General features: G+C 44.6%; 10 protein-coding genes, 2 long non-coding RNA genes and 1 other non-coding gene across 20 annotated transcripts; 4 read left to right on the top strand and 9 right to left on the bottom strand.

The window, feature by feature from the left end:
- The first annotated feature begins 382 nt into the window (after positions 1-382).
- Positions 383-71,845, top strand: LIMA1 (LIM domain and actin binding 1). 2 transcript variants are annotated; one of them, XM_010989691.3, is made up of 11 exons: positions 383-508; positions 24,853-24,994; positions 34,785-34,830; positions 39,346-39,810; positions 50,964-51,048; positions 51,751-51,899; positions 54,714-54,821; positions 59,574-59,631; positions 61,284-61,393; positions 67,916-68,049; positions 69,532-71,845. In XM_010989691.3, the coding sequence occupies exons 2-11, from the start codon at positions 24,876-24,878 to the stop codon at positions 70,535-70,537; spliced, it is 2,280 nt and encodes a 759-aa protein (XP_010987993.1). In that variant the 5' UTR covers positions 383-508; positions 24,853-24,875; the 3' UTR covers positions 70,538-71,845. The 2 variants fall into 2 exon arrangements, with proteins under 2 accessions (XP_010987993.1, XP_031318452.1); XM_031462592.2 differs by having other exon boundaries at positions 61,281-61,393.
- Positions 71,846-75,307: 3,462 nt separating this feature from the next.
- CERS5 (ceramide synthase 5) lies at positions 75,308-100,850 on the top strand. The gene is made up of 10 exons (XM_031462595.2): positions 75,308-75,599; positions 90,677-90,782; positions 91,382-91,512; positions 92,226-92,283; positions 94,000-94,050; positions 94,742-94,834; positions 96,311-96,439; positions 96,548-96,654; positions 97,423-97,579; positions 99,972-100,850. The coding sequence occupies exons 1-10, from the start codon at positions 75,403-75,405 to the stop codon at positions 100,119-100,121; spliced, it is 1,179 nt and encodes a 392-aa protein (XP_031318455.2). The 5' UTR covers positions 75,308-75,402; the 3' UTR covers positions 100,122-100,850.
- On the bottom strand, positions 78,238-78,310 carry TRNAP-AGG (transfer RNA proline (anticodon AGG)). The gene has a single exon. It is a non-coding gene; the product is annotated as a tRNA-Pro (tRNA).
- Positions 100,851-113,158: 12,308 nt separating the features above from the next.
- On the bottom strand, positions 113,159-117,608 carry LOC105097184 (cytochrome c oxidase assembly protein COX14). Of its 3 annotated transcripts, none has more exons than XM_010989694.3 (2): positions 117,459-117,608; positions 113,159-113,569 (listed from the first exon to the last, which is right to left on the bottom strand). In XM_010989694.3, the coding sequence occupies exon 2, from the start codon at positions 113,559-113,561 to the stop codon at positions 113,388-113,390; it is 174 nt and encodes a 57-aa protein (XP_010987996.1). In that variant the 5' UTR covers positions 113,562-113,569; positions 117,459-117,608; the 3' UTR covers positions 113,159-113,387. The 3 variants fall into 3 exon arrangements, with proteins under 3 accessions (XP_010987996.1, XP_010987994.1, XP_010987995.1); XM_010989692.3 differs by lacking the exon at positions 117,459-117,608 and adding an exon at positions 117,280-117,452; XM_010989693.2 differs by lacking the exon at positions 117,459-117,608 and adding an exon at positions 113,794-113,872.
- A 692-nt stretch (positions 117,609-118,300) lies between these two features.
- GPD1 (glycerol-3-phosphate dehydrogenase 1) lies at positions 118,301-125,203 on the bottom strand. 2 transcript variants are annotated; one of them, XM_010989696.3, is made up of 8 exons: positions 125,146-125,203; positions 124,453-124,630; positions 123,476-123,616; positions 122,755-122,893; positions 122,394-122,506; positions 121,480-121,713; positions 121,149-121,255; positions 118,301-120,161 (listed from the first exon to the last, which is right to left on the bottom strand). In XM_010989696.3, the coding sequence occupies exons 1-8, from the start codon at positions 125,184-125,186 to the stop codon at positions 120,065-120,067; spliced, it is 1,050 nt and encodes a 349-aa protein (XP_010987998.1). In that variant the 5' UTR covers positions 125,187-125,203; the 3' UTR covers positions 118,301-120,064. The 2 variants fall into 2 exon arrangements, with proteins under 2 accessions (XP_010987998.1, XP_010987999.1); XM_010989697.3 differs by having other exon boundaries at positions 121,480-121,605.
- On the top strand, positions 120,089-127,017 carry LOC105097185 (uncharacterized). The gene is made up of 2 exons (XR_837908.3): positions 120,089-120,198; positions 121,473-127,017. It is a non-coding gene; the product is annotated as an uncharacterized LOC105097185 (long non-coding RNA).
- A 1,048-nt stretch (positions 127,018-128,065) lies between these two features.
- SMARCD1 (SWI/SNF related, matrix associated, actin dependent regulator of chromatin, subfamily d, member 1) lies at positions 128,066-139,430 on the bottom strand. 2 transcript variants are annotated; one of them, XM_031462594.2, is made up of 13 exons: positions 139,198-139,429; positions 138,357-138,544; positions 138,033-138,075; positions 137,817-137,939; positions 137,210-137,332; positions 136,050-136,166; positions 134,670-134,771; positions 134,212-134,373; positions 134,035-134,132; positions 132,856-132,991; positions 131,126-131,248; positions 129,973-130,074; positions 128,066-129,843 (listed from the first exon to the last, which is right to left on the bottom strand). In XM_031462594.2, the coding sequence occupies exons 1-13, from the start codon at positions 139,372-139,374 to the stop codon at positions 129,790-129,792; spliced, it is 1,548 nt and encodes a 515-aa protein (XP_031318454.2). In that variant the 5' UTR covers positions 139,375-139,429; the 3' UTR covers positions 128,066-129,789. The 2 variants fall into 2 exon arrangements, with proteins under 2 accessions (XP_031318454.2, XP_064347039.1); XM_064490969.1 differs by lacking the exon at positions 137,210-137,332 and having other exon boundaries at positions 128,131-129,843; positions 139,198-139,430.
- Positions 139,431-140,331: 901 nt separating this feature from the next.
- Positions 140,332-163,526, bottom strand: ASIC1 (acid sensing ion channel subunit 1). Of its 2 annotated transcripts, XM_031462593.2 has the most exons (12): positions 163,443-163,526; positions 162,219-162,596; positions 161,459-161,654; positions 146,156-146,306; positions 145,402-145,529; positions 144,956-145,106; positions 144,521-144,577; positions 143,900-144,053; positions 143,377-143,468; positions 142,791-142,870; positions 142,593-142,697; positions 140,332-142,437 (listed from the first exon to the last, which is right to left on the bottom strand). In XM_031462593.2, exons 2-12 carry the CDS (start codon positions 162,578-162,580, stop codon positions 142,333-142,335), a joined length of 1,581 nt encoding a protein of 526 aa, XP_031318453.2. In that variant the 5' UTR covers positions 162,581-162,596; positions 163,443-163,526; the 3' UTR covers positions 140,332-142,332. The 2 variants fall into 2 exon arrangements, with proteins under 2 accessions (XP_031318453.2, XP_064347036.1); XM_064490966.1 differs by lacking the exons at positions 161,459-161,654; positions 162,219-162,596; positions 163,443-163,526 and adding an exon at positions 148,890-149,553.
- Positions 163,527-177,247: 13,721 nt separating this feature from the next.
- LOC135322479 (uncharacterized) lies at positions 177,248-182,427 on the bottom strand. The gene is made up of 4 exons (XR_010383058.1): positions 182,395-182,427; positions 181,005-181,213; positions 178,963-179,045; positions 177,248-177,399 (listed from the first exon to the last, which is right to left on the bottom strand). It is a non-coding gene; the product is annotated as an uncharacterized LOC135322479 (long non-coding RNA).
- A 1,515-nt stretch (positions 182,428-183,942) lies between these two features.
- Positions 183,943-208,287, top strand: RACGAP1 (Rac GTPase activating protein 1). Of its 2 annotated transcripts, none has more exons than XM_031462598.2 (17): positions 183,943-184,073; positions 190,184-190,268; positions 195,285-195,487; positions 196,505-196,641; positions 197,593-197,662; positions 199,344-199,397; positions 200,082-200,162; positions 200,541-200,658; positions 201,014-201,144; positions 201,916-202,080; positions 203,265-203,360; positions 203,448-203,646; positions 205,136-205,241; positions 205,418-205,550; positions 205,662-205,797; positions 206,719-206,827; positions 207,169-208,287. In XM_031462598.2, exons 2-17 carry the CDS (start codon positions 190,184-190,186, stop codon positions 207,242-207,244), a joined length of 1,899 nt encoding a protein of 632 aa, XP_031318458.1. In that variant the 5' UTR covers positions 183,943-184,073; the 3' UTR covers positions 207,245-208,287. The 2 variants fall into 2 exon arrangements, with proteins under 2 accessions (XP_031318458.1, XP_031318457.1); XM_031462597.2 differs by having other exon boundaries at positions 183,944-184,073; positions 190,180-190,268.
- An 8,389-nt stretch (positions 208,288-216,676) lies between these two features.
- AQP6 (aquaporin 6) lies at positions 216,677-220,533 on the bottom strand. Its single transcript, XM_010989702.3, has 4 exons — positions 219,939-220,533; positions 219,025-219,183; positions 218,695-218,775; positions 216,677-218,035 (listed from the first exon to the last, which is right to left on the bottom strand). Exons 1-4 carry the CDS (start codon positions 220,329-220,331, stop codon positions 217,823-217,825), a joined length of 846 nt encoding a protein of 281 aa, XP_010988004.2. The 5' UTR covers positions 220,332-220,533; the 3' UTR covers positions 216,677-217,822.
- A 6,655-nt stretch (positions 220,534-227,188) lies between these two features.
- Positions 227,189-231,390, bottom strand: LOC105097191 (aquaporin-5). Its single transcript, XM_031462601.2, has 4 exons — positions 230,384-231,390; positions 229,149-229,313; positions 228,683-228,766; positions 227,189-227,894 (listed from the first exon to the last, which is right to left on the bottom strand). Exons 1-4 carry the CDS (start codon positions 231,104-231,106, stop codon positions 227,709-227,711), a joined length of 1,158 nt encoding a protein of 385 aa, XP_031318461.1. The 5' UTR covers positions 231,107-231,390; the 3' UTR covers positions 227,189-227,708.
- Positions 231,391-235,072: 3,682 nt separating this feature from the next.
- Positions 235,073-243,147, bottom strand: LOC105097193 (aquaporin-2). The gene is made up of 4 exons (XM_010989704.3): positions 242,658-243,147; positions 239,626-239,790; positions 239,164-239,244; positions 235,073-238,564 (listed from the first exon to the last, which is right to left on the bottom strand). Exons 1-4 carry the CDS (start codon positions 243,015-243,017, stop codon positions 238,355-238,357), a joined length of 816 nt encoding a protein of 271 aa, XP_010988006.1. The 5' UTR covers positions 243,018-243,147; the 3' UTR covers positions 235,073-238,354.
- Positions 243,148-243,793: the final 646 nt, after the last annotated feature.

Here is a 243,793-nt window from a genome sequence, read left to right as displayed (position 1 = left end):
AGACCCTCCCTGCACAGAACTTACCCAGAAAGCACCAGGAACCTGGCTGGGGACAGGCCTACACTTGAACTTAGGAGAAACGTCCTAGTCTCTCCTGAGTTAGAAGGTTGAAACCAAAGTACAGGAGCACAAACTCTAGGCGGTGAAGGAGACTGGCTTCCTCAGAGAACAAAGTACAGAGTCAGACACCGCCCCTGGAAAAAGCTGCCACGCCCCTCACAACGCCAACACCGCGCGCGGCGGAGCAACGCGAGCCGCCGCGAGGGCAGGGCACGCAGCCGGCGGCGCGCACGTTCGCCCCGAGGCCGCACGGGAGGCGAGCGGGCGTGCGCGCCCCCGTGGCTGTGGGCGGGGTGCGGGGTGCGGGGCGGGGCTCTGAGCCGGACCGGGGCGGGGCCGCAAGGAGCTGTAGGTGCTGCTGGTAGGTCGCGACAGGTGCGCGAAGCAGAGCGCAAGGGACCCGTGGCAGGGCTGGTAGCAACGCAGAGAAAAGACCGCTTTTAGTCAGGTAAGGGTCTTCTTTCTCCACATCCTCCACAGCTGGAGAGTACGCAGAGACCCTCCACACCCTCTTTCTCCTGCGACTTCTGGGGTGAGGGAAACACCGGGACCGTGAACCCTTCCCCCTCCAGAAAGCGGGTGGAGGAGCTGCTGATCCTCTGCCCTTTTCTCACTTCTGGGTACTGCGCTGGGGTTGGGAGTAATTATGTAGAGCGGAGCCTTTGCTCCCTGAGGGCGGGAGCTGCTAGGACTCCGTCCTTTTCCACCAGGAGCACTCTTTTCTAACTATATACTTTTTTTGGTGTGGAGGAAGGTGGCAGTTCATGAACATTCAGAATAGTCTCTCAGGGAAATATTCTGATAATTCAACTGGTCTTTTCCATTCTTTATTTTCAGCCATTCTTTCCCTCTTTGATTTTTCTCCCCTTCCATTCTGCCAACGGAACTCTTAAAGATACACCCTTTTGAGGTATGTTGAGACTATAGCAGTCCTTGCAGCTAGATGTGTCACCCTGGAATCGCTATCGTGTATATATCGCTACCACCTGTTAGTGCGTAGGGTTATTATAAGGTAATTGTACACCCCTGGCTACACCTACTAAGCTTGAAGTTGTAGGTGCTAGGAGTGAACTATCTGGCACTGTTCCTTACGTCCTTACTGGGGCTTACAATCCTGGTGAGAGATATTTGAACTACTATTGTCTTTCACTTAATTCTAGCTTTCAGAAGTCTGCCTAATCCAGATGGTTCTAATGGCTTGATTTTTCAAGTTAGTCAGAGATACTGAGTCATCAGCTTTTAAGACAATGACCCTTTAAAAGGGTAGAGGTCTTCTTTTGCGTTAGGTATTCTTTCTTTTGCTCTTCATTTAAGTGATTAAATGGATTAATTTTCATCTGCATACTACTAATACTGTCCACAAATGGTAAATATTTTATGAACCATGTGATAACACATTCTTCTGAGGTCTGAAGTAGACACAAAAGAAGATGACCCTGAACAAGCATTTCCTAAATTCCTGTGGAGTTATATCCTGAAATGAAGGATGATTATGTTTTAGGTAGACCTTCTAAAAGGTATGTGTGCTTATTTATTTCCTTTCTTTGCATTGATAGAACAACACATACATGGTATCAGGTAATCATTTTAAGAACTCATTTCATTTTTTGGACAAAACATTTATTGAGTGCCCCTTGTATTGTCAGTCCTGTGGATTCAAAATTTTAAATGTTCTTACTCTAAAAGATGAGCTTAAAATCAAATGGGTTAGGAAGGTCAATAGATACAACTTAGAGTGTTAGTGAGGTCAGTGCTGTCTAGAGATCAGCCCAGAGTGCTGTAGGACCATAGACAATACGGCTTTGAAAAAAAAAAAAATTCCCTCTTCTACTTTTCCTTAAAAACAAAACAAAATAATAACAAAACAAAAACCTTTGAGCAATAGTGAGTGATTCTCTTTAGTCCATGTATTTGTATCACTCATATTCTTTATTTTGTGTTCTGCCAACATTATGGCTTTTAGATAATGGAATTAGGACTTGTCATTATTTCTGAGCAGGTCAGTAAATAATTGGTGGAGCTATTTTCACAGTTCTGTACTGGGCCTGGAAGTGTCGTTATTGTTAGCATGTAGTCCCTGAACTCTAGAGCCTCTGGGAAGAGAATAGTGTATTGGCAACATTAGCAAAGCAGTACCATTTTGTAAAAATTGTTCCATTGTGTAACTTTGTTTGACTTGATACATTCAAGTTTTGTTTCAAGTTCTGGTTAAAGGTGGGCCAAATTTTAACCTTCTAATAATTCAAATAACAATAAGAAGAGAAAGCTTCAAAAATGAAAACAATTCTATTAACAGCACATCTTGATGGCAAAGGACACTTTTTCTTGCTAAGGTGCCCTCGAAATGTCTTTTTCTTTCTGTCTTTCTTGAGCAGGGAATACGGTGGGTAAATGGGTAGAGGAGGAATGGGTCAGAAATGTTTGAAGATTCTTTGCAGAGTTTTAATGATCTGAAGTCTTAAGTGCTCTTCATAAAACTGCAGCTGTTTATTAACTGCCTACTGTGTGCCAGTGTTGTAATATCAGAGGATGCACATGATATAGTCCCTTCTATATGGTTATGTTTTTCATTTTTAAAATAGAGACTTTGAGTTAATAATACAGATGATGGTTGTTTCATTTGGCAGTTTGAGCCATAGTACTTGATGAACACATTTCTTGAAATTGCTTACCTCCTTTCTTTCTGTTTACACTCTAGGAAAGTGGTCCCACCAGGAGTTTTTGGAAAGGCAGTAGGTATTTGCATGTATTTTGTGTAGGTACAATAAGTTTGTTGTTTACTTATAATGTTTTCAAGTACAATTTTAATTATTGTTCCTATTAAGGTTTCAGATACCTTGCCTGGATTTCCTCTGGTATTTTTCAACAATTAATTTAGAATCTCTGTACCAGAAAGTTTCATCAAAGATATATACACAACACAGACACAAAAGAATGTTTAGAGTCTGGGAGATCTTTAAACCTCGTTGCCATAAAAGACAACCTCACTACAAATTGGGAGAATTTGTCATTATGTTGATGGCAAAACTAGTTTTCAGGCATTCTTAATTCCATACACTCAGAAATAGGTGACTTGCATTGGGATTAGAATTGTACTCTTTCTGCACTTAGGAAAATGTGTGAGTTGGTTTCTAAGTCAGGAATTTTCATAAGAAAAGACTTTAAAAAAATTTGCTATAGTCTTTCACTGTATGTTTTTTGATGGGAAGTTACAGTACTTTATTTTGGTTTGTGTACAGTAATCTCCAGGTTATGTTAAATTACTTAACACAGATTCTCAAGATTCTTTAGTAACAAATGAGTGGTTGTAAATTGAGTAGTTCTACTTAATGGTTGTGGAATTGAGATTCCATGGTAAATGGTACTCTTGGTAGGCCCATACTGATATGTTTATTCTGTGGCTGGATCCAAAGTCCTTGAGGCTCAGTCAAGCTATTGTGCTAAAGCAGACCTCTTTTCATAAAAAGGAAGAGGCTTGACCCAACAAGAAATCTCTTTTTTAACATGTCAGTGATTTCTTTATATTTGAAAATGTTTCTAGAGACTTTACATGTCTAGTTATAAGAAGTTAACATGATAACTATGAAATTTTACATTCCCTTTATTTTTTTGTAAAGAATTTCTCAGTATTACTCTGAAAGTAAGAACTTTTATTGTTAGGAAAAAATCAAGACAACTTTTTTGTACTTCTGATAACAAGCGTGGAGCTATTTTTTTCCCTTATTATGCTATATACTGTACTTTACAATCCCTCAAACATGTTTTTTCTTTCATACCAAAGTATTGCCAATTTTTGTTTCATTACCCATAGATTAGTAATCCTGATATACTTTTAGTTGATCTTAAATTTCCACAATCTTTTTTTTTCCTACAAACTGAAATTTAAGCAAATAATTTAAGCCCAGGATTTCTTTTCCTCGGGTCGATTTTTATGAACAGGTAACTTTTGCTCAGATTTGGCTTCCACCTCCAGCATGAGAGGAAACCAATCTATCCATGCATACATTGGGAAACCCAATGATTTCCCTCTAATGGCCCTGTCACTGTCCTCCTCCTCATCACTGGGCAACATTTGACCAAGGGGACAACTTTTCTGATTCTTCCCTTCATGTGGCTTTCTTCTATTGTGCCTCCATTTAGCCTTTTTTTTTTTTTTTAATGGACATACTGGGAATTGAACCCAGGACCTCATGAATGCTTATGTGACTTTCTTAATGTGACCCTACCTGGTTCTCCATCTTCTCATCTAAACACTTCCTTCCACGCTCCTTCACTAACTCATAGTCTTTTTGTCCCTTAAATGTGTGTGTTCACCATGACCGTGCCCAGCATCCTGTTCTCCTTGCACTCCTACTCTGACAACACCATCTGTCCCCTCCATGATTTCAACTAATCTCCATGTGAGTGATTTACAAATTAATCTTTTTTCATGTTGTGTATGTAATTCTTGTTTTATTTTCACATGTACAAACATAACATACCCATTTAGAAAATCAGAATTATATATACTAATTATAGAACACCTGAGGAAAAATAAATTATGAAGAAGACAAAATATTCCATAATCTGTTCCAGAGAGAAGTGCTATTTGGTGTATTTCTTTCAGTCTTTTTTTTCTCTCTTTGATACACACAAACACACTCACATAAACACACAGGTAATTGGGTTTAATTGGGTTCATATTATTATAGTAGATAGAGTTTTGAATCTGTTTTTCCACTTTACATCATGATTTTCCACAGCGTCAGAATTACTTGAAAACAATTTTAATGGATGGTTAATACCCTGGTAAAATTTTAACTGCACTTGAGTGTTTTGATTTTTACAACATTATTAATAAGTGAAAAAGAAAAAATTTATGCATAAATCCTTGTATGCATATTTGTACAAATTGCTTATTTTATCCTTAGGTTGGATTCTCAGAAGTATCATTACTGGGTCAAAGGGCATGAAAATTAAAAAATACTGCTGTCAAATTGCTTTCTTGTAAAGACTAGATTAATATTCTCATCTGCAATGATTGTGAGTGCCCATCTAGTGCATTCTTTGTAATGCTGAATCTTATTTTTTATCTTTACTAATTTGATATGCAAAAGTGATTTAATTTATATTTCTTTAATTACTAGTGAGAGTGAACATTTTTCATATCTTCATTTTCATTTCTGTGAATTTTCTTTTGGTTAATCTCTTCCTATTTTTATTTGGGTCTTAACATTTTAATTATGGGTTTTTCTTGTTTGTTTGTTTGGAGTTCTTTCATTTATTTCAGGCTTTGGGGGAAGGGGTACAGGTTTTTATTAGGCCAAACTGAATGAGTAGAGTGATAAAGTGGAAAGTGTATAAAGTTGAAATTGCGGTGTTTTAAATGTCCATTGTTTTGAGAATCCAGGGCTTGCGATGGATGGAGCAGCACTGCAAAATGAAAAGGGTGCTGGTTTGAGAGTCAGGGTTCTCAACTTGATGCTGGGAACCAAGCACTTAGGTGATCTTGGGCAAGTCACTCAACCTCTCTGAGCCTCATCTGTAAAATGAGAGGGTTCAGCTTTTGATCCCAAAGTCCATTAAACCTGTACGCTGAAAGGATGACTTATGAGCCACTGCTCACTAGACATTGTGGAATCATTTTCTATCCCATCCCTAACCCTTCACCCATTTTAGATATATGGAGTCTAAGGAAAGACTGGATGCAGTAAAGGCAGTTTCCCTGGGAGTAGCAAAGCTCAACGGAGCTTGGAGGCAATTTAATATGTTTGTGCCCTCTGGAAAATAAAAGTTGCAAAGATTGGTATTTTGAGGCACTCCTGTAGATTGACACTTGGAAACCTGGTAAAGTACTACAAAAGAGCCTCTGTGATCTATGCCGCAAAGCCCCATCGTCTCTAGTGCATGTAAAGCAAGTCTCATTTTATGACAAGACATTTTAAGCTGCCAAGCCAAGTTATTTAGTAACTTCCACTATTCCATACAGAAACTATTCTTAGTGTTTTTTTTTCTTTGTGATTTGTATAAACTCTTCATTTTAAGAATATTGATTCTTTGTTCTGTGGTCAAATGTTCGGTTATTTGCCTTTTAATTTTGAATACAGTATATTATTACTCATCTGTAGATCTTTTTCCTTGGGGTTTCGTTTGTTGCTTTTATGTTTAGAAGTCTTTTGCCATCCAGAGATGAGTTAAGTATTCACTTTGATTTCCTTCTAATTTTTATGGTTTTACTTTTTATATTCTTCAATTTGTCTTGAATCTACTTTGGAGTACCTCGCCAGTATGTTTAGTGCCTTTGCTTGTCTTCGGAGCTCCAGATCCATATTTCCAGCACCTGGTAGACCACGTGGATAGTCCCTCTGCACCAGGTACCTGCAGCCACCTAGTTTCCCTGAGGACAAAGCTTGAAAGTTGCCCTTTCTTCTCCCACACTTAATCACCAAGTTTGGTTGATTTTACCCCAACAGTGATAATGGCTCTTTTGTCAGTCTTCTAATTCAAATCCCCCTTTTTTGCTAGAGTCCTTGAGCAGTCCTTAGAGTGGACTTTTGTTTTTCCCTTTCAGTCCAGAATTGTCTTTAAAAACAAACGAAAAAAAGAACACTGATTTTCAAAGTGTGGTTTCCTGGTTATCTATTTTAGAATCACTAGGGATGTTGGTTTAAAAAGTCGATTCTTCTGTCCTACCTGGACTTACAAATCAATGTATCTGGAGAGAGAGGGCATGAGAATCTGCAGTCTTAACAAGTACCTAAAGAGATTCTTTTACACACTTAAGGGGGATCCAAAGCCCAAGTAAATTAAGTCTAAATTTCTCTGCATGCCATTCAAGACCCCAACTCCCACACCCTGACAGCCTATTTTTCCAGGCTTATCTCCCACATCAGTACCCACCCACCTGGCACTGCAGCCATACAATGATTCACGGTTTCCTGGACCCACCCTGGCCTTTCCTGCCTCTGTGCCTTTGCTCATGCAGTTCCCACAGCCTCAGATTCCTCCCCACCACTCCCCCGACTCCTGCTTAAATTCTTTTTCCGTAAGAGCTCAAATAAAGTGCTACTTAAGAAAATAATAAAACCTTTTCTAGTTTCTTCTGTTTGAATCAGTGTCTCCCTCCCCAGCCTCCGCTTAGCACTTTATTTTTACTTCATTTTTTACCTTAATGCTGTCACTATTTATGAATTATTATTTCCTTAAAAATTATAAACCTTCTAAGTGTGAGAACCTTGCTTTTCCTTTTCATTTGTAGTCATTATACATATAATAAGCAATTACATACTCATTGCAAACACTATCATATAACAGTATTTGACTTCATATCACACTTAGAATAAAATTAAAATCTTTTACCATTGCTTATAAATTCTTATTTAAACTGTCTGCCACTCATCTCTGTCATCATTTCATACTTCTCACTCCGTCTCTAGCCATATTATTTCTGCCTCAGGGTCTTTGCACTTGCTATTTCCTTTGCCTGGAAAACTCCCTGATCTCTTTCCTTCACCTGGCTGGCTGCCTTTCTTCTTCCCATCATTCAGGTTTCAGTTCAAATGTCATTCACTCAAAGAGGCCCTCCCTTACTGCTATCTAAAGTATCTGCCTCCTTTCCTGCCACCACTCCAGTTACTTTCTTTGTATTTCCTTCACTGCACTAATCACAGTGTTTAATTGTCCAACTTCCCCAGTGGAATGGAAGCTTCATGAGAGCAGAAACGTTGTCTGTCACTTTTAATGTTATATCCATAGCAAATAGAGCACTGTTTGACACATGGTAGGTGCTCAGTTAAATATTTGTTGAATGAATGAACAAGCCTTGAAGATAGACTTGTCATTTTAACAAGTCTTGTTTTGGTTTGCAATCCAAAGTTTAGGTTTTTTTGTTTGCCTGTTTGTTTAATGGATAGCAGCTGAGGTACTTCCATCAGGGTTCAAATCAGGTAGCAGTCTCTAAGGATTTCTGAAGGTAGCAGGACAAAGGTTTGGAAACTGTGATAGGCAGGATTCAGTTCCATCTGAGTGCAGGTTTTCCAAGGTGTTCCCAGGATCCAGGCCACTATTTTACTACCACTGTCAGCATCTACTTTCATGGTTATTACTCCTGGCCAATACTAGTCCATTAGTTTTCATTACATTTTTAAAAGCAAGCATAGCAAAACTAGAACCCACTGACTAGAATCCTCAAACAGTTGGAATTTTTCTTCTGCTTTCCTTCTCTAGGAGAAAAATTAGAAACCTACCTAGAATCTTCAAGGAAAGATGAAATTATTTTCATTATACTTACTGCATGCACTGAAATAGCACAGTGTATTGATTAGATTTTTAGCAACAGTGTTCAACAAGGGCTTTCTTAATATCTAGCTGAACCAGACAATGTAACTAATCAGTTCTAATTTTTTTCTATTTCTCTTCATTGAGTAGACTAATTTTTTAATTCCATTTTTTTCCTTGAAACTGGCTTGAAATTTTATTCAAAATTATAATAGTGTTTATAGCAGTTTATACTTTTCAAAGTACTTTTACTCTTATTCTCTCATTTAATTGTTATAACAATCCCTTGTGAATTATTGTTTCTTTTTGAGATGAAGTAACCAAGACCCACCCAAAGAAATCTGATTGACTTTCCCATGGCAACTAAAAGACCACTACTCAATAATAATGTTTCTCAATGGCTTTTTAAAAACAGCATGATAATTTGATGTAATTTTTAGGAGGTAAACATTAAAGTGTAATTAAATCATTAACAATAGTGTTTGTAAGCAGTCCTTAAGAAATAAGATGCATAGCACTGGCTCAGGTAAGTAGCAAAATTTTATCATTTCTGTGGCTGTGTGATTTGGTAATTGTTTGTGTGACCAGCCTTGGCTATGCTTGTCCTTGATTGAAAGCATTGTTCTGGGTTAGCTTCTCAGATTTTCACAGAAAGGAAAGATTAGAGAACTTGTCTAGAGAAGAGTCACTTTTCAGTAAACCCGTTTTAATTCTCTTGCTTGAAGGGATTGGTTAAATTGATCTGAGCTGGCTTTTCAGATTGAGCAAGTCCTGAAAAAAATACATCATCTAAAATTTCAGATAAGAAGAATGGAAGCCAGGCCCTTCCTGGAAATGGCCAGGAGTGAAACTAAGAAGCCCTGTATTTGGAGAAAACTTGATTAATTATTAAGGACAAAGACCTGGTACAAGGAGGTTATATCTTTAACAGAAGCAGCCTCCTTAAAATAAGTGTATATGTGTCTTCTGCTTTGACATTGTAAAGGAAACTCTTTAATTAGCCATTTTGTCTTAATTAAGCATGTAATTGGCAAGACCTGTGAGCATGTAGTTTCTAGGCAGATACTCAATTATGTAGGTGGTGGGCATTTGTCAAGATGTGTGGCAAGTGAGAACTAGCATAATACTGCTTTTCATTCGTATAACAGATACTCATTAAGCCCCTACACTGCACCAGGAACTTATATTTGATGTATCTGATGTTGAAGTATGGAATGATACAAAGGTTAAAGGAAAAATAGGCTGTTCAGAGTAAATGTATGCTTTGTGTCATGGCCTCAGTCAACTAAATTTCTACATTTTTTCCCCAAGTAACTATGCTTTTCTCTACTTTTCACTTTTCACATCATTATCTATGGGGGAGTTATTTTGTTGTTTTACTTACTGTTAGAGATTTTCTTTGCTATGTGTGGAAAAAATACTGGAAAAAACCTCACTGCATTGGACTGTTTGCCCTTATGATGAATTAATTATCAGCTGGGGGAAAAGGGAAGAAGAACCTAGTGAATAAATAACAAATTTGATTTGAGAGAAGAGGTAGAATTAAAGTTGGATTAGATCTGAGAGTTCCTTAATTTAAAGAAAAAAAAACAAAAAACAGAAAGAAAGAAAGAAAGATTCTTGGGTGCTTCTTCACCGCCTAAAAATTTAGACCAAAGTCAAGTTTTTGAAGACAGTAATTGGAGATTACTCTTGTACCTGTCTAAATAAGCTATGTGAAGATTACCACAATTATGTAAAAAGCTAATTTGGGTTTCAAAAGTACAAGAAGATAAGATATTCAAATGAATGAATAAAGTAATAGAAGCTGTGTAGGAAGGTGATGGTTATATCATCTTCAACTTAGAGTTTTTACAGAGGTGTTGAGAAAACTTAAAATTTGGCCCTTTCAAGGTATAATTTGAAAGAGATTTAGACTTTTTGGTGTAGAGAAATGATGTCAGGGTTTTGAGCTGCTGCAGTGTTCTCGTAGTCACTACCAGTTTCTCAGAGATGGCATTAGAGTTGCTCTTTTCTAAATTCCTGATTTAACAAAAATAAGTTGACTGTGAAGTACAGTGTGCATTAGAACTGCATTTCTGGTTTTTCCTCTGTGCTTGAGGTAATTTTGTTTCCATCCCAACCTCCCTAAAAATGAATTAGAGCTAACATTTATTTAACCAGTTTCTTTATCTGTAAAGTGGGACAGTAATGTTCTGAGTGTGTTACTATGAGAATTAATAAGTTTACATTTGCAAAACAATTAAAACAATATCTAGCACATGGTAAAGGTTCAATAAATGTTAGCTATGTTTATTACCACCACCACTATCATTTATTAAGCACTTATTTTAGCACTGAGCTAAAAGAACATTTTAGAGGTGATAAGACTAAAATTTAGAGTGATTTTCCTAATATTATTGTATAGATAAGCGGTAGATTGAAGATGTAGACCTGAGCTGAAAGGAACTGGGGTAGGGTTGGCTTAGAGGTACAACAGGCTGGGACATGTAGCCCACCCCTTACCATTTCTAGTTTTGGAACACTTAGAAGGATAAGACTGGCCCAGACCACCCCCTGATACAGGGAAGATGTGGTTTGCAGTAAGTCATTACAGCATGGACATTAAGGTCTGTCAGACTATTTCAAATCATGACTCTGCCACTTACTAGCTGTGTTACCTTGAGCAAGTTATTTAACCTTTCTGAGCCTCTTTCTTCTGCTGGAAGATGAGAATAGTGTTTGCTTCATGGTATCATAAGGATTAAGTGAATAAGATCAAATGAAATGAATCACTTTGTAAATGACCAGTGCTCAATAACCAATCCCCAGACTTATGCTAAGGTGGCCCAAACTTTTATCTAATTGTGACACAGTCCATCTGATAGTGGATGATTAGGGTCTATGTCTGCCTCCCTGCTCTGGCCTAATGACCCTGGGATCAAGCCAAAACTAAACTTACAGTGGAATCATAGGGGACCCATTTCAGAAAAATTAGATGTGTTTGGACTTCACATGAGAGATTCAGATTCCAAAGATGATCCTGATATTCAGAGCACTCTTCCCCCAGTCCTTGCCCCCTCCCCTGTCCCCTCCCCTCCACACACACAAGAAGCCTTAGACGGGCTAGTTGAGGGTAGCAGCTGAAGCACAACCCCAAACAGTGATCTTAATGCCTAGATTGTCACTTAATGTCAGTCAGACTTCTCACAGGGTTGTGCTCTGGTGGGAGTATTGTTGAGCAGTCAAGAGGTGGGTGCCCTACAAAAGAGAACTCTATGGAAACGAGCGTCTCATCTGTATAGTCAAGCAACATGTCTATTTGGTAAGAATATTAATGAGATCTGAATAGGAATCAGATACCAGGAAAGACAGCTGCTGTGAGAGGCAATTTGAATTGTGCAAGGAGTTACATATGATATTCAGAAGGTCTTTGTACAGATTTAAAAAGTAATTAAGTTGTAGAGATAATAAACAATTTATAAATGATATTTAAAAAAATACATGTATTTTCAAAAAGTAAATGCATTAAGTGGCCAATATACATTTAAAAATACGTTCAACCTCCTTATAATTAAAAGAATAAAAGTTAGAATAATAACGTACTATTTTCTACATAGCTAGCAGATTGGAAAAAATGAAAATGATTAATAATGCCCAATATTGATAAGGATATGGAGAATAGAATTTCTCATATAGCTAATAGCTCAAATATGAATTGATGCAAAAATATATAAATTGATGCAACTTTTTTGAGGAACATTTGAAAATGTCTATTAAAATTTTTAATACATAGGTCTTTTGAACTGGAAATGCTGTTTCTTAGGAGTTTATACTGTAGATGCACACCTCCAAGTAGGCAGTAGTAGAAGCATGTTCATTGTAGTCTTGTTCTTAATAATGAAGAACCTAAAACAACCTGAAAGTTCATTGATGGGGGCCTCATAAATAAGCTATAGACTATTGCAGAGTGAAATAGTGTGTGCTGCTGAAAGGCTGACGTGCATCTCTACGTCCTAATGTGGGAAGATGTCCAAGAGGAAATAAATAATTGCTGAACAGCACATTAACGTAAAAACTGTTGTAATTTTTTTAAAAAGTGTGTTCTTGTGTGGCATGTGTTAACTTCTCTGTGCCTCAGTTTTCTCATTTCTAAAATAGGCATCATCATACTATCTTCCTCATAAGTAGTTGTGAAGATAAGATGAGGTCATGTGTAGAGTGCTTAGAACAGTGACTGCAGCATAATATTGTTTGCTGTTATTATGTATAGACAACATCGGAAAGTCCTTACTCTAAACTATGACAGAGGTTACCTTTGGGAAGTAGGATCAGCTTGGGGGAAGGGGTGGACAAGAGATGGCAGAGACTTGTATTTTGTATATTGTAAATTTCCTCCTAATTGTTTATGATGAGCAGGTGCATACCTTGACCAATTTACTCTGACCAAGGAAGCTAGACAGTGAATATAATGGCAGCTTGGAGTGATGATTGAGACCACAGAGGAGAGGAAGGAGGAAGGAAGAGGGTGAAGGAAGGTGGTGGTATGGGGAGATGGGAGGGACGCTGATGGGTTCTACCTTGGCTGCAGGAGCTGCTTTTGAAAACCACTGACTAAATTAAACAAAGTTTAATTTCTCAAGGGCCTTAGGAAGGTCCAGCATTTATATATGGACTTAATCTTTTTTGTAGTTTAGTTGCATTTACATTAAAAAAGTGATTAATGTATAATTTGACTTCTGAGTAGAAATTTTAAAAAGTAATTGCTCAAAATGCCTACAACAAACATTTAAGAAAAGATGGGTAGTTTTTCTAATAATTATGAAATTCGAATTTCAATGTTTTAAAGAAACCACTCATTTCTTTTTAACTCCATTATACAACATTATAAAGAGAGTAATTTTTGCACTAAATAAAGTCAAACAACTGAAGCAAAAGTTTATTTATAAATTATTTTTTATCAGAGCCTTATGACATTGGCCTTGTGAAGACAGTATGCTATGTAAACTAAGCTAAGCCCAAATATATGTCCTGTTAACTAAACCTTTAGAATAATGGGGTTTTTTTGGAGGGCAGGGGGAGGTTTGGAATTAGAAGATTGCTTTTAATGATTTTTTTCTTTTACTGAATTAAAATCGATTTACAATGTTGCGTTAATTTCTGGTGTACAGCATGTATACATATATATACATTCCTTTTCATACTCTTTTTCATTATACACCATGTAAGGGTATTGAGTATAGTTCCCTATACTATACAGTTGGACCTTATTGTTTATCTGTTTTATGTATAGTTCATATCTGCAAATCCCCACCTCCCAGTTTATCCTTTCCCATAGAACAACGTTTATTTAATACGTCTTAGACACAGAGGCCTACAAAGACTGACAAGATCTGGCTCTGACCTCAAGCAACGTGCCGGGTACAGTATGCATTTATTATCTCCTTTTATTTTTAGAATAACCCCGTAGGGTAGGTTATCATCCTCACTTTACACAGAAGAAAAGAGTAGTACAGAGAGGTCACCTGCATCTGGTTAGAGTCAAATGTGTTTTCATGATCTGCCTTGCCTCCAAATAACCATTGTGTGAGGATGGGTGAAGTGAGCCCTGTTTTAGGGGGGCATACTGAGAATTCTCAGGGACCTCAGTGATCATCTATTGTTTAGTCTAGTGACTTTCAAACTATAATTTTTTAAATTATTTATTTATTTGGGGTTTGGGGGAGGAGGTGGTTAGGTTTACTTATTTATTTATTTTTAGAGGAGGTACTGGGGATTGAACCTAGGACCTTGTGTATGCTAAGCATGTGCTCTACCATTTGAGCTATACCCATCCCCTGACTATAATTTTTTAAGTAACAGTTTTATTGAAATATAATTCATATACCTTACAATTTACCTATTTTAACTGCAGTTCAGTGGTTTGTGGTATATTAACAGAATTGTGCAGCCATTACCACAATCAGTTTTCATTACCTCCCCAAAAAAACCCATACCCATTAGCAGCCAGTCCCTTCTCCCCCACCCTTAAGTGCTAGACAACCACTAATCTACTTTCTGTTTCTATAGGCTTGCCTATTCTAGACATCTCATGTAGTGGAATCATACAGTATATAACCTATTGTGACTACTTTCTTTCACTTAGTATAATTTTTTCAAGATTCACCCATGTTGTTGCATGTATCAGTATGTCATTCCTCTTCATAGCTGAATAATACACCTTTATAGGATAAACCACATTTTGTTTATATGTTCATCAGTTGATGAACATTTGGGATGTTTCCACTTTTGGTTACGCTGTTGTGAATAATGTACAAGATTATATGTGGACATGTGTTTTCATTTCTCTTGGAGATACATATGCATACACATGCATACCTAGGAGTAGAATTGCTGGTCATATGATAATTATGTGTTCAAAACCTTTTGAGGAACTGCCACCTCTCTTCCAAAGCAACTGCACCATTTTACATTCCCATCAACAATGTATGAGGGTTTCAGTTTCTCTACATCCTTGCCAACACTTGGCAAGCTATAATTTTTTTAACCTCATGCCACAGTAAGAAAAATTTTACATTCTTACCCAGTTTATACACACACAAACGAAAACAAAAGCTTTATAAAAGAATATTTACCTAAAAAAAAAAGAATATTTACCTACACTATATATGAAGCACTCTAACATTTTCTGTATCATTACATTTTTTCATTAACACAAACGTACTGGTTCTGATTCACTAAAATTGATTTCACAACTCACTAATTGTGACCTGCAGTTAGAAAAACTCTAGGCTATTTTGCACAAAAGGAAATTGAGGCCCCAAGAGATGACTTGTTCAGCAGATGATACTGCTAATTAGTGGAAGATTAAAGATTAAAGCCCATGCCTGTTGGCTTCCTTCTTTGACAATTCAAAAGATGCACAGTGAGAACCTGAAAGTCCTCTTTTTGACTTCAAACCTTGTACATATTTTGTTACTATCATCCTGTCTTTCATGCTGTATTATTTTATTTGATATAAGTGAAAATTCATATGCCAGCTCATCTTTGGAGAAAAATTATTTCTGGTTAAATAAATTTAATTTGAAGAGTAAAGGTGACAGGATGATACATATGACTTGGGCTGTATTATGTTGTATATCTCTGTGCCATATGAAGCTATATCTATCATGCAATGGAAATTCTAGGACTGTAATGAAGTTTAGAGTTTATGATACAGCTTTGGGAATCATTTGGTCTAAGTGACCTTTGATGACTTGAGCATAGGTGAGCTTACCCAGAGAGAGGAGAGATTCTGACCCTTGAGTAATGCCTAGGAGCCAGGGATGAGTGGAGGGAGGGAGGATTCCAGGGGAAATTTATGAATGGTTTAAAAGGTGGGAAAGGAAGCAGGAGAGTTTCATTTAAGAAAAAACAAGGGAAAATACAATTTCAAAAATGAGGGACTAAGCAACTCAAATGGCAACAGAGAATGATAAAATTGAGACATGGTCCTTGGATTTGATCGTAAGAGACCTTCAGGAGAATGATTTCAGTAGAATAGTGGGAGTGGAAGCCAGACCCAAGTGGGCTGAGAGATTTTTGGAAGATGAAGAAGTGGAAAGAAACAATGAGGACCTGGAAACTAAGGTTTGGTTGTATAGATAGGAACAAGGTAAGGTGGTGATTTGAGAGGGGAAAGGGCTTAAGAGAAAAAGGATTATTTCTTTAATCCATACATATAAACTTCAGGTGCACACACATACACCTCAAAAATGTGAGCTTGTTTTTAGGGCAAAGTGAGATATGGAGGCAAAGTTAGGTTCTGGGGAAGAAAGATCAGGAGTTCAGATGGACTATTGTGACACTTATTTTTCTTCTGACGTAGGCTAGGTAGGTGGGAAGATTGTATCTGAGGGTACTTTCTTTTCGTCTTCTTTCATCTCTGGAATGGTAAAATGTGAATTGCTAAGAGTGAATGTTTGTAAGTGCCTGGTCAGTTCTTCAGATTCTTTGGTGAGCAGTCTCCAGAAATGAAATTGCTTCTTAGTTAATATAACTTCTTTTTTTTATTACTCTTGCCCTGGATCTTAGGGTTTTAAAGAACAAAATATCCTTAAGAAGAGATTAAAAAAAAAGAAGAAGCAAAATATTATTTAAGTGACTCTGTCCTGATGCAAATATCTACATCCCTGTTGACCCCTGAGAATTCGGTCATTGTTACAATTTCCCTATTGTCTAGGTAGGATATGTGTTCAAAACCTGCAGAGACTTGGCAAAGCTCTTCCAAGAACAGTAGCAATGATGATTCTAACATGCTACAGACTTGTCTGTCATCATATTGCTGAATAATAGTGAGTCTTTTATGTATAGCACTTGAAGTTATTTAGTGGTTCTACTTTTTCATATCATGTGAGTTTATCTCAGTGATTGAAGAAGCTGAAATTACTGACTAATTCACAGTTCCGCAAAATGGTTTTTACTTTCTCAACACCTAGTCTTAGGACTACATAATAAACATTCATTTTTTGTACTGATAATGTTTTAGATAAAATTTAAACCTTCATGCAATTCTATTCAAGGCATGTTTATACAGTTTCTTCTGTTTAAAAAGCGATATACTAGATATTAGGAGGGCAAGAGGCAAAGTAAATCTGTCCTCTCATCTCAGGGATCCTTCTATCCAGTATGATTTATCAGATTATTAAAGACAGAGGAATTGACCTGTGCTGATTGGCAATAAGGCTGGGGCACTTCAGGAAAGGGCTCTTTGAGGAGGTAGTCTTTTCACTGGAGTCTTGAAAGGTGAGTAGATTGAGGAAGGGACAGCATTCCAAGTAGAATGAAAAAATATATGGTGTATCAAGGGAGTAGAAACTGGCAATGGGGTAACTTTGGAAATTCTAAATCTCTTTTCATGTCAAAATTTTGTGGAATTAGACATCTCACCATCAGAGAAAGAAGTTGCAAATTAGTAAAAGAGAATACTAGAATTAATCTTGTGATGTTAGATTGGAGGCAAAAGTATCACTATGGATTTATAGTATAAAATATGTATCTATTTAGAAATCTGTATATAAATATAAATATACACATAGGTAGATATAGAAATATATATATATATGTTAATATACATACATGTATTTCTTGGTTCTGTCCCCTAAATGAGCCTAGAAGCAGTGACATTTCAATAGCAGTGAGTATACCTAGTGCCTGGGTCTTGGTTTCTCCAATAAAAGGAACCAGGGCTCCTTGGAGAAGTGGTTGACTTCAGGGCTGGGGCAGAGCAAATACAATATGAATCTGGAATATCTCATAGAGCTAGAAAGTGAAGAAGTGCTTAAAAAAAAAAAATTGGTGGCATGTTGAAAGGACATGGGAGCCAAACTGAAAGAGCTCCAACTGGCCAAAGATAGAACAATTTCAGCAACAAAATAAAATAACCCAGGGAATAAAATAATCCAGGAATTATCATAATCCAGAGAATAAAATAAATATCTGTGAATCTATACTAATATAATCAAATGATTGAATAAGTAAATGAGGGAGAAAGAATAATTCTTCCTTATAGAAGAATAATAAATGTAGAAGGAATGAGAGCAATAGAAAATCACAATTAGAACACCACAGGAATTGCTGAAGGCAGGATCCCTCCATGAATGCTAAAATTAGTGAGTAAAAGTTTAGGGAGGAATAGGATTAAAGCATCTGCCTCCAAATATTTATGAATTATAAAGGAGAAAAAATAGTGACTAAATTCACACACTTTAAAAAATTTTGTACAAAAATACACCCTTAGAAATAAATGGAGTTTATATTCTAAAAAAATCGTGGCAACACATTTCATGTTACTTTTGTTTAAAATTTCCCTTTGCACCTTGAAGTGTTTTAGCTTAAGTTTTTTTTCCTTTCAACTAAGTCTACAATTTATTTCTAAAAGACAACATTTTCTCTTAACAAGTGAGTTTGTACTTTGTTCTTTACTTTGAGGCTTTGTTTAGGCAACTATGCCTCTTGCACAAGCAACCATCTCAGGAGCCGGAAAAAAATAAATAAATAAAAAGCAAGAACGGTATGACTGAGAGTGGATTTATAAGAGCAGGATTTTATTAGTGGCAGCGCATTTGCTTTTGTCCCAGCCTAGTTTTTGGGAGACAGTTTGCTTGGATAGGTAAGGCTGTGAATGAATTTATTAGAGTAGGTTTCCTGAGTAGCTACAGGCCTCACCCTAAGCAGTATCTTGAGGAAGTGAACACCTGGGGCCAAATTTTCCCAGTGAGTCATTGCCCAGCCCTTATACGTTCAAGGACCTTTATTCCAGAAATCTTCATATCCAGGCTTTATCTCACCCATAGGGGTTTAGCTGTTTTACCTTAGCCTACCTGGTGTGATAAAAGAACTTTGGACTGGAAATAACTCTGGCTCTCATTCTGACTAGCTGGTAAGTTTGGGAAAATTATTGGATGTTTACATGGCTTAATTCCCTTACTTTAAAAGGGGAGATTTCGTTACTTGATTTCTAAGCTTCTCTCTTGGTGTAAAACTGCCGTATGTATCTAAAACTGAAGGCATCTTTCTCTTAGCAAGTAGTTCCCCTTTCTGTGTAACCCATTGTTATTTGCTATACCACTGTCCTGTCAGTCTCTGAGGCTAAAAATCTTAGTTATTTTTGTTATATCCATTCCCTTTAACTCTTGCACAAAGCTGTCGACCAATCCAGCAATTCTTCCTTCACAATTGAAACTTGGGTTTTAGAGTCTGAACACTGGATTCAGCCTGGACCATATGTTAGCTATGTGACCTTAGGCAAATTATTCCACCTCAATAAACCACATTTTTTAAAATGGAAATATTCTATCTCCAGGGTTGTTGTAAGGATTAGAGTTAGTAAGTGCCCGATAGCTGCTATTATTTGTATATTACAAGGTAATGGATTGGATCCTTAAGTCTACCTGGCCTTTGGAAAAAATATTCAAGGATATTGTGGCCCAGACTGAATACGTCCTGGAAGGGCCTTTCTGGGTGTTGTACATGCCCTTTTCACTCTTTACAAGATTTCTAAGATTAAGAAAACTGTCTTAAAGTCTGAGAATGGGCCTCTCATTTCAGAGAGAGCAGGTAAATGGGAGAGACATCACACATTTAATGCGAGCCCCTGAAAGCTGAGATATTCACAGTGGAGAGTATTTCAAGCAGACACAAGGTAACTAAGTTTCTCTCAAAGAACTATTATCATCTCTGATGCTAACCATTCTGGGAAGATACTTGCTGCTACACTTTTATTAAAAGATAATTTGTGTAGATTTGCAGCTAGGTGGGTTCAGGGATTTTGCTGCCCAACTTTGTCTCTTGGCTAAAAGTGGTTTTAATCATTACTCATACTTGTCATGGAAAGAAAACTGACTTTGGAATCAAACATAATATGGATTTGAATCCCAACTCTGCTACTTAGCTACATGATCATTGTAAAGTTATAATATCTCTGAATCTCAGTTTCTTCATCATAACTATAAGGTAATAAAACCAATCTTTTAAAGTAGTTGTGAGGTCTGTGGAGGGCAGTATGGAGGTTCCCTAAAAAACTAAAAATAGACTTACCATATGATCTAGCAATCCCACTCCTGGGCATATATCCAGAGAAAAATATAATGTAAAAAGACACATGTACCTCAGTGTTCATGGCAGCACTACATACAATAGCCAAAACATGGAAACAACCCAAATGTCCATCAACAGATGACTGCATAAGAAGATGTGGTTTATTTATACAATGGAATACTACTCAGCCATAAAAAAGAATGAAATCATGCCATTTGCAGCAACATCGGTGGACCTAAAGATCGTTATTCTAAATGAAGTAAGCCAGAAAGAGAAAATGTCATATAATATCACTTACATATGGAATCTAAATAAAAGTACACAAATGAACTACTTATTATTTATAACTTAGATGATGATTGATTGCTTGAATATGTGTAAGCACATTTGATTGTCCTTTATGATTGGGTTACTGCAATCTGTTGATTCTTATTTTGTGGTTGACTTTGGTTTTATTCCTTTGATAACTATGTAAGTTTAAAAAGCTAAAGCTCTGAACTGTTCCTAGAAACAATGAGCAGTACATATACATAAATTTTAAAATGGTTTTATCTCTCAATGAGTTGCTCTTTCTAGAAAAACTTTGTTTACCAAAAATAAAATTAAAAAGAAATAATTGATAATCTTTTTCTAAAGTAATAATTGACTTCAGCTTCTTTTGCATCACCATATTTGCAGCTTTGTAAGTTATGCCACTTGATTTTAAAATTATTTGTAAAAAAAAAAGTGTACTTTATCTTTTGTTAATCTTGGGACTTCTCTGTTAAAAGAAATAAAATTTGTAACCAAATTTAAAAAAAAGTAGTTGTGAGGATTAAGTGAGATGTATGCTTTGCAAGAGAAGATGTTTTAAAATGTTCATTTCCTTCTAAGAGACTGATTTTTAACCTTTTGGCTTCCCATTGTGTGTCACTAGGACTTTTCATGCTGATGTGTATATCTCAACATATGTAAAGCAAAACTCATCATTTCCCCTCTTCTTCCGCTATTTACTCTCTGTTAATGTCATCAATAGCCTCCTGATCATTCAAGTTTGATGATGCCAGCTTTGATTCCTTCTCTCACCCTAAGTCCATTTTATTCTAAGAACTCTGAATTCTTTCTTCCCGCTTTTCCATTCCCACCTATTCTAATTTAAACCTTGACTACCTTTCACTTAGACAGTTTTCAAATCTTCTTGACTAGTGATTTAGACTTCAATTTTTTCCCCTCTGATCAAGTGATACACTGCTGTAGAATCAGCTTTTAAAACATGGCTCTCATTATGGTACTTGGTTTTTCAGAAACTCTCAGTGTTCCATCATTGAGAGTGAGTAATCCACCATAAAGTTCTTTTCTTACAGATGTGGATATTGAGGCTCAGGGAAATTTTTTCTTTTCTAAATTTGCCATAAGGGTCACACATGTGCTAGGAAGTGGCATGTTAAGACTACACCTCAGGAGGTAAGGGGCTATAATTCAGTGTTAGAGCACATGCTTAGCATGCACTATGTCCTGGGTTCAATCCCCAGTACCTCTGTTAATAACAGCAACAAAAAAGACTACACCGCATCTCTGCTTTCCCACAGGTGAGTTCTTTCCACTATTGGAATATGGCTCAAACTCCTTAGAATGATTTTCAGGGCTCTTCCCAATCTGGCCTCATTCTCTTTCCGTTTTATCTTCAACTTCTCTTGCAGCTAGAATCTAACTCTGTTGAAGTACCTTTTGCTGTTTCAGTTCCCTAGCAGTGAAATGCTATTCCCTCTATCTGAGATGTGCTTTCCTCCTTCTGCCCTCACTTGTGCTGGTTCTTTGAGTCCCAAGTCAATCCAGTGTCTCTTCCCTTCCCTCCCACCATGCCAGAAAATCAGATCCTGCACTCCTTGACCATGCATTGCCTTGTGCTGTAATTATTTGTGTACACTGGCAAGCCCAATAGACTATGTACACTCTTTGGGCAGGGCCTTCTCTCTACACCTTATAGGAAGTATTTACCCAGTAGTCTGGTACCAGAGTCTATCAAAAATCATGTATCAATTCTCACCTTTATCAGTTTCTTAGAGTGTTTATCATATTATTAAGAAATAACATGGTGGGGAGGGCATACCTTAGTGGTAGAGTGTGTGCCTGGCATGTATGAGGTCCTGGGTTCAATCCCCAGTACCTCCATTAAAAAAATAATAATAATACAACAAATAAATAATTACTACCCCCCCAAATAAATAATAGTATGCTTCTATAAAGATGCAGTCAGGGTGTGAGCCAATTCATTCCTTGAGTATAAAGTGTGCTTATTGTCGCCTTATACCGAGATAGATGTTCTGACTTTCTTTGGCTTTCTGGCCAAGAGTAATCAACACCATGGAATTAGACTTGGGAATTAAACTCCTTTTTTAAAAAGAAAAAATCACACTTAGTCCCTCAGATAATTAATTCTTTTCCTTCTTTAATGAACAAATATGAGAACAAGTCTTCTGGTTTTTGTTTTTTTGTTTTTTGATCTTGGAATTGATCTCTGTAGAACTGACATTTATACCTGTACTTACATTAGAAGCATAATTGTACCAAATAATGTCTTTTTAAAAAAATAAATTTGTTTTTAAATTGAAGTATAGTCAGTTTACAATGTGTCAACTTCTGGTGTATAGCATAATGTTTCAGTCATACATATACATACATATATTCACATTCTTTATAGGTTGCTATAAGATATTGAATATAGTTCTCTGTGCTGTACAGTATAAACTTGTTTATTTTATATGTAGTAGTTAATATTTGTAAATCTCAAATTCCCAATTTATCCCTTCCCACCCCTTTCCCCCCAGTAACCATAAGTTTGTTTACTATGTCTGTGAGTCTGTTTCTCTTTTGTTGATAAGTTCATTAGTGTCTTCTTTTTTATTTTTTTAGATTCCACATATGAGTGATATGATATGGTATTTTTCTTTCTCTTTCTTGCTTACTTCACTTAGAACGACAATCTCCAGGTCCATCCATGTTGCTGCAAATGGCATTATTTTATTCTTTTATGGCTGAGTAGTATTCCATTATATAAACATACCACCAGTTCTTTATCCAGTCATCTGTCAATGGACATTTAGTTTGCTTCTATGTCTTTGCTATTGTATACAGTGCTGCTGTGAACATTGGGGTGCATGTATCTTTTTGAATTGGTGTGCCCTCCAGATGTATGCCCAGGAATTGCTAGATCATACAGTAAGTCTATTTTTAGTTTTTTGAGGAATCTTCATACTGTTTTCCATAATGGCTGTACCAAACTAGTCTCACCAATGGTATAGGAGGGTTTCCTTTTCTCCACACCCTCTCCAGTGTTTATCGTTTGTGAACTTTTTAATGGTGGCCATTCTGACTGGTGTGAGGTGATACCTCATTGTAGTTTTGATTTGCATTTCTCCACCAAATAATGTCTTAAAGTGTTGGTTGGTATTTCCTAGACTTGGCTTAAGGGGTCTTTATTGTTTTTACATAATTAAGTTTAGCTGAATAAACAGCTGTATCTTTCTCTTGTTAATGAAAGGACTGACAATGTTTTTTTGGGTCTGTCAGTTACAAACTGAAAAGCAGATAGACCTTATTTATTCCTCATAAAGGTACTATGAAGTAAGTACTATTGTTATGGATGAGAAGTCTAAGTTTTAGGCAAGGACACACAGCTCTAAGTGATGGGGCCAAGACTGCCGTTTAGCTACATGTGTCTCTAACACCTTACCATAGAGGGCTCTATGTTGCCTTCCAACATAGGGATTTAAATAAACAAAAACAACAAAACTACATTGTTTTCGGACAAGGCTTTAGTGGGAAGAACAAGTACTCCAAATGGAAAAGTAATGGGATCTTTTCGGGTTGCTTATCACTTACTTTGCATCACAGGACTTTTAATGTGAAATGGCAGCCCAGGGTGGTTGGTTAAGCACACTGTGTGTTCCGCTGTTGTCAAGGCTGTTGGAGGCAGTACCTGATGAACCATACATTCTACCAGATCAGTTAGGCTCTGCGGTTGTCAAGAGAGCTGCAAGAGTAGTTTCTTCTATATCGTTCACTCTTCAAATAAGGAAACTATTGACTCATTTCTAATCTCACCTCTTTGGACAAAGGTTGGAACTCCTTTGGTAATGACTGAGGCAAAAACCAAATAATCCAGTTAATGGATAGGGTCTAAGTGATTTCAAGGGCATGGCTTTATGTATTCTTTGACTTGAAGCCAATACTAATACACTGTACTTAAAATGGTCTAAATACTACTATAATATGCCTGGTATTTTAAATATATTATCTCCTTAAACCCACATCAAAAACCCTATAAAGGTAGGTATTATCCTCATTTTTCAGTGAAGAAACTAAAACTGAAAAGATTAATTTGTTCAGGGTTACAAAATTTTGTTTCATCTGAAGTCTGTCTTTTTTTTTAGCGTCCAGGACCTCCTACATGCTAAGCATGCACTCTACGACTGAACTATACCAACTCTTAAAGTCCTCATTCTTTGTATTATACCATTCTGTGTCCTCAGCTCTCTCCCCAACACCAAGTGGGCAGTGCTACAGAGCTTGGGGAGAGAAGGCTGCCAAAAGAAACTTGGATGTAGGTAGAACCTAATTTGGACCTGACTCTACAGAGGTGCCGATTGTACTTCCCCTGGGTTGTAACTCAGAAGAGTGGAACATTTCACTCCAAATGTGACTTTGGAACAGGCTTAAGTTCAGGGAAAGGCCAGTTGATGTTTGCACAGTGGGGTCAGTCATAAAATGATGGAAACTGAAAGGGACCTTAGAGATCATCTGGTCTAACCTTCTCATTTTACAGGAAACTACAACCCAAATTCAATCATCTGACCAAGGTTACAGTTTTTGAGAGAACTGGTAGAGGAGTATGGTCTGCTGGTCCAGGGTGCTCTCTCACTTACACCACACTGCTGCCAGGCCTTGGATTCTTGAGAATCCTCTTCTGTGTCTAATATTATGACTTTCTTTATCACATAGGTATTTCAGTATCTGCAGACAAGATGGAATCAACTCCATTTAACAGACGGCAATGGACTTCACTATCATTGAGGGTTACTGCCAAAGAACTTTCTCTTGTCAACAAGAACAAGTCATCGGCTATTGTCGAAATATTCTCCAAGTAAGTGCTGATCCTGGTCCAAAAGGACCATCTGTCTTGAGCACACATTGCCACCTGTCAGGGAGATCAGTAAAGGAAGTACATGGTGCAAAATGGCTTTATTGAGCACCTTCTGGATTTTAAGCACCATGCAAGGCACTGTGGAGGATGATAATAATCAGGAGAAACATTCTCTACTTGAATTTTTGTTTAGTTGGAGAAGAAAAAGTTATAAACATAAAAGACAACTGTGAAACATATTATTAAGGAAAATGTCAGCAAGATACAGATTAAGATACTAAGAGAGTGTGACCCTCACGGGCAGAAGCTAGTCTAGAAGGATTTCTAGTTGAAATGAGTTTTAAGGCAAATTTTGATTTATTTGAAAGGAATGTTAGGTGCACCCTGTACCTGCATTGTTCAATAGGCTGCCATTATACATGTGGCTATTTAAATTTAAATTAATTAAAATTAAAAACATTTAAAATTCAGTTCGTCAGCTGCAGTAGCCACATTTCAAGTGTCTAATGGCTACATGTTTCCGGTGGCTACCATGTTGGACATCACAGAAACATTTCACCGTTGCATAAGGTTCTGTTGAACAGTACAAAGTATATAGGCAAACTACAGCCCACTGGCTGCCCATTTTAGTAAATAAAGGTTTATTGAAACACAGTCATGTCCATTTGTGCATTGTCTATGGCTGCTTTCATGCTATGGTGGCAGAGTTGCAGCAGGAACCATATGGCCCTCAAGGTCTAAAATATTTAGTATCTGGCCCTTTAAGGAAAAGTTTGCTGACTCCTGCTGTGCACCATGAGTTCTCTGCTCTGAGGACCCCTTTCCTGTTTACTTTATATCCCTAGTGTATAGCACAGTAATTGGAACATAGTAGGCACTCAACAAATATTGAAGAAATGATTTAAGTTAATAATATGCCGAGACGGTAAGCACATTAACTTAACTGAAATAGAGACGCCACAGAGCTTAGGGCAGATAGTAGGTTTACCTCACTACTACAGTTTGTTAATCAATAGGAAGCTACAATACACTTAAGAGAAGAAAGATGGTAAGGATTTGAAGAAAGTGATTCTGGGAGCTATAGCTAGAACATAGCTAAATATCAGTAGGAAGTTTCTGTAATCTACAGTGTTACCTTTTCTTCAATGACAGCTCCATTAACCACCTGCTCTGTGGAAAACACTACCCTTCCAAACTATTGACCTTGGTTATCACTGAAGGGTGAAACTTCACAGCCCTTTTACTTCCTACTTTATGCATTTTATATTGCTGTAATTTCATGTCAAATGTATTATTCTTATAAAAAAATCAATAAAGATATTTCAGAAAAAAGGGATCAAGATCTGGAAAGCTATTAAGACTTAATTCATGACCTCAAAGAATGTAACAGTATAGTTTATATTAGTAGAGGAAGTCCCCAAACTTACTTCATTTTAAGAATCACCTTAATAATTGGCTAATAATATGGTGTTCCAGTTATCTATTGCTGCATGGGGAAAAAAATCTCCAAAATTTAGTGGCTTGAAATAATGACAGCATTTATTTTGCTGTGAATCTCCAGTTTGGGCAGGGCTTGCCTCTGCTGCCCTCAGCATCCCTGGTGGCTCAGAACTGGGGGCCATAGTCATCTAAAGGCTGACTCACTCACAAGTCAGGCGGTTGATGCTGGCAGTCATCTGGGGTCTCAGCTGGGGCCATGAAGGGAACACCTACACGTGGCTTTTCCATGTGGCTGCTTGGCTTGCTGGGCTGGGTTCCAAGGACAAGCATCCATCCAGAGAAGAAGGGAAGGAGGGAACAAAGAAGGAAGGGAATCAGAGCCAGGGGTTGTGTAGCCTTTTATGACCCAGCCTCAGAAGTTACACAGTATCACTTCTGCCACATTCTCTTCATTAGAAGTGAGTCACTAAGGCTGGCTCATATTCATAGGGAGGGGAATTTGACTCTACCTTTGAGTGGGAGATATGTCAGAGTTTTGGGGGGACATGTTTTAAAACCGTCCCATATGACTTCTCAGGCTCCTCCCTTAAAGATTCTAATTTGATGTGTCTGGGATGGGACCCAGGAATTTGTTTTTAACAGGTATCCCAGTGGTTTTTACTTTCAGGGAAGTTTAGAAAGTATCGGTAGTGGAAGAGATGGACTTGTGAACGCAAAGCTGTGAACTTGAACATAAAGGAGAACAAATAAGGTTTACGATAGGAGGTTCAAGGAGAGGACTGTAAAAGCTGCACTTGAGTAAAGGGAATAGTCTGGCATGGAGAAATACAAAAGGGAGGTCATTAGGGCCAGATGATGGAAGGCCTCGAATGCCAAGTTGAGGATTTTGTTAGATAAACAACTGAAACAATTGAAGGTTTTGTGATCAGGCTTGTATGTAAAAGATGCTTATGGCAACAATGTAAAAGGTATATTGGAAAGGTGACAGGCGGATAGCATGGAGACAGATTATGAGGCTCTCTTGAGAAACCAAGTGAAAGCTATCGAGGGTGGGGGGCAGCAGAGGCGGAAAGGAAGGAAAGGATTTTGAGACAGTGTTGAGATGTGATTAATGGGACTTGGAAACTCCCTGTTCTGCAGAGAAACTTCTCCACATTCCTACCCTTTTCACCCTCCCTAGCCCCACCTCTCTTTCACTGAACTTGGCTTTACCTCGACAGGCATTCTGTGTCTGAGTAGTGCCTGCTCTTTCTGCACATGCTTCCCTGAAATATCCTGGGGTCACGAGTCAAGACTGCTACTCTCCTATATCTCCACTACAGTTTCCCATCCATTGATTTGTTTGTTTTGTTTTTGGCCTTGTTCTGAAGTTGTAAACCTGTGCTTTGAGCTCACATCTAACCATACTATATTATTCTTATCTTCCCCTTCATTACAGTGGTTTGCCAGCCTCCTTGCCTTCACTGGGGACACTAGCTTCCAACTTCATTTTATTCTCAGTGTTTCTCAGTGGGGGTGCTCTTGGCATTTTGCATTAGGCAGATCTTCCTTGTGCAGGATGTTCATCTTCTTATCTTCCTCCAAATGCTGGTAGTACCCCCATGACATTGTGACAACCAAAAAAAAAAAAAAAAAAAAAAAGGATTGGGGGAGGAACCCCAATAAGATTCCAAAGCATTTCTGAATGTTCCCTGGGGCCAGTAGTGCCCCCAGTGTAGAATCACCGGCCCACATAAATGACCTGTCTGATACTTTGGACTCATAATTTCTTGATTTTCCTTCTTCTTCAACCTGCACATCATCTCCCTTCATCTAGTCTCAACTTTATCATCACCCAGACTCCACCTCTGAAATGTGCATTTGGAAAAACCTGCTGTCTGACTGGAGCCTCCTGTCCTTCCTCCTGTTTCACTTTCTTAGTACCACTGACCTTACTCTTTGGCCAAACCAGGACACCCCAGCCGTGGATGTCAGTCCCCTTCCTGGCTTCACTTCCTTTCCTGCCAGACTCTGCCAGTCACTTCAGTGAAAGTCTCACCCCTTCCTCAGTTCCTGCCCCAGTCCTTTGTTCTGTCAATTCTAGGCAATTCTCCAGACACAGGATTTGGGTCCTGTAGCAGCACTGATGAGAGTTAGGAAGTTGGAAAAGCTGCTCATTTTAGGGGCCTTCTTCATCTTGCAGGGAGAAAGTGCAAAGGGACCTTAGGGGCCACCTTCTCCTAGCACACTAGGGTGACTGTCTTTTCTCCATAAAGGTTATAAGGGCAAATGGCAATTATGCAAAACTGTAAATTTGAACTTATTAATCAGAATCAAATTGCCAGGCACTGTGTTAGACTCCTGATGGAAATAGATAGTATTTCTAACCCTAATAAAAACTATATGAGAGAAGGACATTATCCCTGTTTTTATAGTTAAGAATGCTGTGGTGTAGAGAATAACCTGCCCAAGTTAATATTTTGAGTTGTTTCTGTCCAGCATTTTCCTTCTGATGCATAGATCCTAATATATTGAACTGGTTTTGAAGGATAAATAGAATTTTATCCTGTAGGCTGGGAGGGTGGTGGTGACATTGTAGAGGAAGGGGAGCAATAGGAGGTAAGGCACAGAAATGGGACAGGGCATAATGTGCACTTAAGACAGTGAAAACCAGAGAGTCAGCCTGGATTTCTTTTCCAGGTTTCATAGTCAGTGGAGATATATTGCTGATACTGCTAAACTTTTAGGATTCACTCACTGTAGATTCCCAAAGCAGATTACAAGACTGTTTCCCACAAAGCATTAATTAATTTCTACTTCTAACACCTTCTGACCTGATTTTCTGTCATTTTGAAACACTCTCTTTTATAGGATTTGGAATTGGTAAATCCTGTACAAGCCTAGTTAAGAGACTGTAGGAAAACTTGGGAGGTTTGTGATCAGAGACTAATATTAAAATGGTAACAAGTGGTGGAGGGTAATAGCTCAGTGGTAGATCACATGGCTAGCATGCATGAGGTCCTGGGTTCAATCCCCAGTACCTTCATTAAAATATAAACTAAAAAAAAAAAAATTAATGGTATTTGGTTTTGTAATAACTGTAAATGGAAAGTAACTTTAAAAAATTGCCTGAAAATTTTTGTAATTTTTAAAAAATGATTTTGGAGGAAGCTTCATCTGGCTGCTGTTTGTAGGATTAGCTGGGCTTTACTTTCTAATTGTTAACAATATGTTTTACATGTATATGTAAGTAAGAGTAATTTTTCTGGCATCAGAGCTTGTGTCTCATGAGTACTTTACAGCTCCAAACTTATTTCTTTTACTAAATCTCTATACTATATAAATCATTAAATTTGAGTAAGGAGGTTGCTCTTGATGGGTCAGTTTGAATGGCTGGCTTTGGTGTCACTCACCTTTGACTTTGGCATAGCATAATCCTTTGCTTGATTAAAATTTGATGCTCTTGGTAGAATTTGGTTTCTCTGCAGAAGGTTCCTCTTTGACTCATATATTTTTTGAATTGAAGGGAATCTAGCCCAGTGGTTTTCAAACTAGCTTAATTGAGTTCTTCAGAGGAACCCCAGGGACCAGTTCTGGGAAGATGGGAAAATCTAAAGGGCTGAGCCTGTGACCTTCCACCCCAGCAAACCTGCTTTGATCCCTTTCATATGTCAGCTTCTAAGTTATCATTTGAAGAGAGGATTCTCCAGCAACAAGAGTTTCAAAACCACTGATCTGGCTAACCTTTGTTCCATTTCTCTGACAAATCATGAACTTGATGACCAGCAATTCTGACTGACAGTCACACCCCCAAGATGGTGGCAGAGCTTAATCCAGCACACTTAATCCCCCACCCCAAACCTACCTTCTCTCCTGTCACAGCTCCTCCCACTCTTGTTGTAACTCTACCCATTGCATAGTCCCAAGAAGAACAGGATTTATATTTAGTTTTCTGTGACTATTCTTCCTTCATTAGGAAAAAATTGACCCTCAGGTCTCCCTGGTTAACTTCTTTGCTTCTTTGTAACATTTAGTGGTGAAATTGTTCCAGAAGAAAATACATTGCCTAAAACTTGGGAGTTTCCACTTTCCTTTCTTTGGCTCAGTGTTCCCTTTGCTGTATTTGAGGGCACACAAGCAAGAGTCATGGCTCAGGAACTCTGTTTTCTGACCTTAGAAAAGTTTGAGACACTGTTATTACTCCCCAGATAATTTTAGCATCCTCCATCAGCTGCCTGCCTCACAGCTGAGCATTAAGGAGCAGTTGCAAGATTAAATTCTGTGTGTGAAAAGGAGGAGACTGGGAGGACGAGAAAATCTGGGAAGAGAAAGTGGATGAGATTTTAATTATAGAAATCCCATGGCAAATATTTTTTTCCCTCAAATTTGGATCTTCAAAATGCCATCTCCCCCTCCCCTAGTCAATGACCTTCACATCTTTTGTCAGAATAATGCTAGTTGCTCTGAGCGTCTCTGAGGAAAGTCTAAGGCCTGGATCGTGATCTAACTGAATTCAGAAGTATTGTGCTTCAGTGTTTAGTATTCTGAGAGTCAAAATGTTAAAGTACCAAGGACCTACCTTGGAAGAAAGCAATGGTGTAGAACCTTTCTCCCTGCGTGTCTCCTATTTAGCAAGTGCTTCACTACAAATAAAGAATGGTCACAACGTTATAAATTGACTATACTTCAATTAAAACAAATTAAATTCAATTAAAAAAACAAATAAAGGGTGGTGATATTTGAGTGGGAGTTTCAGAACAATTCAAGGCAGCCATTGGTGTATACATCTGTATCTTACAGATGCCTCAGTGCTAAAAGAATAGGACTAAAGATGAAAACTATTTTGATCTTCTTTCTTTAAAACTATATTTCTGTTAAGACAGTAAAGGGAAAGGAACCTCTGAGCTTATTTACCCAACTAACCACAGTGTAAGTACCTTGCCTTGGAGAACAATTGCCTAAAAATAAACCTGCCTGCTGATTGGCCCTGACTTTCATATATTGTATTATTGATGTAATATACTGTAGATGATTACCCAAGGGGTGTGGAAACACAAGTTCGAGGCCAGTTCTAAGTTCCTTTGTAGATATAATCCACTGTGTTTCTACATTTCCATTTTTAGGGACTCTTTCAGACAGATACATTGGTGCAAGAGGGGAAAAAAATACGCCTACAAGGACACTCACCAAAGCACTATTTGTAGTGGCTGATAACTGGAAATAATCCAAATGCCCATGAAAAAGACTAGGAATTAATTAATTACATTTATAGTCGGGGAGGATTGCCGAGGTTACCAAAGTCTTCTCTGTTGCTAAATCAAGGAGATGTTTGTTAGCCTTGGTCTTAGATGACCTCTCACCACTTCTTCCTGCCCACATTTTTTCCTTCTCTTGGTTTCACTAGGGGTGTCCTGGTTTTCCTCCTACCTCTCTGTCTGTTCCTTGTCATTCTCTATTATCACCTCTTCTTTGACTTCTGACTGCTAAATGTTAGAGTCTCCAGGACTGAGTTCTGGTCCTTTTCATGCGCTACACACTCTTTGTAGATGATATCATATACTTCCACGGCTTTAGCACCATCTGTGAACAGGCAAGTCCTAAATTTATATTGTTAGCTCAGCTCTCTCTTTTCAAGCTCTAGACACATGCAGCTAATCACTGGCACCATCAAATGGATGTTTTAGCTAGCGTGGCTAACACTGCATTCTTCGTCTTCCCCATCCCCAAGTTTGCTCCTCCTTCACAATTCCACACCCCAGTGAACAGTAGTTGCATTGACTCAGCTGCTGGAAACCTGCGGATCATTCTTGACTTCTTCCTTCTGCCCTCATTACTAATCCTATTAATTCAGCTACTGAAATATATCTCAAATCTATTCATGTTATCTCCAGTGCCACCACCCTGGACCAAGCCAGCATCACGTCTCATTATTGCCACCTCCATTCTCAGCCCCTTCCAGTCCATTCTCTGCACACTTATCCAGTGCTCTTTTAAAAACATGACTTGTCATTTCATTGTACCTAGGATTAAATGCAAAATCCTTAATGTGGACTACAAAGCCCTTGCCTTCCAGCATCATCTCCTGACCTCTCCTTTTCTCTGTGCTTCAGCAACACTGGACTTCTTTGTGTATCTTATACACATGAGACTTCTTGCCTTGGGAACTTTGTGTGTGATATTTTTCTGTGCTTGAAATTCTTTTCTTGCTTTGTTTTGCCTGGCTAGCTCCTTCTGGTCAAACTTCAGATCTCAGCCTAAAGGTCATTTCCTCAGCAAGGCAAAATGCCTTCTATAGAGGTTTTATTAATTTACTCTTAGTATATTAGCTTTTTTTTTAAAAGCTTTTCCTACTTGATAGGAAAAAATATTCTTAGTGTGGTTTGAATTTTCATTTTGAATTTGAGCATCCTTATTGTTGGTTTAAGTGTCATTTGGTATTTTCTGTGAACCATGTGTTTATATTTATGCCCATTTTTCTATTAAGTTGTTTGTTGGTTTCTTACTGATTTGCAAGAGTTCTTTGGATTTTAGGGAAATTAGCCTTTTGTCTGGAATATAAGTTGAGGATATCTTTCTAGCTTGTCACTTGACTTCTAGCAGTTCTAATTCCATTTTCTTCCATAATCTTTTTATGGACAGTGAAATCCCAGAAACTTTTGGAAGTCTCTATAAGAAATCTCTACTCAGTTGCACAGTATTACCCAGCCTGTGGAATGAGACAATTACTGATGTTTGATTGTTAAAATTTGAACAGTGATAGGAATGGAAGAGATCTTAGAAATTCTCTCACATAGGGACTTAATTTCGTAGATGAGACCCAAGTATCTGAAGTGATAGGACCCAGGTTACATAGCAGGTAGGCAGTGGTGCCAGATCCAGGACTTTTCTCTGCTTTCCATTTTGATTGAGATTGTTCTGTTTAACACACACTGAGGAAGTTCTGAGCTTATTGAGGGTATTTATGAGTTGAAAGTTGGTTTTGGTAGAGGAATGGCCCCTTTCCCATACTGCTCTTTGTTTCACCTCCTTTTCTTGCCCAAATGTCTTGTGATTTTTTTTTTTTTTTTGATCAGGCACAGTGATAGTTTTATTTATTTATTTATGGAGGTACTGGGGATTGAACCCAGGACCTTGTGTATGCTAAGCACACACTCTACCACTGAGCTCTATCCTCCCTGCAACTTGTGAATTCTGAAATTCTACCTTAACATAGAGAACTCGTAGCCCTTTGAACTTGCCCTTTCCTAGGGTTGGGTTGGTGAATTCTAGGCATGCAGACCCAAAGAAGGCACATGTTGGAGATTCTCCAAGTCATATTGCAGCCTTCAGTGCTTGACTCAGAGGTCCTGAAGAAGCCAGGTTAAAGTGGTTCTGAGTGTTCCAGAGAGTTGCTGTAGCCTGGACCCCTTAAGCCTCCTTCATCTTCAAATGGAGAAAACCTGATCCCACCAAAAAGCCCTGGGACTTCAGTTGTTTCTCAGGGATCTTCTGATCCAAGTAATAAACATTATAAAATAAAATGATAAAAGTAATAATAAAATTAAAATAATAAAATTATATATGCCTATTTATTAAATCTAAGATGCCATCGACTGTAGGCTATGCCATTATTTTATGCATCACTAAGAAAAAATACTGCTAATTAAAAGGACGAAAGCTTGCTTAGTGCATAAGCTTTTCTCACATATCACTCATACATACAGAGAAAAAGTAAAATAATTTCTCTTTAAATGGCAAGTCATAGTGTAATCTCCTTAAAGACATTTTAGGTGGCATTTAAAACGTGTGTAGTATCGTCATACACACTTACTGAGCTAAAGTGGCACTACCGACAGCTTAGACTAAATTCACACATGTACAGGTGGTATGACTACCTCTCAGTCATTTGGCAGACAAGGTTTTAATGTGGGGTAAATGAGCATCCTAGGATTCATGTAATGCTATATCCTTTGATTAATTCCAAAGTATTTTTATACATGTGATCTCTTTTGATCTTCCCAGCTTTGTAGTAGATCTGTAAAGCCATTTTCTAGATAAGGAAACTGAGTCTTAAAGAGGTTAAGTTACTTGGCAGAGATCACAGTTAATAAGTGATGGAACTGGGACTTAAACCCCAGATTTTTTGCTCTAACCAGTTGTTTCCCAGCATTTGACCTCATCGACTTGGATCTTTCTCTTATATCAGGGCAGATGACTGTAACAGTGCAGGAAGCAAGAGCTGCTCTGATTCTCTGCTTCTTTTGATAGAGTTGATTAAAGACAATTGCTGGCAAAAATAGGTATGCAAGAAGTGGTTTTCTTAAAGACTGAAAGAGTAAAAATATAACTTTAATTCGAGAACCTTCTCTTTTTTCCCCCCTCTTCTCTGAAGGTACCAGAAAGCAGCTGAAGAAGCAAACATGGAAAAGAGGAGAAGTGTAAGTATTTGGAAGCCATGGGTCATGTGGAACTTCATGGGCAGAGCCCATGTGGCCCAGCCACCTGCATCCTCTGCAGGGCATGGGCTCCATGTCAGCTGAGCCGGACATTTGTGCCAGCCGATCTGATTGGTGAGCCATTTGCTTGGCAGAATTTGGCTCAGGTGAAGAGAATTGTATTTTTTCACTGAGGCTTTCCTTTGGAGCTACTTTTTCTCTCCTGAGCAAAGGACAGAAGGCCAAGTTCTTTGCCTGCGGTTATAAAATGGCTTACTCCTCCTGCTCAAACTAGGACAGGGTTTCCTAGGCTGTTTCCTTTTTTCCAAATCAAACAGCCAGAATGTCTCTCTGCATTTAAATGGTAGCAGCTGTGCAGCTGTTGTCATCTTCTGTGTTCTTTGTTTAAAGCAAACTTCTTGACCCTGTCTAGTTAGCAAGTTTCTCAGCGCCAGGGTCCATCAAAGGCAAAAACCTCAGAACCAGCTCCTGGCTTGTACCCATTTGTCCTCTTCCACTGGCTAACTTCCAGTTGGGCTGGATAGTGTATTTATTTTGAAATCTTACTTGATTTAATTTTATGAGGAAAACAAACCTCACATATTTGGGCAAGGATTCTTTAATTTGGCTAGCATTACAAAAACATCATCCTGACAGTTTTGGGTACCTAACCTATTTAAATTAGTACGTAACATGCCCCTATTAGTTTGCTTTCTCTAAGTGGGCAATGCTGACTGGGTCTTTTGGGGGCAGGGGCGGTGTGGCGAGGTAATGAGGTTTGTTTATTGGGATAGGGTGACATGATAGTTGGAATTCCCAGAAATTTACCCCTCTTTTTCTCTTCCCGTTCCACCTGCACTTAGGACACAGAGAGACAGACCATTAATACCCCCATCAGTTATATGTTTAGGTTCTTTTCAAGCATGGAATATACCACTTCTTGAAATCTGTGCTGTTTAGGCATTCATCTCCAAAATGATTGGCTACCACTTTTCTGAGAAGCTCTTATCCTAGGAATTTCTTCTCTTCCTTGAATGACTACATCTAGGTTGTCTGTGTTTCCAGTCCCACTGCTATATGCCAAACATCCCCCTGCTTTTAAGATGAAGATTCCCCTGCCAAGATTTCAACGTTATTGCTCATTTGACCCAGCCTCTTCATGTTGCGAGTGAAATAACTGAGATCCAAAGAGAGGAAGGGATTTATCCAAGGCCCCTTCCAAGTCAGATGTTCCTGCAGAGAGGACACTGTGTTGTATCTCTTGAGTGTGCCTGGTCTGGATTCAGGCAGCCAATTTGGTCCACAGGCAACATTCACAGAGATGCTCACCCTTGCTGGGTGGGATGAGTAATGTGCTGGATGTCCCTTTGAGAAAGGAGGCTCTGGTTGTCTAGCAACCAGTGAGGCCCTTGAAAACTTGCAGCCTCCTTGACTTCCCACTGCCTTATTCTGAGAAAATACTTGGGAAAAATTTAAAACATGACACAAATGATGTTGACTAAAATGTGACCTTATTTTGTAGGCCCTACCCCTACTCTGAAACAGTAGAGTGTGTAAAGAGAGTAGAAAGAACAGTAAGAGACTGTCACCCAAGTTCAGGATCTGGGAGGTGACTGGATGCTGTGATTGATCACCATTGTGAGGTGTGGCTGGAGGAGTAGGGAGGGCTGCCCATTTAATACTAATTGTCACCATTTATTGGGTGCCTATTTATGTCGAACACTGCACTCTGTGCTTTAATGTTGTCCCATCTGTTCTCCACAATAGCCCTGTGTGGTAGTTTCCAGAAGTTAAGAGACTTGCCCAGGGTCACTTGGCTGGATGGAGCTGGATTTAGATAAGAAATATGTGTTCATTGTAGGAAATACAGGTACTATACATAAAATAGATAAGCAACAAAGATTTACTGTAGAGCATAGGGAATTATATTCAATATCTTATAATAACCTATAATGGAATATAACCTGAAAAATATATATGTAACTGAATCACTTTGCTGTACACCTGAAAATAACCCAACATTGTAAATCAACTGTACTTCAATTAAAAAGAAAAAAGAAAGAAAATACAGATAAAGAAAGAGAAGAAAATATAAGAGGCCCATAACCCACTGTCCAGTGATAACCCAGCTGTCTCAGGCCAATGCTCTTTCCATTGAGCTGCCCAGTCTGCTTTCAGCTCTTGCTTTTGTCCTGTACCTTCTTGCTTCTCTTTCTTCCCCAGAAAGACCGTAGCCACTGCTTCTTCCCCATCTTTGCCTCAGGTGCTAAAGACCTGGACAACTGATTGGCCTGGGTGGTGCTGCCAGGGGTGCTGGGAGGCTCTGGGGCCATTAATGCTGTCAGAATTTACAGCCCTGCCCTTCCCCTGCTTGTCCCCACCGCAGCACTTTTGAACTTGTATCCCTAAGCGCTCCTTTTAAAGAGCACATTTCCTCCTCGGTTAAAATGCCTCCCTAAGGGATGTTCTCTGCCAGGCCTTTGTCTGGAACATTGCAGGTACTCCATCACACAAATCCCTCTCTTTTAGGTCATCACAAATGAAAGTAGAAATGACAGCTTTCAAGCTTTCAAGAAATGACAGCTTTCAAGAGTAACATCAAAATTAGTTAGTATTCAAAAAAATTTATTTGATATGCCATAGAAGTCTTTTGTGATGTGAGGATGATGCATAATTTTATTTTTGTGTTCACTTTTATTTTCCAATAAAAGCACATTAATCATGAAAAGAAAAAGAAGAAAATACAAATGTCCATAAATCCCTGATCCCCAGAGGCAACCTGTTAACTTCCGGGTGTCTTTTCTTCCAGACTACTTTTCTCTGTTTGGATTTATAAACATACATGTGTATTATAAAATGGGATCGTGCTATCTTATAACTGGCTTTGTTCACTCAAAAGTATCCTATGAGCATCTTTCTGTGTCAATAAATACACTTTGATGACATGATATATCTCTGAGAAAAGTAAGTGTCCAGTTACCAAGGCAAAATGCCACTTTGGTTCTCAGGGCTCCTGTTTGGGCAGGGCAGGGCAGGTGAGCCGGTGAAGTCAGAGACATAGATGACTCAGCCATTGTGTGGCAGGAGGTAGCACAAAGCTAAGAGTGCTGCTGGCGGTTAAGGTAGCACCAGCTTCCAGGCCTGTTTTTTAATTCTCTCTTCCAACAAGAAAACTTTCTGTGCTGCTTCTGTTTCTGAACCATACATGCTTCCCCCAATGAGTTTTCATGTCAGCTGAGATCTAAACACTAAAATCAAGCAGTTGTTCTTCTGTCATCTTTTTTTTCAAGCCTTGGTGCTACTTGATGAAGTGGCTCTCAGAGTATATTCAGAAGAGTAATAGGGTGAGAGACTTAATTCCCAATATAGCTGCTAATCCTGTTTAATTCCTCAGAGTCTTTCAGTCCTAGGTGGTTTGTCCTTTCTTTCTTAGTTGAAAGACTGGTGAGTCACAAGGCTACAGGAATGGAGAGTAAGAAGGTATTGAAGTTTGTGGTATGTTGGGAAGGTATGGCTGCTTAATTTACTTAGGAGTGCTTTCAAAGTCTGGGAGATTGAATTTTACTTCGTCAAGCATGTTTCCTCTATTATTGTGGAATAACATTGACAATTTCCAGGTTGTTTTCAGTCTGTCTTATATGTATAAATTAATTCCAGTTTGACCCAGGCGAAAGAGAACTGTCTTAGATGTGCAAACACGTGTCCTTCAATCAAGAGATGGGGTGATATTGGTGTTTCATTTGAAGCCTGGTATTTTTCCCAGAGGATCTGGAAAATAGTGAATTTGCTGATAACAGAATTTACACATAGACAAATGTAGAGAAGAACAGGGGGAAAAAAGGGGATTGAGTTTTTATGTAAAAATAAAATTTGACTGCTCATGTAAATTATGTCAGATATGATGAAAAATCACTTATGCAAATATACGTGAAAGTCTGGTGACTGCTTTAAATTTCCACAAATAGTTTCAATCACTATCCACAGTTATTGATATTGCATAGTTTAAGCTATCCTGCTTCTTTGTCTCATTTAAAAGAAGAAAAAAATAACAGCAGAATCAACTATACTTCAATTAAAACAAACAAAAAAAAACAGCATTCACTGTGTAATTTTGTGGCATATAATGATGAACCTTTATTAATGCATATTTACAGGGTTTAAAGTAACTGGTATTTTGCTTTTTCTTTCTTGCTTTCCCCATTAATCTTTGGATAAAAATCCCTTGTCTCCAACGTAACTATCATTAGATCTGGGCTTTCCTTTCTTCTCATTTTGTCCTTATAAGGCTATCCTGTTTTATCACTTCCTGCTTTAGCTCCTGACTTTTTCTCTCTTCCCCTCTCCCTCTCCCGGGGTGGATGCTTTCTCCATGTGGCAGGGCTGTAACTGTTCACAGCTGTCTGAAACGCCAGTGGACCAGGAGCAGCTTGGAGTTTTAACTTTCATTTTACAAAGAACAACATGTTTGAATGTTTCAGCAGGCAAGTTATAACTGGCATTTACTTCTTGTTCTTCTAGAACACTGAAAATCTCCCCCAGCACTTTAGAAGAGGGAACCTGACTGTGTTAAAGAAGAAGTGGGAGAACCCGGTGCTGAGAGCAGGGTCTCTCCCAGACTCAGTGCGAAACAGCAGCGCCGAGGTCAGGCACAGAGGCGACCCTCCTCCCGCTGAAGTGGCCAGCAGCTCTGCCTCTGGGGTCGAAGCTGACCAAGAGGAGCGAGTCCACCCCAGACCTAGATTCGGATCGCCTCCTGAAGCCCCTATCCAGTGCCCGTACCCTCTCATCGAGGACAGTGAGCATCTTAAAGATCACTCAACAGAAAGTAAAAAAATGGAAAATTGTCTGGGAGAATCCAGGCAAGAAGTGGGAAAACCTGAAATGAGTGAAAACACAGAAGCTGCAAACAAAATAGAGAAATACAATGTTCCTCTGAACAGGCTTAAGATGATGTTTGAGAAAGGTGAACCAGCTCAAACCAAGGTAAGGATTGGGTGGGTTTAAAACCTGAAAAAGCCAATTCAAGTAAATGAACAAAGCTGCCTTTCTAATCTAGACAGTTTGAGTAGTGGCGAGTATGTGGTCATTATGTCTTTTGATTCAAGTTAGATGAGTAGTTAATTAAAAGTCTCAAATGAATTAATTGCATTAGGTATTTCTGAGTCTCCGACCCAATTTCACATGAGATCAAGCACACATTGAGATTCAGGACAATGTATAGAAGTTAAGAGAGTTTGATGCCTATTGGATTATGTGTTTTTGTAAGCTTGCCCTTTTAACTTGTCTTCCTGTGCCTTTTGTCATTTGTAGCTTGGGGCGGGGGGTGGAATTACTGCTGAGTCGCTCTCCTGTTGGACACAGCTGCAGGCTGAGTGTTAAGGCCAGAGTTTAACATTAAGACTGAGGCTTAGTTGTCTCTGAATCCTTCTCTTCTTCTCAACTTCCTCATCTTTGCCTTGCAACAAATGTTTTCTATCAGCTAAAATCCTATCCCAGGAAAAATCAATGAAGATAGCCAGACTAGCTGTAGCCTTTAGGAGTTTTGACTTGCAAATGCACAGGGCTGCATTTTCCTACAACTGCTAATGAAATCTGATCCTTCATGTGGATTGCAGACCGGGTCCCCAGAGGGAATTACTTAACTAGAAAATGAGTTACATATGCTAGTGACTTATAACACAATCCAGGGGCCGCAGTGCTGGTAAAGTTTTCCAGTTTTCTCATACTTTCCTGCATATCTGGCTTTGTACATGGGGTTGGTTTGTTACAACAGTCATAATAATGAAATAAACAGATCTGATGGGGAGCAAAGCCATCATTTACTCTAGATTCCATCTCGATGGGAAAGCGAAAATTTTTAAGCTAAATATTTGGCCCAAATCTCTACATTTGGGAAGTAATGGTATGAAGCATTTTTTATTCTGAGATAAAAAGTAGATAATTTATAGTATAATATATAATATAGTATAATCCTCAGTTACGTTTGGTGTGATTTAGTCGTCATCTCTTGTATCTTACAGCAGCTGCCTGTTGCTTTTCTACCTAGAAAAGTCTCTAGTATTTGGGGATCATCTGTTTGAGGATGTAGAGTTTTTAAACGTTTGCAAAACTAGAACCCTTTTCTGTGCACGAGTTTTAACACTGAAACCATTTGGCAAGAGATGTAACCACAAAGCAATTTTATGACTTTTCTTAAACTCTCGTCCCTCTCAATTTTGAGTCCTCAAGGGCTACTAACTCCCTCTTTCCCCTTTATGGTCTTAATAAATTTTTTTTTTGTTTTACATTCAAATGGAAGAAGAATTTTAAATGGAAGGAAAAAAATGTCAGAAATCCTAAATAGAGAGGAAGGGGCTTTGTGGTGACTCAAAGCACCATTGTAAATCTCCTCCTCTCAGACCCTGTAAGGGGCAGGATGGCTGATGTCACGCCAGCACACACAATGCTGATTCAGTGTAAAAGGCTGGTGCCTGTCAAAACTGGCCTAAGGTAGGAAATGCCTGGGACTGCAGCAAACAGAAATGCTGATTATGTGTAAGGATCTGGTGAGAGACTTCTTTCTCGTAAATGTCTCATGCGAGATGGATTGGAACAAGCGTATCTCTTTGTGGCTGGTCGGAGTGGAGAAAAAAAAAATCCTCATATAAATAAAGATCCTACTAGATCAGGCTGGCACTGGGTAGCCTGATTGCTGACGATTTAGGAAGACAGAGGGGTTCTAAGATTGACCTGGGCTTTTGGGGGGTCTTTTTAAACTTTCTGATTAAATAGTCACTTGTCATTTAATGGACTGCTTTGGGAGTGTAAAACACAGCTGCCCTTGGTTTTATAGCTGCTTCTGAATAAGCATCATTATCCATGTTGGAAACAGTCTAGATTACTTTAAAACCGTTTGTCTAATATTTCAATAAAAGTTTTTTTTTTAAAGTTTTGTCTAGTTTAAGGAATAACTAATCAGTTTGAAACTAGGTTATGGTTATTGCTAACATAATTTCAGCATGGATAAGGCTTTAATCAGAAAGTTATATAATTGGATCTTTGGAAGGAAGCTCTGAGAAATACGTAGGGACACTAGAAATTCTTGTAGGAGCAAGAGGATACAAGTAAGAATGATTATCTCAGAGCTAACAAATGAATACTTCCGTGAGACAAATGAATATAATAGATACAAATTGTGCAAATCTTTGTTTCTGTAATTGAATTTTGGAGAACTGGACTGAATCTCTAACCAACTAGCTGGGCAGGGTCAGGGAGCACACAGATAATGGAAATGCCAAATCTAAATCTTTTTATCTCCTGAATCTTTTTATCAGAGTTATTTGCAGGAGACAAAATTAACTGGCTTCTCTTAGTCTGTCTTGCTTCCTTTTGTCTGGGATGGTTTCTCTTGTCCACTTTTCTTCCTGATCTCTTCTCTGCCTTCCTATTTTTTTTTTTTTTTTCCTCTCTCTCTCCTAGTGTAGTCTCATCTCTTTCTCGGACTCCAAGAGATGAATCCCAAAACTAGATTCTAATCTTGAATTCTTAACCCAAGCTTCGGCCCTAATTTTCTGGTTGGCTTCCAAATCATATACCTCTTTGTAAATATCCCTTAGGCACTCAAATTCAAGAAGGCTAAAAAAGAATCCATTATCTTTCCAACCAAAACCTGCTCTACCCATCCCGTCCCTTAATGTATCACCATTCACCACATCTCCTGGGCTGTGAAGTGTGGAATCCGTTATTCTTTCTGCCTGCCTCTTCCCAGTCACTTAGTAAGCCATCTAAATAAGTCTTCCCTCTATACATCTCTCAAGTGTGGGCCATTCTCTCCAAGAGGTTCCATGTCTAAGTCTGTGTTCAACCTTTTAGCGTAGAATTGCTACAACCTCCCCCATTGGCCTCTCAGTTCTTTCTTTCGTCCATCCTTCACACCTTTGCTATTTATTTTTCTAAACATAGTTGTAAATTATGTTACTCCCTTGATCAGAAACTTTCAATGCCTCAAAATCTATATTTAATATTTGGGTCTCCCAGAGTCTGAGCTCAACCTACCTTTCCAGTCTCATAGTCAGTCTTATACTGAAGCCCTAGATTACTCTTCATTTTCTAAATTATTCATGCCTTTCTCCTAATTTCTACCTTTTGAAATCTTACTCCTCAAGGTCTATCAAGATGATGAGACCTTACCTCAGTTTTTTCCCAGATGAAATTGCTTTTCACTTTCCTGACCCTCCTGTAGAATTTTCTTTTTACTTCTCTTTGGCCACTTATACATGCTTCCTTTAATAGTCATGAATGAACTTGTTCATGCCCAGTCTATAATTTCTTTTAAAGTAGTGATGCTTTTATCCCTCAGTGGTCAGCACAATGACTTGGCTCTTAGTATTTATTTAATAAAAGGAAGAAAATCTTAGAACTCAACTGTTAAATAATGAGAACTGATTAAAGACTATTCCTTACTTATCCTCTATCTTTGGTGAACAGATAGGTTACTCAGGTCAGATGGTTTAGTTGAACATGATGGTTCTAATTCCTGTAAGCAAATGAGCAGTAGATAGCTTAATGTAACCTATTGGTATGAGGACAAGAAGTCCCCCAGTGACATACACTGAATGTGGTTTAGCACCCCTGACTTCATGTATATGTTGATCTGGGTTTTAGGTAGCCAAGGTAAACTTTTCTGGGCATCCTTTTGGGAAAAAGATAGCTGATCAAGCAGTTATAACCAATATCCAGTTATCATCATGTTGGCATTTGGATCCATAATCATCAGAGGCCAGGATGCAGTTATTCAAATGACCAAACACTATGGGGAGCATGTGAAAGGCTCCTTAAATCTCAGTTCTTTCTGTTTGGCTCTTGACGTATTTGGTTCACACAAATCCTCAGATAGGAGATTAAAGACCAAATATTTGGATAGTATATTTCTACCATCATAACCTGTTTAAACTATTGTCTTTTACTTGGGTCAGGATTAAACCAATTAGTTGTAATGTGAGAAAATAAGGCTGGAATATGGATATCTCTTGATTCTTTTACACACTGACTACTGCTTCTTCCATGCAGTGTTTTCATTGTCTGAGAGAGGAGTTAGATAAAGAAAAGAAAAGAGAGAAGAGTGAATGCTTCCTCACCAAAAAATCTGTTTTCTGGAACACATAAACACACTCACACATTCACTCTTTGGGAATTAACCAAGATAGGAGGCAGTAATGAGAGAGTAATGATAAGTTTGTCCATAAGTGAATAGAATGAAAACTATTTAGAAAAAAATTTGTTTTCTTTATCCCCCCCCCCCCATTATTCATAGTTTTTGTTTGTTTGTTTATAACGGAGTTACTGAGGATGGAACCCAGGACCTCATGCACATGCTTTACCACTGAGCTATACCCTCCCCTCTCCCAGGAGGTAACTGGGTTGGTTTGTTTGCTTGCTTGCTTGCTTATTTATTCATGGTATATTTATTTTAATGCTTCCAGTTAGTTATATTTTAATTGTGTTAACTTACTTTATACTACAAAGATACAACAGCTAAAATAGAGGTATCTAAATTAAAATAGAAGTTTTCCCTGTCCCATCAACCTTTTTACTTCTTTGCTCTTTCTCTCTTCTTAGATTCCTAAGCCCTTCAATGTCCCTTATAATTTCTGTTCTTATCACCAGGATCATCCTATGTATGGTTAGCATCAAAATGCCAGCAAAAGCCACACATGTTAATATGAGAGTAAAACCATCTTTCTTCAAACGGTTCAACATTTTTGTGGTTTCTCTTCTAAGTTCCTGGAAGTGACACTTGTGTTTTATTTAGTTTTACATAATACTGGTACATAGCAGTGTATATGTGTTGATGTAGTGGAGTGAGTCCTTGAGAAAATAAGTCATTCAAGCTCAAGTCTGACCTGTATTCATCACATATTTTATCCATGGCCAACTAATCTGTAATCTACATCAGAGAAACAATTTATATTTGCCTACTCAAAGAATGGGTAGGTGTTCGTAAGGAATCTCTACAATTTAATTATCCATAATGTTTTATTTTCTCCTTTCTTGTTAATAATTACATAATGACATATGCAATTATGACTTATCTATTTAATGTTATCTTAATAAGGTTTTTCTTCTACTTTGTTAATGTCTTAAGTAAATTATTTGGAATTATATTCCCAGAAGAATGCAATTTTGAGGATGTTCATAATTGGTATTAATTGTATATTGTTAAATCATAATTTTACGATGGGCTTAAGGAAGAAAGGGATTTGAATAACTGTGAACATCACTTCGGGGTCTAATATAGTCATCCTAGTGTAGCAGAGTATATTTTTAATTTACTTATCAGTGAATCACAAATCTTACGGTGACCTAACGTTAGACCTTCAATAGATACATTCCTAGTGCTCTAAGTATGGATAACTGGTTCTGTTAAGTAAACACAAGAATTGTCTGTTTTTCTACCAATGCTGTCTTCCTCATATATCCTGTTAAAGCTAATTTTTGCTGATTTATGATATTCACCTATAGTTTATGGCTGTGTAATTTCAAAATGTGATTTTGCTCTCAGTGGCACCACCCCCACTGATTTTTTCTTTAATATAATCTTTTTTAAATTGTAGTTGGTGTACAATATTATATGTTACAGGTGTACAGTATAGTGATTTCACAATATAGGTATTATAAAATATTTGCCATATATCCTTGTAGCTTATTTTATACCTAATAATTTGTACCTCCTACTTGCCTACCTGTATATTGCCCCTCCCCGTTTTCCTCTCCTCACTGGTAACCACTAGTTTATTCTCTGTATCTGTGAGTCTGCTGCATTTTTGTTATATTTACTACTTTGTTGTATTTTTTATATTCCACATTATCAATGACATCATACAGTATTTGTTTTTCTCTGTCTGACTTATTTCACTTAGCATAATGCCCTCTAAGTCCACCCATCTTGCTGTGAATGGCAAAATTTCATTCTTTTTATGGCCAAATGGTACTCTATTGTATGTGTGTATGCACATTACATCTTCTTTATCCATTCATGTGTTGATGGACGCAGGTTTCAGTGTGATTTTGATTGACCTCTCTGTAGTGGTGCATTGTTCCTAAGGACCTCCTACTAGTATAAATTAAATTTTATTTACCCTTAATTAGCAACTCTGAATAAATCTTTTGTCTTTTGTGGTAAGATAATACTGGATCCATGTGTAAAGATGCCAGCCAGGGAATCCTGATCTGTCTGTTTGTTGCCCTAAGTGGCTGTCCGTGGTATGCCAGCTAGAGAGCAGTCATCTCTTTTCTGCTTACTTTCATGCCGATTAACTACATACTAGTAGTTTCATTAAAATAAAACACATTAAAAAATAATGTCAGGAGACTAGAACATTCTCTAAACAATGTTGGCTACAATCAAGTTTGGAAGGGCCAGAAAGACATCATTTCCCCCCCATATATCACCACTTCTGTCTTTCTACTATTCACTCACTCCTAGATTAGACAACATAGGTGTGTATCCAGAAGAATTTATTAGTCATTTCCTCTAGCCTTCTAATTCTTTGATGAGTTACAATGAGTGAGAAATCCCTATCAAGATCATTGACATAAATCCTAGGACTATAAGTGATTGTAAATGGTTATTTAATTCAGCTCACTGTTCTCAGGCAGCTAGGATGTTAAAATCTTTATTTTACAGATGGAAACAGCTGACGTCAGAGAAGTTAACTGATATGCCCACTGTCATGTGGCTAATATCAGAACAAGGACTGAAATTGTGTAGCACGCCTTTTACTATATAACACTATCTTCATGGATATTATAATGGCTATTTATTAGACAAAAACATTGGCCATGGCCTTACATATTTTTGAAATCTAAGGAAGCCATGAAAAAATTAAAACATATTAACAGCTGTATTCTCAAAGACTTTAACTTTCTATCTGCCCTCTTCCTGCATTTTATAATCTCTTAACTGAGGAAAAACATCAAGTCAGTGAAGAGAAGAAGTATATTGGAACGCAAGAGATTTGTATTAAAACTTTTGAGTTAGAAGCTTATGGGTTTGGGAGGTTTGTTTTTCTTACATAAATTAGTCATCTGAACAATCACACACACACATACACACAGAGTAAACCAGAAAAAGCCAAGTAAACGAGGAAAAAAAGTTACCGTTGTCTGTTGTGTACAATGATAACCTTACTTACATAGCTAGTTTATACATGGTTTAGGTATGGTGTGCTATTTTGTGTGCCTTATCTTTTGTTTGGTCTTTTTTATATGGACCTTCCTTTGTATCTTTATAGTTCATGTGGTTATCCTTTTATGGCAATATGGTATTTCATAATAATTTTTAATCACCCCTCAGTAATCAGATTCTCTGCCAGTCTAATAAAAAAGCATCTTGGCAGAAACATTATATTTTCAGTTATTTTTTGCGGGAGGGCGATATATCTGGATGATGCTATCATGGTCAAGAATATAATTCATTAAACATTCTTCTTACATATTTTCAGCTTATTTTCAAAGATTATACGATTTTACTGCTAGCACAATCTAAGGACAGATTTAATTCCCTAGTAGTACCTTATCAGAATTTGATTTTTATCATTTTTATCTATTTATATTAGTTTAATAAATATGAGGTATGACCTCTCCTTCCTTTTCTTCCTAATTGTAAGAGTAGCACATTATTTTTGTAGAACACTTAGAAATACAGAATATGTAGAGAAATCCCCCCACCTGGAGATAAGTGCTCCTTCTATGTATATTTTTTACTTAAATGAGCTCCATTGTTTTTTCTCCAAGGGTCCCTGAAGAAGGAAATGTTTATCTCTCAGTATTTTGAGAAATTAAGGTCAGATTTTATCTGTACCCTATAATCTCCATGCATAGTTCAACAAAGTCCCATTTTCCCCTAAAACTCATCCTTCCTCCACTCTTCACTTTGGAGGACTGAGAGGGTCTGAAGAAAGGTCAGAGTTGAAAGGCTGAAGGATGTGGCTGGCAGAAGTAAGAGGCTTTCAGTAAGTTAAAGTGTTGAGAATCAACTTTTAAAGAGAATTTTTCCTGAAAATAGGGGTACCCGGGATGGAAATCCTGCTTTTTGCTTGACATTTAGGACCTAACTTACTTTATTTCTTTAAGAAAACTTTCCAGAGAAAAGAAATTCTACAGACTACTGGCTAAAAGCCCTAAACTCATATTTTCTTACTGGTAAATGTTGATGCGTTTGATTTATGGAGTCACTGAGAACATTTAAGGGACGGTCACACTAATGAGAGTTACTATAGTCAGCTGACAGGAAGGAGAACTTGTGGGGTGGGGTGAGGCCAAGCCTTAGGAAATTCCAGAAAGTCTTGAAGTGTCTTATCTTTTCTGTCTTCTCTTAACAGATTTTGATGATTAAGGCTCCCTCAGGCATATGAGTAAAAAAGCCTGAAATGTGATAAAAATGTATTACCTAAATGGACTTCAATATCAGAATTCCTGGGGTTTTTGTTATTTTTTTCTTTCTGTGCTTCTCTACTTCCTTGAGAAACATTGGAGGAAACCCCTCCTTCTTCCTGAACCTCAGATTACCACTTGTAAAATGAGGATTATAAAATTCATAATAAATGCATTTGAGATCTTGGGGTTTTTTGTTTTTTGAAGTATAGTTGACTTACAATATTGTGTTAGTTTCAGGTATGTGGAGATCTTGTTATTCTTTATATTTGAATGGTTTGGAGGTGAAAAGGTATTGAAAGAAATGCTAATGCTTCATCTGGGATCTCATTAAAAACCATCTTACTTCAGAACCAGTGTCAGTATAACTGATTTTCGAAGACATTTCTCTATTTTTCTCTAGGACCACATGACTTTGCACATTCACTTTTTGAGTAGTTGAAAGAAAATAATTCAGAGTATTAATATCCTCATGATCCCAAAGGCTTTTTCGGACAAAAAAGGCTTTTTCTTACCTTATTTAACACAAAGATTTATATAAAAAGCTAGCAAAGATGGGGACTTTCCTGCATCTAAAAACCAAAGAAAAAGCCTCTGCCCTCGCAGAACATATATTCTGGTTCTAAATGGTCTTGCTCCCAGTACAGGCATTTCGTGTGTCACTACAAGCACAGACAGAAAACTGAACTCCTAGCAGGTTGCAGCATGTGGCACATACTCTTGGAATTGTGCTTGAACTTTACCTTTGACAGAATGTAAATATTTGAAATACTGCTCCAGTGTTGAGAATGCAAAGCCTATTCCCTTTTGGTTAAAAAAAAAAAAAAAAGTGTATTCCAGGCTTTCTCCCTTTTTGAGTTTTCATAATGATCCTTTTACAGCAGCACTTGGAATAAATTTTTGGAATTTCCTTTACTTTAATTATCTGCAAATGAGAAATGTTTTTAAAACAAAAAAATATGGATGGAGGGTATCCTGCCAAACTTATCTTTTCGCTTTGGCTGATGATCTTCATTTCCAGATGGGGGTTTGCTCCCAGAGCAAGAATTTGTTGCATCATGTAAGTCATGTGGATGTGACTGATGCTGACGCAGCTGACCTGAGTACGCTGTGGCAAGGTTAGGGCTGCTACAGCTTATTTTTGTTTTTATTAAAACTAGATTCAACCAATAATGTAAATAGCAAAGCTGACTAGAGAAAGTATGCTAAATGTATATTGAATTTGCAAGAAACTATATTCTTATTGGTATGGTACAAGCAACCAAATCCTTGGCACTTATTTCTTAAGTGGTATCTTTTCTATCTCCAAGGGTGGGGAGGACTTGAAAAAGGGATAATTCACTGTCTTAAACTTTGTTGTTAGTTTATTAGTCCATTGAACTTAAAAGTTTAATAACTATGTACTAATGTTGAATTCAGAAAGGTGCTAAGTGTTTTACTGTTGTCTCCTGGCATATTGGATTTCGGGTATCTTTCTTACTTCAGGTTATCTAGAAATAAATTGAGATTTCAGTGACAGGATCTGCTTGAAGGCTGTCATTACCAGCTGAATAAATGTGACATACTTTCTGTGTATCATGCCTGGGAACATTCTGTGACACTCGGTGGCTTTCTCTTGAGTTACTTTTCCAGTCTTAAAATTATAGTTTGAAACTTTCATTAGAGATCTACCCTAGATTTGAGAAATTTAAATGTAGTCATTTACAGGAATCACAGGAATACTTTATTCAAAAATCTGACCTTCCACTTTTCTATTTAAAAGGGGGGAAAAAAAAAGGCAGATCTCTGCCCTCAGTAAGCTTGCAGTCCAGTATAGGGATGCACAACAATTTGATAAGCATTGTAATGGAAGTGTGACCAGGTCCTTGTGAACAGAGGAAGGACTACATAGATTTGTGGAAGAGAGGTAGGGCAGATGCAAAAGGAATCTTGCTTAGCTTACACTGAGTCATGAAAGAACAGACAGTTAGACAACAGAAGGATAATCCGGGTGGAGGGAACTCATTTACAAAAACATGGATCTCTCAACAGTTTGCTTTTCCGGGAGGGTAAAGGGTGGAAAATACTCAGAGAAGGTAGGAAGGGACCAGATCTAGAACTGGTCTCCTGTGACATACTAAGCACTTTAGATTTAATTCAAGGAGTGATTAGGAATCCTTAGAGAATTTTGAACAAGAGAGTAAACACAGATTTATACTTAGGGGTAATTATTTTGTTTTTTGGGGGGATAATGGCAACATCTAGAGACTTGATTAGAAGGCAGAAGAACCAATTAGAAAGGTAATGGAGTAGTCCAGGGAAAAGATGTTGAAGACCTGAACCAAGGCAGCAACAGCAAAGATAAAATAGGACTGAGAAGGCCAACAGCAGATACTGCCATCAGGACTTGGCAGTTTGGAGAGACGTGTCATTTTCCTCTGGGATGTGAGGATTCCCCTCCAATGACTCAAATTCTGAGGCTTTCTAGTCAAGATGGTTAGGCAGTGTTGATTAGCAGAAAGCACTACCTATATAGAGTTACTTATTTTCCCCTGGACACCTGTGAATATGTAGTGTTAATATTTATAATACTAAAAACATTCTGTAGAATATAAAAACTAATATAAAATCTAATCTCCTCTGGATTTTACTTACAGAGGAGATTTGCAGGCCTCCTTTTTGAACGTTGTGTCATTTCCCATCCTTGCTACAAAGCTTATAGCTGGGTTTTGTTTTCTGAACAGATTCTTCGAGCCCAAAGCCGAAGTGCAGGTGGAAGGAAGACCTCCGAAAACAGCTATCCTCTGGATGACTTGGAAATAGGCCCAAGTAAGCAGAGTTCCATGTGTGGGCTGTTCTGTAGGAAGTATTTATTAGTAGCAACGCCTTCTGCCCTCAAAGCCAGTGCTTTTAAAGGAAGAGTGGTAAAAGGAAGGCTGTTAGAAACAAGCCATTCCCAAATCTCTCCAAATAGCTTCTCTGTATTTTTAATCCATCCTTGTCAGTGGTAACCTGTGTTAACCAAAGGGCACCGGGATTACAAGTGAATTACTGCTGTCGGCAGTTCTGGCTCCATAGTCATCCGGGGCTTGAGGGCCCCCGTGGATAGGCAGTACCCCCTGTCGAGACTGGTTATCCCGTATTACTGATGGTAACATAACGCCTGAAGATCAGAATTATTATGTTTTGAAGGGGGCATATTCAGGCACTTCACAAAAGAAAATATAAAATCAATAAATATAGAAAATTATCAGTCTCCTGGTAATCAAAGAAATGCAAATTAAAATGTTAAGTAAACCAAAATTTAAAAATATTAACACTCAGTTATGGTAAGGGTTCTCTTTTTAATGTTGGGAAAGTGAGTGAATGTTCCCTTATATATGACAGTTACAATCCTGATTTCCTTCTTTGTCCTCTTAATAGAAGAAGTTGATTATATTAAATGACAGTAGCCCCAAAATTCTAAGAATCTTGAAATCATCCAAATTGCATTTTATCTTCTAATAAAGCACATTGTTTGCATGCTTGCAGGCCAGTTGTCATCTTCGGCACTCAACTCGGAGAAAAGCGAGAGCAGGCGAAATCTGGAGTTTCCACGCCTGTCAGAAACCTCCATAAAGGATCGGATGGCCAAGTACCAGGCAGCTGTGTCCAAACAAAGCAGTTCCACCAACTATGCAGTATGTGTTCGGCATCATTCATTCATTCACTCATCCAGCAAATGGCCACTGAGCCCAGGAAATAGAAATGTCTTCCAGACCCTGACCTATCAACCCTGGCTCCTCCCTAGTCCCCACCCATGCTCTCCTCACGTAAATCCTCCCCCAGCTTCCTTCATAATCCTTACCATGTTCTAATCTGGACTTTGCTTTCCCAGGCCTCATTCCGACCCCACTCATTTTTTGTGAGCGTTGGGGTTTTTTGTGTGTGATGTTACCATCTAGTAATATCACTGAGAACTTTCCTGTCTCTTCTATTTCATCTTATTGTTGTTAAAGAAGTAGTATTTTATTAGTTTTAACATAAACACTTTATTTTTGTTTTTGAGGGAAGAAAGGGAGAGTACTGGAGAGAAATGCTGAATATACTCAACATTAATGTGACTTAAAATCACCACTTAAAAATATTAAATTCAGTGATATTTAGTATATTCACAAGGTGTGCAATCATCACCACTGTCTAATTCCAGAACTTTTCCTCACCCCCAAAAGAAACCCATACGTGTGCAGTGACTCCCAATTCCCTGTTTCCCTCATGCCCTGGCAACCCCTAATATAATTTCTGTCTTTATGGATTTTCCTGTTCTGGACATTTCATGTCAATGAAGTCATACAACATACGGTCTACTTAATCTTTACTCCTTATGATGTAATGATTTTCTAAAGCAATAGAATAGTGGCTAGGACAAGGGGGGAGAAATGACAAGACGATGGCATACTCAGTAAGCACCAAAATGTGGTATTCGAAATAGAATGGAGGGTCTTTCCCCTTTATACTTTCCTGGCCTTAACTGGCAGGATGACACTACAGAACTGATTATTTGGAGTTACCTTTTATGGTTTTTTTTTTTTTTTTTTTTTTTTTGGTTGTTGTTTTCAATGCGGGGAGGTAATTAGGTTTATTTATTTTTCCATGGAGGTACAGGGAATTGAACCCAGGACTTCGTGCATGCTAGACGTGTACTCTACCACTGAGCTATACCCTCCCCCCTTGGAATTACCTTTTAAATGCCACTTATTCATAAGTACACATGCATATATACACATGTGCACATACATACATATCTTTCAAATTATTGCTTCTAAGATTTCAAATTCCAAATCATCAGTCTCTTGATGTCCTATTTTTTAACAAAGTTGGAAGAATAGTATTGAATTTTATTTGTTCCCAGGCAGACTGAAACCAGTGCCTGTTAGAAATCACCATGGTATTCCAGGAGCTGAGCCTTTTTTCCCCAACATTGTGAAGTGTGCATTCTCCAGTAGTATTTATTGGTAGACTGAGTCTTTGGGCAACAACTATTTTCATCTTGATTTTTTCACTACAGTTTTAAGATGAAATGATGTGTGTAAATCAGTAGCAAAGTGGAACATCACAGGCTTGTTATTCACTGGGAGTGTGAAAAATGAGCAAATTTAGACTTACTTAGAAGGCAGGTCAGAAGATACAGCAAATAGATGATCTGTGGAGCTTAATTCCCTTTTGTTACAGGACTTTGCTGCTTCTCAGTGCCCTCCTGCTATAAACATTCCGACCAGGTGACTCCCTTAAGTGGAAAAACCTGTTCAGTGACTTTTTTTTTTTTAATTCCTAGTAGAGTTTCTGCATTGTGGTGCTCCTGCTCTGTAAATTTTAAGAGTTGAAAATTCTTTAGGAATTCTTGTAAAAAGCACATGTTATCTCATCCCAAAAGAATTTCTCAGGCCCCTCACAGAACATGATTGTAACAAGGCGCATACTCTCTGGCAATGATTCTGGAGGCTGGACCTTGAGATGGGGTCAGGGGCTGTTGTCCTGTTGTGTTCTGCAGGGCTGGCCCCCAGCTCCTCCTCCTAGGCGCACCTCCAGAGCTGTGTGCCTTAATCTGGAATTCCACACCTCAGTAAATCAGCTGCAATCACACTCCCGTCATTGGCCCTGTGGCCATAAACTGCTTGTTTTCTCCCCATGCCTAAAGAATCACAGAGAACAGAAAGGTGTACTAGATTACTAGCAGACTGAAGGTGGGAAATGTCCATATTCATCTACTTCTATATTGATTTTGGATCTAGTAACAAAGTGAATTTTAACATTTTGCCCCAGGTATTCTTTGCAAGAAAAACAAATATGATTATGCTTACTTCTTCTGACAGTATTAACGCCTGCTTTTTTTATGTTGAAGCTCTGTTAGAAGTAGAATAAGGTATGTCTTTAGTATAATGTATGAATTTTATATGAAAAACATGTTTTTGAAAGTTTCACACAAAAAAAGGATATTTAATGGTATCATTAAGTATAATTTCAAGTTTTATATGTATACATCATCCCTGTCTCTCTTTCCAGGCCGAGCATGTTTATATATGGTCAGTATATTTTCTTAATTATTGGCACTTGGCACCTCCTTCCCCCTGCTCCAGAATGGTCTTTTCTGATGAAACTCACCAGCTTTGCATTCCCACAAGCTCTGCTGCTAGAAGAGTGAATCACAAGATCATTGTATGCGGGGGGTGGTCTGTGTGTGTGTCTGTATTCTAATGAGCATCCAGATTTAGACTAGTTGTAGAAATATTTAACTCTGAGGTATGTGTCCACAAAGCTGCTTTTGTCATTTCACAAGTCAATGGGTTTTTGCTTGTGAGAGTTAAGGGGTTGATTTGACCCGAGGCTTCTTAAAAGAATTTTTTTTTTTAACTTTCCAAGTTTATTTAATAGATATGCTATGAAGAGAATAGTGAGGCTTTTGTTTGTTTGTTTTTTGTTGTTGTTGTTGTTCACAGACTGTTTTTATTTTGTAGAATGAGTTGAGAGCCAGTGGCAGTGAAATCAAATCTCATAAATTGGAGCAAAAGGAGAATGTGCCCCCAAGTCCTGAGGTCTGCATCTCCCATCAGGATGGAGAAAAGGTGGGTTGAAAAGCCTCATGTCCATTTGCCAGGGAAGCATGTGTTCTAAATTATATGCTTAAAATTAGAAACAACTCTTAACTCTAGGCGGTGGAGTGTCTGGGAATTCGGTAACAGCTGCCAGGACAGATTGTCTTTTTTGCAGGTCACATAATTTTGGTTGGAGAGCTCTGTAACTTATAGCTGACCAAATAATGAACCTTCGCTGGAAAATTCTTTTGCTCAGCAAATGCTCAGAGGACGTAGAACTTAAGTGATTTTTAAAATTCTGTTTTGAATAGAGATATCATCTTCAAAGTCATTTGTATATTATTAATTTAACACATTTTTATATAAGAAAATCTCATTCTTTCACTTCAAAGTATTTTGAAAGCTAGGCCCTATATTAAGCACAGGAAATGCTAAGCTTAAAAAACTAAATATGAGCAAACTATTCCATGTGGTCTTTACCAGCAGGGAAGCTAACAGAGTAGAAGGGAGATAACAGGTTTGCTGTTATAAAACCGTGTGACAGGTGCTGTCAGAGGGCTGTGCAGGGCCATGGAAGCTCAGACGAAGGACATTTAACCTGACTTCCTCAAGAAGGTGATTTCTGAGCCAAGTCTTGAAGGATGCGTGGAAATAGGCCAAGTGAAGAAGGGGAAGTTTGGGTAAAGAAAGAAGGATATTCCTGGCAGGGACAACAGAGGTTTGGAAACCAGACAGCGAAACCAAGGTGACTTGGCTGGAGCATGAAGGTCATGTAGGCAATGGTTAGAGACAGGTGGAGGAAGAGGGCCAGGGCAGGTCTTGAAAAACCCTAAAGAGTATGGCTGTAGTCCTGCAACAGAGGAAAGCCACAGGAAGGTTTTAAGCAAATCAGGTTTTATGCACTTACCCTTAAATAAATGGCTTAGTTGGAGTAAGTAACAAAATATATATGTCAGGGGAATTTATCATTTTCTCTACCAATCTTTTACACAATCTCTTTGGTCTGTCAGTCAATATGATAATCAAATGCTAAGTTAGATGAGGAGAAAGAGCTTTCAAATCTACTACAGTGATTAATCTTAGGAGTATAATCATTGTTTCTGTTACACATATTGACACCCTTGAGGCCGTTCTTCAGAAGGTGAGATTATTAAAATGGGTTAAGAGCAATAGTTCTCAAACTTACTTGACTGTAGCAACTTTAAAATAGACAATTGACAGAACACCAGCAGGAACTCACGAGATCTATTACACACTTGGACCAAAGGAGGCACACAGAAAAATGGTCTCAGATTAATGGCTACAAAATTTGAATCAAAGAATAGAATGGGGAAAAATTAGGAAAATTAAATCACTTTATTTTACATATTGCAAATATGTTTTGAAATAATAAGACAAACTACTTGGCAGTAGTGTGTTTCATAAACATAAAACCATCAAATAAATTATATATGTCCTTGTAACAGTGGGCTCAGGCATTATTTCCATGGGTCACATGTCATGTATCAAGTGAGTTCTCTCATTAGACTGCCTGGTTTTCCCATTTTTTTAAATAGTAGAGTATGTCTTAAGAATAACTGTCACCTAAACAAGCAATTCTCCAAGGAAGACATACAAATGATCAAAAGGCACATGAAAAAATGCTCAATATCACTAATTATCAGAGAAATGCAAATCAAAACTACAATGAGGTATCACTTCACACCAGTCAGAATGGCCGTCATTCAAAAATCCACAAATAACAAATGCTGGAGAGGCTGTGGAGAAAGGGGAACCCTCCTACACTGCTGGTGGGAATGCAGTTTGGTGCAGCCACTATGGAAAACAGTGTGGAGATTCCTCAAAAGACTAGAAATAGACTTACCATATGACCCAGGAATCCCACTCCTGGGCTTGTATCCAGAAGGAACCCTACTTCAGGATGACACCTGCACTCCAATGTTTATAGCAGCACTAGTTACAATAGCCAAAACATGGAAACAGCCTAAATGTCCATCAACAGGTGACTGGATAAAGAAGATGTGGTATATTTATACAATGGAATACTACTCAGCCATAAAAACCGACAACATAATGCCATTTGCAGCGGACATGGATACTCCTGGAGAATGTCATTCTAAGTGAAGTAAGCCAGAAAGAGAAAGAAAAATACCATATGAGATCGCTTATATGTGGAATCTAAAAAACAAAAACAAACAAACAAACAAACAAACAAACAAAAACAAAGCATAAATACAGGACAGAAGTAGACTCATAGACAGAGAATACAGACTTGTGGTTGCCAGGGGGGTGGAGGGTGGGAAGGGATAGACTGGGATTTCAAAATTGTAGAATAGATAAACAAGATTACACTGTATAGCACAGGGAAATATACACAAAATGTTATGATAACTCACAGAGAAAAAAATGTGACAATGAGTGTGTATATGTCCATGAATGACTGAAACATTGTGCTGAACACTGGAATTTGACACAACATTGTAAAATGATTATACATCAATAAAAAATGTTAAAAAAAAAAAGAATAACTGTCACTTATATGTGGAATCTAAAAAAGTGACACACAAAGAAATAAAAATTTAAAAATTAAAAAAAATTTAAATTTAAAAAGTGATACAAATGAACTTATTTACAAAACAGAAACAGACATAGAAAAGAAACATATGGTTACCAAGCGGGGATGGAAGGGAAGAGGGATAGATTGGGAGTTCTGGATTTGCAGATACTACCATATATTAAATAGATAAACAACAAGGTTCTACTGCATAACAGAGAGAACTATACTTAATATCTTGTAATAGCCTATAATGAAAAAGAAATATGAAAAGGAATATATATATATGTATAAATGAATCACTACATTATACACCAGAAATTAACACAATGTTGCAAACCAACTATACTTCAGTAAAAATAAATAAAAGTAGAAAATTTTTTAAATTTTAAAAAAGACTGAATAAATATATTTAGAATTTTTCTTACATACTATAAAAAAAGATGTCTAAGAGAAAACTATTTCCAGCATTGAAATCCCCGTCTATCCTAGGAGTACAATTTGAAAAATGATCATCTGGAAAATCATGCTTGGGTTGTCCCTGTATCTAATTTCATGTTTCCTTCTTGACAAAGACTTGTCCTGATTTGAAACTGGAACTCTGAGTTGAACTGAAGGATCAGAACATTTAAATTATATCACAAATTGGGGAGTGGGTGGGGAAGAAAGGAGATAAAGATAGCACATAGTCAAGCGCATACTGTAGGCTCATGAACCCTTGGCTACCTTAAAATTCGTAAAATTTTTCAGAGCCTCAGCTATCCTTTTGGCTATTTGCCTAGCTTTTGTTAACAATACTTAAGAACTATTTGAACTTCAGCTTGTTACAAAACGACATTAATGCTAGGGTAAACTTGCCTGAAACGGAATATTTTGTCAAGGTATTGTTCTTCCTTTTCTCCTCTTGTGAATGAGTTTGTACTTTTCTTTAATGAAATGTTTCAGCAAAATCTCACATGCTCTCTCCTGGGTGTTCCTGCAGTGAAGTCATATGGTTGGGCACGTGCAATGATGTCATGATTGGCATTGAGTTCACCCTGCAGGTTCAAGGTGACCAAGTTGGAGGTGAAAGAAGGACATCCTGGGATGGGTGCACCTACTAACTTATCAAGAATTGAAGCACTTTTTATGGCCATGCACAACTTTTAGAAAATTTGTTTCATAGTGAATGAAATAATGCGTGTAAGGTGATCATTCCAATTCTTGGAACATAGTAAACACTCAATAAATGTTGATTGTTATTATACTGGTTTGTTTTATACCATGTCAGAATTCCTGTAATGAAAAGAGAGTTATGGAAAAATAGGACCATGCTGAACATGCAGTCAGCCAATAACTTTTTCTCCATTGTAAATTTACTCAGTACATTAGAAATCCTGATATAAACACTCAGCATCACCCATAAAATCCCTGAGATCTGGATGAAAGAATATTCCATGAAGAGTGCACTTTGGGTCACCTCTTGACCTTTCATGATTTTGAGTGTGGAGGAAGATACCAGGAAGGCCTTGAGACTAGTAGAAAGGAGAAAGAAAGCTAGTAGAAAGAAGAGAGACAGCTAGTAGGAAGTTCTTTTGTTTACATTTGATGGCTTCTGGGGAAAATAATCACCTGTACACAAGATCTGCAATCTTGTTAAACATTGCCATTTGAGACTGGGATTAAAAAGGGAAACTAACCTTGAAAATAATATTGGAGGTGGCTTAGATAAATTTATTCTATAGCTATCTGGAAGGTCTTCTGTACAAGCAAACTTGTTTCAGCAGAATGTATTTGCTTGGGAAATAAGGAAACTGGACAATAAAAGAATAAAGATTTCTAGATGTAAAGACTATATTGCCTTGAAGTGAGTTGTGGTTGTACGAGTTGTGGTTTATAGTGAGGAGCTTTGCTTTCCATGATAGAGGGTTTTGTTTTGCCTTTTTTTTTTTTTTTTCTTTTTGAGAGTAGAAGATATGGTTTAGAAGTTGTTTTATAAAGGGAGATGATGCACACTTTTGGCAGTTGCATGCAGTCTGTTATTTGTGTTGCTCTGTAATTGAGAGGCATGTTAATAACCTCATAAAAGACATTTTGCTGCCTCTTGTTTAAATGTTCAGCTGTTCTGGGGCCCGTTATTTCCCCCAGGCAGCCAGTGACTGACTGGAGTCAGCAGGTTTTTATGGCATTAACAGCAGTTTGCTCTTTTATTTTTAATGACACCCCCTCCTCCTTTTTTCCTTTTGTAGGTTTCTGCATCTGAGAATAGCCTGGTGGCCGGTTCCACCCCTGCTGAAGATGATTCCCGTAAGCACTTGTTCTTAGGTCTGGAGGGTGAGGGTCTTGTTCTCTAGTCCCTGTTTGGTGGTGGTGGTGGTGGGGTGACCCATTGCTGTCAGTGCTGACATAACTATTAAATCCAACAACGTAGCTCATCAAGTCTTTCATTTGATTTTAAGGACTGATATTTGAATACCCTTCACACATTTCAAGGTGAAAGAAGTTGAATTCAATTAAATATGATTAACTTGTGGCAAACTGAATAGTTTTGATGCTTCTCTAATTGAACGTATCCTGTCTTTTGTACCAAACCTTTTCAGGGCTAATGCTGTAAAAACTGTAATTTTGAAGTTTTATTTTAATAGAGGTTTGGCCAAGAAGGACTTTATTCATTTATAGAGATAAAACATTGGTATTTGAGTTACCGTTAAAAAACATCTTTTTCTTATTTATCTAAATGTGTATTATAATCTGCCCTCTGGCTAGATTCTAGAGATTTTCCTTTTGGTGGATCACCTTTTCTTCCTATTTTGGAGTCATTTGGAGCCTTATGTCTCCCAAAGACAAAACACTTTTTTTTTTCTTTACTATGTCCACTTTTGATTCTGATGTCCAGGGTATTATTTTTTAAATTATGAATTTCTAGCTTGTCAGGTTAATTAGTTTACTAAACACTAAAACTTCAGCAAAAAGTAGACGTGTTAAACAGATCTCTAACAGACCCTGCCTTAAAATTTCAGAGAGAAACTCTTGCTCCTTGAATCCAGGAACATTCCTTTTGCAATCATTTTGCTTGGACTAGAAATTTTTCTGAGTTTTGACTAGGTTTGCAAAACATTTTTTTGAAAAATAAGCCTTAACCTCTCAGTACTTTGTTGACATAACTCTAGATTTTAAGGAATTCTTTTATGGTTCCTTGGTAAGTGTGTAAATGACTTCTCTGTGCTTCTTCTGAGTTTTCCACACAACAAATATATTGGCAGGAAACTAACTTATGCAGGTGACACGTCCATGATTATGAAAAAACCAGCATGGGGCCTTTTCCCACAATCTTTTTGGATTTTTTTGGGGGGGGGGTGGTAATTAGGTTTTTATTTATTTATGTACTTATTTTAATGGAAGTATTGGGGTTTGAACCCAGGACCTCACGCATGCTAAGCGCATGCTCTACCATTGAGCTATACCCTCCCCTCCCACAATCTTCATCCATGGATATCTGCTATAGGACTGGCCAAAAGGACAGTATCAAATTATACACACATATATACTTGAGCACGTGTTGTGAAATTTCTACCCACACATTGCCCCATTTTCCCAAGTTCAGTTGAAACACCCTAGGAGTTGTTGGGAGTGCTAACTACCAAAAAGTCATCAAAGTCTATAAACAGCCTTAAAATATGACAAATGCTACAGGGCAGAAAGTTCCTTGTATAGGGTAGTTTGGATTCCCACTGTGTGTGGCAAAAGGTGAGGAAACCTCTGAGTTGAGATCCTTATTTGTCAAAGAACCTAATAGCATAGCTTGTAGCATTAGAATATTCTTCAACAGAAGAACAATGTTTTTGCTGGTGTTGAAGGGACTTGTTAGTGGAGGTGCCTAAACTTTGCTTTGGGGAGGAACCTTTCCTGAGACTTCCCATGAGGTACAGTAAAATGCCTTCCTTTTGTAACTCAAGCAGGTAACTCCCAGGTTAAGAATGAGGTCCAGCAGCCTGTGCATCCCAAGCCACTAAGTCCAGATGCCAGCGCCTCCAGCCTTTCTGAAAGTTCTCCTCCCAAAGCAGTAAAGGTATGATGGCAATTTCTCTCGGAGCCTTCAGATGCTGGTTTACTAGTAGATCTCTTGCATCTTTTATCATTGTGTTCATTATAGCCTGTTTTTGTTTTCTTGGGAATGAAAATGCCAAATCAGGGCACACTTGAGTCTATCACTTTCCCTGGAAACCTTGCTGCTTCTGCTCAGGTGTTTGGCCAGGAGGGGAGGGGCCCATTAATATCGCTCAGTTTGAAATCCAGAAAGCTCATGAAAGAAAGCCCAAAGTTAAAGAAAATAACCTGACTTTTTTTTTTTTTTAAGTCCAGGTTCATAAATCTGTAAATGGGTAAAAACCTACAAAATGGGAAATATGAAAAATCTGTTAAGCTAAAATCAGCGTATTGGATGGGAATGTGTGATGTTAACTTAAAGACTTTGGCTCAGTGGTGTGAGGAACTTGACCATAACATGATTGGTGGTCAGCACATTTAAAGAAAGAATGTGTACATTCCAATGGGGATTGGCCAGCCCATTTGTTGTAAAAATGGATATTTAAGTAATACTTACACTAGGATACAATATTAGATGTTAAAGAATGTACAAAATGTTTGTACCCTAGGAAAATCTTACTAGGCTCCTCAGTCTGTGGTCATCTCCTTTTATTCACTGATTTTTAGAAATAGTCTTTTCCCTTTCTGTGAACAAATATATATTCCCATAAAAATAAACAACAGTAAAAAAACAACCCTACACCTGTTTTAGGCTGATTACTTGTTTTAATTCAATGCTCTGCTTATGCAGTGCTAATTTACCCACTTGCGTTAATAACCAAACATACCCACACTTCTTTGCTATCTTCCTCCTCTGGTGCTCTTAAGGAGCCAGGTTTTGTTTCAAAAGTTTTAACATTTGAGAGAAACTCAGTAGTTTTAAGGTGTTTTATACTGCCTCAACCTTGTGCACGTATCTGCCATGTTTCTATCTCTCAACTGTGGGCATGATTGGTCCCTTGATGAAAGTTCTAGTGCACAGAAATGATGAGCCGAGGACATAGGGGAGGGTTTGGACCAAAAGGAGGAAAAAGGAGAATCCAGGATTTAGGGGATAGATTTAAAAAGGGAGGAGGGGGTGGAGGAAGAAGGTAATGTGAGAACTTCAAAGAGAGTAGAGAAGTATGAGAGAGAATAAGGTTTAATTGAAAAGGGACAAAAGGTGAAGAAAGTAGCAAGAGAAAACAACTAAGTGAGGGAGAAAGAACCGAGCTGCAGTGATGGAATCTGCACATGTATTCAACATGACCCTCTCTTCTGGCCTTGAGGATCTGCTCATGCTGTCATCAGCCCTTTCTTTTTCCAATATCCAGAGTCCAACAAAGTAGCAAATGCCACAGGGTTAATTTCCCCTCCAGCAGCACCCCTGCCCAGATTGAGTGCTTGGGTTGTGGTTCTGGATCAAGAACAGCTAGCAAATCTGACTTGGCCATGGATTCTGTGTGACTGAGAGACTAGGTAAATTCTGTGCCTAATCTAAGAACTAGAACCTGTTCTCGAGTACATTTGAGTTCTCAACCCAGTCTTGCTTCCATCCCTCAAGTGCTAGACCAGACTGCCTGGTCCTGGGTTGAACCTTTGGGGTCCCTTCTGATTCACACTCCAGGGTCTGAGCTGATGAGCAGTGTACAAAGGAACGCAGCTCACTTTGATCTTCCTGGCACACAAGGGAGAAGAGATGGAGCTAAAGCTCCCTCTGCGCCTGCTCAAGACTCACACCTGCCTCTTTGGCTCTGGTTACTCAGCAGCAGAATGCAGACAAGCCTGCTTTCACCACACACACACCTCAGGTTTTGAACATTGGGTAAAGACTGGAGTAAACCGGCCTGGCTGCCTATGTTTTCCCATGGTCCAAAGCTCAAATGATGATGGTGTACAGAGCCCGGAGGGTACCCGGTCACATTCCACTCTTATTTAAGGGCTGTTTATCTTCTCTTCCTCCAAGTTACCCTTTATATTCTGCAGGCAAGTATATAGAGACGTCAGTGTTTATAGGAAGACCTGCTGGCGTAACTGGTCTCATAGCTATAGACGGTGCAACAGAAGTTGTTTCTCCGGTTTGGGAAATTAAATACAGCTAAGAATAAACTTATTCACTCGGAATAGATTTTTGTGTCCCACACATCCTGGAAAAACTGTTCTTTAGTGCCTGTTATTGAAAATAGGACATCTAAGGTAAAGATTCAATTCATTTCAAATTTTAGCTTAATAAAGTCAAACAAACAAACAAAAAACCCAATACTGGTCTTTAAAAGTAAAGATTTTGTGTATTTTGAACACTGGCCAGATAGTTCAGTTGATGAGACTTGGTGCTATGAAGTTAAAGTTACAGGTTCCTTCTCAAAAAAGGTGTTCTGGGTCTAGAGCTCAATGGACCCTGTGAGAAGGATCAGGACCTTTCAACTCAAGAGACCCAGAGGTCTCTTAAGCTTTTATGTCCTCCTACTGAAAGGAGTTATTCTCTAAATGTTCCCAGGGGGAGGATAGGGGAGGAGATGTGACTGGCCCTGGGAACTCCTACTTGACCCAGCTGGGCCCAGGACAGCCCAGTCCTAGGTTCCTAGGCTGGTTCTGCTGGTGGATGTGGAGAGAAAACATGGCAGCCTGCATGAGAGGGTGTGCACTGAACCACCCCTCTGTGCCCTGTTTCTTCCTCAATGGATAGGGAAAGAGGTTTTATGCTATTTTGCAAATCTATTGGAATTATGCTAGAAGGGCATCTAGAATCTTTTCTTCCTGTCTACATCATTATTGCTTTCTCAGAGCCCTAACCATTCCTCTACACACAGAGCTATCAATTCAAGGTATGAATATCCTCAAAATGCTTTCACAAAGAGTTTCCCAGAAAACTAGGGGAAGCATTAAGGCTGTACAGAGCCAGCTCAACCACTGCCTGTATGGTGAATAATTTCAGTTTAATTACCTAGATATTTTGCACAAATTGGAAGGAGGAAATGAAAGGGTTTTTGTAGTGTTCTATCTGTAGAATAGAGGCCTGACATCAACACAGAATTTTCTTCACTGTGTCTAAAGGCTAGATAGCATCACCACTTATAGCCAGCTGTTGCCCACTCTCCTCCCCACCACATAAGCACAGACATGTACCCCAACCGGAGCCTTCATTAGACTAAAAAATATACATAAGGCAAGAGAATGGCAGAATGTAGATGAAGTCATAAAAATTTATTGGAAAAAAGCTGTAAGTAGATGCTGATCAGCAGAAGGCCTGTAAGATCCCTCAGATGGGAAAGGCATGACAGTGTTTAGGAACATCAGTTATTTATACGTTACCTCATTAATCCCTGAATATCCCAAAGACACTATCTACATATTTTAATTTGAAACGAAGTGAAGGCTGTCATTTGTTCAAAGTGCTGTGGTGAACTGATTTTCATTTGGGTTAGCATCTGCTCTCTTTCCCCAAAGAATTTCCTTTAATTATGGAAATTTATTCCAGGACAATTCAGAGAATTTAGACAATAGAGAAAATATTCTATTGGCTTGTGAATCAGGAATTCTGAATTTTAATTTTAATTCTGTTAGTGACTGCAGACTTTGATAAGGCATCTGACATCTTGGTGCTTTAGTATCTACATGTGAAAAATGGTGAAGGAGGGGAGATTAAAAAAAAAACCTTACTAACTGAAAAAATACATTGTAAAGATTAAAAATGCCTAGCATTCTAATATTGGCAGTGTTTTAGCCATGAAGGCATGGGCAGGATATACGCCAGGCCTATGGTGGTAGGATTTTTGGGCGCTGACTATGCTTCCTGCTGTCTGAATAGACGTGGGGGCAATTACCGAAAAGTGGCTGAGAGCCCAGGACAGAGGAAATAAAGGGAGGCACAGCCGCAGCCACTCTGACTTGGCATATTACCATGTTGGGATCCTCTTGTCTTTATGAAACTATAAGGGCCCCTGAGCAGCTGCTGCATAAACCTTAAATAATATTGAAAAGGGCTTATGTAAAAAATGAAGAGAAGTAGTGGGATTCTGGTAGGTCTGGCTAGTTAGAAGCTTGTGGTTAGTCAGATATTTGAGCTACGAGTCTATTAATTTGACGTTAAGGAGAGGAATGACTTTTCGCTTGTGTGGATGAAGGCTCCATTCAAGAGACAGCCATTGTGGGTCAGGTGTGGGAGGTAGTAAGACACTAAAGAACTGTTAATGAGACACTCAGTGTGTGGGTGAAGGCTCATAAAAGCTTGCTATCCTGAGGTGGGACGTGTTCCAGCCTCAGGTAGATTTGAGTGAGGCTGATTTTGCCACGATTAGCAGTTACTGGAAAAAGAAAAGAACACGTGGTTTTATTCTTGGATCTGAGTCTGTAACTGAGTTTCAGCTCAGCTGCAGTAAAGCACTCCAGGGCACACCAAATGCCGTGTATTCATTGAAGGTTCCTGTTTGTCTCTTCCAGCTTCTGCTTCCTGCTCCCGGTACCTAATTTCTGCTCCTGCCTTCCACTTTCCTCCTAATGTGAGCTCAACTTTCAGCTTTCTATTCACCGGGCCGTGCCCTTCTCCTGCTGTGTGTTCTGTGTGTGTGTAAGGGAGGCATGCTCTGTCGTCCTCCATTGCCCTTTAACAGCATAGTACTCATTTCCTCCTCTACTATGTGAAATTTGTCTCCTGCTCTGTCTTTACTGACCAGAATGAACACTTATTCTCCTAAGTGTTAAAAAATATAGCATTCATCCTGCAGCTGAGAAAGATTTTCAGTCTGATAAGTTGGTACATTTGGCCTATTACATTTACACTGTGTCAATAGTGGTCTGTACAGGCGCTCTCCAATGACTTCAATTGTACTGTTATACCCAAATTTTATTCTACATTTGAATGCGTTTCCTGCTTGCTAGACAAGGACCTAGCCCTTTTAGAGAAGTCTAATTAAAGTATGCAAGATCATTTCCACTTAGGTCCTGTCTTGTTAGAAGTGCCCATATAAGAAAAAGCAATTCTGAGCTCCAAATAAGGCCCTAATATCTTCCAAGAGCCTTCAGTACAATAACATTGAATCGTATTTAAATACCTCCCTTATGCTTGGTAAACTAGGTTGTAGCTGTGGTCTTTACGTTTTCCTTTTTGACTCTAGCCCTAGGTAGGAGTGGAGGGGGTGCTGTTAACGCTCGGTCCTCCACCTTCATTCTTAAATCCTTGGGTGCTATTTGGGAATTTGCCACTTACTTTATTGAACTCCCTTTTATAGATCTTTTGCTTTACTTCCATTTTAAGCCCATTTTCTACTCTCATTTCTTGTCCAAATGCACTTGGAAAACTACTCCTAGTTTTTGCTTTGCCTCCTAGGGAATCATGTGGCAAGTGAACCAGCAGTCTGAATTTTTTATGGGTCTTTTTTCAGGTTTTTAAATCAAAATTCTATCTTGCCCATAATCTGGCTTATTTTAGGTTTACCTTAACCATTTCAGGCCCTGGGCCTTGAGACTAATGTGCATTTTTTACCACTGCAGTGGTCTTAGCAGCAAAGGGGCCACCAAGGTGGCTGAGAGAGCTTCCTGGCCACCTTAACTAAGCTGCTTCTGCATTTGCCGGTTGAGGTGTTTCTGCTGGGACAAGCTGAGGGCTACACACACCTAGGGACTCCTTCCCCTAGTAGCCATGTGATCATTTCCTATCACGTAAAAACAGTTTTGAAATTCTAGCTTTCATCAGTGTAAGAACACCAGCTATTTTATGTTGTTTAGGATTGAGTTTACTAGCAACAGCTGTGATTACCTCACCCATATTCCACACTTTACACACAGCTCGTAAATTCCCTATTATGACTTCCCACCCCCATTACACTAGTTTTATTCTCCACTGGTTTTTTTAAAAGGTTGTAGAACCTACAGCTTTATTGGGCTATGTGTTCTTCTCAAGTCCTAATAAAAGAGTGTGTCTCTTTTAAAATGTTCCATTTATGTGTCAGTTTTGATTTATTTAGAAATATTATGTCTAGTGGATTGAGCAAGTCAAGATTTTTAAATAGAGGGGACTAAGTGATGCTTTATCAAAGTGTCTTTTCCTAATTCCCAAAGCCAAATATTCTTTCTCTCCTTGAAACATATCCCCTTCAGAATCTGTTCTTATAAAAGTCTGTCCTGCTTTAACTTGGGACTTGAACTAAACAATCAAACTTCATTCTTTTGTGTGTGATGCGATGACATTTTCTCCTAATTTCCTGTCCATGGAAACATTTTGTGTGTACTTTTGTGTGTGTGTGGTGGTTTGTTGAAGCCTTTCTCTGCAGTCCGGCCCTAGCTCCACCCATCCTCAGTGGCTGCTACACTTAGGGCAGCCATACAAATCTGGGAAAGGTATTCAGGAGAGCCTCTTGGCCTTAGAGAGTCAACTGTCAGAATCATAGCAGGCTTAGTGTGCCTCTGAGAAGTGACAGACCGGGTAAGGGAGTCCTTAGACAACAAAGTAAATCCCGGGGTCCATCTCAGCAGAGTACTAACTCATCACTGCCTGTGCTAGTTAAAGTTGCCCTCTTCCTTTTCCTAGAAGTTCCAGGCGCCTGCAAGAGAGACCTGCGTGGAATGTCAGAAAACAGTCTACCCAATGGAGCGTCTCTTGGCCAACCAGCAGGTGTTTCACATCAGCTGCTTCCGTTGTTCCTATTGCAACAACAAACTTAGGTAAGTCAGAGCAAAACAAGCCATCTCTCTGTATAGTTGGACCTCCAGAGGGAGTCTTCGGCTTTTAGAGCACTGGTGCTAAAATCTGTGGTGCTAACAGTGTGCTGTTGAAGGTCCCTGAAAAAAAGTAAAAAGTACCATCTAGTAACAAGTATTTCATATCAGGTGATAGTGGTATTTGGAACTTCCTGGTACCTGATATGTTAATTTACTTGTTGGGACTGAAGCTTAAATCATGTAGGTTGCAGGTAAAACCCTATGACCTAATTTAGTACAATGTTTTCCCTTGATATCATAGAATCAAAAGGTTAAGAAATCTCAAGAAGATACTTGTCTAAGCCCTTACTTTAAAGTGTCCCTAGCACTGTATAAATGGTAGAAATAGCAATAAATAATCATAGACCATGTATTCTTCTGTCTATTGCTTCATTTTATTTCTGAGAAAATAATGATGTATTACTTCTTCCAAGTAACTCAAAGTATGGATATAAATGTGGCAAATTGGGGAAATACTCCATACTACATTTCAATCATAGTCTTAGAGAAGGAAGTAACCAGGATGTCACTTCCTCCAGCCTTCCTTCCAGAGCAAGCATCCCTTCCAGCATACTCTTGGAAGATGTCCTGGCATCTGCGTGGCACTTCTGCGGGGGTTGATACCCCACTGCAGCTGGATAGCTCTAGCTTCACAACTTTCCCTTCTGTTGAGCCAAAATGTGCCTCTGTAACTTCCACTCAATGGTTCTTTTTCTGCCCACTGTAATTTTTTCTCCAAAGCACATTTTTCTAAATTTTTGAATTTTTATGTCTTCTATAGAAATGCTGCTGTTTTTATACCGTCCTTTAAAATTTGTTACCCTGCGAGAGACACCAGATCTCCTAAAGGCCAGTCCAGCACTGATGTTAGGGTAGACCAGCTTCCTGGCTACTGCTCGCCTTTCTCCTGTTAACCAGAGCTTTCCCTTATTCAGTCTACTGAGTACCAGCCGTTTGCAGAGCACTATACCCGTTCCTGTAAAAACATGCTTTTAAATTACAATATACATAGGAAACTAGGAGGGGAAAGAGTCAACTTTTTACAAAGGAATATCATTAAAAGTAGTTATGCATTATAAATACTTAAGAAATATATGAATGATCAGAGCCTAGGTGGGATTACCTAGGGAAGACTTCCTGGAAGAAGTAATTTTTTTTCAATAGTTTTGGCAGAGGGGAGTGAAATCATTTGAAAATGGAAGCATGTACCAGATGGAAGAAGAGCTTGTGAAGGTTCAGGCCTAGACGTGAGCATGTTTTTTAATAAGGATAATAAAACAAATATACTTAAAAGGGGGTAGAGAATCCTAGGTGACTGATGTACTTTTAAAGATGTTTTTCTCACTTAGCATCTTCTGAAAATACTAGAGTTTCCAGTTTGCAGCCTGCTGGTGTAAATAAGAGTATACAGGTTAACTTTATGCTCTTTTTTTTTTTAAACAACAGTCTAGGAACATATGCCTCTTTGCATGGGAGAATCTATTGCAAGCCTCACTTCAATCAACTCTTTAAATCTAAAGGCAACTATGATGAAGGTTTTGGACACAGACCACACAAGGATCTGTGGGCAAGCAAAAATGAAAATGAAGAGACACTGGAGAGATCAGTCCAACTTCCAAATGCAGGGGAGACCCCTCAGAGCCCAGGGGTAGAAGATGCCCCCATTGCCAAGGTGGGTGTGCTGACTGCAAGTATGGAAGCCAAGGCCTCCTCCCAGCTGGAGAAAGAAGACAAGCCAGCTGAAACCAAGAAGTTGAGAATTGCCTGGCCACCCCCCACTGAACTTGGCAGTTCAGGAAGTGCCTTGGAGGAAGGGATCAAAGTATCCAAGCCTAAGTGGCCTCCTGAGGATGAAATCAGCAAGCCTGAAGCTCCAGAGGATGTAGATCTGGATCTGAAGAAGCTAAGACGATCATCTTCACTGAAGGAAAGAAGTCGCCCGTTCACCGTAGCAGCTTCATTTCGAACCTCTTCAGTCAAGAGCCCAAAAACCTCATCCCCACCTATCAAGAAAGGTTGGAGCATGCCAGAGCAGAGTGAGGAGTCTGGGGGAGGTATAGCAGCAGAAAGGAAACAAATGGAAAATGCCAATGCCTCTGAGAAAAATGGGAGTGTGGGAAAAGCAACCTGGCCAAACAAGGAATCGAAAGGAGGGGAAGCAGGGAGAAGTAAGGAAGTCCACAGTTTTGAGATAGGGAGTGAAAATCTTATTGAAAATGGTGCAAACTTAGATGAAGGTGATCAAAATCTTCTCAAACAGCAGTCTCCATTAGAACCCAAGTCTAAAAATTGGTCTAGCTTTGCAGACAACACCTCCACTAACGAATTCACTACTCAGAATCAGAAATCCCAGGATGTGGGATTCTGGGAGGGAGAAGTAGTCAAAGAGCTGTCAGTGGAGGAACAGATAAAGAGAAATCGGTACTATGATGAGGATGAAGATGAAGAATAACAAACTGCAATGATGCTGGGCCTTAAATTTGTGTTAGTGTTAGTGAGCCACTGCCCTTTATCAAAGTGATGCACGTAAACAAGCATCTTAGCATGAACTGTAATTCATGTGGAAGTAAGTTTGGAAGAGTTCTTGCTTCATAAAAATCCCCTGCTGCAGCTTAAATGAACCAATTCTAAATGCTGGAGATAACATTATCTAAATTCTCTCTTTTAGCAATGATGATAATCACAAGTACTTTAAGGTCTAATGAGGGGGAGTGAGTGAGGTATTCCAACTGATGTGGTCCAGATTCCACTGTATTCCCAAAAGACAATATGAAAATCAAGAGATGATTATTAGTACATTGCTACACGAAAAATCAAATTATGGAATTAGGAAACATGCAGAAGGGATTTAGGGGCCCAAACACTATGACTGAATGCACTTTAGTATAAAGGGCACAGTTTATATATTTTTACATGAATTCACAATTTATCGTTTAGTATTCCTCTGTTAAGAGATCAAATATTTAGTCTTTTAAAAAAAAATTTAGGTTAATTTTCTTATTCTGATATGTATGGGGAATTTATTGCTTTGTATCCTGCTCTCTAAACCACATTCTGAACTGGATTATTGAATTATAGCACAACCATCTTTTTGGAACACCTTTTGAGCACCTTTGGTGCTTGGAAAGAACTGCTGTGTCCCAAATAAGCTATGGTGTTTGCCAATGAATTTGACTACACCCCAAGCGATTGCTTCCTTCTCTGGTGGTATCTGTGCTTCTCATAATTTACTGAAAGCTGCAATATTTTTATAAAATCTTTTGTATTGCTGTTTGCCGTGTTGCATATTAGAGCAAAGTGAGGAGTTTAAAGGAGGAATAACAGGGGAAAACAAAACAAAACAAAACAAAACGCCTTAAACCACTTGAGCTCAGATCCCCAAACCCTGTACTCTACTTCTGATATCCTCTTTCTGGGACATTAGTTTTTTAATACTTACAAGCTCTGAAATGTATTGATTTTTATGGCAGACCGTTTTTCTAGGGTGCAATTAAACCAATTATAGGCCTTTTTGGAAGATGGTTTTTCTAGTATTAAGATATTGGAACATTATAAACGTGAGTGCATTTGATGTACATAATTGATACTCCAAACTGTATGTTGGGGGAGAGAGGTGTTTTAAGCTGTCGGCTTTTCTTTGTACTGCATTTTTAGAAATTTAGCTTTAATATTTTTTAGAGATGTAAAATATTCTGCTTTCTTACAGTCTTGCTTACTCTGAAACATTTTTATTCAATAAAGCTTTTAATTTACATTCAAACTGTTCAGTGTTCCTTTTCCATTTTTATCTTACATTGTTAGTGTCTCTTAGGACCTACTTTTACCTTAGCAGCTTGGGTAGAAAAGGCAAATGGGTTTCAAGTGAAGAGAAGTGCTGTGTATAAATATCACCACTAGGTGGTGGTGTCAGGCTGATCTTAGGCTTTCATCCTCCCAGAAGACAAATTTGTCTTGAAAATTGAAAGCAACCTGGCAAGAGAATTAGTGTGTACATTTGAAATGAGCCGTTTGTTTTACCAATTGAAAATACAGTGATGGTTTTTTTAATTGTTAATTGTACTCAACATTCAATAATTTACCTTACAATTGTGCCTAAATGCTAAATGGAATTTCCAAACACCTCTGCTAAAAATGGACTTGTTTTCTACTCTGGGGAGTGGCATAGTTGGTTGTTTGATTTTCTTGCCTACAGAGGCAACTGCCCCAATTATTAAGGTCCTTTTTAGTTTTTAAATGGGAGTGTAGATTTCCTTCGTGATAGGCAAGCTTTTTGGGTCATCTGTTATATTTTCCAGGGTCACTGTGTGTTTCAAGGTCTTGCCTGGTCTTCTAAGTAGATGGTCGAGTACTACTGTCTGCTCTTTGGCCCCACCACAGGCTGAAGTCATTTAGAAAGCCCTGTCCACTGAACAATGCTTGCTGACATTTGTAAAATATCCAGTCTTGACTTGCATTTAGCTACCTTTACTCTAACTCACTGCTACTCTAACCCATCCACATGGTACTCACCATATCTACTAACTTTATACAGAAAAGTCTGAGTGCCTATGGCCAGCATTTGGGGTATCAGTTGAGTATGTCACTATCAGGTACATGGGGACTGAGATTATCCTTAGAAGAACGCTCTTCTATGCCTTTCAAGGGCTAAGATAGACATCGGTACAGAGAGTAGAGACAAGAACTAGCTCCATAATCAATATAATAAAAGGATATTCTTATCAAGAAAATGACCCGATGACACTAAACATTCTTTGAAAACAAAAGAACTGACAGCCAGATAGAGTCCTTACTGTTTATTCTCTCAGCTCTTGGAATGAATGAATGAACAAATGAATGTTTGGACTTTGTCAATGTTGATAATAGGGTGATGTAAGATTTTCTGTTGATGAAGCAGGGAAAGGGGCCAGCTTGGGACTTGAGATGGTTAAGGAGACTCCTGTTCATGATTGCTACAGGGCCAATTGAGTTCTTCTACCAGCTTGCTGGCAGGAACCACTCCTGGCCAAAGTGAAACCTGTACCAAGTTTGTTTTCATTACGTATTTCATCAGCAATACGTTTGCTAATGGTCAGAAGGTTGAGAAATGGTACAAATGTGATTTTCTAGGAGTAGACCTTGAGACCAAGATCACTGTATGTCAGTTTCTATGTGCCATGTTAGTGTATTCTTTGCTCCTTGTGGCTTTGATTTGAATTCCCATGGGGTCAGATGGGGAAAGTTTACTTCTTTTAAAATGTATCTTGACTATAGCATAGTTCCCATTAAGCTGTTGCTAGGTTTGGACAAAAACAGCTGCAGGCAGTGGTTCTCAGACCAGCAGCAATGGCATCACATATGAGTTTGTTAGAAATGAGAAATGCAAATTCATGGGCCCTACTCTGAACCTCCTGAGTCAGAATCTCTTCAGATGGGGCCCAGAAAACTTTGAGCAAACTCTCCATGCAGGAGACGGGACAGCTAATGTCTGAGCTTTGGCACACTAAAGTTTGAGAAGCACTGAACCTTCTAGACTACTTCTTAGGATGGCTCATTTTTTTCTCATCTTCCTCTACCTTTGAAACTCTTTATCTTCTCCAGTAAGCGTGCCTTACTAGAGAAGATAGAGTATCTGTCCTTGGATAAGATTAGATCTTTAATCTTTTTTCAGATCATTCTAGGTAGACTGTGGTAGTTAACCTTGTAGCCAGGCTTTAATAGATAACACCCAGGGTTCAGCGTTCTCCAGCAATTGAGGGACAGTTTAGAGCTTAACATTTTGGAGGTTTCTTGTCTATGGCTCCCTTCCTTGTTTATGTAGATCCACAAAACTGTTCAAATGTGGAAATCTAAAATTAAGGAGATTTGTAGAATAAAGGCTCAGGGTTCTGGAGTCTGAAGACTTTTCTAGTTCAGCTCATCTTTACCACTTATTTATATAACTTTGGGCAAGCTGTTCCCTGGATCTCAATTTACTCATCCATAAAACAGTAAATAAAACAACAGCTACTTCATAGAATGGGGAAGTTAAATAATGTGTGTAAAATGTTCAGTACAGTACCTGGCATAGAATAAACCTCATTAAACATTGGCCATGATGGACTTCTTTTTCTCATATATTTTCTTTTGGATATCTTCCCTGTCCCCATGAGAAGAATAAAAGGATTTTTAAAACTCCATTTTAAGAGATATACAGTGAAAAAGGGTTGAGATCATGGAAGGACATGAAGGGAGAAAAAGTTTGGGAGCAAAAACAATGCTGCTAGTGCAGAAGACTAGGCGAGACCAGCTGAGATGATGATAAACCCTAGTGAGAGACATGCATATATATGCATATATTCTTTTTCATTAAAGGTTATTACAAGATATTGAATAGTGTCCTGTTCACCAGAAATTGACACATTGTAACTGACTATACTTCAATTAAAAACAAATTCTCTTGCTATAGAATTGTTGTTAAATTTAAATGATGTAACACATGAAAAAGTATTTTGTGAACTTTCCAGCACAGCAGTATCAAATACAGGCAAGGAATCTGGTGCTTAAGACCATAAAGCCTCGACACAGACTTCCTGGCTTTAAATCCTGGCTCTGCCACCAACTAGCTTTGTGATCTTTGGCAAGTTACACACCCTGTAATTCAGTTTACGTCTCTGCAAAATGTGGATTATAATTGTAGCTATCTCCCAGCGTCGTTATGAGAATTTAATGAGTTGATAAATGTATATGAGTGCCTGAGGCATAAAAAAACTGTGCAAATATTAGTTATTATTATTACTAAAATGATTATATATTGTTATTTCTATATAAATTTTATTAAAGTATTTTACCAAAACTTGAAAATAAAAAAAAAACCCTAGTGTGAGAGACAGAGGTACGGCCGTCCAGGGGGCGGGAACAGCTTTGAGCCGTCTGGACTGAGAATGAGGAAAGTCCCCATGAGGGAGCTACGCCTGAAGTAAGAGGTGTGGTTGTAGCGGGATGGGAGAGTGAGGGAGAAACTTATTCGAAACCGGAAGCAAAAAAGGGCGGGACCAGAGCTGAGGGCCTGTGGGGGTGGGTCCAAGGCTGGGTGGAGGCGGGGCGGGGGGTTGGGCGTGGCCGGGTCCCAAGGAGAGGCGGCGGAGAGGTTGCGGTGAGGAAACTGGGCGGGGAGGCGGGATGGGCGGTGAAGAGGCCCGGCCCCGCGGAGGAGGCGGGCTGAGACGTGCCGGGGACAAGAAGGGGCCGGAAGGGGGTGGCCGCCGGTCAGGCCCCGCCCCGGGGCCGCCTCTTCGCGGGTTCCGTTGGCTGTGGCGGCAGCTGAGGCTGTGGCGGCGGTGGCCGCGGGGCGGGCATAAGATGGCGACAGCGGCGGCGGGAGCCCTGGGCCTGCTGTGGGGCTGGCTGTGGAGCGAGCGCTTCTGGCTGCCCCAGAACGTGAGCTGGGCCGACCTCGAGGGGCCGGGCGACGGCTACGGCTACCCACGGGCCCGGCACATCCTCTCGGTGTTCCCGCTGGCGGCCGGCGTGTTCTCCGTGAGGCTGCTCTTCGAACGGTGAGAACCCGCGGGCGAGCGGCGCGGAGGGCCGGGGGCGCAGGCGGATGGAGCGCGCCGCGGGGAGAGGCTGAGGCCGAGGACTAGAAGCAGAACTGCAGGCAAAGCCCGGAAGCAGGGGTTGGTAAAGCCTGGGAGCCGCGCAGGATGCTCGGAGGGCGGCCGAGGTGGTCGTGTAGCCTAGGTAAAGGCAGAGTTTGGGGCGTGGACACTGAAATGGTGAGAGTCGAGAGGGACGCTGGGCCCACTCAATTTTAGAGCCCGGAGGTCGCTTGAGGTGGGGTGGGGTGGGGGGCGGGTCACATAGGCCTCTCCCCAACCTCCAAGGATTTTGCACACAGGAAACAGGTTGAATGTGAGCTGCGGCCGAGAACCCGAGAAACCAGAAAGGGCCACGAAAACTACAGCTGGTGGGGGCCGTGGAAGCTGAAGGGTCAACTCAAGAGCCAGGCATTCCAAGCCGAAGGAGCGGGTTCAAGGAAAGTTAAGATTTGTGGAGATAGTTTAGTTTCTGAGAGTTGAGGGGTCACAGGATTAGTTAGGCCCCAAGCCATGACTGGTTTGTCAGCACATGGGCGTGCGTGTGTTTCAGTAAAATTCTGCCAGAGCCGGTAAGAGAGCAGATGGGGTGTGGTGGAACGTAAGGGTTCCAAAGTATGGAAAGATGTCCGGTTAGTTGCAGAAAGGGCCTTGGAGGCCAGAAATGGGAGGAGGGGTGCGCATCTTGAAAGGATGGAGAGCCTTGGGGCTTATTAGGAGACACCTCTATTGAGCCAGCTTCTCAGCAACCGTGTGTTCTTGGCAAAAGTGATTTCACTTTTCTTTGAGTGAATGGCTTATGTCAGCTGTCTGAGATAAAGATACACACTGAGGACTTGATGTAGTGATTTTATAATGTGGACAGTAGTTGTGGGTGATTTTAACCAAGTTTACTCAGACTCCAAGAAAGGAGACTTCTTTCATCATAGGTCTCAGGTAGTGAGGGTGGCACTTTGACATCTTTTGTTCGTTCGGCCTTTATCAAGAGCAGGAATGCCCTTTTGAGGATGGGACTATATTGCAGATAGAATAATCAGTTACTATCTGAAAAATTAATAGTATCTGTTTTGGATTACTTCTTTGATTTGCCTACTATTCTGACACAAAAATCTTTTTTTAAAAATACATGTTAGATGTTGCCCACCATTCATCCATTTATTCATAGTGTTTATGCATTGTCATCAAAGTGCTCTGCCAGATGTTCAGGCGTAAAAATAAAGATGTTTTTAACTGAAGCAAATGAAACTCAGAGATCTAAATGCATTTTCTGGGTCCTCAGGAACTTAGCGTTGCAGTTTTTTAAGAATAGTCATTGTATTAAGTATTCTTGGGTTGGAGGCACAAACCACTTGTCCCTCTTAGGAGCAACGTAGGTCCAAGTACTCTCCACCTCAGCATTTGTATATGAAAGCTGAAAAAAGAGAAAGACAGTGTAATGACTGAAAATGCAAATACACAATTCAGGACAGAAAAGAAAGTTCATTGTCCTAGGATAAGATTCTCTGCTTTTCATGTAAATATATACTATATATGGAAATTTCCCCAAATTAGTGGTAAGAGGAAATAGCTTGTTGCTAGTAAACAGTCATTTAATATACGCTTGCATGTATCTTCAGATTTCCAAAGAGGTTCCCCAGGTGACTGTGAAGACTTACATAGCCCCTGGCAGAGCCATTGGAAAGGATCCTTTACCTGTGGGAATTCTATCTGAATGTTTCTATGGTGCTCCAGTGTCAGGGGAGGAGGGGTGGATGGGAATACTGTTTTGAAAGCATTCTAGTATGGTATTCCTTGGCTAGTAAGGACAGGAACCTTGTTCATCTTATGTTTTATTTTAGGAAAGTTTAACCCTAGAAGCAGTCTTGCTATTTTGTTTCTCTTTAAGACTTACAGCTTTAGTTAGCAATAGAATTGACAGCTAGATTACCAATTCCTCTCTTACTGTGCTGGTCTTCCATAAAGGTAATAGAAGCCACTCTTAAGAGTATAGGAAAAGATGTATCAGAACTATTGGTTCAGTTAGTCTCTTTACTACATTTTCTCATTTCTCAAAGCCTACCTAATTTTGAACAGTGATTCGTATAGTAATCATAGACTGTAAGAGCTAGAACTCCAGCCTCCTTTTATATAAAGAGTAAATGAAAGCTTAGAGACATTTTGCAGCTTTTCGGAGGTTACATACTTACCTGGGAGAGAGTCTGGAACTAAGATCCAGTCATTTTCCCTAGCCTTATTCTCTTTCCACCTTATGATGTGGCCATCTTTTCCTGTTCGTTAAATCCCCATTCAAGAGTTCAGATTAGATTTAACCTCCTGTTTCTAGCCTAGGATTTGGAGAACAAATCCATGGTCATCTTATTCTTGGTTATTTAATATAATGTATTTGGCTTGAACTTTGTATTTTTTTGTTTCAAATTGTTCTTCATATTTTAATGAGTATTACACTATGCTGCTTGATAAATTCTCTGTTGTTTTAAGAATCTCCCAAAGAATAAATATAGAGTTTACAATTTATTCTTACTTTCCCTTCCTTCTCATCAACCACACTGAACTTTTTTTTTTAATGGGGGGAGGTAATTTGGTTTATTTATTTATTTAATGGAGGTACTGGGGATTGAACCCAGTACTTCATGCATCCTAAGCACATACTCTACCACTGAGCTATACCCTCCCTCCCCTCAGCATTTAATTTTAAAGTTCTCACAGCTGGAGAACTGCAGCCTCATCTGATAGGGATGATTTGAAAAGCCACCTGACCATAAATAAGTTAGTATCTGGCTATTTCGCTAAAGAACTGCAGATAGGAGATTAATACCTACCCAAGAACAGAGTCTTTCCTTTGTGGGCCTCTGCTAGGTGGTTGTGTTGTGGTGACCTGCAAGGTATACATTGCAGAATACCTTAGATGTGGCTATGGTTGGTCAGTAAATACTGATTGAATATTTGAGAAGGATCCATCCTCATCTGCTAAGATGCCCAGAGAAGTGACCAGAATCTAGGTCTTTAACATGAAATAGATGTTTAGGTTGACTGAGAGAGACGAAACTATAATTTGTTTTTGATGTTAAATTTCACCATACTACATTTGCATGTTGTGCATCTTTCTGCAGTTTTTCTTTCTCCCCACCTATTCACACTACCCTGTACCCTATCAAAAAAAGAGATAACTCTTCTACCTGTTCTTTAAAACTTCCTTTAATATTATGCTGCTGATAGAAACCTGAGGGAATGAGTAGTCCAAGCTAGGTCTGCTTTGCCTTACTTAAATTGGATCTTAAAGATAAAATTGTTTGAAATTTAATATCTAGTCTTGGGATCAAGTAGGAGCTTAAGACTTAATATTGACACCATCAGAGCTACCATAGGCTCATTTATTTTGAATATGGTATTGCAATAGGAGCTTTATGTTGCCAGAATAAAACTGTTTTGTGAATTATACAAGAGATAGATTAGAGCTCTCCTTGCTGCTCATTCATTATTCCAGTCTCCTCTTCTCTCTTGTCACTTCCAAGGCAACCTCACTGGCATGTCTGAAGAGCTTTTTCAGTGCCATTCTCTGTCATGGGGGAATGAACAGACTCATTTACTGGCCTGTCTTATAACTAGAAACAAAAGTAGTGACTCATTTTTTTGTGCACATTTCTTAACCACTCATTTCATCTTCCTCTTGTAAACCTTGCCACCTCTGCTGCATACTGTCTCCCCCCTCCCTTCTTTCTCACTTCTGCTAAGTGGAGGAAGAATTTCTTTCCTCTTCCTGATAGGCCTGCTGCCCTGCTCCCATTTCTTAAAAATGAATGAAATAAGCCTGTCACTTCAAAAAGCAAACTTTGTTGCCAATGACAAAATTCAAGCTTTCGAGTGAAAATTAGAATTTTAGAGACCTTATATCTACATTTGAGCATGACAGCATCCCAATGTTTCAAGCCTTTTCTGATGAGATTGTCATGATGAGATTATATGATTTCTTAATATTGTATAATGAAATGTACTGACATTTTGGAGATCTGGATAACTTAGTGAACCAGTATTTTTCAGTCGACCAATTCATGCTATCCATTCAAAGTGTCAGACAGACTGGTGGATTTTTAACGTGAATGAAAACCTCATTTTCAGATTCTTCAGTGCAGCCAATCTTTAAGAAACTACTGCTTGTGTTTTGGTGTAGTATCAAAGATAAAATACTTCCCCCTTCCAATAATGTATCTGTGTAATGCCAGCTTTTATTTATATACTTCAACCAAAACAATGTATCACAAGAATATTGAATGCAGAAGCCAGCGAGGGTAATCCAGCTATCTTCTATTAAACAGACATTAAAGAGATTTGCAAAAATGTCACACCATTGTTACCCAGTGAAAGTAGGTCCCCCAGACCAGAGAGAGGCTTTGGGAAGAATGGACATAGCTGGTGTCTAGGCTGTAAGGGAGACTGCTCATTCCACTGCACCCCTAGAGGTATTCTGTTGGGCCTTACTGAATTGTAAATCATAGATTTAAATCAGGGTTGCAGATCCATCAGAGTGAGATTGAAAAAGATGATCACATGGCTCTGCCCTTATCTAAGAGTCTACCTCTTGATAAGCTCTGGATGATCAGAAGCCTTCTGTGTTCCTTCTCACTCTGGGAAAACCTTCCCCAGCCCTTTCTGTGGAGTGGGTGTTGATTCTCTGAAGACAACCCTGAATACTGTCATGACTGAGGTCAGGTTCCTGGCTTATCCCTGGAGACAATATATTCATCACAGAAAAGAAACATGTCAGATATTTTTGCTTTAGCCACTTCTTGATTCAGAAAACTGGAGTCTCCTAGATGGGTAAAGAAGAAATGAAGGAAGAGGATGCAGCAAGTGAAATCTGTACCTTCCTTATAGAGTAGGAAGGGGGAGATATACCTGTTTTGGCTTCCTTTCCAGAGGTAGATTTAGACAGATGAAAACTGCCTTCTAAAGAATTCTCTGAGTTTTGGGCTCTTTGTGCTTGAATCTACTCCTGCTTTATCTTTGGGGAAGTTAATTAAGGTGTTACTACAAAAGGAGCTAAACATAGTTATTTCTAACTTAAAAAAAAAAATCTGAAACCAGTTTTCCCAGATGCAAAGGTAGTTTTCCCATATATGAAGAGTTCTGTCTGACTTACTTAGTACTAAGATTTCCAGTATAGTACCCACTAGCTAGTACAGTAGCTACTAGCATTGGGGGATTTCAAATGTGTCTAGAAAGCATTGAGATGTGTTTTAAGTGTAAAATACACACTAGATTTTGAAGACTAAGTGCAGGGGGTAAAAAGAATGTAAAATATCTCAATTTTTAACTGATTACATATTGACATATTAGTGTTTTAGATACATCAGGTTAAACAAAGTATATTATCAAAATTAATTTCACTTTTTTTTAAAAAGTTTTTTAATGTGGCTGTTAGGAAATTTTAAATTAGATATGTGGATTGCATTATTTCTGTTGAGCAGTGTTGATGATAGTGATTCGAACAAATGTTGATAACCAAGGAGAGAATTTTAATGTAGATTCACATTTGATTCAGTTTTTTAGCACCAGAAGGTGATTGGTCCTAAGAATATTGGACCATGCTTTAAACAAGAGTTCTAAAAAAAGGTAGTAATAATGGGATTTTTAAAATATAAATCATTTCCTGAATGATTTAAATGACCAGTTGTAGTCTATTTTGAGTAATCTTTGACTGACAGTGTCTTCTAGCCAAGCATTGCTCTGGAGTTTTGCTTTTCTGCATATAACTCCTCAGTCAAATAGTTAATGATCTGTAAACAAACAAGTTTGTCAAGTAGTTAAGTGTACATGGGGTGATGCACAGCCCTGATAAGTCAGTGAGAATAATCACTGTTCTTCTCAAAACTATGGAGTTTCTTAAAAAGGGTATTTCTTTTTTTTAATATTATCTTGATCATTTCAATTTTCTAATCAATTAAATCTTTTTTGGCGGGGGGAGGTAATTCAGTTTATTTATTTATTTTTAGAGGACATATGGGGGATTGAACCCAGGACCTTGTGCATGCTAAGCATGTACTCTACTGCTTGAGCCATATCCTCCCCCAAAAGAGTATTTCTTACCATCTTCAGCTTTGGGGTAGTATCCCCATTTGTAAGAAGTCTCAATTATGGACACAGAGAGTTTCAAATTAAATCAGATTGTTGTGGTTGTGTTTAATTCTTCTTGGGGAAACCTCTGGTTATATACTGAAATTTAGTTAACTTGAATTTCTACTGATTATCCAGAAATCAGTGACCTCCTACACTGAGCTGGTAGGTTATCTGATGACCCAGGAAGACAGGTGGTACATTTCCTTGAAACACTTCACCTTTCAGTTGAGAATTAAATTTTTACCCATTTGTTCATCTGTTCATTCTTCAACAGTTATTTATTGAGACCTTAGTATATGTCAGATACCAAACTATATGAAGGATAAGAAAGTGACTAAGTCCTGGTGTCTACCCACCAGGAAGAGAGCAAGAAAACCAGTAGTTAAGATACAATGTAATAAATATATGCACAAGGTTATGTTACAGGAGTTTGGAAAAGGTGAATTCAGTTTCCATTTAACAGTTGTTAACTGCAATATAGGCTTAATGTCCTACTAACAAACACTTGTTTCTTGGACTATGAAGGGTGGTGGAAAAAAAAAAACTTATTGAGAAAGAGCTTTTTGTTAACCTTTTCCTCTAATCCATCTCTTATTTGTCATGCATGCATTAGTGTGTTTCTACTTTAACCAAATGCATTAAGTAGTATAATCATTCATCCATTTAAAAAAGATTAAATATGTTTAATGAAAGAAATGTATGTATATAGTTGGAAAAGGGATCAGTTCTTAAACAGTGAGTCTCAAGGACGTCCAACTGTTCTCCAGCCATACTTTGAAAATTGCTGCTCTATAGCAAATAAAATATTCATTAGCTACTGTATAATTAAGCTACAAATTAGAGTTAGTTTGTGTCTCTGAAGCATTTAAGTAATTCTTATTATCTCAAGATTTATTTCCCTTATAATAAGGTAAGGTGTACCCAAGTAGGTTTATCAGATTGCACAGGTATTAGTCATCTTAATTCTTTAAGCCCCTGTTATAGTCCTAAGTGAAGATCACTTTGATACAAGTGGGAGGAGTGAAGAACAGTTTGGTATAAATTCACAGTGTGTGTTTTGTCATGGCTTAGGATAGTATATGTCATAGAGGTTCTTTTAAGTCTGTTCCTGTTTTGTTTTAAGAGCAAATTTGCTAATTTAAAAAAATAGTCCTCAAAAAACCCTGCAAATTACTTACGCACAGACCGTGCAAGAAATGTTGGATTTGGTGGTATAGGTGTCCTTGAGAAGTGCAGTACCTTGTACACAGCAAGCACATATGTGTACAACACATTGGCTTATACATAGCAAATCCTGTCCTCTTAATAATTTACTCAGAAAAATACACTATGGATGCATGTGTATAGGGAATATACCAAAAAAATGTGAAATTTAAGAAATGTACTTATTATTTTATTAAAAATAACAATAGTAAACCTATTATTACATGTTAACATAAGTAACACATTTTTGAAAAATAATTCTCCAAACAAAAAATATTTAGTGAGAAGAGCATTGATTTTACATTTTTGAAAATCCCTGTAATGTCTGGCTTAATAGAAGATAGCTAGATTATCCTCGCTGGCTTCTGCATTCAATTTTTGTGATACATTTTTATGGTTGAAGTATATAAATAAAAGCTGGCATTACATAGGTACATTATTGGAAGGGAGCAGTATTTTATCTTTGATACTACACCAAAACACAAGTAGTAGTTTCTTAAAGATTGGCTGCATTGAAGAATCTGAAAATGAGGTTTTCATTCATGTTAAAAATCCACTGGTCTGTCTAACACTTTGAATGGATATCATGAATTGGTCGACTGAAAAATACTGGTTCACTAAGTTATCCAGCTCTTCCAAAATGTCAGTACATTTCATTATACAATATTAAGAAATCATATAGTTAATATCATCATCACAATCTCATCAGAGAAGTCTGGAAATATTGGGACATTGTCAAGCTCAAAGTTAAAGGTCTCTAAAATTCTAATTTTCACTTGAAAGCTTGAACTTTGTCATTGGCAACAAAATTTGCTTTTTGAAGTGACAGGCTTATTTCACTCATTTTAAGAAAATGTTACCTAAATACCCAGTTCCTGAATAACCTTAGTTTTCTGTTAGTCTTTCTTTCAGGTAAAAATGGTATTCTGTGAAAAAAGCGATTTAGTTCAACATACAACTCAAACAGTCAAGCAAGAGCATTTCCTTGAGACCACTGTATCTTCTGGTATGCAGTAAAAGTGCTTTTTGTTTACCTCCCATTTTATCACAGAATATTTTTAAAATGTATTCAAGGGTTGGGATTTAATAAAATCAGTCATTTGTATTGCTTCATCAAGGACATTCTTAAGTGAAATTGGCCTTTTTTTTTCCTTTTTTTTTTTTTATACTAAGAGGATATAGCAAGGTAGATTACATAACTATTGCTACAGTTTGGTGCCACTGCCTTGATTTGTCCTCAGAAACCAAAAGTTTTATCCAGCATTGCTTTGCATCATCATTGCAAATGTCAGTAACATAACAAAAAGGCAAATAATGCCTTAATATTGTTATGAAAATTGTTTTGATTTTTATGGATCCCCAGAGAGTATCTCATGGATGCTCTGGAGTCTTTGGACCATACATTGTGGCCCTCTGCTATAGCTAAATAAGATCACCCAGGGTGAGTGTGTAGAGGAAGGTTAAGAATCTGCATGGAACCCTAGGAAACACTGTTTTAGGAAAAGGCAGTGGAAAAAGAAAGCCAAAAGAAGATAAAGAGGTGTGACAGCCATACAGTACTTGATAATGTCAGTAGTTAGCATTTAATAAATACTTACTTTGTCCCAGGCATTGTTCTAAGTACTAAACATTGAATCCTCATAGTAGCTTTATGAGGTAGGTAGACACTATTGTTATCCTCATTTTACAGATGAGAAAACTGAAGCAAAAAGAGAGTTAAGTTGTCCAAGATGACTCAACTAGGAGTGCATACCAAGAAGTCTAGTTCTACTTCTGGAGAGACAGAAAGAGAAAACTAGGAAGAATTTGACAGAAAGGAAGCTAAGAGAAAAGAGCATTTTAAGAGAGCATGCTCAGTAATGTAAAATGGCACTGACTGGTCAGGTAAGATTTAGGCCTGAAAAGCATTTCATTTCAAAATAAGGAAATCATTGATGACTTTGGCAAGAGAAGCTTCAGTGGAGTATAGGGACAGAAGCCAGATGAGAGAGGGAGGAGAGTTGAGGAATGACTGGCAGTTAGAAAAGTCATGAGGAGAGAACTTTTTCAAGAGCTTTAGTTGTGAGGTAGGTGAGAGACAGAGGGTGTGAGGGACAAGGAGAGCTATTTTAAGATGGGAAGAACTTGAGTGTGTTCAAAGTCTGATGAGAAGAAACAAGTAGAGAGTAAAGCTCAAGATAATAGAAAAAAAAAGAGAAATACATAGAATGAAATTTCTGATCAGGAAGAGAATGGATCTAAACCATAGGGATATTAGTTTTAGATAAAGTGGCTCTGATGGAGGAAGTTGAAGGCATTCCCTTCTCAGCCAAGAATCTTGAGAGTCTTAGCTATTTTCACTTCTTTCTTCTCCTCATATTTTTCATCGCTGTAACTCACTACTGTCTTTTAGAGTCTCTATGGAATTTCTTTGATGAAGGTTACAACCAGTCTCCAGATTGCCAAATCCAGTGGATATTGAAATCCTTGTCGTATTTGATTTCTGCCTCATTTGATACAACTCCACCTCTGGCCTTCCTGTCCCCTAAACTCACCTTTTATGTTGGTGTTTCCCAGTATTCTGACTTTGATTTTCTTTCGGATTATGTTCATTTCTTATATAGTCACATCCACCCTCACAATTTTAGCTACCACCTGTTTTCTCATTCTTTTATTCTTTCTCTTTTTTTCCCCAGCTCTTTGTGTCTGTGTATGTGTATACATCTTACTCGAGCCCCTTTTTCAAGTTTATCTGCCTGCTAGACAGTTGCATTTCAGTGTTCCATAGGTACTTCAAATTCAGCACACACAACTCCATCTATGGCTCCTAAAAATTTGCTTTTCTTATCTTATTCTCCACTTTGTTGAAGGACCATAACCATAAATCAACTTAGTTTTCCAAGCCAGAAACATAGAAAGCACACCTGACTCTTCCTCTTCTTTTGCATCCTACATCTATCCAGTCACCAGGTTCTATCAATTTTATTTCTCAGCATCTCTTAAATCTAACATTTCCTTTCCATTTCTGTAGCCTTAGTTCAGCTCTTTTATTACTTATAGCATTTTTTTTTTTTTACAGTAGCCTAAAGCCTTACAGTAGCCCTCCACCAACTATACGATAAAGTTCAAGCTTAGCATAACATGCAAGGCACCTATGATCTGGCCCCTTTACTTGTATAGTTTTTTCTCCTGTCACGGTTGCCATCTCCACCCCCAGTTTTTACATTCACAGTTCTCTAAGCACTTTCTTATCTTTGCTTTAGTACATGTTTATCCTTCTGCCTGAATGTCCTTTTTACTTTCTCCTCTTTCAGCTCTACAGAGGCCATGCACATTTTTAATGTGATTGGTTTATTAAGAATTCAGTTGTATACTATGTACAGAATAGATAAACAAGGTCCTACTGTATAGCACAGGGAACTATATTCAACAGCTTGTAGTAACCTATAATGAAAAAGTATATACATATCTGAATCACTATGCTGTATACCAGAAACTAATACATTGTAAATTAACTATAGTTCAATTTTTTTTAACATTAAAAAAAAAAAGAATTTGATTGTAAAGGGAAAGGCCTTTCTGAATCTGTTTTCTGTGGGAATCTGCATTTGCCTCTAAACATGTCAGTTATCTTCTCTCCATGTTTATGTGTGTGTCTGGTGAAGGGGGGAAGCATTTGAGTTCAGAATATTTAGTTGCTCAATACTCTTCACCTAATGCTATTCCATCCTCATCAGTCTGTATAAAATCTTTCTCTTTTAATTGTATTTTTCCGTTCTACATCCCATTTCCCGTTTCAATTTCTTTGATGATTTTTTTTATATATCAATTTTGACACTTTATATTTTTCCAGAAATTTATCTAAGCCAGAGCTTCCCAACCCAGTCATGTTGTCTGCACACATAGAAAATGATATGTGCATTCATAGTGGGTTATGTGAGGCCAAAGGTGTATGAGACTAAGGGTTTCTGGCTTCCATCTGCCCATGGACCACCCTGAGAGTTAAAAGCAGTATCTCAGCATAAGTATAACTCATCTGTGTTACTTGCCATGATATACTAGTTGAGAAGCTTGATCTAGACATTCAAATATATTTGTGTATAGTTCATATCTGTCAGTGATGTTGCAACAGATCACAAAGATAGAATTGTTAGTATAGCTTGGTCTGAAAAAGCAAAGCAGTAAGTAATTTTGTCTTAATTAATGCAGGCTTAGGTTAGCTGCTGCCATGTATCTGGAGGGCAGGAAAGGGGCAGAATGAAATTATCTGTATAAAGCAGGGCAGATATATTACAATCAGGTTGGGTCACTAGACTCGTGTTCCTGGAGTAGCAGGTGGAAAGGAGTAGCTTACCATTACAGACCACTAAATACCTACTTATTCAGATCTGCAGGCAAAGGGTAGTCTGGTCTTACAAATTATTTTAAAACTTGGGCAACAAATTGATCCTGGAGAAGACAGAAAGCCATAAGATAAATGTGAGTTCTCAATGTTATCTGGCACACCAGTTTTCAAACTATGATGTCAGGAATCCTTTGCACTATTAAAAATTATCAAAGACCCCAGAGAGTTTTTGTTTATGTGGATTATGTCTATCCATGTGTACTGATTTAGAAATTAAAATGGAAAAAATTTAAATATATATTTATTAATTCATTTGTAAATAACAGTATATTGATAACTCACATTTTATGAAAAAACTGTTTACCAAAACAAAAAAGTGAGAAGAATAGCATTATTTTACATTTTTGCAAGTCTCATTAACATCTGGCAGCTGTATTCTCAGCTTCTGCATTGAGTCTGCTCCTATATGTCACATAAGCTGTGGACAATTCCACGGTACACTCGTGAGAGAATGAGAAAGAAAAAAATTATTATGAAACTGCAGAATTATGGGAATAGTTTTGACCTTGCAGAGCTCCTGAAAAAGATCGCTGAGATCCCTGGGAGTCTCCAGGCACACTTTGACAAGTGCTGATCTAGTAGAAAGGATGAATGCTAGGCCCTTTGGAGTTTGACCTACTTAGATACCTATTTTTTAAGTTATACTAAATGCCAGGTGGATGATATGGAATGAATACATGATTAAGTCTAAACTTTCTCCTAGTTTTGATTTGAAATTTTTTATCACAAAAAAATTCTTTTCCAATCATAAGCCCTTATTTATGGTTTTGTGCTTCATGCTGTAACACAAAATCAGTACCCAATAAATATTTGTCAAATGTATAAATTTCCTTAGGGTCTGTACAGCTGTCACTGACTTGATGCCAGTAGCTTTCTGTCTTTCATTGAACTCTGTACTAATGAGGGCAGGATGTGAGCTTTTGACAACTCTAGGATATTAAGTCTGCTCCAAAGTCCAGATAATAAAAAAATTATCTTGGCTTCACCCAAGTGAGCAGGGTATAAACCCATCCCTGTTGTATGAAAGAGGGCTTTTTTCTCTTTTTTGCCTTGCTGGAGGTACCATCAGGGAGTACCCAGACTAAACTATCTGTTTCTAGTAAAAATAATAGCTGCCTTTTAATGAATGTTTACAAAGTGTCAGGTACTGAGTTAGGCATGCATCATGTCATTTCATCTTTAAAATAACCCAGTTAAGTAAATATTATCCTCACTATGTGGGTAACTTCCATGAAGTCTCTTAGCTGTTAAAATCTGTCTAACCCCAGGGCCTTTAATCAACCTGACTGAATTGAGGAAGAGGCCTGGATCCAGGGGTAAGAGTAGGAATTGGAGAATCTGTTTTTTTTTTTTTTTTAATATGGTACATTTTTTACAATGAATGAACAATAATTGATACATTATCACTGACTAACATCCATGTTTAAGATTTTCTTTGTTTTTTTAAAATTTATTTTTGGCGGGGGGGTAGTTAGATTTATTTAATTTTTTTTTTTAAGAAGAGATACTGGAGACTGAACCTAGGACCTCCTATATGCTAAGCATGCACTCTACTGCTTGAGCTATACCCCACCCCTGGAGAAGCTGTTTTTTATTTTTGGATCTACCTCTTTATTCAGTTAATCTAGATGGGAGGAGATGGAGAAGACAGAGAGAGATGATTCAGTGCTTTTATTTCTGATATGGCACCAACTCTACAGCAAAGAATGACTGCCTTAATTACTCTTGGTTGCTAATCAATACTAGGTCTAAACTGCTCCAACAGAGCAAGGATGGAATTCACTAGACCGGTCTTATCAGTTACTGAGCACAGAACCTTAGTGAATACAAAAGCAGTATTCTCTGTGTTCACGAGGAGTTTAAACATGATGGGGGTTTAAAATATTTGTACAAAGAATTTACATACCAAGAATATCTACTAGCATTGGCATTTGAATGAAACTTTTGTACTACCTGTGTAAAGGAGAGAAGAGAATGGGTTACAGATGTGGCCTACTTTGTGCTCTGAATAAATCTTTCCCCGTGGCTCAGGGAAGGTGATAAAGGTAAAATAAATTTTCATAGGGGAAGATAATAAACAGAGTTTCTTATTCTCAGTCCCTCCCTTAGAGATAAATTCTGGATTTGAATGCAGATCAAGAAAATAGGTCAAGAGCACTCCATCTTACACCTCCCAGTTATGATTTCATCATAAGACTCCCTAAGATGCTAAGAGAGCTAAAACTGGTTTTGACTTATCCAGAAAGTGACTATATAAAGCTTTTCATGAGCAGATGCTCATGAAAATCTATGGTTGTGGAAAAGAGGGAGATCTTTCTTGAAGAACCAAGGAATAATTCCTCAATTTTCAAAGATCTAAAAGTTGGAAATTAATTATAGTCAATGATACCACCATGGATTCTCAGAAACAGAAAAAAACCTTATACTTCATCTCATATAACCCCTCTTTTAGATGATGAAGCCAAAACCCAAGAGTTAAGTGACTGGGCCAAGTTTATATGACTGATTAGTGGTAGATCTGGGACTAGAGTTGAGTACTAATAGGTAATTTCTTCTCACCACTCTTCCTAGTTTTCTGATGTCTTTCTTCAGAACTCCTGGAAGTTCAATTTCCATAATCTTTTGATTAGGTAGGAAGGTGACCATGACCCAGGATATTTGTATTAGGAAGAACTGAGGTTCTACTTTTCCCTCCAATTAAGATCTTCTTGATCTTTTGATGGAAGGGAAATTACCATTTACTAAGCACTTCCCTTGTGTCAGGGTCTTCATAATGTTGTTTCATTGAATACCTTCAAGATTCATGTAAACTAGACCTGCTTGTAACATTTTAATGAGCATAAGAATTCCCTGGGCATCTTGTTAATAATGCAACATTTTGCTGAACTGGAGTTCAAGATTCTGTGTTTCTGAAAATCAGCCTCCAGGAAAAGCTCCTAATGCTATTGATCTGTAGACCTTATGTAGCAAGGATGCTGATATTGTCTTCATTTTATGGATGAAAAACTGAGGTTTACAGAGATTAAATAAGTTGCCCAGGTTACTACAGGCAGTAAATGGTAGACTAGTGATTTAATTTAGGTCTTTCTGACTCTAAAGCTCAAGATATGGTAAGGGAAGCCAGGGGAAAAATGGAAAGAGAGCTTATGTCCCAATTATTTCCTCAACAGGTCACTTCTCAAGTGAGTCAATGGCAGAACCCAGGACTAAACCAAAAAGTCCTGACTCCCAGCCAAGTGTTTCCCCCTTTTCCTCTTATCAGTCCCCTAATTAAGATCTTTGCTTCTTGCTTCACAAACCGTATTTAGAATTGGCTTTTGGGTTTTCTCCATTACAGGTTTATTGCCAAACCCTGTGCTCTCCATGTTGGCATCCAGGACAGTGGTCCTTATCAGGCCCAACCTAATGCCATCCTTGAAAAGGTGTTCATATCTATTACCAAGGTAAGTGGGCAAAGAAACAGAGAGGAAGATTCATGTGGAGAGTTGCTCCATAGGGCAGGGGAGGATAGAGAGCAAGTATTTCCAAGGATAAGGACAGGCTGGGATGGTCTTTCACATTTAGATAGTCCGTATAGCTATTAGGAGAACTTTATCCGCTCAGGGAAATGCCTTTGGGCCAGGATTCCCTTAAAGTAGTCAAGATATATACATTTGAGTTTTAGGCCTAGCAGCCACTGTCACCCCTCCTCCCCCAGACACACATCACATTTTGATTTTGTTTTTCCCTGTTCCACCTCCTGTCATTACCTAGTTGCATAATCAAGATGGGGATGGTACTAATAGCCTTTGCAGTATGGGTTTTTAATACCATTTTTTACTCAGCTTGGGCTGAAGGGAGAAGACCAAACAAGGATGTGTATAAGTGAGTGGTAAAGGTCCTTGATGTGTGAAATAATACTTCTTACTAAAAATGACTTTGAGGATGAAACATCATTTAAGCCACTGTAGTTACCACCCCTCTGCCACTCAGCTAGTCAAAGGGAAGTTTATGAGAAGTTTGAAGAGAAAGGGATGTTCTGATCCTGGTCATACATCTACAGTATCCCGATGATAAACGGCTGGAAGGGCTGTCAAAGCAGCTGGACTGGGATATCCGAAAAATCCAATGCTGGTTTCGCCATCGGAGGAATCAGGACAAGCCCCCAACGCTCACTAAATTCTGTGAAAGCATGTAGGTGTGCAGAAGGAGGTGGGGAGTGAGGAGAAGGGTGGGGTAAGACTGGACTGAGGTTTTTTTTTGGAAATCACTTCTCTTGCTAAGATAACAGTTGATCGATGTGGAGGGCTAACTCTATTACAGCCTGGAAAGAAGAGGACTGGAAGCCTGGTCACCCTTAGTTTCTTGGACATGCTTGCCCCTAAGCTAGATGTAGTTCCATTTTGTTCCCGTTTCCCAAATAAATTAGGAGTGAATTCCTATACGTGTACTTATGTAGGTAGTTATGCACACCCTTGTACACCTTGGTAGAGATAGCACCAGCTTGCTCTAAATTGACATTTTAGTGGGAAGCATCCTTTTTCTGGACATACTATAGTTCATTTCACTGGGTTTTTACTAACTATCCTTTTGGCACAGAGCACTGTATCACTGTGATGCAAAAAAAAAAAAATTAGGCACTATCATCAGGGGGTCTGATATGGAAGGAAAGTTGATTAAACCAGTATACACTTGTGGAATCTATTTTAAACAGAGTCTGGAAAGTTTTTTTGTTTTTTTGGTTTTTTTTTGGCTTTTTAGGTAACAATATTTGTCCTTCTTATGGAAACTTACCTTGTTTCTTACCAGTAACTGTCTTATCCCCAAACTGCTATCTTGACTCCTGTAGCCTCAAAGACTTTCTTTAGAGTGAATATTTATCTAACTTCTACTCCTTGCCCATCCAGGTGGAGATTCACTTTTTATTTATGTATATTCTGCTACGGAATTAGATTTCTCTGGTCGGTGAGTCTGAACTTTCTCTGCTTCTCTGTTGGAGTCTAATCGTGCCTACATCCCTAGAGATAAGAGTTAAATACTTTTAACCCCTCCTCCCCCTTGCTCCCTTTCCCTATGCGATGCTCAGATCCTAGGTTTATAAGCTTAACAGATTATCTTCTGCCTGGGGCCTGACTTCAGTAACTTCATGACACTACTGTTTCTTAAATAATGCTAATAATAATAATATTGATTAAATCAGCATAGTATGTGATGGTTTACAAAGCACTTCACAAAAGTTCTTTTCTTCCAAGGGGGAGACAGCTACAGATATGTAATCAGTAACTCATTAAACTGGGTAAAACAGGTGTTATTCCTGCTTTTCAGTTAATTGTCAAAGTCAGAGAAGAATTTCAGGCTTTTTGATTCATGATTCCATGTTTGTTTCTTTTTTTCTTTTTTTTTTTTTTTACTGTGCCACACTATTTTCCTCTAAATGAAATAACTGAGGCTTCAAAATACATGAGCCAAAAAGAGGCAGAACTAAAGGAAGAGAATAGACAAATGTATACAATCATAATTAGAGATTTTAATACTCTTAGTAATTGACTAAACCACTAGACAAAAAAAAATCACTGAGGATGTGGAAGATTTAAGCAACATAGTCAATTTGGCCTATACCAACACCTGAAGAATATATATAATTTTCAAGTATACATGGATGGATCATCAACTAAGACCATATGCTAGGCCATAAAATGTCTTGGCAAATTTTAAAATACTGTTCTCTGATTATAATGGAATTAAAATAGAGATCAATAATAATAAGATGTATAGAAAATATTTGGAAGTTAAACAGCTCTTCTAAATAATCCAAAGAGCAAATAAGAAATCACAAGGGAAATTAGAAAATATTTTTAATTGAATGATGCTGAAAGTACAAAATACCAAAATTTGTGGGATACAGCTAAAGCATGCTTAACAGGAAACTGATAACTTTAAATGTTTATATTAGAAAAGAAAAGGGCTTTAAAATCAATGATCTAAGTTTCTACTTTAAGATCTGGAAAAAGAAGAGCAAAGTAAACCCAGAGTAAGTTAAAGGAAAGAAATAATTTAAAAACAAGCAAAAATTGATGAAATTGTTAGATAAATAAAGGAGAAAATTAATAAAGCCAAAAGTTGGTTTTTTGAAAGTTTAATTAAAATCAATAAACCCCTAGGGAAAAAAGAGAAACATGATTAATATCAGGGAGAAGCAGCAGCTATCACTATAGATCTTGTGGACACTGAAAGACAATGTTATGGACAATTTAATAGTAATAAATTCAATAGCTCAGATGAAGTGGACAAATCCCTTAAAGGACATAATTGAAACTCCATTAGAGATAATTACTTTTGAATCTTTGCCTTGGAGATCTCTCCCTTCGTTATTAACTGGAATCACTGTCTTCCTGCATCCCAATTTCCTATGTCCTGGGTGGTGATGTTCCCCAAAACTATCCTAGAGCTCTCTTTGCTCTTAGTTATTCAAAGCATGGTTTGTCTATTTGTAATAACAGTTTCTTGCTATGGAAGAAAAAGTCTAGCCATTTATTGACCTTTTGAGGATCCCTAAATTTGGTCAAGAGGGATTCCTTTCTTTTCCATCTCTCTTCTGCCCCTAACATAGAGAGAAAGGGATTATATAGATAAACCAGGGAGAATCCTGAAGGCTGACTTGGATTATCTGTTTTCTCTTAGTCACCTTGGTTGTGGGACACCCGACAGTGCTGGCACAGTTACCCTTATCAGGTAGGATCGGAGCCCTTTAAGACAGGGGCTTTATATGTGTGTGTAAGATGGGGTAGGAGAGAGTTCATTGCCAGTCCCAGGGCAGGTGGCATGTTTCCCTGGTATTCTTGAGGGATTAGGGACTGAGTCTCCTTGAGTCATATATTCAGGGTATCTATTTCTGGGGTCCCCATAGCAGTGAAATCCAGTGATCTGTTTGTTCGTTTCCTAAATTCACCCTAATTGGGCTAGAAAGAAAAGCAACTTCCTGGCACTCAATGAGGTGCTTTCTGGTTCAGGTGTCCCTTTTTAATCCCTTAAAATCATCTTGGTTTAGTCTATAGTAGAGAAATGTCAGGGGGCTGCTAACAGGGTAGAAGAAGGGAAGGCCTCTGAAATCACTGATTGTGATTCAATCCCCTGAAAATCACTAATTGCCCAGAATTCTGGACACACTGATCTGTGCTATAGTACGTATGAACCTTATCTGATCTCTGGGAGATGAGAGCTGAAGATCCGTATGTAAAGGGCAGAGGGAAGATGTTTAAGTCTCCATACCAATCCAAAGTCTGTTAGTTATTACAGATCTTGGAAGATGATGAAGAGGAAGGATGTTTAATAATTTTGGGTATGGGTCCTCTTAGAGAAATTTGCAGAGAAGGAATGAGTCTTTGACTAGCCATTGTTCTAACTACTTCTTTCTCTTTTCCAGCCTCTCACAAGTGGGCTTTATTACTATTATATCATGGAATTGGCCTTCTATTGGTCTCTTATGTTTTCTCAGTTTACAGATATTAAAAGAAAGGTAAGGACTTTGGTTCCCTCAACTCCCTGGCTTATTGCACCCTCCTTTCTAGCAGCTGTCATTATTGATTATCAGTGTGATGGATTTGCTGCCCTAATTGGACCACAAAAGAGGGAGAAACTAGGTTTGATGGGACTTTTAGCTCTTTGTAATGTTCTCAGAAATGAGACCTGACTAATGATGAAGTATATTTGAGGCATTCAAGGCATGCCAGGATGAGAACAGGTAAGCAGCATAAGAAGCATACCCTTTTCCTCATTTTTCTCCAAGGCTTACATATGTAAAGCTCAGGAAACTAGTCAGAACTTCCCTTCTTGGTGAACTTCCCTTCCCCAGTTACTTAAAGAATGTCATCTGGAACAGGTTTTAGATGATTTAGTTTGACCCTTTTCTTGCTGTTGTTTAGGAAACAAAAGATTAAGAGAAGTGAGTTGACTTGCCCACATAGTGAAAAAGTTGAAAATAACTTTTTTATAAGCTGACAGAAAGGGCAGAATCTTCACCTTTTATTGGTGTCCACCTGACATAAAGCAGTTCCAGCAGCTCTAACCCTAATCTGTCACTACCTTATGGTTGTCTTTGGTGAAGAAAATCAGGGTTAGCATTTGTGAAAATGGACTGAAACTAATCTGGGTTATTAATTGTTATGTAACCTAGAAGCTTGATACTCAATTCAGATGCCTTTCATTCTCCTATCGTCAGGAGGCATGGGTCCCCTTATCAAAATTTTATTTTAATACATGACACATATGAAAATGTTTATAATATATTTGTAATATATACTACAGTGTATACTTGTGAACTCATCTCCAACTCAAGAGCTAGAACATACCATTGTATCTGTCTTTGTGGAAAGCAGACTTTTCATCCTTATTTCTATGATGCAAATTTACCTACCTTCTCCCACCCTCTGTCACTCACTGGACTGTGAAGTATTTATTAGATACGTCTGGTAACTCAGGAATTTAGAAATTTCTCCAGGTCTAACCTTGGCATTTGAACTCAAGAAGAAATTAAGCTTTAAATCGGAAAGCAGAAAGTGCTTGCAGTAAGATGGATTGTTTAACTTTTCTCTGAAACTTTTTGGAATAGTTTAGCTTTGCTGCTCCACAAACTTCTCCTTTCTGTTAGGTCCCTTTGGTTGAAATTTTCTTCATCAAAGCAAAAGAGTCTTAGATTCTCAAGGATATCTCAGACTTGTATGCCTGGCTTCTACCTGGGAAATTGGATTTCCAAGTGTTAGCTCAGCATCCAAGCTCTACAAGTTCTGCAGCTACCAAAGAAGATTGCTTTTTCTGTGCTTTGAGCTAAATTAATGTAGATTATGGGTCAGTCACTGATGTAGAGAGTTTTGGGTCAAATACTAGGCTGCTCCTTGAAGGAGATTTCTAAGAACAATTGTTGCGGGGTATTGAATTAGCTAGCAGCTCTGTGGCCTTGCCTTTACCTGCCTCTTCTATTTCCATTCTTTCCTAGGACTTCCTGATCATGTTTGTGCATCACTTGGCCACCATTGGGCTCATCACCTTCTCCTACATCAACAACATGGTTCGGGTGGGGACTCTGATCATGTGTCTACATGATGCCTCAGACTTCTTGCTGGAAGTAAGGCCACAACCCCTCTTTCCTCTTCCTTTTTCTCTCCTTTTCTTCCTATCTGAGAACTGGCTCAATTCTTATCCCCAACTCAATTCTTAACCCTCTTTTGTTCAGGCAGCCAAGCTGGCCAATTATGCCAAGTATCAGCGTCTCTGTGACACCCTTTTTGTGATCTTCAGTGCTGTTTTTGTGGTCACTCGTCTAGGAATCTATCCATTCTGGTAAGTGCTAGGGCTGTGGAGCTTTGGTGGGTATGTGGCCAGTGATACCTTTTGCCAGTTCTAGGACCACCAAGAACTCTAACCTGGGCCTTTACAATTCTCAAAGGACCTTGTTTCCCTTGCACAATATTTTTAGTGAGGTGTGATCCAGATGAGAGCATCCAACTCATTTAGCTGTGGCTCTCCTGACTCATCTCTGAGGGACAGTCCTCATTTTATGCCTAATTCCTTTGCCTCCTTTTGCACTAATTACAACATTCTCAGGCTCTTCTTGTTTTCCTGCTCTGTACTCTCTCTCCCATCCTGAGCAGTGTGTGAGCGCACGCACACACGCACACACGCACACCATTCTCACTTCTACACTCATTACTTTATAGTACAAAGTCAGTGACTCTGGGTTGGAGATTTTGCTTAGTCTGAGGGAATTAGCTACCTAAGGTCTCTTATGTGCCTAAGGATCTGAGTGATTCCTAGGTTATGATTAAAATTAGTGTCCCAGTTTTGTGAAATGCTGCATATTTGAAGTGATTAATAATATGACTTAATCCACCAGTTCCTAAGATTTCTGTATCTTTTCCTGTCCCTAAAGATAGAAAACTCCACAGGCCCCTTTTATTCTTCTTCACTGTGGATGAGTATCTCTGGAACTTCAACTGATAGACGGTATGGAGAGAAAACACACAGGGTTCTGCTTCCAAGGAAATTCAGCTTCATCCCTGTCTGCCTGGCTTTGACTCTAGAATCTGACCACTGGCTTCCCTCTTATAGGATTCTGAACACGACCCTCTTTGAGAGCTGGGAGATGATCGGGCCCTATCCTTCCTGGTGGTTCTTCAATGGCCTTCTCCTGATCCTACAGGTTCTCCATGTCATCTGGTCCTACCTAATTGTACGAATTGCTTTCAAAGCTTTGATCCGAGGAAAGGTGAGGATGGAAGACGGCTTCTTTCTTTGGGGCTGGGTGAGAAGATAGGTATTATGCAATAGACCTTCTCTTTCTATCTAGCCTGGTGAGTCCCATCTACATAAGTAGACCCAGCAAAAAGCCTAGGGCTCCAGAGTTCTCACCTTTTCTTTAAGTATGAGTGTTTCACCTTCTAAGATGTGACTTAGATGTAAGAGGAAGGATCTGTCTTCTTCCTGTCCCTTAGGAATGGCTGTTAAATAATGAATAGGATTAGGTTTTGGAGATGTCCTGAGCCATTTCCTGTCCTTTACCTATCTAGTTCAGTGAATTTCATATTTTCGTTTTTAGCATGGGAGCCTTTTTTCAAAGGAAATCACATGCAGAGCTCCAAGACAGAAACTATAAAAGCAGAGATGCTGTATTGCCTAGGAGTGTTCTTTTAATTCACAAGCCACCCCAAGATGACCACACTGTGATGTTCAAGATATGGTTTATGTAAGGGACTAAGTACCAGCCTCCCCTTACTGTTGTATGAGGCATGGGTCCTAAGTGAGGTAGGTCTTTAGGGTTTCAAATACCCATCTTATGCCAAGAGCCGAAAATCACAAAGAAATGCGTCATTTAACGGTAAACTCATAACTGAATTTTGCAAATTCTGAGGCAGTCAAGCTGTGATTAGTCTGAGGGTTGGAGATTCAGCCTTAAGTAATACAGAATCCCAAGGAGAAGGGCTCTGGTAGAGGACACACTGACTAGGACAAAAGGATGGGATGTTACCCAGGTATATATGATCTCTTGTGTCACTGTACCTTATGGCTGCAGTTGGTTTCAGAACTTGCTTATTGTGCCTGTGCATCTTGCTGTAGCTACTGGACATCTCTCTTCTCCCCTGCTTTTCTTTCCTGACCAGGTGACCTATCCAGGAAGGATTAGACCCAGACTCTGTACTCTCCACTCTTTTCTCACCTCCTTCCTTTTTTCTGTGCCTGGTGGGAGCTGGACAGTTTCATCTCTTGCATGTAAGTGTATCTGTGCTTCTAGTGTTCAGTGAAGCATGTCTGTCTGAAGTGTTTCTCTTCCTTCCTGCTTTCCTTTCTGTTTCCTTGTGTTGTCTCAGAGCATGCCCTCTCCTGACCTGGCCAGGCCATTGTTGACTGGAGCTCAAATTACCAGATTTTTTTCCCTAAACTGAGGCAAGAGTAGAGTCTCCCCCCCGCCCCCCCTTTTTTTTTTCTGTTTTTCCTTTCTCATCCCCTCCACCGCCCTTTTTTGATCCTCCCTTTACCTCACATCTAGACACATTGCCCTCTGGTGGAAGTTTCATAAAGATCAGGTAATCAGTTATCTGGGCTCAGAGGTCAGTAGCTATAATAAACCATAGAATCTGAGAGCTAACCTAAGCCAAGTACCCCCACCCTTGGCAACAGCAATTGCAGTTTTGTTTCCTTCTCACCCCCTTCTCTTACTTAAAAACACACACACACACACACACACATTTATTATCATTCAGTTCTAGAGGGCAGAAGTCTGACATAGGTCTCACTGGGTTTCTCTCCTTTACTTTTAAGGTCCACGGTAGAGAATTTGAGTACTTTGCTTGGTATATAGGATAGTTTAGATTGGAAAACACAACTCTAATCTAAACATATAAACCCTTCATTTGAAAATACAAAACAAAAAAGCTAAGGTTAAGTGGTAAAGATTCATAGAGAGTAGCATGATTGGGACTGAGATTCTTTTCTCACTGACTGCCAGGTTTTGTTTTGTTTTGTTTTTCCTTTTCTTTTCCTTTTTTACCATACTATGTATCTTGGGGATGCCAAAGTTGCTCAAGAAAAGTAATCCTGATACTGGGAAAAGGGGGAAGATTGGAGAAAAAGTGTCATAGGGTGTTGATAGTTGAGCCCAGAAAGAGTAGAACTACTGAAAAGGCCCACTAATGGATCAGCTTTAGGGAGAAAGTAAAACTCAGGATAACCAAAACTGCAGTGGCCACAACCACCAGAAGATAGAAGCAAGGATGACAGCTGTTTGTGTTTGCTGTATCTGTTTCTATTTTTTTGAGGTGGATTAGGAGAAAAGGTGTATGTGAAGTTTCCTTCAAACCTCAACTGGAACTTGGTGAATGATTTCAGCTCTTTCAGGCTGGTCCTGAAAGATAATTCCCTCTATCACAATAGCTACTTATTCCATTGAGAACGGAATTAGAGAAGATGAGAAACCCAGAAAGCAGACAGAGGATATTCACAACAGTGTCTATGGTCTAGACAGTATTTTGAGTCAGGTGCCACCAGAAAGTAGGCCAGATTGGGAACAATGCCCAAACATGGGCTCTGTGGGCTCTTTCTGTCTTATGATTCCAGAAAAGTTCTGTCCTCACCTTTCCTACCTTTGGCCCCATCCCACCCAGGTATCTAAGGATGATCGCAGTGATGTGGAGAGCAGCTCAGAGGAAGATGATGTGACCACCAGCACAAAAAGCCCCTGTGACAACAGCTCCAGCAATGGTGCCAGTCAGGTGAATGGTCACATGGGAGGCAGCTACTGGGCTGAAGAGTGAGGTGGTTGATATGGGGACTTCAGCACACATGGACTTGTAGGGCCATTGGCAACCTACTCCTCTTCAGCCTCCTCACATCAACACTCCTGTGATTAGGGAGTGTGCAGGGCACTGAGGAGAATCAAAGAAGCAAATATTTTCACTTAAAAAAAAAAAAAACTCTGCCATTTTGTATTTAATAGACTCCAGGTTCTTTCAGTAATGTTATTTGCTCTGTGTATGTGTGTATGCATGTGCATTTGTGCATATGTGTGAGTTTCATTGCCTGGGTTGGGGCACAATTCTGGACTGGGGCCATTAGGCCTCACTTGGTCCCCCTTGAACCCACCTCAACCCCAGATTTGACTGCATCTTGAATTATGCTGGCTCCAGACTGTCCCCTCCCTTGTTACCTATGGCTCTTGAGGCTCTGGCCATCTGAATGGAGCAGCTAACTTCAGCTCTAGGTATCTGCACTGTTCTTCCTTCGGAGCTGGAATATTTCACATGAAGTTGTATAGAAACAGACAACCATGGACAGATGACCAGGATTGCTGTGGCCCCTAGCTAGATCCCCTTCCTACCACCTGGACAGCTGCGGATACCCTGCTCTTTATTCAGTGGTACGCAGGGAGTGGGGGGTGGGAGGAAAGAGTGAGCTGAGGGCTGGAGGACAACAGCCACTGCGTGAGCTGTTAACGGTTTATACTATTGTTTACTCTTCTGTGATTAAAAGTGCTTCAGCCCTCATCTGCTGTCTCAGCTTCTTTAGTAACTCTGTGTCCAATTCCCTGAATCCATAAGCTAATTAAGAACTTTTCCAGGTCAGATTTTAGAGGCCCTTGGACACCAGGTTTTTCCTTTCTGTGCATGCTTGGAAAACACTGCCTGCATTTTAGGGCTTTATATTTTAAGAAAAAATAAACCTGTAGTGATCGCAAGAAAAATGCTGAGCAAATGAAAGCATGTATATTGCCAATGCAACAGAGGCTTTGGTTGAAGAGCTAAGACACCTTTAGTATTTCCTGTATTTCCCAATGTTATTGAATACAGAGACTGCCAGTTAACATTTGAAGATTGCGAGAAGTGAGTCTAAGCAGATGTTTTCTCTTTAAGCCCATGGAGAAGCAGTCTTCCTAATCTAGATTTTTCTCTAGTTGAGGTCAAGGTAAAATTACCAATAGTAGTATGCATCTCTTAGAATAGTTTTCCATTTAATGAATATTTAGATTATCAAAATGTTTCCAGATGCTCACGTGTACATTAAGACATACGGAGTACTTCATTGTTAGGCAGATGGATAAAAATCGAAAGAAACGGGTTATTCTAAGAATCAGATATTCATCTGATGTTCATTGACATTATTGAGATGTTAACTCTACTAAACTTACCTTACTGAGTGGCTGGATTTTTAAAAGACTTACTAGAAAAACTAAGTTCTAGAAAATCTTACGTAGTTATTTGGTCAGAGCTAGTCAGGAAGACTAAAAGACTAAGGTCGTAAATTTAGTTCCTTAACTTGCCATATTGTTGAATAGACTAGTAATTGTGAAATATGAATGAAATGCTTTTGAAAGTCACACAACACACGTATTTTGTCTTTTGAAATGTGAACAATTGCTTTATAAATATAATCTGGGTTAGTTGGCCTAGTTAATCTGACCAAAGATGCAACCAAGTGGTATAATAACTAAAATACTATCTCCTTCTTACATGCCAGGTACTGTATTAAAGCAAAGTACGTTAACGTGCCTAAATTCAAACAGCTAGTAAAGAGACAAACTCAGTCTCTATTCTTAACCACTATACTATAACACTTTACAAGACTTAATATGAATAATAATTGAAGAAACAGCCAGAGGCATAGACTTGATTAGTTTGCGTTGGAGGAGTGAACTGAGACTAGTGTCAGTTATAGGAACATGGTCTTGTTCTAAGGAGGAACTGTATGCATGTAGTTAGAGTGGGCAGTGACAGAGTGAGTGCTAGGGGGTTTGAATTCAGAACTGGAAGATAATCGTGTTAACTGGGGCAGCAAGAGTGTCAGGAGATCAGTTTACAGATGGCCAGGAAGGTTTCATGCTTGAGCGGAAGGACCCAAGTCAGTGGAGAGCAGGTTAGATGCAGATTTACATCATCCCTACTAGAGAACTAGGAATATTTGTAAGTGAAGTAAGGCATTACCTCTCCTCTGTTGAATATGAAAGAGTTTTAACTTTATTATTTATTGAAAACATAACATGTTTGTATAATGTTTAACCACTTTGAAGATGATTTCACAATATCAGAAAATGAACTTCAAAACACTTACGTAAAAGTAGGATTATCCCCATTCTAGAAATGAGTGTTCTGAGTGTCTATTACTGTGTAACTAACCACTCAAAAATATAGTAGCTTAAAAGAATAATTTATTTCTCAAGGTTTGGTTGGTCCAGTGAGCTCAGAGATACCTTATGGGGCTGCAGTCACATGGCAGCTGGGAATGGAGTTGCTTAAAGACTCAACTGGGCTGGATGTTGAAGATGATTTACTAGCCTGGCTAGCAGTTAATGCTGGCTATTTCCTAGGAACTCTGTCCAGGCTGTCAACTAACGTACCTATGCGTGACCTCTCCACGCCTTGGGCTTTTGCACAAGTGGTTGCATTCCATGATGCAGGAAGCAGAAGTTGCTAGGCCGTTTAAGAATGTCAGCTAGAACTGGCACACATTACTTCCACTGTATCTATCCAATTGATCAAAGTAGTCACAGGGACTGCCTGGATACGAGGGGGTGGAGAGAGAGACTACCTCTTGGTGAAGGAGTGGCAAAGTCTCTGCAGAAGAGCATATGGAATGGGAAATACAGTTGTGTTCACCTTTGAAAAATTCAATCTGCCACAGTGAGGAAACTGAGTCTCAGAAGTTACTTAGAAAACACAAACATCTTAGACTATCATGTATTGTGAGCTTTCACATTATCACAATCCTAAAAATAATCATGTGAGTTTAGTTAGTGGGTGATAGTATGCTGATTTTAAACCAAGTTTTTCAGACTTTAGATCAGTATTCCTGCAGGAAGATATTTTCAGTTCAATACAATGTTTATTAAGTGCCTACTTTATGATAGGCTTTGTGGCAGAAGCTGGGGACACAAAGATGAACAAGATCTGGTCTCTGCCCTCAAAGAGCTCAGACCTCAGTAGGGAAAGGGGGAAAAAAGGTGATACAATGTGATAACAACTATTCTAAATTATTCTTGGCAAAGTGGGAGAAAACTTGAAAGCGGAGCTGGGCCATTAAAGATGAGGAGAACTTTTGCCAGGAAAACAAGAATGGGAAGGTATTATGTTTAGAAGAGATGTGAGTATATGAACGATATCAGTTCTGGCTTGATGCAGATTAAAATAACCTGAGACAAACTAGAAAAATTGTGGCTTTGTGGTTTTTGTTTTTTTTTTTTTTTTTTTTTCCTTTAAAACATAGTTGAGCTTCTAAGAAAGGGACACAAAAGACACAAAGGAACTTAAAACTAGAGAAAGCAAAACATCTGATGCAATAACTGGAGGGACAAGGGGAATATTTAATGCTGACAGGAGACAAGACTGTGGCCCATGCAGGAAGCAGGAACTGAGACCTCCAACTACAGCTAAGAACCAGAAAGAGCAACAGCCTTAGTGAAAGCGGGAAAACTATCAAAAATTCACTCAGTTGGCAAAGGAGAAAGCCAAGGAAGTCTGAATGCTTGTGGGGTCAGGATGTTCTTGAGAACTTTCTCAAAATCTGGGCCCACGCTTCATGTGAATTTGAGAACATAAGTATATGATTCCTTTGTGGTCTGGGAAACAACACAACCCCCAACCCCTTCCAAGAGTAAGAACTTGCAGGAAAATTAGTCTCATATCAGTTACCTATGGGACTGCTCTGGAGAGACAAGTATATGATGATGCAGACAGTGTGGGATTCGTACACCACCACCACCCACCAAATAAAAAAGCTCCAAAAGATCACCTCAAACTTGCAACACATATAACAAAATATTAGTATCTGATATGTATAATTAAAGAAATAACAAAGACAACCCAATAGCAAGAAAAAAGGGAAGCAGAGCAGGGAGCAAAGGATATGAAGGCGATTCCTAGAAGGTGAATATGCCAATGGATAGTCAATAAAAAGGTGATTAACCTTATTGGAAATCAATGACATGTTAGTAAATTAAAATGAATAGAAATCACTGCACACCAACAGAATGAGGAAACATTGCTAGTGAGAGTAAAACTGACATAACCACTTTGGAAAGCAACTTAACAATAACTAGAAAAGCTAAATATCAGTAATTCATCTTTTGTACATGGGCCCAAGAAAACGTACAAGGACACTCACTACATTGCTATTTTATAATAGGGAAAAGTGGAAGTGACTCAGTGACCTTTCACTAGAGGAATGGAATAATCCCCAGTACTTCCTCCAAAAACTAAATAAATAAGTAAACATAATTACCTCCCCCCACCAAAAAAAAAATTTTTTTAATCCCTCTTAAAATCGCATCAAAAAAAATACTTAGGAATAAACCTGACCAAAGAGATGAAAGACTTACATGCTGAGAACTAAAAAAGATTGATAAAGGAAACTAAAGGTGATTCAAATAAATAGAAAGATATCCCATGCTCTTGGATTAGAAGAATTAATATTGTTAAAATGGCCATACTGCCCAAAGCAATCTACAGGTTTAATGCAGTCCCTATCAAATTACCCAGGACATAACAACTCGAACAAATAATCCCAAAATTTGTATGGAACCATAAAAGACCCAAAATTGCCAAAGCAGTCCTGGGGAAAAAGAACAAAGCTGGAGGCATAACCCTCCCAGACTTCATTAAATACTTAAAAGCTACAGTAATCAAAATAGTGTGTTACTGGTACAAAAAAAAAGACATAGGGATCAATGGAACAGAATAGAGAGCCCAGAAATAAACCCACACACCTACAGTCAATTAATCTTTAACCAAGGAGACAAGAATATATAATGGAGAAAAGACCACCTCTTCAACAAGTGGTATTGGGGGAGCTGGACGGCAGCATGTACCATCAATGAAGTTAGAACACTCTCTCACACACACAAAAATAAACTCAAAATGGCTTAAAGACTTCAATATAAGACATGACACCGTAAAACTAGAAAAGAACATAGGTAAAACATTCTCTGACATAAATCATACCAATGTTTTCTTAGGTCAGTCTCCCAAGGCAATAGAGATAAAAGCAAAAATAAACAAATGGGGCCTAGTCAAACATAAGCTTTTGCATAGCAAAATAAACCATAAATAAAAAAACCTACAGACTGGGAGAAAATATTTACAATGTGACCAACAAGGGCTTAATTTTCAAAATATACAAACAGCTCATACAACTCAATAGCAAAAAACAAACTACCCAATCAAAAAATAGGCAAAAGACCTAAACAGGCTTTTCTCCAAGGAAGACTGCATATGGCTAATATGTACATGTAAAGATGCTCAACATTGCTAATTATTAGAGAAATGTAAATCAAAACCACAATGAAGTACCACCTCACACCGATCAGAATGGCCATCATCAAAAAATCTACAAATAACAAATGCTGGAGGGGGTGTGGAGAAAAGGGAACCCTGCACTGTTGGTGGGAATATAAACTGGTGTCGCCACTATGGAAAATAATACGGAGGTTCCTTAAAAAACTAAAAACAGAGTTGCCATATGATCCAGCAATCCCACTCCTGGGCATATATCCAGAGAAAACTAACTCAAAAAGATACATGCACCCAAGTTCATAGCAGCGTTATTTACAATAGCCAAGACATGGAAGCAACCTAAATGTCCATGGACAGATGAACAGATAAAGAGGATACTACTCAGCCATAAAGGAGAATGAAATAATGCCATCTGCAGCAACATGGATGGACCTGGAAACTATTATACTAAGCAAAGTAAGTCAGAAAGAGAATGACAAATACCTTATGATATTACTTATATGTGGAATCTAAAATATAACACAAATGAACTTATGAAACAAACAGACTCACAGACACAGAAAACAAACTTACGGTTACCAAAGGCGAAAGGGTTGGGAAGAGGGATAAATTAGGAATTTGGGATTAGCAAAACAAACTACTGTATAAAATAATAGACAAACAAGGTCCTGTATAGTACAGGGAACTATATTCAATATCCTGTAATAAGCCATAATGGAAAAGAATATGAAAAAGAACATGTGTTTATATATATACATATGTATAACAATTACTTTGCTGTATGCCAGAAATGAACACTATGTCATAAATCAACTACACTTCAATAAAAAAATAAAATTTAAAAATGTTTTTCAAGATTTATTATAAAGAATTGGTTCACATGGTTATGGAGGCTGAGAAATCCCAGGATCTGCAGTCAGTAAGCTGGAGACTCAGGAACGCTGATGGTATAGTTTCAACCTGAACCCAGTGGCCTGACAACCAGGAAAGCTGATAGTGTAAGTTACAGTCCAAGTCTGAAGGTAGGGGAAGACCAGCATCGCAGCTCAGAGACAATCAAGTAAACAGAAGGAATGTCCTCTTACTCCACCTTTTTAAAAAAATTAAAGTATTGTTGATTTACAATGTTGTATCAGTTTCAGGTACACAACATAGCGAAAATTCAATAGATAATACTCCATTTAACATCATCATAAAATATTAACTATATTCCCAGTGTTATATAAATATATCCTTGTAGCCTATTTATTTTTTACATACTAGTTTGTACCTCTAAATCTCCTACCCTTATCTTGTCCTGCCCCAACCCTCTTCCCACTGGTAACCACTAGTTTGTTCTGTGAGTCTGTTTCTGTTTTGTTAAATTCGTATTTTTAGGTTCCACATACAAGTGATATCATGTGGTATTTGTCTTTCTCTGTCTTATTTCACTAAGCATAATACACTCCAAGCCCATCCATATTGTTGCAAATGGCAGATTTTCACTCTTTTTATGGCTGAATAATATTACCTTGTGTGTGTGTATATATGTATACACACACACACACAAACACACACACCACATCTTTATCTGTTCATTTATTGATAGACACTTAGGTTGCTTCATATCTTGGCTATTGTAAATAATGCTGCTATGGACATTGGGATGCATATATCTTTTTGTATTAGTTTTTTCATTTTCTTCAGATATAGACCCAGGAGTGGAATTGCTGGATCATACAGTAGTTCTACTTTTAGTTTTTTGAGGAACCTCCATACTGTTTTCCATAATGGCTGCACTAATTTAAATTCCCACCAACAGTGTAGTAGGATTCATCCAGAAATACTCTCTCAGATGCACCAGGAATACTGCCTAACCAGCTAACTGGGCCTTCAGTGGCCAAGTTGACACACAAAATTAACCAGCGCAATGGATAAATAATCAGAAACATAATGTTGAGTGAAAAAGGCAAATTGCAAAAGAACATATCCCATTTGATGCAACTAACATTACTTTTTTGACCCAAAAATAATATTAAGGGTACTTCTAACAGTAAAGAAATATACAGCAACTGAAAGATGGCTAGTGCTTATCTTTGTGGAGGGAGGATGTGGATATGGTATCATACTTTATTTTTGGCGCTCTTCAATAAGTTTGGAATAACTCATAATTTAAAAAAATTTAAGTAAAAACAAGTATGTGACATTTTCAGGTAAATATTATCTGTTGGAGTTGGATCAGAGTGGCAGGAGATGAGAATAAGAAGGTGACTTGGGGCCAGATTGTGAAAAACCTTGAAGAGTTAAATTTTAGCTGGTAGGTCATGGGAGCCACAAAGGTTTAAAGCAGCAAGATGAGTCTTCTAAAAGCAGTTGTAGAGGGCTATCCAAGGAGTCGGGACCTGACCTCAGAAAGGTACGGGAAGTCGTTTTGTTTTTTTAAGAGGGCGCCTATGAATTGGCATAGGCCAATGCAAAGTAAGGTTACACAGTACAGTTATCTGTACCACCTTCACCTCAGCCATCGGCATACGGTTCTGTTTTTCCTTCTAGTTCAGTAACGTCTCTCATAGGGCAGGCCTCACCAAGAAGAGTTTAGTCACAAGCCCTAAGCCTATAAAAGTAGATTTGGAATCTGCCTTCACTCAAATGACTGTTCTATGAAAGCCTTTTAGGAAACAATACCAAATCTTTTAGCAGGAACATGGCTTTGTTGGTGATAACAAATTATAAGGAATTGGCTCATGCAGTTATGGAGGTATTCCTTGTTGTGGCTCTTAGTAGTCTGCCTGGTCTCTTTCCTTCTCTATCCTCTCTCTCCAGTAAGGTTCCCAGGACAAGCTATAGCACTGCTACCAAAGCTGATCCTGGCTAACACAGGGTGAGGAGAGCTTTGGTGTCCCAGGCCTTGCCCATTACTATTTCTCTCCTGAGTCTTTGACCTCTGAACAGTTGAAGAGACCGGAGAAAAGGGACTTCAATCAATATATATTATATTTCTTTATGTACATATAAATACATTGAAAATGGTAGGAAGAATACACCAAACTGGTAACATGGGTAATTTCTGTGTAGGGAAATAGGAAGGTCGGGGGTGGGGAGTGACAAGGGGTACTTTTACTTATCTGTATTTTAAAATATTTTACATTGAAAATATATTCATGTATTGAGTCCAGACCTTAAGAAGCTTATAGACTTGATAAAAATGAACTTTTTTTTCTTAAAAAGTAAAAACTTTTTGAAATAAGTGTGGCAATATGTTCCTAACAGTTAAAACTGAGGGATGGGTATATGGGTTTTATCTGCAAATTCCTTCAGCTTTTGTGTATGTTTCTAACAAAAAATTTTTTTATTATAAAAGCTATATATGCTCATTGTAAAAAATACAATTCATTAAGCACATGACATCACCATTTACCCTAATCACTATTAACATTTTGGTATATAGCCTTCCAGAACCACTTACCAGATAACCAAAAGCATACAAATGTGTTTCTTTTAAGACAAATGAGATCATACTATACACATTCTGCTGGTTTTGACTGATTAACATTCCACTTTATGGGTATACCATTATTTGTTAATTAATACTTGAACTTATTTAAAGTTCCTTACTATTAACATAGCACTGCAAATAATAACCTTGTATGAACACGTTGTACAGTTGTGTGAATATTTCTAAAGGTTAGAGTCCCAGCAGTGAAATAAACTAAGTAAGAGGGTATAAACACTTTAACCATTTGCAGCAACATGGATGGACCTAGAGATTATCATACTAAGTGAAGTCAGTCAGAAAGAGAAAGACAAGGAGGGAGATTAGAGTACATGCCTAGCATGTATGAGGTCCTGGGTTCGATCCCCAGTACCGCCATTAAAAAACAAAAACCTAATTACTTCCCCCTCCAAAAAAATAAAGAAAAAAAAAAGACAAATACCATACAATATCACGTATATGTGGAATCTAAAATAATGACACAAATGAACATATTTACAAAACAGAAACAGAATGACAGACACAGAAAACAAACTTATGCTTACCAAAGGGTAAAGGGATGGGGTGGGACAAATTAGGAGTTTGGGATTAGCAGATACAAACTATTATATATAAAATAGATAAAACACAAGGTCTTACTGTATAGCACAGGGAACTATATTCAAGAGCTTGTAATAACCTATAATGAAAAAGAATATATATATATATGACTACTGAATTACTATGCTGCACACCAGAAACTAACACAGCATTGTAAATCCAACTATACTTCAAATTTTTAAAAAATCACTGTAAATTTTTTGTTAGAAAAAGACACTTGTATTGCCATTAACAATAGATTGCCCTGTATTATTTAAATATTAAAAGTGCTGTGAAAGGGGTGGGTGCTATGGAGTTCAAAAGAGATCTTAAATATCATAAGGAATCTGACCTTGATGCAGCAGCCAGTGGTTCTCATCTCTATAAAAAGCCTAATAATTTTTTTTCCCTTGTGAAGGCATTTAAGGGCATACATTTCCTGACACTACTTTAGGCTGTGTCCTGCAGTTTTGTATGAAATATTCTGTTTTATTGCTTTAAAGAAAGTTAAAAAATTATTTCACTTTTGGTTTTTCTCTTTGAGGGTTGCCTAGGAATATTTTATTTCCAAGTAGTTGAGACTGTCATCATTTATTTATAGTTTTATTGGATGTGATCAGAAAATGCAATCTGTAAAATTTGTGCAATCTGTAAAATTCCTACTTTTAAATTTGTTAAAACAATTTTTTGGAGTAGTCAAATACAGGGTTTATAAGTATTCTATGGATAATCACAGAAAATTATCTATTCTGTATTATATATACATGATTTGCTTTACTCCAAGTAGGCTGATATAAATGTTAATTACATCTAAAAAATACTTCACAGCAACATCCAGACTGATGTTTAACAAACAACTGGGCACCACAGCCTAGCCAAGTTGAAACAAAATTAACCATCATCTCAACACCACAGCAAAAGCTGACCAAGTGTGAATGGATTATTTCTAAACCACCTACTTTATGTAACAGATATTTGTTAACACGCCCTTTACTATCCTTAAGTGCAACTAATAGATATTTAACTTACCTAATACACACATAATTTTTAAATACAGCATAATGCCCTAACAGTAATATAAAGAATTTTTTAAAAAGAATTTATAATGAAATTATATCCCATATATAGCACTATAGTAGCACTCAGTCCTTGTACTTCTGTGTATTCACCATGAATACAATGGCTGCAAATGCAGACTGATACAATTGTGCGGTGTCAGAGACTCAAATACCAGGAAACAGGCTCTGCCATCAATGCCATGGTGTTTTGAAATGGTGAACAGAAGTTCTAAATAAAACAAACCACTATACAATCTTCCCTCCACTTACATAGATGCATGCCTAAAGAATTCAAAGTACACTAAAACTGCAAAAACTACTGTGTTTATAGGTAAGAGTGAAGTTACAGGCTCAGCTAATTATAAATTGTTTTTGCACTTACTTGAATATTTGTGGGGACATTTGACAGTTGTGCAGGACTTGGGACAATCTGTTGCGCAAGACTATCCTAGGCATTGCAAGAAGTCTAGCATCCTTGGCCTTCACCTACCAAATGCCAGAGATGCTTCTCAATCATTGTGACAATCAAAATACTTTCACCTCTGCTGTGTATTGGAGGGGGTGCCAGCTCTGCTGAGAACCACTATAAAAATAATAGGAAGCCACCAAAAGTACTTTTTCTTCCCTCAATTTACTGAGAAATTGAAAGAAAAAAAAAGGAAAAAAAAAAAAAAGAATGCTACATGCTCTCATATTTCCAATACTTAGAATTAATACCTCTAAATTTTGCCTTACTTCAAAATCTTATTTGTAAAAGAAATAAAAAACCCTCCCCCACAAAAATTTTTTTAAAAATATACTATACTCCCGGCTTAATTATCTCATTTAATCTCAAACCAATCTTCTACATTTGGAACTACCATTTTTTTATCCTCACTTGACAGAGGTAAACAGAGGAGCTACAAGTAACTGGCCTACTGCAATAATGGTGGAGCCAGGATACCAACACTGAACACTTAACTACTTTCTGTATTGCTAAAACCATTGAGTGCCTACAATAATCTAGGGGGAACATACAGGATAAGAAAACAGGCCAAGAACAAAACTTTGAAGTACATCAGTGGGCAGAGAAATCTGCAAAGGAAATCAAAAGAAAAAGTTAAAGCGGTAGAAGGAACAAGATAGTGGTCAAAGTAGAGCTTCAGTGCAGCACAGAAACAGAAGAGGACTGAAATCAGAGTGGGTGCAGCACAGTAAAAGCGATGTGAACCACGAGTTTCAGTGGAGTAGTGGAGGTAGGAGGGAAGTGACATCATGAAAGACTTCTTAAATAATCTTGAGTAGTTTGTTTTGGTAGGGAGTGGGAAGCCTTAAGCAAGTTTATATACTGAGAAGAGGGTGAGTTAGAGAGATAACTAATCGAACAAGGTCTGGAGTTCAGAAGGGTAAGGAAGGAGGCAGGGGAGTTGTTCAGGGGATCAGCTAAGGGCATAGGCTGGACAGGGAAACACTTTTGGCAAAGGAGCTGACAGACTGGAGAAAGACAGAAGGAATCCAAAGATTCAAAGTCTCCAGTTCTAGGACAGAGTGAAAACGATAATATATGAAAGCTCCTCAAAAAGGACTGAATTTACACTGTTTGGAAGTGACACTAAGGAGCTGGGAGAATGACGATCCTACCGTACAGCCAGTGAGACAGCAGAGAAGGCAGTGCAGTCCTTGGTTAACACACCAAGAGGAGGGGAGTAAAAGGGTTCAGAATACAGGAAAGCTGAATTTTTTTAACCATGGAAAAGGGCTTTCTGGTGACAAAGGTCAGAGCAGTGTGCACATGAGAACATGAGAGAGGACATGTGTCCAAGGGGGTTGACATTTTGGGGGATCACCAACAATGACGTGAACAAGGAAGCTTCAAAGCTCAAAATGAAATAGCAGAATATTTCTCTTTATAGTTGATTTTACCTTGAATATACCGTTTTCTTTCAAATCCTCTTCACAACTCTGCAGTAAGACCTGCAGGTAGATTTCCTGTGCAGTGGCACAATGAGAAACTGACCCTTATGCTATTAACACTACACCCATTGTGCTTAAGGAGATGGGCTGCACTGCTATAGGCTGTCCAATAGCCCTTCGTTTTAGAACTATCCCTCCTCCACTTCGTGCAATTTGGGTAGAGCTATTAAACAAGGGTCTCTTCCTTCCTTGAATCAGAGGTGCGATGTGACCATGCTGGCCCAGTGTACCCCATTACTTGAACACAGTAATTGGTCCAGGAATGGTCACTGACCAAAAAAAGAGCTTTGCTCTTTACAGTCTTTTCAGGGGATTTATATAGATGCTGGGATAGTCTTTTCTCTAAGATCATGAGAGTTGACATTCCTGCTCCCCAAAATGCATATACCTCACTTCACAGGTGCTAAGAACTCAACATATGGAAATCCAGTCTGACTAGAAAACTGGCAGTCAAGGCCCCACCTCTGTGGTCCATACTCTATTGAAGTAAATAAAAACACCAAGACACAGACATGGCAAAGTATTTAATGTCTGTAGGTGGGCCTCACCCTCCCAATCCTGTTACGATTCGATAGCCTCTCCAAACTGGTAGTACCAGAGAAAACATGGGCACTTTTTCCCAGCAGAGTTCGAAAACCATTAAGGCCCTAGTTCTCTTGACTTGGAAGTGATTGCAGATGAGGTCTTTCCACAGCATGCCTCAGGCCTCTCTGCTCAAGGAAAAAAAGCCCCCCAGTTCTACAGGACTCTTGAAGTCTTCTGTTCTTCTGCAGCCTGGCGCTGGGAGCTGCGCCGCTGGAAATAGTGGTAGGCTCGGACACTGCAGAGGTAGCCCCCATACACAGTGAGGAGCATCATGGAGGTGGAGAAGGTCTTGTAGCCAATGTCAGCTAGCTGCTTGGCAGTTGGCATGCTGTCCCCTACAAAGACAGACTGGATTTAGGCCCAAGGATAAGGCCTCATCTGCCCAGCCCACTTCCCTGTTTAAGGCCATTCTATAACTTCTGCATCCTGCTTAGTCTGTCTGTACTCTATTCTGAATGGCCCCTACACATATGCAGAGTCTCATACTGAAAGATATTGTTTGAGAACTCTGAGATTCAAAAGGACAAATGAAGTCTGCTTACAAGATACAGATACACACCTGGAACCAGGTACAGCTGCATCACATCACAGCTAACACCTGGTTCTCCATGTTTATGGAAGTGACGGGTATGAACCACCTGGAAAAGTTCTTAATTGGTACATTACTTTAGGCACACGCCAGTTTTCTGGCTAGCAGGGAATTAATGAAGTAGCCAGGGATTAAACATTAGAAGTGAATTATTCTCTCTAGGAAGATCAAATGAGAGCCTTCTAGGCAATATCCAATTAACTTCCCCTTAAAACAATCTTTTCACGTGCTTAAGTTCCCAGGTTAGCCTTCAAGCATCTGTTTAAGTCATAATATACTTGAAATAGTGCCAACAGTATGTTTACATTATTCAATCAGACATAACTTTCTCCAGCATTAATTCTAAGTTCCAAACAACACCAAGAACCTATCCCAAGGGCTAAAAGAAACTTACTGAATCCCCAACAAATCGTTAACTCACATTTGCATGAGATAAATTACTTCTAGCTGAATCATTCCCTGGATATTCTGAGCTAGGGAACAAGAAAGTTTTGAATGGGAATCTCTCATCTTGAACAAAACATTCCTCAATTTGGGACTATGATTATGTTCTTAAGCTCGTCTCTGTTGAGGGAATTAAAATTAAAAGACTGGGTTGGAGGGTATAGCTCAAGTGGTAGAGCTCATGCTTAGCATGCATGAGGTCCTGGGTTCAATCCCCAGTACCTCCATTAAAAAAATAATAATGGTAACTAAATAAAAATAAACCTAATTACCTCCCCCCACCCCCCAAAAAAGTTTATTAAAATTTTTTAAAAATTAAATTAAAAGACTGAATAGGTTAAGAGTCAAGAATATGAAAGAAGAAAAGCTCAAGATTAGCTGGTTTAGGGGGTCAGCAGCTGGGTGAGATATCTAAGTGCTTCTCAGACTGACTCCCACGGGCTGAACACTGCCTTTGAGCCAGTTCTTGAAGGTGGATCCCACGATGAGCTGACTCACAGCTTCCTTGAATTATAATTCCAAGTGACTATGGAAAGTGACATTAAATAATGTCAGAGGAAGAAAATCAAATGGCACAGGTTCAAGAAGAGAAAGGGTTATATTCAGGTTATCTGAGGTTTGACAGAACCCCAAGCTGTGAGGCAGTAAGAAAACACAGAGAGCAGAACTCTAAGGTAATAAACAAGCTCCCTGCAAAGAGACCTGCAGCCTTCATCCTCCCTCTCACTTATTCTTTCTCCTCCTATCCCCCATTACCCTGGCCAGATGCTAACCACCTCTTCTTGGGGCTGGAAGAAGGCTAGAAACAGGGTGATACATCTTGGCTAAGAGAGTGACAGAAGAACTACTGACAGATGTAATTTTGGTGTCGAGAACCTCACTTCCTTCTCTTGTCTCATTCAACCTGAGATTTCTCCTATTTTCAAAGTAACAGAAACTCTTCACAGACCCTGATCTAAGGCAGGGCAGTATAAAAGGAGAAGACAGATGCAAAAGTTATTCTGGAAATAGAACAAGGTTTATTAACTGAATGGGTTAGGGAAAAGCTGAAAATATCTCTAAGTTAACAAATTAGGAAACTTTATAGAGTGGGATACTGTTAATAGAAAAAGGAAAGAAGAAACAGGTGTGTGTCACCATGTGTGTATGGGGATGGTGGTGGCAGTGTCAGTCAAGATGATGAACAGAGTTTTGGACATGTTAAAATTAAGATGCTCCATACAACATTCATGCGATGTACGTCAGGCAGATGGATATGCAAATATGGGCAGATTTGGGGAAAGAGGCCAGGCTACAGCCACAGATGGGACTAACAAGTGACATCAAAGCAGAGGATAAAACCAGACAGAGAGAAGCCAAGGGAACACCAGTTTGAAGGAAAACAATTAGGGAAAGAAAATTCCAGAAATACCTGGGAGGCTTTTTCACTTAACTACAACAGTGGTTGAAAATCACTGCTATTATCAAGTCCCCGCCACTGACAAGAGATATGTTGTATCTTTCGGGTGTACTGGGCCAGAATGAAAGTTGGGAAACACTACTACGAAGTTAAGTGCCATGAAGACTGGTCAGATGGGATCACTAGATGGGAATAGGTGACTAGGTTACAGGTCAACCTAGGACAAAACTCAATTTAATGACTGAACTGGAACAGGCATTAAGTAAAAAACACAGATTCTGAGCCAGGGCCCCAGCAAGCCCATGTATCTATTCATTTTCCTGGGACGGAGAGAAAAATAGAAGGATCATAACCCACTCTCACTCCAGAGGTAAAAACTGATAGTCTTGTGATTTGCTGATTAAAGAAATGGGAGTGACAGGGCAGCAGCTTGAGAAGGCAACAAGACCAAGTAAATTCTAGTTTTGTTTTGCTTATTGATAAGGAGATTTGACTATATTTTAGAGGGGAAGACCCTGACGGCTCAAGCGAGGGAAGAAGTGAGGTGGGTAGGATGGAACAAGAAGATCCAGGATGGCCCAGGAAAAGATGAAATTACAAGTCCAGGTAGCCCCTATCCATTAAATCACTGATGTCTCAAAAACAAACAAAAAGGAAGTCCAGGTGGAAGGATTAAACTTGGAAATTTAGAAAACTTTCGAGGTTAGCAGGAAAACATTCTCACCTGAAGGACATCCATTTTCTCAATAAAGCTCAATGCTGGGTCTGTTACCGGGTTAGACCGAAGCTTTCAAAAAGACGGGGGTAGGAGCAAGAACCATTACGGGAAATGCCATAGGGGTGCAATCTGCAAAAGTTATGTGGCTCTCCTCTTTTTCTGCTCCCTAAACATGGGAGGATCTCAAGACTCAGGTTTCACCTCCGGAAAACTCATTTCCTCAAATGGGCCCATCCACTTCCGCTTAGATATTACTCGTATTATTTATTCACCTATTTACTCGCGCTATGAAGGCCGCAAAGAGCATGGCTTCTATCTCAAAGGACCTTATGGTCTGGTAGGGATAAGCTTTGCATCCCAAATTCTGTTAGATGAAGCGGAAGACGACGTGACCAGAAGAGAAGAGGCATTATGAGAATTCAGAGACAAGGTGGGGGCTCAAGAAAAGTCAGCAGAAAAGTAGGAGGGTCGGGGTACAGCTGTCGTTTTAGAAGGGTGGACAGGATTTACACCAGTAGAGAAGAGGGAGGGGAGAGCATTCCAGGAATTGAAAGAGGCAAAGAAATGAAGCTAGATAACCGATAACCACTAAGAGTGCCCGGAAAGCCGCCTATCGGAGGGCAGCAGACTGCAAAGCGAGGAAGGGTCAGAGCGTGGAGGGCCAAGACGCGCGGGTGGAATCAAGGTCTGACTGGAGGCCACGGCCGCAAGGAGCTTGTTGGGTCGGAAGAAGCGTAGACCGCTACTTGCGGTCCGCTAAACAGGGTACGCGGGGAACTCAAGGGCGCCGAAGCCCGAATACTAGGCATGAAAGGTTGCGATAAACAAAGGCCGGCCCGAGCCGGCGCGCCTCAGCCGACAGGCGGCCCCGGTTCGGGCCTGGCGGACGGCGTACCTGGATGCTGCCGCTCCCTTCCGTCCAGCCGAGGCCTCCAGTCAACGCGACCTACTGGCGCAGCCGGAAGCAGTACCCAAGACCAGACAAGCGAGGGTAGCGGTCCAGGAACAACCGTGAATGCGAAGGCGCTATTGGTGCGGAAAGTCATCCTTTCTCCCTCCACCCTCCCCACTTACCCTCTAGGATTCAGCTCCCGAAGCGAGCAAAGTCCCAGCGCGTCAGACGCAGCGCAACCCCGCCCACTGAGGCGGGAACCCGCGAGGGCCGCAGCTCCTGCTGGTTGCAGCCTTTGAACTTCCGGCTTCCGGGTCAGTCACCCCTATTACGCATCCTCAGATGAGCCTTCCTCTCAGAGAGGCCCGTTGAATTCTGGGGGTTGTAGTCATTCGCCATTGAGAAACGCTCTTTGGCTACCCAAGCTTTGGAAGCGGAAATTACAGGATACTCAGTCAAGACAGAAAAGACAGTCTGTCTTTCCAACCAGAGCCAGCCAATCCCCAGCCTATGTCACGGTGACGTCCCCGGTAGCTAGGTAAGTTCTCTCGGGAGTCAGGCCTCTGGACGGGGCTGCGCGCCTCCTAGAGCCTAGAGCTGCCCTCTTCCCTGCGGCCCGGCTTCAGCCGAGCTCAGGTAGGAACCCGACCAGCACCGCAAAGGCCTGGACCGCAGAGGATGCGGCAGGTTTGGCCATGGTCACGGAGTGGGCACAAGGGTCGAATCTCCATAACGATTCTGTCCCGTATATGACCTCCACGCTTGGAGGCGGCGTGATAAAGCCCCAAAGAAGCGCCAGGAAGGGGTTGGAGCGGATTGGGGGGGGGAGGGGTTGCCATTGGGGGGTGGGAAACTGCGTGGGCACCCTAGCTAGGGGCCAAGAGTAGCTGGGATGATTAAGGAAGTACTTTTTTTTTTTTTTTTTTTGCCCCCATTTTTCCTACCGTATAAGTGAAAACAATATACATGCCATGACACAGCACAGCTTACGCATTGCCACAGGCACTCAGCTCCCTTCGCCAACTTGTTTCTGGAGAAACCACGCTTTATTGGGTATACAAGTAGGCCCTTTAGAAGGCCTCCCATTCAGTTAACTGTGGGGTAAACAAAAGCAGGCAAAGATTTTTAACTATCTAAGAGGGTCGCAGCTGCAGCCTTGGGAAAGGAGCTGTCTTTCTGCCCCAAATTTGACCTCCTGGGGAGTGTCAGAACCGGGGCCCAGCCAGATCTGGGGTGACTGTGCCCCTCACTCCCGCTGCCTGATCTAGACAGCTCTGGCCTTCACTGGTAAGACTTTTCAAGAGCTAGTGGCTGAGAGGAGCCTACCTCCCTGGTTTGTTGGGGAGTAAGGGAGGGTTAACGTAATGCCAGCCAGAGCCACAGTGTGCCAGGTGCTGCCACACAGGAAGCTGAGACCCTCTGTTGGACATGACAGGAGCCCTCGGGCACTATTTATAGCCAGGGGCCCAGGCTGCTGACCTGTGACATTCCCCTGCTGCCATTCCATCCTGCAGCAAGGCCAGTGCAAAGGACACTCCTCTCCCTCCTCCCCTTCCTGTTCTACCCTCACCCCAGGAGTAGGGAGGTTTGAATTTTTTATCTCCTCCATGAGTTTCCCAGTTCCTGAGGTGCTGTAGTGTCAATGCCTCATGAGAAGGCCTTCAGGTGACAAAGGAGAGCTGGCCTTGGAATGTCAGGACCACCAACATGGGGACCTGCTCACCCTCCCTTACCCAGTCTCTGGCCCCCGGGCCTCCAGATACTGGAGCTGGTTAGCTGGGGGTAGCTGAGAACTAGGTACAGGGTTTGGGAGGAGGTAAAGGGTGGATCCAAGATGTCCTGGGGAGATAGCAGCAGGAGGGACCCAGCTAACACCTCCCCCACATTGGACCTGTGAACAGAGGCAGAGCAAATACGAAGGTCACAGGGAGCAGTGATCTGAGCCTGCTATGAAAAGGTGTAGCTCTGTCAGCAGATTAAGTTCCTGCTCCCCAAACAGGGTGCTGGCAGGGAGGGTGAGAAAGGCTTGGAAAGGTCACACATGGGAGGAACTGGCAAAGAACTAGGTACCAGGAAGTTCCAGGGGAGAAGGACAAGCCCCAAGGCTGAGATGCCAGCGTGGCAGCAACTCTGGTGCCAGGGCAGCCCGAGGGAGGGGGAAAGGGGATGACCAGAGGTTTCTGGGGACACAGATGTTGCTAGGAGAAACTAGAAGGGTTTTTTTTTGAAATCTTTGTATTTTGTTAACAAACACTGAGATCCATTGATGCTGTGTGGGGCCTGGCAGAGGTCAGAGCAAAGGGGTCCCTGGGCCAATGTCAGCTCAAAATCCAGACCCCTACCTAGCAACCCCTTAGCACATCCTTCTTGCAGCTGAGATACTTCTTTAGCCACTTAACTGGGCTTGGGGACAGGATTCCTGGTCTATGTGAGGCAGCAGTGGGCAGCCCTTGCCATGCCTCCCTCTCCTTCCCCACTCTCCCTACACACCCAAAGCAGGCAGCACAGGGGCTTGATCCCTTCCAGGGGACAGGGAGAATGCCCCACGTCTGGAGAGGGACTAGGCAGCTCCATTTCTGGTGAGATGTGTTGGCAAGAGGCTGCAGGCTGATTGGTGCTTCAGGATCTCCAGGCAGGTAGTTGGGCCCACAGCGTCCTGTCCTCCAGTGAAAAGCTGAGAAGAGGGTGCATCGTGGGAAGTCTCAGAGATCCTGGTGACCAGGCACCCCAAGCTTCTCCCTGTCTCCACTGGGGTAAAGAAGCTGCCTGGCCTGGGCCCCGGCCCCGCTCACAAATGTTCTGGATGATTCTGCAGGTAGTGGATGAATTCACCCACTGGCTGATTCTCATAGCATGTCTTGTACACAGCCGTGAACAGAGGGAACCTAGAACGGGGAAGGACAGACCCAGCTTGACCTCCAGGTACACCCCCAGCCCATTCCACTCCCCATCCACCCCTAACCCTCCACTTCCTACTCTCCCACCTTTCAGATCAGGCAGACTCTGGCTCCCGGTTTCCAACTGCTGAGAATTTGAACTTCCTATCCCTAGGTTTTGGGGTCAGGTTTTTAATTGCCCTGCTCCCTATCATATTGAACTTGCGTGCATGATTCACTGGCATGAATTTTTTGTTCCAGTTGAGCAAGCCACTTAGCCTCTCTTGAGCCTCAGTATCATCAACTTTAAAAGGGGCCAATATAACAAAGCAGTGAAGAAGTGATTATTATGTGAAGGTGCTCAATAAATGCCGGTTTCCTTCTTTCCATCTTCTTGCCCGGGCTGCTCCCTTCACTAGGAGGGTTTACCCTGGCCAGCTGTGAGCTGATCTTCTGAACCTGTTTCATACTCTTATTCTACGATTCTTTCTCAGACTAACAGAGCTCTGCTCTGATCAGCCCATCACCCCCACTGTCTTTGTGCTCTGAAAAGGAGCACCTTGAAGCAGAGACTGTCCCCACACCTCAGCACCCAGGACAGGATTCAGGGCACAGAAGGGTTGGCCTTCGAGAGGGGGCTTAGGCTGGGGGTGATGGACAGAGAAGCGGAACAGTCAGAAGAGCTTATTTCTGCTGCCCCAGAGCTCCAACCCCCAGAGCAGAGGACAAGGAGGAGATGACAGAAGAGAGGCCTTGCAGAGGGGTCCAAACAATGTGGTATAAAGAGCACTAGACTGGAAAGAGTTCAAAGACAATGAACTAGCTGAGGGACAGTGGGCATACCAGGCTCCCTCCAAGTTTCGGCTCTGTCTGTAAACCTAAGGTAACATTTCCCTCTCTGCCCACTTCACAGATTGAGGAGGGTTCAGAAAGATGATGACCAGGGACAGCACTTCTGGCCATAGTTCCATCAGTGGGGCTGGGGCAGACACTTACTTGTCCACCAGGCCCTTTTGCTGGAGGATGTTGTGTAGCTCCCGGGCTGTCTGGGGCCCCTGCAGCTTCTGCCCATTCAGCATCTCTTTCTCTAGCTGCTCAATGGACTGTGAAGAAAACAGGACGGGCAGATGGAAATGGGAGATGAGGGCTGTCAGTGTGGGTTGGAGAGTCTGGGGCTCGGGTAGGAGGTGGGGCCTTAAGAGGAAAGAAAGGCTAGAAATGTTCACAACAATCTTAATGTTTGTGCTCAAGAGACGCCTCAAGCCAGACTCCTCTGCCTTGACACCTACAGGGCCCACCCTCTGTTCTCCATTTCCCCAGGGCCCACCTTTCCTGTTCGGGCGAAGGCCTCAGCCACCTTGCGGTTCCGCCCTCCGTAGCAGGTAGTGATGAGGTCAGCAACACCACAGCTCTCCAAGAAGGTGGCAGAGGACACAGGGCCGCTGCAGAAGAGCTTGGCGAAGGCGATCATCTCCATGAGCCCCAGTCGGATCACTGCCGCCTTGGTGTTGTCACCAAAGCCCAGCCCATCACAGAAGCCAGCCCCCACGGCCACTATGTTCTTTGGGGAGTGGAGTCACAGGTGAGAAAGGATCCCCTCCCAGAGGCCCCACTTGGAGCTCCCAGCACCTGCCTCATGCTCCATCCATCAGCCATGATATACCCACTGAATAAATGAAGTAAGCCGGGGGTGGCGCTCCTCAGCTGTTTCCACCTCTTGGCTTTCCCGCTTGCTGTGCTCCCTTCCTTTAGCCTGGGCTTGTGCTTCTTAGTTCCCTAACCCTGCCGTCTACTCTATCCTTGAATATCCTTGTTTAGCTGACCCTTACATCCATGACTATTCTGTTCTGTGTCTCTGATACCCATCCATAGCTCTGTCCAGGATCCAGCGTTCTGACCATCAGTCTAACCCGGTGTCCTGGACATCTTGTCTCCAATTAGCCTGGGTGCTCCCCCGAGGCATCTTCTCTTCCCCCTGGACCACCCCTTGGTGCCAGGAATTGGGATGTCCTACAAGGGGCTATAGGGGAAAGGAAGAAGGGAGCCCAATGTCTGGTGATAAGTAATCAGCAGGCCTGAGTGATCCTGGCCTTGCTTTTGCAGTTCTTCCCACTTGTATGGGACTTGGTGGGGAAGGGGAGCAACTGCCCAAGTAAGAGCGTGGTGTGCCTTGTATAGCTAAGCCGGGCCTTCTTTCAGGACCTTCTCCCCACCCCATAACGGCCTCTGTACCCCTCTCACCTTTAAGGCTCCACAGATCTCTACTGTATCCACCTCTTGCACCACTGTGATGCGGAAGTTGAGAGTCTGCATCAGTTCTTTTAGAAGCTGTCCCTGGGCCAGGTCCTTGCACCCTGAAGTGGGGAGGGGGTAAAGCTTTAAGCAGGGGTGGGGTGATCTTGACTCTTAATCCCACACCTGCCCTAAGCAGGACCTGCAGCCATTTCCCTAGGGGTGCCCCAGCCCTCCCTCACCTCTGACGCTTGGGTCTCCTTCCTTTGCTTGCCTTGAGAACATAGCTAAGTGGGTGGGGACTAGAGCATGGGGAGGGAATGTAACTGAAGTTGCATTATGTATGTGGGTGCGGGGTGGGGTGTCTCACCAATGGTTGTCTCACAGAACTTGTCATCAGCCACCTCGCTGGCAATGTTGGCCCCCATCAGCACGCTCATGGGGATGCCAAGGCGCTCCCCAATCACTTCAGAGATGAGCTTCAGCCCGCGGGGGCCCTCGTCTACCCCCTGGGCACAGGATGGAGCTCAGGCCAGGTGCCCTTTATCCCCAACTGACAGCTTCCCACCCAGAAATCCTACCCCTTCCTAATCCACTGTTCATAAGTGTCCCCCAAACGTCCTCCCCAATTCCAGCCTAGCCAAAGCTTGCTGTGAGGAAGGTAGGCAGCATGTGAAAACGAATCCATCTGAAAACTCCTTCTACAACCTACTTCTCCAAGGCATCCCCCCTACATCCCTAAACAGCCCACTCCTGAGTACCCCAAACCAACTCCCATCCCAGCCACTGCTCCAAACCAAATTCCCTTAACTCCTCAAACCAGTCCGCTTCTCATATCCCTCAGGCACCCCTTTTACACCTTGTAAACTCCCCAAGATATCTGCTTCTAAACCGATCTCTTACCTACCCCAACGAACCTCCCCTTCCCGATGGCCCCCAGCGTGTTTCTGAAGCCTTCCCAAAGCCAACTCCTCCCTTCACTCCAGAAAACTCCTGCCCTATTTCTGCTGTTTCCTTTTTGTCTCACTTCATCCACCTTGAGCCCCATAACAATTAGCTGCACCCCCATCCACACGATGTGTCCCTGGCACCTTAATAAGGGATATGCCAATGGCATCTGCCTTCAGGTGGCCCTTGAGTTGATCACAGATCTTCCCGATGAATTGATGGGGCACTACGAAGATCAGGATGTCAGCATCTGCTGCAGCCTGGACCACATCTGGGACAGCCACCTGTGGGGGTGACCAGTGCTCAAGGGCTTGACATACTTCATCTAGCCCCTGTGGAAGCCCATTCAGGAGATCTAGGAGCCAAAGAATGAGGCTACTAGGGGAGAAAGAAGGGCAGTTTGGGGGCTGAATCTGGAAGGGCTGAACTTGGAGGAATAAGACACTCTATTCCCTCCCCCTAGCCATCCTCCCCTCTAAGTTCCAGCTGTCCTGGGCTCTTAAGGACTCCTGGAAGCCTCCTCCCAGCACTCTCCTAGCCCTTGGCTGTGGGACAGTGAGAGAGGCCAAAGGAGGTCTGGGCTTGGCAGGAGGAACAGGCCAAGTGAGATTTCATCACCCTGCTCCTTATGGCCCCCAACTGGGAAGGGAGAGCCCCAGTTTTCCTATCTTCCGTGCTCCCCCTTTCCAGGTGGGGAGTAAACCACGTGGATTTGACCAAAGATCTTAAGTCCAAGGAGCAGCCTCCACATTTGCTAATAACCCAGTGAATGAGTAACAGGGTTAGAGCCTGAGGCAGGCACAACCCGGACCCCAAGTCTGGGAGCCAGAGAACCTGTCTTTGGTTGCCATGGAGACCAACTTCCTCATCCTCTCCCCTCCTTTTCCTGCTTGGGAGCCCATGGGATCGGGTAGAGATGCAAAGGGATGCACTCAGGTTCTCCTTAGTCCCAGAAAGTGCCTGGGGAGCAGTTTGGGGACTGTGCACAGGGGTGCCCTGTGCCTGAAGTAACCCTCTCGAGATGCTTCCCAAGTCCAGGTGGCACTTGAAATGGTCCCCTCCTGGCAGGAAGCTCCCCCTCCACTTCCCTCTCTCTTCCTTGCAGGGTGTTGGGGCTTACCACGTTGGCAGGCAGCTTGTGCCCTGGCAGGTACTTGACATTCTCATGCTGTGTGTTGATGATCTCTGTCAGCTTTCTACCCCCAACGTCTTCCTCAAACACCCACATGGTCACCCGTGGGTCAAAGCCTGCCAGCTGGGCTGCATTGCCACCCACAATCTTGGCGATGGCTGAGCCCCTGGCAGGAGGGGGAGCACAGACAGAGGAGTGGGAGCATGAGGGAGGAATGGTGGTAAGGGAGGGGACAGGGCTCCACCTGAGGATATCAGAGCAGCCACCAGATTTACCTGCCGCCTTCCCTGTCACCCCCTCTGTGACACTGTATCCCTAGTGACCCAGCAGTAGAAAGGAGACTCAGTCTACCTCACACTTTGCTGCTGGAGAAGGGGGCCAGCGTTCTGATCTCCCCACCGCCCCCAATCCCAAGCAGCTTTTCAGGCAGGGAACACTCTGGAGGCTCCCTTCCTGTGGCGAACAGGTGCAACTGCCCAAGAAGGCAAGGGCCAGGAGAGGTTTGGGCACCATCTGTCCTATGGGGGTAGGCACAGAAGACAGCAACAGGGGTGGAGCAGGAATCGGGGGCATTTCCTACCCACTATCTAACTCCTGTCCACCAAGCCTCCCTCCTATCCTCCTGGATACTCAGGGGAACCTCCCCTCCCTCCACCCACGGCCCCTGACAGCGCTGCTTACCAGTTGCCAGAGCCTACAATGCAGACTTTCTTGCCGGCCATGGTGCCGCTTCTCGCTTCTCTGCCTGAACTGCCGCTTCTCGCTTCTCTGCCTGAACTGCCGGCTGGGTGCCACTCTCCCTAGCTCCTCTGCCAACTGGGAGCATATAACCCCGACACACGTGGGTGCAGCCAAGCCCCGCCCTCCAGGGGAGGGTGGGGAGGCGGGGACCCAGGGAGCCGGGGAGAGTCTGGCAGAGCCAGGGAAAGGGGATAAAAGAGTGGAGACAGGTGGGGAACGGGAATGAGGCAGACCAGGCCCGGTTTTCCTCTTAGGTTCGCTAGCTGACAGTGCTGACGAGCTTCTTCCCTTGGCCCCAGCAATGGTCTCATTTTGAAGTCTGCCAAGAGCAAGCCCAGATAAGAAGCAAGTGACTGGTCCTCTTCACTCCTTTCTGTCCCCCAGCACTGGAACAAATTGTATTCAGTCCTAGCAGCAGATACAGGAAAGCTTTCTTTTTCAAATCGCCCTGCATATCCTCCCAGGACCCCCAAAACTGCTCTACAGGTTTGTCCTCTACAAGTGACAGGGAGCACCTGTGACTGGCCCCACACTAGCTCCACCGCAGTGCCATGGGTGAGTGAGGTGGGTGGGTGTGGGCCCACTCGACAAGATAAGACCACATAAGGGGTAACGGCCTCCTTTGGGGGCAATCCAGCCCAAGGATAAGAGACTCCAGGAGCCTGAGAAACAAGGTCCTCTCAGGGACTCACCAGTGGGCCTCCTCTCCTCAGAGGATCCCCATCTGAGTGTCTTCCAGGAAAGGAGGTTGGGAAAGGTCATTGTTAAGGGGCTCTGATGCCAAGTGGCCCCCAATTCTTTTGCAGACTCCAGGCTTAAGGATGAGGATAGGAGAGAAAAGAAGGCATCCCAGGTGGTCACTGTCCTTGACAGGCTTTGAGCTTCCTTCACCTCTTTCTCGGGTTTCCAAGCTACCACACTAGGGACTCCCTTAGGTTAGTGACTAGTTTGCAGAAGCCAAAAACTGGAAGGGAGGCAGGACTTGGGGCATCTGTGACCTCTGTGGAGATTTGTGGTCTCAGATGCTGTAATTGAGATTAACTGGGGTGTGTGATTTTGGGGGAAGGGAGGATGGAAAAAACACATTGAGCAATTCAGGGCTCCATGCTGCCCACAGCAATCTGTTGGACTAAGAGGGGAAGCTCTGGTTTCTAGGCTGATGTGGAGAGTTGGGCAAAGGCCCCTAACACTCCAGCTGTCTGAGAACCTTGGCCTAGAAGGCAGATACCACTGTGTGCTCACGTGCTGACCTCCTGGCTTGGCCGACTGCTGAGTGGGTGTTTCCATCCCCCTGGACTGCTGCTGGCCGGCAACAGTGATAAGTACTGGGCTGGAGGCAAATCTGTATGCAACCGCTGGGTAAGGGTAAGTCAAGATGGGGGAGAAATGGTTTTCTAAGTCCTAGGGACTGCCCAGGAAAAGCCCACCCCATTGTACTCCCATGGCCAGGGAGTTCCCATAGGGGGACATACATGAAATCAGCAGTTCATTGTTTCTCTTAGGAACAAAACTGTGCCTACCACAAAGCCAGCCTCCCACAGATCACTGTCATTGCACTGGCACTGTGACAAAGGCACCAGTGCCAGGCTGCCAGCTGGGAGCACTGATTATGGGAGATGGAAAAAGAATGCTTCTGTCCCTGGCACGTATGTCCATGGCACCCAAAGAATGGATGTTTATGCGTAAGATAATCGCTTGTTTTTGCCTAAATGCTTCCATCTCTTATTTTGCCCTACAATCATTTTAAGTAGTATGGAGACAAAGAATTTGTTCATTTATATAGGAATAAAGAGTGTGCAGAGAGATTCAGAATCGGCTTGTCAGAGGAAGTTATCTGTACCGCTAGAGCTCTTTTTCCCAAGAGCAAACTGTAGATTATTTGCTTGAAATTAATAATGGTTCATCAGCCATTCATTACACATGTAATTAGCCTGGGTAAAAACAGATGCCATTTCAACGTCCTTGACATCAATTTTTTCCACTCCAAGTTATCACCCCCACACACTCTTCTGTTTTCCCTACTGAAGTCTGATAAACCCCCAAGTCCAATTGGGAACAGTGGTTGTATCCTCGGTGGGCCTGACTACATACAGGCAACACTTGAGTGTCTCATCCATGGAGGCAAAGGGTAATTTTTTTAACTACAGCTTTGGAATGTGGTTGCCCTTATCCCATGTTCTAAACTCCCTTTGCGGGTAGAATCACACTAGATAACAGCACAAATGAGAACAGTGAAGAGCCACCACCTGGCAGGCATATTGGAACGAGAGCCGAATTTCATGCTTCTGCTAATGGGAATCAATCATGAGGAAAATCTTCCCAACTCTGTCGACGAGGGGTTGGCTTATGAGGATGACGGCACAGCACTTCCATGCTGGCCTTAAGGAAGGTAATCTTACTCAGGGTGGAGAAGGTGGCAGGTACGGAGAACACAAATGTCTTCAACCCGGACCCATATGTAGATAGGAGCCCTGAGAACTCCTCTAGAACCAGAGGCTCCAGTTCGTCAAGCCTAAGGGATCACGGCACCCAATGACACTGCACGCAAGGCAGCAGGTGCCCTGGGGGGCTCAGAAGGACAAGGGAGAAGATGGCAGTGCCATTGTCTTGTTAGAACCGTCCTTCACAGGAATTGAGGACAGGACTCTAAGATCCAGTGGCAAATAATCCCAACTGCAACCTGCACCTAGCCTGCCTGGACCACTGGGGCTGACAGAACAAGCTCTAAGGTGAGAACCTGAGGTCCACAAGGTAGAAACCTTGTTTTCCACCATATCCCCAGTGCCTAGAACCACAGCTGGCACACAGCAGGTGCTCAATAAATACCTGTCAAATAAAATGAACAAACACCATGAGCATGGCTAATGGTATTGGAGGAGGAAGCTCAAGGAAGAGCTCTCCCTCAGTAGGTAGGGGAACCCATCCTTCAGAAGATTCTTTTATTAAAACTGGGTGACACTGGTAAGGGGACAGTACAAAAAAAATTTTGGTCCATGAAAAAAACATAATAATTCAGTTAATAAAAACAGTTATCTTCAACAGGGGCACTGTGTAGGAGTGCTGAGCTTCCTTCGCGTGGTTCCAGCCCCAAGGACAGAGGTCGTTCAGTGTCACTGTGGGGAGAACCTTTCAAGGGAGGGGTGGGATAATGACAGGAAGGGGAAGACGGGGAGACAATTCTGCTGTCCCCGGCATAGAACAGGCAGGGACATGGGGCTGGGGGAGGTGCTCGCAGGAGCCTGAGGAGGAGGTGGGGAAGCAGGGGCTTTGTCAGTTCTGTGGGTTTAGAGCCCGTGCTGAACGGAAATCCCCCTCTGTGCCCAGCTGTCTCCCACCCTGCTGTGTTGAGTCTGCGAGCCTGGGATATGCTAACTCGGAGGTGATACAACCTGGAAAAAGAATTTGAGGCTCTCCTGGAAAGATGCAAAACCATCTCAGTTCCAAGGGGCCAAGATCACAAGGTCCTGCTGCTACCCTGAGGGGCCTGAAGCTTTGAGGGCAGGGGCTGGGGAGTCACAATCCTATGAGGCAGGGAGAGGGAAGAGTCACAAACCCAACTCAGAGCTATTCTCCAGCCCTAGGCGCTTTCACTCCTCAGTGCCCTGGAAGTCACCAGTGGGTGTCAACCGGGCAGACAAGGGACAGGAAGACAGGGATGGCCCAGGGCTTTTACCCGTTTGATTTTAGGCCTGTTTCTCCATGAAAGGATGGGGGAGACAGGGTGGAGTGAATGAGTAAGTCACACCTCCAAGCAACAGCAGGAAGGAACAGCCTCTGCTGGCAATAACAGTACCCTAGGTGAGACCCCTGGGGCTCTGACAGGGAAAGGCAAGACTCCCCCACCCAAATGCCCTGGATTAGGACAGAAAGGAGGGAATCCTAAAAACAGCAGCTACAGGGAGTGTGCTGGGAGGGGGCAATAGTAAAAGAACAAACTCCAATACTGACATGGACCCCCTATGAGGGAGTAAGAGAAGCACTGAGACGGCAGCCCAACCCAGAGGGCCGCGGACTGACCTGGGGCTCAGTGGAGCCCAAGAGCCAGGGTTCCTTTAGTGCTAGAGGGCAACAAGTGAAGGGAGAGTTTGCTCCAAACCTGTGGACGGAAGGAAGGAAATTGGATTCTTTTATCAGGAGAGCCAAGATCAACTAGCTTATAGAGTGCCCCCAGGCCTGAGTCTCAGAGAAGGGGCTAAAGCTCCCAACTCCTGGGTCTCTGAAGGGCAGGATCAGTGTAGCCGGTCCCCTTGAAGACCACTTGGCCTTAGGCCCAATCCATTCAATGCACTGATTACCACTACAGGTTCTCACTCTAATACTATCTAGAGGTCCTATGCAGACCAGGGGAAGGTAGAGGCACATGGGAACTTTGTGGGGCAAAGGGAAGCTAGGGGTAGGAAGGGATGGGGTGGGGGAAGAGAGTAACAGGTGTCATGTGAGACCCTCTTCACTCTGCTGTTGTCCTAGAACCAACAGCATCCCCTGGAAGGCCCCAAGCAAGATCAAGGCAGGTGCTATGAGGCAGGCAGCACAGGGCCCAAATAAAGAAATCGGTGCAGCCAAATCAGGCCTGTTGGAGAGGCCCTATGTATTTCGGATTCCCAGGGCTTGCTCTAATTCTTGTCGTCTCTGCTGCACCTAAGGAGAAAATAGTGGAGGGAGTGGAAGATGAGACAAACCAGAAGTTGGTACCTAATACCACTGACCCCATCAGGGTGCAGACCCCTCGCCTTCTGTCAGTTTCTCCAGTGCACCCCAGGTGCCTACCTTGGAGTAGAAGTAACGGCACACGGCCTCCTGTGCCCAAGGCTGGAAGTAGAACTCAGCTCGGCGCTCTTCCTCTGGGTTACCCACAACATCAGTCATGGTCTGCGGGAGATGGGAGGGAGAATAGAGGACAACAAACTCGTTTCCTTCCTTGTCATCTAGTATGGATTGAATTGTATCCCCCCAAAAAGATGTTCAAATCCTAACCCCCTAGTACCTGTGAATGTGACCTTATTTGCAAATAGAGTCTCTGTAGATGATCAAGTTAAGATGAGGTCATGAGGGTGGGCCTAATCCAGTATGACTGGTGTCCTTATAAAGGGAGGAAACTTGACACAGAGACAGGCATGCATAGAGGGAAGACGATGTGAAGACACATGGAGAGCACCATCTGCAAACTAAGGAATGCCTGAGGCTACCACAAGCTAGGAGAGAGGCCTGGAATAGATGCTCCCTTCCAGCCCTCAGAAGGAACAAAACCCTGCTGACACCTTGATTTCAGACTCCTAGCCTCTAGCACTGTGAGACAACACACTTCTGTGTATTTAAGCCACCCAGCTTGTGTACTTTACTATGGCAGCCCTAGCAAACCACTAATACAACACCCACAGTCACCCCTGCTGTGAACAAGTCATTGCCCTGCCCAGGGCTCCTTTTTGGCACTCCTTGTCCCTTGCTCCTCTGCTCTAACTGTAGTCACAGCCACCACAGCATAGGCAAGAACTGAGGGCACATCACACACATTCTGTGCTCATTCATCCCTTCCTGCCTGAGCTTATGGTGTTCTCTCTCTGGGACAGATCTCAAATCCCAAATTCTCCATGAAGCCTTCCCCAGCTATCCTAGCCTCGTCCATCTCCCTTTTTGGTACTGTTGGTACCGGTGAGCTCCAACAATGCTGCTTTGAAAGCGGAGATCAAGTTTTCCGCTCTGTATCTCCTATAGTGCAGTGCATAATGACAGCACGTAGTAAGTACTACATAAATACTCGATGGGTCCACCTCCATTCCTCTATTGTAAAATGGACCCTGGAACACGCTAAAGAAAGTCTGGTCCCTCACTTCCCCCAGCTCTTCTACCAGATGGTACAGCAATAATGCAAATGTGTGCCTCATGGACCTGAGACCCTCTGCACCTGTCCCAGGTTCTTTACCTTGAGGTCCCGACACTGGGACTGAAGCCAGTCGTTGATGAAACCCTGAGGGTCTCTGGCAAAGCTCAGCATGAACTCCCGCTGGGTCTTCAGCTGATTGATAGTTTCTATTGTCTCATGGATCTGAAAGGAAGAAGGAAGCCCACAACATGTTTACACTGAGGAAATACAAAGTTAAGTGGCAGACAGTGTCTGACATCCCCTTGTGCTGCTCCCAGCCTAGGAACAGAGTGTGGCCCAGAAACGGCACGGGGCCCAGAGCCCCACCAGCTCCAGCACTCAGTGTCTGTTCAGCAGGGAGCGTGTACTGTCTCTATCCACCCCACGTGAGGGAAGTTTTCCTTTTAGTCTCCACAATGTCCATTATGGGTGAAGCTACAAGGTAAATGTTTAACCCACAGCAGAAATGGGTCCCAAAACACCATCCGGTAGAAAAGAAGTGATACCAAGGGCTGTCTCCAAACCTGTAGGTTTTGTTCTCTACCCACTTCTCATTCTGCACACTCTTCCTGGTGATTTCATCTACTTGCATGTCTTCCATTACCAATGACAGGGGAATAAGCCCCCAATCTGCAGACCAGAGTCAATCTTCTAAACTCCAATCCAACTGCTTGACATCCCAAGGTACCTTAAACTCTCTGAAACTAAATTCACTATCTTGCCCCAACACTTAACTTCTCCTGTTCCCAGTCTGAATGACTATGACTGCACCCCAGCTGAACCCTGGGAGTTGGCATGCCTCCTTCTCCCCCACACTTCACCCCACCATCTCCATCAGGTGTCTAACCCCTTCAGTCCCACTTCAACACCTCTCAGATCTACTGACTCATTTCCACCCTCACTGTCAGAACCGGGAGTCTAGGCCCTCAATATTACCTCACAGGCATTATCATTGCACCAGCCACCTAAGAGGGCTTCCAGCCTCCAGATCTGCCCCTCTCACAATTCAGTCTCCATCTTCCCGCCAGTGATCATTCAAAATGCAAACAGCACTAGGCCCTCCAGTTTTCAGGACAAAGTATAAACCAGTTTTCCCTGCATCAAAGCTTCTTCATGACTAGGTTCCTGCTTTCCTATCTGGTCTGTTTTCCTCAACTTCCCATCCCCAGCACCTTGAGCTGTATCCAACACGTTAAACAGAGTGTACTTCTTGAACATGCCAGGCTCTCTGTTTATCTTTGGACCTTTACATACCCTGCTCTCTTCATCTGGAATGTCCTCTGCCTCCCATGCCCCTAAGCACCATCATCCTTTCTTCCTCTTTTATTGACTCCACATTATCCTTCAAGATTTAGTTGGGGCATCAACTCTCGCAGGAAAGCCTCCCTGTTCTCCTTTGTGTTCCCAGAGCCTTTTGGTCCTTACTTGCAGCGACTACGTCCAATAATGTTAACAATAACAATCCTAGCACTAGAAGCAGCAGCTGCCATTTGTTTCTATGTACCAGATACGATGTCACGTCTTCACATATGTTGTCTCATTTAATCCTCCTAACAACCTTATAAAGTATCATGGTCTGTATTTCACAGATCAGAACTGAGGCTCAACGCCATCTAAAGGTATAGGCAAGAATGAGAACTCGTGTGTGTCTGGCTCCAGCCAGCACCAAGCACAGTGCCTAGCATATACTGGGTGGCAATACATTTTGACTGAATATCAAGAACCAGAAATAGCCGAGAAGCTGTGATGGAGGGCTAGTAGCACCCAACTACCCAGGGCATGGGCCCTACCTTGTTGTCTAGAGTAGCAATCTCCTGCTGGCTGGCAGTAGACAGCAGGAAAGAATTCATCTGGGTCTTCAAAGTATCATCCACTTCCACATCAATGTCATAACAAGCTGTCTTTTTCTGATCATTCGGGTCAACACTAGGGAGGAAACCAAAGGGGCCTGGTAAAGGGCTTGTCCCCTAAGACCTATTACCCACGGTCAAAAAGATGGTCCAAGATTGAAAGGGAAGGGGTTGACTACAAAGGGGCACAAGAGAATTGTTAGGTGTGGCAGAAATGTTCTGTACCTTCCTTGTGGTGGTAGCTATAGGATTTATATGTATGCCAAAAAACATCAAACTACACCGTAAACTGGTGTGATATATTGCATGTAAACCTCAATAAAGTTGATTTTTTAAAAACTCAATGGTAAAAATTCAAATGGTACAAAAGCCATCCAGTGTAAGTCAGTTTCTCCCTCCCCAAAGAAACCACTGTTACAGTAGCTTGTATATTTCCCCCTATAAAACCAAAACTGACCCTGAAAATAAATTCAAATCCAACACATAACACACAAAATAAAGTAAAAGTGGCCTGACTTTAAGCACAAGAATAGAGGACAAACTAGCTTCTATTGACCTAATGTACAGATTGTAGGAGTTACTACTGGCTGAGTGATGGTTCAGGGTCTAATGAAAGGCCTCTATTGGAATTAATGTGGAGTAAGGGAAAGAAAGCAGAGACTATAACCAGCCAAAAGACATGCTGCTTTGAGGAGAAAGCACCTTCCTTCACTCCGTATCTGCCTAGAGATGCCTTGCTCATCCATCTTCTGAACAAAAAAGCAGATGGAGGTAATGGAGATGGAGTCTCAAATTGGAATGTCCTACCACCCAGAGAAGAGATGTTAGCTCATCAGTGATGAGCTGGTAAATGATAGTATTTCCACCATACAGACACAATAGATGTAAGTAATCTCCAAAACACAAACACTAGTAAACGATAATAAAGTACTTCAGAAATGAATTTTTGAATATACATTACCCTCTTTTAATATACTGCATTGAATTGCAAGTTTATATAGTTTAATTTTAAATAACCACTGTGTTTAACAACCTGCTTGCAAAATTACTGGAAGTTTGAGACTTGTGCACTGGTACCAGCCGGCTCAGCACACCTCTGCCTCCCATGCACGTGCTCACCTGATGACATGATTGATGATGATGGGCTCTGGAGGCATAAGCAAGGCGTGGAGCCGTTGGGGGATCTCTGAAAACTTCATACGTTGAGACTCAAAGATCTGTGGGAAAGAGGAGAAGCAGCTAAGAGCACAACTAGTGCTCCAGTGGACTCTAGCAAAAGATGGGTCCTTTTCTTACCTGCTGGAGGTACTTGTCACAGATGACAAACTCCCGCTCATGTGGGTCCTGGAGCTTATGTGTCTTAATATATTGCCACAGTGCTTGGATGATCACTGGACGGGTCTGGGTGTGGATGCCCAGGAGCCGAGCCAGACGAGGGTCTAATTTAAACTGAGGGGGCTGTGGAGAACCAGAGTATGGAGATGAAGCAGCGAGCTGGGTCTATGTGCATTATGAGGTGCTTAGCATGGCCATACACTCAAGCCATTCAACAAGCATTAATGCTGTGCGTTTTCTGGGGCAGAAAAACACTAAGCAGAACTCAAAGGTCACTAAGACCCTATTCCTGTATTTAGGGAGCTGATAGTCTGGTGACAAATTCTCCACAACTAGACTTAAACCTTTATGTGTCAGACTGCGGATGGGATGTGGCTGTGAAAGCTGGGCCCCCCTCCCCTCACATCAGCACAGAATACCTGGTAATCCAGCATCAGTAGGACAGTACACCGCACATTCACGTCTCCTGGTCGTTTCACCTGGAAGCCATCCGTCTCCTGGGTAGTGGCGGTCCTGTGCCACTACAGAGAGGAAGATGTCAGGGGGTGCTCTCCCAGAGAGCTGGGGTGGGAGGGAAGAGCTTCTGTAATGACTGAATATTCAACTTTGATTACTGAGGCTACTGGAGAAGAGCAACAGCATGAGACATTTTTAAAAAAAAGCATGACTTTGGGATGCCTGTCTCTAAGTAGAAACCTTTTAATTCTGACTGCTCAGGGCCACATTTAAATTAGCCTGAATTTTCGGTGATAATTTTAGCCACAAAATGGATAAATATACACACACATAGTAAAAAAACGTAGCTATCATTTATGGAGTACTTCCTACATGCGAGAGTATTCTAAGACATTTACTTGGATTATCATATTTAATCCCCACAAAATCCTTATGAGACAGGCACGATTAAAGCTATTTTATGGATGAGAAAACTAACGTTTAAAAGAGTGAAGTAAGTCACCTAAGGTCACCAGTAAATAAGTGGTGGAGCTGAGATCTGAGCTCTGGTGTGTCGGATTCTACAGTCCATTCTTAGCCACTATGCTCTACTGTTATAAAGTTAATTTAAATGTATTTACAAATTTCTATTGATTCTATGACTTACTTCCTTTATTAGATGGTAAAGACCTTCCCATGTCTCTTAGTGGTTGAGGTTAGGGGGCTGCAGCTACACTGGCCAAGAAAGGAGCAGGTTAAGTTCACTTGGAGTGCTGGGCTGTCTCATTCTGGTTTTGACTGTATCCCAAAGAACATTGTTGCTAACATGGTCTTCAGAACACTGTGTCATTAAGCATTATAATAAAGGATTTTTGGTGATTTGGAATGTGAATCTAAATAAGGCAGGGGCCAAAAGCAAGTCCCAGATCTATAAAAGTAGCCTTGGCAAGGACTAGAACCCTATTCGTTAACCCCCTTAATCACAGCACCTGCTACCAGGAAAAAGGATAAATGGTGTGTAGATAACTAATGGTGGATAACACCATCATTAATACGATGCAGAGATGGCCTGGTATATATAAGAGGCTTCCATTAGAATTCCCCTTGAAAAGGGGGCAGTAACCAGGACAGTAACATTAAGAAGGAGGGACAAGTCAGATTGTAAGAGCTCTTGGGTCCAAACAGTACCAGAACTAAACAGCTAATGCCACCTGGAGGCCAGTGTGCAAACTGCGAAGGTAGTATCATACACCTGGGGTCAACTTTTATTTGTATCTCCTCTTCTCCCTAGACATTAATGTTTAGCTCCCAAGTCTATCACCCTCCAGTCATAGAGTTAAAGCCTAGAGGACAGAACTACTCACTTCTACCAGATGGTTGTCTGGCCCATACAGGTCTTTGTCCAGTTCAATCACCAAAGACTTAAAAAAAGAAGAGAACTTCCTCTTTTGTTTGGTGGCATCATATTTGGACAAGGCTGACTAGAGGAGAGAGAGGAGAGATCATGTTAGAAAAGGCTAGAAGAAATTCCCCAAGACAGAGTCCCATAAAAAAGGAACCCACAAAAACAATGGGGAAAAAACTCAAAAATGTTCTGAATGTCTCTTAGGACATGGCAAGGTATATGTCTGTGGATATTAAACAAGTCATAGAAGCAACAATCCTGAAGAAGCAGCCTGTAACTCGTACAGGGTCACTGACTCACCTACCTCTTTTTCCCAAAGGGAAATGAGACAAGTTAAGCCAAACCATTGCACATAATAAAGCGAGTCTGAACGGAGAAAAGTCTGACTCTAGAGGGGAAATGAATCACAGGCAGTAAGCAGCCAGAACAAAAACAGCTTTATTTGGATAAAACGACACCACTGGCAGATCGACTGGACCTATACAGAGAAGAAGGAGGCTCTGACACTGAGCCCTGGTTCTCCTCAGAAATGCATTCATACCAGATTGCCTGTGAACAGCTGAAAATAGAGAGCCAGAGAGTCTAAGGGAATGGCAGGTAAGCTTCCCCAAGGAGCTTCTGGGGTGGGAAGTTTGGGGACTATCCCGTCAGCTGATGTTCCCCATGAAGCAACAAAGAGCCTGCCAGAGAAACCTATCCCACTCAAACTGTGAGATGTCTCCAACAGAAGCTGGGAAGATGGAGATGCCACAGCGGAAACCAAAGACCTCAAGGACTCAGAGAGGAAAGGCCTCAAATGCTAAATGCAAACTCACTTGGTTAAAAAAAGCCCCGAACTGAATAACCTGCAGATACTGCTAAATCCAATGGCTAGCAGCATCAGGAGAGAGGTAAACAACAAATCAAATCCCAGGACAATAAGGTTCTCGATATGATACCACAGTGAGGGCCAAGCTGTGGGAGCCAAACACAAAGAACCATTGTCATTCAGTGCAGGGAATACAGTGACCCTCTCCCTGCTGTTCCCAACAGGAGCGGTAAGCACAGCCAACCAGACAATACTGCTTGTTCCCAGCAGCTCCCACCCTAGACGCCCACCACAGTGGACCCTGAACTCACATCCTCCAGGAGCCGTCCTTCTACCCGAAGCTCCCAGGAAGCCACCGTCCCTTCCCCATCCTCGGCATCTGACTTAGCCGGATTGAAAGTGTTAGAAATGAAAATTCGCAGCTTCCGTTTTTGCTGAGGAAGGCAGAAACAGGATGGATAGTGAGGCTTCAGTGGTTTGATGTTGAAGACAAGGGTCTCCCCAAACCCGAAAATGACTCCTAACAGACTGGTTTACTGTGTACCAAGTCCCTCGGGTGGGTGGATGGAGATTCCATCTCGAAGAGGAGTACAGGCCCTCAACCTGAGTACAAGCACATACACTGGGATGCCAGGTGGACAAAGTCATGCAAAGTGCCAAGTTCCCAAGGTGGCAGAGCAGTTTCAGCAAAAATACCAACAGGGTATTATTTCTGGTGCAAGAAATAGCAAAAGCCCCTCCCCCTTTGCTGTTCTGTTCTTATGCTTCTAATGTAATTCTCAGTTTGTAGGCGGAAGGGAGAGATATAATTTAAATGCCAAGGAGAGCTGTGCTACGCCTTTGATTTCTCATCCTAAGCCTGCTGAAGGTTCCCGAGTCGTCTCCTTTGGCTCTCTGCCTAGCACTCTCCTTCATTACCTTGATGGGACGTTTCAAGGCCTCCTGGATATCTAGCCGTTTCCTCATGATAGTCTGGTCCAGTTTCCTTTCAAAAGCCAAGAGATCCATATAGGCCTGGGATTCTGGTACCAGTTCACGAATCTTAGGAACAGAAAGATACCATTGGGATCTAGAGCTAACCGTCCCTATTCTCAAACTCATCACACCTCAAGAAGACCTACAGCCTGGACTCACCCTTTGAGGTAGAATTTTGTCAGCCATCTTCTTTTTCTTTGCACTGTTTGGAACAAATACTGTTATCAGGTTGGGATGGAACTAGCCAGAACATGAAGACAGGCTGTCAGCACCTCCACTTATGGTAAATACGTGAAGGAACTGCAAATCTTCTGTCAAGTTAAAGACATCCCCCCACCCCCACCCCCACCAAACACGAAGCATTCTCAAGAATGAGACTGTCTGCTGACACAGCACCACCACTTCTCGGTTCAGGTATTCCCACCACCTGTGTTCTCACAGGCTTCTCCCTCCCTTCCTCCCTCCACCCTGAGGTCATCTTACTTGTGGTTCCGATTTTGGACCGCCTGCTGCTGGACCTGCTGGATCTGCTGAGGTGCAGGTCTCTTGCGGGACTGGTCCATCCCTGACTGGGCTAGGCCAGGTCGGACTGAAGGGTTCCCCCCATAGCCAGGGGGTCCCATGGAAGGTCCCTGAGGTGTCATTCGGCTGCCTGGTAGCATACCTGGTCTCTACAGAGAGGAGAGGACCCTGAGATGTCATGGCTTTCCCTACGTACCCCGCCACAAAAGGGGAAGTGGGAGATGCCTGAGTTTTCTGAAAGAAACAAGGCTGGGGCGTGGGGTGGAGCACAATAGTGAGGTGGGAGGAGAGCCCTCTGCCCTCTGCCTCTTTGAAATATAGTTAACTGGAGCTTCCTCTGCTCCAGTCGTGACCCCACAGGAGAATACAGCCTAAGAGCTAAGAAACAGCCAGACTGCACTCAAATTCTCTCCAGCCTATTTTGGATGACACATCGGACATCTCCTCTAGTCCCATATTTACTGAGATAGAACTGCCAGCTACTATCTCCTTAGAAGCTGACCTCAATTTGCCAGCTACACTTTCTGTGTTCCTCTGGGCAATGAAGCCTAAGCCCTTTTGCACTCAAGCCCTCACAGGCCCATCCGTGGCCCCACTTCGTCCACGCTGATTCTACACCCTGACTTTCCAAGGAAACAATATCCCTAAGAGCAGGTGGGGATGCTAATTGCCTCCCCGCCCCAACTCAGGGCCCGAATCCCGCAAGGGGAGTCCCTCCTACTCCTCCCCCCACCCTTGTCACTCCTAGGCCCCCGCTCAGCCCCGCCCCCGGCCCGCGCGCCCCTCCTCCTGCCCCACTCACCGGATAGGCCGCTCCGGGCATCGGGGAGCGGTATAGCCCTTGACCCGGCGCCGGACCCATTCGCACGGGAGGCCCTGGAGTCCCGCCTGGGCCCAGGGCAGCCGCCGCGCCCGCCCCTCCTGAGGCTCCGGCGCCGCCGCTCGGAGCCACAGACTGGAAACCCGCCCGGGCCGCCATCTTTCCCGGAGCCGCTGCTGCAGCCGCACAAAGAACCGGAACCGGAACTCCCCCCGCCCCCCGCGCGCCCCCCACGCGCCCCCAAGCGCTCGCCTGTCCGCCCGGCCGGCCCGCCGGCACGGGAGACTCAGGCCAGCGAGACTGTGGGCTAGAGGGGGGGCGACAGCGGAAAAGGCGTGCTGACCACTCCCTCCAACCTTCACAGTCCGGGAGGGAAAACCACCGAGAAGAGCTCTGGGCTAGAGAGGCCCTGTGAGCGGGCGCCCCCAGGCCGGCGGGAGGAAGACAAGGACTTGGAAAGGGGGACCAGGGCACCATCCCAACGCTCTGGTGAAGACGGTAGTGGAGTAATTAACTGCTTCGTCTTGGCGCACTGCGTTTAGCTTTCCATAGCGCTTGATTGCTTTTCGTTTCCTTCTCTTCCTGCTCAAAGCCCAGAGGGCTGAATAGGAGAATGCACAGTTTATTCCATTTTACGAACAGGAGAGGTGAACTCAAGAGAGTAAATGACTTGGCAAAGTTAACCAACAAGTTAGCAGTAAAGCTGAAGCCTAGAATCCAGATCTGGCTCGTAGCCCGGAGCTCATTCCACAGATAAAGTGCCTCAGTAACCACCGCAGGCGACAACTTCAACCCAACTTTTCCCCTGACCTTAAACCTAACCTGCTTCCAGATTTTAAGTTTATTATGAATTTTGACCCTGCCCCATCTCCAAAGAATCTTTTGTACTAGGACTTCTCTTTGGGATCTTTGTTGCCTTTGACCTTTTCCTCTTTCCCTGCTCAGTGGTTCAAACCATTCCTGGTGTGATAGCCTGTCCCATCCCAGGAGGACCCCACTTACTCCCGCCCACTTACTCCTCCCTTGATTGGCCACAAGTCAAGCTCAGCTCTAGGCACTTTTAGTGGGAAGAGCTAAATACTATTCAAATAAGAGAAGAATGACACTGAAGAGGAGTTGGTTGAAACCCAGTTTATTAGACCAGAGGCATGCGTCACCCACAGCCCTGCCTGCTGTTTCCCATCCAGTGCACACCGTTTGGCCTTGCTCCTGCTTCCCTCCAGAGAGGTCTGATCTCTAAGGAACTCCCAGGAACCAAGAGTTCCCAAAGATCCTATAGCCTAACTCTACCTCCAGGCCAATGCACAGGTGGCCTGCCACAGGTCTTGTTCTGGGGTTAGCTGGACAAGAAGGCCAGAGAAGGGGCAGGGCTCTGGTGTGGGAGGAGTGCCTGGTGGACAGGGCATGGCAGGTCCTCTACCTTACCGGTTTCTCATTAAGGTAGGAAGGGAGGGACAGACAGTGGAGCTTTCAACTTCCCCTCTAGGCATGTCTCTTTCCTCCCACTACCAAACCGTACCTTACCAGAAAATATAAGTAGTGGGCTTGGGTATTAGGTGAGCAAACGGGCCTGGGCACCCCAAAAGGGGGAAAGGCCACTGACTGAAAACCTCAGCCTCTGCCTGTCAGCACCCCACTACTTCAGCTGAAGGAGTCACCAACCCACAGCTCCCTTTGTCTCTGCCATCCTTGACTTAGTGTGCAGAGCGGATCTCCATCCCATGGGTGGGGGTTCTTTCTGTACAACCCCCTTTCCTGGGGAGGCCACAGTCAGCCAGGCAAAGGACATTGGGGTGGGTGGAGCAGGGGAGGGAATGTTAAGGCTGCAGGGAGGGTACAGGGTACCTAGGGTGTGGGGAAAGGGTGAGGCCAGAAAGAGGCAGAGCTTGTAATTCACAGCTTCCTTTATGTCGCCACCGAGACAGTGCGAAGGTTACAATGCGCGTGTCGTCTCCTTGTGCTTCTTAGAGGGATGTATGTACACAGTACAGACACCAGGGGAGAGTCCAACTCTTTATACAGGCGAAGGCATTCAGAGACCAGGAGGAGGTGGAAACACAGAAAAGGGAGCTTGGGGTGGGAAGATGGTTCTTAGAGACAAGAGGAGGTGGGATAGAGACAGAGTCAGGGGAAAGTATATACAGAGATATAGCAATATAGAGTCTGTATCATATAGAAATAGAAAATGCAGATGAGGTTGTTGAGAGGAGCAAATGAAGTTTCAGAAGGGGACTTGGGAGAGTTCCATAAGAAAATTTATGGATGTGGCCCTCTGCAGGGACCCCTGGGAGAGGGACCAGTGAGGTTAGGCACTAGTGCCCCTCTCCCTGAGCTGGAAGCCAACCAGCTGGATCTTTTATGGAATGGTAGAGGAGGGCCGCCTCTTGAGATGTATTTGCAGCAGCTCTGGGGTGGGGGTGATCTTGTAGGTATCAAGATGTGGCCTACAGCACCAGGGCCATATCTTGTCCCCATCTCCACTTCTTCAGGGGATCCCCCACCCCCACCTCCCTAGAGACTTCACACTGTGTGAGGTGGTGAGGGGGAGGGGGGAAGTGACATGGACTAGGGTTCCTGCCTGGAGACTTGGGGTTGGGGGAGTCACTGGGCTGACAGGGTCTCTTAAGGCTGGGCAAGCCCCTCCCACTAGCCCTCCCCTTCAAGGTACATTCTCTGGTTTGGGGCCAAAATTCCAGACCCCGAGGATCCCCCTCCAACCCCTACTGGGAGGGGGCTTTGGTGACTGGTGGCAGCAGAATGTAGGTGGACACTCAGATGACAGCCAGACAGACAGACAGAATTTAGGCTGGGAGCTGTGGGAGGCAGCATGGAGCAGAGAGGGGCAGCCTGAGGTCACTTGCCCCATTCTCTCTTCTTAGTTTCTGTTTTAGATTAGTTTTGTTTGAAAAAAAAAAAATGGGAATAGAGGCAGGGAGAGGACTCTATGGTCAAGACTCCTTCCTCACCACAGACAAGAGGAAAGGACTGCCTGGGAGTAGGGGGCTGCCTTGGAAGCAGGGAGTAAGTCCCCAGGATAGATGTGAGAGGGCAGCTGGGGCCCCCCATTGCTCTCCTAGCCCTCCTCATCTAGGCCTTTGGTACAGTGGCCTGCGGGACTCAGCAGGTAAAGTCCTCAAAAGTGCCTCGGGCCGGATGGTGAGGTAGGATGTTGGCAGCATACGTCATCCCGGCAGGATGGCCCCGGAGGCTCTCACACGGGTTCTGGGGGAACGGCACAGGACAGGGACTGGTTATCGGAAGGGCCACAGGTGGTGCTGGGGCATGGGGGAGGCAAAGGAGAAAAGGTGGCAAGGGGGATGGTCCTAGGGTGGTCGGGGAAGGGATAGGGCCGGAGGGCGCCCCTCTTGCTCCCTCACGTGTCTTTTGACGTCATCCAGGCTGAGGGCCACGCCCTTGTCCGTGCTGGTCCTTTTGGCCTCCTTCTGGCACTTCCCTCGTCTGCACAGCTTGTGTTTAATGACCTGGGAGGGAGGTGGGGGAGCGGGGGTGGGTGGGCAGGCTGGAACCCCGCCCCTTCCTGGGTCCCCGCCCAGGCGCCCCCCGCCCCCCCTTACCTCGTAAGCATAGTCAAAGAGCTCCAGCACCGTGAGGATGCTGGCCCCGATGAACAGCCCCATCTGGCCCCCAATGTCACCTATGGGGTGAGCACAAGGAGGTCAGTGGGGTCAAGACAGTGGGAGCGACAGAGCTCACTGGGACAGGGACAGGCAAGTCGTATTTACAAAAGGACTGACAACCTTCATTACAGAAGGAGCACAGAAGTGATTCTGTGTGTTGGATTTTTTTTCTTCTTTATGCTTTTCTCCATTTTTCTACTTTTCTAAAATGAACTGGTATTATTCAGAAAAAGTAACTGTTTGCAAAATACCCCAACACTCTTATTCTCTGGGAAATTTTTCAAGGGCATATGAAATAGTCTCCCATTTGTCCCCAGTTGTGCCTGTCTCTTTCACTTTGCCCTAAGAGAAGGCTCAGTACTCTCCCCCACCACATACCAAGACAACAGAGTTTGGGGGAAGGCCCCTGGGGCTGGCAGGGGAGGAGACCTTGGAGGACAGAGGTAAGCAGCCTGATTTGGGTGGCAGGGTGTCACACCATGTCCACAGCATGGGGAGGGAACAGGTGCCATCAGCAGCTCACCCAGGAGCCCTGCAATCTCATAGGCTTTCTTCTGCTCAATGGTCTCATAGTTGAGGACTTCAAAGAAAATGTCCAGTACCAGGATGTTCTCCCTGCAAAGGGGTTGGGAGAGGAGACCTCAGTTCAAGTCACATCTCTGTCCCTTACTAGCTGGGTGACCTTAGCAAGTTATCTTCTCTGAATCTCAGTCCCCATATCCATAAGACGAGATGCTGATGGGATACCTGCCTTTTAAAGTTGTTGTGAGGATTAAATGTGATGGTATAACTGAAAAGACACTCTGCACACCAGCAATTGTGAGGTGATCCCAGTTACAGCAGTGAGGATGGAGACAGAGGAGGAAAGAGAAAGAGGCACTTCCCCTGTTTGTTCTGGTTTGGTCTTCCCTCCATGCCCACCCCAGATTCTGGTTGCCTTCTCCATATTATCTCAATTTGCTTCTGTCTGCTGGTCTCCATCAGAGCCTGCCCATACTCAAGGATCCAGTCCCAACCCAAGGATCCAACACAGTCAGAGCCCTTACCCTATGTACTGCTCAGATTTGTTGAACTTCTTGGCCAGGTACTTGGCTGACGCTTTGCTGGGGATCTTGACCATGGACAGCTCCTTGCCATAACGGGTCAAGTTGCAGGGCATTTCACACACACAGTACTCCTGGTCCTTCTCCACCAGGAAGTCTGTGCCAGCCAGGCGAGAGGTGCTAATTGAGTGGTGCCCCTCTGCCAGCACCTTCCCAACACACACATCCTGGCCCTGCCAAAAGGAACCCTGGGCCCTCTTCTCTTTTTTTGACTTTTCCTTCATCTCAGCCCTTTGCCTGCCTGTGCTGATCCGCACCCAGCCTCCCCACAGATATTTCTTAATCCTATATCTCATTCTCTCAGGGCCCTCTGGGGTCAACCAGCTGGGGTGCTGATGAGAGCAGGTGAGAGCCACCCCTCCCAGATGACCCCTGTTCATTTTTCATAGGGGCCAATAAAAGGTGCTATTTCCAGCATCGCTAAAGTCAGATATAGGAGAGTTCAGGTGAAGCCTGATCCAGGAGTTATTTGAAGCTTCTAGGAGCTTGCTTTGAAACCCCTATGCATATGGCTGGCAGCACCTCCTTCCCTCCCCCTGGACTTCCCGGGACAGGGAAGCTCACCTAGAGCAGGATCTGCACACTCCTTGTACTGCTCTGGAGTGCAGTATGGGGCATCCCCTATAGAGGAGAAAAGACAGTGGTGCAGGATGGAGATTAAAGGGGTCTTGTGACAGTGGTAGTACGAAAGGCCTAGAAGCTGGAGGCTGGGAGAGGATGGAAGGATAGGAATAGTTAGTCCCCAGTCTGTCCTGGATGTGACCCACCCCCTAGGCCATCCATCCTGGACCCTTCTCACCCATCCCTATGGGTCCAGGCAGGAACTGAGGTCAGAGAGGCAAGAGCCATATGGGTACAGACTGAGGCTAGAACTGGAGTGGGGAGGAGCCAGCTGGTCTTGCTTGTACAGTGGCATAAGGTTGATACACATGGGGAGCTGGTCAGGGGCAGTGCAGGCTGAGGGGCCCCAGGACCCTGTTTGGAACTTTGGAGCCTGACCTGGCATGTGCACCATGCGACAGTTACAGTTCTCCACCAGGTAACGTGTCTCACAGTCAATGCGGCAGGCGGTAATGCTGTAGGAGTCGAAGAAATCCAAGTCCATGGTAACAGCTTTGCAGGTGCCCCAGGGCGGGGGCAGGTAGATGAGCTGCTGGGAGAGCCGGGGAGCTGGGGGGTGTGGGGACTTCTCCCCAAGTCACCTTGATGGACTTCTCTGACAAGACGCAGAACTCAGGAGTTCTGCCCCCTCTCCCTCTGCAGCCTCTGAGGGTCTCAGAGTTTACAGAGCATTCCCGTCCATTAGAACATTCATGCTTTTGACTAGTCAGATGGCTACCCAGGCCCTCGCTCACCTGGCCGTCCCAATACTGATGGCCCTCCACGCCATCTTGACACCCCCAACCCCGACCCTGGGTGGGACCAGCCTCCTGTGGCCCTCTCACCCGCTGCTCTTGGCAGGCCACAAAGGTCTGGAACCCTGGGGCTACGCCAAAGCCCAGCTGGTCAATGAAGGGAGGTTCATCCTGACTGTGGATCTGCACTTTGATGCCTGCTTCAAATGACGTCTCATCTATGGAAATAAGAGGGGTCTGTGTTGGGAGGGCTTCGTACTCCCTAACCTCCTTCAGAGCCGAGGGCATCCTACCTCTCCTGAGAGAACCAAACCATACGCTCGGGCTGGGGGAAGGTAGTTAGTCCAGGGGCCCTACCCATCCCCAGCCTCCTTCTGGATTCACCAGCCCCATGCTGCCCTGATGAGCCCTGCAGCCTACACACTTTTTTCTTACCTGGTTTCAGCTATGCATCTTGCGGTTTCAAATTCTTTCTATCTCAGACGTTCTCTATTTCTCCCCCTCCTTTCCTCCCTTCTCCCCCACCTCTCTCTGCCCCAAGGCCCCTGAGACCAGACAGACGGCAGGCAGCCCAAGAAGAGAGGGAGTTATTTATAGAGTGAGTGGCGGCCACGGATGGAAAGGGATGGCTGGTTACCTTGGAGAGTAACTGAGCCGGGAAGGGGGAGCTGGAGAAATGTGAGTGTGACAGGCAGGTAGAGTCGGAGATGGAGATGGCGAGCTGCTGGGAGGAAGCGGGGAAGAGCCCAGATCCTGCCCCGGGCCCACAGGAGAGCCCAGGAGTCCCCTGGCAGAGGCTGAGCCCCGGAGCCATGGGGAGGGGCCCCTGAGAGAGGTGACATACCGGTCTCCCCCCATACGGGCAGGTATTCATCCTGCTGGATGTCCAGCATGATTTCCAGCCCATTGCCTGTCCCACCCTTCATCGTCTTCAGCCGTGGACGCCCATCTCGGCCAGAGTTGAACGTGTAGCATTTTCCATACCGTGTGAAGACCTGGTAGGGGCAGAGTGGAGAGCCTGAGAGTCCTGCCAGCACCCCCTGCCCAGCAAGGACTGACTCTGGACCCCTCCAGCTGGTGGAGTCTCAACCCTTCAGGAATGACCCCTCCTGAGCAGCCCATTCTCCATTTGTCCTCTTTCCTGCCCATTCCCGTCCCTTTGCCCTGCTCTGTGCCCTGGAAAGCTGATCCCTGTGGGGTGCACCGCCTGTGCTCCTTTGCCACCTCGATGGGCTTTGGGTTGGGTTTGACCAATGGGAGGGATCAGTAAAGGATCAGAGGAAAGAAGGAGGGAGAGATCAGGGTATTTATCTGTGAGTGTTCTGGTGGTGACTTAGACCCTCCATGACTACAAATCCTGCTGAGAGGGCTCCCTGCAGAGCCCTGTTGCCTCCTTGTGCTCCTTGAGCCTGAATATGACAATTTCCCACTATTTCTAGGTGCCTCAGCCCCCCTCGTTGGTTTCCTTAACTCTGCCTACAGCTCTATAAACAGCCCCTTTGTTAAAGTCTTTTCAGTTAAACTATCCAAGTGGTAATCTTTTCCCTGCTGGGACCCTAACATCCATGCCTCCTTCATCTGGATCCTATCACTGACATACCCTTGGTCCCTCCTTGGACCCCTCTTCACGGGCCCAGGGCCTTCTGAGACAGACCTTCTCTTCTCCTGGGATTTCACCCCAGGCACCTGAAAGCCTGCTCTCCCTGAGCCCAGGCTAAGCTTTTTAGTTCACTCTGGCCACTAGACCCTTTTGCCCATCATTATTCCATTATCACCAGAACCTGAAAGTAGACCCAGTTGCCATGAACATCCAGGACCTGGCATGTTTGGCAATGCTTGTGTGGAACTACGAGGGCTGCAGAAGAGATCTAAGCCCTGGGGCAGTCCCCGCACCTCATGCCGCAGAGCAGCCGTTATTGCAGCTCTGATTACACAGCTACAGAGAGAAGAGTGAACCAATTCTTTACGGCCTTTTCCCTGCAGCCTCCCAGAATGCCTCCAAGTTCCCACAAATGGGTGAGTGTGCTTTTACTACTGCTAGATGGTGACAAAGTCCACAAAGCAAGTCATAAGGTAAGCACAGACACAGCGCACAGAAAGAGAGACAGAGTGTCAGGCTAGACTGGAGCAGATGGTGGGAGGGGGGGTTGTGGATGTTACTAGGCAATAGAGTCCTTGCCCTCTTCCCCCTTCCTGTAACAGCCTCCTCCCCCCACCTCTGGAAGAGAAAACAAGAGCTCTCCGCAATTTTGTGGGTGAGGTCCAGACACGAGGTAGAGAGAAAACTCCTAATCCCCCAGCCCCACTACCAGGTTTTGTGGCATTTAGCCACAGACTCCAGACTGGACACACACCCATGCTTACCCTCTACCTGGGGATGCGAGGGACTCCCAGTGGCTGAAGCGGGCTGGGAGCTGCAGCCCTGCGCTGCTCACAGGGCTGTGCCACTGACTGGTGTACTGCTGCTGCCACCTGGTGGTTCTGCAGGAGAAGTGTCTACTCTACCCTTAGGTCCTGAGGAAGCAGGGTTGACCCCTTCCTTGTCCCATGTTCCTCTGTCGCCCAGCCTGAGGCCCAGTAGCCAAAACCTCCAGGTCCCTGTCTGTCTGCAGTCATCCCACTATGCACTAATATTATGTCACCCACCTCCCCCTGCTCTAGAGAGGAGGTGAGGGACTGAGAGACGGGTGTGTGGGGAGGGAAGACCTGGCATCTGGCACCTGGAGGGGACAGGAGAGGAGTCAGGCCAGACAGAACTGATAGCAGAACTGGGGAGAGGACAGCGTGCCCCTTGGTCCTCCTACAGGGAAGGCCCGAGACCCTCCTAATGAGGGCTTCCCTGGGAAGAGGGTCCCTGGCCACACAGACTGGGGGGAAGTGGGGAGGATTTAGAGGAGGCCTGTTATCCTCCCTCAGACACACACACACACACACACACACACACACACACACACACACACACACACACAGTAGGAGGAGCACAGGAAGACCACAAGAGGATACAGTGAAGTCCCTGCTGTAGGAGCTGCTGACAGGGGTGTGGAGAGCAGAGGAGAGGGATATCCCCACCCCTCTGCCTCCCTTCCACACCCTCCTGCACCTCCAGAGACCAGGCGGCACCTGTCCCAGTTTCAGTCCAGGGGTGATAGTCCAAATCGTTAAGACCAGGCATAAAAACCTACCATCAGATCAAAGGCTGACCTCAGAGACAGAGTAAGGTCCTGACCCTGAGGATCACAGGGCAGTCTGGGAAAGGGCTGGAGATGCTGGAGGATATTTAGGCAGACACCAGGGGCCTCAGGGCAGCAACTAATTACCAACTATGTGTTTCAAGTTCTAACAGGGGGAACAGTACTGGCCCAGTTGTGGAAATAGCAGGCCAGCTCCAGACTCTGGGGCTCCCAGGTGAGCCCTGACCAGGCCTCTCTGCGGCATGTCACAGAGGGTGGGTGGTCCAGGTGCGATCTGTGAGGGGCAGAACAGCCACCAGCCCCAGTCCCCACCCCAGGAGGTGACAGTCAGGGAGAGCCATGGCAGACACTGTTGGGGGGCCATGCTGGGCAGGGGCCCCCACTCACCACTGAGAAGTTGTGAGGGCCACAGGGCCCCCCGCAGTAGGAGCAATAGAGCAGCATGTCCTCCAGCCGGTGGCAGGAGCGATTGTAGAAGCGGTGCAGGTTGAAGGGCTCCCCAGAGAAGGCCTCGGGCCCCGGCGGGGCAAGGGGCACCCCGGGGTCATCACTTTCATCCAGCCCCAGCATGGGGGCCAGGTAGAGCAAGTCAGGGTAGCTGAGCTGGGACAGCCGCACAGCATTGGTGTTGCAGAGGGTGACCGCCGGGAAGGCCAGCTCCGTGGTGGCCACTTCGTCTAGCAGAGTCACATGTGGGTAGCTGAGGTAATAGGCAACTCGATCCCCTACCTGACACAGAAAGGCGCCCAGTGCCAGGACAAAGGCCACTGCCCACAGGGCCTGCCGCGGCCCTGGACCCCCCTCCACAAAGACGTGGCTGGCGCCATGGAGGGTGCAGCTATTGGCGAAGGCCACTAAGTCCGTCGGTGAATCCCCCTTTCCAAACTCCTTCCTCTCTGTCTCCTTTTCCTTCTCTTCTTCCTCTTCTGACTCTGAGTTGTCCCGCTGTTGCCGCTGGTGGGGACCCCAAACATCTCCCAAGGGCCCCGGGACCTCCTCTCCAGAGGAGAATGACACAGAACAGAATATCTGGATGGGCATCTTCTCCAGGGCCTTCCTGGCACTGGGGGGTTGGCAGGAGAAGGGGAAGGAGATGTGATCCTAGGCAGGGTCCGGCAGGGCCAGCCACCCAGTCCTCTTGCCAGGTCTCTGCTGCCCAGCTGGCCGTCCTCCCTCACCAGGCCCTTGGTGGCTGTGTGGCTGAGCTGGGGGCGGGGCATGGAGAGGAGAGGAGGACCAGCCTGCCCTGCCTGGGAGGGCGGTATCTGAACTGATGAATAATGGATGGCGGTGGGAAAGGGAGGCTGATGGAGAGGAGGGGGGCCAGAGCCCCTTTCTGGTCACCAGCTCCAGCAGGACAGGGAGAATCAAGGATGGAGTGGAAACCCTGGAAAAGCCCAGAGGCTCCTGGTACCCACCTCTCCGGGTGAGATGGGACCTAGCAGAAGCCTTTGCTCTCACTACAATGACGACTTCAACCAGCAACTGTTTCTGCCCCTCCCCCAAGACACACACACTCAGGCTCCCTCTCATCCCATCTGCCCCTCAAGTCCCTGAGCCTCCTCTCCCTCATTCTCACCTGGTCCAGTCATTCCTCTGAGTTACCTGAGCCCCTACACTCTCTTGGCACCTCTAATTGAAACCTAAATTCTTCTCCAATCCCCCTAACTCATAATCTCCACAATTATTTCATTGACCACCCAATTCTCTCAATACACCCTTACACCCCAGATCCCCTCTGATTACTTCTTTGAACCTCAGTCCTCTTCCAAGCACTGTGCTGACCCCAACTTACTTTCAGTTACTTCTTGAACCCCTAATTGCCCTGAACCCCTAATCATTCCCTTGACCTCAAATTTCCCTCCAGCCGTCCCTGTCACCATTTATCCTCTCTCCACCCCCTGACCCCTGGCTCTTCCAGTCAGCACCCTCCCCCATGCTGAGCTGCACTTCAGTCACTTTCCCATCCTCCACTCACTCTCTTCTGTGGCTTGCGGGGCAGCCCAGGTTCCATTAGAAGAGGTCTCTCACTGACCACAGACTCATTTATGGCTACTTCCCGGCACTGGGGGAGGGACCCTGTCTCTTACAGCTGAAAATCTTCCTGGCAGATCACCACTCCCCTTCCCAGCTTACCACCCTCAACAGTCCAGGAGAGCAGTTCGAGGAATTCTCTTTCGGTGGGTGGAAGAAACTGAGATCAGAACAGAGACAGGCTCCTGGGTCAGGCAGAGAGTGTGGGGCACCAACCTGGAGTACCCCCAAACCCTCAGCCTCGCAGATGCCCCCAGCCCCTCAGTCTCTGAGGCTCCCTTTGCTCCAATTCATCAGTCCCTGTCCCCAGGCCCCCGGCCGCTTCATGTGCTCTGATTACCCAGGGCCACTGGTTGAGGAACTTGAGCCACCAGTCAAGTCTCCAGGGCCTAGAAGGTGACCTGAGGGGAGGAGAAGAAGGGAGGGAGGGAGGTGGAGTGTGTTAACCCTCCCTCTGCAGGGCTGGAGGAGCAGTGGGGCTTGGACAGTCTCCTCGGGCCTTTCCAGTCCTTAACCATCCCACAGCCCCGAGTTCCTTCCCCCTCCTTTTCTTCCCTCCCTCCCTGCTTCCCCACATCTCCCCTCCTCCATCTGCATGCAGAGACCCTGGAGTGTGTTGGGGATGCCAGGCAGGGTGCCAGGTTCTAGTGGAACTGACTGATGTGGGACCTTTGGCCTCAGCTTTGCTGCCAGGGACACAGAGGCCCCAGAAGAAGAGCAGCCTTAGAGATATGGCCCCTCTCCATCCCTATGCCCTTGCCCTCAGACTGGCCTACTCCTCTTTTGCCTTAACAACTGCCTCCCAACTGGTCTCCCTAACTCCCCGCCTCCTTGCAGTTTTTCCTCCACCTTTAGTCCATGCTATGTAATTCTTACCTTTCTTCTGCTTAAAGACATCTCTCACTCCCCAGTGCCTCTTGGTAAAATACAGTGCTCTCCACCCTGGACCTACAAGGTCTTGGCAACTTACCCTCCAGTCTCACCTCCCCACTCCTCCTCCTCTACCGCACCCAGACCAGCACCCAGCATCCAGCCACTGTGTCCTCCTATTCCAGATACACTAGGCTCATCCACAGTTCCATACCTTCCCTGGACTCCATCTGGAGATTTTCTACTCATTTTTCAAGACCCTACTCACATGTTACCTCCTCCAAGAAGCCTTTCCTGACTCGACAGGTCATAGTTAGTGCCCCACCCAGGGAGCACCCAGGGTCCAGTTCTGCTCAAGTCCCTTCGGGCATGAGTGGTGATCTGTAGCTCCTTAAGGACAGGAACTGTGAGAATGAAAGCGCTGGACTCAGGGACCACGTGGAGAAATAGGAGCCGAAAAAGACCAGGAACACCCAGGGCAGCCAGAGGTTTAAGTCCCTGCAGAGAGGAGAGACCTTCCACCTTCAGCTGTTGTCCTTGGGCTTCTCCTGTGTGAATCCGTGGGTTCCTTTTCTGTCTCCTGTCCCGTGTGCATTTCCTTCCTGCCTATCAGACCTCAGCTGTTGGAGGGCTTGGCATATCCCCAGGATGCGTTTCAGAGGTGAGTTCCAGACTTGGGTTGAGGGGTGGGGCCCGAAGGCTTGGGCTAGGGAAGCTGCAGCTGCCCATGCGTTCCACACCCACTAGAGGGCGTTGCTCCCCTCCTCCAGCCTTCCTGGAAGGGGAAGTAGACTGGACTTCCAGAGGGAAGAAATTAAGGCAGGGAAGCTCCTAGTGTGCGGTCTCACCAGACTGAAGGGCACACACACCTAGGACAGCTTGAGGACAGCAAATCTGGTATGGCTGGACACTTCTTCCCCGACACTGACATAAAGACCCACACTGCACACCTACACATCACTATGTGGAGACACACAGCCCTCTTGTGGGCAGTGAACACACACACACACACACACACACACACACACACACACGAACTGCTCTTCCTCCCTCCTCCATTCTCTTAACATTCTCTCCTACTTCATCTGGTTCCAGTAGACAAGTCCACATTTTTCACAGTAATGGGGAGGTGAGGAAAGTATTAAGCAGCCCACGCAGACCCCTGAGCATACACAGAGGGTCCCAGGAGAAGTGCCCAGGCAGACACACTTGCAGAACAAGCTCAGTTCTGAACCCTCTGTCCAAGGATGAGACCCTTCCCCATGTCCCTTCCTACCCAGTACCTCTCTTAAGCTGTGTGTGGCCACTCAGTGGTTTCTGACTTTCTCCACATCTTTCTGAACTCCCCCCACCCCTTACATTCATGCTTTTCAGCTGATGTCTCATGGGATCCGTACACAACCTGGTGAAATAAGCAGGTTTGAGTAACTTCACTCCATGTGACAAATGAGGAAACTGAGGCACGATGACATGGAGAGCAAGTAGTGAGACTAGAAGTAGGGCATCCCTCTCTAAACCCCTTCCTTCCTCTCCATCCTGTCACTTACCCGCCACTTATTTACTGAGTGTCTCCATGCTGAGGACACAGGAGAACAGATAAAGGACTGGGCTCCTGCCCTGGTGGAGCTTACTATCTGGGGGGAGATGGCCATTGGCTTTTAAAAATCAAAAAAATAAATATTTAATTACAAACTCTGATAAATGCTATGAAAAAAAATATGGTTCCCTGGGGGTGAATGACAGGGAGTCTGACCCAGCCTGGGGAATCCAGGAAGGCTTCTCTGAGGAAGTGATGTTTGCAATGCAATCTAAAGAATAAGGAGGAGAAAGTAAGTAAAGGTCTGTGGTGCACATGGGGGGGGGGCGGTATTCCAGAGAACAGAGTCGTGCAAAGGCCCTGAGGGGACAGCTGGGAGGAGAAAGAGGATGTGGCTGGAGAGAAGGCAGGACCAGACCCCTTAGGGCCTTGAAGGCCAGGTAAAGATTCTGGTCCCATTTCCCATGGAAGGATTTCAAGCAATGAGAGCAGTGTTTTGAAGAGACCACCCTGGAAGACCCTGAGGGGTTCCAAAAGATCTGCTGGGAAGCAATTGCCACAGTCCAGGGGACATATGGAGTGGTGGGGCGGCCTGGAACGGGGGATAGAGCAGAGATGTTTAGGAAGCAACACTGGCACACCTGTTAAGGGAAGTGAGGGAGGCAGAGTGTCAGGGATGATTTCTACTGTGCATGAGTGAGCGAATGGCTCACTAGCTCAGGAGCACAAGCACAGGATGGGTTTGGGAGCTAAGATGATGAATTTGGCTTTGCACGTGCAGGTTTCCTGAAGCCGTGGGGACATCCAAGTGGAGATGCCAAGTGAGAAACTGGCCACTGGGGCTGATGCTAAGAGGAGAGAGTTTGGGCCGAGACATACATTTGGAAGTTGTTGGTGTGTAGCTGGCAATTAAAGTCACGAGTGAAGATGAGACTGCCCAAGAACAGAGTATAAAGTTTTTTTAAAAAGATAGATAGAAAAAAGGCCTTATTTGGCAGTGTCTACTAAAGCTAAACAGAATCCTAACCTGTGACTTAACCTCTGCTCCTAGTTATATACCCAAGAGAAATAAGTGCGTATGTCAGCCAAAAGACACCAACAGGAATGTTCATAGTAGTTTTATTTACAACAGCCCAAAACTAGTAACCATCCAAATGTCCAGCAAGAGCAGAATGGATTTTTTTTTTAAAAAAGCGTGCTATACTTATATAGTGAGATACTACACAGCACTGAAAAAGAACTAATTACTGCTACATATGAGACTGAATCTCACAGATATAATCATGAGCAAAAGACGACAGACACGGGGGAGGGTATAGCTCAGTGGTAAAGTGCATGCTCAGCATGCACAAGGTTCTGGGTTCAATCCCCAGTGCCTCTACTAAAAATAAACAAACAAATAAAATAGAATAAATAAATAAACCTAATGACCCCCCCCCAAAAAAGGACAGACACAAAAATGTATATACTGTGTGGAGGATACATATAGTCCAGGAAGTTCGAGAACTGATAATAATTGTCTATACTGACAGAAGTCAGAATGGCAGTTAACTCTTGTGTGGTAGCATTGACTTGGAAAGGGCCTGAAGGAACTTTCTGGGGCACTGGAAATGTTTTACACTTTTATACTAATGTAAATACCTACTGATGTAATACGTAAAATTTCACATTGTAATATACACCAATGTAAAAATATACTAATGAAAAATTCATCACACTAGACCATTAAATCACAGCTTCATGATTTAAAAAAAGAGGAATGCTTGGAGTTGAGACTTGAGAAGCGCCAATATTTAATGGCCAAGAGGAATAGGATGAACTGGCAAAGAGACAGAAGGAGGAAAACCAAGACAGTATGGTTGTCAGAAAAGAGAATCAGGCCAAAAAGAGGCGGTGGTCAACCATTCTGAATGTTTTTTGAGAGCTCAGGGACAAGAAAATGTTTGCAGGTTTTGGAAACATGGAGGTCATTAGTGGCCTTAGCGACAACCATTTTGGTGAAGTGCTGGGGCCAGGGGAGGAAGGTGGCCTGGAGAGGATTAGAGAGTGAGGCAGAGATGAGAAAATGGAGACTCTGGAACACATACATCACTTTTAAGAATTCTGTCTGAGAAAAGAAGCGGAGAGATCGTATGGGAGCTGGAAGGGACTATGGAGGTGAGAGATGTTTGTTTTGGGGATTTTATCTTAACCTAAAGCCTGATACATAGTAAGTGATCAATACACGTGAGCTGTCATTATAGCCATGCATTTTAAGATGGGAGAATCTTAAGCATGTTTCAGTATCCACGGAAAGGTTCCGCTGGACAGGGAGAGACTGACTATAAAGGAGGGAGATCAGATGGAAAGAAGAGGTTGAGATTTCAGCCTAGGTAAGATGGATGTTTCCCTCAGGGGGTGGGGACCCAGAGGAGAGGGCAGATTTTGTGGATGCTTCTATCTTCTCTGTGAAGCAGGAGGCAAGGTCATCTGCTGAGGGTGAGAGAGGGGCAAGCAGGGGTGTCGGTTTGAGAAAAGTGGAGAAATTTACAGTAATCACTGGGGAGAGCAAGTTGACCAGGAAAACACAATGGGGTTGCCAGGCAGCACTGGAGGCCCATTTAAGGATGCTGATTTTGAACACAATGTGATTCCAAGCTGGCCTGTCGTGTGACTTCCTCTGATAGAGCCTGGTGGAGGAAGCAAGTTGTAGGTACATCGAAGGTTGGGACTTGGCCAAACGGTGCACTGAAGTGCCAGAGGAGTCAAAAGACTTGGTGTCCTCAACCCGAGGCTGGGTGTCTTCTCTTTTGCACCTCTTCTTTCCCTTCCTGCCTCACCACACTGCTTCTTTACAGAGCATGGGCAGCTGGACAGCAGGCACCCTTCTCTGCCACACACACTCCCGTTCCTATGGTCACACACAAAGAACCTCAGCTCAGAAGATCTGAAGTCAAGGTTCCACTCTGGCATTTACTAGCTGTGTGACCTCAGGTAAGTCACATAACACCTCTGAGCCTCAGTTTCCTCATTTTTCAAATGAAGATATTAACATCTTCCTGCCCCCGAAATTATGAGGATCATAGGAGCTAAAGGGAATTTATAAATAGCAAGGCATGACTGAAAGAGATTAATTTTGCTGGTATGTGCTCCACCTGTGACCAGGGGTTTGCCTGCACACAAGCTCTCTCCCACAGCCACAGGAAGCAAGCTGCGTGTGCCCCCACGCACATCCGCCCATGTCCCCCTCACACCCTAGTCCACGTCCACGTTGTCCTACTCTCAGACACGCGCACCGAGGTGCACACGTGTGCTGGCACACCTGGGGCACACATGCAGTGCGTGGTGAGGAAGCCTCAGTTGGCTGCTGTCCATGGTCAAGGCCACTGCAGCAGTCTCTCCCCTAGGGATGCTCCCAGCCTGGGGAGGCGACCCACTAATAAAAGACACACAACACTTGCTACACAGCCCAACCTCCCAGGCCTCCCGGAAGCCACATCGAGAGGGTGCAGATGAGAGGAGTGAGAAAGGGTTTTCTTTACAAAAACTCATAGGAGCTCGGAAACCTAGACGTGGAGGGTCCTCATCTCTGGCACGTGACTCCCTGCTCCAAAGCCCTGCAGCTCCCTTTAGTACCACCTCCACACTCACTGGGTACTGCAGGTGATTCTAAGCTCCCTGAGGGCAGGGACAGGGTCTGATGTCCAGCACGGGGCCTGGCACTTCCCAGGGTCTCTGTCAGGAATGAATCCAATGGAGTTTGACTCTCCCAACCCCTGCCCCTTATGCCTAATAATGTCTCCCTCACCATCCCCCAAGAATTGAAATTGCCTTCCACAAAATGGAAGCATGTTCGCAAGCAACCTCTACCCGCCGCAGAAACGTTCGGACCTCCCCACAGGCCTCCCCCTCTGCTTCCTGGACACACACCGGGTGAAGCAGCCCCCCCCACCGCCGAGTTCTCCGCAGACTGGGGCAGGAGAAAGCCCAGGCTTGGAAGCCCTGCTCCTCTCCAGCCCTCCACTTCCGGCTCTGTCCCCAGAGGCACTTACTGACATCAATTCCCTATTACTTTAGCCAACAGCCTGAGATCAATTAACTTATAGAAGCCTCTTAGCTGACAGCAATCTGGGAGAGGGGCGGAGTCAGAAATGGCAAAGGATGGAGGGAAGGAGAGGAAAGAGGTGAGAGAGGAAACTGAGTTACCCAAGGGATGTTTGTGAGTGTGTGTGTTCCTGCGTGAGAGAGAGGGAGAGAGACCCAACTGAAGGGTGCCCTGGATTCTTGCAGCTGGCTCTACTCTAGTCTCCCTCCCAGTTTCAGGCATATCTGAGGGAGGGAGGGAGGGAGAGATGGGAAGGATAAGGCTAGAGGAGGTATCCAAGAACACCTAGGGCGGGCTGCCCCTCTTCCAAAAGCCTCTTGCTCCAGCCTCTCCTGCCCCTCTGCAATCCGTGCATGCTCCCCTGTCCGCACCCCCCACCACAAAGACCGCTGGGCCTCTGGGTAGGGTAGCCCAATGGCCCTCCTTCCTCTCTCGGTGCATAGCAGTCAGGGCAAGGCTTCTCCCTCTGCAGCCCCCCCACCCCCTCCCTAGCTGGAGGGAACAGACTTGGGTAGTAAGGTCAGGTCAGGCCCCTGCCAGGGACTCCTGGTCTGAGCTGCTGTGGGGTGGTGTGGGGGGTGAGGGGTGTCAGTGAAGGGGCAGAGCCAGCTCAGGGATAAGGAAGCTCCCATCACTAGGGCTGGCTCTCCCTGGGACCTGCCATCCCTGGCTCTGCTTGTTTTAAGACCTCTCCCTCCACCCTCTGGGTCCCAGGATCACTCATCTTTTATAACAGCATCTCACCACCCCCAGGTGCTCCAGAAGATTCTTGTCCCCCTCCAGAAACTTGGGGGATTTCTGTGCCCACCCCTCTCACTTAACCTCTCCTTTGGGAGATCCCTGCCCCTACTCCAGGGTCCCCTCAAGGATTCTTGTCCCCCTAACCTTTGTCCCCAAATTCCATCCCGTCCTGAGAGAATATTGTCCGACTGCACACCCACCCCTGAGGTTTCCATTCTCTGCACTCCCGATTCCTTCTCTTGCAGGGTCCAGAAATGAATTCCCACTTCTCTCTGCCCCAGGCAAAGGCTCTGGGTCTCAGCTGGAGGAGGAGGATGGCATAGGGCAGACTGGGCCACCATCTGCCAGCCCCCTCCCCTTGATGCTGTTCAGCATTCTAGCCACATCGGCGCTCCCACTGCCAGGGACAGATAAGGTGCAGCTGGAGGCTGGCACCAGCTGCAACTGTGCTCACTCCCCCGGCCCCCATCCAGCCACCAGCAGACAGCTGCGGCCCCCTGGCCCCCTCCATGGAACTCCTGCCCTGCCTTGGCCTGACTGGCCTTAAGATGGGGTGGGAGAGTGGAGTCTCAGACCCTGTTGCCCTGGCAACCAAGCACCCCACCAGGAAGGGAAAGAGAAGGCCAGGGAACAGGAGACCTGTAAGTGGATCTTTGGTAGCTCTTTTGGTGGCTCGGGAGACAGTGACTGAGTCCTACCCAACCAGGCTGCCGTGGGATACTCTCCCCATCACCCTCTGCCTCTTTAGTCCCAAAGGGTTTCTGAACCAATTTCTCCCAGATTTAGCCCATGTTCCCCCCACTCTCCCAAGCTGACTCAGCCACAGCTGGGGAATGGACCTGGTCAAACAGTCTGTGACCACCAGGCCATGCCTTGAGGTTGGCTGGATTCAGAAGCACATCTGGGAGGAATGCTTGTCCTTGCAGACCCCCTACCAGGGGAACTGAGGACTCTAAGGGACCAGAGGATGCCCTTTCTATGCCCCCTGCACTGTCCTCCAGGAGCAGGGCTCCTGTTGTTGGATGAGGGTTGCCCTTGGAACCTACAGAAGAGATCACATGTGCTCGTGCACACTAGCTGGCCTTGGGTCCTCAGTTGAGAAACTCTGCTCTCAAGGCAGCAGAAGATGCCAAGATGGTCTCCCCTAGGCTCTGACCCAATAGACAGATCTGTAAGTGCCTCATCTGTCCAGGGGCTAGACACACGCCTCTTGGCCTAGCAGAGACCAGCAAGGGTGGAGAGGCAGATGTTAACTACAGGACCAAAGAGAGGAGGGAGAAGGTGGAGCACCAGACAAGGAGTGTCTGTGCCTGTTAGGACCAGGGAGCTGGGGGAGAGTGCCAGCGCCTTTCTTCTCTACCAGGGAGATGTCCGACATGGACTCAGAAGCAGACTCCCATCTGTGTAGGAACATCCCCATGGGCAAAGTGGAAAGGGGCTGGCAGGGAGGTCCACCTAAGAGGGCAGAAGAAAGGAGGTATGAGAGGTTTGGGTCCAGCTAGATTCATGGTTAGGTCTTTGAAACAGCAAAAACTTGGTCCTCCCTGACAACCCAGAACCAAGAAGTTTCAGTGTTGGGACTGCAGGCTCCTAGCCATGTATTCCTCCCTCATCAAGAGGAAGAACTCAAGTTGCTCCAGAACTTAGTGAACCAATCATATCTCCATCTGACTGCTTAGGGTTGTCCCCTGAGGCAACACGGACCAATCACATTTCAGCATCTTCATTTCCATGAGCCAAACATGTCTTAGCATCATCACTTCAAATCTTTCTGGACATGAGGACAAATGGAACCTCAATTGTACAGTTTCTTTTTTTCTTCTTCAAATTTACACTTTCTATGAATTAATTGTACCCCTACTTTGTGCCTTAGCACCTTCCCAGGTTGAGCCAAGCAATTTCCTTCCTCATCCAAACACTGCAAGCCATTCAACCTAAAGAGTTTTCTCTGTCTTTCTTGATGGTCCCTCCTGCTTGTGTGCTGGGTATACTGGAGAGGAGGGGGGCTCTGGCTTTCACGTCCACCTTCACCTACTGTTCTACTACCCTTGGGAATGTAGTTGGTGAGCCTGGGAGCCCTTTGGACTTGGGCTCTGGGGAATCCAGGCCTCTCCTGTTTTGAGGAAGGAAAAGTGGAAAGAAAATGGTTCCTGCATCACACTAAGCTCTCTATGAGCTTGGCTAAGCAAAAACTGTGGTCATGGAACCTTTGTCCAGCGGGATTGACAAAGGCCCATGAAACTGGTCTCAGAGCAGGGCTTAAAGAGATTGGGAAGTCTTATGTAACCTCAGCAGGGAAAAACCAAGCATGACCATGGCTCCAACCTTTCTACAGAAACAAATGCAGTTCATGCTCCCATAATGCTAAGGAGGAAGCAAGCAAGTGTGGGAGAACATGGGCAGGGAGAAAACGGGAGGATCAAAGAGTGGAGAATCCGGGGCAGGCATGGAGAGCAAGGGAGTCCTAGGGGAGACCACGTTTTCAAGAGCAATGGCTAAGAACTGAAAGTGGACGTGATGACTCCAGGGTTAGCAATATTAATGGAAAGAGCACACTACACTGGGATTTAACAAGACATGAGTTCTAATCGTGAGACTGTCACTAACTGGCTATGTGAGCTCGGGCAGCTCATCCACCTCTCTGTCTCAGCTTGTGCACATGTGAAATAGAGCTAATATGACTATTTACCCTGGGGGATTGAAGGAGAGCCTAGAAAGCATTCTGAAGATTTCCAAGCATCATCCTCACATTTGGTATTATTTTTCATACATGGCTCCAGGTCCTCTGGTCCCTTTCTAGACTCTGTCTGATTCTAACCGCCCAGGAATCTGTATAACTTGCCCAAGATCACCTGTCACAAGAGATGCCAGTCAGGTCCCCTAACCCTCCCTGGGGTGCTAGCTTTGAGGCAGCCCCAGGTATGTGGGGGTGGGGGGTGAGTATCTGTGGGCATCTCCATTTTAAGAAGCAAAGAGAGTCTCCAGTTCAGCCATGACTGTGTTCCCCAAATCATCTCTCCTTCCCCAGACCCTGACTCTGTGGGCTAGAACAGGGGGAACCCAACCAGACAGTATGCATGTGTATGTGTGTGTGTGTAATGGTTGGGGGTCGGGTGTGGCACAGAGAGAAATGACTGTCCAGCTATTTAAAAGAAAGCTTCCCTTACTTCCCATATTTCACAGTGCTTCTCAAACTTTAATCCAGATCACCTGGGGATCTTGTTAAAATGCAGATTCTGATTCATTAGGTCTGGGAAGTGGGATGGCAAAGTCCTGTATTTCTTTCAAGCTCTCAGGAGATGGTCCTCGGACATCATTTTGAGTAACAGGGCTGCAGCTTATCCGCTACCCACCCCCTAGCTCTAACACCTGTGGCCCAGAATGTAAGCTTGATGGGGCCTGGGCCCTGCCAGGCTCTGTGTGTGTGTGCGTGTGTATGCGTGCGTGCAGTGCACATGCACTTGTGTGTGCTTGTATGCAAACCTGTGCACTGTGGGCTCTCTTTCCTGCTATCACGGACACAAGGCTGAGGCTGAGCAAATGTGTCCCTGAGCTGAACAAAGTCTACTCCCGCCAGAAGCAAACCCCAAGGACACACAACTTCCTCCCCAGAAACCCGCTGGCTCCTAGTCTCCTCCTCTTCTGGGGGCCGGCTGACTCACACCCCACACAGCCAGGGGACTCACTCACCACCTTGAAGTCCTCTGCGCTGCAGACCTCCCCCCTGAAGTGGCAGGAGAGCAGCATGTCTCGAATATCGTGCCCTGCACGGTCGTAGAACTCGCGCATATTGAAGGGCTTGGGCTTGAAGCTGCGGAAGTTGGCCTTGTCCTGCAGTATCTCCAGCTGCTTTTCATCTGCCATCTGTGTGTCCGGTATCTCATACCTGGAGCCCCGGGGTCCAGTAGGAACTTCAGTTCCTGCCTTCATTTGGCCTCCAATGTCCCACACCCAACCTCAGGGGGGAGGGCAGCATCCAGCCCTGGGCAGAGGCATGGAAGGAGAGCTGGGCATGTCTAGAAGACCTGCCCCGTGCGGTCTGAGAAGACAGAGGATGTGCAGTGGCTGCCCCGGGCTGGGCATCTGAACACATGGGTGAGGGTGGGGTGGGCAGAGAGATCAGGGCAGGAACTATGGCTTTTATACTATAGTTTATACCCTTTAAAGATGGTTCACCCCCATCCTCCAAGTGAGGAGAAAATGGAGACATAGTGGCAGGAGGGTGGGAAAAGTTCACTCCAGAGAGGGTAAGAGAGGGAGATGACGTCTCGCAGCTCAGAGCTGTTCTGAACTGTGCTGGCATCAGAGATTGGATGCCCTTAATTGAGTGCTCTGCAGTACCCCAATTCCTCGGCTGTCAGTGGCAGGTTTAGGGGGGGCTGTATGGTGGGTTAGAGAGGAGACACCCTAACGGGATGGCTGGGAGCCGGGATGGGTGGGAGCCACCCACCTGTTGTTGAGCAAGGCAAGCAGCTCCCCAGCGTGGTACAGGTCGTTCTTGGAGACTTGGCTAAAGCGGAACTCGTTGAGATTGCACAGCGTGACAGCAGGGAAGGTGAGCTGGGAGGCAGCTACCTCGTCGAGCTTGGTGACGTGGTGGTAGTGGAAGTAGTACTGCACACGCTCGGTGCACACACACAGCAGCACAGCCAGTGAGCCCAGGAAGCACAGGGCCCAGAGCGCCCGCTTCAGAGACAGCCGCTCGTAGGAGAAGATGTGGGCCAGGCCGTGCAGCGTGGAGCTGCTGGCGAAGGCCTGGATGCTCACCGGCTGGACGCCACCCACCTCCTCCTCCTCAGCCTTCAGTTCCATCCTGGCTGAGGGGATCCTGGGGGAAGAGGGGTGGGGGAGTCTGTCAATGTCCTGGGATGAGAGTACACATGGCATCCCTCCAAATGTGTCCATCCGGAATCCCCATCTCCAGAGGTCACTGCCTCTGGGGAAGAAGACGTCTCTGGTGTGCAAGCCCAGAGGTGGCTGGCTGGGGGACACACTCCCAGAAGAGGGTTCCTCCAAGTGCAGGGACTAGGGGTCAGCTCAGGCCAAAAGAATGCTGGCCCAGGGAAGCTTCCCAGGCAAGGGGAGACCCCAGATGTAGTCATCCGAGGACGAGAGGGAAGTCCCAGTGTTCCCACAGGCAAGGCACAGGAGTTCCCTCCAGATGTGGGGTCACTCTGGGACAGGAATGTCCACCCCATCCTGGAGACGAAAACTCCCCCAGATGGGCTGAACCCTGAGTCAGGAGTTCCTGGTCAGAGGTGTCCCCAGGACTGGACTTTGGCCCCTGTGAGCTAAACGTGGGCCAGAACACCCCCCTCCCAGGGAACTGGGGAGGGGCCCAGCCTTAGTCCTCACCTGCGGGCGTCTCCAGTTCTCAAAAGGCGCAGGCTGTGTGTGTGCATGTTTGGGGTGGGGGGTGGAGGGCAGCCCGAGGTGGATGCACAGAGGTGGGGGGGCGCGGTTCCCTATGACAGCGCGCAGTCCCCGCCCCGGACGCAACCTCCCCCCCTCCAAGTCTAGCTTCTCGACGCAGCCAGATCCCCTGCTCGGCCCCCGCCCCCCTCCCAAGCCAGCGAGCCGCCCCAGCAGCTGGGAAAAGCGAGAGGGGAGTAAAGTCCCGGCTTCGGGGCGCTGGGGAGTCCCGCAGCCAAAGGCTGGGGGATCGGAGACCCACCTGAGGGGGGCTTCGGGAACCCAGCAATCGGCGGCGGGTCCTGGGGCGCGGGGCAGGACGCGGGCTCAGCGCCGAGCCGCGGAGGGGCTCATGGCCCGGAGCGGGAGCCGGCGGCCGCCGCGGCACGCCGCGCAGAGCCCTGCAGGGAGCGGCCCGCCCGGCCCGGCTCGGCTCGGCTCCGTCCGCCCGCTGCGCGCGCTCGCTCGCTCGCCTCGGCTCGGTCCGCCCGGGCTCGGCGCGGTGCGCGGTGCTCTCAGCCCCGGGATCTGCAGGGATCCATCGTCCGGCCGGGAGGCGGCGGGAGGGGAGGCGGAGGGGGGAGGGGAGAGGGTGCGCGTGCGCGCCTACGAGTGTCTGCGAGGGTGTCTCTGGGCCGGTGTGCGCGCGGGGACCCCGGACCGGGGAGCGGGACCGAGGGCTCCCCCCGCTGCCTCGTCCCCTCCTCCCGGCCGCTCTCAGCGGCGCTGCCTCCCTACGGTCCTGGAGCCGTCTCCCTGCCTGTGAGGCCCTATGGCTTGTGTGTGTGTGTGTGTGTGTGTGACTCTGTGTGGTGTGTGTGTGTGTGCGCGCGCGCGCTGAAGGGAAGGTGTCTGCCCCCAGCGTCCCCCTCCCCGCGCTGTCTCCTTCGGATCGATGCTCCTGCCTCTTGCTGCTGCTTCCTCTGGTGACACAAACGCGCGTGTGCGCGCTTGCGAGCGTGCACATACACACAGAAGCAAGCTCCTAGTCACACTTGACTGATTCAAGCACTTGCCCGTGTGGAGACACAGACACATATACAGACCAGAGTCACACCACGACACTCACAGCCACACGTACCCCCCACAGACACTCACACACCCTAGAGGCCTGGTCCAGGGGGCAGGAACTCAAGAGCTTACAAGTATTCACCTGTTCTTGTCCCTGCTCCCCACCTACATGTGACACGTACACACATGCACCTATGTAAACAAACACACAGCCTTGGCCGTCCAAACCCCATCCTTGTAGCCTTGGCCTTGCCTTTGGGGTGGCATGTTTGCAGACCTTCAACGCCAAACCTCTAAAGAAGGAACAGGGAGAAGGAAGGAGAAGTAGCCAGAGGTCAAAAGAATTTGGACAGAAGTCAAGAAATAGGGAAAGGGAAGGGAATGGGGGGGGGAGGTGGACAGGATGAGGAAAGGATGGAAGGGGGAGCTGTACTCAGGGATGAAGGCAATTCTGAGGCACTGAGCCCAGGCCTGGGGGTCATCTCCTCTAGCTCTCACCTCTCTCCTTCTCCTCCCGCCTCCTCTCTAAGAGGCCTTGGGGGGCCCTCCCTATCCAATTAACAGAGAAGGAGCAATCAAAGGGAAGTTGTTAATTTGCTGATGCTCATTAGGGGCTCTTAGCACGAAGACTGTTGAGGTCTGATGGTGTCAGATGATGAGGAGGGGGGTGTGGGGGACCAGAATTCTGTCTCTAGTCACTCCTTCACTCCACTTGCAGGCTGGTGCACCTCTGGGAGAGAAAGGTGAGAGCTGTGCTCCCGGGGCTTTAAGTTAGAATAAAGAACCTGTAATGAGAAGGAGCTGGCACAGAGGAAATGAGTTGCATGAAAAGTTGTAAGGGGTTGGGGACAGTGGGCTCATGGGAAGCCAAAGAAGGGATATAGCGATCCCTATATAGAGTATGGGCTTAGGGCTGTGGAAGAGGGAGAGTGGGATCCATTCTCTAGGGGCCTGGGAGCCTCGCTACCAAAAGGAAGCTCCCTTGGGTTCTCCTCTTGAATCAGGGAGCTGTCCAGCAGCACCAGGTCGTTCCGGAAGGCTGACATGTCCCTGGGCAGCCACTGGGTGGCAGCACTCTCCCAGGTACCTAGAATCAACCCATGGGGGCATTTGGGAGTGGGATTTCAGTCTAGAAGGGCCCCAAGCAGGAATCTGAGGGAACATTGAACAGAGTCGGATTCCTGAATTCCAAGTGTCCTCAGGAGGAGGGGTAGACCATTCTGGAGCATCTGTAATTCCCCTAACTCCCCACCCTCGCAGGCTGAGTGACACATGGAGCTTCTTCAAATGGCTGCAAATTGCTTCAGTCACCTGGGATGATATTGAGGGAGCAGCGGGGGTGGAAGGAAGGTGATGAGGTGAGGTGGAGGCAGGCAAGGACTGATTTAGGCCAAGGAGCAGCCTCAGGAGGAGTCTAGGGGAAGATGGGAGTGTGCATCAGGCAACCTCATCTTCCAGAACTGACCCTGCCATTCATTAGCATGGGCAGGTCCCTTGACCTCTCTGAGCTCAGTTTCCTCATCTGTAAGACGAGGATAATATTTATTTCACAGGAGTTTCTGAGAATCACATGAGCTAATGCACAGAAAGTGCTTAGCACATTAGCTTGTACTTAGTAAATCCTCAATAAGCAATAACTATTATTATTAGCATTAGTGTTTGAATCCAGTGGTAAAACCACCAGTGCAGCCAAATCAGGGCAGAATCAGACAGTAATTCTCAGCCTAGGCTGCACATTTGAATCACCTGGGGAGCTTTCTCAAACACTGCTGTTGTGACCCCTCTTTAGACCAATTAAATCAGAATCTCTGGAGATGGGGCCCAGATTTCCTAATTTTTCAAGACTTCTAATATACAGCAGCCAATTTTGACAGATCTTGATATTCAGAATCCATGGGTCTAAATCAAAGCTTCAGTTATGATTCCTTGAATGTCAGCCCCAACTTGAGAAGTTCTTTTTATGCACAAACTGAGTCCCTTATGCTACTGTTTCCTCTTTGTTTGACATGAGATGGATCCCTGCAGACATCCCCCCATTGCTGCCCTGTACATTTCAGCAAGCCTCCACTGAGGCTTTTCCTGTGTCCAGCCCCGGGATTGGCCCTGGAGACATGGGCCAAATTCTCTTAGTGTCAAAGGACAGATGAAGGTGCCAACAACTGACTCTAGTGCAAAGACCAAGAGTGAAATAGAGAGATGGACCAGCATGGAGCGGCAGAGGGGCAAGTCACACTGACACGGGTTTGAAGTGCAGGGATGAGGAAAAGGGGAAGCTGGCTTTAGTAAGATGACACTTGAAGGACCCAAGGACTATGATTAGTGTCACACTGCTCCTTTCTGCTTCTCTGGGCCCATCTACCTCTTATTCAGGCCTTGACAGCTTCTAGCTCCTTCAGCCTCCTCCCAGCTTCTTGTCCACACTTCCCTCCTCTCTGACCCCTTCAGTCTCTAGACCTCAGTACCCTTCCTCCCCTGGGGCTGAGGGAGAAATAGGCCTGGAGATAGTCCTCCCTCCACTCCTTGAGGCAGCTGGCTGGGACCCAGGCAGGGCTTTGGCATCATGCTGACCCAGATTCAAATCCCACTTCTGTCACGCCAGTGCTGTGTGATCCCGGGCAAGTTACTTAACTAGTCTGAGCCTCACTTTCTCCAGAAACAAGAAAATCTGGCTAATGCCCACAGTGATGAAAAAAATGTGTGCCTGGTAAACAGTAGGTGTTCCATTAATAGTGGCAAGTATTCTTTCATCCCTGAAAGGCTGGTAGGGCAAATTCCCCATGGATACTTCCCTTGCAAATGGCCCCATCTGCTCTAGGTGCAGAAGCACCCTCCAGCCTCTCAGAAACAGGGCGGGAAGGGGGACGACAAAGGGGAGTGAGGCCCCCGGGACTTCCAAGTGGCTCTTCTCCGCTCCCCCGTGCATGAAATCACACGCGCCCCAATCTGTCTGCATCCACTTCATCTGCCAGCTCAGCAAATGCAGACAATTAAGGAGTTAATTAGCAGGCGGGTGGGAAGGGGCTGCGGACCTGAGACTGGAGAGACCCCTCAACACACTCCTCCACCCCTTTGGACTCCCTCCACGTTGCCTCGTGACCCTCATTTTCAGAAAACATAGATTGAGAGACAGAGAAAGGCAGAGAGCAGGAGAGAGGGAGAGAAACTGGGACCAAGGCAGAGATTAAAAGGGCAGATATGGGGAGGGAGGAGGAGGGGAAGGGGAAGGAGGAGAGGGAAGAGAGAAACTGAGAGGAGAGAGAAAGGGTAAGGAGTGATGGAGAAACAGAGACTTGGAGATAGGAAAGAGACCGATAAGGTCTCTCACTGCTTTAAAATTCTGGGTCTTTGAGAAGAGTGAACGAAGGAAAAACAAAAGACGCACAGAGGGCCTGCCAGGGCTTTTCTTCTTCCAGGAAACTTCCCTGGTTAATCCCTTACCCTACCTTGACCTCCAGTTTCCTCCTGCACCAGCTGCCCTGGTCTCTGTTTTGGGGACTCTGGCTGCTCAGGTCTGTCTCTTCTCCCCTGGCACCCTCTTTCCAAGGCAGGGTGCTCCCCCAGAGAGGGCAGCGGCTGCCTTGACCTCCAGAGGATGGTAGGGGGAAGGGTTGTGGACCAAGTGTGCTCCACCCACACTCAGTAGGTGTGTTGGATCCTGGACACCCTGGACACCCTGGCATCTCCCGCCCTGGGATGCCAGGACCTGGCCCAAGCATGGCCGCTGCAGCTGCTCAATAGTATTTAGTGAGTTGCATAAATGAGGAGCACCCCTGGGGGTCATGGCCGGGTCTGCAGGTCCCCTAGGCTGGGGGCATCTTCCTTCCTCTGCATCAGTTGGCTCGGCAGGGTGCTTGTGTCTCTGAGCTGTCCCCAACTCGAGCACAGTCCTCCCCTCACCCCACTTGCCCCCACTGGGGACCCCTCTGCAGCCCAAGCCTTCCCGGTGGACCCTACTCCCACCTCACCCAGGCCCCTCTGCTTGGCGCAATCTCAGTGCCCAGGGCAGCCTCTGAGCCAGAGGAGGCAGTGCCGGTGAATAATTCATAGGGCTGGGAGGCCCTTATCTCCCAGGCCGGCTCCACCCGGGGCCCCAGCGCTGGGCCGCTGTCCCGCGGCTCCCCGCTTTATCTCGACGCCCAGCTTGTAATGCAGCCCGCCATATCACAGGCAGAAGGGGAGATTAATTTTCTGGTTTTGCATGGGCGGGGAGGGGGAGGGGGCGTGGGGAGGTGCTGGGGAGCAGAAGCTGGGATCTTTCCGATTTCAGACTCCAGCGACTTAATCCTCTCCCAGGCCTGCAGGAAGGGGAGGAAAAGGGTGTTGCAAGCCAAATTTCATCATCAGCGGCAGCCCCAACAGAGGGAGGAGGCGGCGAGGGGCAAACAGGCGGCCAAGCAGCGCGGGCGCAGAAAGGGGAGTTGTTTGGAAACAGGGGGAAAGGCGGCCCGCAGCCTGGGCTCACAGACGCTGGGTTTGTCAGGACAGGGACTCCGGCCTCGTGGGGTGCACACATGGGCACGTGTATGTGTACACAGAGGAGCTCTGAGCACACGGGCATACCCCTTGGGGAACTGGCAAAAGCCTTTGGGTCTGCCACACCTCACACAGTGCCTGGCATAGAGGAGTCTAAAAAATGTTGACTGACTGAGGGGCTAAATGTCTGGGGAAATGTTGACGAGCTGAGCAGATACAGCTCCACATGCTCCTGGAATCTGGCTCTGCCATCTTAACATCTGCCCCGAGGGCCCGGGCACGGGAAGTCTGCTGGTTCCCTCTGTATCCTGTGCCCCCATGGCCTGTGTAGGCCAGTGAGGGTGGGGACACTGGCCTGGGGAGCTTCCAGGTCCCTGCTTCTGCTTAGATGACACACCTCCCCAGAACTACTGGAATCCACCACCTATTAGCTGAGCACCTATTATTCACCAGGACCTGGGTAGGGCAGTGTGTTCCCCAAATCAATTAGAAGTGAGTCTTGCCTTCAAGGAGCTTATGGCCCAACTGGGCGATCAGACACATAGGTAATTGATGCATGACAGAATCTGATGTTGGCCAGGAAAGAGCTCCTAATAAAGCACTCCAAGGAGGGAAAGAGTTGATGAGGACCAGGAAAGTGTCTTGTAGGATGTAGCATTTGAAATGGGTTTTGAAGGATGGGTAGGAGTTTGAATTGGCAGGGCATTTCAGAAGGAGGAACAATATGGAAGAAATGATGATAGGGACCAGGGTGAAGCAAAAAGATAATAATTTTGTCTGTCTGGTGGGTGAGGGGGAATAGTGAGGGCCAAGGCTGGGAAGCAGGCAGAGGTGAGGACAGGGAGGTTTCTGACATCACCTGGAGGAGCTTGCATTTGTCGGGTGATTGGGGAGCAATTAAAGGGCTTTGAGCAGGAGGTGGTATGATCTAAGTGGTACCAGGGGAAGATAAGATAGTCAACACTATTCAGTGTTTGTGCGGTGGGTGTTGTTCCAAGTGCTATGGAAGGAATTATCTCATTAAATCCTCACAAATATCCTCTTAGTAGGTAATAATATCATCCCATTTTGTAGATGAGGAAATAGGGTCACAGAGATGTTGGCAATAAAATGGGAATTAATTGAAGACAGCAGAAATCACAGATGGGATGTTTAGGATGATAAATTCTTTAACATCTCAGGCACTTTGGGGCATGGAGAGGAATACTCACTATTTTTTCTTCTTTGATGTCCAATTTATTCATCTCTATTCAATTATTAACATTCCCCTAAATATCCTTATACTACTTATACAATCAATAAATCAAAAACTTAGGAATTTAGCAAAGTGTGTTTCCTCAAATATTTAAACATTGATTGCAAATGAAATCAATTAAACTCCTTATATGTTAGGTTTTCCTAAAAGCCTTAAACATCTGTAAAAGCAGACAAAACAAACAGCATTACAATGATGGACCCCAAAAGCCCATTACAAAAACAATATCACGCCTTTAAATGTCTTTGTTCAATATTTCTAATATTATTTTCTTTCTTCTTCTTCTTTTTCCTTCCTGGAGTAGGATTTTCCCGACTTAAACTAGAAAGCCCAAATTTCCCTGCTCCAGCAGGCAGAGCTGCAGATGGGGTTGACAGGAGTTGATGTGGGACCTGCACAAAGGTCCTGGCGAGGTGGGGCTTCCAGGGAGATTCTCCTAGACCTCATTATGCAGCCCTTCGTCTGTTTCATCAGGAGCTCTCCTCTGTACCCTTGGACCAATCATAGATTCTCAATTTTAGTGTGTGACCCTAATCTCTTCCTCAAAATGATTCTGCTTCTGACTGCCTTATCTTTACAGTCCAGCCCACTGTGTTCTGAGTGGGGACTGGTCTGGTTCAGTTAAATCGAAACCTCTTGGTCAATTGGTTAACTGGAACTACATCCTTTCCTTCTCACCGGCTGCTAAGACCTACACTACTGTCAGCTAGGCGCTGAAGCAAGGTTCTAAGATGAGGCATTAAGGGCTTGAATTAGGGCAGAGGCAATGAAAATAAAAAAAGAAAGGACAGTTTTCAAAGACTCTACAAAAACTGACTTCTAATAAGTGGGAGAGAATGGTTTACCTCGAAAAATCAAATGAAAATACATGTGAAGCCTCTTTTGTACAGTATAAGCACCATTAAATCCTAGTTGGTTTTGCTTTTGTTATTATGTTACCATGATGAAATGGCCAAGGATAAAGCCTTAGGGAGTTCACCTAAGTTTAAGGGGTGAACAGAAGGAGGGGAGGCAGGAAAGGAGGCTGAAAGATGAAGGGAACTGAGAAAGACGGATCAAAGAGAAGGACCAGGAGAGAGAAGGGTCACGAAGCCAAGGGGTGGGAGGCACGAGGACAGTCAGGTGCGCTCCAAGGAGGTCCAGGAGTGGGGAGGCGAAGGTCTGAACCAGGGTGGGGACAGCATGTGTGTGTCTGGAGGGCGAGAAGAGAGGAAACAAAAGAGGGGAGGGATAGCTTAGAGGCAGGATCCGCAGATGGTGACCGCCTGGACCTGCTGAAGAGGGGCGGTGGAGGCAGGGGAGGGGAGGGAGTTGGATCCCAATTTCGAGGGCATGCACCTGGGGCTAGGGGTCTGGGAAAATGCAGAAAAGGAAAGCTGGGATGGCCCTGGTTTCCTACAATGCACAGAATGAAGGCTCCCCACTGCGACCAAGTTTGATGAGCCTTTGCAAACAGAAACTATTCTCTCAGCCATATGGCTTTCTAGCGTAGCTAATCACCCTCCGCTCACCCTCCACTCTTCTCATGGGAATCAGAATCAAAATTTAGAACTGACGGGTCTTTAGAGGTCACCTAACCCCTCTCCACCTTCAACTACCACCATTAAACAGATGAGGACACTGAGGCCAGAGAGCAGAAGTGGCATGATTAGCGAGTGACAAAGCTGGGATTAGAGTCCTGGTCTTCTGACTCCTGATCTAATATATTTTACCCTGTCATTCAACCTGGTTATCCCACTGCAAGAGGACTTGGCCCCATGACACCCGATATCACCTGGCTGCCTAAAAAGACTTTTCCAGAGAAGTAGGCTTTGTTTTGGCTTGCCAGACCTAAATGCCCAGGCACTGGGGTAGGATTAGGGAACCTGGTGGTGGTCGTTGAAGGTATGAAGCATCAGAAAAGCTGAGCTCCTTCTGTGCTTATCAAAGAACAGAGGTGACTCACAGCGGAAAACAAAAATGTGACAATGAATATATGTATGTTCATGTATAACTGAAAAATTGTGCTCTACACTGGAATTTGAAGCAACATTGTAAAATGACTGTAACTCAATAAAAAAAAAAAGTTTAAAAAAACAAAACAAAAAAACCCCACAAAGAACAGGGATGATATTGGGGGATCTTGAGAAATTGCAGGTAGTCAAAAGTGCGGAGAGATTAGAGGGAGGAGAAGGAGGCGGGGCACTTGGGAGGATGGGCTCCTCTGGGCTCAGTGAAGCTCTGGCCTAAAGCCTGTGCAAAGGACTCAGGGAGGGAAGATAAACTGGTGGTGATGGTGGACTGTGTCCCACAGGGATGTGGAGCTGGAGACCAAGGACATGAGAACTCAGTATCAGATGGGGTGGATGGCTTTTCCCAACTTGAAAGAACCACAGCCCAGCCCCCGAACTGGCAGCACCTCTCTGTCTCCCCTGGACCTCTGACCACTCTCTTTTCCCTCCTCCTTTGATTGCTGGTGGTAATTGCTCTCCATTTGGCGATTACTTAGCTCATTAATTGCCTAAAGGAGAGCATCAGCCTAGGGTGTGGTGATTGGCAAAGAAAGTAACGGGGAAGGAGGATTCTAGAGGAATGGACCTGGACCTGGATCTGGAATGGGGCTGGAGTGTGGTGGAGGAGAGTGGGTTCGTACAGTTGGCTGTAGTCAGCTGGACTCCTCTGCTTAGCTCTAGTTTGGAGGAACCACATTTCAACTCTAATATAGACACCAGTACTTTCACTCTCGGATACCCTACCCTCCTGGATCCAATTGTACGCTCCATCATCAGTACTATCACTCTCCAACTCTCCTCCTCCTCTGCCATCAGCACCACCATAGCCAACATAGAAGGCAGCCTTTAAGGTGACTCCCAATGACCCCTGCCTCCTAGTGTTCATGCCCTTGTGTAATCCTGTCCCCTCAAGTGTGGCCTGTATTTAATGACTCGCTTCTGGTGAATAGGACTCAGCAGAGGGGATGGGATATTATTTTAAGATTGGGCTCCAAAAAAGACTGTGGCTTCCATCTTGGGTACTCTCTCACTCGCACTGAGGAAAGCCAGCTGCCGTGTTGTCAACTACCCTGTGGAGAGGCCAACGTGGCAAGGAAATAGGGAGGCCCCAGGCCAACACCCAGCAAGGCCCAAGAGGGACTGAACCCTGCCAAAAATTGTGTGAGTGAGCCTGGAAGCAGCTCTAGATGAGATTACAATCTCTGCTGATACCTTGGTTGTAGTCTTGAGAGATTCTGAACCAGGCATCCAGCTAAGCCATGTCCAGATTCCTGACCCACAGAAACTATGAGATAATAAATATGTGTTGTTTGAGCTGTTACGTTTGTTGGGTAATTTGTTATGCAATAGATAATTAATACAGCCACTGTCACCGTCATTACCAACATCACTACCATCATCTTCAAACTCACATCATCAATATCACCACTGTCACTACCAACACCACCGTGCTCTCAAACTCAATCACCGTAACTGCCATCACAGTCACCACCACTCTCACCATAATCCCCACGTCTACTTTAAACTCAAATGCGAATTCCGTCATAAGCATCATCACCACAGTCATCACCTTCCGCTGCAAAAGTCTTTCTAACACCCAGTATGTACCAGACTCTAGGCAAGCCCCAAGATTACAAAGAGGTAGGTAGTCTGTGCCCTCAGAGAATCAGCTGGGGACTCTCTTGGGGAATCAGAACACATTCATTAAAAGTGAATAGTAAGCAAGAAAGTCTATGCTTATGGCCACTTTGGGTGGTGTCCCTAATCAAGACCTCAAAGAATTGGTGAGATCTGGATAGGCAGAAGGGGAGGGGAAGACATGAATTAGCTTGATGTGTCAGGAGGAAGTGAAGTGAGGAGATCTGGCCAGAGGGGAGGACCATGCAGGGGAGGTGAGGGTGAGTTTGGAACCAGAAAAGAAGCACATGGAGGTATAATGCATTTGTGTAGGGCTCTATACTTTCCAAAGCATTCTCTGTGCTAAGTTGATTAAGTAGTGCCACCTCTTAAAAATCTGCACCATTTTCCAGCTCAGCCATGGGGAGCCAGACCTGAGTCTGAAGCCTCGAGCCTTCTGCTCCAGCTGGAGGCAGTGTGGAGTGATGGGATCCTGCAGAGACAAGTCACACTTCCTTTCAGCAGATGACAATGGACAAGTGATTCAACCTCTGTGTCAATTATACCTGCCTCTCAAGCTGTTGTGTAGACCAGACATATGAAAAACACTGCGTGTGTTTCCAGGCAGCCTAGAAATACATGTTAATTCCATCCCCAGCCTCCCTGCCTCTCACCTTGTCCATTCCCCTGGGGGCTGGGAAGAAGTGTCACTTGCAAAGATGCAGACCTGCCACACTGCACAACTCCAGGGGGCACTATTCACAAGTGGACACGAGGGTAGGAGGAGTTAGGAAAGAGATACTATTCACCAGCTTCTTCTAAAACCTCCTCCTCCACAATGTCTTTCAGGACTGGTCCAGGTGAGTTGACTCCTCAGTTCATGCCTGTTTGACCAAGAAATCGCCTGATCCGTTTTTCCCAGAGAGACTAGCCCCTTCACCCACTGGGGAGGGCAGGACCCAGAGCCGGGATCCTAGGGCTGGAAGGAGCCCTCGAGCTTCTGGATGAAGCTCAGGCCCATTCTTCAGCCAGGGAGCATACCACGAATTTCATGTAAACAAGACAATGCAATCTTCACAATTATTTACAGCTCTCATATCACTGCTGCCCTAGGACATAGATAGGTTTTGTTATTTGCTTCACCCCCGCTTTATAGATGAATAAATGGGGGCCCAGAGAGGTTTAGTGATGTTGCCCAAGATCACTGAAGCAATGAATGGCTAAGTAACCTCAGGATGTCAAATGCCATGTTGTCCTGCCAACTCCACCCTGCCCCCAGGCTCAGAGGCGCTCAGTGACTTGCATGTAGGGGGTGGTTAGAACTCAGGCCTCCTCTCCAGCCCCCAGAGCGGTGTTCTTTCTGCTCCATCACCCTGCACCGGGTGGAAAAACTGCTGCCAGGAAACAAGTTTGGCAGTGGAAAAAGAGAAATGATGGAAGGGGAGAGAGGAGGGAGCTGAAACCCAGCGGGTGACTGTGGAGGATGGAGTCGATATGGAGATGGGAGGGCTGGGGCACCAGGGTCCCCAGTTGGCTGGGGCTGGGACCAGCCCTCCCCACTCTGTCAGGCCCGGGGCTTCAGGCTGCCAGTGCTTCTCCATCAAGACCCCCGGAGAGCCTGAAATCAAATATTCCTCCTCCCCTGTTCAGGCAGCCTTATTGCCATTGACAGCAAATGTATTGCTCTAATCTTTTCTCATTTTACCAGGATGGGCTCCATTCTGACCTCCCTGCCAACCTTGATGGTTTCCTGGAGGCAGGAGGGAGGCATCAAGGTAGGAGGGAGGGGCAGGGGCTGGGCTGTAATGGGGCAGCTGTAGTGATCCCAGATTTAATATGCCTTGTCTCTAGAGGGCTGAAAGAGGCTTGAAAATTTGGAGATCTCTGCAGGGAACCCATGACTGAGGGTTCCCCTGTGAAAGCAGATGGGAAAGGCTTGGTGGGCAATGAAGAAGCAGGTCCTGGAGTCCCAGGGAAACAGACTTCTGCAGAGCAGACATGCCTGGGGTGTGTGTGTGTGCGCGCGCGCGCACGCTGGAGCCAAAATTCTGAGCTTAGTCTTGGTCCTGTTGAGATGGAGCAAGTCAGGGTGTGCCCACCCTCTCCAGAGAGGCCAGCCTGCCCTGTTCATTCTGCTGTCCACTCTGCTGCCCAGAGAAGCCTTGCCAGTGTGAACCCTCCGTGCTCCTCTGGCTGTTTCTCCTGGTCTGCCCTGCTTAGATGAACGCTCAGGCTTGGCAACCTCAGAAAGGCATTGTGGAAGGGCCAGAGGTGTGGGAGGGTGGGAGGAACAGGGCTTGAGAGAGACTCGGCCTGGGCGTCAGGGCTGGTGCCAAGAGCCCAGGCAAAGGGGGAGAGGGGTGGAGTAGGGCAGAGTGACTGTAGAAGGAGTGGGCTGCTCAGAGCCAGCTGGGGTCAGAGAAGGACAGTGCTGGGGAGTCATGAGACGGGAACAGCAGATGCGTGGAGCTAGGTCAGGGAGGAGAAGTAGGGGGAGTGAGGCAGTGCTCTAGCCCAGGGTCCTTCTTCATTTGTTCTGCTAAAATCAAATCTGAGCTTGTGTGTATGTGTGTCTGTCTGTGTGTCTGTCCGTCTGTCGGTGTGTCCCAGGTCAGGGTAGAGTTCCTATTTCCCATCATGGTTAGCACCTGTCTGTCTGGTTGCACCTTCAGGTGGAGCTGGAAAGTTTTCAAGATCCTGACAGTTTCTGAGTGTGACAGAGCCTCTGGGGCATGTTGTATGGGAATCTACTTCTCCCTTCAAGATTCTCTGGCCCTTGCCAGGGAGAAACTCCTGACTGGAGAGGCTGAGCTGGGTCAGAACTCTGCCCAGAGTTCAGCAGGGTTGGGGTGGGGCAAGTGAGGGGGTGAGAGTGGAGGGAGGGTCCTGGCCTCTCCTGTCCTTCCCTCTGGCTGTGAGCTGCTGATTCCTATTGCTGAGCGAGGCAGACCCACATCTTAGCAAAGGTCTTCTACTAATTATTCCTTTTTTAGACAGAACCCCTGCCTGAACTGACCTTCCTGCTCCTCTCTGATTGTCCCCAACTCCAACTTCAGGAAGGATTCCCTGCCTCCACAGATCTCCATCTATTCCCGCACTCCTGAAGTTTGTGCCAAGACCACTGGTTTTGGATGGCCGTCTGTGTCTCTGGTACCTTTCCCTCCCTCAGTCCCTTCCCCTGCCTGAAGATAGCTGAGGTGAAATGAGAGGGCCTTTCTCTGTGGCAGGCCAGGAACAGGAGTGCAAGGTCCAACCAGATGGGAATTACTCAGGTGTATGCGCAATGCTGGGTCCTCTCTGGGTTCCTTACCTCCCCCAGCTTGGAAGATACAGCCCCCTTACAGAGCCTTAAGTGTAACAGATCTCAGTTGTAGTTTCTAGACCCAGGACTGCAGCCCTCTCACCTCCCCCAACCCCCCCAACCCCCCACTTCCCCCACCTTGCCTCCGAGCCTCAGTTTCCACGTCGCACAGGGCTGCAGCGCCCCCTGGTGGTCAAAAGCCCCTTCTCCTGTGTAGCTTTGTAGGATGGCAGCTCAAAGGGTCTTCAAAGGATGTTCAGACCAGAGGTTTACAATCTTTTTCATTCCAAAAAAATTTCCAAGACCCTCCTCCCAACGTGTTAGTAGTTATATTTTTATAGCTGTTGATTGAGAAAATACATAATGACTGAGTTCTGGATCGCATGATTAAAACTCATTTGTATTTTATTCATCCCCCAGCAATCACAGTTATACATAGTCAATCAGTTACACACAGATGGGTTACTTAGAGTCTTTATGGAGCCATGGGTGGAATCTTCTGTGATCACTCCAAGGCCTCTACAGGTTGGGAACTACAGATTCAACTCCTCATGTCCAGATGAGAGACGGCCTGGAGAGGGGAAGAGATCTGTTTAAACTCACACAGCTTGTGAGGGGGTTGCACAAGAATTTGAATTCAGGGTACGTATTTGCCACAGGGTCTGCCGGTATCAGTCCTACAGGGGCCTAAGTAGGGAGGAAGTTGCAAGCAGAGGGTTGAGTGGAGGGTGGGAAGGCTCCCCTCCCTACACCAATTCTTCCTTCCATTCAGATCAGGTAAAACATGCCCAAGGGAAGGAGATGGCAAAGTAACAAACAGAGGGTGAGTGGAGAGGAGCAGCCCGCTCTGCTTCGGCCCTTTCCCTATTTACCCAAACTGCGCAGACTCTGGGAAAGTCATTTAACTTCTCTGAGACTCAGCTTTCTCATCTGTAAAATGGGAGGGGACTAGCAGTTGAACCTTCCCCTCCCTATGGGAATAATGGCTTTCTTACTCCACAGGACTGTTGGGAGAATCTTACAAAATGTGTGTGGAAGTTCTGGGTAAATGGCAAAGACTGGGGTAGGGAACTTTGCATCCATAATCTTAAAAAAAATTTTTTTTATTGAAGTAGAATCAGTATACAGTGTTGCATCAATTTCTGGTGTACATAATCTCCTTTTTAATCCTCAAATCAACCCTGTGAAGTAGGTTACATTATTCTCATTTAACACTCGAGGGTGGGAAGGGACAGACTGGGATTTCAAAATGTAGAATAGATAAACAAGATTATACGGTATAGCACAGGGAAATATATACAAGATCTTGTGGTAGCTCACAGCAAAAAAAAATGTGACAATGAATATATGTATGTTCATATATAGCTGAAAAATTGTGCTCTACACTGGAATTCAACACAACATTGTAAAATGACTATAACTCAATAAAAAAAAATGTTTTAAAAAAACCCAAAACACTGGAGACAGCAGAAGTTGAACAGAGGGAGAGAGCCCGGACTTAACTCCAGGTCTGACTCCAAGAACTGACTCTCGGCTTGCCTTTTAGGGCTAACAGCTAGTAGAAGTTTGGTACTTGTGGCAATTTACATAGATCTCTGGTCTTTTTTTCAGAACCAGCTACTTTCCTCTCCCTCTTCTCAGCCCGTCTCCCTATAGTTCCAGCCACCTTGAACCCAGAGTAGCCGCGTGTCCTCTGAGTAAAGTGCAGGCAAGTGGTGGCCCTTGCTGGGTCAGGGTTAGATGAGATGGTCACGATGAGGAGTGGGATACAGGAGTGTGGCAGGGAGAGTGGGGGGCAGTACAAGGCCGGTGGATCCCAAACCTGGGAAGTTTTCAGAAAATCCCCAAGTCTCACTCTTCATGATTCTAAGACTTGGACCCAGATTTTGTTTGGTTTTGTTTAATTTTGTTTTTTATTGAAGTGTAGTTGATTTATAATGTTAGTTTCAGGTGTACAGCAAAGCAATTCAGTTATAAATATACATACATATTTTTTTTCATTTTCTTTTCCATTATATGTTATTACAAGAAATTGAATATAGTTCCCTGTGCTCTACGGTAGGTCCTTGTGGACCCATATTTTGGATGCTCACGACCAGCTGGGCTTGGGAAAGGGATGACGCAGCTACTTTACCTTCTTGGATGTAGCCGTTCAACAGCTATTCTAGTGCAGTGGTTCTCAAAGTGTGTTCCCCACACCAGTAGCATCAGTACCACCTGGAAATGTGTTAGAAATGCAAACTCTCAGGCCCCACCAAAGACCTACTGACCGGAGACTCTAATGGTGGGGCCCAGCAATCTGTGTTTTAGCAATAACTCTTGAGGGGATTTTCACACAGACTAACATTTGAGATCCACAAGTGTAGGGCAAGGACCTACTGAAGGTCAGGCATGTTGTTAGAGTTGGGACTAGGTAAGGGTGAATGAGCTGTGGTCTCTGCTTTTAAAGAGGCTGGAATCTGGTAGAGATGAGTTCAGGAGTTCTCAGTACTTGCTGAGAATAACTACACCCCCTCTCCCAACCAAGATTCCTTGGAGCCTAGGCACCTGGGTATTTTTGAAGGGTACTTGGTTCTATTAGAGTCTGATTTAGTTCAACACTTTTATTCATTGTGAGAGGGTGATTCTTAGGCATGGGGCAGGGAAACCATGGATTTGGGAAGATTCGTTTGTTTTTCGATGAGAGGGAGGTCATCAGAAGAAAGAGAGGAAAGAAACAGAGAAGACAGGGAGACACAAAATAATAATAATATTTATGGAGCACTTTCCACATGCCAGGCACTGTGCTAAGAGTTTTGCAAACACTGTCTCATTAAATCCTCCCAACTGCACTTTACACTGTAATTACCACCCCCTTTTGATAGAGAGGGAAATGGAGGCACAGGGAAGTCAAACTGCCCATCACACAGGTCGTAAATAATGGAAGTAGACCTTGAACTAGGGCTAGTGTAACTCCAGAGTGCATGCATTTTGCCACTATGCTTTGCTGCTTCTCTTATAGAACAGGAAGAAGTACCCACCTGTTCTTTGAACCCTTCAGTGGCTCAGTAGTGCCTGGATAATTAAACTTAACTGATTTGGCTTGGTATTCAGGGTCTCTCATACTGGGATCTCAAAGCTCCCTTTCAGTCTTTACTACCTCCTATCAAGATCCTTGTACTTCTGACACACTGGACCAACCGACTTCTCCATTTTCTCTTAACACTTCCTGACTACTTCACTTCTCACTCTCCTCCCTGTTGGGATCCTATCCATTCTTCAAAGCTTGGCTCAAAGGCCTCTTCCAACCTGATTGCCAGCCAGAAGTGGGCTTGCTCTCCCGAATCCCCAGAACACAATCCCCACCTCCGCACTCGGCACCGTTTGTACCCCACCCCACCCCACTTAGCCTGCCAGTACTTAGACGCAGAAGTACTCCAGACCCTTTGGTGTAACTGACAGAAGGAACGGTAATTCTCGAGTGGAGGTAGGAATAAGACCTCCAGAGATGGAGATCAAATGAGAAGGAACTGGGAGACAGAAAACAGAGGGGAGAGGGAGACGATGAAGACAAACACTGGGCGGCGACCAGACGGACCGCAGCCAGGGGACCCGAACTTCCCCCGCCCTTGCAGGCCCCCCACTGCCCAGGGACGGACGGAGCCGGTTCCTCGGTCGCGACTTCTGGGCAGGCAGCCCGCCCGGCGAGGGGTGGGGCGCGGGAGCGGCGGGGCGGCGCGCTCGGCCGGTCACCCGCATCCTCCGATTAGCATAAATCCCATTAGCCGCTCCCGGCGCGAAGCCGCGGCGCCGGCGGCTGGGGGAGCGGGTCTGGCGAGGGCTCTGCCTCGTGCGGCTGCGAGGGCGGCGCGCAACGGTGCTAACGTGTCCTCCGACGGCGCGTTCCAGCAGACAGAGGCCCTTTTACAGCCATTACCTCGCTGGCACCTCAGAACCACTCGGAGCGTGGGGCTCTCCCAACGTGGGAGATTAAATAACCAGGCCGAGATCTCGCCTCTAGTAAGTGGCAGAGCCGGGAATCGAATCCATGCTTTCTGGCACCAGCTCTCATGTTTTTAGCTTTACAGGTGGAGCCCCAGGATGCCTCCCTACCCAGTGAACTAGTTTGGGAAGAAAGGGGTTTAAGAACCCCACCATCCCCTACACACATACACACATACAAACACACAGCCTTACCTTTCCTGTGCTTTCTTCTCACCGGGCAGGCGCCACAGAGAAGGGGGTTGAGTGGAATGGGAGGGGTGTGGTGGTATAGGGGGTGAAGGGAGGTACAAGTCTCCAACCCTTAACCACCATTTGGGACACAGAGATTGGGTGTTTGGGTGGAATGTTTCCACCATCCTATTGAACCCAACTCCGCTCATTTCAATGGCCATTTATTGGAGCTGCAAAAGCAAGAGATTATAGCAGTAAATGAGAGGAGTACCATCTCAGTTCTCTGGAAGCTGAAAGTCTAGTAGGGAAAATCAAGAATATTTACTGAGCATTTACTGTGTGCCAGGAACTGTGCCAGATCTTTATGTGGCTATCTCATTTACTCCTCTCAATAGCTCTATGAAATAGGTATCATGATTTCCAGTTATAGACAAGTGAGCAAAGGCACAGATGACTTGTGAAAGGCCATATTGCTGGTAATTGGAAGAATGAGGAGGAAGATGAAACAAAGGAGCTGACACATGTGACAGGGGAGGAAGGGGGTGCTGGGGAAGCTTATAGCAAAGGCATGGCTCACTGCCTCAGAGATCTCCCTGAGCAAGGCAGAAAACATTTCAGCTGCCCAGAAGGGTGAGTAGAATTCAGCCAGGTAAAGAGGCTGTGGGAATGGGGAAGAGGAACTGCAAATGCCAGAGGGTCAGCAAGTGCAGCTCTAAGGGCAAGCCAGGGCCAGGTTAGGGGAGACTTGGTAAAGATTTTGGTCTTTATTGGGGAGGAGGTTACAGTCGTTCATGGTTTTAAATAGAGGCCTGATTATAATTGCATTTTTTAAAGATCATTCAGGGTGTAAAGAATGCAAGTGAGGGGCAAACAGATTCCCTGATGGCTTAGAATACTGAACTGGACTAGGGTGGTGACAGTAGGAAGGAGAAAAGTGGGCACATACAAGAGATACTTAAGAGTTGTGCTCAATAACTGGATAAAGGGTGAAAGGCAGAGAGAGAAAGCTGGGTCATTTTACACCCTCTTCTCCCTCTCAACCCCTAGGTCCAACCATTTAATAAAACCATTTCATTTCATGAATATCTTTCCCACCTGTCCCCTCCTTTCCATCCCCACTGTCAGTGGACTAATTCAGATCAAGTCCTCTCCCTAACAATAAAGCAAGAGTCTTTCTCCCTTCAGATTTTTCCCTCCCCAGAGAATCCTCAATGCCGTCTGAACATACTCCTTACGTAAAATGCAAACCTGGTCGAAGTCAGTCCAAGCCCCACTGACTCGTCATTGTGTCAATTACAAGATAGTCTCATCCCTTCCTAGTGTGGACATTCTTTGCTCTCTTCTTCTTCCCCTCCTCAGGCCTAAACTGCCCAAGCAAGAGGCATCACACCCACTGAACCCCCAACATTACCTGCAATGTTGAGGTAAATGTTCCTTCACAGCCCTAAACCTTCATAAATCCTTTGCTTATGTGTTTATTATATATACATGTGACTCATTCCTGAGAGGTCACATGATCTTCCCATTGACAGGAGTGTGCTGCCCCCTTCTAGCTGGTAAATTCCTATTCACACTTCAAGTTCCAGCTCAGATAGCAAGTCTCTGTATGCTTTTCTAATGCTCCCACTCCTTTGATAGGATTAATTGCTTCCTCATCTGTGCTTCTAAAGCACTTCACACATATTCTGTCCTTGTATGTGTTTAATTGTATTACAGGTATGAAAGGAGGCACAGGCTAATGCAATCAAGGAGTGCGCCTGACCTTGAAGGGTTGTGGGAAGGATTAAACAGGATAATATATGTATAGTTAATATTTCTTCATCTTGTTCCTAATAATATTAACAAAAATTTGTATTACAGTTTACAAAGTGTCAACTTTGATAGTGTTCCACACACTCTCCTGCTTGATCTGGGAATAAACCAGTGAGATAGGGATGGTATTATTATTTCTGTTTTATAGTTGGAGGAAGTGAAGTACAGAAGGATTAAAAAGCGATGATGCAGCTGGTTCAGTGGTATGCCTGCACACAAAAGTCCTCCACAGTGTTTGTTTAAATGGAGTAATGTTTTCCAGGTATAAAACCTGTGATCTTTCCTTTAAACTACCTGCTTCTTGCATGCATTAACCAATATTTTTTCAAATGGTGGGCAGCCAATCATTATTGAGTAATAAATTCAGTGCGGTAGGGATAACTAATATGGTGAGGGTGGTGGCAGGAGAATAGAAAAAAAATAGTTCACAGTTCATTACATGTAGTAAGGATAAGTAGAGTTCTATACTAGTGGTTGTAATGTAAAATCTATTTCTCACTGTGGATTTGGATTACAAGAAAGTATGAAAGCCCTGTGTTAGCACAATGCCAAGTTCTAAATTAACGTTTATTTGATGGAGTCATAGCACTTTGATTTTGTATTTTTTCCCCCGACACGTAGTTACTGGAAAGCAGAGATAATGTTATTTTTATTTTTCTGATTCCTAGTAGAGTCCTTGTTACAAATTTGGTGCACTTAATAAATAAATAACTGTGTCAAATGAAAGCCTCGATGAATGCAGGAATGAATGAAGGCATTGTATAGCTTAGTAAATATGGTTGCAAATAACTGCTGTTCTATCTCCTTACGGAATTCTTCCTGTTCATCCAAGAGACGCGACTTTGTTCAGTTAATAGTTTCCAAAAGCCCTATTTCCTTGCCTGGGGAAAACAGTAAGGCCAAGAATAATTTGTACTCAAGAACTAGCACTTGCCCTTAGTCAATATGGTATCCTAAATGGCTTCAGGAAAGAACTCTGGAGGGGGAAAAAGAAAGAAAATGCCAAACCCCTTGCCCTTAGTTAAGATGGCTACCTTTGGCCTCGCTCTATTAGAACGCGCGTGCCCATTCCTGTCCCCGCCCCTCCGCTTTGTCCTGACGCGTGCGTCGCAACGTAGGGAGACAGCGCGGGAGGAATAAATTTCTCTGTGATTGGTTGGTGTGGGATTTCAAACCCGAGCTGGCGGCGCGGGGCGGCTTTGCCGTTGGGTGAGGCGCAGAGGGAAGTGGAAGGCCGCCCAGGTGGGGCCAGGCGGACCCCGCCAAGTTGCGAGAAAGGTGCGTTTGGCGCTGGGTTTGTGGTGGAAGGGAGGGCGTCCGAGGCCTGGCACCTCCCTGGGGGTCGAGGTGGGAAGGTCGGCACTTACAGCCCCTCCTCTGGGGCTCTTCCCGGACCGTGGCGCGGGCGGCCTGGACGGGCGGTGGCGGGGGAGTGGGGGGCTTCTTTCTCTGCGCCGTGTTTTGTGGAAAGCCAGGGGGCATCTTTCTGAGATGGTGGCTTGAACAGGGCAGGAGCTACCCCAAAGAAGTGGCTATCACTTAAGACAGAGTTAGGGAGTGGGTGGGGGTTACACCCCAGTTCTTTTCGGAGGAACAAGACTTTTTCGAAGGGAAGATCCCTGGCTTTTGAGAGGCCAGGGCCGCCTGTAGTGGAGCCCCTCTCCCTAGTGGGCTGTGTGTGTCTAGGTAGGCAGTGACATCTTGCCCTTCCCATCCTAATTCTCAGCCTTAGTAACAAGGAGGCCTTACTTTACCCTTTCACATTCCTTTCCACAGGATTTCATTCCTCAGCAGAGGGTGTGTATAGAAACGTGGGGTGGGTGGGGAAAATAAGCTTTTTTTTTTTTTTTTTTAAGAAATTCTCTTTAATGTGTAAAGTGAGCTTTTTGAGTTATTGAAAGTGTTTAGAGAAGATGCCTTTTCTATAGCTTAATCATTCAACAGGTATTTATTAAGTGCAAAATATAAATACAAGACAATCTTATTTGGCTTTAAAGGAGCTTGCAATTTATTCAAGCTAATAAAATTTCTAAAGATAACTGATTTGGTGAATCTGGTAGGCCTTTACACTGCTGAGAGTACTGTACCTTGGTACAGCCCTTGTAGAAAATATTTTGAAAATATTTGTCAAGAGTCGTAAGAGGTTTTACCCTCTGATTTGGTAATGCTGGCCTTGGAAATCTACTTTAAGAAACACGGCCACTTGAAGAAAAGCACTGTCTATGTTGATGTCCAGTTTATTCCTTCAGTGAATATTAATCATTTGCCAAGTGTCAGGCACTGTTCTAGGCATCAGGGCCTCAGCAATGAACAAAACAAACAAAAATCTGTCTTCTTGGAACTTAAACTGTTGGGATGATAGACAATAAACAAAATAGGTAAGTTAATATATATATAAGTATGTTAGATGGAGATAAGTGCTTTCGAGTGAAAGAAAAGCATTGGGAGGACAGATGCAATTTAAAATATGGAGAATGAGACAATGATATTTGAATAAATACCTGAAGGAGGTGAGGGAGTGACCATGTGAGAGATTCTAGGCATCTGTAACAGAAAAACGAAATTACCTAAATGTCAACGGAAGAGAACAATTAAATAAATAATTGTTCATCAAATTTTTGTAACTTAAAGGAAACATAATAGAAAAAAGTAAAACACAAATTATATATAATCTTTGATGGCAATTCTATGAAGTATGAGGGCATAGTGGGCAAAAATTAGGGAGGTGCATGTAATTGTTTAGGGTGGTGAAGTTTTAGTTTCACCATTAAAAAGCATTAATTTTTTTTTGAACATAGAAAATTAACAGTCTGAGGCAGTGTTATACATCTGCTAAGTGTTGTAAATAATAGAGGTAATTTAGGACTAAAATGGTAAGAGTGCTTTAGTGAATTGGTGAGACTTATACTGGACCTTGAAGAATGGAACACTTCAGAATGAAAAGAATTTGCAGAAGAGGAGAACTTAGTATAATGAATTTCTGAAATTTTTGATAATAATTTTCTGAAAAATAATAATTCAACTTGTCCCGTTCTGTATTTTAATCTTCATTCATGTTGGACTGAGGATGTTCTGTTTACTCTTTCTGCAGTTGATTTGCTCATAAGAACATTTGGTTTCAAGATATTCCTTCTGCCTGCCAGTTGAATAGAGGCTTTTGATATGGTGAAGCAGAAGCTGGACAGTTGGGAAAAAAAGTTGTTCTGAAATGCTTTCATATGAAAGAATCTTGTATTGAAACAGTCTTAGGGAATGTTTTTTCTTGGCAGCAGAGAACCTGTGTTGTTGATTTCTTGGGAATCTCGAGATTTAGTAATGTTTGTGAGAATGTTTTTCATTAAAACTCTCCCTAAAAACTCATTGCTTTGTCTTACAATATTTAACACCCTTGATGCATCTAAAACCTGATGTATAGCTCTCTTAATAGTGTTGTTTGTAGGGGGAGGAAGAAGAGGATAGAGGCTTTTTCCAGGATACTCTGCAGTAAGATCTGTAATAGTCTGTTATTCTGAAGGATGATGTCTGTTCTCTTGGCTGGGTGATTGAAATTAAATTGGGGACTCAAAGCAATCACATCAAGCTGAGCCTCTTTTCGTGGTGATGCCAAATTGCTCCCTTAGGAATACTCACAGATTGGGAGTCTGTAACATAGTGACTTCTCCATCTCTGGGGCTTCTCATCAATAACAGCTGAGATTCTCTAGCACCTTTTTGTTCAGAGTGCTCCACAAACTGATTTCCTTGCTGCACACAGGGATCATTTCAGCTCTCCCGAAAGGCAGCCGCCTCTGTAGTGAAAAGTGACAGCTGTTTTACAGCTGCAAAGCAATGTACTACAATATGACTTTGTTTTTGTTTCCTTTCACATTAGTGTATCTCCTAGCTATGGAGCTAAATAATAAAGGAGGAGAAATAAAGAAGTATTCGTGAGGGTGAAAATGTGACCCAGCAGGAAAATTAAGACAATTTTCAATTGACATTGAATAGGATGAGTAAATTTTAGCCTTTCAAGTTACAATTTGGCTGAGATATGAGTTAGTACTGATGCTGAAAGATATTTTTGTCATCTATGAATAATTCCTGAGAGTCACTGCTATAGAATGTTAATAAAAATACACAGCCCCCCCCCCCCCCCAGTGTATAAAGAGAAGAGGATTATATTTGCTACTGCTGTTTTTGGATTGCCCAAAGTAAACCTATGTTAGAGGAAAAACTTCTCAGATGCCATGAGCCTCATGTAGAAGATCTTGTTTAAGAGCCCAGGTCAAATTTTGCTATCTCCTCCCTTCTTTTTGATCTGGGTCCCAGCTATGATTTGGTAATCACTATTCTAGGATGTAAATAACAACAGTCAGACCAAAACAAAAAAATAAGACCAAAAAATGTATACCCACTATAATAATACCCTATATTCTTATAGTGAGGCTCAATTTACACATTATAAAACTTACCTACATTGATTTGTAATATTCTATGAGGTAAATAGGACAGGTATTATTGTTCCCATTTATAAATGTGTCTCAGAATTTCAGTGACTTATCCATGGATTTACAGTGTGTAAATAGAAGAACTAAAACTTTATCCCAGGTCTTTTGCCCCCCTCACCTTTTTTAAACTCTTCTGTTTGTTTTCATCCTTATTAAACATTGATGTTCAGGTAGATTGGGAAGTGTTTTTGGCAGTAGAATGGGGGTGTGTGTTCATTTATGTGTTTGATAAAAATATCAAATATTTTTTTAAAAACTGTGTGTAATACAGTAGTGCAAAATGTAAGGTTTCTCCTCTCAAATCTACAGTCTAGATGGAACATAGGATAGAAACATGGTAAAGTTAAATTAGAGTACAAGGTGTGTCTGAGGGCCAACTGAGCAAAGCAGTTGGGGAAAGACTGGGGCCAAGGAGATCAGTTGAATTGAGTGATAATGACCTGCAAGTGATGAGAGCATGGTATATCACACATGAGAGAAGAATCCCCAAAGTCTGGTGATTATATTTGCAGGAAAGGAAGTAACTTAAGGTGATTCTGAGATTTGGAACTAAGGGGGTGAATAATCAAAAAAAAGGAAATCAAATTCAGGAGTCAGTAGGGGAGGGAGTAGGGTTGGTCAGTGGGAAGGGTAGTTGGTGATATATTTGGGGGAAGGATAAAACAATGTCTCAAATCAAAATCAACATCCAGGGCATCCCAAACAAATTGAGAGCTACGGGATTGAGTTACGAGAGAGGCAGGGCTGGAGAGAGAAATAGGTGAGTTGTCTGGAGAGATGTAATGACTAAAGTGGGATGATTTGATATGTTCAGTCACACAACTCCTTCCTAGGTCCTGGGCGTCATGTTAGAGCAGCGTAGATTGAGGTAGTTGTATGAGATAACAGTTACTATGGTGAGATGTGCCCAAGTAGGTACTCTGTATCTTTAGTCTTTTCAGGAATCAAGTTGTGTTTTCAAGAGAATGCCTCCGCACAATACTCACTCTAGGGAGTGGTATGCACAAAGAAAATGGGAAAGAAGGATAGAGGAACTTGAGAAAATGGAGGATTTCTCTTAAAGGGACAAAGAATCAGGTTGTACTGTCATTTAAGACATACAGACCGTCTGAATTTTTGTTTAAACAACCAGTTTTCATTGCCCTAGTTGCACTGTCACATTTTCCTTTTCTATATTCCTGGACAGATAGAAGTTTTCCTATGTACTGAGCTTGCTGTCTTATAGTCTCAGAATATGCACACAAGTTCAGAGGTGATAGGAACCAAGTATACCCCACATGAAAACTGATCGGCTTCTTCCACTTTTGTTGGGAGCCAAAGGGAATCGTCATTTGAGTAGGCTGCTGAATGCCCTGCCCAGGTGTCTGGCCTGTAGCACTTAGGTGCGCTTGCCTTTTTTTGTCATACTGTGAAAATCCACAGGCATCTCTGTAACTTCTACATCTCTTCCTACCAGTTTTAGTGCTATTCTTTTAGTTTTGTTCTTAGTTTAGAGAAGGAGCTTTGTAGTAGATTTGTTGGTCTGGTTGCTTAGCAGCTTGCTGTGATTATGTAGCTTGGAACAGATAGATTGCCATTTGAGAATCTTGGTTTCCGGCCCTGATTCAGGTATATATTGCATCCAAGCTTGGAGTTGAAAGCTTTTTTACTATTAGAGCAATCATCATACAAGTACAAATGAATAATTCTATAGCATTTAATAGAAAATATCTTTATGTTTATATATTCCTTTGTGTCCCCCACCTCCCCACCTCCCTCTTCCTTGCCCTCATAGCTTCTGGTACACCCTTACAAACATTGTAAAACCACTAAACCTTTGTAAAAGAGTTCTTAAAATTTTATTTAGATGCATGAAAAAAGGGCCTGGACTAGAATGTTGAAGGGGTGGTTGGGAGAAACATAAGAAGAATCCTTTAATAGTATTTCTGAGAATGTTCAATTTTCAATTAAATATGATTTTTAATTTTATTTCCTTGATAATTTTCATAACATTCCATTGATATCTTTCTTTCTTGACTGTTAAATGAAGATCTTATTTCCTCAAAGTGTTCCCAGTTCAAGTCTATTTGAGTAGTACTGCCTGTAAGGACACAGTTTTTAACGTAACATCAGCAAATCTTTAGGGGCAAATATGAAGCCTGAAATTCACTATATGGAACACAGTAGTGAATGATTTTTCCTTTGCCCTTCTCACTGTGAAGGTGGTATATTGTTTCCTTGATGCCAGAACGTGGTACAACATAATCCTTTGCCTATACTTAGTATAAATTTATTAGATATAGTCCCTGCACGCAGTCCATCAGAGAGCCCTGCATTACAGAAATAATTCTCGTGCTGCTGAGCTGGCGATTTCCCCACTTAATCACTTGTGTGACGTCGTCTGTGCCGTTGGTAAGAAATGTGCTGACCATGTCCTGCGTTTTAAGAGGCAGTTGCAACATGGTATTAGCTACAAATGAAATTTAAAATAAACCTTTTAAGTTACATTGAAAGTCTTCAAAGTGCAGGAGGATTAAAGTGGCCAAAAATGTTAAATTAATCATTAGGTTTGACTAAGTTGGTTACCTAGTAATCAACTAACATACTTGTCCCTAATTGCTTTCATCTCAGCTCCAGAGTGATTGCAGAGTGGAGGAAAAGAAATAGGCAGGAAGGGAGGGGTGTTATATTCAGAGGACTGAAATGCTTTTGTAATTTTCAAATGAGCTTAAACATTCCAACTTTGTTTTTATAATTAGGATTACACAAAACATCAATTGTTGGCCTTGGATTATTATAATGGTAGCTACACGTGGAAGAGTCCAGATGTTAGTCACTGATGACTGTACTGGATTGCTACTGAATCTTTTGTCTGAGGGAGATGGCAGGACCCCTAATGTATATTTGATTTCTTGGCAGAAAGATGGATACTACGATGCTGAATTTGCGGAATCTGTTTGAGCAGCTTGTACGCCGGGTGGAGATTCTCAGTGAAGGAAATGAACTCCGTAAGTCATTCTGAGCTGGCTTGTGTGAAGAGAAAAAACAGATTTCACATTTGGGTGTTCTATAAGGCTGAAGTGTGTTCCAATCCTAAAATTGTTTTTCATTTGAGTTACCTAAAAAGAAAATGATGATCACTTATCTATGGTCAAAAAGCTTAATGAACACTCATTCTAAATGGTCACCTTTTTTTTCTGCAGTGGTTTTTAAATGGGTTTTACCCAGACTCTTTTCATTATCAAGGTTCTCTTTTCACTAAATAGTTGGCATTAGTTGCTAATTTTATTTTCATATCACTAACTGGGCAAAATCTACTGAATTTCCAAGATTGTTGCCTGTTTTCCTTAGAGTAGTAGTTGTCTAAATTTTTTATCTTGAGTTTTCCCTGTGTTCTAAAAAATATTTTCAAACGAAAAGGAGAAAAATGACATAATTTCTTTTTGAAAGAGGGGCAGTTCATCTGCTTTCACCTCCTTCATTTATTTGGTGCTTAGTACTAAAAGGGTGAGGTTGGATGGTGAGCTGAGGAGAAAAAGGAGGTGGTGATGGAATAGTCTTATGGGAAGTATATTAGTGAGAAGGGTGGGGCTGATAGCACTGACTTAAGTGATCTAAAGAGTTATTCTTTACCAGGTTCTCTTTGTGTTGCCATCCCCTCTGTTTCCAGATTTTCCTTAATACCTATTTTAGTAGGTATTGCTATTAAGTCAGCCTCATTGATATAAAAGTAATGCAAGAACTGTGTCTTAAACTTTTAAAAAAAATCTCCATAGTACTTAGTATGGTGTCTTGCTTATGCCATTCAATATTTTCTTTAATTTGATTGATGTTTTTAATGGTTCTCATCCACTTATAAGCCCTTCAAAACAGTATTCTATCTTCTTTTTCTAATAGCTGTTTCATGACCCTATCATCTGGTACCAACTCAGTAACCATGATGGCATACTAATTAGGCTTCTCTTTGAGCTCACATCATCTCAGAAGATAGATTACTTTGGAGTCTAGTGGGGAAGAGTATTGACTAACAGATCTTAAAATTCAGGTTCCCTCAGCATATACTCAGTGAGAACCTATCACAGCTTCTAGCACATGTTGAGGGAAAGGGATGACTAAATGGCTTCCAAAAAGTATGGTTTGGTTGAGCCTTAGATTAGATATAGGGTAGGATCCCAACAGTCAGAGATGAAAGAGGGCATTTGGGGTCAAGGGAACAACCTGAGTGGCGGCAAGAGGGTGTAGGGTGTGAGGGGAGTACGAGTAAGGGGGGTTGACTTAATCAGGGCTGTGATTTAGGAAGGTTACGCTGGCTGAGGCGGAGGCTGCCTTAGAGGTGGAGGTGGGAGACTGACTAGGACATGGCTGCCATGACTCAGGAAATAGGCAGTGGGAGCCCCGACTGGAGTGGTGATTCTGAAGATGGAAATAAGGGGAAATGGGTGGAAGAGAGAGTGATAAGATCTTTTAGGAGAAGGCAGCTGATAGTATGTGGGGGCAGAGGGAGGAATCTGAGTTTTGTAGTCTCAGTAAGTAGAGCTGGCTTTTAACTGTTACTTCTGTGTCTGTTTCTCCATCTGTAAGATAGGAATTTTGTGGTGAGCATTGGGAGATGAACGAGATACTAGTTGTGAAAATACCTTTGGAAGTAACTATACCAAAAAAATAGAAGGTACTTATTTTTATAGGAACCTTTATTTTATAAGCAAATTTCTATTTTCCCATCGACTTCTGTTATGAAATAGAGGTATGTTTTGTCCCCTCTCCAGATCCCTAACTTGGAACATTGACTTTTGAGTAACTAAAGTGTCTTAGTGTTTTCTGGACCCTAGAATCTTTTTTTCTGCAACCAGCCAGTCTCTGTTCTTTTCTTGGATTCCAGGAATTCCTCCCATGCCTAAGTATCCCTGACTCCTTACTCTTGCTTTTCGTCATAACTTTAGTCCTCTTTCTCCTTTTTGTATAGGAATTTTTATTTTACAGCTAAGTCCAAGGTTACTGAAAGATCAGAGTGAAGGTTAACATTCAAATAAAATGTCTTTAATAGCCTAGATATTTTATCTTTGTTTTCCCTGGTCTACATGATTTTTATCTTCTATTTTTATCATGAGCTGCCTGAAATTTTTTTGATGTTGGTGTAAATTAGGAATAAATATAACTTAATATTTATCAGGTGCCTATTGTGTGCCAGCACCATACTAGGTTGGTGCTATGCTATCTGTGTACGGTAGGTGATACTAAAGTGCATGTGACATGGTGTCTGTCTTCAAGAAGATTGTGGTATTTAAGTTTCAGTAACAAGATTCTGTCTCATGAAGCAGAAGATAATACAAGTATCAAAATATATGCTTTTGGGAAGTACAGAAAAATGTGCAGCAAAAAGATTAAGCAAGGTTTCATAGAGCAGATGGGATGGGTAGGAAAATGGGTGCATAAGAGAGAATAGATAGGGCATTCCTTTTGGAGAGCATAGCTTGATCATAAGCGATAAGGCAGAAATGAACACAGATCCGTCCTGAGGGCTGGGACAGACTGGTTTAGTGAGAGGGTATTGAGTAGTGATGGGAAGTTTGATTAGACTGGTAAGGTAGGCTTGGATGTCTCGAGTTTAAATATGATCTGAACAGTAATTTTCTTCATTCATTCGTTCGTTGAATATTTATGTGCCTACAGTGTACTAGGTAGAGTGCAAGGCACTGGGGATAAAAGCAAGAAAGAGATATGGATCCTTGCCCTTAAGACGAGGAAGAGCCTGTGCAAATGCCCTAGATGGAGTGAGCTGAAAAAACAAGATTTCTGGAATTGCTTTAATCTCTTTGCTGAACCATGAACTAAATCCTGATTTCTTTTTCCTAGATCAAAGATTATTCTCAATTTGTTTTAAGGAAATGTCCCTTCTCCTTTGTCATTTTAGATAGATGAATTTTGTAATTTAATATACACATAGCCCTTTTAAGGAGATCATTTGAATTCAGTAAACCTTTTGAATGTGTACTTCATGACAAGGGCTAGTACCAAATTGAACTGTGATTCACACACTGACCAAAAAATGCCATTCATGTTTATTGATCTCCAGCATCAAAATTTTTCCTGGCTTGTGGTCTAAAGTGCCTTTTTGACCCATCCTTGCCCAATTAGTTTACAACAGAATTGTACATAGAAGTAATATCTTCATCATGTATGCAAATGTTCTGATTTTGGCGTAATATAAACTAAACTAGTAATTTAATCATCTGTATTAAAATGGGAACTGTGTCCTTGAAATGAACTGATAACTTTATTTGGTTTCAGTTCTATGGTTCAACTCAGTTAGACCTGTAACATACACCAATTAACAGTGAATGGAATTAAAACCCCAATTTAATAAGACTTATCACAAAGTATCCTAAAGAACAAACAAACCAGTGAAATTAGGTCAAATGGAAATCTTTTCATTCTCAAAATTATTTTTCAATTCAGTAAATATTTGAGTGTGTAGGCAACACTATATTTAGAAACATTTAATTGACCACAGTGTGGAGCTAGAAAGTTTTTAGACTGTGGAGTTGAAAAGTCTGTTTACTGTTCTTTATTTTTTTAAATTGAAGTGTTACATACATCAAAAAAGTACACAAATAATAAGTGCATTGCTTGATGAATCACAGGAGTAAATGTGACTAAGAACCAGCTCTTGTTTTTAATTTTTTTCCTTGTGAATTTAGAATTTTGAAAGAGTTAAATTTGTAAAAGGATATATTAATTTTCTTTTTCTTTAAGTTACGAGGGGGAAAAAAAACCTTAGTAATGTGTTTCCAAACTGTAAACTAAACCAGTATATCATTTAAAACTATTTGAATTGTAATAATATATTTTACTTTTTGAGATCCTTGATATTTGCCTTGTCTTAAGATAACTAGATCATAATACCCTGTTTTGCTAAAATCTGTTGTTTGCTAAAAACCTAGGTTTCCTTGTGGGGAAGGCCTGGTTTTTCTACATTAATTATCCTAATTTATAAGTTTGAAATATAGTCAAATTATTAAAATTGCTTTAAAATGGCACTATATTATTTCTGTGCTCTTAGGTTAAATTCAAATAGGAAAACTGCCCTTATTACCTAAGAATCTGCTAGCTTTGTGTGAATTTGGCCTAGTTTCAGCTGTAAACTGGGTTAGTTTGACCAGCAGGATGTACGTTTTAGAAACTTGCTCCATCATTCTGGTGGAGAATGATGCTTAGAGATAGATTGAGGTTAACTAGAAAATAGAAAGGCATTGTAGAATAGTCTTTGCCAATGGCAGTTGATAGGAACAGATGCCACCAGGGTTATTATGCTTGGAGGTGCTGCCTTGGAAGTTATGTGCTCTTCGCAGACACTTGAAAAGAGTCCACATTCCACTCTCAGTGACTCACCCAAACTAGTATGATCTTCTCTTCCTGTGTCTTTCCAACTGGAATGTTTACATACCCTTCAGGGCTGTGTTAAAACAGTGAAAGCAAATTGGCTGTTTACTTTCAAATCAATAGTTGTATAATTATATAGCTGAATGCAATTGTGGGTTTAGACATCTGTAATATTAATCTACATCTACCGGAGCATATTACAGCAGTAACATTTGAATTTGCAGTAGTTTAACGCCTTTGGCGCAGCAATACGTGACTCTAAAGGAGGCTGTTTTTGTTTTATAGCTGTAACTGTCCTGGTGCGTGACAGCTGCCCCAAAGGTATCCCCCTTTAATTGCCTTCTGTTCAGGAGCTTTCACTGTTAGGGTTACATCTGGAGCCAGGTGACTAATGAATTACTTACTCCATAGCAGACGCCACTGGCTAAGCCAAAAGTAAGTGGTTATTGACCACTGAAACTTCTCATCCCGAGTGGTGAACATATATCCAGGATCTGTTCCTGGTTATTTTTAGCTAGATTTGCCCATAGTACAGCTGGTCCCTCAACTATGTATTTGGAGTAAAACTAAGCAGAGGACTCATTTATTAGAGCATTTATACCCTATTTGGTATTTGAATTATTAAAATTTCCCCCTTTTCTTAGAATTTATCCAGTTGGCAAAGGACTTTGAAGATTTCCGTAAAAAGTGGCAGAGAACAGACCATGAGCTGGGCAAATACAAGGATCTTTTGATGAAAGCAGAGACTGAGCGTAGTGCCCTGGATGTTAAGCTGAAGCATGCGCGCAATCAGGTGGATGTGGAGATCAAACGCAGGCAGCGAGCTGAGGCTGACTGCGAAAAGCTGGTGTGTATTGTTTTTATGCTAGAACTGTGACAGTGGGGGAGGCGGAAGCATCATTTGATAATGTTTCCACCTGCCCAGATATACCTGGTTTCTTCTACTACATTAAAGAACTGAAAGCACCCTGTCCAGTGGCAGCTTGTCCGTGATTGGAGCTGAAATTACAGCCTGTTCTTCATAAGTTGAAATTTAATTTTTTTCCCCTTTAGACCTGAGACTTATTTAATAGATTTCAAGTGAGAATTTAAAGAATTAAAATTAGGAGGAAAGTCAGGGAAATCCTAGCATATTTGGTCAGTCACAAGATATTGGCTGTCTCTCATTAATGATTATAAGTGCTACTTAGAACATCCTTATCCTTATATCAGTTTGTCATTGATACGGGCAGGACAACTCTTAAGTCTTTCCTTCATCACTGCTCTTAATTTAGGGTAAAGAGCTGGATGTATTCAACCAGTGTGATTAGCACAGCACACTATCATTTTGATGTACTAGGGTGGGTCATGGTACAAAGGAAAGGCTTCACTAGGAGGGACCAGTCCATCTTGGTACAGTGTTAGATGCCTAAGTAAGCTCACATTGTCTGGTTCCAGTGCATTAAAGCTTTCTATCCATTTTAATATATTTCGCGCCACCGTTTAGAAAGGTGAGTGGCTGTTTTGATCTATAGAAGAAGCCAATAATTGTCCTGATAAAATGACACTAAAGTGTGTTTGCTCTACGAAATTTATTTTGGGATTCTCATTTTGCAATACTCCCTTCTCTTGGATTAGCAGTTTGATCCAAAAGTCTTGTAGCAGAAACTCCACTATTTGAGATGGAGTTCATTTTACCAGTCAGAAATCAGAGACACAATCTGGGCTTGATGAGAATTAATATGCTATTGGTGTAGCAGCCTTCCTGAAGGCTTATTTGCATAATGCTGTATTTTAATGTCTTCTGGTCTGCCTGTCCCATAAATTTGAGGTGAAGCTTTCTCCCCTGGTTAGCTAGGATGTTTTACTCTGCTTTGGTCTGTAGGAAAGACAGATTCAGCTGATTCGAGAGATGCTCATGTGTGACACATCTGGCAGCATTCAACTGAGCGAGGAGCAAAAATCAGCTCTGGCTTTTCTCAACAGAGGCCAACCATCCAGCGGCAATGCTGGGAACAAAAGGTGGGGGAACTGCATCTGTTGTTATCTGATCACAAGCATCACAGCTGTCAGAAGTTCTTGTTATCTAAACTCTTAAATATACTGCTTCTGGAATGTGTGCTGAATAAAGCAGAAAAAGACTTTGGAGGAAGGGTGGATGGGAAATGAAGGCGCAGGGGCCTCCCTCTTTATTTTATTTTATATTTTTTTTCTTTCCTTAAGATGTTTCATCATGGGTAAAATTTGATGTTGGTGCTAAATTGCACTTCAGTAACTAATCCTGCACATTGCTGAGAGACCTAAAGGTGGAAGTGGCAGTTCAGCAATACTTCAGGTGTTTGCTCTCCAGAGAGCTCTTGTAGCTCTTCTAGTTTAGAAAGGCCTTCTGTGAGCAAGACCAGATAATAATTTTGGTTCCACTGCATCACTGTTTAAAATAGTCTCAACCAGGCTTTGAATTTAACACCCCTAATACAATACGTAGGAAAAGGTCAGCACTCTTCGAGCGATTTATTTTGTTGCCTGGTTGTTTTATGGGGAATCTTTATAACTAAGAAGATGTACAGGCTTAATTTCTTAGAAAGCTAATGCTGGGTAATACTCTTCTCTTGTAGAAAGCAACCACAGTTGGGATCAAATTAAACTTCACTCTTCTGCCTTGTGAATCTGCAGTAGCCTGTAGTACAGTCTCAGCAGGGAATAGCACCTGTGCCCCTGACTGTTAACTTTCAACTACTGTTATAAGGCCTTTGCTGAAATGGCAGCTGTGCTGCATGTGCATGCACGCACATCTCCCCATGTAAACCATAAAAAGCAACCCACCCCAGCTAGGGTTTGAGCTTGTAGTTATCTCCATGGGGAAGATATTGCTGTGAAATTGCTGATGTTACCTGACCAGTGTGACTTGTTCTGGTGTTGATGGATTTTACTTTCCACAGTCTTGTGTCTAACGCTACTGTTTTACTCATCTAGACTGTCAACCATTGATGAATCTGGTTCCATTTTATCGGATATCAGCTTTGACAAGACTGATGAATCGTTGGTAATGAACACTTGATTTCTGAGAATTATCTATTTTTCTTAACCCTGCTCCCTCAGGAATAGCTGTCCTGTCCTCTTTTCTGGAATTCCTTTATTACTATTTTATTACTTGATGTGTTATAGATACTGATCTAGCATTTAAAAATATAAATGCATATAAGCTATAAGAGACTGGCTTACATATTTATTTAATTTCTGGAAATAAGAATACAAGAATACAGAATTTAGGATTTGGCATGAGGTTAAATTTATTTAACATATCTATGAGCTGTGTGTACTAATTGATTACTATATCTCGACTTATTTTAAAACCCAAGCTAACACCAAAAAAAAAAAAAAAAGCAAGACTCTATCCAAGAAGAGTTTATTTGCTGCTCTTGGGGGGAAGAGATTTGTGCCTTATTTCTGAATTAATTTGGTTCTTGAGGAAGACTTAGTCCTACTTCACAATTAGAAGGAAACCAGTGCCCTGGAACTTCAGCCAGAAGGCAGATGAAAATTCCCAGGCACTATATAATGCGTTAATGAACAGCGGTTCACGTGTCTAAGCTCTTTGTTACCCTGCTTTTGTGAGGTAGCACCCTTCTCAACTTATGGTGGTATTTCTGGATAAGAGGTCATCTCCTGATATTTTAGTCTCTGATGTTCTGGAGATTGGTTTGTGTATCTTTTCTGTTTTACTGGATGAAAGGTAGCAAACAAGACAGTAAATCAGGAGGGTATTGGTAGTTGGTTTTCTGATGATAACAAGACATGTGATAACTCCTTGTTGCATAGGCTTAGAGTTTTTTGTCCAAATTCAGTGTTTGACTAGGGAAATAATTACCATTTTGTAGATACAAATATTAGGTGTCATCTTTTTGAAATAAGGAATGGCATAGTTTGGGATACATAATTAAACTAGAATATATTATTAGCTGATTTTAGAGCTAGACCTGTGATGTGGTATCTGTCGTAACCGAAGCTGAAACAAACAAGCAGTAGCTAAATTACTTGACCATGAATTGGAGAGGTTACATTTATTTAGCTAAGTTATATACAGCTGTTTCTGGATTTTGCATGTTTAGGGATTATCAGGAATAAGGAGGTCATAGGTAGCTAGTAAAAATGAATGCAAATGGTTAAAATAAGTGAGGTAAAACTAGACCACAGTGAAAGACAAACAATTCTTCAGTGTCTATATGAATGTCTTTTTTTAGGGCCTAAGTAAGAGGGATGATGGAGAGACATAAAACCTAAACTAGAACTTTGAAAGTGGCTCTATTGTGCAGAACATCTGATTAGATGATAGCAGTCCCTTAAGAGCAAAGATCACATCTAACACGATCAGCATAGTGCCTAACATTCTGTAAGGTCTAAAACTAATTACAGAAATCATCAGAAATAAAGGACCAGGCACTGGAGATAATCACGACAGAAGTTGATTCTTTTAACCTTTTCTTGCCTCTGTGGTATTGATTCCTGATTCTATTATAATAGCTTCAATTTTGGAAAGAAAGCATGTTAACTTACTACAGCTCTTGTAGCTATGACATTTGGGACCCTCCCTTCCCCCTCTCCCTGACTTGTGAGTTAGGTACTCTGACTCAAGAGGCCTTTAAAATTCTCTGCAAATGTATTTGCACAGGGTTTAGGGGAGGCCTAACCAAAGAAAGAAATTAATACAGTGTAATTGTCAACAGGATTGGGATTCTTCTTTGGTAAAGACTTTTAAACTGAAGAAGAGAGAAAAGAGGGTATGTATGGTTCTGTTTAGTTTTTTTTTTTTTTTTTTTTTTTTTTTTACAAAGTAGCAATGAAAGAATTTTCTCTGGAAATTTTGCCATGATGTTGCATTCCTGATACGGTGCTCTAGCCGTTATTAAACCTGTATTACAAATGAATCCTTGTTGTGGGGGTGGTATTGATGTTCCTTGAGGTATTAACTCAGGACAGAATTCTGTCCTGTTTCACTTCTCCGGGCTGCTCTCAGTTCATTTATCGAGAGGAAAAGGATATATCTGTTTGTTTTGAGTTGTCATATGAATTTTTATGTAGGACTTTTTGTGCTCTAATATAAGCTTCAGATGAAATGTGTATATAATGGGATATACAGAGAACTATCTGTGTGTGCTTGTTTAGGGTACTTAATATGTTTCCAAAGACTTCTGTCCTTAAATAAGATTACACTCTACTTTTTCTAGTGCTGTCATCTAAAATTTTCCAAAGCTTGCTTGTTTCTTCTAGGGTATTGAGCACATTTTTGTGTTGGTACAACGTAAGCTTCAAGTGGAAATAGGCAATGAGAGAGAGAACATTGTTATTTACTACAGCCCTGGTATCTAGGGCTTGCGTCCACATTGTCTAATGGGTAATTTTATCTTTTGTGCTTCAGATCTTCTGTTTGGTACTAAAGTTCTTGGTTTTTGCCCCATCTCTAGCGCTCTAGTAGCCGACAGTTCATTGACGGTCCCCCTGGACCTATAAAGAAAACTCGTTCCATTGGCTCCACAGTAGACCAGGTAAGAATAGTCAGGCTAAGAGAATTTTGTTCTCGAACACATCAAAGATTAGTGGCCCCAAGCATTAAAAATCCCGAGTCAACATTGCAGTGTTATTGAGAGAGATGTTTAGTGAAAGTTTTTCTCTGTAATAGAATCCTTATCCATATGAATAGAACAGTAAACAACTTCCAGCTTTATGTTTGGTTCTTAGTTGCTTGTATGTAAACCCCTGTGACCTATATTTCTATTTTAAAGTATGAGATTTCAACTTAAGAGTGTTTGGGACTGGAGGCTTAAGTCCTAACTGAGACTCAAGAATTTTTCAGCTACTCCAGAACACCCTATAGTGGAGGGGAAATGAGATTCATCCTTCCCTCATTACTACCTTTGTTTTAGGGGAATGAATCCATAGTTGCAAAAACTACAGTGACTGTTCCCAATGATGGCGGGCCCATCGAAGCTGTGTCCACTATTGAGACTGTGCCATACTGGACCAGGAGCCGAAGGAAAACAGGTCCGGGGGTTTGTGACTGAATGGCCTGTGTAAAATGACTGGTAAAATCTGGGGAGAACTGGAGCCTCAGAACCCTCGTTCAGCAGGAGTTGGATGTGTTGGGTGGTTTCCTACACTGCTTACCGAGGGCCAGAGCACTGTTCGTGTCATGCTCTGCCTTTGGCTTGCTAGCCTGGCCTTCGCCATAGTGTAGAACTTGTTCTTCTGGAAATGATTCTTTGCATAGCCGTTATATTCACTTCTGATCAGTATTACAGATTACCGGTTATCTACCAGTTATGTATTAAAATTGGGGTTAGAATTCAGAAGGAACAAAATACTTAAGACACAAAGCTTATAGTTGCCTGATTTCTAGGTACTTTACAGCCTTGGAACAGTGACTCCACCTTGAGCAGCAGGCAGTTGGAGCCGAGAACGGAGACAGACGGCCCCAGCACTCCGCAAAGCAATGGAGGGATGCGCCTGCACGACTTTGTCTCCAAGACGGTGGGTCTGGGGTTGCTGCCGCTCTTGGGCATGTCTGACTTTTTAATTCTGGAAGTACCAGCAACAAATTTAGATTCTTCTGTGTTATCAAGCTAAAAGTCAAATTTCCTCCTCCTTCCAGTCCCACTCTCCATGGGTAACTACTGGTTACAGAGGGTGTATATCTTTCCATTCTGTGAGTAATACTAAATTAAAACTAAAACACTATTCAGAAGCAGTTGTTTGTGCTTTTTAGTGACGTGTATTTATACTTCATGCTTGAATATAGCACTTTTTTTTTTTTCGTTGGAGGTACCGGGGATTGAACCCAGGATCTTGTGCATGCTATGCACGTGCTCTGCCACTGAGCTATTACCCTCCTCCCCAAATAGAGCACATTTTAACTTTGTCCCATTTGATTTCCTCATAAAAACCCAAGCAAACCGACTGACTGAGGCTCAGAGGAGTTAACTGACTTGTTTGAGCCACAGGACAGTAAGTGGCAAAGTTAACATGGGGGCTTTCTGACTCCTTGTCAACAGATTCTTTCCAGTACTACAGTGATCTCTTCCAGATGAGTGCCCTTACACAAGCTACTTAGCCTCTTTTTGCTTCTGTTCCCTTATCTTAAAGAATACAAGACCTTATTTTATAGGATTATTGTGAGAATTACACAAATAAATATGTGTAATGGGATTAGAAAGTTGTTTGGCACATGCTAAGTGCCTAATAAATGCTGGTAGATGATGATGATAATTGTCTAATTCATACCACTCCCGGTTTCATCCTCAGGTTATTAAGCCCGAATCTTGTGTTCCATGTGGAAAGCGAATAAAATTTGGCAAGCTGTCTCTGAAGTGTCGAGACTGTCGCGTGGTCTCTCATCCAGAATGTCGGGATCGCTGTCCCCTCCCCTGCATTCCTACCCTGATAGGAACACCTGTCAAGATCGGAGAGGTGCGCTGTGGGAGCTGTCATTGTGTTATGGCTACTTTAGCTTTTCAAAAGCTTAAGGTCTTTTTTTTCCTAAAATTAATAATTCCAAGTATATTTCTTCCCACAAATAATGAATAGAAATTACAAAATGTTAACTTGCAGCAGAATCCTGTTTGGGTTTGTCTGTTTAGTAACCTTTCTAAACCAAATTCCTCTTCCCCTTCTTCCCCCCTCTCCTTCCCTTTCCTTCTTTTCTTCCTTTCTTCCTTTTCCCTTCCCTCCCCACCCCCCTCTGCTTTCCCCCTCTTCTTTTCCTTTCCCATCCCATCCAATTTTGTAAGATTTCAAACATATACAAAAGTAGAGAGAGTACTATAACTAAACCCCTGGTTCCTGTCACTCAACTTCCACAATTCCTAATTCATGACCAGTCTTGATTTATTAATAATAACCCCATCTCCTCTTGACCCTGTTCAGTGAATTATTTTGAAGCAAATTCCAGCCATCATATAATTTCATCTTTGAATATTCTTTCTCTCATGTTAGAGATATTCCATACTAAGCTATTAAGATTAGATTATTTCTAAAATTTGATTCAGTTCATTAAGAAATTATTTGTTATAAGCAATGTTAGCAAGAATCAAAACAAAATGACTAAGCTGCTACCCAGCCTCCAGCAAATCAAATGTTACTTTTCTTTAATCTTAAGAGTTCTTATCCATGCATAAAATTTTTTACAAATTTTCTATAGTCTAGTATAGAACCATGGAGTTCTCTCCTACAGATAGGTTTGTGTCATGATCAACTGTGAGTTGTGTTAAATAATTTTTCTTACTAAGAATAATTAAAGTGCAGAAAGGTTTCCTTTTTTAGAGTAATAAATTAGTTTATATTAAACTCCATAGCTGTAATCTCATTGCTTGCTTTTTGATGCCCTTGACTATATAAGAGGAACAGGGGCGGAACTGTAGCTTGTGGTCTTATTACTTGTTCATGCAAGAGTGTGGTGGATGTGACTATAAATCAGTCCTGGTATGGAGGTAGGAAAAATAATTGAGAGTCTCTGTTCTAATATATGCATTGGGAAGAGAAATTTAAAAGTAAACATGATGTCCCAGCCTGAGTATTAGTGTAGGGTGATTTTCTCATTGGTCTTCATCTGCTGATCTAAGTGGTATAAATAATTTTAAACTCTCCCTTTTCAGGGAATGCTGGCAGATTATGTGTCCCAGACTTCTCCAATGATCCCTTCCATCGTTGTCCACTGTGTAAATGAGATTGAGCAGAGAGGGCTGACTGAGGTAAGAGTCCACCCTTGGAGAGAGTGAATTTGTTATTTGTGTCAATAATTAAGAGGTTTTTAACTGAAAGTGTCATCTTGATAATAGACAGGCCTTTATCGGATCTCAGGCTGTGACCGGACAGTGAAAGAGCTGAAAGAGAAATTCCTCAGAGTGAAAACCGTGCCCCTTCTCAGCAAAGTGGATGACATCCATGCTGTCTGTAGCCTCCTGAAAGACTTCCTTCGAAACCTCAAAGAACCTCTTCTGACCTTTCGGCTAAATAAGACCTTTATGGAAGCAGCAGGTAAAGGCAGGTCTTAGTACTTGAATGTGACTCCCACGAGGGGCAGGAATTTTCGACTCTTCTGTTTCCTGTTTATTCCCTGCCTGGTACAGTGCCTGAAATATAGCAGGTGCTCAAATGGATGGATGAATAGCTGTATCCATGTTCTCCTATCCTCTCCTGTCTAAATTGTACAGAGCATTAACGGGTTTTTTTGTTGTTGCTTTTTATTGTATTTTTTGTCAAGTTTTAGGTTGTCCTTTTGAACTTGGAGCTATCTTTGATTCCTTTACCTCACACCCTACATTTAATCCATTGGCAAATCTTGTCAGCAAAGGTCTTGTAAATATATCTTAAATTTAAAATTTCTCACTCCTATTGCTACCACTCTTGACCTCTCTTTCCCTGGAGTGATGTAAGAACCTACTGATTTTCCTATTTCTACTCTTGCCCTCTTAAGGTATAATCTTCATACAGTAGCTCAAGTGGTTCTTTTACAATTTAAATTAGATGATGTCCCTTCTGTCTTCAGCCTCCTCCAATGGCTTCCTATCACTCTCAGAATAAGATCCACAGTCCTTAACAGGCCCAAAAGACCCCACATGACTTGGCTCCTGATTAGGTCTCCAACAGCATTTCTTTCAGCATTCTCCCCTTCCATCCTTCCTCCCTTCCTCCCTTCCTCCCTTCTTCCCTCCCTTCCTTCCTTCCTCTCTTCCTCCCTCCCTTCCTCCCTCCCTCCCTTCCTCCCTCCCTCCCTTCCTCCCTTCCTCCCTTCACTTCCCTTCCCTCCCCTCCATCTCCTTCCCTTCCCCCTCCTTCCCTTCCCCCCTGCCTCTCCACACTGGAATTCTTGCAATTCTTAGAGCATAACCAGACTTACTCCCAACTCAAGGCCATCACATTTGTGGTTGTCTCAGCCTGGAGTGGTGTTTGCATGATTTTCTCCTTTATTTCTTTTGGGTTTCTTTTTGGATATCCTGTCCTCAGGAACACCTTTCCTGACCACCTTGTCTAAAATAACATCTTTCATTACTTTCTAGCTTCTTGCCTGCCTTATTATTTATTATATATATCACTACCTGATAGATAACTTGCTTTTTGACTGACTTCTCCAGTTGCATGAGGCAAGGTCTTTTGTTTAGGTCTGCTTAATCCTGAGCACTTAGAACAGTGCCTGGCACATAGTAGGCTCTTAAACATGTTTCATGAACAAATACCTTCTGAATAATTGTAGTCACTGCAGTCATATGTCTGCCTTCCTGGAAACATGAGTTTCCAGCTGCTTTCCCTAACTGCAAGAGCCGGTTGTTAAAAAGTTCTGATTTCTAATATTGAGCTGTTGGCCAGTATCCTGCTTGTTAATGAAACTAGAATCTGATGCAGTCATGAACCTAATCAGAAGTTTCAAAAGCTTACTGTATAGATGAGACTTTGTGGTCGATAACTTGGAAGCCTGCTGTCAAGGGAAAAAAGTCTGGGCCTCTTGTTGCTTTCTTTCCATTTACAGAAATCACAGATGAGGACAACAGCATAGCTGCCATGTACCAAGCTGTCGGTGAACTGCCCCAGGCCAACAGAGACACATTAGCTTTCCTCATGATTCACTTGCAGAGGTGAGTAGAGCAGAAATTTGTTGCTGGGAGTCAGAGAATTTGCCAGGGGGATGAGAATGGGGGTTGGGTGTTAGGGAGGGAATGCGAGGGGTAAATTGTTTTTCTATAGATCTTACTATTTCTGTCTGCTTTTAAGCAGAGGGACAAGTCTTCTAATTTAATGCTATTTTACTTAGGGTGGCCCAGAGCCCAAACACTAAAATGGATGTTGCCAATCTGGCTAAAGTCTTTGGCCCCACGATAGTTGGCCATGCTGTGCCCAATCCAGATCCAGTGATAATGTTACAGGACATCAAGCGTCAACCCAAGGTAGGCAAGCATGTCTGTATATATACATGACTTTTGTCACATGATAACATGAGAGAACAGTGAGTAAGCCCTGAGCTTTGGAAGTTTGTTAACATATTTGGTGGCTTTTAGGTGGTAGAGCGCCTACTTTCACTACCCCTGGAATACTGGAGTCAGTTCATGATGGTGGAACAAGAGAACATTGAACCCATGCATGTCATTGAAAACTCAAATGCCTTTTCCACACCACAGACACCAGATGTTAAAGGTAAGGCTTAAGTTGTGCTTCTTAAAGGGCCTGACTCCCTCTCTGGTTTTTGGTCAGGTGCCCTCTCCTTGTCTTTGCTAGAAGTGTTTAAAATGCACATTCTTCAATAAAATTAATTTTGAGAATTCTATCATTAAAAATTTGTACAGTTCTACCTTCCTTATTTTTTTTCTACTTTTTCATGTTCTGCTTCTTTACCTATATGGATTTTTTTTAAAATATAGGTATAATAATTTAGATATAATTAGTTCTTATTTCACTTAGCATATTATGAGAACTTTCTCTGTTACTATATGATCTTAGTTATCATGTTTCTGGTTGTAAACTATAGTTTACCTAAGTGTTCTATTAGGTATTGATGGTATTTTTCAATTTTTCATAATTACACATAGCAATGCCATCAATATTGTATGTATATACTACCTTTTTTCATCCCTGATGATAATTTCCCATGAGTGAGAATCATTGAATTAAAGGTTTTAAACATTTTTATGTTTCTTGATATGTTTTACCAATGTGATTTTAAAGGCTTTTGCCAGTTTGTATTGCCACCAAAAATGTATGAGGCTGGTTTCATTCCAACTTCACTGGCATCGGAGACCTGTTCTTTCATTACTGCAAGTTCTTTTTTAAGGGAGCATATTGTTTTTTTCTAACATAGGAAAAAAAAATCAAATATATGTTGGATTTGAGAATGGCCAAATCAGAAAATGAATCTCAGCTATTCACTGGTTGCCTGTATGGTTCAAAAAATACACTGCTGTGTCACAAAATGGTGACAAAAATGATCTCTGGGACCTTGCTAGGTCTCTAACCTTACCTCTTAAGTGTTTCACAGAATATTCGGCTTAAAACTGGCTGCCTACAAGAGTGCTTTCTTTTTTCCTCTCCTTTAAATATATGTCTTAACTTTGATTGAAGTGAGTTTACTGGGCCCCGTGACCACTCCTGAGCATCAGCTCCTCAAGACCCCGTCATCCAGCTCCCTGTCGCAGAGGGTCCGCTCCACCCTCACCAGGAACACTCCCAGGTATGTGGAATCGGGCTGCTGGGAAATAAAAAATGACTGCTTCCTTTCTTTCTCATCATGCTGAAGCTTATTGAAAGAAAAATTGAATTAGATCTTAGCCAGCAGCTGGACTTTAAAAGGAAACCTGGAGCCATTAAGATCTGGTTTTTAAAAAGGGTCTAAGGATCTGTACTGTTTTTCCCCTCCCTCATCTCAGGTGACAAAGCATGGTTTACAGAGTACTTGTTTCTGGCTTTCCTACTGTAGTTGATTATATTAAGTAATGTTATAGTTATTTACCATTTTTTATAGAATACTTTTCCAGTTCATTCTCTATTTTTTTTTTTTTTTTTTTTTTTTAGATTTGGGAGCAAAAGCAAGTCTGCCACTAACCTAGGACGACAAGGCAACTTTTTTGCTTCTCCAATGCTCAAGTGAAGGCACGCCTCCTGTACTTCCCAGCATTTACTGACTGCAGGGAAGGGCGCACCTGCGCTCTGCTCGGCAGCCTCCTGTACTCATTGCTACTTTTAGCACTCTCAAGGCTTTTAATCAAGTTTAATTGTGCATGGGGGTTTTATGAAAACTATATATATCTCCCTCTCCTTCTCCTCAAGTAATGTAATGTCAACACCTCGTGCTGCCGTTGTTGGGAGCTTCTAGATGGGAGATCTTTGCAGGAGTAGAAGTAGGTTTGAAATTTGTTGTGATTCTTTTTGGGGCTGGAGGCACGTCCCCTTGGCTTAAAGCCTAATGCTCTCGTGTAATGACCTTTCTCTGGTGTGATTTCCGTGAGACTGGTAGAAGCCCTACCTCTTCAGTAAGACTGACTTGTGTTAGGGTGGAAAGTGGGAGGGCAGGGTAAAGAAAGGTTTGGACAGAGGATTTAGGATGGCTCCTTTTGAGAACCTGGAAGTCCCCCTCCCCCTGTTATGACCTGAGCTATGATGTGGAGCCTTCATAGATAAGGGCTACGGTGAGGACTGCACTGGTAATGGGAATGTGCTTAGCTTTCTTTTGGATTGATTAGGTTTAATAGTGTTAAGTGGCACAACCTTGTAAGCGTGATACCACAAACTTGTATTTATTTCTAGTGGACCTCTGGCTGGACTTTGGGGTTTGGTTGGGGTCAAAGCCAGTTTATTCTTAAGTTGAATTCATTCTGATGTTGGACCCCCCACCCCCACCCCCTTGTCCATTGGAGCCCGACTTCTAAAGGTCAGTATACCGTCTACTTAGCGGCCCAGCTAACAGTTACGAGTAGGCTGTAAGGGAAGATTGTCAATATTCTGTGTGGCAAGAAAAGCCACACTCATTCTGTCTTTGCACTTTGGATGCTGAAATCTTCCTATGGAACATAGCCACGTCTAGATAAATATGAGCAGTTTCTTCTATTAAAATTATTTACAATGTCTATCAAAATGCTTTCTTCTATAGACTATTTCTGACCCATAGTGGCCCTTGTCTGTAAAACATGTATTTGGAATAATATTTGGAAAAAAGTAAATAGTTTTTTCAAAATGAATGTGAGATTGGTTTTCTTGTCCTGGAAGGTAACCTTCAGTGCCTTCTTTTAGAAAACATTTTCCCCAAAGTGTTCGGTCGTTCATCTCCCTTTCCCCCCTCCCCGCAACTTCACCACCACCAGGAGTTTGTTTCTTTGTTTCTCACTCACTCTCACTGTCCAAATTGAAGTCCTAGATTTGTCCTGACTGTTATCCTCTTGCTTGATGAAACTACTTTAAACAAAAAACAAACTTTTTAAACAAGTCTTAGGGACCAGAATGGTGCAGATCAAAAAACCCAACAACTGTCTGGCTGGCTGCCTGGAACATCCTTCACTGCTGGAAGTGACTCTGGAGTGAGCTGGGATGATTAACTGAGGGCACCTGCACTTGGAACTCTGAAGCTGGTGAACAGAATGTATCTGAGATTGAACGTAAACAGTTGCAGGCTTAATATGTAACCGTGGAGAGGGGAGGCAACCCACTGGCTTTTTTCCCAGGAGGTGGCAGCTCTCACAGCAGGGCCCATCTGCATCAGCAAATCGACAGAGGATGGGCCCCCCTCTCCCCTCAACCCCCCCCCCGCCCTTTACACACGCATGCCTGTTAGGTTTTTTGTTTTGTTGGGGGGTTTTTTTTGTTTGTTTCTTTTTTAACTTTGTCCTAGATGCCATCTCTTATGTCCCTCAAGCCTAGTGTTGGCCTGGCTCCATATTTGCTGTTCTGTAGTATCTCCCCAAGGTGCATTTTAAGTCACTAATGTAGAGGAAGTAAATGGATTGTATAATGTGAGTGAAGGCAAGACGACCCTATGCAGGAACTGATGGGCCATTAACAAAAAAGGAAATAGTCCTGTGTGTCAAATGTTGGCAGCGAGTTGCTCAGTTTTTGGGCGAGGCCAAGAGACCTTAGCCATGAAGCTAATTCTGATATTAGCAAAGGGAAATATGTACCAACCCTCAACTTTCTTTACTAGTACTTCATGTGGAACAGCCTGACTTTTGAGGGCTTTCTTAATTAAATTGTACTCCCTTGATGTGAGATCTATGGAAGGGGGTCCAGTGCTTTGGAGTGGCTGTCACCCCAATCTCCTGCCCCTAATCCCTTCTGATGCTTCCTCTTATTCCGTCTTTAATGCAGTTTAACTTTATTATACCATTTGCTAATAGCCAGAATGTTTACATCCTTAAATCCATTCACCTTCATCAATCTATGAAAGACTCCTAAAGTTTGATGTTTATTTAACTGGGTAAGCATTACATGGTTTGATTCAGCAGCAACAACTTGTGTTTATTACTTAGTATTTAACGATTTTTTTCTTCCTTAGGAAGGTGAATTCTTTGCTTGCAGAAATAGAAGGCAAGAAGGCATCTTGAGTTTCAATCAGAGGACTGTAGGGCATGCAATTGATTTACCATAGCAAAAAAGTCATTTTTGGCTGTGAACTGAACCGGTGGCATTGAAAGGGGTCTTGAGTTCTTAAATTCATGCTTAAATTATGGGGCAGCACAAAGTGACAAGGAGTGCTCCGTGAGTGCAGGGAACAGAGATACCAAGCTCGCTGGTTTTGTTTTGTTACAGCAGGGCCTCTCTGTCCACCTCAGCCTTCAGGGAGATAGAGATGCACACACACATATGCATGTGTACACGGTACATGGTTTCCTACTGGAAAGCATTTGCGAGACCCACTGCTGTGCCTGGAATACTGAGTGGTTTTCTTAATCATGCATCATCTTTTCTTAGACTCAGCATGAGCGGGGAAAGAACTGCTGTGGCGTCCAGATCAGAGAAGCAAGGGTGGCAGACACAGAGTTCAAGTCGGCACAGCCCACACGGTAGGTTCTCCATCAGTGCTTTGATGATAATCTCGGTCATGACTCAAGCTTCAGCCACTGGTGCGAAAAGCTTTTAAGCATGCAGAGTCAGGGCATGTTAGTCATTGTGCTTTTAGTATAAACAGGGTTTGGAGGGTGGCCACTTAACCTAAGAATTTGGTAATTTAAAAAAAAAATTTGCTCCCTATAGCTGGTATATTTTGTAAATAAGAGAAGGCCCCAGGCCAGGAGGTCCTTAACTTGTGTAATTTATTAGACTCTGATTTTCAGAGTCTATATTTGTTGATGGTTTCTATTCACGAAGTCAGGCCGAAGACAGCTTGACGTCACCAGGAATAACCTTGCAGTGTGTGGGAGCCTTGTCCTCTGCAGTAGTGTGGGATGGGAAAGGAGGCCACTTTTTAGGGACTCGGAGTTGGAAGCAGGAATTTTTCCTCTCGTCTACCTTCTCCCTCTAACTCTTGCCAGGCTTCATTTAGTTGCACTGTTTTTATACAGCATTGCTCTCACATCTCACACAGTTGGACACCATCTGTGTGTTAGGCTCAGACACATGTAAATGGATATTTAGATTTCTAATAGAGCCCTTGCCAGGGTGCTTTCATTTATCATCTTACTAGATCTCACCACACTCACGTGCGGTGGCCCGGATGGGGGATGTGATCCCAATCGACAGATTCAGAAGTGATTTGGCTCAAATTCTCACAAACTAATGTATAGTTGAGCTGGGATTAGAACCTGGAGATTGCAGCTCCTGCTCTGGAGGTCAGCTGTGGTGCTTGCGACTTCAGTCTTCTTCAGCATCGTGGGGCCTGTTGACATATTATTATTAAGTGTAAATGATTCCACTCAGGATTTAAGAATTTAAAGTACACTTAAAAATGAATGTGCTTCTGTACTCTCAACAGACGACCCAGTAAGAGCAGGAAGGCCCAGGCTGCTAGGAAAAGCACTGGGAAAGGAGAGCGTCTTAATGTTGGGATTGTTGTCAGGGACGATGGAGGACCTGGGCTTGGCGGCCCAGGGCTGTGCTCTGTGTGGAAGGGGGAGGATGAGTTGGTGGGGGATGAGCTTAAGGTTGCTCCTGGTGGGAGGCTTTTCTCAGACCACCCATGTGCGTCTTGTGTGCTCTGAAGCTCAGAGCCAGGAACTGGCCAGTCTCTGAGCCAAAGCCATCAGCCTGCTTTTAGAGACATGTCAGCGGATTAGCTTATTGGCTTTCCCCCTGAGTGGCATTAGCTCTCGCCCCGTCTCATGTTCACCATCTGGCTTTGAGAAAGAAGTCTTCGAGTGATCTCTCTTCAGCAGCCCGCTCTGTGCCAGGGCTTTCTGAGGGCTGTTCAGCTTTCTCCCTCATCAATCCCAGGGCCCAGTGCTCTCCAAGAAGAGGTAGTCTGTCTGTTGTGTCCATACGTGTGCACGCCTGGGATCAGAAGAATACTTTAGGCCTCAGAGAAAAAATCAGTCCAAAGGGGAATGAGTCTGTGTGGTTAGTGACCTAAAGTCTTGCTGTCAGAACCAACAAGTGGATCTGTCCTTAGGTGAGTTTTTTAAATGGAGTCATTCCTGCTACAGAGAAAGCTCTTTCCGCCTTGTGAGATGATAACAGTTTGTCCAGATTTTAGTCGAGTGAGAAATACGAAGGGGCTGGGATTTTCTTCCTTATTGGAAAGCAAACCCCGGGGGTGGAGGTGCTTACGTGAACCACCTCCCCTCCTCCCAGGGCGCGGGCTGCCCTCCCCTCCTAGGTTAATATACATTGACTGAGGCCAAAAGCCTGATGCTGCTGGACAGAGTCCAGCCCCTCAGCCGAGCAGCCGCACTGTGGAGATACAGCTGCTGGCATTAAAGGGCTTAGCCTTTTCCCGCTGCTTTGCTTTAACGGGAACTGCCTGCAGTCAGCAGCTTAACAGCAGCGCTGTTTTAGCCCGATTAGGAGGAAATGGCTAATCTCAGCATCTTCTCATGGCATTGGCCTGGGGGCTCTGTGGAAGATAACCCAGTAGGGTGGGAAGTGGTTGGATAAATGGCATTGGAGTGCTAGACGAGTATCTCCTCAAAAACGGTGGTCCTGGCTTTGGCAGGGTTTGTGTTTTGTTTTGCCTCTGTGGAAAAAGTGGGATTCTCCTGGACTCCCTGGCACTGAAGGAGAGATGTTCGCCGTGAGGGGCAGCCTGGGTATTTAAAAGCTGGAATAGCAGCAGACATGCAGAGGAGTTGAGTGCATATGAGGGCAGTGGTATCCGTCCCCTTTAGAGGAAGGAGCAGACTTGTGACCTTCCCACATGGTCCCCACTTTCGCCTTTCATTCCCCTTTTCTTTCAAATCTGCTTTAAAGAGCCAAGATTCGAAGGAGAAATGATTATTTTCTTGAGTGTAAGATGCACTTAAAAATATTTCATATCTCTGAGAATTGGGGTATCTTATCATCAGTGCCGTATAATGCAGTGTTTTTCTTTCTCTGTGGCTTGTAAAATAGTGGTGCATCTTGTTATCAACATTATTTGGGTTGGAAATGTTAGCTGTTCATTAACGTGGAAGATAGGCTGTTGGCTAGACCAGACCTGGAGGCCAGGGAACCTGCTACTTAGCTGTGATCAGAGATTAAAACAAGGGGTTTCCCCAGGTCTGAGGGAAGCCGCAGTATGGGAGGAGCGAGGCTCAGCCCCAGGACACCTGACATGAAGAAGCAGATGAGCAACATGTAGGAGAGGATCGAAATGTGTCTCAGTCATGACCCCCCAGGGCCATTACATGTGACCCCTGGGTCAGGGAAGGGGGAAAGAAGCCATTGCGAATCAGTGAGGCTATAACCAAAATAATGGTACATCCTGGCAGAGCTCTGAGATCACAGTGCAGTACTGAAACATTCGGGGTGCTTTAACACAGAGATAATCCGTGCAGGGAGTTGGGGTGTTGATTGCAATCCTTTGTCCAGTTTGCTCACCAAATCCAGAATACCAGAGGTCTTTCCTCCCCTGAAACTTGAAGGCCATGGTATAGGCACGGATCAGAAAAGGGACAGATGGTCAAGTTAAGGAACCTGCTGCCCTAAGACAAGACTGAAAATATAATCTTAAGAAAGTCTTCCTGCTTGGGTAGAGAGAAGTGTTCAGTGCCAGGGTGGAGGTGGGTACAGACTGCTGTGGGAGCTCAGAGGAGGGAGGGAGCTGGAGGCTTCAGAGAGCCTCAGGGGTGATGACTTAAAAGCTGGGTCTCAGGGTGAACCCAGCAGCGAGAGAGGCCCTGAAGTGTAATCTGGGCTGAGGGAGCATCTCTAGGCTGGTGCTCCGTAACCAGACACTGTCCTGGTCTGCTGTCCTGGTCCCTCCTCTGACCCAGGGCTGGGCCTTTGTTCTGTCTGTCCATGGGGGTGCAGGGGAGTGGTTGGTCCCTGCCTCTGTCTCTAGCCTTCTCCACCCCCACCTCTGGCAAAAACTGCCCCTTTATCTGACGTAATTGAAGCTCTGAAAATTTTTCATCCTCTCCTTTTCTGTCCATTAACTGCACCCTATTAATTAGTGCCATTGGGCTCCCCATTCCCCTAAACCCCCTTCACTAAACATGCCCCCCTTCTGCAGCTTTTGCTAAATATGTGACTGCACCTCGGTGTAGCTGCTTCCCCCTGAGAAGTGATTACAGATCTTGGCTGTGCAGACCCCCTGCCCCAACTGCCCGAGTGGCTACTGCTTGGCCGGATGCTTCATCTTGATTAGCCCTAACTTCTTCCCTCCTTCCCTCCCTCCCTCCGTCCCCCCAACCCCCCCACCCGACATTACAGGGGCCTGGCTTTGACTGTAGGTGACTATAGGTTAATGTCTCACAATAGGTTCTCATTGCACGCTTTTCCAGGTCATGGAGAACAACGCTGTGGGCCCAGAGGGGCTGAGGTGAGCCCCTCTCCTGACCCAGTGGAGTCTCCCATCAAAATCTCAATCAGCTTGTTCCAGATCACTTGACCTCATTATAGATCAGAGGCCCAGATTCTGATCTATGCCACCTCTTAAGCCATCAGCTCCGGTGGCTGCTCCCCTTTTGTTGACTTTCAGATGAGATTCCAGACGCTCAAAGCCCAGCTCATTTCACCCCTTTATACCCACCCAGCCTCCTTAGCCTCATTGAATCGCACCCAAACCAGCTCCCAGCCATGATCCCTCCAACGCTCCATCTCTGTTCTGAGGAGGTCCTTACTTCTCTTTCTTGAATTTAATTCTTAACTCTTCTTTCCTCTGGGATCCTCCCCGCAACACACACACACACACTTTCTCTCTCTTCCTCTCTCTCTCTCCCCCCTTTATTCAAGCCTAGGGAGGAAGTGATTCCCCTCTTTAGAAATAGCCTGGCCCTGTTAGAAACTGCAGGGGCAACAGCCGAGCTCATTGGCAGAGAGCATGGCAATCTCCCAGGATGATGGTGAAAACCACCACCGATTAGATCTGTGTGTCAGGTGTGATGCTGAACACATGCCCCATGGGCTCTTCCAGCCCCTTATGAGCAGAACCCATTTTCCAGATGAAGAAAGTGAGGCTCAGGATCCTGAAGTAACTTACTCAAGTTCATGCAGCTTTAAGTGCCTGAGCCTGTACTTAAACTCTTTCAACCCCTATTCTATTTTCACATGGTCTTTTATATTTTTAAACTTTGGTGCACAGACTCCTTTAGGTCACAGTGATTTTCTTAGGAAAGTGAAAGATTCAGGATGGTTGTTTTGCTTCTCCTCTCAGTCCGAGGAGCCCAAATGTGTCCCAGAGCCTGACCTCTTTGTGGGGTACCCCCTGCACAGTGTGTTCCCAGATTAGACCCGACCTCTTTACACCTCTTTACACCCGGTGGTGGCAGTGGGGGTGGGGAGCGGAGAGGGGCTCGCTGCCAGCCAATGGGGAAGTGACAGCCTAGGCTCCGCACATCATCTGCTCCTGCTAAGACAATCATCAACATAAAAGGCTAATTGTATTAATCACCAAGGCACCCGTCCCAGGCCCCCCCTCCCTTTCTGGAGAATTATGAATTGCAATTGCAGATGGCTCTGCTGATTGAAGGCAGCACTCAGCAGGGAGAAGGGCCAGATCAGATTACACACCATTAATTAAAAACTTCCCCTGACAAAAGGGAGGAAGGGAGAGCACAGCAAGGGTCTGCCTGGTGGGGTCTTTGTCCTCCCCGTGCTCCGGCTCCCATCCAGGCTCAGAGGTGGTGCCTGTGAAGCAAAGCCCCTGGCTGGAACCGCTGAGATTTGGCTCCCTCAAGACCAGCCCTTCCCACATCCAAACAGATGGCCGGCTGTCCTATTAAAGGGCTCTAGAGAAGGAGAAACTAACCTTTGGTTACTCATTTCTGTGTCTAACTTTGGATGCTCTTCAGATTCTAACCTAGTTCCTCACTTCTCATGAAGCTTGTCTTCTCTTGCTCTAGTCCATTCTGACAGAGCACAGCTTTAAAGAGCTATTTGTGGAAACAGCCCCCCAGCTTTCTCTCCCGGCAGTCACCCCTACCCTCTAGGCCCGGAAGTTCCTCCTGGGACAGAGGTTACACAGTCTGCTCTGAAGTAGGGGAGGGGGCTCAAGTGTGGCTGTGCACCCTCTTCCAGCTTACGCCCTGCAAGCTTAGGCTTCTCAGCTGCCGTCATCTCGGCGCATTTGGAGCTGTGACTCTTGAGTTCTCTTGATCAGTTACCACCTCCCCTCCCTCCCCAGCCACCCAGCCTCAGTCATTCATTCATCAAACTTTTATTGAGCACCCACTGCGTGCTTGGCTCCGAGGATGTGAAGATAATTTGTCTAGGAGCTTAAGAGCCTACTTCCTTCCTTCCTCTGGCTGCAGCTTGTGTAACCCCCCCCCCCCCCCGGAGCTCTATTTTGGAAAATTCTAAGCTGGGAGCTGGGGAGACCTTGGGGGGGCTGTCGTACTGAGCTGGGTGACCTTTAGCAAGTCAGTCACATCACACACACACACACACACACACCCACCCATCTGTCCCTGCTCATAAAAGGGCACAAGAAGCCTTGGGCTCTGAGAGACTGTGAAGATGGATGAGTGGGGCCCAGCTTGGAGAGATGTGAGTAGTACTTGGCACTGACGATATTACAGAACACGGCTGCCGTGGCCATGAGCACTCGGCTACTGCACTGTCACAGGCTGGGCCCTATTGCTCTGCCCTTGGGAGGCTCTGGTAGCCCCTCCCCTAACCCCACCCCTTTGGAGACATCATGGAAAAGGACCTATCTTTTTTATGCATTTGATTGCTGTATCTCAGGGTACCATAGTGATGGGCACCATAGAGATGAGAACTGACTTATTGGCTCATCTCTTCATTCCAGGGCCCTTCCCCAACCTCAAACTGACCCCCACTACACACACCCACAAAGCTCCCAGGTCAGTATGCCCAGAAGGGTGGGAGGCAGGGCCCCTGGTAAGTGGAGTAGATGAAATGAGAAAAACCTACTCGCTCTTCCCTCCCTCTCAATCATCCCCCTCTCCCTTCTTCCCTCCTCCCTCCCATTACCAACAACAGTTGTGTTCAGACCTGATAATTACAGTAACAGCAACAATAATCATCATTTATTGGGTTTGTTCTTCCTGCATTTTAACTTCCAAAACCATTTTCCAATCTCTTGTTCATTTTAACATCCATCTCTAGGGGAAAGCTGTGCCCATTTTATAGCTGGGGAAGCTGAGATTTAAACAGGACCCCAAGTCATGGGTAGAGTAGGTTTACAGCAGCTTGTAACTATTAACAAACCAGATGAGACTCCAGTGGTCTTTCAGAGGCCCTGAATTGCAAATCTTGGTTTCCTGGGTCATCCCCGAGTTCCTCCCATCCTTGGGACTTATTCAGCAGCTTTTAGGGGATGCCAGCAGAACTGAAAATGAGGCTGCGGATGAGAATGAGGGCTGGGATGGGGCCTTCCCCCTCTCAGGACTGTTCCTGTGAACAGGGCTGTAGAGTGGAAGTCAGGTGAACTCCTGAGAAGAGCAAGCCCTGGGAAGGGGCTGTCTGGCCTGAACCTCCCTTGCCTAAGCCCTGGCCCCCCACCAGCCCTGGAGAAGTTTCCTCTCCCTGTCAGCCCTTTCAGAGGGAGGGGCTCTCTGCTGAGCATTTGGAGGAGTAAGGAATGAAGATCTACCGGGAGGGCAATCTCTGGCCTCAGAAAGGCCCCAGCCTGAGCAGGGAGCCGCAGCCCCCAAACCACATCCCTCTGGGGAACTCAGAGGTGGTCCCAGGGCCCGACTCTTCTGGGAAGTCTGGGTCCTCCTCCCCAAGGGTGGGGTGAGAAGTTGGGGTTCCCTGAGGCCCCTGTAACCCTCAGTCTCTAAGCAGATTGGCTGTCTGGGCTCGAATTGCCTTTTCCCCAAGACTTGGGGATCTGGAGGCCCAGGAACCCCACTGGGGTCCAGACAGATGAGAAAGGGAGGGCAACCAGGAATTCCCAGGCCTCCCTCTGCTCTGTCCCATTAAAAGAGGTGGAGGAGGAGAAAACTGAACAGATTTGCTTCCCAAATTCCATCTAGAATTGTAATGTCAGTGATCCCTACCTACCCTGTTAAGACAAGAGGCCAAACTTCCCTACCCAACCTTGCAAGCCCGCTTCCCCCAGGAAAACCTGAAGTCTGGTCCTACAATGCATGCTGCCCACTTTCAGGGCTCTTTTCAGAAGCTTGAGGGCGGGGGCCAAGCTCTATGCCACCTGACATACACTCTCCATTTCCGTGTCCCCTGAGCTGGACTGGGATTCTTTCTTTTGGGGTTCCACCCCTTCCACCTTCTCCACCTCTGCAGTGCCTGTGAGGATGGCCAGTCGCTGGGCCAGGGTCTTGGTGTCAGGGAACAGGATAAAGTTGTAGATCAGCGAAGCCAGGACAGCCCCCGTCAGGGGTCCCACCCAGAAGATCTGAAGAGGCAGAAATGGGCATCCTGCTTGTGAGCCATCAGGACCAGAGGGCGACTTTGGGACCCCACTTGCTTCCTCAGTATTGACTTGGTCTCCCAGGAACCCTCGAGCTGTCTACAAGGCAGCAAGTTCGAGAAGCACGAGTCCTGCCCCCCACCTCCACCCTGAGTCCCCGCCTGTGAAGGGATCTAGCTTCCCACGGGGCCGGCCCAGGCTTCCCACCACCCTCTGCCTCCCTCCTCTGGCCTCCCCTGTTCCGGCCTGGAGCCTGGCTAGTGCTGTTCCTGTCTCTGCTGGTGTGTGTGTGTCTATTTCTGTTTGTCTTTTTCTTTATCCAAGTTTGGAAATGGGTCCAGCTGGAGGAAGTGAATAAGGAAACAGCCAGGACTTGAGGGCTGGGCCAAGGCTGCAGCTCTTGCCCTGGCCTATTTCTTGCCAGTCCACTGGGTACCCTGGACTTCTGAAGCTGGAAAGGAAGGAAGTACAAGCCAGGATTCTGGCCCTGGTCTTCTGAGCTTAGGGAAACCTCCACTGGGGGTCAGGATGGTCTGTGGCAGGGAGACTTGTCACCCCAAGTGTCTGTGGCCTCCTTGCTGGTGAAAGTCCCTATTGCCACCGGGGCCCTCTCCCCTCTCCTGGCTGCCGGCAGAGGGTCTTACCCAGTGGACTGCGAACTTCCCAACGATGATGGCAGGGCCAAAGGAGCGGGCTGGGTTCATGGAGCAGCCGGTGAAGTAGATCTGGGAGTGAGCGCATGTCAGGGTGTGAGGAGGCTGAAGTCAGGCCTGGGAGAGGACAGTCCCCTCTGCCCTGGCTCAGAGCCCTGGTCCCTGCAGCACCCAATCCTGGGCCTGGAGTGTGAGGCACAAGCCTTGACCCCAAGGCATGAAGGGCTCAGGGAGGGACACTTCCTGACCTTTAGGGCCCCTGCAGCCTCCCCAGGTAGGGACAAGTGGATGCATGTACACAGTGTCCCCTTTGCCCCTTACCCCAATGAGGTGGCCCACCGCCACAGAGGCCCCAATTATGGTGGCTGGGGATGCTGAGGTCTGACGGCTGTCGGTGGAAGCGAAGACACAGAGCACAAGCTGCAGGGTCAGAACCAGCTCCACTGCCACCGCCTGGCTGGTTGAGACGCTGTTCCGGACCTGTGCGAGGGGGTTATGCTCCAGCCAGTGGGCTCTGCCTAGGGATGGGGACCCCCTCGGCCTCATTTCTTCACTATTAAGGAGTGTGACACTTCACCACCATCAGTCCCAGGACTTAGGGAGCTAATGGTTTGGGGAGAGCTGTGTGGTAGGGTTCAGGTCAGCCCCGAACCCTTGCTCCCTGCAGAAGTGAGTGTCACCCTTCCAGCTACATGGGGTGGTTGGGGCCAGTAGTTTAGGGGGTAGGGGGTGCTCAGGACTGGTGGGAAAGAGAAGGCTGGAGAAGCTGTGATGCACATTGACAGGCTGACTGGGAGGCACTGTGGGTAGGAGTGGAAGGTGGGGGCTTGGGGAAGTAGGTAGAACACAGATGATTAGAGGAATCTAGGGGAGTGAGGCAGGCCTCAGGGTGCTGGAGAGGGAGGACTGTGGGAAAACAGAGGAGCGAGGGACACTAGGTGGACCTGGGGAGGTACAGTGCTTGCAGGGTCCCCTGCTGCTACACACAGCCCCACCTCTCCGTGCTACCCCGACACTTTAATGCCTGGTCCTCTCTGACTCCTGCACCTTAGTGTGGCTTCTTCTTGCTCCCACTGTTCCTTGCAACATAATCCCATTCCTGCTCTGCCTACACTAAGGCCACAGTCATTCCCCAGGGCCCAGGGCCCAGCCCAAAGCAGATGTGGGTTGCATGCTCTGTTACCTCCCTGTACCCCCCAATCCTGGCCCTGCCCAGCGCCCCTCCCTGCACCTACCACGTTGACCCCAAGGGTCTCTCGGGCTTCCCCAGGCGTGACTCCATAAAGCAGAGCAGCCCCCGCCGTGGCCCCCGCCAGCTGAGCAGCCACATAGGCCACAGCGCGGGGCAGAGAGATCTGGGAGCCCACGAGGAAGGCCAGCGTCACAGCAGGGTTGACATGGGCTCCGCTGGCCTTCCAGGTGACCTGCACGACCATGGCTGTGGCCAGGTTGAAGGTGATGGCAATCTGCAGCACAGAGGGAATCCCCAAGGGCCACCTCAGACCTGAGCCCACACCAAAGAACACATACAGCCCTGTGGCCAGGAACTCAGCAAACAGGGCCTTGCTGACGGTGGTCCAGAGCCGGCACACCAGCATCCTGGCCAGGCTGCACCTGCCTGACTCCATTGTGTCCAGGTCCTGGTGTCTTGGCTGTTGCCTCCTTTGCTCCAGGGGCCTCTTTCTCTCTTGCCTCTGATCCCCTCTGCGTCCTCTGGTCTCTTGTCTCTGGGCTGCTCTGGCCCCGGCCAGCAGCTCCACCACCAGGCTGCCAACACAAGGGCTGTGCTGGTCAGACTGGCAGGGACTGGGCTGACAGGGTTTTGTGTGTCTGGGTGGGTGGGAGGCGAGTGGGTGGCATGAGGGGTGGTGCTCACATGTCTGCTCCACCCTAAGCTCACCTGACAGCCAGAGGAGGGGGGCCATCCCAGGGCATGGAGCTGGAAACTTCCAGGAGTTTTCCAATCTGGACAAGCCTAACTGCTGCAGGCAGAGGCCCAGCCTGAGGGCTGTGGGTGGGCATGGGATTCCAGGGCGCTCCCATCCCCGGTGTCTGCTTAGACAGAGCAAGATCACCCAGCTCCCCAAGACCAAGGCCTGCTTCAGAGGGCCCCGTGCATTCCCCGGGGCTCCTGTTCTGGCCCCATCGGCCTGCAGGCTTGGCCTCCAAATGGGCTCACGCTATTGGGTGCCCCATAAAGCTATCTGTGAAAGAAGCTCTCACCTTCATTCCCACCTAAAACCCCACTCATTGGAGGCAGATGTGAACAGAGTCACCTTTACTGAGGATGTGAGCCTGTAAAGGTGCAGAGTGGGCAGATGGAGCGGGGTCTACTTCTACAGCTAATTGGTGACAGTGGTCACCTCTGCTGCCCGCCAGCCGGGAGTTTCTGCCAGCCCTTCACCCACTTCTCCTGCCTCTTCTGCCTCCCCAGCCCACCCTCCACCCCAAATCAGCACTTTCCCCTTACATCTCTGCTCTCCTCCTTCTCAGGGCAACTTAACCATTTTTGTGGCTATGCTGGCCCTAAGGCTACCCACACCCTAGGCTCTGCCTTTTAACCCCCAGCAACATATCAAGGTTTTTTCTAAAACAAAAGTGTTCCCTCCCTAAGAAGAACCTGCCCAACAGTTAAATACAGTCTTCACTTCTTAACCACATCTGGGTGCCCAGACCTCACCCCTGGCCATACCCCCCTGCCCAGTGCATGTCCCCTGGTGTCCTCAGGCTCCCAGATGTGACTTGTCTCACATTGAGATCCTCATCTCTTATTGTGCCCGCCAAAGGCACTCCTGTTGTCCCCGGCTTGGTAGATGGCACCTGGGAAGCCTCCCTGACCTTGGCCCCTGCCCCCGTCCAGTGAAGGCATCCAGTCCTACTGATTTTGAATCCTAAATATTTCTTGACTGTGCCCTCTTCTTGCCACCCCTGCTGCCCTGCAGCCTGTAACCATTTTCTCTGTCTCCTCCCTCGCTTGGCTCCAATCAATTATCCACACTGCAGCCCGAGTGATCTTTCTAAAATGCAAATCTGATCCTGCTGCTCCCTGCTGAAATCCCTTTAAAGCCTCCAGTCCCTTCTGTGAGCTCTCTGCCTGGCCTACAAGGTCCTCTGGGTTCCTGCCCCCCCTACCTCCCATCTCCCCACTTCTTGCCTTGTCCTTTACCCTCTGGCCTCATCAAATGGCCAGTGGTTTTGGAACACTCCATGCTTGCCTCCCCTTGGAGGGTGCGCTCTCCTCTCCCTGGAGAGCCCTTCCCACGTCCTTTGCTTGGGTAAGTCCTAATCTATTCCTAAGGCTCAGCTTTAATGTTACCTCCCCTTTTCCTGGGTGAGGGCCCCTCTGTGTGCTCCCCCTACACCTGGCCACCATTGGGTGCTGCCATGGTGTTAGGCTCCCCAGTGAGGTGGTGACCCCTTTGTGGGTAGGACCAAGTTTTGCTCATCCCTACATGTAACACCTCACACAGGGACTGGCTCACTTCTGTAGTAGGTGCTCCATAAATATTTGTTGAATGAATGAGTGAATAAAAGCTTCTTGACCTCCTGGAGGCAGGTGACTTTCATATCTGCTACATTTCAGCTGGCTATTCTTACAGCCTTATACCTGTCCTCATCTGGGACTGGGTCTTCTGAAATCCTCAAGTGAAACGTCCCAACTCTGATCACAAGCTCTGCCCATCCTGTCCATCTCTGCCCGTCTCCCATCTCAGTCCCAGTCACATCCCTCCCCCAGTCTCTCCCCTCTCCCCCTTCTGTTTGCCCAGCCATCCTGGCTTCACTCTACCCACTCCAGCCAGATTCCTTGGCATCTCACCTCAGTGCCCTCCGTCCCAGCTCCCTATTCTCTGCACCAAACATCCCCCCCATCTCTCCATCCTCATTCTCCTCCATACTCTTCTACTCCTGTCAGCGCTGCTGAGCGTTGCTGGAGAAACTCACCCAGCCGTGCAGACTGCTGCCATGACAAGTCCCTAGTTTCTGGCCTCAGCAGGGGTCACAGCTCTGGCCAGCAATCTTTGTAACGCCTCCAGGCAGCTCCCTCCCCATTCTTCTAAGCCCTGCTTCAAACCTTCCCACTCTCTTCAAGTACCCTACTTGCTCTGGCTTTCTTCCAGCAGATCAACTTGCCTCCTGACCCACCTAGAAAGTGAAACCAGCAGGCAAGACTTCTTCCCATCTCCCCTCCAGCCACAAGCTCGCGGGCGGCTGCCCTATGCCCTCCCCAGCTTCCCCCTGGCCCTGAAAAGAGGCAGCCCTTCTCTTGTGTCTGAGTCGGGACCCCTCCTTGTGCTCTCAGCTCCTTTTGAGGGACTGGGGCCCTCTCTTGGCCGGTCTCAGCCACATCTATGGTTTTCACTTCTCCCTCTCCTGGCTGCTTCTTTATAACATGCCTGGGTAATGGCAGAGTAGTGGAGAGACCATGGGTTTGGAATGCCTTTCCTCTTCGTCTCTCTTTCAACACTTTGCTCAAGTTTGATTCCTCTATGAAGCCAGCCCTGATTTTCCCCACCAGCAGTGGGGTGGGGGCGAGCTTCATAGAGAAGTTGGTCTTGGGTAAAGCCTGTGGCTACTTCTGGCTTTGGTTTCTTCGGTGCCTCCACTGTTCCAGTGCAGACTCCCAAGCTTGCTTTCTAAAGGAGTTTTTCAGAAAATGCTCAAGATTGAAGGAATGTGGCTGTGGGGGCAGTGTGGGTGACATTCCTCCCTGGCACGGGGGTGAGGGGGACTCCTTGTCCAGCGGCTGTCCCAGGGAACCTCAAGGGCATCTCTCCCCTTCCTTGCCCTCAGACAGAGCTTTAGAGGGCCTGGGGACAGACACTTACCAGTTCCTACATCCTACCTAGCTCAGTTTCTGCACCAGTACACCAGGCACCAAATAGCAGTTAACGCCTATCTTTTGAGAAACTTTGATTTTATTGTTTTACAATAAAGCGAAAGCGCTTGAACACTGCCATGCGTTCTGTACCCCTGACCAGTGCTTGATGCCTGGGACCTCAGTTTCCCCATTTATGGTGGAGATGATAATTCCCACCTCCCCATGTGTTGGGAGGAGTGAATGTACTGACGCCCAGGAGAATGTCTCCAAGTCAGAAAATGTTGGTTATTAGGATTGCCACCTTCCTCCCCACTCTATGAGACAGCTGCGAGGACTGTGCTGGGCTGGGAAGGGTCCAGGACAAGTGCAGGGCCGGCCCTTGTCTCCAGCTGGCCTAGAACAGAGCCTCCTGAGGCCCGCCTGGGACAAGGCTGTTCAGTCCCTGAGGGCAAGTGGACATTGGCCAGGACTTGCTCCTGCTCCAGCCAGCATGTCCCCAGACCCAGCCAGTCCTGGGCCCTAGAGGCATGCTTTGAGGTCACTCATGCTCCGAGGGCTTTTGTCAAGCCCCACATCTGGCTGCCTGCAGCTGCCTGTCAGGTGGCTGTGTGCTCTTAACCTCCCAGAGGTCTGTCTCTGGGCTCCTCAAATGACTGGGGTGGGTGTCTGTGGGGAGGTGTGTGTGTGTGTGTGTGTGTGAGCCCCCACATTTGATGGGCAATGTGGGCTCTGACTGGGGTCCTCTCTTGGTGCTTGGAGAAGGTAGGTGAGCAAGAAGGAGGGGAAGGAGGAGGGAACTGGAAGAGAAGAGAAGGGACAATAAAAACATGACAGAAAGGGAAGGATTCAAGGTAATTTCCCTTGCACCCCCTCACCCATCCCCACAAAAACTGGAAAGAGGAAGCTGAGGCTCAGAAAGGGGCTGAGAGAGCCCATCCGCCCAGCAACCCCTCCTCCTGTCCATCCATCTAGACAGCCAACCCCTGGTCTACTCTCTGCCTTTACCCCTAGTCCTCCTCCATCTCTCCATCACATCACATGTTCATCTTCCTACCTGGTGAAAACTGGCAGCTTCTGGGCACAGGCGGAGGGGGAGGGGGGAAGGCTCCTACAAGAGGATCAAAGCTCTTCCTGAGTTCTGTCTTCAGTGGAACAGAGGGTCAGAGGGGTGACTGAGCATGTGTGTACTTGGATGTGACACATACGTGTGCCTCTCTGGGAACACATGGAGCCAGACACCCAGGTCTGGTCCCCAGGGCCGCGTGAGAGAGAATGGGGGACAGATGATGAGGCTCTGCACACACGTGGAGTGAGCAGTCTATGCCGAGAAGACGCAGCCCTCTGGGTCTATCCTAAGGGCAGTGTAGAGTGGGCTCAGCGAGTGCGGTCTCGTGTGTGCGCAGGTCTTTGCCGCCCGGAGCGGGGCCTCGCGGGGAGGATCCGACACCAGGGAGCACGGCGCCCTCTGCTGGCCAAACAGCCCCAACTGCCGCACCCGGTCAGCCCCAAGCCCTAGGCAGACCCTCGCCCTCCGGCCCGCCTGTACCTCCCTCGGACTGGATGCCCCACCCGACCCTGAGAGTCTGTCCCCCAGACACCCACCGTTCATTGGATTATGCTCCCCTTGGGCCTGTCCGAGAAAGGAACCAAGTTGCTGGGCTGGATGGAGAGGCTAGCCTTCCAGTCAGGGCTGTGCCTCACCTGAGTCGTGTGTGGAAGGGTGAGAAGGTCTGATGCTCTCATCCACAGCTGATGGAGGAGGAAGCTGAGGCTCAGATTGGGGCTGAGAGAGCTGACCCTCCCAGCAACCCCTCTTCCTCCTCCTGTCCATCCATATAGACAGCAAACCATCTGTCTGTTCTCTGTCCTTAAATCCATAGTTCTCCTCCATCTATCATGTCACCTTGTCCACTCTCCTACCTGGTGAAAACTGGCAGCCCCTGGGCAGAGGGGGAGTGGGGAGAGGAGGAAAGGATCTCCTCTCTTCTGCACCCACTCCCAGACAGAGGGGTGTGGTGGAGTAGGGGTAGCTGCTTCTTGGTGTCCCAGGGGACCCACTCCTGAGAGACTCCCCTTGTCTCCCCACCCTCCACGCCCCCATCTGACTGGTGACCAGACTGGAGACTTGGGGAAGAGGAAGCACCGCAGCGGTGGATTTGGTGGACGAGGTCCCCCCCTGCTGGTCAGAGCTGGCACTTGCGCTAGGCTCTTGGGTAGGGGCAGGGGTGGAGGCAGTGGTTGGGGGAACTGACCCTTTACTGGGGCCCTGAGGTTCTGCCATTCGATGTTAACTGTAAGTGGGCCGTGAGGCAGGCAGGACAGGGCAGGGCCAGCTGCAGCTCCCATTTACAGACACTGAACTCAAGTTTGCAGGAGTTCTAGGGAGTCTGCCCCTCCTCACTCCCTCCCGGAGGGGCTGACCCTTGCCAGCCACCATCCATAGCTTCTCCCACCCCTTCTCAGACCATCTCCTGGCCCTACTGGCCCCCTTCTCTTCTGAAACAAAAATGAAAACCACATGGAGAGGCTCACACTCCAGGGAGAAGGGGAGCTCAAGTTCAAACTCTCAGGAGAGGGAGTCCCAGAACTGGGGTGTGGCTGAGGTCCCAGATGTGTACGTGCTGGATTCCCCTCAAACTAGCGAATTGAGCTCATGCTCTGGCGCACCTGGCCATGTTTGCACAAGCTTTTCTCTTCCATCCACTGTCTTATTGTATCCTCACCACAATCCAGGAAGTGGGTACAAGCACCCCCACTTTATAGAAGAGGTCATTAAAACTCAGAGAGTTTATGTTACCCTGAATCGCACAGCCAGATTTGACCTCCAAGCCAGACTCTGTAAGTCTGATATGTCCTGAGCTGCCATCTGACCCCTTCCCCACAGAGAGCAGTGCAGTCCTGGGAATCTCCCTCCCAACTTTCATCTGACCCCATAACAACCCTGTGAGGGAAACAGTTTTTATCCTGACTTTACAGCTTAAGAGACAGAGGCTCAGCGAGTTTAAAGAGGTTTCCTAAGGAGGGTCAGTGGCAGGGGGACAGTCAGGTCATGAGGGCAGAGCTATAGGCCTAGAGAAGGTGGGAACCCTGGCCAGTGGAGGTGGGGGAGAGGAGCCCCTGAAAAGAGTTGGGCCAGGAATGGCTTATGGGTGGGGGTGAGGGCAGGGGGCTTCTCCCTCTGAGCACAGGCTCCAACGTGGCATGTTTTTGGAACACAGCAGGGCAGAGAGGGGAGTCCAGGACTGTGCCTCCTCCCTGATGACAGACTTGGCTGGTCACCTCCTTGGCATCTCAAGGGGCTGCTGGCCGGTTCACTTCTCCTCCACCCTGCCCAGCACACCCTAGCACTGGTGCCAGGTTCTCCTCAAGTGGCAGGGACTTGACATAGCTGAGGAGGGAGGGGTGAGCAGAAGGGCGACTTGCTGAGGACCTTCCTTCTCTGCGGCCACCGCCCCTTCCTGACCTCTAGTTCTGCTTCTACCTTTGGTCTCTTTCTCTCCTCCCAACCGCATCTCTATGGCTCTTTAAGCCTCTCCTAGCCTCAGCTTCCCTGTCTCTTCACAGAGGATTGTGGAAACTGTGGAGGAGGGTGTGGGTGATGAAGAGGAGAGGTGATGAGCCAGAGTGTCCCAGGAGGAGGCTTCTGGGGAGCGATGAGGCCAAACATGAATGTCAGTGGTTTATTGGGAAGCCCCGACCCCAAACACCAGCAGCCCTACCCCATGCATCCTTGAGCAGAAATAAATAAAACGGCATTTAATGAACCAGTCTGCTTCCCTCCTAAAAAGCTCTGGGGAGGGTCAGCCTCTGCCGACACAGTGGCTGGGATTCCCCTGGCTCTTGAGGAGGGTGGCGGAAGGGGAAGGGATGCAGACCACTGGCCACCCCTTCCTGGCCTGACCCTGGGGCAGCCAGCCAGCTTGGCACTGCATTCATGATCTCTGAGCTCTGATCTCACTGCCCTGTCCCAGAGAGACCCCTTCCCACCAGACCCCAGACCCCATCCCCCACCCCAAGAGTCCCGTCATGTATTTCTGCTCCCAACTCTAACTGTGCAGCCTGGGGAGTCAGCACCTCCTCCCCAGCCCAGAGGACCCAGCCATGTGGAAAGGAAGCTTTGCTGTCATATATTTTCCCTTTTCCCCTGCAATTCAGGGCTGAGAGGCTGGCCCCCAGGTGACGCTGGTCAGTGGGCAGTCAGCTCCATGGTCTTCTTCCGCTCCTCCTGATGTTCCTCCCAGTCCTCCTCGGGCTCATACGTGCCCTTGACGATGGCCACACGCTCAGTCAGGCTCAGGGAGTTGGGGAAGAGCAGGTAGAAGTAGAGGACGGCAGCCAGGATAGCCCCCACGATGGGCCCCACCCAGAACACCTGGTAGAGACAGCGCGGAGTCAGGGGGCTGAGCCCCAGGCCTTAGAGAACAAGCCCTCCCTCCTTCAGAGGACAGAACCATGGGCTCTCGGAGGAGATGGACATACAGACTTCCAGAAGGAAAGACTTCTTCCCACTTCAGGGACAGACAGACTGAAACCCCACTCCCCAATGACAGGGACATGGACCACAGACACCCAGATCCTCAAAGGATACAGACAGATCCCCAGAGGGACAGGGCCCCACCAACCCCACCCTAAAGAGAGAGAAATGAACCTTCGGAGGGAATAGACGTGGAGAATCTCAGAGAGACAAACGGAACATCTCTCGCACTCAGGGACAGAGACAAACTGGAGAGAAGCCATGAGCTCTCAAAGGAGGTGACAGTTTGTCCAGAAGGACAGACCCACAGGAAGGCTCTCCCCACCCCTTCAATAGGGACAGATAAATAAAACATCAGAGATGACAGACACAGACCCTGCCCCCAGAAGGATAAAAACAAAGTCCTCAGAGATCAACACAGAAGGACAGATTCCCTTTCCCTCGCCTAGAAGAACAGACACACGAAGGCCCTACCCCCACAACCAGGGTCTCCTACCACGTAAACCTACCCCTGCCCTTGTTCTGGCTGCATCTCATCCCTTGCTATGTCCCCTTCTCTCTCCAGCCACTGCTCCCAGGGCCCACCCCCAAGCTCCAGCATCCAGAAAGTCCTATTAGCTGTCAGTTGCCATGGCCAGGTCTCCAGGCCCCTACTGCCAGGGAGCCAGGGGAGGACCCAGACTCACCCAGTGCAAGGGACTGAACCGCTTCATAATTACTGCAGGACCGAAAGAGCGGGCTGGATTCATGGAGCAGCCGGTGAAGTATATCTGGATAGAGAGAGGGAGGCGGTGAGGAAGGCATTGTGCTTGTCCACTCCCACAGGACTCTCCCAGGGTCCACCAGAAGATCAGGGGCTCAGCCAGGTCTCCAACTCATCTCCCAATTCCTAGACTGGTGACCTCTCCCTCCACAAGTCCCTATGCACCCCTCCTCTCCTCTCTGTCCTAATCTTGGGCTTGGTTTCCTGCCCCTACGCCAACTCCCACTCACTCCATCTTTCCTCAGACTAGAGAAGGTTTGAGGGGGTCAAGTCTGGGCCAGAGTACAGCAGCCCCACTTCAGGCCTGAACTGCGGGGCTCACGGTCCAGAAGGAGCTGCTCTAGGGGCCTACTATTTGCCCTGAGGGGCCAAGTGGCAGTACTGCTCACCCCCACAAGGTGGCCCAGTACAACGGACAGACCAATGGACAGGGCCGGGGATCCCACAGGGCTGGTGCGGCGGGTGTCGGTGGAGGAGAAGATGCAGAGTGCCAGCTGGAAGGTCAGAATCAGCTCCACCACCACGGCCTGGCCCGGAGTTATGTTGTTGTTGAGCTGCAAGGGGAGGGTGCGTTAGGAACCTCACCTTCTGCTGGCTCTATGGCCAGAGGTTGGGCGGACAGGACTTCTGATCTCCAGGGACACTCGGAGCCCAAGCTGCTGGAAGCAAGCCCTGTCACATCAGGGAGATCATTTGCCGAAGAGACTACATACTTCACAGTGGGAGCAAAGTTTGGAGCGCAGGCCCAACAGCAAGTGTGAGGGGAGCTGTTCCTGGACACAGGCCTTTCACTGGTTCTGCCCAGTCCCCAACCCCTGTAAGCTGGCATTTACCCTCCCTCCTGCGGGCAGCTGCCCAGTTTGCCTATTGCACCCCCAAGCCCGCCTCCCGCCCGTGCCTGATCCATTGCCAGTGCCAACCTCAACCCGTCTCTCCGGTGGGGCTGACTCACAGCTTGACAATGGCTGAGAAAATCCTCCTCTGTGTTTGATTAATGAACCCAGTTTGCATGAGACATGGGTGCTGAATCTGGGGCAGCGGGAGGAGGAAGCAGTAGGGGGCCAGGAGTGGGAAACAATACTCAGCAGAGACCATAGGCACTGGTACCACGTTAGGGGGTTCCCAATCATGGTTTCTAAATGCAGTCGCCCTGCTCCTGCTGTGGTGGGTTATGCTCATTCCCATGTAATGAGAATAAGAAAATGAGACCCAGAGAGGCTGTGGTCACTAAAGGCAGGATCACAACCATCAGAGACCTATGGTTCCATGAGACCACTCCCCTGAGGGGAGCAGTGAGGCACTCAAGAGGATGGAAGAACTCAGAGGTAAGACAGAAGAGACAGACATTTTCTGCAGAAAAGAGGGGCAGCAGGCAGCAGGAGAGAAGCTGGGATATGGCAGCATGAGGGGAGCAGGCAGAAGAGGTGGGTATCAACCAGAGCAGTGGGCTGAGGAGCACACACCACATCGGAGATTCATCTTCCTGGCCTTAGGAGGCTATGGCCTTTCTGGCGAGTGTGCAGTGGCCCACTCTGTGGCACCCATTCTGCAGATGGGGTTTGGGGGCCAGGTCTGGAGCCCACCCCAGGGTCCCTGCCCCACCCCCAGCCGCGCGGGCACTCACCGAGTTGACGGCCAGATTGCCCCGGGCATTGCTCGGTGCCAGCCCATAGAGGATGCCGGCCCCGGCAATGGCGCCCACCAGCTGGGCCACCACGTAGAAGACAGCCCGGAGCAAGGAGATCTGGTTGCCCACTAGGAGGGCCAGTGTGATGGCAGGGTTGATGTGGGCACCGCTCACGGGGCCCAGGGCCTGGACCAGGGTGCCTATGGCCAGGCCAAAGGCCACGGAGATTTGTAGGACGCTGGGCAGCGCCGACGGCCACGAGAGGGCCGAGGCGAGGCCGCAGAAGACGAAGATGAGGGTAGCCAGGAACTCGGCGAACACAGCCTTGAGGAAGGCAGAGGAGAACACCTCCTTCTTCATGGTCTGGCCTTCGCGGCCGCAGCAGGGGACACCCGTCGGGGCGGCGGCGCTGGGGGCGGGGGGCTGGCACTCAGGCTTGCTGTGCTCTCCGGCGCCCACGTCGCGGCAAGCGGCCTGGCTCGAGCCCTGCGGGGGCGTGCTATATAGAGGGCGGGCGTCCTTCGGCGAGGCGGGCGGGCAGTGGGCGGCTCCCGCGCTTGGGGGCCAGCGCGGCTCCCAGAGTGGGAACTTCTCGGCCGCCCCGGGCTCGCAGCTGACCCGGACCCAGCGCGCCCCTCCGCCCGGGCAGCGGCACGTCGGCTCGGGCCACGTGACCCGGCCAGCGGTGTAGATCGGCCCGGCGGCCTGGGACCCGCGCATTGTGCGCTCTGGGCGTCTCCCGCGCTCTCCTCTGCGCTGTCTCTGCTGGGCTCCCCGGGAGACTCGGCTGGGTCTGGACTCTCGCGTCCTACTGACCTCTGGGAGGCTGCCTCCGCTGGGCCTTTATCTCCGGCAGTGGTCTTCCCTTTTCTTCTGTTCGGGCCCTGGATCCAGCTCCTCCTTTTCCTCCTGCGACCCGGGCATCCTGACCCGACCTCACCCCCGGCAGGGCTGGAATGATGTGCTTCCCTGTGGACAGCGCCACCTCCACTCAGCTCCTTGCCGGCCGGTGGCGGGGGCGGGTGACCGGGCAGGGCGGTTCGGGGCGGTCCGGCCGTCGTCGGCCTCTCCCGGCAGGGCACTGGCAGGCCTCCCCGCTTGCGGCGGGGGCGTTTTGGGGAAAGTGGGCCCCGTGCCAGCCTGCCCCCAGCTCGGCAGTCCTCGACGCCGGGCAGCCCCGGGCAGTCCTGGGAGGAGGCGGTGGACCCCGAGAGGCGCCCACTCCTCCGCAGCAGCCGTCCCTGCTTCTCCAGGAGAATAGCCTTCTTGGAGAATCCCAGCGAGTCCCTGAAGGAGGTTCATAGGACTGGAGGGGACATACCGGATTCGGTTTTGTCTTGGGTCAGGGAAGAGGCCCCACGACGTGGGGGTCGGTGTGGGGCGCGGAGAGGGGGCAAGAGCACTCCGACTTCCCGTGCCAGTGTTGGTCTCTCCCGCCCTCCTGCCAGAGCCCACTCCCCTCTCTGTATCTCAGGTTTTCCTTCTCTTGCTCCTTAGTCTCCTCTTCCTTCAAATCTTCACTCAGTCTTGATTTTTTCTCCCTTTTGAAATCTGCCTCTCCCCTCTCTCCTTCAGTCTCTTTCTCCAAACCCTGTCTGCCTCTCTTTTTCAGTCTTTTGTCTCTCTCTTCAGTCTCCCTGCCCTTCTTCCTCTCTTTCTCTCTCTCTCTTCCTCTCTCATTTCAGTCTCCTTCTCAGGCCTCCCCCCAACCCCTTTTCAATTTCTCTGTTGTTACAGCCTTAGCCTTAACTCTGTCTCAACCTCTCTATTCATCTCTCAGTTTCTATCCACTCTCTGTTTCACCTTTCCCTGTCTCAATCTCTGTGACTTTCTGTGCATCTCTCCCTCATTTTCCATGTCTGCTTCTTTTACATGTTGTCTTTTTTCAGTTCCCCCAAAGCCAAGTCTTCCCACCCCCAGCCTGGGTGACACTTTCTTCTAGTCCTGTGCCCCCTCCCCACTCTTGCCCCTTCCCTCTGATCTCCCAGCTGCTCTCCCACCCCTCCCTCTTCCCACCCCCAGGTTAGGCATGTGAGGAATGAGGCTGGAGGCCCTCTAAGGCTTGGAAGAGGAGTCAGGGAACCACTCCCAGGATCTGCACTCAAGTGGAGTGGAGCTGCACTAAAGACCCCGCCACCATGCTGTGACATGTTTTGGGGAAGCATTTAGAGTAAAGCTCAGTAAAGTTTCTTCATGTTGTGACTGTAATTTTAAAAGCCCCCTAGGGCTCTGTATGGAGCAAAGTGAGAGGGTGCAGCAGAGGGAGAGAACAGGTGCTCCTCTGTCAGGCTGAGGGGAGGGGCCCGGAGGAAAGCCAGGGACCTGGAGGAACGGGCTCTGGGCTCCATGACAGCTAACAGCCAAAGAAAACAGAAGAAAACGGATGGAAAAAACCTCGCTATTGTTCCTGCTGGGCTCTGGGTTTCCTCGTGGAGCAACTCCACCCCTAGATCTCTCTTCTTAAGGCAGGAGGTCTCTCTGTCCTTCTGCCATGGGTCCTGAGGCCCTGCCTGTGGCAGAGCATGGCTGCTATATTCAGGATCTTCTTCTGAGGCTGGTGCAGACTGTTGCAGACTGGAACAATGACCCTGTTGACCCCAGAGGCCCTCGGGGGCCAAGTCCCTTCTCTGCTGAACCTGCCTCCAGTCTGCACCCTTCCAACCTTCGTTTTCATCCTCTCTCTTCAGGCACTGTCATTGTGAATCTGCAGATCTCAAACTCCATCTCTTGGAGTGGGAAGGACTCAACAGTGCCACCAGGGGAAGCTCCTACTTGAGGATTTGAGCCCAGTCCTTTACCACCAGCAAAGAGCTTTGGCCTCCACTGTGTGATTAAATTCCCAGCTGCCTGTGAGGAAAACCAGACTCAGAGGTTCTACCTTGCCCAATGACCTGAGATGGGACCCACAGTTTTGTCAGTCTGATGTGGCTGAAGGAGTCCCTACCTGTTAAGGTTGCTCAGATGTGGGCAACTGGTTACATTTCCTAAGCCTGAGCTTGAGACCCTTCCACCTTTCTCTAACCGTCAGAGTCACTCTGTCCCCAGGTTGTCACAAGAGCACCTAGATGCTGAAATTATCTTTGCCTTGAGCACTGGGACCCTCCTCTATCAGCCCTAGAGGAATGCTTTCCTGGGACCCCTCTGGGCTGGGAGATGGATCGCCCCATATGTGGCAGGGAGAGTTAGAATCACTCGTGGTGGGGGCCTTCCTCCTCTCCTGATAGTGGGCCCCCTGGATTCCCTGGAAACATTTGAGGGCTGGAGGTAGAAATGACAAGGTAATTGGCAGCAGGTGATGCTGCCAGGACTCCACTTATCCCCAGGGTTGGGGAAGAGTCACTCATTGATTCATTCTTTCCACAAAGATTTATGGAGCACTTACTATGTCCCAGGCACTGTTCTAGGCACTGGGGAGATATCCATGAGCTAGCAGACGCCTCCTTGTGGAGCTAAAATTCTAGTGAAAGGAGAGAGACAAACACTAAACAATGACATATGGAAATTATATGGTACAATAGAATCTGGTTAAGTGTTGTGGAAAAATTGAGTATGTCAAGGGGGACGGGGCATATAAGGGTAGGAGGGGAGGGTCTTTGAAATTTGAAATGGGTGTCCGTGTAGGTCTTATTGTGGTGACATCTGAGCAAAGACTTGAAGAGGAGAGGGAAAGAACTATGCAGGTATGGGGTGGGGGTGGGGGTGGGGGTAAGAACATTCCAGGCAGAGGGAGCAGCCTGTGTTGTAGGAGCAGAGGGAGCAAGTGAGGACAGAGAGGTGGTGGAGGTGGGCAGACCTTGTGTATCACCGAAAATGACAGCAGGATTCACTCAAGAGAATGAGGGAGACACTGAGTAGGAGACTGCTGTATGTTGACAAAGTTTTGACACGAGGCCTCTGCCACTGGGTTGAGAAGAGATGGGAGGGGCAGGAATGGGGACAGGGAGATGGTGGCCTGGCCCTGAGGTGGCAGGGTCGGGGAGGGGTACTGAAGGTGAGAGGGGTGGGATCCTGGATGCCTTGTGAAAGTAGAACTAACAGATGGATTCAGGGTTGGGTGTGAGAACAAGGAGTCACAGATGACTCAAGCCTTTTGGCCTGAGCAGCTAGAAAGATGGAGTTGCCATCAGCTGAGATGGGGAGGACAGTGGGAGAAGCGGGTTTGGAGAGAAGCGCAGGAGGACGGATTTGGACATGTTGAATATTAGGTATAGTCCCAGACCCTGGGGTCCCTGCCCTGACTTCCCGACACGGTGCTATCGCCAGCATGAGGGGACCAAAAGAGGCTGTCTTTTGCTCTCTCTGGAGGCCACATAGCCAGCCCATGTCTCAATGCCCTCCCTGTGGTGCCACCTGGGTCCCAGAGCCCCTCATGCCCATTTTGGCAGTGGGAATTTGCCACCACAGCCCTCCTTGCTTATTCAGCACTGAAATTACATCTGCACTGTTCCAAGCTGCAGCTCTGGGGAGTTCATGACATGCCATTGACCCTAGTCTGTCTTCTGGCATCTTGAACTCTATTGAGTATTTCTTTTTTTTTTCTGGGGGTGGGTATAGGTTTATTTATTTATTTTTAGAGGATGTGCTGGGGACTGAACCCAGGACCTCGTGCATGCTAAGCATGCACTCTACCATTTGAGCTATATTCCCCCCACAACAGAGCATTTCTAAGTTGTGAAAGAAACAGAATTTATTGGCAAATGAGCATTTATTGAGTGTTTACTGTGTGCAGAGTCCTGTGTTAGACTAAGTTGGCTGATGAGGGAAGATAGGAGGGTGCCATTTAAGAACCAGAGGAGCCCTGCCCCCAAAGGGCTCACAGTCCCTCTGGGAGGCACCACATAGATACAGAATCACAGCGTAAAGACACAAAACTGTATCGCAGTAACAGTGCAGGTATGAAGTTGTCTGGCACAAAGTGGGAGTATGAGGATGGAGGCAGCTGGGACTCAGTGGTCAGCCACTCCTCCCCTCAGCTCAGAGTCTTCTCCGTCTCCAGCTTGGGGACCTGAAGGGCTGTTCACCTGCCTCCATGCTGCCCTGCCTCGGTCTGGTTTGGGGTGTGTTTGACCTCCACCCTCCTCTAGACCAGGTGCTCTTCAAGGGCAGAAACCAGCCTGTGTTCTTTGTCCTTTTCCCTCTACCTGGCTGCATCTTCCCCAAGGCCCCGTGTCTACCACAAGGCAGCAGGCTGGGCTGGACAGGTCAGGATGTATGCCCTGGTTTCTGCCAGGGGCTCCCAGGAGGGGCCTAGGACTGGCCTCAGCACAGACCTGGTCTCCTCTGACTTCTGAGTGGAAATATCATGGGCTCTTGCATAAGAAGGCATGAGTTCAAGTCTTAGCTCCACTATATATATATATAGCTGTGTGACTTCAGACCAGTCTCTTAGCCTCAGCCTCAGCCTAAAATGGGAAGGACAGTATTCGTTCGGCCTGGGGTCGGGAGATAATCACAGGAGATGATATGGGAGTGCTTTGGAGAAAGTAAAACCCAGCATGGCTGTAGGCCATAGTCCTTCCGTAACCTGCCTGAAGTTTTAGGAGGATTCGATTGGCTAATACATGTAAAGAACCCAGCACAGAGGCTAGGTCACAAGAGATGCTTAATAGATGTCAGTTCACCCCCATCCTGCTTTGACCTCTGACTTCAGTGGCCCCAATCTGGGCAATCAGGTCTGGAAGTGGTGGGGAACTCACATTTAGTTTGTGGGGAGATGCAATCTAGGAAGATGAACAGACAAAGAGAGAAATTTGGCAACTTCTAGAGGGATCTGTGGGGGAGAGGTGACGTGAAGATGAAGTACCTGGGACACATCTAGGCTTGGCTCCTACCTCAGTGCTTTGCTGGCTTTGAACTTCCAGAACAAAGATGCTCAGCTGGCAGGAGTACAGCCCTAGAGGTCACTTTGGTCTCTGACTCGCCCCCTCCCATGGTAGTGAGGCCAGGTGACTGTCGTCAGCTATTGGGGATTGAGAGACTCATCTCCATAGCAACTATGGCCAAAGCAGGCTTTTTCTAACCCAAAGGGAGGTTTGGTCAAGGAAGACAGAAAAGAGCATAGGTGAGGAGGTGAGCACAATTACAGAGATGTGTTCTTCATATGCAGTCCATCTCTGAAAGGAGAGGAGACCCTTCAGAAGGGGCTGGAAGCTCTGGTGCACAGTGATGCTTGGTGCAGTGTGGGACAGACACAGATAGAAGCCTTGAAAGCATGGAGGCAACAGAGCATGGAGAAGGAGGCTCTGTTGTGTGTGATTCTCAGGTTAGCTATGCAGCAGGCTGGAGAGGGAGGGGAGAATGGACAGTCTGGGTGTTGGAAGCAAGGTGAGAACAGCCAGTGTGTGCTTAAGGTTAAGAGAGGTTGAAAGGCTGAATCAGGATGAGGCCAGCCCCAAACCCAACTCCTGCCTGCACCTTGGGGCCCCAGTGTTCTCCTTTGCTTTGGCCACAAACTGAAGGAGGTAAAGGAGGCCAAGGGTCAGGCCCCTTCTGCATTCTTCCCCCAGGAAGCAGAAATAATGAAATGATCCCAATAATGCGTGATAATGGTATGAGGAATTACAGTTCACACAGCATCTTTACATGCATCATCTCACTTAATCCCAGTTAATCTCATTTGAGAAACGGCACTGGCCTGGAAATTTAGAAGCCTAGCTCTAGATACCGACCTGCCTCTCTGGACAAGTCACATCCCTTCTCCAGCCCTGAGAGTGCTAGGCTGCTCTCTCCACAGTAACGTCCTGTGGTGGGAGCCGAAACGTGAGGGTAGCACTGGAGCTGAGGGGTGGAAGGGAGAGAGGGGCGGAAGAGCTGCTGCCTGCGGAAGAGGGTTGACCTTGGGGTGGGTGATGGAGGTGTGTTGCCTGGTGCCCGTGGTTTCATGCCTGAGTGTCTTGCCCAGCCAGCCATATGTACAGGGCGAGAGGGCTCACTTGCGAAACTGAGTGTCTCCTTTCAAGAAGTGTCTAGTTGCAAATCTCCCCCTTTCCCAAGAGAAAGGGCAGGGGCCCACAAAGGGCTTTTGTTTCCTCTGCTGCAGTGGGAGGCTAATCTCTGGGTCTGGAGGCCCCCAGGAGATGGGGTCGCATATATACATGTGCGGCATGCACACACTTATGCCCGTTTCCTCCTTGGGTGAGGTCCTTTCTTAGGGCAGGAAGGAGGTCCTTGGCCACTCAACTTTCATTTTTCCCAGAGGCCACTTCTGGAGTAGCTGTTCTCTGCTTGATACCTTATTGCCTCTAGCAATGCGTCCTGGCAAGTCTTAGGGCCCAGTGCTGCTGCATAGGGGAATTTTCCAGAAGGGGCAGGGTAGGGGTTGGAAATCAGTGCCCTCCCTTCAGCTCTCTCATGGTGGGCTCCAGACCCTCCCCTTCCCTTCTCTTGGGGAGCACACTCTCAGAGTTACTGGGGATAACTGGCTTCAAGGACTCATCCACTGCAGAGGAAGTGGATTTATTGCAGGTGGGGGAGGGATGGGTCAAGAGGGGAGTGAGTGGTGGCCAGCCATTGCACACTTGTGTCACCACAGGCACACCTGTTCACACTCAGGAGCATGCACAACCTTGCACATGGGGACAGAGAGGCACTGGGGGATGAGCTAGCAAACCTGATGCACTGTTCCTAGACCCCTGCCCCGCAACGTGGGGGTGTGTGCACTTCCCTCCACCCTACTCAGTACACTGTGCAGGCTCTCCAGAGTCTTCGTCTGCCCTCCCTCCCCAGCTCAGTGCCCAAGTCCCCAGCTCCTTGCAAGGGGCCGGGAGGGTCCACTAATCGCTGCCTGCAGCCTCAGAACAGGGGATCTGCCGGGCTCGCCGCTACCCCGAAACCCTGGTCGCGGCACTTCCTGGAAGCAGCTACTCTGCGCTGAGGGCCAGCTTCGGACTTGGGGAGAGGGGGTCCGGCGTGGGTGGCGGGCGGTCACCTGAGCTCCCCCGAGCTCCCTCGAGCCCGGGTGCGGCGCGCTCAGGCCTTGCTACCCCGCGGCGGGCTCTGCGGCGAGTGCAGCTCCACCGACTGCCGCCGCCGCACCTCGCGCTCCTCCCAGTCGGCGTCCGGCTCCAGCCCCTTCAGCACGGCCAGGCGCTCCGACAGGCTCTTGGAGGACGGGAACAGGATGTAGTTGTACAGGAGGGAGGCCAGGATGCCGCCGACCAGGGGTCCGATCCAGAAGACCTGGAGGCGAACGAAAGGGCGGCTTGCGGGAGCTCCTCTCCCGCACAGCATTGAAAAGAGGCCTCACGCAAAGAAGGCAGTCATACGCGTGTCCATGTAATTAGTAATGACAACACCAGCCACTGGGAAGACTTGGTAGTTGGGGGTTAAGGGTGCGAATTCAGAGCAGACTGCCTGAATGAACTTGGACATGTCACCCTCTCTGTGCCTCAATTTCCTCACTCTAATAATACCTCCCAGGGTTGCGAACACTAAATGAATCAATATTTGCAAAGCAATTAAAATGAGTCCTGGCACATACTAAATACTAGATAAATGCTAAATAACAGAAATATATTACCTCATATAAATATTACCATTTATCGAGTTCTAGGCACTGCATCAATCTTTGCAAAAAGCCATAGCAGTAATTGCTCTTATTCTCACTTACAGATGCGAAAACTGAGTCTTTGGTGTCAGACCTGAAGGGCTCACCCAAGGCTCCCCCATGCCCCAGGAGGAGGACTGGGGAGGGTTTGCTGATCCCACTCCACTCTCCTCCAGCCCTTGCTGAGATGGGTTTCTGGGGGAGGGGAAATCAGGGAGGTTTCAGTCATTACCCAATGGTCATCGAATTTGCCGGTGACGACAGCTGGAGCCAGGGAGCGGGCAGGGTTCATGGAGCAGCCGGTGTAGTGGATCTGCAGTGGGAGGCAGGGGTCAGGGAGGGAAGAAGGTGAGGACAGGGCTGGGAGTCTTGTGCCCCTCTCCAGTGCTTGACCTCAGCCTAAAGGGAATCCACGCGATGGACAATTAAATTCATGTTATATTTACAGGGCTCGCTATTCACTTGAAGTTGGAGGGATACCTGTCCCTTCGTGGTATCTAAGAATCAAACCCTCTGGGGTGTTATCTGTCCCTCTTGGGAGTTCTGTGTATCTGTCCCTCTGGGGTGTCTTTGTGTCTGTCACTTTTGGAAGTTCTATGTATCTGTCTCTAGAGTGATCTGTGTGTCTGTTTCTTTGGGGAAGGTCTGTGTGTCTGTCCCATCAGGGAGGCTGGAACCAGTGGCCATGACCTACCCCAAGGAGGTGGCCCAGGGCCACAGAGAAACCGATGGAGAGGGCGGGGGTACCCAGGTTGTCTCCACGGCGCTCATCGGTGGAAGCGAAGATACAGAGCACCAGCTGCAGTGTCAGGAAAAGCTCCACAGTGACGGCCTGGCCAGCAGTTGAGTTGTTGCTAAGCTGGGGACAGAGAGGGGGGTGGGGGGGCACACTGAGCATGCTCCCTGTACTGGCTCCACCTTCCAGCCCACCTGCAGTCAAGGCTCCAGATAGGCTTCCGGGCTGGGAGCCAGAACACCAGGGCTCACCAGCCACCTTGGTCCAAACTACTGATGTAGTTTGTTCTGTGTTCCCCAAGTCAGAGGTGAGGAAACTGACTCCATAGCCCTTGGGTTTAGGGCCTGTGGTCGTGTGCCTACAATGTGAGAGGAAAAGGATGCTGAGATCCAGAATTTCTGTTTCCTGAAGAACAAGGATGGAAGAGGTTTTGATTGCAGCAGGAAGCTTTAAGCCAGGTAATAAGAACTTCCTCTCTATTTAGGCTATGAGATAGACACTGGTGTAATGAGAAGACTGTGGTCTTTCTTCCTGTGGCCAAAGGGCTCCCAGAGACAGGATCTAGGAACTTTGCTCCGGGGATGGTCCTAGTGTAGCCCCTCCCCTTGTGAGTCTAGGGTACAACTCTTTCCTCTAATCTTTGCCTGTTCCCTTGAACTTGCCTGTTCCACACTGTGTTTCAGCCCTCAGTTTTGCCCTGTGGGTTTGCTCCCTGCATATTCTGTGGACATTGGGGTGCGGGTACTGTGATGCTCCCACACACATGTGGGGTGCCCATGGTCCCAGCAGACCTTGCCTTGGGTAACGAGAGAACCTGGAGCTGAGCAAAAATGTGATTTCATAACTGGGCCACACCCAGTACTGGATTTCTCTCTGGGTTTTGTCATCCTGTGCCCTACACCCTGTCCTCTGGATCTGGGCACTGCACCAGGTGGAGCTGTGACAGCTCTGAGCTCCCATGCTCCTTCTCTAGGCCTTGAACCCGCACCCCTGGGTCCTAGCCACCGGGCTGGAACTCTTGCATCTTTCTAGAGTCTAATCTCCCTACCCCCACCCCCACCCCCAACACTGCCCCTGTCTTCCAGCGTCTGAGCCTATAGTGGGGACAGTGAAAAGAGCTTTGAAGGCAGGCACTTTGGGGCCTCTGACTTGCTGTGGGACCCTATTTATTTCAGTCTCAGTTAGGCTTTCTGTAAAATGGCAGTAACAGAATGATCCTGGAAGACCGTGTGAGGACTGGAAATGACAGGGTAGAGCCCCAGCCCCATTCCCTCTGGTCAACAGCTGATCTAAGGGAGGCAGTGCGGGTGTAGGTTTGATGTCAGAAAGCTCTGGGTCCATTTCCAGGTGCTAACACTGGTTCTGTGACTTAAGTCAATTGAGTGCTGAACCTTAATTTACCACTCAGGGTGGAGGATCCCAGAATTCACCTTACAGAGTGGTACCAAGACTGAGGTGAAACCTGGCCCAGCACAGAGCAGGTACGCATCGATGGTAACTTCCTGGTGGATAGACTGGGTGACCTCAGAGGACACCCGGGGTAGCCATGGGGGTCATCTAGCTCACACTACCCTCAGGACAAGTCAGCCCCATTGTTGCCCGACTCTAGCCGGGAAAGTTCTTCCCAGTTCCTCAAGATGGTAAATGCTGTGCAGTAACTTGTGGGGAGCCTCCCCAGACCCTTCCCTTTTGAGGGCCCCAGTCAACTGTGAAACAGTGGAGAAGGACTGCCTGTCCCCATGGCCCCTTAACACTCCCATTGCCCTACTATTAGAGGAGATTCCCCAGCCACACATTCTGAGACTTTCTTGGCCATGGTCTCAGGAAGTTCCTCTTTCAGTCTGATTGGACCTCATCTTGCTGCAAATTGAACTAATTTCATTCTGAATGGAAATGGTCACATTTCTCAGTCTGTTCAGCCTGAACACCCAGCCTCATCATATTTCCCATTTTGAAGAAGAGAGAAATTCCAATGGGAACCCCTGGCCCTGCATGAAGAAAGGCCACCTGTGCAGAGGAGGGGATGACCGCACAAGACTCTTCAGAGACATAAGCTCTCTTACCCAGTGGCTCCGGGGTGGAGAAGGCCAAGACATGAAAGAGGCATTTGCCGTCCTGGCCTGGGGTGAGTGATGGAGCAAGAGCTGTGCTGAGGGGACACAGACTACCCCTTCCCACCCATGCCCTCAGATGCCCAGGCCTAGCACAGACCTAGTAGTGGGGGGTGGGGGTGGCTGTGGTGGGGGGAGGGGCTCAGCCCCAGAGTGCCGCAGGTGCCCGATTCGTCGTGCAATCAGCAGCTAGCTCACGGGCTCTGGGGGCCTTCTCTGAGACCTTGCCCCTTCAGCTTTCCCCTGGGTTTGGGTGCTTTCTCTGGGGTTGACCAACTCTAGGACTTTTTAGCCTGTAACTTCCCTTCTCTGAGCCTCAGCTCCCTCATGCTTAAGACATGGAGCTTCTCCTCCCTCCCTCGAAGGGTTGCGGTGAGGTATCAGCAAGGGGCTCCTGGGGAGCCCCTGCCAGGAGGCTTGTACACGGCAGATGCTGAAGAAACGTTGGGTCCTTCTACCCTCGAGAAGACCCTGCGGGCCAGCCCTCTGAGGTGCCTCCTGGCTCAAAAAGCGCGTCTGCTTTGGGGCCCTGTCGTCCTCCCAGTTCTAGCGTAGCCCTCACTGGAATGCAGGCAGCAAGTCAAGAGAAACCTTGAAACTCTTCTTCCTCCTTGAGGTTCAGGGCAGAGGGTACCAGCAGACCCGTGTATCCCGCCTCTGCTCTGACATCACTGCTCTTTCTACCCTGACTCCTGTGTCAACTGTGTTCCTGGTTCCAGCATTTCTGCCTACCACCCACCCCAACCCCGCTACCCCGCTCTCCCTGCTTCTCTCTCTCCCCACCCAGACCCCCACCCAGATCTGGTCCCTCCCCATTGCATCCTTTACAAGGGACTTGCCAGGATCTGCCCTTGTGGAAAGGACGTTCTTACTACTCACAGCATTGATAGCCAGGTCCCCTCGGATGTCTGGCGGTGTGATCTCATGGAGCAGAGCAGCCCCAGCCACGGCCCCCAGCAGCTGGGCAGCCACGTAGAAGACAGCTCGGAGAAAGGAGACATGGCAGCCTACCAGGCAGGCCACAGTCACGGCGGGGTTGATGTGGGCCCCGCTGACATGGCCCAGAGCCTGCACCAGGGTGCCAATAGCCAGGCCGAAGGCCATGGCAATCTGCAGCACAGAGGGCAAGGCCTGTGGCCAGTTGAGGGCTGAGCCGAGGCCAAAGAAGACAAAGAGGAGAGTGGCCAGGAACTCTGCTAACACTGCCCTGGAGAAGGCTATGGACCGGAGTTCCCACATGCCGTGGAGCCTTCTGTGGGCTGCCCTGGTTGTCTCAGGGCAGGGAGCTTAATGTGCGAGTGAGCTCGCTCTCTCTCTCTCAGGGTCTCTGGGGAGGCTGACCATGTACATTTATAGGGTCCTTCCATCCTGGATTTGGACATGTGAGATGGAGGTGGAGTTTGGGCCAATATCTCTTCTCCCGTATGGCTGCCTCCTGTCCCCACTCCCCCCATCCCTGCCTATCAACATGCCTATCGCCCCATCTTGGACTTCACAGCTGACTAATGTTCCCTATTAATGAGCTCCAGATAAGGGCTGACGTCCCCTAGTTTTCCGTGTTTGTTTCCTCAGCTACCCCAAGGCTGTTGCTCCAAGGCCTCTCTACCCCCACCAGTTCTGTGAGTGGGGGTTCTGTAGGGGGTGGTGCCAAACCCCTCTCCCTGATTCAAACTGCTGGCCAAGGCAGAGGCAGCACCTTACAAAACTAACCATGAGAGAGACTGTCAATGCTACCCCTTCTGGGGATTGGGAAGTTCTTCCTGCTGTCTGACCTCTAATTATTCCTTCTTGCAGGGGATGGAAAACAACTGGTTGGCTGTGACATGAACCGTCCAAGGCATAAAGGTTTTCTGTCTCTTCTGTGCTTGCTTTCTTGCAGTCAATCACCCATAAGTCATTAAGCTTCACCTGCTCTCTGGAACCCCAGCCAAATAGCAGCTCCCATTGCCTAGAGGCAGGAGGTGGTTTCAGTAGCATTGGGATCCTGGCCCTGGGTGATGGAGTCAACCTGGGGT

Source organism: Camelus dromedarius, chromosome 11 (genome assembly GCF_036321535.1).
Source record: "Camelus dromedarius isolate mCamDro1 chromosome 11, mCamDro1.pat, whole genome shotgun sequence".
NCBI lineage: Eukaryota > Metazoa > Chordata > Mammalia > Artiodactyla > Camelidae > Camelus > Camelus dromedarius.
This window is presented reverse-complemented; position numbering and strand designations above follow the sequence as displayed.

Bases quoted from the DNA above. Each gene is read 5' to 3' on its own strand.
- LIMA1 (XM_031462592.2), top strand. From the start codon at position 24,876: ATGGAATCAACTCCATTTAACAGACGGCAATGGACTTCACTATCATTG. The intron at 54,822-59,573 runs GTGGGTTGAAAA...TTCCTTTTGTAG, and splicing joins CCCATCAGGATGGAGAAAAG to GTTTCTGCATCTGAGAATAG. The intron at 59,632-61,280 runs GTAAGCACTTGT...TTGTAACTCAAG, and splicing joins CCCTGCTGAAGATGATTCCC to CAGGTAACTCCCAGGTTAAG.
- CERS5 (XM_031462595.2), top strand. From the start codon at position 75,403: ATGGCGACAGCGGCGGCGGGAGCCCTGGGCCTGCTGTGGGGCTGGCTG. The intron at 75,600-90,676 runs GTGAGAACCCGC...TCTCCATTACAG, and splicing joins GTGAGGCTGCTCTTCGAACG to GTTTATTGCCAAACCCTGTG. The intron at 94,051-94,741 runs GTAGGATCGGAG...TCTCTTTTCCAG, and splicing joins GGCACAGTTACCCTTATCAG to CCTCTCACAAGTGGGCTTTA.
- LOC105097184 (XM_010989692.3), bottom strand. From the start codon at position 117,430: ATGACTTTCCGCACCAATAGCGCCTTCGCATTCACGGTTGTTCCTGGA. The intron at 113,570-117,279 runs GTACGCCGTCCG...CTGTCTTTGTAG, and splicing joins AAGGGAGCGGCAGCATCCAG to GGGACAGCATGCCAACTGCC.
- GPD1 (XM_010989696.3), bottom strand. From the start codon at position 125,186: ATGGCCGGCAAGAAAGTCTGCATTGTAGGCTCTGGCAACTG. The intron at 122,507-122,754 runs GTGAGACACCCC...TCCCCACTTCAG, and splicing joins GTTCTGTGAGACAACCATTG to GGTGCAAGGACCTGGCCCAG. The intron at 120,162-121,148 runs GTAAGTGTCTGC...TCCCCGTTCTAG, and splicing joins CAAAAGGGCCTGGTGGACAA to GTTCCCTCTGTTCACGGCTG.
- SMARCD1 (XM_031462594.2), bottom strand. From the start codon at position 139,374: ATGGCGGCCCGGGCGGGTTTCCAGTCTGTGGCTCCGAGCGGCGGCGCC. The intron at 136,167-137,209 runs GTGAGTTCAGGG...TCTCTCCTCTAG, and splicing joins AAGGACGGCTCCTGGAGGAT to TCAGCCTTGTCCAAATATGA. The intron at 129,844-129,972 runs GTAGGCACCTGG...TTTTCTCCTTAG, and splicing joins GCCGTTACTTCTACTCCAAG to GTGCAGCAGAGACGACAAGA.
- ASIC1 (XM_064490966.1), bottom strand. From the start codon at position 149,543: ATGCCCATCCAGATATTCTGTTCTGTGTCATTCTCCTCTGGAGAGGAG. The intron at 144,578-144,955 runs GTCAGGCTCCAA...TCTCCTCTATAG, and splicing joins TCGCATGGTGCACATGCCAG to GGGATGCCCCATACTGCACT. The intron at 142,698-142,790 runs GTAAGGGGGGGC...CCTCCCTCCCAG, and splicing joins TCTTTGACTATGCTTACGAG to GTCATTAAACACAAGCTGTG.
- RACGAP1 (XM_031462598.2), top strand. From the start codon at position 190,184: ATGGATACTACGATGCTGAATTTGCGGAATCTGTTTGAGCAGCTTGTA. The intron at 200,163-200,540 runs GTAAGAATAGTC...CCTTTGTTTTAG, and splicing joins TTGGCTCCACAGTAGACCAG to GGGAATGAATCCATAGTTGC. The intron at 203,647-205,135 runs GTAAAGGCAGGT...TTCCATTTACAG, and splicing joins GACCTTTATGGAAGCAGCAG to AAATCACAGATGAGGACAAC.
- AQP6 (XM_010989702.3), bottom strand. From the start codon at position 220,331: ATGGAGTCAGGCAGGTGCAGCCTGGCCAGGATGCTGGTGTGCCGGCTC. The intron at 218,776-219,024 runs GTAAGGGGCAAA...GCTCACTCCCAG, and splicing joins CGGTGGGCCACCTCATTGGG to ATCTACTTCACCGGCTGCTC. The intron at 218,036-218,694 runs GTAAGACCCTCT...CTGCCTCTTCAG, and splicing joins GGAAGTTCGCAGTCCACTGG to ATCTTCTGGGTGGGACCCCT.
- LOC105097191 (XM_031462601.2), bottom strand. From the start codon at position 231,106: ATGCGCGGGTCCCAGGCCGCCGGGCCGATCTACACCGCTGGCCGGGTC. The intron at 229,314-230,383 runs GTGAGTGCCCGC...CTCCCCTTGCAG, and splicing joins GCAATCTGGCCGTCAACTCG to CTCAACAACAACATAACTCC. The intron at 228,767-229,148 runs GTGAGCAGTACT...CTCTCTATCCAG, and splicing joins TACTGGGCCACCTTGTGGGG to ATATACTTCACCGGCTGCTC.
- LOC105097193 (XM_010989704.3), bottom strand. From the start codon at position 243,017: ATGTGGGAACTCCGGTCCATAGCCTTCTCCAGGGCAGTGTTAGCAGAG. The intron at 239,791-242,657 runs GTGAGTAGTAAG...CTCTGTCCCCAG, and splicing joins GGGACCTGGCTATCAATGCT to CTTAGCAACAACTCAACTGC. The intron at 239,245-239,625 runs GTAGGTCATGGC...CTCCCACTGCAG, and splicing joins CCCTGGGCCACCTCCTTGGG to ATCCACTACACCGGCTGCTC.